General features: G+C 38.7%; 2 protein-coding genes across 2 annotated transcripts; one reads left to right on the plus strand and one right to left on the minus strand.

Annotated features, from left to right (window-relative positions):
• The first annotated feature begins 32,609 nt into the window (after positions 1-32,609).
• Positions 32,610-37,445, plus strand: LOC136877870 (actin-related protein 2/3 complex subunit 4). The gene has a single exon (XM_067152042.2). The coding sequence runs from the start codon at positions 32,867-32,869 to the stop codon at positions 33,413-33,415; it is 549 nt and encodes a 182-aa protein (XP_067008143.2). The 5' UTR covers positions 32,610-32,866; the 3' UTR covers positions 33,416-37,445.
• Positions 37,446-68,696: 31,251 nt separating this feature from the next.
• Clbn (Nuclear export mediator factor NEMF homolog Clbn) lies at positions 68,697-209,064 on the minus strand. The gene is made up of 16 exons (XM_067137608.2): positions 208,834-209,064; positions 208,494-208,665; positions 191,849-192,051; positions 185,160-185,296; positions 184,512-184,675; positions 179,776-179,979; positions 172,928-173,214; positions 167,263-167,370; positions 135,938-136,134; positions 130,677-130,857; positions 130,381-130,575; positions 124,435-124,580; positions 107,305-107,554; positions 97,305-97,626; positions 85,929-86,206; positions 68,697-69,044 (listed from the first exon to the last, which is right to left on the minus strand). Exons 1-16 carry the CDS (start codon positions 208,887-208,889, stop codon positions 68,846-68,848), a joined length of 3,099 nt encoding a protein of 1,032 aa, XP_066993709.2. The 5' UTR covers positions 208,890-209,064; the 3' UTR covers positions 68,697-68,845.
• Between the last annotated feature and the right edge of the window lie 79,294 nt (positions 209,065-288,358).

Here is a 288,358-nt window from a genome sequence, read left to right on the forward strand (position 1 = left end):
AAGAAAAAAGTTACTTGAGTATGGTTCGTCCATTATTGGAATATGCAAACAGTGTTTGGGATCCTCACCAAGAATACCTAATAAAAGAAATAGATAGTGTGCAGAGGAAAGCAGCAAGATTTGTAACAGGGGATTTCAGGAGAAAGAGTAGTGTATCAGAAATGTTAAAGGAACTTGGGTGGGAAACTTTAAGTAAGAGAAGGGAGAAAACCAGACTTACAGGATTATATAGAGCCTATACAGGAGAAGAAGCATGGGGAGATATCCGTGAGAGGCTTCAGTTGGAAAATAATTATATTGGCAGGACTGACCACAAATATAAAATTAGAAGGAATTTTAGCAGAAGCGATTGGGGTAAATTTTCATTCATTGGGAAGGGTGTGAAGGAGTGGAACAGTTTACCAGGGGTAGTGTTTGATGCTTTTCCAAAATCTGTACAGATATTCAAGAAGAGAATAAACAGCAACAGAGAAAATAAATGAAGTGTTAGAGGGCATTCGACCGGTGCAGGTTATTGTAAAAAAAAAAAAATGTGTGTGAATAAATTAATTCCATCCCCTGGTCTAAGGAGTTTGGACAGCCAAAGTAGGGGACTGCCTGTAGGGGTGAAGTACAGTGGGGACTTCGAGGGCCCTGGGACCGCTACGGTAGCTGTGAAGGCCCTTCAGGAACTCTGAAAAGTGGTGGCAAAAGGGGCTCTGGTTAAGACGCAGCAGGTCGTTATGCTACTTAGGCTCCAGAACGGGTAAAAAAAAAAAAGTAAATAAATAAATGCAATGTAAATATTAATGTTATACCAGTTTTATAGTATCATTTGAAGCAATTCCACATACTGTATATCAGTTGACTATATTTGTAAGTAGTACAGGAGATATTATAATTAGAATTTTGTAAACAATATAAATTTATTAAGGATGAGCTGTGTGTTTAATAGAAAACATTGTTAGCATAAATTGTATAATATTGTATTATAGGAAAAATTTTCTTCTCTTGTTAATTTAATATTTAGTGCTTGACAATAATGTATTTTAGTGTACCATTTGCCACCGAGGTAGACACCTCATTTGCAAATAAAGAGATTTTGATCTGATTTGAGATACACAGCAGACAATGGTATGATGGTAGGGATGAAAAGTCAGGTTGAAAGTTTCACCATCAGGAGAAGTCCTCCTCAGTTTTAATTACGTTGTTGATTGGGTGTAAGAATCTCACAGGGATCATTGTAAGTACTTAGGTATTAATATAAGGAAAGTTCTTCATTGAGATAATCGAACGAATATGGTTGTAAATAAATGTTATAGATCTCTTCATATGGTTATGAGGGTATTTGGAGGTTGTAGTAAGGATTTACAGGAGAGGGCATGTAAGTCTCTGGTAAGATCCCAATTAGAGTATGGTTACAGTGTATGGGACACACACCAGGATTACTTGTTTCAAGAACTGGACAAGATCCAAAGAAAAACAGCACAATTTGTTCTGGATTATTTCCGACAAACTAGTAGTGTTATGAAAATGCTGGAAACTTTGGGCTAGAAAGACCTGGTTGCAAGGTAACGAGCTGCTTGACTAAGTGATATGCTCCGAGCTGTCCATGGAGTGATCATGTGGAATGACATCAGTAGATGAATAAGCTTGAGTAGAGGTTTTAAGGTAGGAAAGATCATAATATGAAAATAAAAGTGGAGCTCGAAGAGGACACACTGAGGTACCGTAGATATTGTTTATAGGAAGAGGAATTAGGGATTGGAATAATTAATCAAGGGAAATGTTTGATAAATTTCCAAGTTCTTTGAAAAAGGCTAGGTAAACAACTGATCAGAAATCTGCCACCTGGACAACAGCCATAAATGCAGATCAATGATGACTGATTGAGTGAATAATCTAAAATAACACAGAACAACAGACTTCAACTGTTTGTCACTTTCAGAAGAAAGTGATTTTAGTGAATGGGCACGTATCAAGCCAAACCCCATGGTGCAACAGCCCCGAAGGCCTGCAGATTACGAGGTGTCATGTGGTCAGCATGACAGATCCTCTCAGCCGTTATTCTTGGCTTTCTAGACTGGTAATGGGCAGTTGCTGATTTCAGATGTGAAGTCTGTTCTTCTCTATTAACTAAGAGTTTTTTGTGACATGTTTCTGTAATAGCATTGATGTACTCACTCCATCCATCTCATCCTAACCATACAGAATCCAAAACAATCTACCAAACAACCAAATTAAGCTTGAAATATAGCAATATATAGGTAGTAGAGGAAAATTTATCATCTTTTCCAAACTTCTTCCACCATGTGAGTTGGTCATGCATTTAGTGACGTGAAGCTCTGAAGCTGCATTTGGGATATGGTGGGTTTGAATCCCACTATCAGCAGCCTGAAGATGGTTTTCTGTGGTTTCCCATTTTAACACCAGGCAAATGTTGGGGCTGTACCTTAATTAAGGCCATGGCTGCTTCCTTCCCCTCCTTGCACCACAAAAAATCTTCAATGTGTTAGTGCGATGTTAAAACAATCAAAATAAAGTTTTCTGGATGACTTATGCAAAAAAAGATGACTCTGAAACATCTGTGATATGTTACCAGACATAATTATCAAGCATGTTGGGTGCCGATTTGCCTTTGCATCACCTTTCTAGTTGTAATATATCCTGGTGAAACCTGTTTTTCATTCTCATCACTGACAACACCCAAGTTCAATGGAAAGAAATCCAAAAGTGAATGGAGAGTGACTCTTAAAGGTATCCCTTTAATTTGTATTCACCAAGTCTCTGTAAATTTCTGATCTGTACTTCCCTGAAAAATTCACACATACCAATTTAAAGAAAAGCTAAACTGTACTCTCAACAGAAGTATGAGTACCCTCAAATAGAGCATTGTCTCATATTTTTGGGCCCGTAAAGATTCCTTCTTTTGGTTTTGCCTCATTGAAATTTCTCTCTTAAATATTGAAATACCCTTCCTGATTGGTTTACTGCTTTCAGAAAGTTCCTTAACCCCAATTTTATATGTAATGGTAGTAATAATATTATATCTGTATCAACAAGTGGTAAGTTTTTTCATATTTTTTAAATCCGACTATTATATTTACTCTTGATGGTCACTCCCTAATTTCATAATGAATTTGTTTATTCCAACTATCCTAATCATGGAGAAACAGCAAGATTTTGTGAACCTTGGTTGTATTCCTCTTACCATACCTATGACTTTTAGATCTGAACACATTTGTCAATCATGACAAAAGATTGTATTCCCATTTTCTGTAAGATGTTACTTTTGTGCCAGGCTTTAAAAGGTTCCATCTCTGAAGTTGAGATGATAGTATCTCAGTGTTTTAGTTGATTCTAAATCTCTCACAAGATCATTTAATTCAGCTTGTGATATCAAATGAGGTTTGCATAGTTCAATAAACTGAGGATGGAGATAAACTAGAGTCATGAGATGTAGTTTCTTCCTCCAAAGTTGTTCACATCATCCAGGAACTGGTAAAGAACAGTTATGTTTAACATGCAATATGGCTGATCATAAAATGAGATACACAATTGCATGTTTATTTTCTGAGGTGGCACCAGGTACATTGACCATTCAGAAATAATTGTTTGTACTGTGATCCATAGGCTCCCTCCATAACAGTGGAATGGCAAATGGTATACAAGAATGCTTTTTTTTAAATGACAGTAATTTAATAGTGTGTTATTTGTACAGGTATGTTATAGTGTTATAGGTGTTATAATTAGTGTTTGACAGACTGAAAAACTTTAAATGTACATTGAAGTTAGATACGTGCATATAATCAATCTCTTTCAAGTGACTTTTGACAATTTGTAGAGCAGTGCAAATGAAGTTAGTCCATATTTCTTTCTGCTTAGCACTCAGAATGGTGATCAGTTGTTTATATTCTGGTGTAGATGACAGGAGTAAGATGAAAGGGAGCTCTCTCAGGGCATAAGTTAGGTGTGAAGGCTTGAATTTTTACAAACAAAGAACTCCTTTTTTTTTTTTTTTTAAGATCATTAACTCTCTCTAGCTGTGGAAGATGTCTGCACTTCAGATACAGCCATATGATCTCTAGCCTGTATGAGGCCACCAGAGCAACTTTTAGGTGAAAGAGTCTGTCGCTGTTTCCAATGAAACGGTTGTAATATGCCTTATGTTGCTCATCACTCTTACAGCAGCTCACTCTCTCATGGAGATGAATTGCAAAGACTTTCTCTGATGTCTGTAAAATAACAACTAGATACATGAAGTGTGAGAAAGACAAGAGGGGTATACCTATGAAGTAAATAACTCTTAAGTTTGCCTCCTTTTTCAAAAAGTCATCATTGCTATCTTAGCCTCATTCTGATGCAATTCGTTTACTTTTGCCCATTCGGTCACAATGTTGAACCTTGCTGTAGATCTTCAGACTAGTGAAGGGCAATGCTCTCGCTCGAGACTCTTGAGACTGACGGCGCAGTGCAAGCTGTGCGACGTAAACTGTAAACTTGATAGCATAACATTGGCAGTTATTGCGCAAAATAACTTTCTCATATGAAAGCGTGTGAGCCAATACACTTTGTCAAAAGCCTGGTAAAGTACTTCATGTTCAACTATGGACCCCTTAATACCATTAACGAAAGTGAAAACAGAATGTCAGTATCTTAAACTTGTTCACGACTTATTTGGGGTGGACATCTTAGCTGAATAATCTTGCATAATTTGTGAATAACTGTAGATAGGATGGGCACCTACTCTGGATATTAGAGGCGTGCATTATTCGAACTTGGGATGGCGAAGATATACTTTGCTACATATGCAACCCCCAATACACATGAGTGGTATGTGTAATCTAAAATGCCCGATTTTGCTCCAATTCTTTCAGCGGAGGTGATGGGCAACGTTCTTGAGACCGATTCTCGTGTGTTGCGAGCTGTGCGACGTCCCAGTCACTATGAGTGTAAGCTTGATACTTATCATCAGCAGTTCTCATATAGAAACGTGTGTGACGATAAATTTTGTCAAAGGCCTAGGAAAGCACTGCATTTGAACTATGAGCTCTTTAATAGAATTAATGAAAGTGAAGACAGAATGCCAGTATCTTAAACTGTTCAAGAGTTATTTCAGGTGGACTTCTTAGCTGCATAACCCTTATAATATGTTAATAACTGATATTAGGATGTAAACCTACCTGGACACCTGGCAATCGTTATTGACAGGGTAGCTTCCTGTGATTTACGCCGGGCCAGAGGTGTTCTGTGACTATTCCTCTTCATTCAAATAATGCGTAAGTGCCGGATCATCTCAGAAGTATTTCTGCCAACGTATTTTACTTTTGAACAACCAACACAGCGGGCTGTGCTATGTGACATCTCTTCAAAATAACCGACATCCATGACTTACGTTGCGTTTCGGACATTGTCTTCAAGTTGTCGCGTACAACTAGACACAATTTCACATTGCACCATCATATATCAAAGTACCTAATTTTGACGTGAATATTCTATAACATTGTAAGGAATTATTTCCTTCGTCACCAAAATATCGGTAAACATAAGCAAGGGTCATATGTTATTGAATGTGGGGTCTGATAACGATGCACACCTACCTATCGAAAGAATTGGAGCAAACTCAAGCATTTTACACTACACATTCCACTCATGCGTAATGGTGGTTGCATATGCAGCAGGGCGCATCTTGCCTCGTCTCGAGTTCGAATAACGCACGCCTCTAGTATCCAGGTACGTGTACCTACAGTAGCCGTCAGGTTCTGTACTTGAAGCACTCATTTGTGTACCTCGCAGTGCACACAATACCAGAATACTGCGTCAAAATAGACCGCTGTAGAAATGAATGCCCTAGTCACTTGTTGACAAGTATTTATGAAATGGAGAAGGTCCGTGGTTGGCTATTCACATACTCGGCACAAACAACATTCAGCTCTGACTACCTGTAGGCCTACGACACGCTGCTCGCCGCACAATGCAGGGACAATGCTCTCGAGATCTCTCAAAATTTCTCACGAGAAATAATGCCTGCGCTATCAATCAATCAATCACTACTGATCTGCATTTAGGGCAGTCGCCCAGGTGGCAGATTCCCTATCTGTTGTTTTCCTAGCCTTTTCTTAAATGATTGCAAAGAAATTGCAAATTTATTGAACATCTACCTTGGTAAGTTATTCCAATCCCTAACTCCCCTTTCTATAAACGAATATTTGCCCCAATTTGTCCTCTTGAATTCCAAATTTATCTTCATATTGTGATCTTTCCTACTTTTAAAGACACCATCCAAACTTATTCGTCTACTGATGTCCTCCCACGCCATCTCTCCACTGACAGCTCGGAACATACCACTTAGTTGAGCAGCTTGTCTCCTTTCTCCCAAGTCTTCCCAGCCCAAACTTTGCAACATTTTTGTAATGCTACTCTTTTGTCGGAAATCGCCCAGAAAAAATCAAGCTGCTTTTCTTTGGATTTTTTCCACTTCCTGAATCAAGTAATCCTGGTAAGGGTCCCATACACTGGACCTGTACTCTAGTTGGAGTCTCACCAGAGACAAATATGCTCTCTCCTTTACATCCTTACTACAACCCCTAAATACTCTCATAATCATGTGCAGAGATCTGTACCCTTTCTTTACAATCATATTTATGTGATTACCCCAATGAAGATCTTTCCTTATATTAATACCTAGGTATTTACAATGATTCCCAAAGGGAACTTTCACCCCATCAACACAGTAATTAAAACTGAGAGGACTTTTCCTATTTGTGAAACTCACAACCTGACTTTTATCCCCGTTTATCATCATACCATTGCCTACTGTCCATCTCACAACATTATCGAGGTCATTTTGCAGTTGCTCACAATCTTGTAACTTTTTTATTACTCTGTACAGAATAACATCTGTGAAAAGCCTTAACTCTGATTCCACTTCTTTACACATATCATTGATATATAAGAAAACATAAAGGTCCAATAATACTGCCTTGGGGAATTCCCCTCTTAATTTTTACAGGGACAGATAAAGCTTCACCTACTCTAATTCTCTGAGTTCTATTTTCTAGAAACAGAGCCAACCATTCAGTCACTCTTTTGTCAAGTCCAATTGCACTCATTTTTGCCAGTAGTCTCCCATGATCTACCTTATCAAATGCCTTAGACAGGTCAATCGCGATACAGTCCAATTGACCTCCTGAATCCAGGATATCTGCTATATCTTGCTGAAATCCTACAAGTTAGGCTTCAGTGGAATAACCTTTCCTATTCTCGAGAAATCCCGAGAAATCTTGAGACCTTGTCTCACACTGCCCATCACCACTTCAGACCAACACCATGTCATCTGCATATATGTACAGCTTTAGATTCTCTGGTATTGTTCTGACATAGCAAATAGTATAGGGCTCAATGGGTCCTTATCATCAGTTGTAAGGGGTTGTTGGGGTTGGATCTCGTTACACTGATGCAGATTTCTACACAGTTCCTGCTAACCATGTTCTATATTACCTGGTTACCTATTCAATTTTCCGTCATCATTGTCATTGTCATTGTCATTGCTTCCGGATCCCAAGATAGCAGGTTCAAACCTGGCAGATGATTTTGAAGGATGGAAAAAAATCCACTTGATGCTCCATGTCATATGATGACAGTATTTAAACGATCCCTGGTGACTCATTTGGTGTTTACCTGACAAAATTCAGTAAAATTCAGCGATAGATGCCCAAAAGAGATTCAGTTTACTCTGCCATCTAGTAGGCCTGGAGTAAAACGGAACATCAAAATTGATGAGCAGTCAGATGGCATCAAATTAAAATGTCTGTACATGGTAGCTGAGGCCACACAATCATCATCATCATCATCATGATCGACCGATTCCAGTCACTTGGGTATGGTGTACAAGCCCCCTCGATCTTTGTTCATGAATTACTCTTCTCTCACAACCTTCTCCCAATCTTGTCCCCTCTCCTCAACATCTTTCTTTACTAGATGGGTCCATCTTTTCCTGGGTCTGCCCACTGATCTTTCTGTTTACTTCTCTTTCATATTCCCTTCTTGCAGTCCTGCTGACACTCATCCCTTATACATGACCAAATCACTTCAAGTCTTGCCTTCTGAATATTTTGTAGCAAAACATCTCCTGTTCCCACCTCCTATTGGATTTTTTCATTACGGATCTTGTCCTTCCTAGTCTCTGGATCATGATGGATAGGAACCTCATTTCTGCAGGTTGGAATTTTGATTTTTCTTGTTAACGTGGTCATTTCCAGGCTATACATGAAGATAGGGGTATAATAGGATTTATATATAGTATCATCTCAACCTTGAGCAGTATTTGTTTATTCCACAGCAGTTATCTTACTTGATGGTAATTTTGTGTTACTTTACTAATTTGATTGTCCACCTGATATTTTGCAAGGGTGTCTTGATACTGTACTACCCACGTACTTAAACATTGGTGTACTGTCAAGTGTCATTTAGTATGATTTGTGATTCATCATCTCCCCTCTGTATCTTCATTACCACCCTCTTGCCTTACTGATATTTAAATCACATCTCTCAAACTCTCAATTCCATCTCTGCAGCCTTTCCTTCACATGCTTTTCGGTTTTACCCCAGATTACCACATTGTCTGCAAGACAAAAGCTTGCAAGACCTTCTACACCTTCATTTTTAGTACCTTTAATATGGCATCCCTCACAGTGATAAATACAAGGGGTGACAAAGCACAGCCTTTCCATACTCCTGTCTTTCTTTCAAACAATGTGTGCAGCCTGCAGCCCACTTGCATACAACTTCTATTTTTTTAATACATGGTTTTCAGTTTTGCAAGAAGGCTGTCGTGAACCTTCAGCTGAAGATAAAGTTGGAATTCAAGAGGACAAATTGGGGGAAATATTCGTTTATAGGAAGGGGAGATAGGGATTGGAATAACTTACCAAGGGAGATGTTCAATAAATTTCTAATTTCTTTAAAATCATTTAAGAAAAGGCTAGGAAAACAACAGATAGGGAATCTGCCACCTGGGCAACTGCCCTAAATGCAGATCAGTATTGACTGATTGACGTCTAGGAATAGTAGAAATAATGGTTTACCTTTTTCCCAGTTTTTCCCCATTAACATGACGACAACAAAGTTAAGGTCTATAATTGTTCTTCTGGGCCTAAAACCATATTGTTCCTCTTCCAATACAGGTTCTACGATTCCTCTTAATCTACTCTATATGATTTTTTCCATACGTTTTAGGCCATGAGATAGCAGTGTAATGCCATAGTAGTTGGCACATTTCTGTCTACTCCCCTTCTTGAAAAGAGGTATGATTACATTATATTTTTCAGCTTGTCAATAAGAATTTCTGTTAATAGTTGAAAGCCTTGGTGTAGTCTAGGAAGTATCTATTAGCTTGACCATGATGGCCACCAATGGTCCGTATTGACTTAATTACTGTTATTATGTCAAGGTCTGCCTTGTCTATACAATTCAAAATATAGTATATATACTAAACCATAAAATAAACAACAAACTAGAGTTACGACAGTTTGTGTGTTGGTATATTGTTGAAATAAAAAGTTACATCAGTCATACAATACAGCATAGTAGGAAATGCACAGAAGTGAGATGAGACATCATGATGATTTAAATAATGTTATTAAAGTGAATGTACACAAATAGACATAAAACAGGCATAAAATAAACAACAAACTATAGTTACGACAGTTTATGCGTTGGTATATTGTTGAAATGAAAAATTACATCAGTCATACAATACAGTACCGTACAGTAGGAAATGCACAGAAGTGAGTTGAGACATCATGAGGATTTAAATAAAGTGTTATCAAAGTGAATACTATTACAATTCAGATGTCCTAATATTAAATGGGCTATAAATGCTTAAAATAAAAAGAATAAATAGTACCTATTATAAAAAATTAGTTTTGTACCAAAATGTAACTTAGAACAAGGAATACAATACAAAGATACTGGTGCAGTCTATATAAAATAAATGCACAGTTACTAATAATTAATTTGAACAAAAACATACTAAGTTTGTATCTTTATAAATTGTAGCTAGCCTACATTCTCCATCACAGTGCACACTGATCATTTTCAACTGAATCACTTTCATTGTTGGAAATATTACCTCTTTTCTATGAAACTGGCAATGATTGGTAAAAAGCACGATACACTCTAGGTATTATATTTTTGTCACATAATGACATTAGGTCTTTCTTCTTTTCAGCCGAGATACCAATTGTCGTGTGCAGGTAGGAGTAACTGTGGGTGTTCGAGGTGACCTTCTTCCCCTTTAATGGCACTTATTATTAATGTAACTGAACTTTTCACACTCAAAGTTTGTCTTGTAGCATACAGTATACTTCTGGCCCTTAACTTAATTCCACTTAACTGATTCCCCTTTATCATTCACTGCGTAGTTGCTACCAATTTCGTCAGTTAATTTCTTGAAGTCATAGAATTCATTGTAATTCATCTCTCTGACCTGATATGGTGTCCCTGTTTTCTTGGCACATTGTATGTTTCCAATCCACTGAGCAGACACATACACTGGACCACTCTTTAAAGCTCTTTCTTTTGCTCCTCTATGCAGGAATGCATAGAATCACCAGGCATTTCGTATATGTCCTACAATTCAATATTTGTGGATTATGGATTGTAGATTTGGAATGGGATCCACTGCATACAGATACATTGTTGCCAGGAACTTATTCTTGTTCTGTGCAGGGCAGTTATCACTGTAAAATATAACATCTTTAGATTCAATGGATTTGAGATATTCATAGACACAGGATGCAATTTCTATTGCTTCTTTCTTAACAGATGCTTCATTCCAAAGGTAGAAATAACCTTTTTTGGTTGCATTATCAAAAATTGTGAAATTGTACACATTTAGCCATCGTTTATAACAAAACACTGATAGGTCATCACATGGTGTCTGAAGGACAGACTGTAGATCAAAATCACATACTTTAATGCCGTTTCCTCCAAGTGCCTTTTCTAAATCAGCTTTTTTCATTTCTCTTGCTAACTCCTCCTTTGATGCACTAACAGAATTGTGATATGCTTCACATACTATACATCAATCTTTCTTAGGTGTGAAAAATCCCAGATTAAACTCATTGTTGAACACACGTGAGTATGTATATTCCTTCGCAAAAGGCTTCTTTGCATTTTTGTTTGTACAGCCTGTACATTTCAGATATTGAAAGGCTACCGTCTAAATATAGCCTACATGTTTGGGCACGTAGATATGGCTTTCTACGTAGGTGGATCAAAAGGTTAGTTGCACTAACGCACCACAGCAACGCACTGTGTGTAGCAAACGTGGGCACAGCGGAGAAAGGGACAGACACTGCCCACACGTGTGTTAGGCAGGTTGCTGTGGTGTCTCATCTAGTATTGTGTGAATAGCGGCCAAATGCAATGGCGGGGCAACTGGACGTTCATTCCAAATATCAGGTGCGCGCGACAATCCAATTCCTATGGGCCAAAAACAAGAATTGCACGGACATTCATCGTGAAATTAGTGCTGTGTATGGGGAGCGGACCATTTCCCAGCAAGGTATCGTAAAGTGGTGTCAGCAATTTGAAGCCGGAGGCACGGATATCACGGACAACCATCGCGAAAGCAGGCCCGCAATGTCCAGGACCCATGCAAAGGTCAACAGTGTGAATGCGATCATTAGACAGAACCGGCACATTAAACTGAGAGAAATCGCGACGCAGCTGAACATGTCGTACGGCAGTGTATTCGCCATTGTTCATGAGGACCTTGGATATCGTAAGCTGTATCAAAGATGGGTCCCAAGTCTTCTCACCGATGAGCACAAGGGACAACGTTTCCAATCCTCCCTGGCATTTTTGCAATGCTATGCCACAGACGGCAACAGGTTTCTGCGGCGAATCGCCACAGGCGACGAAACGTAGGTCCACCACTTCACACCCGAAACGAAGCGAACATCAATGGAATGAGTGCACCCCTCATCACCACAACGAAAGGAGGCCAAGGTTCAACCTTCAGCCAGTAAGGTTATGGCAACAGTGTTCTTTGACACGGAGGGTTTGCTGCACGTGGAATTCATGCCGAAAGGAACGATGATCAACGCAGCGGCGTATTGTCAAACGTTGTACTGGTTGCGTAAAGCGATTAAAGAGAAGCGCCAGGGAAAATTGAGCGCCGGTGTGATTTTGTTGCACGAAAACGCAACACCTCACAAGGCCCGCCAAACGACAGAACTGCTGCAGCGTTTCAAGTGAAAGGTCTGGCAACATCCACCCTACAGTCCCGACCTAGCGCCATGTGACTTTCATCTGTTCGGTAAGCTCAAAACGGAACTCGGTGGTCGAAGTTTCCAGACTGATGAGGAGGTGAAGGCCGCTGTCTCTGAGTGGTTGCAGAACGCTGGAGGAAATTTCTATGCATCCGGCATCGACAAGTTGGTTGTGCATTCGCAGAAATGTTTAGAGTCTCTTGGAAACTATGTGGAAAAGTGACATTACAGTGTATGTCGTTATAGTCAGGTTGCTGTTGTATAGGTGGTGTAATAAATGGCCATAATTGGGAAGTGCAACTTATTTTCTGATCTGCCCTCGTATCATCGGAAAAGACTGTATGTGATTGCGAATATCTTCCAGGATCTCATTATTTGTTTTCTTGTGATTGTTGTGTTTACCACGATTGTCTGGACCTAGCAAAACTAGATCAGCCTTTTTTTTTTCCATGCAGTATAAATATATCGTTCACTAACAGCGAAGGTATTCAAGAAAAATGTCTTACAGACCCTGATTGACTTGTCCTGTACTGATAAATAATATCCAAAATAATTTGCATATTTCTGAGTACTTTTGGGAGTGGATTCAATAGACTTTAAGCTATTTACAAGTAATGTATGCTGTTGAGTAATATTACCCAGTCCCCAAAATCTGTTGTGAATTATCGGTCTCTCATCATTGTTAATTGTTTGGAACATTTCAGTTGACATTTTGTATTACAAGGTGTTTTCATTTCTCTTCCAGGGACTATCTTACCACCCATCATTTCATATTCCTCGCCCTTATTTCTTTTTGCCTTGCGAATATTGGTCAGCCATGCTTTTGAATGTCGTATCCTCTTCCGAGTTCCATTTTCTGAAAAAGAAAACCGATAATAATGAAAAGTTAATGGAAATTTCATCACAATCTGCATCTGAATAAAACTGAAACACTCTTCAATGTTACCACGACAAATACAGTATTTATTTCCTTACCTCTATTTCCTCCTTCAAACTCAAATCTTTAGTATTTTGTAGTCCATTTGGCCCATCTTCTGAAGCTGAAATATACAATAATGAAAGGTTAATTGAGAGCCTGCATCTGAATAATCTTGAAATACTGTCAAATTTTTCCTTCTGAAGTATTTACTTCCACACCTCATCACTGGTATTGTGTAATTTGTTAGGTCCTTCATCAGGCAACCAATTGGGATCAATGAGAGAATCATTGGTCAAATGTTCAATATCCTGTGATGATCTAATCACAGACTCTTTTCCATGTTGACCTTCAGCCGAGTTTGAAACATAACCACTCTCCCCGTCAGCAACATTTTTGCTGAAATAATTGTAGTAGGCTTCTGGAACCTTAAATAGATATTTATGTAGTATTTTACTGGAATTATTATTATCATGCATTAAGTTACTGAGAAAGTAAAAAAAAAAAATTGACGCTAGCTTTGTTATTCTATGGTACTAATGCCTATCCTCATACCATTTTTATTTTGTAGTGTTCAGAATAATCGAATGAATTCACAATGATTGAATTATCATTAGATTATTATTATTATTTCTATATTATTTTCCCTGTTGTAATTTTCACAGAAATATTTAATGTAGAATAATAAATTCTTACTATAATATCATTGGCCTGTGGTTGACATGGCAGTAGGTCTATATATGTTCTTTGATATGGCAAGTTATTGGTGTCAATATGCATCAGATGCAAGTTTGAAACATTTACTTCTTCTGCTCTTTCATTTACACTAATACAACATTCGCCAGAAGAAATATGACATAGTAACGGTTCCCTACTTGGGAATACACGTTTGCAATCTCGACAGGACATCATTGCATCTATATCACTGTATGGAATTTTACTCGCAACACAATCACAACATGCCAGTGCATTGGTACAACACTTTCTATAGAAAGCATAACACTGGTCAACACTATACACACTACAATAATGTGCCCCATACACAACTTCTTGGCATGCAAATGAATACTCCAGTGAAATGAAAGAGCTGCTGTATTCCAAGCATACCGACAATGAAGACAATGAAAATGCAACAGCAACTCTTTTAACTTAAGTTACTACATTGAACAGTATAAATATTTTGCAGGAAAACTGTTGTAATAGAGTTACGACGGTTTGTCAGTATGTACCTCTGCAAAATTTGACATGCTGACCATGAATCACCTCATAATCTACACGTATTATACCATTAGGATTTCAGAGAATTCTGTCAATCATTGAGATACTAGCTGGGTAAATATTTTCAACAATGTACATTCAAGAAGAATTCCCTAATAAGAGTTAGAGGTGCTGATGCCTACTTTCCCTTTATAAAGCATTTTCACCGGGTTTCAGGGATAGTCGCTTGTCGCAAATAGTCGTCAAGGCGATTTATACTGAATTTCAACTTGGGGGCAACTGCCTTTAGGTGATAGAACGTATAAGCTTTTCAGTCAATCAGAACATGAAATGTAACACTTAGAACACTATTAACATAGACAATTAATTAGGCTATAAGTGGAATGACATGTTTCATTCTTTAAGAGCAGATTCTCTCAAATCACCTTTAACCACACATATATTTATCTGACCTGCCTCTGCAGTGGTAAATGTTGTACTTAGTCCAGCTTTAGTTGCTTCTATTTGTGGTTTCTTAATCTACTTGTCTGTGAGTAATGCAGGGAAACGATACCTTCTTTGTTCTGTGGGGACATGGTGCACTCTCCATTCCACTTATAATTTTCCAGTTTTTAGAGGACTGCTATAATGTTCTAAATTTACATGTTGCATTTCAGATTTCAACAGACTGAAAAGCTTATAAGTTTTATTAACTGTGTCAACAATGAAAAAAATTGGTTTCCTTCTTAAAAAAATGCCTTTAGATGTTCAGTGTAAATTTGACTGGGACCTCAGACTTTACTGTTCTCTATTGATTTTATTGTAGTCATCACTTCTCTTTCCGTGAAAAGTTCTGGAGGTTCTATCTTGTCGGGTCTTACATGGGGTCGCGTAGCTGGGTGAATTTCACATACTTGTAGCACTGAAGACAGATGTTCTGTCCATGTCTCCACTCTCCACTGATATGTTGTGTGAGAACCTGGGCTGTCTGGTGTTCAATTCCTTCTATGGATTTTGCCTCTTCTATTAACTTTTATTAACGATAATGGAACTGCTGGTGGCTTCAGATTTGATATGGGTAAATCCATAGAATATAGAATATTTGGTGTTAAAGTGAAATATTGGATTGCAGCAACCTACTCTACCTCATTATGTAGAAAAATGCACCTAGTTTAATATTCTTTCACATGAAATAGTTAATTTTCCATTGAATCAATAACTTACTATTCCACTGCAAAAATATGTGTTGTTCCTAAAAATATTTCTTGGAAACATTATCAGGTTAGTAGATTTGTAATGGATAGAGAAAATGATTTATTTTAATTTAAATATCTCAAGAAGTCCTGAAAAGTTTGGACATATTCCTATGAAATATCTTGGGAGTCACAATGTCAAGTCATATACAAATTGCCTCAACCAAGAGTTCTGATCAGCAGGCAACACATGGCATTCAAATAAAATATAATTAAAAAATAATTTCAAAAACATTTCTAACATTGCTCTTGAGAATATATTGAAAATAAACTTACAGTGGCTAGTAAATAACATGTAATTGAGGTATATGTCACACTCGTAAACACTGATTAAAAAATTCATATATCAGATGATTTACTCGTTACTGACTAACTGCTAGTGATGTCAAAACTGGTATAACCTTGGATACATGCATAAAGAAAATTATTATGTCTTTTAATTGGAAAGACTGACAAAAAATCAGGCACTGAACTTGGCAGATGCATCAATCACACCCGTAACCATGTGTAATTTTTTCACTGTTATAAAATGAGTACCTGTCTGGCCAGGTATATCCTGCTACGGTAATTGAGTAGGCTGTACAGCCAGCGTCTCAATGCCAAGTGTTGGGTGGCGGGAAATAACCCAGCCAACTGAGGGGACCAACGGCTTCGGGCGGAGGAGTCCTCTTAGTAGGTCGATGATCCCTCAGTGGAGGAATTGCCACAGGAATTCATAACTACAAGCGTCTGACCCATAACGGACGGCTTGTGGGCAGCGTCTGTTCTCCAGGTTAGAAGCGGTTGTTAATCTGATGTGCAGAAGGGAACGGGAAACCACTGCACAAGCAAAATCCCAAGTTTAGAAGTCATGGATAGCAGCTTGAGCAAAACTGTATATACTGATCATGGGCTCCGGAACCCAAGATCCGGCAGGAGAGGGGATGACTGCAAGGTCTCTTGCAAGAAAGTGTGTAATAAGTTCAATTTAGGGACTTGGAATGTGAAAACATTGCTAAGAATAAGGAAACTAGAAGGAATCAAAATTGCAATGCAAGAAACAGCACTTGTTATTTTAGGAATATGTGAAACAAGATGGTCAGGAAATGGGGACTTCTGTTCAGACGAATTTAGAATAATTTACAGTGGAAGTGAAAAGTCAGGAATGAATGGAGTTGCTATTACCTTGCGAAGAAAATGGTCCAGTCACGTGATCAACACAAATCATGTAAGTGACAGATTGATGATGATCAAAGTGAAAGCCACTCCAGTTGATCTAGTGATCATTTAGGTATACTATACTGCCCAACATCAAACAGTTCCGAGGTAGAAGTAGTCTACAAGCAAATTGAAAGCCTGTTGGAGCTCGTAGGAAATAAAGATAATGTGGTCATAATGGGTGATTTCAATGCCTCTGTTGGTTCACATAACAGCTTGAAATATGCTGGTAAATTCGGACTAGAGAACCTGAACAAAAGAGGTCAGAGACTATTAGAATTTTGTGAACAACATGGCATGGTTGTAACAAACACATTCTTTGAAGTACCTGTCTAAAGAAGATACACATGGAAAGCACCTGCAGATAATGCACAATATCAGATTGATTATATATTAGTCAGACAGTGATATCGAAACCAGATTAAATCCAGTTACAGCTATCCAGGATCTGATGTGAACAGCAACTACAATCTTATAATAGCCAAGTGTGACATTAAGCTAAAGAAGAATATGAAATTGATTCATCACAAATGGAACACACAAAGTTTATTTAAAGAACACTGGCATACAGAAGGCATACAAAATGAAAACTAATCAGTTAGCAGACGCTCTTCATGACAATGCAAATGGGAGGAAATAAGGAATGGTATAACTGAAGCTGCCGACAAAGTGCTGGAAAGAAGACAGTTACAGCAGATGAAGCCATGAATGACTGATGAAATCATAAACCTTATTCACGAAAGGAATAAGGAAAGGAGAGTAGGGAATAAAGGTACAAAGAAATTAGAAATCAGATCACAACAAAGTGTCGTGAAGCGAAGGAGAACTGGGTGAAGGAGACAAGCGAGATTATAGAAAAGTCATGATCAGAGGACAGGTGGAAAAGGCATATTTCAATATCAGAATCCTACAACACAAACCAAAACCCAGAAGCTCCACAGTCAAAGATTAAATGGGAAACCTCTTGTTCAACACCGAAGAAATCTGTGAACGTTGGAAAGAATACATTGAAGACCAATACCAAGGGAATGATGTAAGTAATACAACCAGCTACGTTGATAAAGAACACGAGATAGACGAATGCAGAAAGGGTTCCTCAATCACATCTTCAGAGTTTAATGCAGCACTACACATTCTCCAGGAAAAGAAAGCACCCGGTCCAGATAACATTCAAGCAGAACTTCTGAAACACTTGGGTGACGATATGAAACGTTGCCTTTTTCAGCTGGTGTCAGATTGCTATGAGAATGGCATAGTTCCTCCCGACTTTAGTAAAACCAGAACTGTTGCAATACCAAAAAAGAGGAACGCCACGGACTGTTCATATTATCGAACTATCACTGTCCTGTCTCAAGCTTCTAAAATACTGCTCAACATCATCAAGAATAGAATTAAAGGAAAGTTAGAACACTGTATCGATAATGACCAGTTTGGATTTCGATCAGGGAGGGGTACTAGGGAAGCAATTCTGGCATTACGTTTAATTTTGGAGAGAAGTCTTGAGAAGAATAGGGAAGTATATGTGACCTTCATCAACTTTCGAGAAAGCTTTTGATTGAGTAGACTGGGAACAACTTTTCCTTACCATGAAAAAGGAAGGAATTGATTGGAAGGACAAACACCTTATACTAAATTTATACAGAATGTAGAACACTGATTTAAAAAACAATAGGACAAAGAAAAATGCTAAAATAAGAAGAGGAGTTAGGCAAGGATGTTCACTCTCTCCTTATCTCTTCAATATATTCATCGAAGAAACCATTGCAGTCATGAAGGAGAAAACAACTGGGATCAAAATTAATGGTAAACAAGTACACTCTATAAGATTTGCTGATGATATTGCCATACTAGCCGTCATCGTCATTGACTATAAGCTTGATCCGAGTATATATAACTTCTTCCTGCATACATTGATCGGTTCAACTCAGTTTATGGATGTGTTTGCGATGACTAAACAGACAAATCCTGGCATAAAACATACGCCCACACAAATCACACTGAATAGATGGAGGAGGGCGGGTGGGTAATTGACGGAGTTTTCTTGCTTTTTGCTTGGCCCCTTGATGTCTGCGGTGTTCTCTTTAAAACTAGTTGACAGCGATGGATGTAGTGTTCTGCCACAGTGAACGGTCCACAGCAAATTCCTCCCATGTCTGTATATCTATAACAGTTGTCTTCATGATGTTTTACTAGCCGTCGTCATCGTCGGGCCATACTAGCAGAAACAGGCAGAAACAGAGAATGATCAACATATTAGCAGAAACTGTAGGCCAATAGAACCTCAAAATTAATACAAAGAAAACAAAAACCATGACAATATGTAAATACAAGGGTTGGGGCAAAAGTCATGGCAACTATTTTTTTCTTGAAGATACCAGTCCGGTTGGAAAATGTGACATATACAGATGAAAGGACAAGGTGTTAACTACATGTGTGGACAATGAATAGCACTGAAATATCGTAACACACTAATTTATTACGGTAGTATACAGGGCAATATGGCCTTCTCGGTGCAAAAGAATGACAACACAGTACACATAAAGTTGACGCGACAAACCTGGGCCTAAAGACCCTCAAAGTAGTACCCTGCTACTGACACCACACACTGGCAACGATGTGGGAGGCTCTGAATACCATCTGCCTCAGCATTTGCCACACCATGTGTGAATCGGGTCACCTGTTGGCGCACAGCATTAGCAATGTCCTCTCATGTTGCAAACTGCCTACCACGTAGTGGTTCCTTAATCTTTTGAATGAGATCAAAGTCACAGGGCGAAATGTCGGGAGAGTACGGTGGATGCTCCAATTCTGCCCATCCCCAATGTCGCAGTAGCTGCCCTACACACTCTGCTTTATGTGGTTTTGCATTGTCGTGCAGGATTATTGCACTGTCCACAAGATCTGGACGTTTCTCCCGAAGAACACGTCGTACCTGTACACCAAAAAGTCCCTGTAGTACTGTGTGGTCACTGTTTTGCCATGTGGAACAAAGTGGCAAACGATGACACCCCTGATGTCATACACAGCGATCACCATCAATTTGACTGGGAAAGGATTCTGACGGACCTTCTGCCTCCTTGGTGATCCAGCATGTCGCCACTCCGCGGACTGACGTTTCAGTTCTGGTTAGTATGCCCTGGCCTAAAATTCATCGCTGGCGATTATTCGTGACAAGAATTGATCGCCGTCCTGTTGCCAGCGTGCAAGGCGGTCGGAGCATATTGCATAGCGCACCTACTTTTGAACTTCTGTCAGTGCATGCAGTACCCACTGCGATGCAATTTTGTGCAGTTGCAGCTCATTACGCAATATCCTGTGGACGGTGCGTTTCTCGATGCCACTTGCCCTCTCTAACTCCAGTAGCGTCCATTGTCTGTCTTCATCCAGGAGCTGCTCGATGACAAAACGTGCCACATTGGTCTGCACACTGACAGGTCGTCCCGAACGTTGCCCATCACTGGTTGACACACGTCCTTGCCGAAACTTTCCTGCCTACCGTGCTACTGTACGGTATGGTAGGGCATTATTCCCAAGGGCTTCAACTAATTCACTGTGACATTCCATTGCATTTCTCCCTCGGAGAACGGCTATTTTGATGTATCATAATCTATAAGTTTCATCTCCATATTGATTATATTCACAAATATGAAGTTTAGAAGCTTCCACCTAATCAATACATATATTTACACACCATTGTTCTACAGTACCGGTTTCGACCTTGTGAAGGTCATCTTCAGCTGATAATCACAATATGCAATTGAAACATCACAATAAGAATGTCATATGATTTGGGCGAAAACATAGTCATTACAATTGTTCTGGTTTAAATAATCGTCTACAATAACTGATATGATAATTAAAAAAATTAAAACTTAACATTACTATGAATGATGTATGTTAAAATACGTTTTTCTTAAATTATAAAGGTGTCATATAGTGTGGATAAAAAACGTTATCAATTTGCAAATGTTTTTTGTCTTATCTTCATCTACGTTAATCAATATAAGAATTAAAACTTTGCAATACTATTATGTGCACAGGTGATATATGTTAAATGTACAATATTCTTGAATTATAAAGTGTCCACTGTTCCACATTAAAACTTATGGTACTGAGCTCGATAGCTGCAGTCGCTTAAGTGCGGCCAGTATCCAGTAATCGGGAGATAGTGGGTTCGAGCCCCACTGTCGGCAGCCCTGAAGATGGTTTTCCGTGGTTTCCCATTTTCACACCAGGCAAATGCCGGGGCTGTACCTTAATTAAGGCCACGGCCGCTTCCTTCCAATTCCTAGGCCTTTCCTATCCCATCGTCGCCATAAGACCTATCTGTGTCAGTGCGACGTACAGAAAGAAAAAAAAAAAAAACATGGTTAGATGAATGAAACCTTTTGAAGTACAGATTAATTCTTGCGGCGTGTTGTATATACGACTATGTTATATGATCAGCCGTGTTCATCTACTGGTGGTATAATAGTCTGAGTTTCTTGAAGTAATATGAACACTTATGTTGAAATCAGGTAGTTGTGCGGTGTTTAGTGCGTCACTTCGTCGATATATACACAAAACTTATAGTTTATGCTAAGACTGAATTGACCATAAAATGCGATATATAAATGTAGATAAGAAGTTGATTTGGCGATGTGCTACCCTTTGTTATAATGTTGTCAAATGTCAATATGTATTATAATACTTGATTTCAACATATCTTGTGTTGTTTTTTTTTTTTTTTTTTTTTTTTTTTTTTGTTAGCGTGAAAGCTTCTTTCTTCACTTTGTGTTGTCGGACGTATTTTATATCTGTAAATAGGAATAGAGTGTAAGAAATGTTGCGTTTTAATTATTTTAATTATCATATCAGTTATTGTAGACAATTATTTAAACCAGAACAATTGTAATGAATATGTTTTAGCCCAAATCATATGACATTCTTATTGTGATGTTTCAATTGCATATTGTGATTATCAGCTGAAGATGACCTTCACAAGGTCGAAACCGGTACTGTAGAACTATGGTGTGTAAATATATGTATTGATTAGGTGGAAGCTTCTAAACTTCATATTTATTTATTTTGATGTAAGCGCGCTGCTCAACACGGGTTACTTCCATCTCGCATGACACTCGCCAACTGACTGATTTCACAGCCCTCACTGCGCTACTACCAGCTATCACAGAGCCATCTGCTGTTCTGCATACACACTATGCCTGCAGAACTTCCACATGACACATATATGTTTGTGATCCGTTCACATATCTACAAGAAAAGAAATAGTTGCCATGACTTTTGCCCAATCCCCGTACAAGAAAACACCTAAAACACACTTCAAAATTGGCCCTGATAAAATTGAACAAGTGAAACAGTTTTGCTACCTACGAACCCTGATCATGAGTGATAATCGGAGCATATCGCCATTGCTGGGACAAAACCTCCTATGTAATAGTATTTTTGGAGATATACTGACCCGCAGCAGATATATTACAAAGAGCGAGAATGCCTTGACAATATGCACACAATATTGCACCTTAAGATGACAGAACCTTACCGGCCAAAGTTCTAAGCTAAAATATTTCACATAGGAAGTTTTGTCCCAGCAGCGACAATATCAGAAGTCACGGAAAGGATAGCAATGGCAAAGAAAGCCTTCCAAGATAAAAAACATCTGCTGGCCAACAAACATATAGATATTCAAACTTTATCGCCGCCATAAGACCTATCTGTGTCGGTGTGACGTAAAGCCCCTAGCAAAAAAAAAAAAAGATATTCAAACTCGGAAGGCCTTTGCTAAAACCTTTGTATGGAGCGTACTTCTGTATAGTTGTGAAAGCTGGACATTAGGAGTTCAAGAAAAGAAAAAACCAGAGGCAACTGAAATGTGGATCTGGAGAAGAATGCAGAGGATAAGTTGGACTGAAATGAAGAGCAATACCAAAGTCCTTAGAGTGATAGGAGAAGAACGGAATCTGATAACTGAAATTGAAAAACGAAAAATAACATTTATTGGTCATATTCTGCGGCATGAGGAGTTCCTTTGTAACATCAATGAAGGAAGAATTGCTGGAAGAAGAGGAAGAGGACGACCCCGAGTGTCTTATTTCAAGAAACTGCTTCTGAGGATGAACTGCAAGACCTACGCCAAGTTGAATAGACTGGCTCAAGACAGACATTTATGGCTGCAGCGACAAGGCTTAGCCTTTAGAAGCTGATGATGATAAAATGGATGGTAGGAAATTATTTAAGCCGTTACGTTATTGAGCAAGTATAGCTATTACTGTTTTCAGGTTAGTGAAAATGAACTGATTTCCTTTTTTTTTTTTTTTTATCACAAATTTTACTTTTGCAACTGTCACATCCGTACCTATGGATGTGCCCTTTGCGTTTGATGCCAATGATACGTAACTGCACTAGTAAACTCGATATTGTACCCCCGATGAAATACTACCTGAAAAGCAAACGCAGGTCAATACGCAACACGATTCTTCCACAGTAATGATTCCTCTTTCGAATAACCGACGATGGTTGCCCAGTTGTACTTACTCTTGAAACAACAATCACCACCTCACCACTCTTTGAATAGCCTTCAAAACACAGGACATATCTCCCGCCATTGCGATATTAACCAATAGAGATAAAGTGAATATTATTACAATGTAACCAACCGCTTTGAACGAAATGTCCTATCGTGCCTATTTCTTTCCTCAAGCATAGCAAACGTCGCCTTTGATTTATTTTTGCTTATCCACTGCTTTGAAATTATTTTTCTTTTTCAAGATTTCAAAGTTAGTCATGTTATGTGAGAATACATCCTCCATACAGAATGCAATTTCAATTGTAGTGAACAGAGAGGAGAGAGAGAGAGAGAGAGAACCTAGTTTATCCTCTTTGGAGAGAACTTCGAGGGTGCCTTTTACCAAGGGTTTCCATAAGGAACAGTCCAGTAATTAGTTAAAAGGTAAAATAATGATACGTTAAATTTTGGTTAATTATAAATGAAAAATAGAAAGGTAGTTTTATATTACGCGGATGGGAATTGTATGTTGTACCAAATACAGTATTTGGTTGTACTATCGGCAAATACAGTACCTATCCGAGACCGACTCGAATCCTCAGACCTTAATGCTACTCTCGATCTTTCAAAGATGGCGAATCGAGTAGCCGGATATGTTGGAAATGTGGGTTTGTTTTGGTTTGTTGTTATCGTATGTATTCCGTGTAATTTCATAAACGTTGACGATAAATGTTAGTTTCTTTGTAGAATATAAGTGTGCGAGTGTATTTATATAAGTCAGTGGACACTTAGAATCTGTAATTATACGCAGTAATGTGAGAATGTGTTGTGAACCAGGTTTAAGTCTAACTATGGCAATGACTCTCATACAACTATTCTTAAGTTATCTACGGAATAAAACATTAAGAGAGAAATGGAATATGCATCGTGAATATTTTGAAGTCGATTGCAAAACTGTAGTGTGCATACACCATTTTGAGAATAATTCTGAGTTTAGGGAAGACTTTTCTCCAATTACAAACGGTGAACCTGTTCATGTTCCACGAAAAATAATAATTTAGATATAATATAATTTACATTGTGGTATTCCGTCAGTGTCTATGTGCTTCAAAGAGTCGAGTGATTTAGATGCAAGTGTATTTCACAATAATCCGTGCTTGTCTGCGAAAATGTTTGGCTGGATCTTGGAGTATAACAAACCTTATAAGTGTGAGATATAGAGCAATCTGTACACTGTTACACAGAATAAATAGCGACTCGGAGGGATTAGCTGGGTTTGTAAAGCAGGGTTTTACACCACCGACAACTTCCAGTTCATGCTGTGGTTATCTGTTATCAAGCAGAGTACACCAAATTGAAGCTCGTCTATGTAGGTTAAATATTAATGTTTAGAATCAATCAAATTTTTGCTCTCACGTTCTTTAATGGGTAAAAACCTATTATATCTTTAGTGTCTGAACGCGCATCCGTGGCTCAGGCGGCCTCTCACCGCTAGGTTCCGTGCTTCAAATCCCGGTCACTCTATGTGAGATTTGTGCTGGACAAAGCGGAGGCGGGACAGGTTTTCCTCCGGGTACTACAGTTTCCCCTGTCATCTTTCATTCTAGCAACACTCTCCAATATCATTTTCATTTCATCTGTCAGTCATTAATGATCTGCCCCAGCGGAGTGAAATAGGCTTCGGCAGCCGACACAATTCCTATCCTCGCCGCTCGATGGGGCTTCATTCATTCTATTCCTGACCCGATCGAATGACTGGAAACAGGCTGTGGATTTTCACTTTCGTCTTTAGTGTATGAACATTACATTACTAAGGTTACCATAATTGTGTGAAGTGCTACTATGCCGTGTGTCAACATTATGTTAGCATTACCAGGGCCGTTCATCGGATTAAATCATTATTTCGGGTGTACTAGGGCTGAGTGTCCCCCTGTGGGTGGGGGCGGTAGAATAGCACACATGTCCCCTACCTGTCGTAGGCGGCGACTAAAAGGGGCCTCAGGGGCTCTGTACTTTGGAGAGGGGGTTGGCGACCACGGGGCCCTTACCTGAATCCTGACATTGCTTCCACTTACTTGTGCCAGGTTCCTCAATTTTTTCTATCCTATCCGACCTCCCTTGGTCAACTCTTGCCCTTTTCCGACCCTGACTCTATTACGTATGGAGGCCTAGGGAGTGTTTCACCTTCATGCCCTTCGTGGCCCTTGTCTTCCTTTGGCCGATACCTTCATTTTTCGAAGTGTCGACCCCTTCCATTTTTCTCTGATTAGTGTTACATAGAGGATGGTTGCCTAGCTGTACTTCTCTCTTAAAACAATAATCGCCACCCCCACCACTTGGGCTGAGTGGTTCAGACCGATACCTTAATTTTTCGAAGTGTCGGACCCCTTCCATTTTTTCTCTGATTAGTGTTACATAGAGGATGGTTGCCTAGCTGTACTTCCTTTCAAAACAATAATCACCACCCCCACCACTTGGGCTGAGTGGTTCAGACGATTAAGGCAGGTTGGCAGGTTCAATCCTGGCTCAGTCCGGTGGTATTTGAAGATGCTGAAATACGTCAGCCTCGTGTCGGTAGATTTACTGACACATAAAAGGACTCCTGCGGGACAAATTCTAGCACCTCGGCATCTCCGAAAACCGTAAACAAAGTAGTTAGTGGGAAGTAAAGCCAATAACATTATCATTTTGGGTGTACTTCCTTTTCATTGGGTGTTGAATATAAGAAATTGTCCACATCTTCAAGACTTCGGCAACAAATTATGTTTCATAGTTCTCATGACGAAGAATAAATTGAGGAATTTCGCACCTTAATTTATTTCGAAACATTCAAAATAATGTTACAAATATCATTTTAACAGTTTTATCGTGTATTTTCATCTATCCAGCGAAGTGAAATCTAACAGAAAACGTCACTTGACTAACTGGAATTTCTAAATAATCAGCTTGTTGTTCTCTTTTCTAGCAGAATATAATTGCGTTACTCTAGTTGATTATATGTGGTGCGTACTTGTTAGCGAAGCGTTTTCATGCGTGAAAAAGTGACTTTCCCTATGATGTTATATTTGTCATGTTAAATTACCGCCGTTTGTATAATATGTACGTGATATTTTCGTGTTAGCCAATATCACAATCCGGCTACTTCGGCCGCCATGCTTTTTTTCATATTACGGTCAACGAGCACAGAATAACATAGAGATGGCAATGTGCCGTCTGAGTTGAAGTCAGTGGACATAAGCGGCCGCCATCTTGTTTGTACCAAAACATTGGAGACCAGTTAGTGTAAGTAAGTGAACAGTGCGCCACGTGTGAAGTAAATAAAGGAAGTTTGTGTTATGATTTTAAAATGCCGACTTGTGTAGCGTATGGATGTGCAAACAGAGCTTCAAAGAAAATACCAGGGATAACTTTTCACAGGTAAGCAATATGTTTTTGCGAATATTCAGTGCCGAATTGTTTTCCCCTTGCACATGCAGTATAGGTTAAGAAGCCCCTTTATCATTTACAGTTTTCCTAAAGATAATGAACGACGGAAGAAATGGATAAGAGCTATACGAAGGGAAAATTGGTACCCCACACCTTTCAGTACCATATGTTCAGCTCACTTTACTGAACGTGATTTTGATCGTACTTCATTGTGTGTCGTAAGTCTGAGGGAATGGACTGTGCCACTGTGTTTTCTGCTTTCCCAAAGTACCTACAAATACAATCAAAGGTTAGTTTCTCTTCATTTTAGCCTTTGATGTGAGAAATATGTCGAAATACATATTTTTCAGTGTAAGCCTACTATTTCTTAAATTTATTTTACAGGAGAGGAGGGTCCTTAAAATCATAAAGACTGTGGAAATGCCTTCATTAGACTCCTCTACAGCAGTCCAGGGAGTACCTGTTGTGGAAAAATCTATCTGTAATAAAAGTGCACAAACATGTTTTAGTGCTCAAATAGATCGCATGAAAACCAAAGAAATTGCGTACAGAAAGAATGGCAGGAGGGTACTCGGAATGAGGACATAAAGGCTAATTTAGGAATGAACTCGATGGATGAAGCTGTACGTATAAACCGGCTTCGGTGGTGGGGTCATGTGAGGCGAATGGAGGATAGGTTACCTAGGAGACTAATGGACTCTGGTACGGAGGGTAAGAGAAGTAGAGGGAGACCAAGACGACGATGGTTAGACTCAGTTTGGATTTAAAGATATAGAGATATAGAGCTAAATGAGGCCACAGCACTAGTTGCAAATAGAGGAATGTGACGACATTTAGTAAATTCACAGAGGCTTGCAGACTGAACGCTGAAAGGCATAAGTCTATAATCATAATGTATGTATGTATGTATACATTACAAAATAATCCTTGATATGAATTAATTAATTTCATCAAGTGTACTAATGTAAAAATATTTCTCTATTTTTTGATATGATTTACTTGGCTCAACAATTCTATAATAATTAGGCCTATTTACCTCATACTTACTGGTCTTCCAGGATATCTTTGTTATTGATCGTGTATTATTTTATTGATAGGCCTACAGACTGTGCATATTTTTATTGTGTATGATATTTTGTGTGGATGTGTACTGTATGTGGTATCTATATAAATATTCATGGTCCATAACCTGTCTTATTCTTTCTCTAAAATAGATCTTTATGAAAATGTTCCATTATTTTTAGCTGCACCTTGCAAATCGGCAATTCGTTTGGGCTAAAAGCGATCTGATATAATAACAGGCTATTTGAGCTCATATTTCTGAATTTTAAACTACCGGTATTGCGATTAAAACAGTGTTCTGGACTGCCGCGTGCTTATCATTATGACTAAGGCACTTTTCTATTGCGTTACATACGTTAACCAATGAAATAATGTTACAGAAATCTTTTAAAATGACGGACTCTGATAGGAATTAACGTGACTCGGATAGGAATAGGGATGTATAGAACTAGCACCGATAGAGAGCACTGCTGTTGTACTGGGTAAGCGCAATGCGCTCTTCATTTGTCTCCTGTGTACGCATGCCGCTAAATATCCACGAATTTAAGTTGCTTAAATTGTTATTTTCGTGACTATGCCGAGCTATTAGTGTTCCTTTTTGAAAAAATCAGGGAAGCCCATTTTCGTTTCACCAGTTCCCACAAAATAAAGAAATGAGGAAGAAATGGATACATGCTCTTAGAAGAAAAATTTCGGTGAGAAGAATCTGACCGAAAATATTAAAGTGTGTTCAACCCGGTGACTTCACGAAAAACTTTGTTGGGTAAGTACGATTTACGAAGGGAAACAATTCCTATTTTCTACCTATAAACTGATTAAGCATTTCGATAACTACCACCGAATTTATGCGTTTGTATTTAAAGGTGAGAGAGCAAAATTAAAACCGGGCGTTGTTCCATCGCTTTTTCCGTGGATCACGAACACAACAAAAGCAAGGAAGAGGCCATACACCAGAAAATTGCCGGATTACCACGATAAGCCTACAATATCGGAATATACAGAAATCACCTCCTTTGAAGTACGGGAAGAAATCGTGAATGTTACATTTGTGACTCCCATTTTCAAAGACATCAGCACTCAAAAAATTCTACAGGTGATTTGGTTGTTGAGCAAACAATGCGTAATCCTGATGCCATATTGCGCTATACAGGGTTTGTAGACGTCCAACATTGTAATTTGATGTTTGCTGTTCTGGGAGAAAACAGATACAATTTACAGACATTCCCTCTTGAACCCAGACTGTGTTTCTTCTTGACAGTTATGAATCTAAGGAGCAACAAATCTGACAAAGAACTAAGCCTTAACTTCGGAATCCATGAAACTACTGTTGGGATAATATTTAATGTTTGGATTGATTTCATGTACTGCCAATTTAAAGAGTTGAACATGTGGCCTGATAGGGAAAATGTCCTTGAAAACATCCCCCTTGCTTTTAGACAGAAATGTCCCTCGACAAGAGTTATAACTGGTGCAACTGAGATTATAATAGCAAGACTTGTTCCAAGGGTAAACATCCCACTTTAATAGGGCCAACTGTCCTCAACCGTTTGGTACGGGGATACTGAAAATTTTATAAATTTTGGCTGCATGTTTATGAACACTGAATAATACCAGTCTGAGGGAAGTGCTCTAATGGGTAGCTTACAGCAGCAATATGCTTACAACATGCCTTGGGACCTGCTCCAGCAAAACGTTCACTTTCGTTTCCTATGTCACCAGGTACTCCTAAAATAAGCTTCACATTATAGGCCTTATGTTTTGTGTACTCGGATTTCACAGCACTGCATTTTAGAATTTCACCCGATTGAAATTAACCTTTTATAAACAAAACTAACTTTTCGCTGAAAAGTATGTATCCAGCATAACACAATGATTTGTAGTTGGAAACAGGTGCTCCATCTATTTCCGATTTTCTAAATACGAAATCATCCATCAGACGCAAATTTTCAGTATCCCCGTACCAAACGGTTGAGGACAGTTGGCCCTATTAAAGTGGGATGTTTACCCTTGGAACAAGTCTTGCTATTATAATCTCAGTTGCACCAGTTATAACTCTTGTCGAGGGACATTTCTGTCTAAAACCTTATGGCTGATGGTCAAATATTCAAAGGAACCGGCACTGGGAAACTAAAAAATATTTACATGCTTTTGGTGGTGGATAAAGGCTGTATCTGCAGTTTCATGTAAGCCATCAACCTTTAAAGAATACATGAATCGAAGTCTATGAGCAAGGGGAGCAAGTGCGTGTTTAAATATCTATTCATGATTTAAGTCTTGTGGAGGTACATTTATATATTTATCGATGTACAACACTCAAGAAATTGTAATCTTTAGGAAAAGGCATGCTGACTCCTATTCATTATTTGGATAATAAAGCGTGTTAGAAATTTCTAATTACCGCTGTACTGATTCTTCATTACTCCCGCTAGTTTTAGCGTTTCTGGTCCGTAGCTCATTTTGCAGCTGTTTAACGCTTAGACGCTGAAAATTGTCCGTAATATACTAGGGGATATACCTATATACAATTAATTAATATAGTCTTTGAGTAAAATTAGAGAAGACACAGTCCGCTTTAGCTCAGAAAACTCGGTCACATTCTATACATTACTCGCAGCTGACTGGCAGAAACATAAGACGATCGCCTTGCGCCTACCCAGTAGTACACGAGCGCTATCTGGCGCGAACTTTCTCTGCCTACATCCCTATTAACTAGCACTGCTGGTAATGCCAACATGGCGATGCGCGCAAAACTCGGCTTCAGCGAGCCAATACATTGCGGTAGGCATTGCCATCTCTATGTTATTCTGTGCTCGGTGATTACGGTCCGTTGCCTATGCTATAATACAATGCCTTGAAATGCACTCGTGGAAACGGGTTGCTTCCTAGTTCACCATTCAGCCGCTACGATCGCGGTCTTGCCCCCTTGTATTCGCATTGCCGTATATGTCAATAAGTAAAGTATATCCTAAATAAAAATAACTGAATGTTTTTGCGAGTATTGACAGTACTTTATTTATAGAGCGGTGCTGCATTGGCTTGGATATGTCATTGAAGTTTCAAAACTTTCCTTCTGAAGGGCTTCTTATCAAGTTTCAAAACTTTATCTCTTCTACTTGAGTGGCTCAAAGCAATGTTGTCTAACAGAGGTCTCAGAAATTTTCATAGTAAAAAAAGAGGTGGTTTGTCGCCTTTACACTTTCCACACTTAATTTCACTGTTGAACATGTCTTTCAAAAAAATAAACGTAAATCTTTTAGTAACTCTTTTCGGGACAAGTACTGCGTAGCGGAAGTGACAAATTCCGTCGTTCACTGCAGAAGTGCCACAGACGATGATTTTCGTTATCTGAGGGCTCCTCGACCTTGAAAACGAATAAGACACAATGTTGGACTTTGAGTAGCTGGAGAACAGATATGTTCTAAACAGCCTTTACAGTCTGTTTTTTTCTTTTGCCACACGAACCATAATGTCATTGTATTCCGCTTGGCGTCTTAGGTAGCTGAAGAAGAGCTCGATGTCATAGCTCGTTAGGTTCCTCATCAATGCATAATGCAAATGTATACTTATGAGGTATTTTACGCAGGCCACAGTGGACTGGGTAGTCAAGATCTATGCCTGATACATTTCTCTTATGATCCTTTTTACTTTCTCTGAATGCATTTTAAGTTTCTTAATATATATGACAGGAAATCAGTAATTAACCAACTGAGGAGTTCATCTTCAGTACTAAAAGATGCTTTTTTTTGCTAGTGACTTTACATCGCACCGACACAGATAGGTATTATGGCGACGATGTGATAGGAAAGGCCTAGGAGTTGGAAGGAAGCGGCCGTGGCCTTAATTAAGGTACAGCCCCAGCATTTGCCTGGTGTCAAAATGGGAAACCACGGAAAACCATCTTCAGGGATGCCGACAGTGGGATTCGAACCCACTATCTCCCGGATGCAAGCTCACAGCCGTGCGCCCCTAACCGTACGACCAACTCGCCCGGTTAAAAGATGCTCGTTTGTTCTCGTTCCTGAATATATCCCATGTGAGGTGTTGCAGATGTTATGCACATTGAACGATTTAATAAAATGCTCCCTAAAACAAATGGCTTATTTTAAACTGTATTTTATGCTCTCGGGACAAAACCCACCTCCATAACTTACAAACCAGAGATTGTTTCAGGGGAAAATACAATATTTTTAGCTCTTGCTACATTAATTTTCGTGAGATTTGTTGGGCAAATTATTTTCCTCGTTGGTTTCCTAATTTAAGATTTCTGAGTTTGAAGATGCCTCTCAAATGATTGCCGGTCACGGTGGCATAGTTTAAAAAAAAGTCCAGTGACAAATTTTGGGATCGCCCGATTCTTATGACGTAACTCGGATCAAAACTTAGGAACAGAGGCCTACTTCCATCAGCTTGAAGTCGTATCTCATGCGTAATACTTCCTCTGTATAATGTTTCGAACATTGAACATTCACTGGAAACTTGTGAAACGAAATTCCACTACCGTTAATTTCTCGTGAATAAACCATGACTGGAACTGCGAATGCTTAACATCAGACAAATACATAATACATTCACAACCAACTCAGTTAATGAACACGTTTTAAGGCGCGAGCCTGGTAGACAGGGGGCAAGATAGCGATCCTAGCGGCCCGGCATTGAACTTCAGTGTAACCACTTCCATAGCGTTTTACGGGCTCCATTTCCAGGCCTTGTATTATAACGTAGGCAACGTGACGGTCTGAGGATTGGAGTCGGTCTTGACCTATCGGCAACGTTACCAATATCGACCACCCGGAAGCGAGGTAGTGTATTGTTTACAAAACAACATGGAAGCCTATCCGAACTAGCCGTCGTTACTGTGATGCACTGATGTGTCACTCTGTGGTTACGCCCTTCCGGATTAAGTATAGCATTAACAGTGCTGTTTGAGGAAACGAATTTATCGTATTATTTCTTGGTGGAAGTTCTTGTTTCCATTGAAGGCCTTTGTTGTTGTGAAGTGTTTGTGGTTTCGTATTTTTTCCTAATCTTTCTCTTGCGTGGATATAAGAAAACAAATATGTCCAGCACATTGCGGCCGTATTTGACGGCTGTCAGACACACCCTAAATGCAGCTTTGTGCCTTTGTGATTTTTCATCTCAAATTGTTGAGAGACATAATAAACCCGAAGTGGAAGTTAGATCAAGCAAAGAGTTATTACTTACACCTGTTGTTGTTAGTCGAAATGAGAAAGAAAGAGTGATGATTGAACCATCCATCAATTCCGTTCGTATTAGTATTGCTGTAAAGCAGGCAGATGACATTGAGCGTATTCTCTGTCGAAAGTTCATGAGATTTATGATGATGAGAGCCGAGAATTTTGTTGTCCTTCGACGGAAACCTATTGAAGGTTATGATATCAGTTTCTTGATCACTAATTTCCACATACAAGATATGTATAAACATAAATTAGTTGACTTTGTCATTCACTTTATGGAGGAAATTGATAAGGAAATAAGTGAAATGAAACTTGCAGTAAATTCACGTGCTAGAATCTGTGCAGAAGAATTTCACAAAAGGTTCTCAGCAGATGTGTCAGTTCAAAGAAACTTTGCCACCATCCATTAAGTAAAATTGTAATGATGGCTAGGTTACTGTTTATGTCCAAATATTTCTCCTTTGTAATCAGCAATATGCTTTATTATTGTAGGCAGAAGGGCGTCAAGTCCAAAGAAACAGACTTACAATACAGAAGTAATTTGTAAAATTGTACTGTTAAGCAGTAATAATCCTTAATGATTATCTAAATCAGTAAATTAGTTTCGTGTACAGCACTCCAATTGTCCCATTTTTGGACACACTATCCTGAAAAAATCAAAATTAGTGTCATTTCCATAAAAAATACTGTTAAACTTAATCATAGATTTTCTCTATATTTGCTTATGAAATAGGGAGGAATACACTGCAAAAATGAATACTTCCGTTTCTTTCTTTTTCACTTTGAAATTACTAAAATTATTTTCTATAGATTGAAAAGAATAAATAATGAATATGTAATACTTGTAGGTTTTTTTTTCTTTTTTATTCTTGACTACCATTGCAGTGTCTTGCAGATGGTCTAATAAACTTGAGTGGAAAACTTTCAAGTACCCAGTATTAAAATGTAGGAATAATTTATGACCTCGTGAAGGAAAATTGCCTGCTACATAAATATTATCATCATATAGTTAAGTTTAAAATAATATTTAATTATAGGCCTATAACTTATATTATTTATTAAGAAGTCAATGAACTCGGAATCCTAGTTTAGCTCTTCTTGTATAATTTTGATTATACATCATATACAGGGACATTTTTTAATCTATTCAGGGGATTGTCGGTCAACCGCGGTGCAAGCCTGTCTCCCGTCAAGCACTTTGTCGTGATACGTTTCTCGGTGCCACAAGTTCCCCTCCTTTGCAGTCTGCTGAGAGCTTTATCAGCGTAACGTTCATTTTATTCAAGTGTTCACATGTTTCATGCTCATTGTGTTGTTCTAATGCCATCTTCATTACTTTAGTGTGTATATTTGTAATGCCTTCATAAAATACAGGAAATCTTGTGCAAAAACACTCTATGACTAAGTGCTGGGCTAGCATTGGCCGCATTACGGCAAAAGTACTTGGCGGGAGACAAGCTCACAGCGCAGGCAACCAGGCGAGCGGCAGTCCCCTGAATAGATTAAAAAATTTCCCTGTATATGGCCATTGGCTGCAATAAATACTTTATTATAATATTTATTAACCATAAAATCACTTATGTCCATATATACTATCATATGTGATCATAAGCAAATATTGTACGATCAGCCAACCAACCAACAGTTTATTCACCAGTAATTCTATGAAAGGCAGTGTGTTTCTGTATATTAAAACAGAGAATAAAATGGTTTCAAGTGAAATTTAATTTAATGAATCGTGAGTACAGTTCCTTTACTTAATAAAGGACCTGTAAAACAAGATGTTCAACAATTATATTGTGCTCTATATTACAGAAATGCATTAACAGTTATTAAACATTTCTTAAATGTATCTGTTATGGAAGGAGAAGAAGAAGAAGAAGAAGCAAAAATCACCTGGAAGGATGATTATTATTGTAATGATGTTTCAGTGTGGCATTCACAGAAAATTATATTTGCTTTTAGTTTGGTCTTGAACTGTCATGAAATTAAAGTAATTCAAACACTTGACTTTACAAAGGTAAAATTAAGTGTATCCTCCTAATTCAATACATCATATAATTCCATCATTAAATGGAGTAATCAAATTCCTAACATGTTTCGACTCGTTTGAGTTATCTTCAGTGAAAAAGAGGAAGGGGGGGTTGAAGTAATTTACATAATACAAGCTAAAAATGTGACAAAAAACATAATGAAAGAACAAATGACAAAAACAAAAGAGACTTGACGGAAATAAAAACAGCACAATATACAATATTTACATCATCATATGGAGCAATAAACAACTCGTTGCGATAAAATTCAGTGAAAAGATAACATTCAGGTTAACACAGTTTTTAAATTCAATTATGTTTTGTATTAACCCGTGTTTTCACTGAATTTTATCGCAGCAAAATGTTTATTGCTCCATGTGACAATGTAAATATTGTATAGTGTGCTGTTTTTATTTCCGTCATGTCTCTCTTTTGTTTTTTCATCCGTTCCTTCATTATGTTTTTTGTCACATTTTTTGCTTGTATTATGTAAATTACTTCAACCCACCCCCTTTTCACTGAAGATGGCTAAGATGAGTCGAAACATGTTTGAATTTGATTACTCCATCTAATGATGGAATTATATGATGTATTGATTTAGGAGGATACACTTAATTTGACCTTTTTAAGTTAAAGTGGCAGTTAGTTACAGCCAAAGGGACCTCTGGTCCTGCTTGTAATTAACTTTAAATATATTTCTAATTTCTGCATGTGGCACAGTTATTTGCCTCAGGTTCTAATACCTATAGGATGATTTATTCCAAATCTTGGTACATGATTAGTTCTGTGCTAAAGGGACACCAACTTCAAGGGTTTTTTTTTTTAAGTTCAGTTCTGATCAGGTTTCTTTCATGTTTATTTTATCACAGTTTTTAAATACAATGCAATGCTTATAATAATGATGATGAAAATTGTTCCTTCAGTTAAAATATTTGTATATAATCATTGTTTTATATATTTGTAACACATTTTCATTTTGTCTTTTCCTTTGATCACAGTATTAAAATCTAGTAGGTTATCAGCTTTCAGAGCTCAAGTCCGATAGTGGGGATGCCACCTTCGTATTCTGGGCTGCCTGGTTTATTATTGAAATATCCTTCTGGATAGGTAGCCTTCACCATGGCTGAAAGAGTCCCATGTACTCTTACGCCTTGCCCTGGGGTCCAGGTCCTATGCTGTTGTCCTTCATTAAGATAATCTTATCCACCTTTATTGACAATTTCTTGTCCCAAGGACAATAAGAATGCCTTGAACCTCTACCTGTTCATCTGCTCTCCAAGAAGGCTGCTCAAATGGTGAGGGGGGGACTCCTTATTCTGGGAGTCATTTGGCTGCCAGAGATTCTTCAGTATAAAGCAGGGTGAACCACATACAGGTGAGGACGACATTGAGTAGGAGCATCCTCCTTCTCACAAAATTTAAAATATTATATAAAATTAGTAAATTATATGACGAGGCTTTGAAAAATATTGCTATAAAAAACACAAAAAATAATACTGCAAATCAGGGCCTACATCACAATGAAATTTCTAACAAATAGTAGCTGTGATGAATGTGGTAGGTGAGACCTTCGAAACTGATGATGTTTTGTACAGTGCAATCAGGCTGTAGAAGAATCTAAAAATAATGCTGTACTCTAATCTGTATACATATAAACTGACTGTTAGTACTACTTCTAATACCAGGCGAGTTGCCCGTGCGGTTAGGGTCGTGCAGCTGTGAGCTTGCATTCAGGAGATAGTGGGTTCGAGCCCCACTGTCGACAGCCCTGAAGATGGTTTTGTGTAGTTTCCCATTTTCACACCAGGTAATTGAGACCATGGCCAATTTCTTCCCACTCCTAGCCCTTTCCTATCCCATCATCACCATAAGATCTATCTGTGTTGGTGCAACGTAAAGCATTTTGTAAAAAAGTACTTCTCATCACCATTGGGAACATAATGATGTTCTAATGTGTGCTTATGTTGTCAAGGTTCTTGTTAAGATATCAAAATAAAATAGTATATAAAATCTTGAAACAGTCGGATGATATAGTTAGTAATGAAGTTCATACACATTAACACACCAAAACATACCATAAATGAAAACTTATAGTACGAAGATTGTATCCATTAGGAGCCGTAGATTATGTATGTAAAGAAAGTTCAACCGCAGAAAATAATATAGCCTAAACAATGCATGGATAAAACACACACACAGTCATGTAATATAGTAGTAGTAATATAGTAATATGTTCATGCATATTGTCTATTTGAATAAAAGTTGGATATTAAGCATGTGTATGGAGACCAACCATCCTGGTTTACCCAGCAGAGTCCTGATTTTGGCTGTGAAGTCCCATATATCAGGTAAGACTTCTCAGGGATGCCAGAAGTCTTAATATTTGGCTTTCATAGTAGTTTATCATCAAATGGTGTAAGCTGTTAACCTTCATAAAACCACCTGATGATATACTGTCAGTGCCTGTCCTTGCAAAAAAGACATATTGGCAATATATTGCTAATAGCCACAGTACCGTAACCTAAAACATGTCTTAAAGTAAATATTTTATTCAATAATAAAGGATTACCTGATTCAACTGGTGTCTGGTTGGCCATTTTTGTTCTGTACTTAACATCTCTTCAACACATACTAAATATACGTAACACGACCTAATAGGTTAAAAGTCGGTTTTGATTACAATGCGGTCGTGAAAATTCAATATTCATTGACTTGGCCCTCAACGGGCGACTTAAACGCACTCTACAGTGTGATGGTAGTAGTACCAGACCTGTAGCTTAGATCCTTTCCAACAGAACAAAGATGGCCTAGGCCACCATAGCTTGATTGGTAGAGCAACCGACGCGAAATCGGGAGGTTGTGGGTTCGGATCCCACTGGTGTCTAGTTGGCCATTTTTGTTCTGTACTTAACATCTTTTCAACACGTACTAAATGTACGTAACACGACCTAATAGGTTGAAAGTCGGTTTCGATTACAATGCGGTCGTGAAAATTCAGTATTCATGTACACAGTCATCTCAATCATTCTGATTCAGCATGTAATAATCTCTCATAATATGAATGTATGTAGTAGGGTCTAATAATGAAACAATTAGATATATTTTCCCTTCTTTCTTATTCACAGTACATAAACATCGTCTTAAATTTCACACTGATCGTTGTCGTCACTAAAATTATACAAATACACTGCAATTACCAAACAGATCACTTTCCACTGGTCCAGAACACAACAAACATAAACAAAAATAATCGTAAATGAAAACGTGCAGCACACTTTGGAACTTATCATTCTGGCATTGAAGTTCTGCATTGATGGTGTGATATTCGTCCTTGCTGCAACTGTTGCAGATTTCTTTAGTAGACTGCAAACAAACCAGCAACTCCACTTAAAGCGTGCACATGCTGTTTTTCCCTTCAAGGATGCTGAACATGTACAGCAAGATTGCCGTTTCTTCAGTTTTTCTTCCGTATCTCGGCGCCGAGTCTTACGTGCAAAATGTTTCTTATTCTCAAAAACTTAACATGTTACAGATGTGAAGATAGGTATTTTTAATCTCTTTTAAAAATAAAGTTGTTTACTGTAGAGATATACTGTAGATATGCTCATTTTAAAAATTCACAACCTTTTTCAGTTCCCCTTAAATGGATTTTCTGGAAACAAATTATCTGTGTTTCTTTACTTTTACAGGAGATTCCAAATACCAATTTTCACGTCTGTAACATGTTACGTTTCTGATTAATTCACCCCCTTTGTCACTCCTGTTCACCTCCCATTAAATGGGTTTTCTAAAAACAAAATAATACATGTTCCTTTCTTTTTAAAGGAGATTCCAAATACCAATTTTTACGTCTGTAAACGTTTAAGTTTTTGAGATATAGATATACTCATTTAAACAGTTCACCCCGTTATCGGCGGATATTAAAAAATCCTCCCTTTGCGAGCATGTACGCTCTAATATAAATGTATCCCCAAAATTTAATTTCTTTATGTCCAGTAGTTTTGGCTCGGCGATGATGGATCAGTCAGTTAGTCAGGACTTGTTATTTTATTTATATATATATATATATATATATATATATATGTAGATTAATGCACGCACACACAGTCAACGTAAAGGACGCACTAAACGCGTACTTGTTCAGGTGTGTTTCATCCACAACTGACTATATCAACTTAGTTTATCTTGACGAGGAATGACAGCCCAGCATAAACACCAGATAAGGGCTGGGGTTTAAAACACTTCTGTTTATACAAATGGTCTGAGATAGCATATCTACTCTGTCGTATCTGCAATCCAACTTCCCTTATGCTCTTAATATTCCGTATCTAAATTTCTAGAACACAGAACTTCGGGCCTCGCTTATATCTCGATCTGCCATCTTCACAAACGGAAATAATCATGCGTTTCCCTCCCTCGATGCATAATATACTATTATTTCAAAGTGAACATGAGAACATCTCACAAATGAGTCTATTTGATGCACCTTGAAATCGAACACATGAATTCCACAAATGTTCAAAACTTTTGAGAACTTTGTTTACACTGCCATCTGTGCATCTCTGATACACTATGCATGATGGCCTTAAAATACCAATATAAAAATTTCTTACGAATGCAGATGCTATAAAACAGAATTGCATCAAAATTTGATGTGATACGAAAAAATACCCTGACATTTTTGGACTCCGGGCATCAATTTCCATAAAAGAAACATAGTTTCTGTTTTATCACAAAATCATGTTGGCTAGTGTAATCTATTTTATTATATACTAGCTGATGTGCCCGTGCTTCGCTACGGGATTCTCAGAAAGACTGACTTGGTGGTTTTCCTAACTGAATTCAACATAGGTCATTACAAAAACGTCAGTAGGAATGTAGCGATTGAAAGCAATGTTATCATATAAAATACTCGATCAAATGAAAAACCGCTCACTTTCTCACTTTCAACGAACAGTACTACGGTGCCGATCTAAGAGTCCAAAGTTCCAGAGCTGGAATAAACAGGTCGCAGACTGCCGTTAACACTCCTCTGTCATTATTCCCGTTAAATATGCACACTACTCATTCCAATCAGTGGCTCAGAGTAGGGATTGTATAGCTCGAATACTATGATGAACCAGTGTGTTACGTACCATATATATCAGAAAATGTATGAACCAGAGGAATGGCATGCTAAAGAAGAAAGTTATCTTAACCCCAGCTACTTCCCACCAATATACAGGCAGGCTGTTACAGTCGGTACGACCAGGCGAGTTGGCCGTGTGGTTAGGGGCGCGCAGCTGTGAGCATGCATCCGGGAGATAGTGGATTCGAACCCTACTGCAGGCAACCCTGAAGATGGTATTCGGGAGATAGTGGGTTCGAGCCCAACTGTCGGCAGCCCTGACGATGGTTTTCCGTGGTTTCCCATTTTCACACCAGGCAAATGCAGGGACTGTACCTGAATTAAAGCCATGGCCGCTTCCTTCCACTTCCTAGACCTTTCCTGTCCCATCGTCGCCATAAGACATATCTGTGTCGGTGCGACATTAAGCAAAAAAAAAATAATATTGTATTCTGTTGTTTCCCATTTTCACACCAGGCTGTACCTTAAAGCCAAGGCCACTTCCTTCACACCACTATTCATTTCCTATCCCATCGTCGCCATAAGTCCTACCTGTGTTGGTGCGATGTCAAGCAAATTAAAAAAACCTCGGTACGCTGCAGTAATCCTATCTATCGGGGATGAGAGGAAACAGAAGACAAAAAGCACATCACAACAAACAATGGTCAATGTAATGTTATTGTTGATAAAGTTTATGAGCTTTCTATATTGCAGGCCTTCACATTAGTTTTCTTTCGACTCTGTGATATTAGGGTATCTTACAAAATTATTTATATCGTAGACTGTAGTTCCTTATTCTCAGACTTTACATACCGATTTTCACTGAATTCTGTTTACCCATTTTCTCGTGACTCGGCGCTGATATGGACTTAGTAACAAAAATCCAAATTCATGAATATCTCCGATTATATGCATTACGGTAACAATGTATAAGACATAAGTGATCGGAAATTTAGTAACTTCTTACATAACTACTACTAACTTACGACATAACTAAAGTTACGTTAGTTATGTAGTATTTATCGATACAACCACTAATAACATAAATAACTTATTTGAGAATTACATTTCAGACCTTCCCCTAAACTACCATTTCACTCAGCGTGAATAAAATAATTTTAGCCTAGATTGCAGCGGTTCATCACCCGACATTACATACTGATTTTCATTAAATTCTCTTCAGCTGTTTGATTGTGATGCGTGTACATACATACATACAGACAGGCAGAAATTACGGAAAAGTAAAAAATGCATTTTCTTCTTACTGTGGACATGACCGATACAGAAATACCATTCTTTTCAAATTCTGAGTAATGTACAGACAAAACTCTTATTTTATATATATAGATTTATCGATACGACCACTAATAACGTAAATAACTTATTTGAGAATTACATTTCAGGCCTTCCTCTAAACTACCATTTCACTCAGCGTGAATAAAATAATTTATAGCCGAGCTTACATACCGATTTTCATTAAATTCTCTTCAGCCGTTTTCTATTGATGCGTGTACAATCATACAGACAGACAGACAGACAGAAATTACTCAGTGTGAATAACATTATTGATAGCCTAGATTATAGCGACCTATTCCCCGACTTTGCATACCAATTTTCGTGAAGATACGACCACTAATAAAATAAATATTTGACAATTAAATTTTAGGCCTTCCCCTAAACTACCATTTTTCTCAGCGTGTATAGCCTATATTGTAGTGACTTATTTCCCATCTTTGTCTAGCGATTTTCATTAAAGACACGACCACTAATAACATAAATATTTGAGAATTAAATTTCAGGCCTTCCCCTAAACTACCATTTCATTCAGCGTGATTAAAATAATTTATAGCCTAGATTGTAGCGGTTCATCACCCGACTTTACATTCCGATTTTCATTAAATTCTCTTCAGCCGTTTTCTCGTGATGCGTGTACATACAGACAGACAGAAATTACGGAAAAGTAAAAATTGCATTTACTTGTTACTGTGGACATGACCGATACAGAAATACCATTCTTTTCAAATTCTGAGCAATGTACAGACAAAACTCTTATTTTATATATATAGATTCTCTTTCTTTATTCAAGGAATATTTTTAAGTTCATTAATGATAAGAATCATTCTCAGAATATATACTGCCAGAAAAGAAACCCTGCAACATCCACCAGGACAAGATAATTTTATTCACAAGCACGTCACAGTAAAGGGTGCCGAAACAGTGTATTCGTGCATGCAAACAATCATAAAGGTGGCGAATGGCATCTTACGATAGATTGTCCCAAGCATCATGCACCTTTTGATGCAGTTCAGCAATGGTTCTTGCAGGCTCTGGAGAATGTGTAAGGTCCCACTTCATTATGTCTTGTATGTGATATTGCTGGCCAGGGCAGTTGTACACCACACAGAGCACATTGCGTCACAGCAGCTGTATGAGGACGTGCATTGTCCTACTGATAAAGCATATCACTTTCCTGTCCAAGAAATGGCAGTAGCATGGGTACAACAATGTAAACGGGCACTGGTTACAATACCCTGCAGAAACACCAACTGTGACCATGAGTTGTAACTGATGGGTCACCACACCATAAAGCCTGCGTGGGACCTGGGTGTTGAGGGCGAATGCATTCTGGAATAGACCGCTCACCAGGTCTACACTGTACATGTGTACATTCATCACTTGCATACAGACAGAACGTATTCTTGTCACTGAAGACAACAGAGCACTATTCCTCTCTCCAGTCGTCTCTTTCACGACACCAGAGTAGTCGTGTTTCGCGGTGTCATGATGTCAGATGTGGTCTGGCCAGAGGCACACGTGATCGTAATCCTGCTGCAAGAGATGGTTCCCATTGGTCCCTGGTAACACAGCACATGCAACTTGTGACCACATTTCATTCCTGGATGATGTTTGGTCAGCCACCGCTGCTCACACAATGTGTGATCTTGACGTGCGTCTGTACTATGTGGACGTCCAGAGCCTGGTCTATGGGTGTGGGAATGTTCCGCAGACCATTGCTGAAAGCAGCGACACACCACCGATACGTTGTACCCAACACATGCAGCAATCCGTTGATACGTCCATCCAGCTTCCCGCAGGTCCACAATGCGACCCCGTTGAAATGGCTGCAGTTGTTCAACAGGAGCACGTACTCGTCGGTGGGGCATAGTTGTACCCTAGAATGAATGCTGTAAACACTGTTAACCTCTAACCTCAGCACAGTTGCTGCCTGCAGAGTCAAAACCGAGTGCATGTGGACAGGCCCTCCTGAGCGCCATCTGATTGCCGATGGCCATGACAAATGGATCACTAACACAACACAGTCCTTAAGGATGTTGCATGATTTTTCCAACAGTGTGTACACACACACACTCTCTCTCTGTATTTAGGCTTGTATCATTATTTCTAATTTATCTCCATAGGTAATGCCTTTAATGCACATTTGCAATATAACTTACAGTATTTAAATACCATTAAAGTATTTAATTTGATTATTCTCATATTGTAAGAAAGTATACTTACAAATGATTGCTACTTAGAGAGTTGAAGGTGGGGGAAGGCATAAGTGCCCTTGTGTGGGAATCCACAGAATATTTGGATGCGTAAGGACGAACTGAATGAATGAGTGAATGCCATTTTCTTCCTGTTGTAGGCTTTGATGGCTGATGTCAACTGACAAGCCTTGGGCATAGAATACGCACAAGGCAACTAAAAGGAGACCAACAGGGTCCTCAATTTGGAGATGTGGGTCATGATCACAGGGTTCCAAGCTGCATCAGATATCGTTTCCGCTTTCTAGTACCAGGTTCCTTGCTTTCATATTTCCTATCTGACTCCCTTTGTCAATTCTTATTCTCTTCTGACCCTGTCGGTATTGTTTTGTGAGACCAAGGAAGTTGTCGTTGTCATGATCTTTTTGCCGACACCTTCGTTCTTCAAAGGGTTCATTCCTTTTTAGAGTTGACACCGTCACTCCTACTCCCTCAGCAGGCATTTAATCGCGCAACCTAGCAATTTTTTAATATTGAATTTTCACGACTGCATTGTAATTGAAACAGACTTTCAACGTATTAGGTCGTGTTACGTACATGTAGTACGTGTTGAAGAGATGGTAGAGCAACCGACGCGAAATCGGGAGGTTGTGGGTTCGGATCCCACTGGTGTCCGGCTGGCCATTTCTGTTCTGTACTTACCATCTCTTCAACATATACTACATGTACGTAACACGACCTAATACGTTGAAAGTCTGTTTTGACTAGCAATTTTTATTTGCTGCGCTGATTCACTAGGTACCCTAACATGTTACTAAACTATAAATCCTTAAAATCAGAAAATTTATACATACGTTCAGAAGATGGTGTAGTATGGTTTGAGTGTATGATATAGGGTCACACTGTCAACCATGTAGAGGAACATCGTACTTTCTACAGTACCACCAAGTTTCACTCCCTTTTTGTTCTTCAGGCATACTCTACATCTCCGTGTGGGAGCGAGGGGTCTTTTTCCAGTGCTTTCTTGGAACGTGATCAGAATCATGGGTAGTAGAGAAAGATTTTGAAATCCGCGAGATATCAGAAACAATTGGTGAGGGAGCTAAATAACGCAAAGCCTTCCTGACCTTGGAGATAAGTTCAGCAGATGGTCCACACGATTGTTAGATATGTTATTTTCTTCTGTTGGTCTGATTTGTGGTACAGTTGGAAGCAGCTGAATAAGATGAAAATTAGAAGATAGTAAAACACCTTCTTTGGCCACTTGCATGTTTCCTGAATGAAAGGATGTAATGCCAGGTACTGATCTGCCATGTCTACCTGATACATGTGTTGGTTATAGTATGCTATGCTTGCTGAATTTAGACTATGTTTCAACCACTTTAGTAGAATGCAATGTTGAGGTCATTGTTTTCCTGACCTTCCATGCAACAAATAGTACTTACCCATCTTGTCGAAATGTCACCTTGCCTTTATTATTATTATTATTATTATTATTATTATTATTATTATTATTATATTTATGATCCCTAAATTCTTTGGGTAGACTCCTGTTTTTTGTTGGATTGTCCCACATATGGCAGTGTTTTGTTCCCACAATTCTATTGCTAACTTAACACTGTTATAACTGCCCATGTAGATGGAATGTCCCTAACCTACATAGGCATTTGAAAGCTGAAATACTATATCATGGAGATTGTTTCACTAGCATCGTATATTTTCAGTTGACATATCTATCAACTAGAGGATTCACAAACCATGTGGACCACTTTGGATATTTCATAATCTTTCCCAGATTATAAACACAAAATCGAAGGCGTCCTCTCAAAGCCAGCATTCTTTCATGTAGCGACAGTGTACATCAAAGGAAACTGGTCACTAAGCTGTTTTAGTATCGGCCAAATTTGGTAGACCCCATCTGCAATTATCAATGAAATAAAGGAATGATGATATACTTTTGAACTGGTTAGTAGGCATTGTTTTTGAAAAAAAATTGATGTTTCAAAAGTGGGATCATCTGCCCAGTACATTTTAATATCTGGCTTTCTAAAAATACCAGTGATAAAAGTTAAAAAATGTTTCATTTGTGACACTGAAAGTGGCTTTTACTGTATGTCAGCAGTACTTAATACTTTGTGAATGGACGTGGCATGGTACTAATTACCTGCTCTGCATGACCCCACAAGTCATAAAATAATGTCCAAATTTATTGACGAATGAAATTACATCATCACTGTTCCAAATGTCAATAAGTAGTCCTGTGTTGGCCATGGGCTCTGGTAAAGGGAAACGATAACTTAGTGACTCATCAGACATGATTGGTACATCGCTGTCAGTGCAAAATAAAGAAGTCTCTATCTCCTCATCTTCGCTATCACTTGAATCTTCCGCTTCCAATATCTCAATCACTTGCTCGAGTTATAAATTGTTTACTTACCATGACTATTCATTATATCACTCAGCGTCACTTGAATTCCAATCATGCACTTCAGAGACCGTGAGACTGACAACTGTTTATTTAGATCACACAGCCCACAATGTGGGAAACTACCCCAAGCTGTAGTAAAATGGTCACCTGCCCAATAGCTTCTGCCAAACAGATATACTGTGTCATCTAACATATTTCTGAACATAAAAAGTTGGTGCAAATTCAAATTCGACCAAGGTCGGATACAGTATTTTACACAGATGATACCTAATCTGATGTCCTGCTCAATGGCCAAATGGTTAGCATGCTGACCTTTGGTCGCAGGTTTTATTCCTGGCAAGATCGGGAATTTTAACCATCCTTAGTTAATTTTTCTGGCAGGGGGGCTGGGTGTATGTGTCGTCTTCATCATCATTTCATCCTCATCACGATGCGCACGTCGCCTATGTGCGTCAAATCGAAAGACCTGCACCTGGCGAGTCAAACGTCTCCTCGGACATTCCCGGCACTAAAAGGCATACACCATTTCATTTTCACCTAATCTGACCATGGTCGTATATAGCCTAAGTATCTCTAGGCCTAGGGTAGAGAAAGTGAAATCTGTCTGCAAACAAATAAGGGTAGAAAATCTCCAGGATGAGGAAATTAGAAGTACATGGATATGATTAGGGATAAGTTTCGAACAGTAGACAGTAAGCAGGTTCAGGATATAGAAAGTGAATGGGTGACATACAGGGATGCTGTAGTAGAAACAGCAAGGGAAATCTTAGGAACAACTGTGTGTAAAGATGGGAAAAGGCGAACATCTTGGTGGAATGATGAAGTGAGAGCAGCTTGTAAACGTAAAAGGAAGGCCTATCAGAAATGGCTCCAAACAAGGGCCAAGGCAGACAGGAATTTGTATGCAGATGAAAGAAACAGAGCGAAACAAATAGTTGTTGAATCCAAAAAGAAGTCGTGGGAAGATTTTGGTAATAACCTGGAAAGGCTAGGTCAAACAGCAGAGAAACCTTTCTGGACAGTAATAAAGACTCTTAGGAAGGGAGGGAAAAAGGAAATGAACAGTGTTTTGAGCAATTTAGGTGAACTCATAATAGATCCCAGGGAATCGCTGGAGAGGTGGAGGGAATATTTTGAACATCTTCTCAATGTAAAAGGAAATCATCCTGGTGGTGTTGCGAACAGCCAAGCTCATGGGGAGGAGGAAGATGTTGGTGAAATTACGCTTGAGGAAGTGGAAAGGATGGTAAATAAATGAAATCGTGAAGTACAGTGGGAAGGCAGGGATGAAATGGCTTCATAGAGTAGTAAGATTAGTATGGAGTGTTGGTAAGGTACCTTCAGATTGGACAAAAGCAGTAATTACACCTATCTATAAGCAAGGGAACAGAAAGGATTGCAACAACTATCGAGGTATCTCATTGATTAGTATACCAGGCAAAGTATTCACTGGCATCTTGGAAGGTAGGTTGCGAGCAGTCGTTGAGAGGAAGTTGGATGAAAACCAGTGTGGTTTCAGACCACAGAGAGGCTGTCAGGACCAGATTTTCAGTATGCGCCAGGTAACTGAAAAATGCTACGAGAGGAATAGGCAGTTGTGTTTATGTTTCGTAGATTTAGGGAAAACATATGACAGCGTACCAAGGGAAAAGATGTTCTCTATGCTGGGGGACTATGGAATTAAAGGTAGATTATTAAAATCAATCAAAGGCATTTATGTTGACTGTTACGGAGCTTTCCGTGGTAGGTAGAGGTGAAAGAAGGTGCGGGTGTGAACGGGTCTCAAGCTACGAAAGTAAAATTAATTTAAAATTTAACAAGGTTATATTTTCTTTTCAAAATAAGGAAATAACAAGCATGGCAGGTACAAAGTAGCAAGTCAAAAGGGTAGTTACAATATTTACAGGATTTGGGCTTCGCGCCCTGACTTCACAATGCTTGGGCAATCAGCTCAGTTTTACCCCAAACACAAGTTTCAACAGAGGGGCAGAAAACCCCATTCATGCCTAGGAGCCCTTGCTCCAAATTACACTGAAAAGCCTCCACGAGGCATACAACACTCAATTTTCAAAAGGAGCCACTCGCTCTCAACTTTAAGCCTCTCAAAGGCCACACCAAACTCCACCTTCGAGTTGTCCTCACTGGACATAGACACAGGGGTAAAATACCCAACCTACTGAGGTCTATTAAATGAAAAGAAGGTTGATTACATGACCTCCAAAATAACAATTTGAGAGGAGGCGATCGGCACTCCTAATACACTTTGTTTTTAAAACCTAATTTGGCTCTTAGGCCACAGATGCAAGGGCTAATCCCATACTACGGAGGTGACTTTAGAAAAGAAACAAATTTACATAATGTTAAGGAAGAATAGGTTGAGAAAAAAGTTCACCTCAAAACAATATGAGTGGGAGATCGAGAGGGTTAAGCACTCTCTATCCCAATACGTAGTTTAAAAGGTAAAATAGATACCAGATTCTTTACATTTTTAAGGAAGGTTACATAACGGAAAAACTTCGGACCCGCCCCGAGAGTTAAACTGCTGAGCTAGCAAAGAAAGAAGTTATTAATTGGCCATTACCTTGTTGTTGACCGCTGCCGAAGAAAGAGGCGCTTCCCGCCCCCTGCTATGTACTTTACACACTGAAAGATGGAACAGAAGTGGCGCAGAGACCCTAAAATCAGCAGTTTATATACTCTCGCGGAAGGTTCTAGGCGTTAGGGGAATGAGAACACCCGCCCACAATCACTTTATTGGAGAATAAAGAGAAACCCCTACACAAGATGAGGAAGAAACACATTATTGGTGGAAAATTAAGTTAAGAAATTCGGGATTGGTTGAATACAAAACAAGGAGAAAGAGAGGGGTATACAGCCAACTTAAACCATAACAGAAGGAAATTTAACAAGAAACAAACTTTTGAAATAAAAATTTCTCCAAAGAACAGTTCTTTTTCTTTGCACTAGGGTGCACTATTGTAGTTCTTCAGTAGTGTCCTCTAGAAGAGAAAGTTCACACTTCTTACTTCAAGCAAAACAAAAACACATAAAAAATGACACAGTTCTAAAACTCCGAAATTTACAGGTAGTGACATCTTCTGAGAAAGTAGAAAATTAATACCGTCAATAAAGTTCAGGTTTCCTCCAGCAGAGGAGTTTCAACTGGCGCACCTTTTGAATTAGCGGCGTGGAGGTGTACCGCCCGGTACAGACCTCCCCCCCCAAATGTTCCTCCAGGGGTGACACATGAAATTTGTTTGAAAACTAGGTCCAAGTTTTGATGTAGATGTGGAGATTAATTGCCGAAAAATTTATAAGATTTTCTTAATGTGGTTTGATTCAGTTTCAAAATTTTTGTTGTAACTGGAGAAGTAAAGTTTTTATGTTTGTAGAAGTTGAATTGAGAAGGAAAACTTTAGTTTTAAAATCGAGGAAAAAATTTTCTAAGTCCACCAGATTTTGTTGTTGAATTCCCAAGTGTAGTCATCTCTTATAGTAACTGTCCATGTAGTTGATGTTGATTAAGTTGGATGGCCAGACCGGCCGTTGCAGCTTGCGTCCAGAGGAGGCCGCTCGGACCCCTCAAGTACCCTGAGATACCGCTCGCCCACACTATGAGGGGAGCAGTGGTGTTGAAACACGCCGCGCCCGCGGTGAACATATACAGGCTGCGGGCAAGTAGCAGGTCGTGCGCTGCACATCAGCCTTGGCCGGGAGGAGAGCTCCGGCTCGCCGTGCACATGTCGTCCTCGCTGGGGTCGAGGGGGCCCTTCCTCAAGCCCAGTCGCGGCACAGCGCCGCGCGGCTGCGGGGGCACTGAAACATTAAAGCTAGGCGGCAGAATATTGTTGGACCATCATCATTTTTTGAGGGCACAGGCTTGGTGGAGAGATTGAGGGGCCAGCGGCGTGCAGATATCCATGGCATTTAATATAATCAAGCCACAGTGTGTATAGCAGGAGACGGGAGCGTGGTAATGGCCGTGGTAAGGACAGAATGGCAGTTTAACGGTGCGGGGAGGGTTTACAAAAATACTTACATATGAAACTAAATTTTATAGAAGGGGCAGAAAGCCTTAAAGGTGAAACTCAAAAAAATATAACCTTCATATTCCTTTCACGATTATATGAAGCAAGTTGACACAAAATTTACACTGGTTTCACCTGTGACAGGTGAACCCTAAATATCCTCTCGGTGGCTGGATTACTTAATAACAACGTAACCGGCGTAAGAAAATCGAGAATGATACATGGCCCATGAAATCTGGGGGCAAGCTTGCCCGCGGGAACAAAATTCTTGACCATAACTTGGTCACCTACTTTCAAAGGGGTGGGTCTCCGTCCACGATCATACCTTTCCCTAACCTTTTCATGAGAGACTTTAAGATTGGCTTTAGCCTTCTTCCAAAGATCTTTAATGATGTCCGGATCTATTGTCTCGGGTAGAATGTCACTCAGAGACCAGAGGTTAGAGAGCGGCGTGTTGGGAACAAACTTGAACATCAAAGAGGCTGGAGTAAATTTATGTGATTCATGAACCGCCAAATTCAAAGCAAAAGCTAACCAATGCAGGGACGTATCCCACCTGGAATGATCTTCATGATGATAGGCAATAAGCGCGGACCTGAGATTACGGTTAACCTGTTCAGCCAGAGATGGTTGAGGGTAATAAGCAGAAGTAGTTACATGAGAGATGGACAAGTCGAAACAGAATTTACGAAAAAGATTAGATGTGAACGCCTTAGCATTATCAGACACAATATATTGGCACGGACCAAAAGAGGCAAAAATAGAATTTAAGCAAGTAATGGTAGACTGAGCGGTAGCCAGCTTAGTCGGAAATAACCAGGAAAATCTAGTAAAGCCGTCTACGCATACCAAGATAAACTTGTTAGCATTTCCCTTAGACTGGGGGAAGGGTCCTACATAATCAATATACAGGCGTTCCATGGGGCGCGACGCTTGATGAGAAGACAAAAGGCCTACCTTGGTGGACATGGTTGGTTTACTGAGCAAACAGGGTTTGCAAGCCTTCACTAGTTCACGGATTTCACCGTCCATACCTTTCCAGATGAACATTTCACGAATCTTCTCACGAGTTTTAAAGATTCCAAGATGCCCTCCTAATGGGGTCTCATGATAATACTTGAAGATCATAGGTACAAGAACAGCTGGAACGACAACTTTCATCATCTTATCATGCCTCGAGGGGCAACATAGAACACCATTCCTCAGAACATAAGGGACGACATGTTCCCCAGAAGAAAGGGTTTCCATTATCGGAGCCAGCGTCGGATCTTCACGTTGGTATTTCTCGATATCCCTAAAGAGCATGGGAACATCTGTTAAGATGGCATTAACATCAGATAGTATGGACTCGGAAGGTGATGAACTATCGACCGGTTCATGGGTCTCGACGTCGTTGGAAAACATACGGCTGAGTCCATCAGCAACAATATTTTCGGTACCTCTGATATGCCTGACATCGAATTGGAAGGCAGAAATACGGATGGCCCAACGGGCTATACGACCAGTACGACGCGGCCTACCTAAGACCCAGCTTAAGGCTTGATTATCTGTCTCCAGGTCAAATTTGACGTGTTCCAGATAGCGACGGAACTTCTCTAAGGAGAATAAGACTGCCAAACCTTCGAGCTCATAGATGGAATACTTGGCTTCTTGAGCCGATAGAGTCCTAGATGCATAGGCGATGGGTCGCCTCCCTAGTTCAGTCTCTTGAAGAAGGATTGCAGCTACTGCTGACGACGACGCGTCGGTTTGGACGATGAATTTCTTCGAGAAATCAGGCATAGCAAGTACAGGGGCATTACAGAGAGCTAATTTAAGATCTTCAAAAGCGGCTTGTTGAGAAGGTCCCCACTCGAATTTGATGCCTTTCCTACGAAGAAGGTTTAAGGGCGCTGCTCTATTAGCGAAGTTAGGAATAAACTTCCTGAAGAAATTCACCATACCAATGAACCTGGCGATACCTTTAATGTCCTTGGGAGGTTTAAAATCACGGATGGCCTGTGTTCTAGAATGATCAACTGCTACACCATCAGGTGATACAATATGCCCTAGGAATGACATAGAGGGCTTAGCAAAGGCAACCTTGGACAACTTAACAGTTAACCCAGCCTTACGAAGGAGATTGAGAACTTCTCGCAGATGATCTAGATGTTCTTCAAAAGTCTCTGAAAATACGACGACATCATCCAAGTAGTGATATAAGTACTCAAATTTGATGTCGGAGAAGACCCTATCTAGTAGCCTAGTGAGTACAGCTGCTCCCGTGGGGAGCCCGAAAGGCACGCGGTTGTATTCGTATAAGTTCCAGTCCGTGGCAAACGCTGTGAGGTGTTTAGACTCTTCGGCAAGGGGAATTTGATTATAGGCCTGATTCAGGTCCAAGATAGTAAAGAACTTGGCCTTACGGAACCATGAAAAACAAGAACGAAGGTCGGGAAGGGGCACAGATTGTAACACCACCTTCCGATTGAGAGCCCTATAATCAATGACAGGCCTGAAGCCTCCTTGGGGTTTCGGGACTAGAAAAATAGGCGAAGAATACGCCGACTTAGAGGGCCTAATAATACCATCCTTCAACATTTGATCGATGATTTCTTTCAATGCCTTCATTTTAGGTGGAGATAGCCTATATGGTGGAAAACGGACAGGAATCGAATCCGTGACCTCAATTTTGTATTCAATAAGGTCAGTAACACCAAGAGTATCAGAGAACACCTCTGGAAATGACTGACATAATTTACGAATACTATCAGCCTGCTCCTCAGGTAGATGTCTAAGGTCTAACAACATCTCATCCTGGGTAGGCGAAATAGATGAACATGACACAGAATTACACTTTAACAAGGGAATTTTACATTTGGACGCAAATTTGAATGTGCACGACTTACTCTGAAGATCGAGCACAAGACCAGTGTGAGAAATGAAGTCCGCTCCCAGTATGATGGGGCAAGACAAGTGCTTAGCCACAAACAGTTTGGTTTTCCATGTAAATTTAAAAATACGAATTTTGACCAGTAAGGAACCTAGAATTTCTAATGGGGATGAATTAGCCGAAACATATTGAACAGGAGAGGAGACATAGTCAGGTAGTTTACAAACAGACTTAAATTTTGAATACCATTGGTCCGAAATAATTGAACAAACACTACCTGAATCTAATAGAGCGGTTATAGGCTCGTTATTTAACTCAATCTTAAGAAAAGGAATAGGTGCGGGGGTATCCGCCGCAATCCTAAGACATTCTTTAGGGCATTCAAAAGATGAATTTGAAGACTGCTCGTTCCCTGAATTTACAACCTGTTTACCAGGGGCTGAGTCTCGGGAAGATGGATTAGTCGACTCAGCCGAAGCCACTAGTCACTTTTTATTATTGGCATAGGTGGAATTTGCACCAGAAGTTGAGCAGGAGGGGGTGCTATTTGAGTTTGGGCAATTCTTGGCGATATGTGAGAAAGCCCCACATTTAAAACAGCCCTGTGATGAACCAGCCCCATTCCCTGTCCCACTCGACTTGATCAGTGGACACTTATTGCGCAGGTGGTCAGGCGACCCACAAGCATAACATTTACGAGGGGTGACTGATCGGCGAGGTGGAGGCCGAGTATTACTAAAGGAAGGCGGGGGTTCTTTCGCTACACGCAAAGAATCGGCGTATCTAACTCCTTCTGCTGAGACGGTCAATGCTTCAAGTTCATAGAAAGTTTGCGGGCACGCCGCGAAACACAAATATGACCTATAGGGAGGTGAAATTCCCTCTACAATAGCCTGTACAATCTGATCCTCCGGAAAGTGAAGAGCAAACACCCTAGTATAGAATTTAATATCTTGGATGAAGTCAGCCAGGTTTTCATCCAAACGCTGTACACGATAATAGTACTTCTGAATCAGAGATGACCTCGCGCGGGCGGGAATAAAATTTGCAAGCAGGTGTGCATGAAAATCTTCAATAGATGACTGTTCGGCTATGGCTCTTACTATTTTGTCAGAGAGAATACCAATTGCATAAGAATAGATAATTTGCAAAATTTGACATGGAGAAAGAGAAAACACAAGGGCATGATCCTGAAATTCAACTAGAAATCTTAAAAATGAAATTACTTCACTGGTGGTATTAACGGAAAACTTAGAGATACCTCTGAGCAACATTGCCAATGGATGAGGCAAGCTGCTAAACCCGGGTGACATAGTCGGTAAAGGTTTAAGTGGCAAAGAAGTTAATTCAGAACGTACATTAGTCAATGAGTTACGACGTTCAGACTCGTTGTCTAATGGGGCAGAGATAGTTTGAGCAGCAACGGTTATCCTTTTGACTTCTCCCTTAGGGGGCTCTTCCTCGCTCCCAGCATTCATCGTGGCGGGTTGATCAGTTTTGGGAGGAACTTCCCCAGTTAACAATTGAGTGACCTTGCTAGATAATTCAGACATATTTTCAAGCAGCGTACTAGCTTCCTTCTTCTGAACGTCATTCAACTTTAGAGACAACAGATCGTTAACTCTATTTGAAAAATGAAACAGCCTAGCTTGCACACGCTTAATTTGATTAGGAGAAGGATCATTTTCATCAAAAAAACTAACTACAGAAGCTAGCCCAGTAATATTCTCCGTGATCGTGGAAAGAGAGTCGTCAATTTCTTTCTCTCCCAAATTGGGGATGGAAATGGGCAAATCTAGGGACTCTCTAAGCTTGTTTGTGTCTACTGCAACCGTGCCTCCAGATTGTACATTTCTGATAGTTAACTCATAGATCAACTCCTCCTTGCGCAAATAGTTAAGATGGAGAACATCGCGAGGGCCGGGCATGGTGACAGATCAATTTTGAAAACCTCAAAAAATTCCAGCAACTGAGAAAATGGTTAGAGTTCGGAACAGAACAATATTTAGCCGTCAAAAGGGGCTAAAATGAGACCCATTCAACCACGCTCTGCTACCACTTGTTACGGAGTTTTCCGTGGTAGGTAGAGGTGAAAGAAGGTGCGGGTGTGAACGGGTCTCAAGCTACGAAAGTAAAATTAATTTAAAATTTAACAAGGTTATATTTTCTTTTCAAAATAAGGAAATAACAAGCATGGCAGGTACAAAGTAGCAAGTCAAAAGGGTAGTTACAATATTTACAGGATTTGGGCTTCGCGCCCTGACTTCACAATGCTTGGGCAATCAGCTCAGTTTTACCCCAAACACAAGTTTCAACAGAGGGGCAGAAAACCCCATTCATGCCTAGGAGCCCTTGCTCCAAATTACACTGAAAAGCCTCCACGAGGCATACAACACTCAATTTTCAAAAGGAGCCACTCGCTCTCAACTTTAAGCCTCTCAAAGGCCACACCAAACTCCACCTTCGAGTTGTCCTCACTGGTCATAGACACAGGGGTAAAATACCCAACCTACTGAGGTCTATTAAATGAAAAGAAGGTTGATTACATGACCTCCAAAATAACAATTTGAGAGGAGGCGATCGGCACTCCTAATACACTTTGTTTTTAAAACCTAATTTGGCTCTTAGGCCACAGATGCAAGGGCTAATCCCATACTACGGAGGTGACTTTAGAAAAGAAACAAATTTACATAATGTTAAGGAAGAATAGGTTGAGAAAAAAGTTCACCTCAAAACAATATGAGTGGGAGATCGAGAGGGTTAAGCACTCTCTATCCCAATACGTAGTTTAAAAGGTAAAATAGATACCAGATTCTTTACATTTTTAAGGAAGGTTACATAACGGAAAAACTTCGGACCCGCCCCGAGAGTTAAACTGCTGAGCTAGCAAAGAAAGAAGTTATTAATTGGCCATTACCTTGTTGTTGACCGCTGCCGAAGAAAGAGGCGCTTCCCGCCCCCTGCTATGTACTTTACACACTGAAAGATGGAATAGAAGTGGCGCAGAGACCCTAAAATCAGCAGTTTATATACTCTCGCGGAAGGTTCTAGGCGTTAGGGGAATGAGAACACCCGCCCACAATCACTTTATTGGAGAATAAAGAGAAACCCCTACACAAGATGAGGAAGAAACACATTATTGGTGGAAAATTAAGTTAATTCGGGATTGGTTGAATACAAAACAAGGAGAAAGAGAGGGGTATACAGCCAACTTAAACCATAACAGAAGGAAATTTAACAAGAAACAAACTTTTGAAATAAAAATTTCTCCAAAGAACAGTTCTTTTTCTTTGCACTAGGGTGCACTATTGTAGTTCTTCAGTAGTGTCCTCTAGAAGAGAAAGTTCACACTTCTTACTTCAAGCAAAACAAAAACACATAAAAAATGACACAGTTCTAAAACTCCGAAATTTACAGGTAGTGACATCTTCTGAGAAAGTAGAAAATTAATACCGTCAATAAAGTTCAGGTTTCCTCCAGCAGAGGAGTTTCAACTGGCGGCGTGGAGGTGTACCGCCCGGTACATTGACAATTGGGCTTCAGTAAGAACTGATGGTAGAATGAGTTCTTGGTTCAGGGTACTTACAGGGGTTAGACAAGGCTTTGCTGTTCGTAGTTTACATGGATCATCTGCTGAAAGGTATAAAATGGCAGGGAAGGATTCAGTTAGGTCGAACTGTAGTAAGCAGTCTGGCCTCTGCTGACAACTTGGTCTTAATGGCAGATTGTGCCGAAAGCCTACAGTCTAATATCTTGGAACTTGAAAATAGGTGTAATGAGTATGGTATGAAAATTAGTCTCTCAAAGACTAAATTGATGTCAGTAGGTAAGAAATTCAACACAATTAAATGTCAGATTGGTGATACAAAGCTAGAACAGGTCGATAATTTCAATTATTTAGGTTGTGTGTTCTCCCAGGATGGTAATATAGTAAGTGAGATTGAATCAAGATGTCGTAAAGCTAATGCTGTGAGCTCGCAGTTGCGATCAACAGTATTCTGTAAGAAGGAAGCCAGCTCCCAGATGAAACTATCTTTACATCGGTCTGTTTTCAGACCAACTTTGCTTTACGGGAGCGAAAGCTGGGTGGACTCAAGTTAGAAGTAACAGACATGAAAGTAGCAAGAATGATTGCTGGTACAAACAGGTGGGAACAATTGCAGGAGGGTACTTGGAATGAGGAGATAAAGGCTAATTTAGGAATGAATTTGATGGATGAAGCTGTACGCATATACCGGCTACGGTGGTGGGGTCATGTGAGGCGAATGGAGGAGCATAGGTTACCTAGGAGAATAATGGACTCTGTTATGGAGGGTAAGAGAAGTAGAGGTAGACCAAGACGATGATGGTTAGACTCGGTTTCTAATGATTTAAAGATAAGAGGTATAGAACTAAATGAGGCCACAACACTAGTTGCAAATCGAGGATTGTAGCGACGTTTAGTAAATTCACAGAGGCTTGCAGACTGAACGCTGAAAGGCATAACATTCTATAATGATAATTTATGTATGTATGTAAGTAATGTAAAATATAAATGAGAACTAATTTAACCCTACTCAACGACAATATCTGGTTGAAATAAGTAATAATAACTGACATGCATGCAGATTTAGAGGACTTTATATCATTAGAGTCAGATCCTTCATTAGAGAAGCAATCTTAGTCCTGATTTATTAAAGATCGTTTTCCACCAAATCCCTTTTATCACTATGAAAACTAGCAGCATTATAGTAATATGTAACTAAGTAATGATAATTGGCTCCAAGGATTAAGTTAGATGTTCCAGAACTTGAAGTGAAGTGTTATCTCGGCATTTACCAGTCAGAACAACCACTAAATGTCAACAGGATCAAAATTTAAAGACAACTTTGTCTCAAGTCCAAGAAGGCACTTGGGGAAAATGGAAGGTAAAGATCTTCACTATGTCACTTCAGCACTAATTGGTATAAAGTGGTGTGTTGTATGCCTGGGTGCCTTTGCCTCTAGAAATTTATCTGGTGATCATTTTTGGTGTAGGCTCAGTGAACCTGAAGGCCAAGTAGGAATGTTCAGGTACAAAGGTTAGATGAAATATGACGACATGAGTGATGAAAGATATAGAACCATTTTCAACTTTTTTGATCAAGAACGCAATCAAACCACTTCGGACACCACCAGTCTATACTTAATATTAGACTGAACCAGTGAACTTGACTCAGCCATCTGAGCTACTCAGCCGAGCAGCAAGAAGACTAGAAATCTACTCACATCAGAAATTAATTTACTTATTACAGTGTCGCAGCTGAAGGTGTTTGTATGGAACATAATACTTAACAAGAATTATCCAGTGTCTTTTAAGGTACAAAAATATATATCCTTGTTCTATTTGCTTCTGAACTGTGACCGAAGATGTCCCTATGAGGCAAAACATGTACCAATAAGCTAATTTTATTCTGAAGGGAATAAATGTGATTTGTATTGTAAAGGTGGAATTCTCCTAAAAGTACCATATTGGGTCAGCTATACGGGCTAAATAATGAAATTCATTTCTTGTAATTAGTTTTCTACAGGCTAAGAGTAAATAATGTGAAAATGATATGTCTTGACTAAGAAACTTGAACACAATAACCCATAAGCTTTTAAAAATGGCAGTTATTAGGTATTTAAAATAATAATAATAATAATAATAATAATAATAATAATAATAATAATAATAGAGCCTCCGTGGCTCAGACGGTAGCGCGTCGGCCTCTCACCGCTGGATACCGTGGTTCAAATCCCGGTCATTCCATGTGAGATTTGTGCTGGACTAAGCGGAGGCGGGACAGGTTTTTCTCCGGGTACTCCTGTTTTCCCTGTCAAATTTCATTCCAGCAACACTCTCCATTCTCATTTCGTAGCATCTATCATTCATCAATATATCACTTTGGGAGTGGCGACCCCATCGTAATAATAGCCTATATATGATTCATTCATTACATCCCTGACCTGGTCACTGACTGGAAAACAGGTTGTAGGTTTTCATTTTCAATAATAATAATAATAATAATAATAATAATAATAATAATAATAATAATAATCGTACCATAAGTAAGGCCTCTCCATAAGTTTAAACTACCGCCATATCTCCGACAGTGGTGTTATCTAGTCTGAATTCACTGAACTATTTTATATCCTTTACCTTTTGGGAACAGATATCCCTAACAGTTACTTTCTAGTGCTATCTTGTGTTGAGAGACTAGCTGTCATGAGAAGGCAGCACAGAGTAATGGCAGAATTTTAACTATGTGAACATTTCTGCATGTGAAGAAAGGGAAGATTCCAGTGTTCCCCATTAGCATGTGACGGTTAGCTCGTCCGGCATTTTCTTTAATTTTAATGTAGGGCTTTCTCTTTTGAATTTAATTTAAATGTAGGTTTCTCTAGGCAGTCTTCAGACTCTAAAATATCTTCCCTAATAGGGATTTTGTAAAATGTAAGGACGCACAAGTATATACCCTCGTTTCCCTTCTTCTATTTTCATTTTTGAGTGACTAAGTTTATCATTTTTGAGTGACTAAGTTTAATATGTCCTATTCAGTACATGTTGTGTATGTATTGAATAGGAGGACACATTAAATTTCCTTTGTAAAGTGAAAACTGTCAATACAAAATGATTCTAATATCTTGTAATGACTAAGTTTTTCTAAATTCATTTACCTCTTTTTGGCCTTTTAAATTCATTTTCCGAAGTCACCGAGCAGTATGGCTTAGCCTCTGTGTTGTATGTATGTTTAGTCATCAGCCCGAAGGCTGGTTAGATCCTCAACAGCTCCACCATCAGCTGTCATAGATGGCCTAGGCATCACTGAAGAGGCGTACTAGGGAAATGAGGAGTGAGGTAGTTTCCTGTTGCTTTCCTCACTGAGTCAGAAGTTGCTATTACATATCAGTCTGCCAAGCCCACTGAAATGCATGCACCAACCAACCCTATGAGCAATAGTTTCACACCATTCATAGCAGGGACTGGCTGCGCTGTTGGGCCTTATGTCCTGTTAGGTGTTTTTTTTTTTGGGACTTTAACTTCAGAGCACTTTGGTGTTTCAGCCTCCATTTCTCACATTTCGTTATCGGCCTGCCTAGTGTATTTTTCCTTCTCTGTTCATGGCTGTATAGTGTGGGCTTTGGCCTCTGTTAACTTCTGGATCTTTCAATCCTTTTTCGAGTGTGGCTCCCCATAAGATAAGGGTAGCAAAGGTATTACCTTATTAATTTTGATCGCAACTCCGCCACTAGGAATGACTCGGATTTCCTAGTGCCGGTCCCAAGCCCGGTAAAGGAGGAGGGTCAATGGCTGGTTGTTGAGTCTTGGGGGTTGCACTGATGTCGAGTAAGTGCTGCCATTAAAACTCAAGAAATGCTTTAGTTGACAGTCCATCTGTCAATGTAACCAGCAAATACTACCCCTCATGGGGATGGGTGAGGGCGAGTACCTGGCGCCTTAAAACTGGGTCCCTCGGCTAAGGTATGGTAACCCCTACAGAAGAGACCCTGGTCCTCCAGGTTGGGGGTTGTGCGAAGTGCTGGTAACTCTTCCACTTAAAAAACTTACCTGACTCATAAATCTCAGATGAATAACCGGACGGATTCTATGATGACGACAAAGGCAAGATCAAAGGCCAAACGACTTGGAATTAGAGATACATTAAAGTTGGGAGAGGCATAAAAGGAAAAGAAGAAGAACTGGATAGAGAGCTGGCTAGGAAAGAAATTAATGTTGCTGTAATTACTGAGACAAAAAAGAAATTACAAGGAACAAAAGAAATTGATAAATACACTATGATTTACAGCGGAGTTACGCAGGATAAAAGAGCTGCAGCAGGAGTCACAATATTAATAGACAGGAAGTGGAAAAACAAAATAGAAAGCTACACCATTATAAATGAAAGGATTTTGGTGCTGAGGTTGAAGGTAGAGAGCGGGAAATTAACCTTGGTAGCCGTGTATGCTCCTGAAGAAAACAAACAGGAAGAATCTGAACAGTTTTATGAAGTTCTTCAATCAGTGTTGGATAACATATGTAAAAGTGACTTTGTTATTCTGGCTGGTGATCTCAATGCCCGAGTAAGAAACAAACCAACTGCAGAAATAGTGGGAAATAAAGGTGAACCAACTTTGAATGAAAATGGTAAATTATTGATAGAATTTTCATCCTATAACCAATTAAAAATTACTAACACCTTCTTTGAGAAGAAAGACATACATAAATTTACATGGACTGCAAGAGGACAGCGATCAATTATTGACTATATAATGGTCAATAAAAAGTTAGGCCCAGATGTAACAGATCTCAGAGTACATAGAGGCAGCGATTTATATACAGATCATTATCTGGTCATTGCAAAAATCAGAATTCTTGCTAAATGGAGGAAAAGGCTGAATAGAAATATACACAGAAACCAAGAGATCTATAAGGTATATTTACTACAGGATGATGGAATAAAATACTTATATCAAAATCGGCTGCAACAGTATTTAGGTCAGATTCCGACAAGTACTGATATTAACAAAGAATGGGAAATCATAACCTCAGCAATTCAGAGGGCAGCAGATGAAGCCATTGGAGTGAAGAAGAAATTTAGGAGAAAAACTGGGCTTAAAATATGGAATAAAGAAATTTCAGAAGCTGTCAAGCAAAAACAAATATTATACTTGAAAATGATACAGCATCGCACCCCACAAAATGAGAAAGAATATAAAAACAGCAGGAACATGGTCAAGTCACTAACGAGAAAACTCAAGCAAGAATCATGGGATAGGTTAATAAACTCAATAGAGGATGATATCCATGGTAGGCAAGAGATGGCATATAAGTTAATGAAGCACCTCAACAGTGATGAAAGAGAAACTGCTAATATAAATGTAATCGAAGAAGAATCGTGGATACAACACTACAAAGAATTGCGGTATAACGGAGAGTAAGGAAGATCAAGATATAGATATCGACATTGAAGGAATTGACCTAATAGATATAGAAGAACTTAATACTGTTCTGAAATCTTTTAAAAATAGAAAAGCACCAGGGTTAGACAACATAAATATGGAGTTGTTCAAATATGGTGGGATCATTCTTAAATTCAGAATGTTACATTTAATTAATCTTTGTTGGAAAAGAAGAAATATACCCGAAGAATGGAGAAAAGCTAAAATAATATCACTTTTCAAGAAAGGAAATCGAAGTTTCTGCAGTAACTATCGAGGAATAAGTTTATTAAATGTTGGCTATAAAATATATGCTAAAATAATAAATAATAGACTTAAAACCATTGCACACAATCTCTTATTGGAAGAACAATGTGGATTTAGGAAAGGCAGATCCTGTACAGATAATATATTTAGCCTCAAACAGATACTGGAGAAGAGAAGAGAATTTAACTTGAATACTTATGTTGCTTTTGTCGACTATGAAAAGGCTTTTGATAGGGTAGATAGAGAACAGTTATGAAATATAATGATAAAAAATGGATACCCTAAACATCTTATTCAAGTTATCCAAAGTCCGTACAAAAGGACGAGAATTGTGTTAGATCTAGGATACAAACTAACGGAAGAAATATTAATTAATCAAGGTGTATGTCAGGGATGCAGCCTCTCTCCAACACTATTCAATATATATATAGATGAAGTAATCAGAAATTGGAAACGAATTGTGCACTCTGGAATAAAATTGAACACAAACACATACATAAATACTATGCTCTTTGCAGATGATCAATTTATCCTGCAGGATGATGAAGATAAACTCCAGAAATCAATACAGCAGTTAAACACCATTTGTAAAAGTTATAATCTTCGGCTATCCAGAACAAAAACCAAAGTTATGGCGTGGCAAGGGAAATATCCTATCAGAGCGAAGATAGTAATCGACAATCAACCAGTAGAACAAGTCACAAATTTTAAGTACCTTGGTTGTGAAATATCTTTTAATGATGATGACGAGGTGAAGAAGCTTCATCGATTTCAATATATGTGTGGGACAATTCGCCGATCACTGAAAGGAAAAGTAAGAGAAGATACTCAACTTAAATTCTATAAAACTATGGCTGTACCAACTTTGCTATATGGAAGTGAGACATGGGTAGATAAAACAAGCTACAGAAATAAAATACAATCATCTGAAATGAGATTCCTAAGATCAGTGAAAGGATAATCCCTAAAAGATAAAATACGAAATGAAGAGATAAGACAAAAATTAAATATATTCTCAATGAATGAAAGAATATTCCAAAACAGGATAAATTGGAAAAACCACGTTCTGAGGATGGATAACGACAGAATTCCAAAACTTGCCCTGGAATACCATCCTACGGGAAGAAGAGATATTGGTCGTCCTATGAAGAGATGGAATGAAATCTGAGGTCGGAACAGGCTGACGAGGAAGTAAGTAAGTATTTTGAACGCAGTATGCTTTTCGTGCTTCAAACATCTGGGTGTTAACTAAGGTTAAGTTATGAGTAGGTTCCCACCTTCCAATACTTATCAATTTCTATATAATAGGTTTATTAATTACATAACATAAACCATATAATCTCTAGTACATGTTTCGTTCCGATTATGGAACATCTTCAGCTAAAATTTGACAAAATGGCAAGACAATTAAAATACATTGATGTTATGATGATACAAAAGCTAAAAGATATGATAAAATGGCACGAAGATTAAAACATATAATTATGATGATGAAATAAAGTTCATTCATGTTGGTTAAAAATTCAACAAGTCAGTGTTCAAATGACGAATTAAAAACGGCGATAAAGTTCTTCCTCATGTTGGAGACGTGTACATTTTGTTAATCTTGAAGATAAATTGGAGAAATACAAGATTTTCTTAATGTATATTTATCGGGGGAACTCTTGATAAAATAACCGTAGTTGAAGTTGAGTAGTGGTTAGATTATTGAAATGAGTCTGAAACAAGAAAAGAATGAGTAAAATAGAAAATATTTTAAGGAGAAAACCTTGTTAAAAATGTATGTTCGCGAGAATGAAGGATAATGGAGTTGATTACCTTATAGACAGTCATGTCGTATTTAACGTCCTCCCTTATGTCGTGTTGTTAGCTGACCGAGTCCTGTGTACGTGTGTAAGGCACTTGCGGTGGGCGGGGAGTATTGGAAGGAGAGGTAAGTGACGTGAGGAGAGCGGGTGAAATGTTGTGTAGGGTGGAGCTAACTGAGGAGTGGCGTTGTGATAGGCTAGGGGAAACAGAAGGAAAGGTAGGGGGACAATTGTGTGGGGTGGAGCTAATCGGAAGGAGGTGTGTTGGTTGTTTGTTGGGATTCTTTTTTATGGTTTTTCTAGATGAATCTAATTTGGTAGCCTCTTCTAATAATATATTTATATTTTCCGTAATTTCGTTAACATTCTGGTTGGGATTTCGCTTCTGATCAATTTCAATATAGATATTTTCAATAATATTCATTAATTTGCCTTTGTTTAGCGTTCGTAGAATGGTTAAGTCCCTTTCTATCGATGTAAAACTGTGTTTATATTCGGTCATTGAAGACACTGTAGTTTTGGAAAAGTTGAAGCAGCTGAAATTAACATGTCTATATAAAAAGTATTACAAGTACAAAACCTGCCTTAGAAAACTTTGGAGGTCAAATATCTGTGCACAGCATGATACTAAGGCTTACAACAAATATCACCAATATTTTGACATATGATTGGGTATATTTTTCAAATACCTGTGAGAGTTCTAATGCGCAGGCACTTGGATGATGAGTGGTTTATGATCATTTATTTGCGCATACTATCTTTGGTCGAAGAATTAGCTGCTCCTTGCCTCAGAGGCGAAGATAGTGTGTCCAGTGCGATGACTGCATATTATGTGTGGTGTAGGGTGTGATGACAGTGATGATTACGGACCGGATGTTTATGCAGTAATAGGTTAGAATCCAAACTTACTGAAGCGAGTAATAAGTAGAGTCTACTCGCACGACGGTAATGCTATGAGCTTTGCATAAACACTAGGGGTTCGGCCCATTAAAACCCCTAGAATTTATGTTACTCCCACTACATTACGTTAGAGCAGGCTAGTCAACATTTCCTACTAACAAAATTATTTAGTAACAAAATTATTTAGTAACAAAATTATTTAGTAACAAAATTACTTAGTAGGAAATGTCGACTAGCCCTCTCTAGCGTAATGTGGTGGGTGTAACATTAATTCTAGGGTTCTAATGGGCCGAAACCCTAATATTGATGCAAACCTCATAGCATTACCGTCGTAGACTCTACTTATTACTCGCTTTCATTCTAACCTATTATTGCATAAACATCTGGGTCCTAGTGAGATAATGAGGCAGGACAGGGTGAAACCTGGTGTTGGGGTACAGTCTACTCCTGTCAAATAACATCAAGAGGTCTGCTGATGGCTTATCGCTCCCAATAAGAGCGTCATATGCCCTCACTCCATATGAGAAGCATGGAGAAATCTGGAACTGATTCCAGGCATTTGGCATCCAATCTAGTGAACAGGAATTGTATACAACCACCTCTCTTACCCTGCCGGTCAACATTCTGATGGTGAAACTTGTGCCATATCCTGGCTGTTCTATCTTTATCTGGTTCGCTTTTCGGACGAACTGATTGCCCTCTGTTACTTAAGTGTACTCATTGACACGGTTATGATGGCCGACTTCGACTTCAGCTAATTCTTCAACCAAAGATAGTATGCATAAAAAAAAAAAAAAAAAAAAAAAAAAAAAAAAAAAAAAAAAAAAAAAAAAAAAATTTAAAAAAAATTAAAAAATACTTTAGTTTTGAATTCAACTGTACATGCAAAGTTAGCCCAAGGAGATCACAGATGTCGCCTTTGTCGTCCTGTCCTCAATGCTTGTTATTACAAGTGTTATTTCAATCGTTTTAAGACGTGAATGTTATTTGTCTCAGAGGTTTCCAACGTGGTTTATTGCACATGTATGAATGACCTGATTAAGTTAATGTAACTTCTAATTTTTTATTTATTATTCTTATTACCATATAGCATTGTGATTGGCCACTATTTCTTTGTTCTCCTTAGGTATTTATTTATTTTGGTGGCTAGTATTTGTTCCTTCTGTTGTTGCCCATGTAACGTTATTTATATCAGCTATGATTTTTCTTTGTGCCACAACTTGGTACATTGATCTGTGTCTTACTATCATTGAGTGTGTGTATTGCGTAAATGAGCTCTGTTGCACCTTGGAAGTGTGTTACGTCAACTTTATTCTACGGTTCATATTGTGGAGGTCTCTATGTTGTTATTTATGTACCAAATTGCTCTCCGATGTTCCCAATATGTGGTTGTGTATCGGAAGGGGCTGTATATGGAAGGTTTGTGCTGCTTTGGCATTTGAGTTGTATATGAGAGACAAATTGATGTTGTGAATTGGGCCTCCGATCTTGTGTGGGTTTGGCTTCACATACCTGTATGACACGTTAATTGTGAACCATGCTTCTACATTTTGCGGTCCTTTTTGACCATTGGTATCTGTTATACATTCCCTGTTCCTTGGACCTCTTTTAACCTATTGCGTGAATGTTCAAATGTGAGATATGTAGGACGCATATCATATTGCCTTGTTATGTTGTTTGTTCTTATCTTCGCATTCTTTTGGGCACTTGGATTTTTTTTGTTGGTGTGTGTATGTTTCCTTAGCAATGCCTTGTTATCCCTGATCCCAGGCGCCATGCTTGCACGTGCCTCCCTTTCCTTGATCCTTTGTTTGGCCATATTTTCTTCTTTCGTCTCTTTTTGAGTTCGTTGGAAACCATTGTTGTGTGTAGCATCTCATTTAATGGCCGTGTCGCGATCGGCAAATACTCGTCCTGTTCATATGGATATAAATTGATTTACTTCTTTGGGCCAAGTTCTACGTCATGGAATTACTCTATTTTGTTCCTAAGGTAACAATTCTTTTTCTTATGTAATAAATATTTATATTTTATGAATGTTTGAACCTGTTGGCTGGATAGTATTATTGGGTAGGCATGATGCTATGATGGTAGTAACTGAGTTATGAGGCCTATGCATTGTTTCCACCAGGGCCGGTTTTCTTTCTTAATTTATTTCTCCCTGATTTTTGTGTGGCCACTTATTATTTTGATCTAATGCTTATTTAATAAACTCTTTGTTTTCTACTTGGCGTTATTATTGTAGGATTAGGAGGGGTAGCCTTTTAAATTTTACCCTTTTGATTTAATAGGCTCGAGTTCAGTTCATGACTTGTCTCTGGTCATTTTCGACCCAATCTGAGCGAACATGATAGGTAAGTATTTATTTATCACCCCGTTAACTCTGGTTGATTTGAGCTTTCACTGATTTCTGTGTTTTTGTTTTCATTTTTTTGTTATCTTTCTGCCTGTGTATGTGTTGTGTTTTCCAGCTATTTATTCCTCGTGGCTCATTGTGCCCAACCCTGTCGTGGGCATGCGAGAAGAATAACATGGGGCTGGTCTAACACCACCACATATCATATTCATCGTAGGAATCTACTGCATCACCAGGGGGCGCAAATGGTTAACAGAGCATGGGTTGGTTGAAATGTTTCATCAAAAGAATGATTTTTGGTGAAGCAGAGCTGAACTCGTTTAAAGCCCACGATTCTACCTCATGTTGTTATTGTACACCATTATAAGTGATTCATGTCCTTCTGCTGCCGACATCATTCTCCCCATATGTGTAATTATTTCCGTCTTGAGTAGAACTTTGTACTTTCATTCTCGATTATTTTTGTGTTTGCCTTGATATATTCCCCCTGTGTTACACTGTTTATACTATCTATGAACCATGGCTAATGAAACAGATAAGAATGCTTGTGGTGATAGTGAAATGATACCCAATAACCCTCCCAGAATTGAATTAAGTAAGAGTAGTGAACTTCTTTCTGTCTAGCGCTAGTCGCAGCGATACTGAAATAGGATTTAGAAATGGTCGCAGTGAACTTCTCTCTGATATGAATATAAACGTGATGGACCACATTTCTCATTCAGTAAAAGGTGGGTCGCTGACATTAGTCCTGCTCTGGACAATATTTGCAAATGGAATTTAAAATTTTCTGGCGAAGAAAAAGGGCCTTCGGTCATTGAGTTCTTAGAAAGTGTAGAAGATATAGTGGGGTGTACCTCTATGTCTTTAGACCTATTCGTTCCCGTCATTCCTGGAACGTTAGAAGGTTCTGCCAGCAAATGGTTCACATTATGCAAATGCAGAATTTGATGCTGGGCTGATTTTGCTAAAGAACTTAAGATTTGATTTGGGTTGTCTGATATGGACTTCATCCTCAAACAAGAAATACTCAGAAGAATGCAAGGTCAGAAAGAGCCCATTGATGAATATGCTACAGGTGTTCTAACCCTGTTCAATCACCTCGATGTTAAGGTCCACGAGTCCGAGATCTTTGACACATTTTATCGAAATCTAGCTGCTTGTTATAAATTATTCATGAAGAGGTCTGAAGTAAACTGCATTAATGACATAATTAATCTGGGTCATGAATTTGAGTCAACTCTGTATCTAAACAATTTATATCAACCTTCCTCCTACACCTGCCGACTATTCTTTTCCTGATACTGCATCGCCAGGGGGCGCAAACTTTTTCCACCAACAAGACTCGAACCAGCTAACCACAGTGTCAGATCATAAAGACTTGATGTCTTAATGATCATGGCTACTAGGTGGGCTTCTTTTTTAAAATATGATAAAATGATGGTTATCAGTAAAATAAATCTAAAGAAAATTTTAGAAATGTATTTCTAAGAAACTTTCCTTAAAAATTTTTCCCTTCATACATATGTACGAAACAAGAAAATAAACTCAAGCAAAAGTGCTACAATTTATTAATACCACAACTCCTATATACATAATTGTACAAGTGACGACAGTCATTTTCGCAGTTTCTGCAGCTGCGGTGCCGATACTTTCACTTTTCCAGGTATATTTCTTGCAAGGTCTTCATCCTTCACACTTCGTATCAAGTCTTTCTCTCTTTGTGTTGCACTTCTATCCTTCAAGAACATATTGAGAGCTGTTTTAGCTGCTTTCCCACGTTTGCCAGTGCCTGGTGTGAGTTTGACCTTATACCTGTATTACAGAAGGACATATAGTCAAAGAGTTATACTTTTCAGAATAATTACAAACAGAATATTCAAGACAACAGGAAAATACATGGTAATGAATCATCAATAATCATAACTAAGTACACAAACATGGAAAAGCAAAAATAAAAAGAAAGCATCTTGCATAATCGTGATATTTCCTATTAAAAACTTTACAGGTTTTGAAAGTAGTAGCAATCAAGACCTTCAACCCTGAGTAGCAGATGTAATTTAAATGAGTATTGTATTTTCTAAGTTATCTATCATACAGGCAAATCTTCCAAGAGGCTTTCCTCAGGAATGCAATAGAGCGATCAGTTCCTTTCAACAACTTCTTTGTCTCCCTAGTTGACAGTCAATCTAATTGACATCCAAGTACTCAACACTGCTTAACTTTGAGAGAGCCTATAGCTGAACTACCTGACAAAAAGTCAGCCGGGCTGAATGGCTCAGACGGTTAAGGTGCTGGCCTTCTAACCCCAACTTGGCAGGTTCGATCCTGGCTCAGTCCGGTGGTATTTGAAGGTGCTCAAATACGACAGCCTCGTGTCGGTAGATTTACTGGCACGTAAAAGAACTCCTGTGGGACTAAATTCCGGCACCTCAGCGTCTCCGAAGACCGTAAAAGTAGTTAGTGGGACGTAAAGCAAATAGCATTATTATTATTTAAAAAAGTCAAGCACCCAAAAGGAGTGGTTGAAAGTGAATGAAACTACATATGCTGAAAGACCATGTGCCTTTATTAAACTGATTACAATATGGGATGAAAGAGACAAGGCCATTGGCAGTTAGAGGTGGAATGTTGGCTTCAGGTCAGTAGTGTCGCACCTCCCCTGGCCACAATGCATGCCCTTATGCGGTTCAGAATGGTGTCACACAGCTTTTGGATGCTCTCCTGAGGCAAGTTCATCCACAGATGCCACAGGTTGGTACTTGACGGAGTCCCCTTCCAATGTCATTCCACACGTTACTGGCCACGAAAGGACATCAACATGCTCTAGGCAGTCCATAGACGGACGTGCATTATCTTGTTAGAACACTGTCCCAGAGTGCTGTGCCATAAGGGGTAGAACGTGCGGACACAGAATGTCCGTGACGTATCGTTGTGCCATCAAAGTCTGCAGAAGCACTATTAGAGGTGACCTGAATGCATATCCTATGGCTCCCCACACCATGACGCCAGGGATTATGCCTATGTGTTTTTCCACAATATTGACAGGATCTGCCCTCGAAGCTACCAAACCCGCACACTGTGGTCATTGGAGGTTATGGAGAAGTAGGACTCATCACTGAACATGATGCAACGCCAGTCGTCCTCTGTCCATGCCTCCCGGGCAAGGCACCACTCCAAATGCAGCGCTGTGTTCTGGTGTCAATGGCAACCGATGCATGGGGCGGTAGTAGTCCAATCCAGTGGATGAGAGTTGTTGAGACACCGTGTGGAAACTCTCAGGATGTTGTAGAGTCTCCAGTACATGTTCGCGGATGGCAGGTGCTGAAGTTATCGGATCCCGCAATGCTTGGCACGCCAAACGACAGTCCTCCCTCCTCAGGGTGGTGTTTCTTGGTCGACCCAAAACTGCACAACGTGATTGGGTGCCCACATGTACCCATTGAGTCCAACATTGGGCCACTGTGACATCTGAATGGCCCACATGCCTGGCAATTGCACGATACGACCAACCAGCCTCATGCAGTCCCACAATGCGGCCTCTGTCAAATGCTGCCAATTGGTGGACAGGTTGTCTAATGCATCGTGGGTGCTTCGTACTGTACACAGTCCTCTCTGCACGTCTTGCTTAACTGACTCACAGCAGTTGACTGGTAACAACTTACCAACAACAGGATGGTGTCATCACAAATGCACTCTGGTGGGAGTTCTACTAATCATTTACTCACACATCACTGTTATGCATGTATACTGAAATGGAAAAATACTGTATTGGACCACTTCTTCTGGGTGCTTAATATATATATATACCGGTATATATATATTTTTTGTCAGACAGGGTATTTGTACAATATATTAAAACTACAACTTTTGATTGAATCTTCAGAGATTATTTGTTGGGTTCATCATTATCATTATCACTGTACAGTTCCAGTTACCTGGGTACTGTTAATGAGCCTCTTCCACTTCTTCCTGTCCATATACAACTTGTCATGGAGAACATCATTCACTGTTCATCGTCTGATAACAAGATCAACCTTGATCATGTCCATCCATCGGGATTTACATCTTCCTGCAGGTCTTTTCCCCTTCACCTGTCTTTCCAAATTTTTTCTGGCTGTTCTTGTAGGCTCCATCCTCATCACATGCCAGTACCACCATAGTCTGGATGTGCCAATTCGGTCTAATAGGGATGTCTTTATTCCGGCTTCTTTCCGCACCTCATCATTTCTTAACTTGTCCATCTTGGTCTTCTGGATGGTGGATCTAAGAAATTTCATCGTTGACGCTTACAGTCTTGATCAATCACTTTTTTTAAGGGTGCATGCTTCAATACCATAGGTCAATATTGGTATGAAATAGCTGTTAAACATCATCAGTTTGGCCAGTTTTGGAATCGTGTCATCCCATAAAAATGTTCTTACTTGTTGGTAGAATTCTGACCTCTTTTGCACTCTGTTTGTAATTTCCTTTCTGACAAAATTATCACTGGAGATTACACGTCCAAGGTAAGGCAAACTATTCGCACACTCTAGCTGGTGGTCTCCTAGTTTTACACTTGCTGGACGCCCATCTCTGTTGACTGCTATCACCACTGTCTTGGTCTCGCTGATGTCATGGTTATATTCCTGGAACTGGTATTTCCATATGTTGAGTCTGGTCTGTACTTCCTCTTCTGTTTCATCCCAAATCATGATATCATCAGTTTGACGTTCTTCATTATGTTGTCCATAACAGTGATGAACAGTAGTGGGGACAGTACACTTCCTTGCTGAACTCTACTCTTGGTCTCAAACCATGATGATCGACCTTCCCCAATTTGTACACAGCTAGTACAGTCTTTGTACAACATCTGAATTTTCCTTACCAGTCATTCAGGCACATTTCTTTTCCTCAGGCACTCCCAGATCTTATCTCTTATAACAATATCCTAGGCCTTTTCTATATCCAGAAATACAACAACCAGGTTCTTGCCTTTCTCCCAATACTTTTCCATTAGCACGTGGGTGCTAAAATTTAGATCCATTGTTGATCTGTTACTTCTGAATCCATATTGCTGCTCCTCTAACTGTGGTTCAATGATGGTTCTCAATCTCCCTTCTATGATATTCTCTAGAATTTTTAGCCCATGAGACAGCAGGGTTATTCCTCTATAGCTGGTAGGTTTCTGTCTGCTGCCTTTCTTAAACAGGGTAATTATAAAGCCCTTGCTCCAATCTGTAGGTATTTTGTTGTCTGTCCATACGGCATTTAGTACTCTGTGCAGCCACTGTATGCCCTGGATGCCTGCTGCCTTTATCATGTCTGCATTCACTTCATCTGCACCTGAAGATTTTCCTTTCAGCATAGATTATAAGGCTGTCTCAGTTTCTGTCCAGATGATGGGAGGTTTCTCATTGTAGGGTTGGATTTCCAGTTCTGTATTTTGTTCTTGAAGTGGTCTATTCAATAGGTGGTCAAAATGGTTCTTCAGGACTTCACTCACGTCACTTTCTGTCCTAACAAGATTTCCATTTTCATCTTCAAGTGCCTTTATGGTATTCATTGGCTTTCTTTTACCTCTGATAACACTATACAGTAGTTTCTTATTGCCTCTGCTGTCCTCCCCCAGTTTCTGAGTGAATATCTTTCATGCCTTGGTCTTTTCTTCTGCAACTGCTCTTTTAACGTCTAGTTTCCTGGCTCAATATATTTGTTCGAGGTTTCTGATCTTTGCCTTGTCTCTACTAAGATCCGGTTTATTTTTCTCCCGATCCCTTTCTCTCTGCAAGAGATTTCTTTCCCTGATTGCTACTCTCACTCTTTCATTCCATCAAGGTGTTTTCATACTTGTCTTTCCACAAACTTCAGTTGCTTCCTTAACCAATGTGTCTGGTCCATTCTGCCTCTCCATTTTTCCTTTCATCTCTTGGTAACAGGGTTTTTATCTGGTTCTGATGCTCAGTTCTTTTACCTGTTTTCTGGAGTTCCCATACTTTGGTTTTTGGCATTTTCCTGTTCTGTACTTTTGGCACATAAAAGTTTATCAATTCTGCTACTAATAGACGGTAGTCACTGTCAAGGCTCTCGCTGGGTATTACTCTGACACCCGTTACCATTCTGTTGCTTTCTTCATCTGAGATGACATAATCAATTACAGTCTTTTGTAATCCATCCCAACTGCATCGTGTTATCTTATAGCTCTGTCTCTTCTTGAACCAACTGTTTTTCACCACCAACCCATTCCTCATACAGAAGTCAAGGAGATGTTCACCTATATTTCTTCCACCATATCCTTGAGGTCCCATTACATTCTCATATCCTGTTCTATCTGTCCCAATCTGTGCATTCAGATCTCCTATATTGATTACTCTCTCTTTACTAATAACTTTTTCCAAATCATCAAGAAACTGGTTCTTATCCTCTTGACAACATCCTGATTGAGGTCCATACACCTGTACCAGTCAAAAAATGGTTTGATGCAACCTCTATGCCACTCTGTCCAGAGCCAACGATCTCAGCTTTATTGCAGCCATCATCTCTAAACCATCTGCAATCTTAATGCTTTTACTCTTACACCACAATCACCATTGACAGTATTAACCTACTCATCAGGCTTCACAATGATGCTTTTATATTTTAGCATTCTTAATTGTCCAGTTAGGTTCAATGAATTTACTTTTTTAAGGTTAGAAATGTCCACCCGATAGGCCATTTATTATGTACTGCAAAGTTTTCTCATCGTGATCATTCAAGGATTTTGTTTTATTTTTAAAAACGGTATTGTTCACATTTATAACTGTACAGTATGCAAATACAGTCATCATTGGCTTGGTGGAATTCACTGGATTTATGGCTCATTATACGTCATTGCAAGTTGGATGGGATATGAAACAGCAAAGAGTTGAAAGGAAGCGCTCTTGTTGGATAACTGACAAATCACCATCAACAACATCATATGCTCTCACTCCATAATAACACTTCAGAGAAGTCAGAAATTGAATCCAGGATTTTTGGCATGCAATGTAGTGATTAGAAACTGTATAACACCACCACTCCTATCCTGCCAGTCAACAATCTGATTCTGAAATCCTTTTGACCAATGTGACTTGAACCGACTTAACCATGGTGTCAGACCATGGTCACCAAGTGGGCTATATGTTCAAATTATTTGGAGAGAGAAAATCCACTACGGATAGTTGCCCTAATACTAGCAAAACCACCGGGCGAGTTGGCTGTGTGGTTAGGAGCGTGCAGCTGTGAGCTCGCATCTGGGAGATAGTGGGTTTGAACCCCACTGTTGGCAGCTCTGAAGATGGTTTTCCGTGGTTTTCCACTTTCACACCAGGCAAATGGGGGCTGTACCTTAATTAAGGCCATGGCCGCTTTCTTTCCATTCCTAGGCCTTTCCTGTCCCATCATCGCCATAAGACCTATCTGTGTCGGTGCGACGTAAAGCAACTAGCAAAAAAAAATATTAAAAACTAGCAAAACCACAAAGGTTTTAGAAATTAAAATACATTTAATTAATTTCCATTGGAATTTAAAGAATGTTAGCATATTCAATTTGGTAGGAATCTCTCAAAATCACAATTGATATATCTTGCACAACATTAGTAGAGAGTTGAAACCATTTGAAAAATTCACAGAGAAATTTGTAATTGTTCTGAATGCACCAAACAACCTACTAATAACTTCCCAGTTATTAATTTTATACTGGTGCCTCCCAAGTCACGAAAGCAAGGCTCATAATGCTGCTTCTTTTCTGAATCAACCTGTTTGGACTGCTTTTCATCTTGCTCAAATCTAACTGTTGGATCGATAATGACACCTTAGTTGGATCGTTGCCTACAATGTCCACTTGTTTAATTGAAACTTCAGTTAATATACAGGTTACTTCTTCATGTATGTACTTCGAACAGTTTTCTATTTCTAAAGCAGTCGGCTACTTTTCTTCTGAGTCTATGGTTCCTGTTGTTTCTTACAAGTTCTCCTTTGCAACTTAAACCAAGAAAGTGAAGAAGGGTTTCAATCTCGCTACACTCATGGCAATGGGGATCAAAGCTTCTGCTTGAAACACTATGAACTGCAACAACACTGCAGTTCATTTTTATGGCACTGGTCCATTCTTGATGATGATGACGATGACGTAGATGCTTGTTGTTTAAAGAGGCCTAACATCCAGGTCATCGGCCCCTAATGGTACTAAATCAGATGAAATGTAATGACAAATTAAAAGTCCGAAATCCTCCACTGACCAGAATTCAAAACGTGAGGACGAAGAATGAGTGGATGGTTATGAATTTAAAACAATTAGTGGATCCGACCCGCAATACCTCACATTCACAGAAACTGACATAAAACAATAGTATTACTGTCCAAAGGACTGCGTCTATAGCACAATACTGAATCGATGATACTTGTAGTCTAAAGGGGTCCAAAATCCAAGACATTGGCCCCTCATAATGGAACGTATCACTAGGAAAGTAGAACCATGATATTTGTCATGTTGCGGTACTAATCAAAAGTAGCATAGACTCACGATATTCACACATTATGGTACTACTCACAGGTAATGAAATGTGCATATGTAACACAGACCTATGGTGTTTCGCACATTGCGATGCCATTTACAGCCAACGCAAACCTATGGTGTTCAACACATAAGTGTACTAACCACAGAGACTCGTACTATCCTGTGGTGTTCCTCATATAGTGGGTACTAATCATAGGCAAGCCAGAAAAAAGGTGTCGCTCATATAGTGGTACTAATCACAGGTATTGTAAGCTGACAGCGCACTCTGTTGCTACAAATCACAAACCTATTTTATACCTAACATAGTGGTACTACGCGCAAGTAAAAGTGACTCATGGTGTTCCCCATGTGATGGTACTAATGACAAGTTGTCTCATGGTTCTAATTCAATCATCCCTTGGTTGTCCCTTTTAGTTGCCTCTTACAACAGGCAAGGGATACCATGGGTGTATTCTTCGTCTCCGTCCCCCACCCACAGGGAGTAGAGAGAGAGAAAGAGAAAAGAAGGGATCTGTCACTTCGAAAAATGAAGTAACAGACGAAGAAAGGCAAGGGCCACGAAGGGCAGGAAAACAAAAGATTCCCTAGGCCTCGAATGCTCTAATACCGCCGGGGTCGGAAAAGAACAAGAGTTGACCAAGGGGGGTCAAACAGGATAGATGAAAGTGAGGAGCCTGGCACAAGTAAGTGGACGCAATGCCGAGATTCAGCTAAGGGCCCCGTGGTCGCCAACCCACGCTCCTAAGTTGAGAGCCCCTGGGGCCCCGTTTAGTCGTCTCTTACGATGGGCAGGGGATACCGTGGGTGTATTCTTCACCTGCGTCCCCCACCCACATGGGGTGGTCCATTCTTTGTCAATATCCAACTAAAAGATTTCTTTCACTCCAAGAAAGAGACACCTCTTTGCCAAAATTACATAATCTTTTCCATGTTTCAAGTTCCTGATCATGCAGTTTCTTTTCAACTTTCTTTACTTTCAGCTCTTCACCAATTTCTAAAAGGTCCTAAACTGTTGCAAGTGTCTTCTTTGAAATTTCTGGAATGTCATAAAAAGCATATTTCTTCTTTTAATAATAACTAATATTAAAATAATACTACTAACCTACATACAAGTACATTATAAAATAAAATCCCCAGTAGGTGTCTGCATTTGTGTGGACTAATCTCAAGAACTACTCAACGGTTTGCATTATTGTATAGAATATTTATTATGATCCCTTAACCTGTGAAGGACAGCCATGCAATGGTAATTTTAATGAAGTAAAAGGAAAAACAGTCATCCAAGCGCTTTCTTGGCTTACACTGCCGTAACTATGAATGAGAGACTCAAAGTATGGTGGAAGACATTGTTGGACATAAGAGCTTTACAGAAAAGTCCGGGATGGTATTTACCTATCTGTCAAAGGTAAGCCTTGACAAGCAATTTTTTTTTATATATATATATATTTTTTTTTACATTACAACCTGAACTAAAAAGCTGATCTTAAAATTAGAAACCATATTTTGAGATTAATCATGTTTTCATTATCAAAATAAATTGTTTATTCACCTTAATAAACCTATTAAGAAAAAATACAAGTATGTAATTTGCATATATGATTTATGAGTTTCATTGTTTAAAAAAACCCCCACAGGAATACAGTAGTTTAAATACTGGATGGGAAAAAAGGTTTGAGCCAATAGACAGGTGACCAGAAAACATTGGAAAAATGTTACACTGCTATGTACAAGTACATCAGGAGGAAAAGCAACTGATGTCATCTAATAGGAAATCCTAATCTTATATGGCCTATAAATTCAAAATTGCTCCTGTGTGAAACAAATACAATGGTCAGGATATTCATGAACAAAATTCTAACTTAACAAAATGTAGTTCTACAGTTCAACAGCACTTCCAAATACACTAAAAACAATTGCACACCATGAACAAATCATATGAGTAGAACAAAGGTTGCCACACAATATTGTCATAAGCTGATGTGTCCCATTTACATTTAATGCTGATTTCTTGCATGAAAGCGCCACTAAGGAGTGTACATGTCCCTCCCTCATTCATGGATGCAAGGCACCAAAAATGGCCTCAGCATTGCCGAATATGTTTGAACTTCTGCCAGGAAGTGGCACTCCACAGGCATTGCAGTGCACCATCCAGAAACATGTTACGGCAGCTGGGAATACGTGTGCACCAATACCATATCCAGGCGGCCAATGGTAGGATTTACAGTCGCAGCATCCCTTACGATGTCTATCGTTGTGACCTGAGCATCGCCAAGCAGTTTGAACTGCCAGGAATGTGCAGCATGGCTGCTTGAAGAATGGGGACAAACGGTGTTCAGCAACAAATCACTGTTCTGTCTGGATACAAACAACTGTCAAATTTGAGTCTGGAGACATCCTGCCCAACAGAGTGATCCGTGCCTCATTGTAGAGTGGCACACCGTGCCAATGAGAGGTATCATGGTGTGGGGTGCCATTTCCTACAATTTCTGATCCCCACTGGTTGTGATTGAAGGAATCCCGACATCACGGTGATATGTCCAAGAAATTCTGCAACCTCGTATGCTTCCCTTTCTGGTGCAGCTCAACAACTCTGTTTTCCACCCTAACAACAGGTATCTCTGGCTTGTCTTTGTGATGTCAATATGCTTCCTTAGTCAGCAAGGCCTCCAGACCTCTCACCTATCAAGAACATTTGGAACCAGATTGGAGGGCAACTTTGACCAGCAGCAACTACGGCAGATTTGGATAGTCAGTTACACCATCTGTGGCAGGATCTTCCTCAGGACAACATCCTACGTCTACATGTCTCCATGCTCGACTGTATCATTGCCTGTCTCTGTGCTATGGGTAGCCCAACAGCTTACTAAGTGCATCCTGTTTTGTTCTCAATGCAATTTTATCTGAAGCAAATAAATATCACATGATATACGTTCACTTCCTTACGTAAAACTGCTAAGTCTATTCCTTAACAACACACAGTTATACACAATTATAAGCAACACCACAACACTTAAGAAAGGAATACACTGAAGCAATTTACTGTTGATTCTGACAAGTACAGATATAAACAAGTCCTCACACTGACTCGCTCACTGTAACACACTCTCACCTCTCGGCCTGTCAGCTCAATATATATATATACCGTTCGACAAACAGTCTAGAAATATAGACTTCTGGAAATGTTCTTTACAATGAAACACTCCCAAACAACTGTCGAGTGGAGTAGATAAAACTCTTAATGTTTGATTACAGTTTACAAACATATACGGAGAGATCTATAACATTCCTAAAGCTTCCACAAGTATCTGGATAATAAAATATCATAGTAAGTTTCCAGAAACCCCCATATGTATCAAAATTATAATGGAATACTCTTGATATACGAATATTAGAGTTTTCAACTACACAGATTTTGAGGTTAGACATATTCACAATACGTATTTGGGGTTATACAAATTTACAATACATATTTACATGAAAATCATATGTTAGTCATATTACTTGACTTAACTTAATTCCTCTCATTCCCACTGGAACATAGGGCATCCGTGAAACGTCTCCATTGTGGTTGTCGGCTTGCCAATGCTTTAACTTCTTTCCAAGTCTTCCCTGCTTCAAGAGCCACCTCCTCTACAGTCCTCTTCCAGGTCTTCCTAGGACGACCTCTCCTCCGTGCCCCTTGCGGATTCCAATGCTGTGCGTTCTACAGATCCCGCTGGTTTTCTTAAAGTATGACATTTCCATTTCCTCCTCTTGATTTCCACTGCAACTGGAACTTGGTTTGTTGTTCTCCATAGCTTGTCGTTGGATATAATTTCAGGCCATCTGATGTTTATGATGCACCGTAAGCAATGGTATATAAATGTCTGAAAGAGATTAGTGATAGTTCGTGTAACCTTCCAAGTTCACAAGCATATAGAAGGACTGATTTAAAATTTGTATTGAAAATTTTTATTTCCATATCCCTGTTGGATAGTTTTTATTCGTGTATTCAGTAGTATGTTTTCTCGCTTAACACTTTATTTTTCCTTGTCTTCTGCAGAAACGTCTTAACAAGGTTTTTCTGTATTTTAATTATCTTTTATTAAATGTTAATATTATTAACTGTCTGAGATGGGACTCCATTCAATTAAACTGTTCTTAGATGTCCTATTTAGCAACATACGCACTCCATTTCTCCGTTCAGCATCCTCCCCAGACTGTCCAGAATAAATAAATGTATTCCCATTTTGCGTCATGATCTCTCCAAAATCGCACCACCTCACTTCACTCAAACCAAGAATTTCCAAGCCATAATTTTGCATCTCTTTCCCAACCTGCTTTACTTTACCTCCTTCTGTCAAAGTTCTAACATTCCAACAACCAAGTCTCATTTTCCGTTTTGGGCTAAACTTTGTCATCGAGGTATCCATCCGGTTTTGTTTCACTTCAGTTTCTTTAATAAATGGATTTAAGATGGGCGAGTTATTAGCCCACAGCATCCGAGCTTGGTGGTGGGGCTGCCACCTGAGCCTCCAAGCCTGCTGTTTTCTGTAGGGGTTCTCTCCCTTAGCCTTTGAAGATCCGTCTTCACCACAAGGCAGTGGTTTTCCCCATTTCTTCAACCCCAAGGGAAAAGGGTTGTCTTGTCTGCCAGATTTGTTGTTCCAAAGGTTTCCTTCTCCTCCACATCAGTCATTGAGGACTTCACCAGAGCCCCGTTAGCTGTCACTTTTCAGGGCTTCTGAAGGGCCTTCACAGCTACCGTAGCGGTCCTGGGGCACACACAGTCCCCGCTGTACATCACCCCATGTCATAGAAAGAAAGAGATCCACCTTATCAATACTAAATTTAATATTGTTATTTAAAACAGGACCGGTTTCGACTTATTACAAGTCATCTTCAGCTGTCATTTACATACACATTAGAATACATGTTCAAACAGTTGTATCTTACAAATAAACATGTCGTGTTTGATAGACATTAGGTAGTATGTCTAGAAGGGAAATTCTGCTTCTTACATCTAAGTTTAAAGGATCAAGAATATTAAAAAGATATCTATCTTTAACACATTAAAAAATTACAACACATGATAAAATTTGTTGTTTACACCTGACCTTGAATATAGCATTATCGTTCAAGTTTTACTTATAATAGTTCTTAAAAGGACTTTTATATTGCATTGTTTTTAGTCGACTAAATATGCTTAAATGTAGCCGCATGTGCTTATACAGATACTTCTTATTAGGCTTAGACTTCGTCAAAATGAGTAATGTGAATTCAAAGTTGAAATTACAATAACAAAGTGAAGTGCGTTTGAATTAATAGTGATCTAGGTAATTGTAACCTCTGTTGAATAACTCCTGCAATTATATGCTATTTAAAATACATTTCATGCAAAGAAGACATTAGCACACTTCAATATATAAAAGTAGAAAGGTATAAAACAATCATATACGTTTTGTGAAATTCATATGAAGTAATGTTCTTTCCTCATGCGTATGTGTCAATTTCAAATGGGGTAGTATACTTTATATAAACTTTGTCAAATTAAGTAATGTGAAACTGAATTTTGAGATTGCGTTGAGAAAAGAAATGCCAGGTAATTAAAACCTGTATTGAATGACCTCTTCAAATATATACTGTGTAAAATACATTAAATTCAACATAAAACAATGGTACATTTCAATATAAGTTAAAAGGTAAGAGGCAGTCCTGCAAATTTGTAAAACTTCATATGAAGTACTGTTCTTCACGTGTACATGCCAAGTTCAAATGGGGCACTATTGGCCACTATTTGCTTAAAGTCCAATCACTATAAATTTATATTGTCTTGTTGAATATACAGATTGAAGATGAATGTGCTGCTGGGGTTATGAAAGCTGTTGTTGTAGGTGGTTCTTTTTCGGTCTATGATACTTGCTAACTATCTGTAAAAAGTAAATGAAATCAGTTAGAAGCGCATTAGAATGTTAAAGTGTTAAACTTGTGTGTGTGTGTGTGTGTGTGTGTGTGTGTGTGTGTGTGCGTGTGTGTGTGTGTGTGTGTGTGTGTGTGTGTGTATTGGCTTACCAATGGGTTCTCCCGCCTCCGGTGTAATTGCTGAAATATATTTAGACCACCTCGAATACAACTCAATCAGTACAATAAACGGAATATTCTTTTGGTGCCGTTTTGTTGATGACGTATTTGCTATCATCGATAATAGACTAACCAATGACAACACTTTGTTAGACACATTAAACACCATAGACCCACATATACAGTTTACAAAAGAATCAGAAAACAACTGCAAACTGAACTATCTCGATTTGACCATTACTAGACAAGACAATCATTTATCTTTCAAAATTTATCGCAAGCCTACCCATACAATAAACACAATAGCAACAGATTCCATTCATCCTAGCTCCCATAAAAAAGCAGCATATTACAGTATGGTGTATAGAGCCTTTAACATACCGCTTTCAAAAACAGATTTTAATGAAGAGATACATTTAATCCAAGAAATAGCAAGAAAAAATGGATACAAGAAAGATACAGTCAATTCAATCATTCATAAATTCAAATCAAAACCCAAAACTAAATGATCAAAAATAGACAAACCTAAGAAAAACTACGCAACCTTTACATTTAATAACACGCACATATACTCGTTAACCAACATTTTCAAAAAACATAACCTTGAAATAGCCTACAGGACTACACATAACAGCATCATCATCATACATAACACAAAAACTATCAACAATAACAACAAATACCTTCGTTCTGGAGTTTACCGTATCCGCTGCAATAACTGCCTAACAAGCTACATAGGACATACAGGCAGAAACTTTACTATCAGATACAACGAACATGTCAATGCCATAAAACACAACCATTTTTCGGCAATAGGACAACACATGGTTGATTACAAACATAACTTTACTAATATAGATAATGATATGATAATATTAAGCACAAACCCCAAAGGACCCTTACTCAATATTACTGAAGAACTATATATAACAACAGACCAATATGCCAACCCTAATTATAATATTAATGAAATCACAGAAAAAACCAATATTTTATTTAATAAAATCATCCCTTTTATAAAAAACTATTATTTGAGAACAGTCAATAAACAACACCACGCGCAATCCACAGCGCAGGAGAAAGACACAACTCCACCTCTACACAGTTAGCAACTCCCCTTCCCCACCCCTCCATTCCCCTCACGACAACAGACACTAATACCACAAGTTCACGATATAGTACACGCCAAGCTGCCAAGTGATACACTTCCCAATCATCTCACGACAGTAAGTAATCTCTACAATACACACACACACACACACACACAAGTTTAACACTTTAACATTCTAATGCGCTTCTAACTGATTTCATTTACTTTTTACAGATAGTTAGCAAGTATCATAGACCGAAAAAGAACCACCTACAACAACAGCTTTCATAACCCCAGCAGCACATTCATCTTCAATCTGTATATTCAACAAGACAATATAAATTTATAGTGATTGGACTTTAAGCAAATAGTGGCCAATAGTGCCCCATTTGAACTTGGCATGTACACGTGAAGAACAGTACTTCATATGAAGTTTTACAAATTTGCAGGACTGCCTCTTACCTTTTAACTTATATTGAAATGTACCATTGTTTTATGTTGAATTTAATGTATTTTACACAGTATATATTTGAAGAGGTCATTCAATACAGGTTTTAATTACCTGGCATTTCTTTTCTCAACGCAATCTCAAAATTCAGTTTCACATTACTTAATTTGACAAAGTTTATATAAAGTATACTACCCCATTTGAAATTGACACATACGCATGAGGAAAGAACATTACTTCATATGAATTTCACAAAACGTATATGATTGTTTTATACCTTTCTACCTTTATATATTGAAGTGTGCTAATGTCTTCTTTGCATGAAATGTATTTTAAATAGCATATAATTGCAGGAGTTATTCAACAGAGGTTACAATTACCTAGATCACTATTAATTCAAACGCACTTCACTTTGTTATTGTAATTTCAACTTTGAATTCACATTACTCATTTTGACGAAGTCTGAGCCTAATAAGAAGTATCTGTATAAGCACATGCGGCTACATTTAAGCATATTTAGTCGACTAAAAACAATGCAATATAAAAGTCCTTTTAAGAACTATTATAAGTAAAACTTGAACGATAATGCTATATTCAAGGTCAGGTGTAAACAACAAATTTTATCATGTGTTGTAATTTTTTAATGTGTTAAAGATAGATATCTTTTTAATATTCTTGATCCTTTAAACTTAGATGTAAGAAGCAGAATTTCCCTTCTAGACATACTACCTAATGTCTATCAAACACGACATGTTTATTTGTAAGATACAACTGTTTGAACATGTATTCTAATGTGTATGTAAATGACAGCTGAAGATGACTTGTAATAAGTCGAAACCGGTCCTGTTTTAAATAACAATATTAAATTTAGTATTGATAAGGTGGATCTCTTTCTTTCTATGACATACTATAGATATCAATACGGAACATCATGAAATTTATTAATCAAGTACATCACCCCTACAGGCAATCCCCTACTTCATGCCATTGCCAACCTCCCATGGCGTGGACGAGGGGTTGGACTTATGGGAGGCGAAAAGTGTTAAAAACACCAAACAACAAATATGAAAACATTTGAATGGGGCCCATAAAAATATCAAAGTATTATTGCAGATCACTCTCTTTCTAAAACAAATGTTAGTAGAAGCCTTTTATTTTGGAATAGTGGGTTATTAAATATTATTATTCTCGTCACACACTTAGACAATGAATTTGAGGTTATACATGGCCATGTGCGACTGCAAAAGAATGACTTTGGCCACCATTTTGAATCGAACAAAACTTAAGACAGACTCAGACCAACTCGAGTGATCGAGTCAAAATTGAAGGTGTGAGTTGCAACATTCACGCCAACTCTGCGCATTTAAAGATATGGATGCTAGTCGACTTGCTAACAGACTTTAATTTTGTCTTCTTTACTAAGGAATTTCACAACCTTTTCTATATCCATAATTAGACTATCACAAGACAAATATGCAGCACGCTGGTCAACTTCACACGATTGTGATCCAGATCTAGGCTATCATGCGAGAAATATTCGTTACCCTTCACTATACAACTAAACACAAAATACATTTCTAACTTCTGAATGAATGCGAAATATAAGCATAAACAGGCTCATTGTGTTATTCCGCAATATGACTGCTAACTGTCAAGCAAAACTGAGCATTTTTGAGGCTCATGGCATGCTCCCTGAAGGTGCAACTTATCCTGCAAAGTTCAAGAATTCAAAGCCCTTTTCCGTTATTACGCAACTGCGGCGAGGGATCTTACCCCGAGTTGGAAATCACCTTCCCTCCACAACGGATGATGAATAGCATTTTCAGGGCTTGGAAAAATGCAATCATACTAAGCGGTAATAGCAAAAATTCATGACACAATAAGCGAGGTATTTTTATATAGATTCAACATTAGAATCGGGACTTCAAATTTACGATGTGCTAAGCGGGAGGAACGTACTAAGGAGGTTTCACTGTATATTAAATATAATAATTGAAGGTTTTACAAGTGTTAAGTTAGGTGTAGGATGGCATACATGCGATACCTGCAAGTGTTGGTTATTCTGCAATAAATGCTTGGTGAGGTACAATATTTTCATGTTTTCTTTATACTACCATGTCCTGCGCCCACTCACATGCCCCTGCCATGAATCCTTCAGTGTGTGCAATTTTTGCTTTTGCAAATGACTATATAACAAAACACTGTAGGAATTTTTTTTTGCTAGGGGCTTTACGTCGCACCGACACAGATAGGTCTTATGGCGACAATGGGATAGGAAAGGCCTAGGAGTTGGAAGGAAGCGGCTGTGGCCTTAATTAAGGTACAGCCCCAGCATTTGCCTGGTGTGAAAATGGGAAACCACGGAAAACCATTTTCAGGGCTGCCGATAGTGGGATTCGAACCTACTATCTCCCGGATGCAAACACTGTAGGAAAAATTAAAGAAAAAAACTCCTTATTAGAATTTCTTATTAAAAAAATAATTGGTTTGGGAATAAAGGATCTTTTTCTTCCTAATTTCAGAACACACAGGCAAAGCTTCAAAGTTCTCTTTAAATGACCATGAATATCATATGTGGTTACTTACTTGTAGTTGTGAAGGGTACTATATGGTGCAATAACAGGCACTGCAAATAGAAGTTCATCTTCAAGAAGAGGAATGCCAGTCAAGGAATCCAGCATGTCCACATCAGCAGCCACTGTCACCTCTTCTGCTGCCTCTCCACCATCGGAATCTTCACCAGTAGGCCTGGGAGCCAAAATCTTGGGACGTGGAGGAGGTTTCTTTTCCAACTTTTTAGACAATTTTCCACCCTGTTCCTTTCCCTTCTTTGCCTTCTTACTGTCTTTTGCACTACCTGCAGACTAGACAGTGAAAAAAAACCCCACATTTATTGTCATAGGCTAAATCATAACATCATATGTTTGTAAACAGGACTACAAAAATAAATCAGTAGACAAATACATACATACATACATACATACATACATACATACATACATACATACATACATACATACACACATACATAGGGCCTACATTAAATACACACATCACTGCACCAATTTTCAAGTTCATTAGATTGCAGGCTTTCAGCAGAATCTGCCATTAAGACAAAGTCACTGACAAACTGGCTACTACATTTCCACCAAACTAAATTCCTCTCTGCCACTTTATACCTTACAGTAGATGATACATGTAAACTATGAACAAAGGTGAAAGAGTACAGCCTTGTCTAACTCCTGTAAGTTACCTTGAACCAAGAACTTATTCTACCATCCATTCTCACTGTAACCCAATTGTCAACATAAAATCCTTGATTGCTTTTAATAATCTACCCACAATCCCTCAGTACGGCTAACATCTTTTTCCTTCTCTAGATCTATGGAACACAAGTGTCTATTCCACTTGTAGCATTTTTCAACTACTTGGCACATACTACACTGGTTTGCATCCAACTTACTTTCAACCTAAGCAACTTTTGGCAGCCCACTTAGTGGACATCCTACATCAATTTTTTGTTGGGTCTATGCATAAGTTCGTGCAGTGGTTCTTATATTTTATATTATTTTAATTTACTGTCACTGCCATGCACTGTAACTAACAATCACAATCACTCAGTGATGTATTCACCTCCACTCTCTATGACCTTCTGCCAACGTTCAGGTAGCAGTTGAATGCCTCGCCTGTAGAACTGTTTTGGTTTTGACTGGAAGAAATCTGTTAGCCATTGGTCAAGAGAAGCTTCGTCAGGAAACACTTGCCCCTGAATGTGGTTAGAAAGAGAGCAGAAAAGGTGGAACTCTGAAGGGGCAAGGTCAGGGTAATATGGAGGATGAGGAAGAGGTTCCCAGCCAAGTTCTGCAATCATACCTTTGGTCATTTGCGCTGTATGCGGATAAGCATTATCATGGAGCAATAAAACTGGTTGTTGTCTTTGTCTTTTGTTGTCAATAGGAATGGCAAGCCATCTTAGCTGGTCACAATACACACAGCAGAGGTAATCGTTACTTTTTCGGAAGAAGTTCATGGTGAAGAATCCCATCTTTGTTCCACCAAACACATAACATGATTTTCTGTGGAAGGGCACTATCCTTGGCACGAGGAGTTGCTTTTCTTTTTGATGGGCTGAGCCACTCTTTCTTCTTCTTCTTCTTCTTCTTCTTCTTCTTCTTCTTCTTCTTCATGTTGACATACAAGCACGATTTCTCGTCACTGGTAACAATTTCGAAAGGAATGCTTCGTGCATATCACGTAAATATAAGTTTCAATTTGCTTCTCATTTTGAAACACTTACAGTGAATATCTGTTACTAAATTTGTCATTTTCAGTAATTATACTTTAGCATTAATTACAGCGGATTAAGGAGTAGGCAAGAAAGTGAATTAGAACCAGGTTTTGTGTATGTAGAATACTGTTTTGTGATATTAGTCAAGACTACCGTGCAATCTGTTCTAATGAAATTAGGTGTGAATGATTTATGCAAACTACTTACATTTTTGGAATGTTTATGAGTGTTAACAATAAAAAAGAATTCCACAAAATTAATTTTTACAAGCAAAAGCTTAATCTGCTTTAAGTGCAGATATTGCAGGTCAAGCAGTTTCTCTGTGTAGACAGGGAGTCTATTGTTGTAGGTTTGTAGTAATAAACGCCAAACCAGCCACCTGTTGGGCAATCATTGTTAGGTTGTAACCCTTACCAAAACACATTATTGGCCAAACTAGTCGGTACTGAGTTGTGCTCGAGCTCAGCAATAGCTAATAGTTGCAGTGTTAATTATCATAGTGATTTTCATGTGTTGGCATCTAAATTTCCATAATGATTCATATTTTAACAAAGCGTTCTCCACTGTTCGTAGGGAACAGTGAAAAGAAATACCCAACTCAATTAAAGCAACTGGAGGACTGTATCATTTCAGTTTCTGTGTAATTCCTCTGAATGTGACCGTGGATTTAGTTCAATGAACAACATTTTAACAGATAAAAGGAACAGAATGACATCTTCACATCTGTCAACTTTGATGTTCATTAAATTAAGTGAACCCCCTTTACTTAAGTAGAACACACTGCCAGAGTAATATCTTGGCTTTAGGAGCATCATGCAGCCCCATCAACTGAAGGGAAACATGTTGCTCAAAACAAGGCTTGTAGCATAGATAAAGAAGAAAAATGGGCCTTATTTTAGTTTGATTAAATATTAATTTGTAACGTTACTACGTTACAAACATAATTATTAGAAGTTAAACTTTCCACTAATAAACTGCTGTATTCAAATTATGGGTCAGGATGGCACATCTAAGTTTGTGTTTCAAATATGTTTGAACATTGACTAAATTTTCTTCCGCTAATTTTAAAAATGACACTACGTCGGGAATATCTTCGTCATGTACTTACTGTGAATGATCCATTCATAATGGCCTGTATCTGCTGCATGTGAACTGTATGGACTCTGACGCCATCTGCCAATGAATAAACTTATTTGTCTCGTGTATGAATTCTTCCGTCAGAATGCGTGTATTTTGGTGCTTGAATCCTTCTGTAGTTGCGAGCTGTGACACTCAGACTGTCCGTGGTTGGCCTTCTACGGCTCGTCGGCCTGGAGTAAAGATGAAGACAAGTTCTGTGGGAATCGGATGAGTCCGATTTAGAAATCCCGTTTAGGGATTATTTTCAATATTTCTCGTACATTAATTGTGTAACTTAAATTAAAAAAATTATTGTTAATTCGTTTTCGGTGATTTATCAGTGCATAGGCTGGCATGGGTAAGTTATGATGGAATTCCTCACCACTCTTGTGGAATTTACACATTTCCTACAAATTGTCTTACCAAGTTTTTCCTGAACTTCAGACGAGTCATTCCATTGTTACCTTCTTTAGAGAGTAGGAAGGCATTCACTATTGTGATCTCCAGAAGCCAGAAGAACATTTTTCTCCACCACTTCACTGACTTACGTGTGAATGGGTATGAGCCAGCATAGTGGTCAGAAAGATCAACCCCCCCCCCCGTGTATTGATTATAAGCACATATGGCAGTAGGTTTCTCTACAATTTCCTCGGCACCTTGACGTCTTATTCTTTGCACTGGCTGAGTGGAATTGTCATAGAAAGTAGACAGCATAGCAATAATCCTCTTGTCCTTCCAAACCAAGCATATGTTCGGAGTGCAATAATGTAATGTTGTTTCATTCTCTTTGTTGCGGCTTTCCTCGCTTGTAATGTCAGACCTCTCCTATTTACCATTACAGTGCCTGTAATATGGACCTTTAGATTCAGTAGCCCAGCTGCTAGTTTGTAACTAGTATAGAACTGGTCTGTAAAGACATGAAGCCCAGTTTCGTTGGTGGCTTGCAAAACTTTTGTAACCAAATGAATAACTATCCTGCAAGTGAAGGGTAAATTGGGCCTAACAAGTGATTGTGCGGTTACTGAACCATAATATGGGTCATTGCACATACGTATCCAGTACTTGAGTCTGACAGTACATAAATACGGAGTCCCCACAATTCGTTTCTGCTTATTGTAACACTTGAACACGACATGACCCTTGAAGCCTACAGTGCTTTCATCAACACTCAGATTCTTTCCTGGAATGAAGTGTTCCCTGAATTTCATGTCCAGGTATGACACTATATTTCTGACCTTCGAATCTCTAGATTGCGGGCCTGCCTTATCAACATCAGGGGAAGAAAGACTGAGATTCCAGAATATCTGTAGAAATGTGTCTAGAGAACACATCTCTGTAGGACACCTGCTTATCCAACTAGTTTTCACCTGCATTTCTGCCTTACTAATCGTCCCCATGTTGATAATTATACCAATAAATGCCTTCAATTCTTCTATAGTCACAGCTTTCCAAGAAAACCAGACTGATCACTTCTGAAGTGGAGTATTTTGCTGTATTTTCATTTCAGTAAATTTGTGTGTCTCATTGACAACAGAGGGTAGCAACTGATCCGTAAAAAATAGCTGCTAGTACTCTAATTCTATTTTAGATCTGTTGCCACAACGTTTTTTCAAATTTGCATAAATAATGTTACATCATTACTATGTAACATTATTTATGTAAATTAATAAAAAAAACATTATGTATTGAAAAGGTGGACCATCAAGAAACATTCTTTCAGAAAGGTATATGTTGCTCAATACAGACCTAATGATGAGATTTATAACTTGTAATATACCACTTACATGTAACTATTCTCATGTTTAGACCCGTATTGAAATTTGCTATAATTTGCATACAAATTTTTATTTTTTAAAATTTTTCTATTCCACCTATTCAATACAATTGATTCTGTGCTGATAGAAATTCATTTTACTACAACACTATATTAAAAGGGACATGTTTCGCTCGGTTTCCGAGCATCCTCAGTCTTTGTAACTTATCTCAACGTTAAGACCTGTCATTGTTAATTTGCTTATAACTAATTTGTACTTACAGCAATTATGATTCTAAAAACTAAGTGGTAAAATACGTGAACATAGGCATTTGTAAACATAATGGACAGTTTAACAATTTAAAATGACAGTGCTAAAATTAGGATAGACATTGAAGCAGTCACCGTGATGTAACAAGCACCGCAAGGCATTATAGTAGCAGTCAAAGGGGTAAGTGACGCACACCAATACGATCACTGTGAAAGCACAGTAACACACAACATTATCACTATTTTCCTTTGTTACAGACGCACAATCACTTAAAAATTATGAAAAAGGATAACATATCAACATTTCAAGATTTTCAGATTGACGCCTCTTTTGACCAAGCTCTCATAAAAATGAACTGATTCCAATGTAAAGTCTGCTCGTCAAATCATGACCAGTTAGAGGAAACTACCAACAAGTTGCATTTTACCGTTTACAATTAATAAATTACAGAAGCATGCCTCAAACCAATACATGATACAGAATATTTCCAACCTCTCTGACACGCATATTAAGACTTTAAGCATTAGATACTATTGAGTTTTAACAGGATTTATGACTCAAATTTTAATGTATACAATATAATAAGTCAACTAACAATTGTTTTAAAAAAAACAAAGAACTTGGAAATTTTATACTGTGTTTTGGACGTCAGTGTTATTAGATTCAATGTCTATCCTAATTTTAGCACTGTCATTTTAAATTGTTAAACTGTCCATTGAGACCAACAGAAAATATAATTTTGAGGTATATCTGGCAAATACACTACTATATAAACAGTTACTGCGGTATAATGGTGCAGGCTTTCATGGCTGATGTCAAGTGACTAGGTATGATCATCTTTTAGGATATTAAGCCATGTGACATTAAAATACATTGACGTTTCAACTACTGTTCAGTAGCTCTTTAAGACAAAATAACATGGGCTGGGTGGGCACATAGTAAATGTAACTTCAAGGCTTTTCAGTCTGTCGAAAACACTAAGTATAACTCATATACTGTAACAACACTATAAGATACCTGTAAAAAAATACACACTATTAAACAAAGAACGACATGTTTCATTCTACAAGAACATCTTCAGATTCTATCAAATCACTTTAAATCACGCGTATATATATGTACAATATTGTTTATGTTACACAAAATTGTCAATGATTGAGAATTGGTGATGATATGAACAAGTAATAACAAATAATGATTGTAGTAGTCTTCAACTGTCACCTTATTAACTTATAGAAATGTTTCTGCACTTATCTATGCTACTAATAAATTGTCTTGTTACCTTCAGCAACTGTGCCTGGAACAAAACAATATAAGCATGATATAAAGTGATTAGATAGCATCTAAGGATGTTCTTGTAGAACAAAACATGCCATTCTCCGTTTAAAATTGTAGTGTGTATTTTTTTTTTTACAGCTATGTTATACAGTAAATTTGTTAATCTGAAGTCGTTGGGATGCAAAAATCGAACTTCAAATTATGTGATTTCGAATTAACCGCCAAATTGTAATTCAGAAATGCCAACCCTTACTGTGTCACAAAATATTCTAAGACCCGTTACTGCATGCAACTAACCTTGATTCACAGTTTAAACCTTTCAAATGCCATGGAAATTTTTTTTTGCTATGTGCTTTTACGTCGCAATGACACAGATAGGTCTTATGGTGACAATGGGATAGGAAAGGCCTAGGAGTGGGAAGGAAGCGGCCATGGTCTTAATTAAGGTACAGCCGTAGCATTTGCCTGGTGTGAAAATGGGAAACCACAAGAAAATAAAACTACTTCCATAATGTTTCCAACAAGGTGCATTTACATTATTCAAATACTGCACTTGGATAAAACACTGGCTAACATATGTATCCTCACGGAACAAAAGGAAAAACACACGATTAAAAGACGAGGACAAATTATTCTGACTTCCCTGTGCAAATGCTTTATTTTTTGGATTACTGTACCATTTGCATTTTTAGATGCCTTGTGCTTGCACAGAAAGTGCCCGACGCCCTTAAAATATCGTGGCTTATCAAACTTTCCTATGACGAGGGGAGGAAGTCTCTTGCTTCCACGTGTATTGAAACACAGTACGATGACCCCACCCTTGTAAGATTTCCCGGCTGGCACTTCTTTTCTTTAAGACGATAAGTCCGTTCGGGATCGGCATTAAAAAACAATGCAGTTTCATCGGCATTGACAATATTGCTTGGTGTGTGCGAAGTGATTATACGAGCCATGCTTTTTCGCCAACTGTCGACATTGCCAGTGTTATATAGATAAGAAAAGTGTTTTTCCACCAATCAATACACAATTTATTTTAAATAGATTAAACTAGTACCGGTTTCGGCTCTTTGACGGCCATCATCAGCTAGTACATGATTTGTTTCCAGCGATTAGACAATTCACAAGTTGTTATTGTATTAGACATCCGGATGTCTAATGGGGGATGGAAATGTATACAGTAGCATGTAATTAAAATATCAGTAGTCAAAGTAAAAAGTTACAATAAGTTAGAACATGAGTATGTAGGACATATTAATAATAAAATAATAAAATCGCCAGTGTTTGCGGATTCTGCTTCTCCGAACACTGTTTGTTACGTGATATTGTGGCGTTCCTTAAAATGCTGAATACAAAAGAATTACAATTTTACTTGAACTTAGCAAATATGGAGAACATTGTAGACACACCAAAGTGAGTGAAAGTATGGAAAGATACCCAGCATGTTCTGGAAGACACGTTCTATCATGACATGGATAAATTTTGAATTTAAATTATTCTGTAAAATACTATTTTTTAAAATGTAATGGCAGTTTTAAATTTAAAGTCTGAATTTCGGTAATGAGACCGACATTGTTCTTCGAATTATGAATTATCCATATTTTGAATTAAACAATTTAAATAACATGCAAAACTGTAAGATTTCCAGGAACGAGAGCTTCTTTGAATTAGGAGGGATTTTGAATTAACCGATTTTAAATTATTGAGGTTCCACTGCACTGTTATATGTGTTATAATTGTTACATTACTTAAGTCGACACTGGAAAATATGGCTTCCTTCTTAAAAAACAAAAAACAAAAAACAAAAAGGCAATGCATCACAAATATTGCAAAGTATGACAGAAGTCTTTTCAGAAAACACTCTGTAAGTAATGGTCTTATAAACAAAATATCTTAATATGATAATTTTGGTTTCCCCATTGTCAGTATGAGACAAAAGAGCGAGCAGTGCTCCTGCTAACAAACATTCCAAAGCAACCATGAAACATATGAAAATACATAGAAAGTTTTCCAACAATGAGCTCTCAGAAAGGTAAGTACTTGAGTAGTTGTGATTGTTATTTTAAGGGGCAAAACAATGTGATTATCAGCCCCTGCAGGAAGGCAAATAAGAAGAAATATCTAGATAAGAACCAGTCAATCATGAAGATAAATGACCTATACATGCAAAATTACGCAGAAAAAATTGGCAGAACCGCTGTTGATTAAAGGGATGAAAACTAAAATATTTTGTTTTTCATTTCTTTTACTCTTTATATTATTATTATTATTATTATTATTATTATTATTATTGTAGATTCCTATATACATTCATTTATTATTTATTTTAACTTTCATAATTTCAACAAACATTATAAATATAGAGTAATGATATGAGACATACGGTTTAGTGATTACATTGATGTTTCTAGCAAATGTTAAATCTATACTACTTTCAATCACTGCACACTCTATTTTGCTCCTGCAGAACTATGTTTGGTCTCATAATGTATTATCAGTTTTAAGTAAACAGACATTTTCTGTTGCTTTACTGTGATTTAAAGTTGGACGTTGTGAAAATTTCTCAAAAATTTATGTCGTTTTGTAGGGTATTACGAGGGTAATCCAAAAAAAAAAAAGTCTCCTATTCTTTCATAAATACAGAACTCTGTTCATATGCCTGTTGGTCACAATATTGTGAAGAGAGTTTCCCGCACTCGCATATACACATGCGCACGCCGCTGAAGCACTCAGTCTTGGCTTGGCAGTTGATGAGAATGGAGCTCCCGTTGGATGTTACCACCAATTGTGACATGCGTACAGTTATTCGGTTTTTGAACGCAAAAGGTACTGAACCGATTGAAATCCATCGTCAATTGATGGAAGTGTATGGTGAGTCGTGCATGGATGTCAAAAATATTCGTAAGTGGTGTAGAGATAATTTTAACGGAAAAGTTGAAATACCGGAAGGTGTGTGCAAGATGGGTGCCACGCATGCTGACTGAAGACCACATGCGGCAATGAGTTGATTCTTCCCGCGCATTTCTTCAATGCTTTGCAGCTGAACAGGACAATCTTTTGGACTCAATTGTCATGGGTGACAAAACCTGGGCATTCTACTTTACACCTGAGACCAAGCAACAATCATGCCAGTGGCGGCAGCCCTCTTCGCCAAAGCCACGGAAATTCAAGCAAACACAGTCTGAGGGTAAAGTCATGAAAACTGTGTTTTGGGATCGAAAAGGGGTATTGTTGGTCGACTTTATGCCTGCTGGGACCACAATTAACGCTGACAGGTACTATGAGACCCTGAAAAACCTCAGACGGGCAATTCAGAATCGTAGAAAAGGACTGTTGAACAAGGGCGTAAACATTCTCCATGACAATGCTCGCCCGCACGTCGCCCGGCAAACCGTTGCTACAGTTTCAGTGGAACATCATCACCCACCCACCCTATAGTCCCGACTTGGCACCCAGTGGCAATCACTTGTTCCCTAAATTGAAAGAACATTTTGCTGGAAAGCGATTCAACAACGATGACGAGATGAAAGATGAGGTTCACAACTTCCTGAACAGCATGGTGACGAGCTGGTATGACATGGGCATACAAAAACTGTCACAGTGTCTGTGTAATATTAATGTATATGTGTCAGTAGCCTGTAGGTAGCACCACTTCCCTTTGGTGTGAAGCACTTCTCTCTGGCGCTACCAGATGGCCTCCGGATGTCCCCTGGCAGCTCGGTGTGTGGGGGTGTGAGGGAGAGTGAGTGGGGGTAGCTCTGGACATAATGGACGGAGATGTTATGTTTACTTGAGTGTTAGTGGCAGCGTAGCCCTGCATTTTGCAGCTTAGTCCTGCACCAGTGTATTAACTACCTATACAGCATGTATTGATTGTTCACATGACAATGTTTAATATAGTTACTCAAGTTTACCGTTTATATTATCCCTTCTTGCATCCTGTGAGAGAACCAGCCTCATGGCAATACAGTCCACTTCACAATACTAAAATAATTATTATTCAAGTTTATTCAGCGTCTACAAAAATGCATCGACCTAAATGGCGATTATGCAGAAAAATAGCTAAATATTCAAGCTGTAAAATGATGTAAACCATTGTAGAAATAAACAGGTCTATGTATTTATAAAAATATAGGAGACCTTATTTTTGGGATTACCTTCGTGTACAGGCTTTACAGCGTACTTTGCTTTTTTTAAATTCGGACTGACAGGTGCGGTACCACCAAACTGGGTCTTATTTGATGGCCATCTTGTTTTGATGGGTGAAGTCGCAGAAATGTTTTTTTGTGTGTGTGTCAAACTGTTGTTTAAGAGTTTTTCTTTGTAATGATATAATTACAATGGTGATACTGTTAATAGAGATGGAGGTATCAGTGTTGCAAAACAGTGTCACGTTTTGTGACGGGCGTTTCAGTGCTAGTACACATCCATCACCGGACTGAAGAGCAAGACATTTTCACGTAAAAAGTAATTATGTCTGTAGAGGACACAACATACAGAACTGCTTTTGTAGGAATTTAAACTATTCAACCAAAAAACTTTGACAGAGATGTTTCAAATATAAGTTAGAAAAGCACCCTGAAAATAAACTTTGCATGAAAAAGGCTACAGTGAGATATTAAAAGGAAGGAAAAAGAAAAGAAAGAAAGGAAGAAAGAAGGTATATGCACATAGAAGCAAGGTAAGATATGAGCAGAGTCTAATCCTGCATCTGTAACAGTGACATTCAATCTATAAAGAGTGTACACACACCATCAAAAAACTTTGTGTCTACAACTTAATGATATTAAAGTACTCTGGTAGTGAGGTTTATTGTTTCTATTGAAACAAGCTTATGGATAAAGGGTAAGCAATGAAATATGATTAATTCTACTTTTATGGTTAGAATCAGTATCACCTGAAGTCACTGAGGTATCATTATTTTGGATACACAGTGCTGCCAAGACAAAAATAAGAAATTGGCTTGATATGATTACGTATGCTGTTTGAAGTACTCATATGGAGGTAATAGTGCACAAGTTTTTACTGCCCAACCATTCTTACATGGAATGCGACGGCATGCACTGCACAACTGAAAAGAAAAAGAGGAACAAATCCATCTATGGAATGTCTGGCTGGATCACAATTTTCAAAGATGCTAGGTAGAGGGGGAAACATCAGTTTGGTCCTTACAAGGTAAAGAGAAGAAAGTACCGTGAATTTATGATATGCAAAGATTGTGCAAGAAAAGGCAGTGTAATAATAAAACATAAATACCTGTAAAATTTCCATCCTAAGTTTTCTTTCTTCCTCATCCTGGTACTTGTACTTCTCTTTGATCTTTTTTAACTTTGCTTTTTGACCTCTTTTCATTTGTTGTTGCTGCTGCTGCTGCTGTTGTTTTCCTTGGGCTTTATCTTCTTTTTCTTCAAACTTAACAGAATTACTTCTACCTTTATTTTCACTAGGCTTTCTTTGCCGTCCAGTATTTGACTTCAGTACAACAGGCTTATCATCTCCCAAGAAAACAACCTGGTTTTCGTTAGAACTATCTAAATGTGTACCAATGGTAGGAGCAGTTGGAGCATGCATAGTTATCCTGTAAGAGAGTAATTCAACAAATCATCTAAAGGTTCATCTCTCATCACGAGACAATGCATAAGGAGCCTCAAAAATGGCTAATACAGTAATACATATAGCTGCTCGTCAGTAATATACCATCATCACCACATCAATGAAATGAAAATCCACAGCCCATTTCCAGTCATTCGATCAGGTCAAGAATGAAATGAATAAAGCCTCCATCTAACTGAGAGGATAGGTATTGTGCCAGATGCCAAAGCCTGTCACACTCCTCTGGGGCAATGATTTATGACCGACTGATGAAATGAAATGATATTGGAAAGGGTTGCTAGAATGAAAGACGACAGGGAACACCAGATTACCAAGAAAAAAATTGGCTTTGTCCAGCACAAATCTCACATGGACTGACCAGGATTTGAATCATGGAACCCAGTGGTGAGAGGCTGGTGTGCTGCCACCTAAGCCACGGAAGCTCTCGTCATCACATCAATGAGAAACAAGTTGCTGTATGTAAAGGGAATGCCTTATATAGTAAAATTCACCAATCAGATGACAATGGCTAAGTGGAAGGCACATGCAGAAGTTCTGTGTGACAATGAGGTACCAATCTATTTCAAAGGCAAAATTTATAAAGAGATTGTCCATCCAGCAATCCAGCTGAAGGCTCAAAATGTCAAAGTGTAAAATATAGGCTAAGGATGAACAGAAATATCACACAGCTGAAATGGGCCTCTGGAGTGACTAGACTGTATTAAATCCAAAAGAATTCCACCCAGCTTTCTAAGATATTGACAAAACATCAACTAATATGGCATCTTCATACAAAATGTGAAAAGTACATAAAAAGCAGAGGCTGATATCAGAATTGGCACTGGTGTAACTCTTCATTAAGAAGAGAGAATGCATTAGGAGCAACAACCAATGACCGTGCAAGTGGCTGCACACTTAGGTTCACACAGCTGTCAACTTGCATATGGAAGGTAGTGGGTTTGAACCACACTGTTGGCAGCCCTGAAGATTGTTTTCCATGGTTTCCCATTTTCACACCAGACTGTACCTTAATCAAGGCCACGGTTGATTGCTTCCCACTCCTAGCCCTGTCCCATCATTGCCATAACACCTAACTGTGTTGGTGCGATGTAAAGCAAATTGTAAAAAGCAAACCCAACGCTGATGTCAGAAAGTACTGGAAGGAGGTGGTGGCAAATAATAAATTAAAATAAAGTTTTGCAACGTTTTTTTGTATCCTCCAATTAAAGGTACAAAGCTTTGGTGTTAAAAAACGCTAATTATAATTTTCACAGTATAATGAAAACAGGATGAGCCTCCGTGGCTCAGACGGCAGCCTCTCACGGCTGGGTTTCGTGGTTCAAATCCTGGTCATTCCATGTGAGATTTGTGCTGGACAAAGTGGAAGCGGGACAGATTTTTCTTTGGGTACTCTGGTAAATCCTGTCATCTTTCATTCCAGCAATACGCCCCAATATCATTTCATCTGTCAGTCATTAATCATTGCCCCAGAGGAGTTCAACAGGCTTCGGCAGCTGGCACAATTCCTACCTCACCGCTAGATGGGGCTTAATTCATTCCATTCCTGACCCGATCAAATTAATGGAAACAGGTTCTGGATTTTCAATGGAAACTTTTCAGTCTTGGCTGGGGGTTTAAAGTCAGATGCTCTTTTTGACACCACATGATATTTAGGTGAAAATTCCACCCTCGTATCAATCAGGATTCAATCTTGGTCATCTGGGTTGAAAAATAGTAGTTAAGCAAACAGGATATCATTTGTTAAACCAAAATTTTGAAATTTTGAAACTGAAATTTTCTAGTGGAGAGTCTTAATAATTTTATAAACAATTACAGGTAAGTTGTATCTTTTTCAGGTATATGTTTTGTTGCAGGTAGTTTATAAATTTATTACTAAAACTTAGTTTTGGCACACTGAAGAATCCAACATTTATTTTTTAAAAACAGAAAGTTTTTTTTACAGTCTGCTTTATGTCGCACCGACATGCGGTGACGAAGGGCTAGGATTGCTAAGGAAGTAGCCATGGCCTTAATTAAGTTACAGCCTGGTTGGAAAATGGGAAACCACAGAAATCCATATTAAGGGCTGCTGACATTGGGGTTCAAATCCACTATATCCCAAATGCAAGCTCACAGCTGCGCACCCGAAACCGCATGGCCAACTCACTCAGTACCACAGTAAGTGACAAGCACCTAGAAGAGAAAGACAGGAGAATATACACACTACAATCATACGTCAAGAAGAAAGGGATATTTCATATTTCAATGATCAGACAATCAACTGTAGCCACTGGGAACTTATATCAACCCATTGGTACAGACTCATAGAACTGTCCTATGCTCCACTGTGATGGACATATGATATGTTCTCTGATTATGATCAATTTAGTAATCTCCTCAAGAGATGGAATTTGTTTTAACTCCAGAAATATGCAAGATAGATCTTTGGCATGTCTCTTAATGTTCTTTGGATCCATATATCAATATTCGAGTAATGTACTTTGAAATTTTCTTGTGGAGAGTCTTTGATTTTCACATTTTTGAACAAACATGGCAGTGTATGGACGACTGAAAGATTAAATGTAATCTTTACGTGAAAGTGACGATTATAGTTCTATTGGTGAAAGCAACAATGAAGTGATAGGTGTATAGTTCTACTTCTGAAGATGATGGTGAAAATGACATCACATTTGAAGAGAAGAAGGAAGTAGACAGATAAGATGCACATGATATGACAATGCTATGGACAGAGGACAAATGTTACCACACATTTCTGAACTATTAAAATGACTGAGAAACATATTTTAGCATGTAATGTATATTATCATATTGTATGTTTAACACTTCTTAAAGGCATGCTAAGATAAAATTTCTCAGAGTACGTAGTGGAAGGAAACTTTCTTGAAAATAATCCCTGCCTCAAAGCACTTGGAATGTTCCAACAATATCTGCTTGAACGGGTTAATTTCCATATTAATTGTAAAATAAATCCTCAAATTATTATTTACAGTATGTTCAGAAATAGAGTTAACGTTAAGTGGAACTTGAGCATACTCTTAATACAATTTTTAATTGTATGTGTGTGTGATAGCTGAATAATTATCATCACTAGCTTCTCACCAAAGTGGCCAAAGCTTGAATACTGGTCAATGAATGTAGGATTTTTGAAATGAAAGGTCACGTTCCTATGATTCCGATTCTCCTTAAAACTGTATGTACCATGGTTGTGATCACGATATTCACTGTCGCGTATAACTGCAACCTAGTTTGTTAGCTTTCATTTAATTGTCACATTTATTTCCTACTATTTAGAATAAGATAAATATAATAGCTCTGAGGTCTTGATTTGTTCCATCCTCCAATCTTTAAATCACTAGAAACATGGGTCTAACCATCGTCATCTTGGTCTCCCTCTATTCCATGACTAAGTCCAATATCTCCCACAGTAACCTATCCTTCTCCTTTCACACCACGACTCCAGTTTGCGTGTACTACTTCATCCATTGTGTTCATTCCTAACAGCCTTAACATTTTTTCTGTACTGGCTGTGGTAACAGAGATATTCATGATTTTGTATTTTTGCTGTGAAGTCTATATCTACGGCGAGCCACGAGAAAATGGATAAAGAGAATTAAATAAAAATCGGTATGTAGAGTCAGGGAATAAGAAACTACAGTCTAGTCTATAAATAATTTTATTCACCCCGGATAAAATGGTAGTTTAGGGGAAGGCACCTAAAATATTTTTAAATACCTATGTTATTGGTTCTATCAAAAAGAAATACATAACAAAAGTTATTCCTAACGGGCAAATTAGCCGTGTGGTTAGAGGCAGGCAGGTGTGAGCTTGCATCCGGGATATAGTGGGTTCGAACCCCATTGTCGGTGGCCCTGAGAATGGTTTTCTGTAGAACACCTTGAAGAAGTGAAAGAACACCTCACAGGAACTCTCGGTAGAAAGGGATACTCATTAAACAACAAACAACGGATAAGTCTTTAGAAAACTAGAACAAGATAAAGGAAAGGCCACACACAATATAAGACATACAGAGGAGGAACTGACCTGTCTGAAGATGGCAATACTTCAAAACATTAGAAACCCAACAGACAGGATTGGGAAGATACTGAACAAATATGACATCAAGACCATTTATAAACCACACTGGAAGTTAACCCGTTATTTGCCACCAGCCAGACATAAATGAATTACAGTCTCCTGGAGTCCACCACACTGAACGTAGCAGTGGTACCTGCTACATACTTGAAACGAAGCATCCAATTTCTACCCGACTTACAGAACATATTTATGCTAAATAGAAGAGGAGTTCACCTTTCAATACAATCAATATTTAGGAAAGAATCAATCAATATTCTAAAGGCTAATGCCTCGTCGATGCAACCACTCTTTTCTTTCATTGGCTGTTCATTTCAATTCCATATAATGGACACAACATAACCTCTTCTTGATGTCGTCCAAATACTGCATCCTAGGTCTTCCTCTCCCTTTCTTTCCCAGCACTTTCCCTTCAAGTACATTAGTGATGCAAGAAAGAATACATATATAAAACATTTACAGTATGTGTTTCATCCCTTTGTGATGGACATCCTCAGCTGCTGAAGATAAGTTAATAAGAAATCTAATGTTTACAGATATACAGTAAAACTGGCCAAAAAATAAGCATGCATTTAATGAGAAAATGTTGAAGAACTCTGTAAGTCTATTGTTCGGATCCAATCGTATGGAATATTTGGTTTATAAATAGTTGACATCAATTACTAGAACAGGCCAATGTGGGGAGAAGCTGAAGAAGAAGAATAAAAATAGTACAAATGTCATTAAAAACAAGTTTCCTTAAAATAAATCAATCTACATGAGGTGACATGTAAGTAAAACAATTTCCTTTAACAATCAGGTATTGCATCATTTTTAAAAGTTACTCTAATGCGAGACAGAGGTTAGTCTCGCAAAGTGTTGAAGTAATGATGTTCGAAAAGGGCATAGAAAACTTGAAGATCAAGTGAGCCAAATTAATACACTACTTATAGGAGGAGTCTAAATTGAATTAAAAAAGGAAAAAGAAGTTGGATTAAAAATGAGAAAAATGAAAGAAAAGATTTAATCCAAATTACAATCTCATTGAGGTAAACGCCAACTACAATATTCTTTTTGAAGAGTTAATTCAATTTTTTCTTTCATGTAATGAAACATTAAGAGCACGACGGATGCTACAGGATTCCCCTTCCCACAATTTAGCCCTGCCCCTCCTATACCCCACCTCTCTCCTAACAGCTGTTCACTACTCCAACCCAGCAGTCAGCAACCTTCTCTCACCAAGCCAAACATACGCCTGTACAGCGGAACCAGCAGGGGAGTAACAACTTCTATTCTTTCATATTGAATTGTACCTAGGACCCTATGAACAAAAGGCTGCTACACTGATCATTCAACTAAGGAGCCAGACCATCCATAATGGAGAATGTTTCCAAATACCTTTCCTATATTGGGGAAATGACAACTCAGCAAAGACAGAATAAATAAATTTAAAACACCTTACAGTAGAAAAATATAACACTTTGTACTATATTATAAATTTTCAATCATAACATGAAAGTTATTCAAATAGCTTATAAAGATAACAGCGGAAACTCGGCCTTAAAAGCATGTGCTCGCCGGCAGACAGCGATCACAGTGCCATCTCTTGGTGCAAGTTGACAGCATCACTCTCCTTGCCACCCACAGCTAGCATTTTTGAGTGCACACCAAAATTGCATTGTAATGTTAACGTATGTCTTGGCTTGATATTTACATACATACATACATACATTATCATTATAGACTGTTATACCTTTCAGCGTTCAGTCTGCAAGCCTCTGAGAATTTACTAAACGTCGCCACAATCCTCGATTTGCAACTAGTGTTGTGGCCTCATTTAGTTCTATACCTCTTATCTTTAAATCGTTAGAAACAGAGTCTAACCATCGTCGTCTTGGTCTCCCTCTACTTCTCTTACCCTCCATAACATAGTCCATTATTCTCCTAGGTAACCTATCCTCCTCCATTCGCCTCACATGACCCCACCACCGAAGCCGGTTTATGCGTACAGCTTCATCCATAAAGTTCATTCCTAAATTAGCCTTTATCTCCTCATTCCGAGTTCCCTCCTGCCATTGTTCCCACCTATTTGTACCAGCAATCATTCTTGCTACTTTCATGTCTGTTACTTCCAACTTATAAGATATCCTGAGTCCACCCAGCTTTCGCTCCCGTAAAGCTTGATATTTAGGCAGCAAATAATTTGAAGAGTAGGGTTAAAGGAAACAAAAAATACTTGGTTCAGTACAATTTATTTAGAATTCGAAAAAATACAGCAGATAATTCATGACATGGTATTGGTGTCGGTTACAAGTCTGGAATATAGCCATACATTTAATAATCAACTCATAAGCATTAACATTTAATTTAACACTACAGGTTTGCATATGATTCAGAGGAATCATTTGTCTTATTCACAAATGCCTTTATGAAGACTCCCTCTGGTATGGCACATTCACTTGTAAGTAAATGAATCATCTTGATTTTGACTCCATGCGTGCTTTCAATAAAAAATTGATCAAAATTACATTGGAATATTTCTGACATTTTATTTGTCAGATCTTGAGCACACTCATTAGGGAAAAGCATTTTGCTTAATTCGTACTTTTTCATTCGTATGTGAAAGTTATCAACACCATGCTCATTATCGTTGAATGATGCCAGAGCCATTTTATATTTCTCATGTTCCAGTCCACTGCAGGCCCAACCCATAACATAATTTCTGGCATTTGTCTGCGGACCCTCAATGACAATGAAATCAACATAAACAGACGCATCAACACTGACCTCACTAGGCATTATAGTCACAGGTGCAATGAAAGTCCTTTTTTTCAAGTCCTTTAGTCTTACTAGGAATGATGTAGCATCAACTTCACAGTTACTACCTTGGGATGGGGAAAGCGAACTATTGACCATAACTGTCCGTATGGCACTGCGAAACTTAGAGGCATCAGGTGTTACATTACCACATCCTTTCCCTCTTATGACCAAAAATTCATTCTCAATACAGTCTTGAGTCAACCTTCGAGTAAATAGAAAGCTGAAACCAAACCTACCACTATGTTCTTTCCACAGTAAAGTAAGAGCTATGATATTGTCCATCCATCCTTTGATGCACTGTGGGTTATTTTTACTGTTTGACCTCTTATTTTGAACAACAATTTGTTTCAAAACCTCTAATTTCTTCAAGCTTCTTCAAATGTTCAGATCTGTAACAAAGAGGCTTCATACATTATTTTGGGCTGCTACATTTTGACAAGTTGAAAATATCATACAAAATGTCATAGATTTCAATTAATTCAGCAGTGAAAGAAGCAGCTGGTGGCAAGGAATTAAACCCTACATGCACTAACATGCCTCCAGCAACAGAGTGACTTAGAACCCTTACTGCCAAACATACCCTCATTGGAGAAAATGGAGGGAGTGTGATGCATTTCTTAGACAAACGAGGGGCAAGTTGAGGTACCATATCAGCATCCTTCTTATAAAATTCTTCAATTTGGGACCAACTGCAAATTTTTCCTTCCCAGTGGAAATCATACTTCTTAAGATTATTTCTCAATGATTTTATCAGGTGTGGTGGATCATTAAAAAAAAAATCTTTTCTCCATTGACTTCAATAAAAGTGTTCTCAGAAGTCACACCTAAAATCTTTCTCATCTTTACATTATTAGCATCTTGATCACAAGTGACAGCTTTTGGTATTAACCAAATCTGCTGAAGTTTTATTATCACCTGAACTAGCATTTCTTTTATGCATTCATCTTTCATAGCATCCTTGGTTAAACAGTACTCTATGATTTGCTTGAAATTCAAATGCAAACCTTTGACCATTACCACCATAGCCTGGTTGCACAGTGGTCGCACTGCATTTGTGTCTATTAATTCAGCATCTGAACCGAAGTCTTCAAAACCTTCAAACAAATCACTCTGTGCACTATAGGTCAAAAGTGATTTTAGAGACATTTCATCAAATACCACAGATATAACCTTTTCCCCAGCCTCCATTTTTTCATACTTAATTTTCAATAAATCAAAGACCATATTGTTTACACCAGGCTTTATCTCTGCATTTTCTAACCAGCTCCGCAGAGATCTAGTGGTTGGTAGACAAAAATATTGTTGCAGAAACCTATATGCCTTTGCTGAGCAAAAATGCAGAGCTAAAGAGAAACTTTTGTCTTGTTCTGTAAACCTACGTCCCTGAGCCTTCCTGTTTTCAAGTGTTGTCTGAAGATTGATGAAATTTCCTGCAACATCATTACACACATTCCCTCTACACACACATTGTACTTCCTTCTGTTTTAGTTTAACTTTTAGTTGACGAATTTCAGTTTTCAATTTAATATTCAATCTCTTGTACTTCCTCACTGCTTTCTGAGACAGTCTGAACCTCTTTCACCTTAACACATTCTTCACACCATTTTTCTTCTCTACATTCAGTGATTTTCATAGGTTCATAATTATCTGCTGTTTCTTTTGGTTCCAATTCCTCTTCCCTCTTTCTTTTCTTTGGACTGCTTCTGCATATGGTTTGCTTTGCCATAGGCAGCAGAATTGAAGGCACTGCACCAGGCCAAATACTGAAAATCACAAGGAAACATCAGGACATTGGTTTTAATCTCTCCTTATTGACATACTGGCATTTAAAAACGAGTTTTGAACATGCTTAATTACATAAATTAACAGTTTCAGTCTTGTTATATTTTTTTAAATGAAGTCAGTAAAAATAAAATTTGTGTTTCTGAACTTGTTAGATTACATTAACCTCCTTTAGCTTTAATAGTGCAATACGTACACTTTAGGGACAGATGACCTTGCTGATGTTAAATGGCAAGCCTACTGTACTGTAGAGTCACCATGTTTTATGCTGTTATTTCAATATTAACATTAGGCCTGCTATCAACAAACTACAAAAATCTTACCCTTGACTTAACAAGTTTTTGTTCCTGAATTCTTTCACCACAAAGTTGCCTTGAGCATACAACATGAGTTCTGTTTAAATGTTCTGAGCCATTCCTTTTTAATACGTCATCTAAGTCAGCTCTTCGGCTTCGAATAACCCACTGCGTTCACCTATAAATAAATAAAGAATAAACTAAAATATGCTAATTTATATTGTAAAACCATTCTGTATTAAAAGAAAACCAAAATATCAGTGTAATGGCAGGCTACTTCTTTACAATGAATTCATACTTACATTTCCTTATTTCTTGGGAACCTGAAGAAAGATTTTGGGTCACATTGGTGTTTATAATTATTACAGCCATATATGGCACAAATACTCTTCATACCAACCATTACAATTAGATAATTAGATCATATACAGGTCGATATTATTTCTTACAATGTTTGGTTGGATCTCACAGTCGTAAATCAGCTGGTCCTATGTTGCCAACTCGGACCGCTAGGAGGTGCTGGGAAGCGCTGTCGCTTGTTTTGGTGAGGAGTTACCGCTATTATCTTTATAATCTATTGAGTTAATTTAGGAGAAAAGCATGTTGTACCTAATATTGCAGAGTTGATAAAGCACTATTAAAAATCCAAAGCAAAATTATTTTTAAAAACTTACAAATTGTCCTTCTTATGTTCAATCTTGATTTCTATGTCTGGAAATTCAACTTTATTCTCAGATTGAGTATCTTTTTCTTCAGAACTCTTCTCTTCATCACTGTCACTGCTATTTTCCCCTTCATCAGCCTCTTCATCTCCCTCCTCTCCATCTCCATCATCTGAGTCCTTATTTCTGTCATCACCATGCTCAGAATCTTTATCATCTTGTTTATCACCATGCTCTAGTTTCTCACTTTCTACACCAGCAGCTGAAAAAGGAGCAGAAAAATTTTCTTTTTACAATGGGCTTTACGCTGTACTGATACAGGTAGGTCTTATGGCGACATTGGGATAGGAAAGGGCTAGGAGTGGGAAGGAAGTAACCGTGGCCCTAATTAAGATACAGCCCCAGTATTTGCCTGGTATAAAAACGGGAAACCACACAAAAGCAACCACAGGCTTCCGACAGTGGGGTTCAAACCCACTATGTCGCAAATGCAAGCTGACAGCAATGCGACCCAAACTGCACAGCCACTTGCTTGGTGAAAATTCATTAACATGAACAATGATATCAATGCCAATATTACTGACTGGTTTCAGCAGCACTGAGAATTAATTATTAAAAATTACCATTAACTTTTAACTAACAATGTTAATTTTCTATTTCAACACATCTAGCATTTACTCATTAAAAATAATTATTAACTTTTAACTAATGACATTTTTTTGTGCATCTGAAGTATGAAGAACAACTATTCACGTATCATCTTGACACCCATGGGAGTGCATAGGTGCATTATACTGTTATTTTTCACAGACAGGGGATGGGGTTGGTGCCTGTATCTCAAAAAACAACTAAATATCATTCAACATGGAGGGAACTGCTATGGTAACAGTCACCACATTGCCAATATTAGTAATGATTCATCCACATGTGATGGAAGTGTTGAGATGTGAGCCAGTCAGCTGCTGTGCAAATTGTATTCACTACGCTTAATGCTTTATTATTTCTTAATTCTTTCTTGAGTTGTCCATATTTGCCAGTCTACTAGTAGTACTGGATTAAATATTTTATTTGTGGTAGTATCTAATAAAGTTTTAATTGAAAGCTGTATTCTTCTTCTACTGCTGTTTCTCCCCACACATGTGGGGTTGTGGCTGCAAACTGTGTTGCACACATGGATTTCGTCCTGTTTTACAGCCGGATGTCCCTCCTGACACTAACCCTATGTGGAGGGATGTAATCAAGAGTTTCTGTGGTGGATGGTAGTGAGGTGTGTTGTCAGAATATGAAGACAAACACAAACAGCCAGTCCCCGAGTAAAAAAACTAAATCAGACGCGATTAAAATCCCCAATCCAGTCAGGAATTGAACCCAGGACCCTATCACCATTCAGCCAAAAAGTTGATTATTATTATTATTATTATTATTATTGCCTTCTGATGGATATGTTATATCGTAATCTTCCGAGATGTCAGAATTTTGTCCTGCAGGAGTTCTTTTAAGTGCTGGTACGTCAGCACACAGAAGGCTGACATATTTGAGCACTTTCAAATACCACCAGACTGAGTCAGGACGTTGTCTACATTATACACTCACAAAGCCGTGAAATGCAGGTCTTTTCAAGCCAAAAAAGCGGGCACAGTTATTCCGTCTTTCTTCCGTTAGGTGGCAGGTTTTAGATCTGTCCTTGCCGAGAATTAACATTGTGAAGATAGCTTTTCGAAGCATTAGTATGTCTTTTCTGTCTTCTAAAATGTAAAGATCCAGTATTAATTCCTTCAGTTACCTTAGGATCTCTGTGAAAACACAATACACATAAGGAAGAGAGCAGCAGCAGCAGCTATTAGAGCAATACATTAAATTAGAGACCTCCACAAACTCGCTATAACAGCAACACAAAAACTATTTCACGCTGCAATCAGCCCTACTGCTACCTATGTTCTCGAAATTATTTGGAAAAAAAAATATTTACCCAATTTAAGAACTTAAAAGAAAACAAAGTCAAGATTCCTAAAGCGAATATTAAGCGTATCTATGAACACGTAATCGAGATTAGTGTACGAGCTCTGTACAGAACTGTTCTTTATAGAGGATTAAGAACATGAAACAGAACCTATGAATTCTACTATGATAAAACAAAAAGGGGCTGAAGCAAATTAAGAAGTACGACATTCAGTCATTTATGAAGGAAAGGTGGATTTAGACATGATGGATGTGAGATCATGCTTGTACCATGGAAACAACATTTAAGATTGGCATAATGAAAGCACTGGATACAAGTAATGCAGGAAAGAAGACATTCAAGATATCACATGCCATCAAGCAGCAACATGCAGAGGTAGAGATGCAGGAAATTAACTCCGATTTTCTACCCTACGCTGTTTTATAAATCCTTGACATCACGAGAAGGCATGTTGTTCATGTATCAGCTAGAAATAATTTTATTTTCTTATATAACATGTCTAATGTAAATAATCCATTACTTGTCTTTTTCAGAATGTCCAGTCTCAATAGAACTGACGTCATTGGCTATGATAGGTAGATACTTGATTGAATTGCCGGGGACAACGCACAGTGCTCATTCTGTCTAGAGCAAATTTTGGCAGTCAATATCAACAGTCCTTTAATGTGCCTAAAATAGTCTCAAGATCGAGGTACATTGTGTTACCCATCGAAAAAGCTCATTTTCTTCTTTTTTGTCCCTCCAAGAAGCAAGCAATCCTTGTCCCTCCTGAAAGTCATTTTGCCTTGTTTGAGAATTGCCTGATGTTCCTTTAGATCTTTCGGTACACCTTTATTTGACTGTATTGTTCCACATACAGCAGTATTCTGTTCCCATAATTGTTTCATGAGTCCAACACTGTTGTAATAATTTTCTATATATACTGTGTACCCCTGACCAAGAAAGTTCCTCGTCGCCAGATGTTTCATTCCAGACTTGTGTCTATGTCATACACCTGTCAATGTCATATGTTATGTACACACGTTATGTGAACCGCTTAGACTGATTCTGATGGTTCGGTCAGCTCCTGCTTCGAACGCTAGCCTTGTACCACGTCCAGGGATCCATCTGGTGGCGAATGAACGTACCATTTCCACTTCTATTATAACGTCTAAATTTTAAAGAGTCATTGGACAGTCAAGATTTCTTCTGAGGACGCAGAGCACAGTTCTCTGCGAAACTTAAAGAATTTCACCTTATTTTCTTGACACGGCATAAGCCCGAAAGCCTATACAGTATCAAATCTAAAATGTAAGTTAACAGAATGAGTTGAATGAAGTAAGGTGATTCAGGACACAGCAGAGTAGGAAATGAAGTCCTCAAGGATTCAGATGAATACGACTTGGGTAGCAGAATAACCAATGATAACGGAGTGAAGGAGAACATAAACATACTATAATTAGCCCAAGCAAGGAAGGCTTTCCTTCATAACAGGTTTTTTTTTCCTTTCTAGGGGGTTAACGTCATACTAACACAATAAGGTTTTCAGTGATCGGCTAGGATTGGGAAGGTAGGATCCATAGCCTCAATTAAGGTAGCCTACAGTCCCAGCATTTTCCAGGTGTAAAAATGGAAACCATGAAAAATCATCTTTAAGGCTGCCAACATGGGATTCGAACCCACCATCTCCCAAATGCAAATTTACACCCACACGACCCTAACCGCATGGCCAACCCATTCGGTAAAATAAATCGAAAAATTCCAATATAAATGTAAATCTAAAAACAGATATATACATACAGTGTTACAAAGAACACTGAAAATGGGAAATGCAGATCAGATAACAAATGAATAGATACCAAATAAAGTTGGTGAGATAATGATTTAATGAAATTTTACCAGAAAAAGAATAGTTTAAGAAGGCAACTTGAGGATCTGTTTAATTGAATAATTGGTTATGGAGAAAATAAGGAAGGAAGGAAGGAAGGAAGGAAGGAAGGAAGGAACGAAGTCAATCTATATATATATAAAATAACTTGTCCTGACTGACTGATTCATCATCGCCGAGCCAAAACTACTGGACATAAAGAGATGAAATTTTGGGGATATATTCATATTAAGACGTAGGTGCTCGCTAAGAGAGGATTTTGGGATATTCCTTCGCTAAGGGTGTGAAAACGGGGGTGAAATTTTAAAATGAGTTGCTCTATATCTCAAAACTTTAAAAGTTTACAGATGTAAAAATTGGTATTTAGAATCGTCTTTAAAAATAAGGAAACACGTATTTTTTTGTTTTCAGAAAATCCCAATAGGAGGGGTGAAAAAGGGTGAAAATGGGGAAAATGGGTTGAATGCCTTTAATCAGGATACCGGTACCTATATCTCAGAAACTGAAGATATTACAGACCTGAAAATTGGTACGTTTGATCTCTTTTAAAAATAAAGAAACACGTATTTTTTTGTTTTTGTAAAATCCAATTAATGGGAGGGTGAAAAGGGGGTGAATTTTTAAAATGAGTGAATCTATATCTCCAAACTTTTAAAGTTTGCAGCTGTAAAAATTGGTATTTAGAATCTTCATTAAAAATAAAGGAACACGTAATTTTTTGTTTTCGGAAAATCGCAATAGGAGGAGTGAAAAGGGGCTAAAAAGTGGTTGAATGCCTTTAATGAGGGTACTTATATATCAGAAACTGAAGATATTACAGACCTGAAAATTGGTGTTTGGGATCTCCGTTAAAAATAAAGAAGCACGTATTTTTTGTTTCTGGAAAATCCAATTTAGGGGGGGGGGGGTGAAAAGGGAGTAATATTCTAAAATGAGTGTATCTATCTCAAAATTTTTAAAGGTTATATATGTGAAAATTGGTATTTAGAATCTCCTTTAAAAATAAATAAACACACGCATTTTTTCGTTTTTGGAAAATCCAAATATTGGGGGGTAAAAAGGGGGGAGGGTAAATTTTTTAAAATGAGTGTGTATACATCTTAAAACTTTAAAATTTACAGATGTAAAAATTGGTAGTTAGAATCTCCTCTAAAAATAAAGGAAAACGTATTTTTTTGTTTCCTGTAAATCCCAATAGGAGGGGTGTAAAAGGGTGAAAAATGGGTTGAATGCCTTTAATGAGGATACATATATCTCAGAAACGAAAGATATTACAGAACTGAAAATTTGTATATGGGATCTCCTTTAAAAATAAAGAAACACGTATTTTTTAGTTTTGGAAAATCCAATTAATGGCGGTTAAACAGGAGTGACAAATTTTGAAAGACTATATCTACAGAATATCTTGGAAACGTAAAATGTTACAGACGTAAAAAGTGGGTGTTTGTAATCTCCTATAAATCTAAAGAAACATAGGTGATTTGTGTTTGAAAACTCCACTTAAGGGGAACTCAAAAGGGGTGAAATTTTAAAATGAGAATTTTTACAGTTTATCTCAAAAAACTTAACATGTTACAGAAGTGAAAAATGGTTTTTTATCTCTATTAAACATAAAGAAACGTGTATTTTTAGCTTTCGGAAATACCACTTGGGTGGAGGGGGGGGTAAAAGTGACTGAAAATGGTGCTGAATTCTTTTAATTAGGCTACTGATATCTCAAAAATGAAGATGTTACAGACGTGAAATTTGATATTTGCAATCTGCTTTAAAAATAAAGAAACACGTATTCTCGGAAAATCCAATGAAAGGGGCGGGGGGGGTGAAAGAATTCAAAAAATTAATTGAATTAATTGAATGAGAATACATACTTCTAATAAAAACTAAAGTTGTTACAGACGTGAAAATTCGTATTTGGATCTCCTTTAAAAACAAAGAAAAACGCGTTTTGGGGGGAAACCATCTTGGAGGGCGAGAGTGTAAAGGAGTTGAATTCCTTTCATGAGGACACATAAATCAAAAACTGAAGAAGTTAGAGTCGTGAAAATTGGTATTTAGAAGATCCTTTACTATTAAAGAAACAAGTATTTTTTGCGGGAAAATTTACTTAGGGGGGGGGGGGGGGGGGAGTAGTGTGAAATGAAGTGAAAAAAGTAAATTATTTTTATGGGGATACTTATATCTCTAAACTGAAAGTAATAGACGTGAACATTGGTGTTTGAAATCTTCTTTAAGCATAAGAAACAAGCCTTCTTTAATTTTTTTTTTTTGGGGGGGGGGGGTGCTGGTAAATAAACTTAATGGCGGTGGGGTGTAGAAGGAGGTGAGACCAATTGATTTTCCTGTTCTTAATGTACTTATAACGATCCTCGGCAGCGCGCCGGCCTCTCACAGCTGGGTTCCGTGGTTCAAATCCCGTTCACTCCATGTGACATTCGTGCTGGACGAAACGGAGGCGGGACAGGTTTTTCTCCGTATACTCCAGTTTTCCTGTCATCATCCATTCCAGCAACACATAATAATAATAATAATAATAATAATAATAATAATAATAATAATAATAATAATAATAATAATAATAATAATAATAATGTTCCGGACCGTCGTCAAATGTGCGGACCGCGCTGGAAACGTCTCCTGGACGGGTAATGACTAAGAATGCAGTCCGGCCGCGGGTTCAGTGCCTTCTAGGCACCCAATATGACACCACGCCGGATCTCCTGAAGGATTTTATCCATATTAGAAATGATTATAGGAAAAGATGGCAAAGATTTACATACCCAACTGACCGGGAGGAATACCTGAGCCTAGCCCGGAAAGTACGAAATCGATTGCTGGAAAAGAAGATTGAAAAATGGGAGGAAACATGCCGTAATCTAATAGAAAACGAGTCAGATCGGGAATTTTGGTGGGTTCTCGCAGATAACGAGTCAGACCGCGAATTTCGGCGGATTATATGTCTAAAACAATAAGCATTCAATTATAAATTTCAGTATAATACCGTAGCGAAGCACGGGTATCTTGCTAGTCTGTATCATATGGAAAACTACTGTAAATGCTGTAATGGAAAAGAAATAAGAAAATATCACAATATAAACTATGGAAAGGAAGCTAGGAAAGGGGATAAGAGCACTCATAAAGGATGAGTAGACAGAGTAAGTAGAGGGAGTATCAAAAAGGAGAGATAAGGATAAAAACAAAACAGCACAAGCAAAACTGGCTACCATTTTCATTATTTTACAAGGATTTTTCCTTGCTCAACGACAAGCTCATACCTGCTTCCCAGGTTCACTATGAGGATGAGTTTCCATTATTATTATTGGGACATAGGGAACTTAATTGAGAGATCTTCATGGGAAATTACAGGATAAGGAAAAAGGTGGGTAATCACAAGGAAACAAGAGACACACAAAGACAGTTTAAGGGTTGTAGAAGGCAAGGAGGTAGGAAGGGTGTTGCAAATTAAAGTTAGCTACGGACAGTCAATCAAATCCTGGGAACTAGTTGTTCATTTCTGACGACTTCTATAGTTTGTGCATTTTACGTTTTGACTCGACATGTGAGTGCTGCAAACTGGTGGAGAAAATGCAAATTAACAATTGGCTAATCACAGACAGCCATTCGCGTGTGCAGTGGACTTTCTCTACCCAGTGTTGCCTGGCTGCTGTTTAGTCACCATGTACAACCGGCTCTGTTTATTGTCCTTTGTTCTTTTGGCTGTCTTTGTGCTTTTATTTCACAGTGTTTGTATTACAGAACAGTGATAACATAGCGTGTGTAGTACTGTTTACTGTAATGTAATATATATTAGTGCTCAATTTAAATACCGTATTTCACGGCATAATCGTCGCACTTTTTATACCAAAATTTTCGAAAAAAATTGTAGGGTGCGACCATTATACGATGAATATTTAATACCAGTATTTGTATTACTCAAAAAATGTATTTATAACTAAATTGTATTTGATACAAATTTAAGATGCACGTAATACTCGCGTTTATACATCAAAATAATTAAAATAGTCTAAAACAAAATTCATAATTTTTCGCAACAATTCGGCGAACGTTTTTCCAACCTGAAAATAAAAATGAACGTATTAAGTTAATTTGTCATTAATTTGAGTATTAAAGTTAAAATATTACACTTGCAAAAAATTATCGCTTTGTTGTGAAATGCGGACTTACAGGTACGCAATTTATTCCAAATCTTCGGTGTCGCTATCGCAGGTTTCGCTATCTGATGCGCCGTCCTCGCCTCTGTTAATACCAGTATCAGATTCTTCGTCTCCCTGCCACACTGCGTCATCTTCGGAACCGTCTAGTGCATTCGAAATCCCAGTCCTTTTGAAGCTCTTGGAGACTAGTTCAGGTGGTATAAGATCCCACGAGCATAACAAGTCCAAGGGTGGACGCCTGATATTTCCGGCGGGCGTCAAATTGCTGATCGCCGCTCATCATCCACTCGTTGTAAAATCGATGTAAGTGGTCTTTAAAGGGTTTATTAACACATACGTCTAGTGGCTGCAAAGCAGATGTTAGGCCACCAGGAATGACTATCTGTCGTGTCTTATTTGTAGTGAGAATTTGCTTCACTTCGTTCACGAGGTGACCTCGGAAACTATTTAAAACAAGCAGAGCTGGTTGTTTTAGTAGTGCACCAGGTCTTCTATTCCACACAGTTTTAACCCAGTCCAGCATGAGTTCTACGTCCATCCAACCCTTTGGTTGCACTCGTACATGAATTCCACGGGGAAACTGTATATTCTTAGGCATCGTTTTCCTCTTGAAAATGATGTAAGGAGGCAACTTTCTCCCGTCAGCTGTAATGGCTAGCATTGCCGTGCATCACAACTTCTCACTACCGCTGGTTTTCATTAATACACTCCGTGATCCTTTTAGCGCAATAGTGCGAGGCATATCAAAAAAAAAAAGATTGTAGTCTGATCGGCATTACAGATTTGAGAAAGCAAGTACGAAGTTTCCTTGCGCAAACGTATGACAAATCGGTGAAAATTTACAATCTTGTCCGTGTAATCAGCAGGCAACTTTTGGCTTAGTGTTGTTCTCCTTCGCACTGACAGATTGTGTCGTCGCATGAACCCCTTAATCCACCCACGAGTCGCCTTAAACTGAGTTACCGGTATGTTGTGTTTGCGCGCTACCTCCTGTCCCTTAATTTGTAACATTTCATATGATACACTGCAGCCATTGTTACGTATTTCACTGACGTACCTAAACACTTCTTCGTCAATTATAGGAAACTTCCCTGTTTTAGGACCTCTAAACGCGCGTCCAGAAGGGTTTGTGCTTTTTAGCTTGTTTTTTACTTTCCGCCAGTCACGCACCAACTTTTCACTCAGAAAATTTTCTTTCTGCAGCTCTGTTCCCGTGCTGTTCAGCGAAGGCAATTACGCTTAGCTTGAAGCCCGCAGAATACTTTCTATATTTACCCATAATCGCTTATAAATGCTTCACACGTTAATGTTTTGCGACATAAATGACTTTCCGTAATTGTTCACTATTAAAACAAATTATTTCTGCAAACACCCAAAACACAAATTAAAAACTTAAATTCTCACGCACACATGTCTACAGTAATCACGTAAATCTGAAACAAATAAATGCATCTGTGATCTGTCCATTCCAGAGCAGCCAATACTGTTAGGCAGCAAGGAAGCATGCAACAATTTATCAGTTTAGCTCGTTGGTTGCGACGTTGCGACACACTACTGCGCTTGCGCAAAGCTCGCAAACCGGAGCTCTAGCTAGCGCGGTGTAGATCTACTGTATAGTTGACTGTATTCCGAGACGTCAGTAACAAACATTCATTTTTTTCAATTTCTTTTAAACATACGGTAATTAGGTTAATATTTCTTCCCAGTTATTGATGATTTTACATTACATTACTGACGAGTTTATAAAATAAAACTTTAATAGCATTGGATAATAATTATCTTGACTGCTTGGATAAAAGTTTTCATCCCATGCCCGGACACTTATGACGTAGTAGTAAGATAAGAGTCTAGCGATGACAACTGCGACATCGTAAATAATTCGGCTGAATAATTCTGTGGAAATCTGCGTTATCGTCTTGGATTTCACTTCGTGCGCAATAACACAGGAGCCGGCCCCATGGAGCCTTACACGGAGGCCTCGGGTTCAATTCACGGCCGGGTCAGGGAATTTTACCTGTATCTGAGGGCTGGTTCGAGGTCCATTCAACCTACCTAGCCGGTATTTCCTGGCGACGTTGCCGATAAGCGATAACTTACAGCCTTACGTATTTCAAATGGGAACTCATAATATGTAGGTGGTGAATAAATAGTACACTGTCTCGCGAACACGTTGTCAAACTGCCGATAGTCTACCGGTAAGCCATGCGTCGTACATATACCGGTATTATTATTTATACGTTGTGCAACATGTCGCAAACGTGACTGTGTTGCCAAATTGCCCATAAACCATACACGTATTTAAATTGCGCATTCATGTGCAACTTACGTTGCAGTTCCATTTACCTTTTAACCATATTAGTGAACAAAATTTGGACGTGCGACGATTATGTAATTAAAGGTTTAAAGTCCGATTTTTGTATTGAAAATAAAGGATGCGACGATTACGCGGTGGCGACGATTATGCCGTGAAATACGGTATGTAATACGTATCTTTAGATTAGTATTCATTTCATTTTCTTTAGGTTATCTTTAGGGCCCTTCATGTGCAGTTACTTTATCATGTTGATATCCGATGCTAAGAGGGCAATTCCCAAGAAAAGAGACTTTCCGTCGCGGGACTGTTCTAAGGAGCCAATGTCGTGAAATGTGCAATGCGAGGGAATATTTTGAGAGGGAAAAAGATAACGGGACAGCCCTCTTACCTGTTCTCAGAAGTCATGGATCATGTCAGTGTGGAGGACTGGAAGAAAGTTGTTAACCACACCAAAAACGTAATTAATGACTCTTGGGAGAAAGAGGGTATTAGGGAAGGATATGTAGAAAATGTTACCATCTCATTAAACTCCAGTGGGAGTGAGAGTTCGACTGATGATTACTTGGGAAGTAGGGACTCTGATATAAGCGGTGTGTTCCCTTTATAAAGGACTTATTCTGTGCTTGGACTGCGAGGATATTTCAATTTAAGAATTTCATTTTTACATCCGTATTGAACCGAGAATAAAAGATAAGTAAAAATAAAAATCCACCTTTTCAATACTAATATTAAACTAAATAAGTTATAACACAAGTCCAACTCCTCATCCACGTCGTGGGAGACGGGCAACGTCATCAAGTAGGGAATAGCCTGTGGGGGTGAAGTACAGTAGAGACTGTGTGGGCCCCGAGACCGCTACGGTAGCTGTGAAGGCCCTACAGGAATCCTGAAAAAGATGGCGGCTAACGGGGCTCTGGTGAAGTCACGACAGGCCTAGCAAGCTGGTGACGGATATTAACTCACTTTCAAAGAAACAAGAAATGATAAGCTGGATGGATGTAACAGACGACGACTCTGGAGAGGAACAGGATTATGAATTGGCACAATGAATATACAAATACTGACCGGTAAAGTAGAAGAGGTTGTAGACATGATGGAAAGAAGAAAACTGGATGTACTAGGGCTGGCAGAGACTAAGTGGAGGGGTGAGGGTAGGAGAGAGCTGCAGAATGGTTTTTGGTTGTACTGGGTAGGAAATTATGAGGAAAAGCGAAATGGAGTAGAAGTGTTAGAAGAGGAAGTAAAAGGGATAAGTGACAGATTGATAAAAGTCAAAATAACAGTCAAAGGAAAAACCTGGGAAATTGTACAAGTGTATGCTCCATAAGCAGGATCCACACAACAAGATAAAGATGACTTTGAGGAAGAACTGGAGAGACAATTGAATGGACAAAATAACGTGGTAATGGGGGACTTGAATGCCCATGTAGGCATGAAAAGGAAGGGTTATGAGAACGTGCTTGGAGCGGAAGGATGGGGAAACAGGAATAAGGAAGGAGAAAGACTACTGGATTTGTGCAAAAGAAATGGGATGATGGTCAGGAACTCGTGGTTCAAAAAGAGAGAAAGCCATAAGATAACGTGGTATAGCAGTGACTGGTCTAGGAAATCCATTGTAGATTACATGATCTACGACTGGGAAATGAAGAGGAATATTATAGATGTAAGGGTAATACCATCAGAGGCCCTAGATAGTGACCACAGACTACTGGTATTGAAATTGAGAACAATGACGGAAAGGAGGGGAACAGAGAGGCAAAAAAGACGTATCAAAATATGGAAACTGAATGAAAAGGAAACAAGGAAGAATACCAGGTAAAAATAAGACTGAACGTACCAACAGATGATACAAAAACGGGAAAGGAGGTATGGGAAAGGTTCAAGAGGACACTAGTAAAAACTGCAGAGGAAGTTTGTGGGAGAACTAGTGCCAGGAAAAGATGCAAGGAGACCCCATGGTAGAACGACAGAGTCAAAGCAGCAGTTAAGGAGAATAAAGCTTTCGGAGTGTGGTTTCAACAGAGGACAATGGAGACAAGACAAGAATATAAGACGAAAAAGGAAGAAGCTAAGAAGATTGTAACAGAGGAGAAGAAAAAATGGATGGAAAAATGGACAAACATGATGGAAGAGGATAGCAAAGGAAACAAAAAAGTACTGTATGGAATGGTCGAGAGTAAGGGGAAAGGCAAGAGGGAAGATGTTATAATGATAGACAAAAATGGAAATGAAGTGCAGGAAATGGAGAAACTCAAAGGAATGTGGAAGAAGTATTTTGAAAATTTACTAAACCCACAAGGATGCACTGAGGAGGAAAGTAGAAGCAGGGAGGAAGTAAGAAATATGGAAGAAGATGAACATGGACAGAAAGGGAGCTAGCATTGGACAAGATGAAAGGAGGGAAGCCCCAGGTTTAGATGAAGTGAGTATTGAGATGGTGAAGGCAGCAGCAGCAGGAGAGGTAGGGAAACAGTGGTTTTATCGTGTTTTGAAAGTTGTATGGAAGTAAAGGAAGACCCATTTTCAAGAAGGGGAATAGAAAAGAGTTTAAGAACTATAGGAGAGTCACATTGATATGCCACTGTGCAAAGGTGTTTGAGAAGATTCTGGAGAATAGAATCAGAAAGAGGGTGGAAGAAAAGATAAGAGAAAAGCAGTATGGTTTCAGATCAGGAAGGTGCACAGTAGACCTTATATTCGCAGTAAGGCAACTACAAGGGCGTCATTATGAACGGGATAAGGATCTTGTGATGGCCTTCATGGACTTTGAGAAAGCTTATGACGATGTGTGTAGAAACAAGGTATGGGAATCCTTACAGAGAAAAGGTATCGAGGAACAGACCGTAGAAAGAGTGAAGAAGATGTACAATGGGAGTGTCAGTTATGTGAAAATAGGAGGAAAGAGAACAGGCTGGTTTGAGCAAAAAGGTGGATTCAAATAAGGAAGTGCTCTGTCACCTTTGCTCTTCATAGTAATGGACGAGATAATGACAAAAGTGGCAAGGAAAATTGGAGAAGGAAAAATGAAAGTGATGATGTTTGCAGATGACCTGTTAGTCTGGGGAGAAAAGGAAGAGGATATCCAGGAACAGTTAGATGCTTGGGTAGATGAGGTGGAATATGATATTATAATTAGAGGAGAAAATTTGCAATTATTTGAGCTGTGTTTCACAAATGTATTGTAATTTATATTGTGTCATCAGACATAGCAAGCTTTCTGATTGGTGGTTGGTTTAGACAACCGGGAACCCCAGAATTGCAACGGCGTTACCGAAGCTTCCTCAGTAACCCAAGCTCAGAAGAGCGTCACTCTGTTAGAATCACTTGGAGACTGTAGACGTCACTCTGTTAGGATCGTTTGGAGAGTGTGGAAGTGTATTTTGATCGGACTGCTTAGACAGTGCAGGAGTGTTATATCAGTAATAGTATATTTTTTCAAACAAGTGTTTCAGTCGTGTAGCTGGAAGATATAATTGTTCCAGAGAAAGCTGCAAATTAGATTATTGCACAGTATAATTTCAACATAGATGGTGATCATTAGCCGCAGTGTAACAAGTGCAGGAGACACGTGTTATTGTATCACACATTCGTGTCGGTCGTGTTCGTGAGGAACTATCGTAGCATACCGCGTACCGCTATCAAACTGTGTATACCCTTTAAATTGGAGTTATAATTATTGAGGAGTCAGTGTGTTTGGCTGATTTGGTCAATAAGGGTTGATCGGCACGTATTGCTTTGAGCGCTGAAGAGATTTTCATCCCGAGGTTTTGTGTTCCAGTGTAAATAACTTTTCAGGAAGAAGATGGCTTCGCATATGGAAGAAGGAAGTGCATCTCCATGTGTTGAAACTGTGATCGTCATGGTGTAATTTCTTCATACAGCAGGGATGTAAACTGCTACCATGTATCCCGAGAGTTGCCAGAATAAGTTAAGACGCATGTATTTATCATGGCATGTTATATGAATTATGATAAGATACTAGGGCAGTTTAGATAGGGTTTTTATTAAAGTAAGCCTGACGGCATGTGTTTGATTCAATTTAATGGTGTTGTAAATAAGGATATGAGAATAATGCATGTACTTTTCATCTTCATTCTGATTTACGACTAGATAGTTGGGATAATGAGGGATTTGTTAGGATTAGTTGTTTATTCATGCATGCTTAATTTAGTGTAGGATATTCCGATTTTTCTTTATGAATATATGCTAGGGGAATTAGATTGACAAATTCATCTAAATTCAGAGTTAAATACTTACTTGTTTGATTTGTTGTATATATAGCATAGGAAATGCCCCTAGTGTTTTGCATAACTCACATAAGGTCCCACAGCGCCTTAGTTTTTCTTTTCATCGTAACTTTTCTTTTATTGTAACTTTCTTTAACAGTAGTAGTTTGGCGACTCTCGAATTAATTAACTTCATAACCATATCGTTGTGATGCGTAAGTGTGTAACTCCATGTGAAGCGAATTGAATTGAATTAACTACATATCGGTGTATGTGTACACGTATGATCACATATCTCTTGAACCATGGACTAATAAGATGATGATCAGTTTGAAAGTATACAAGTATTCATGTTGTGCTTGATACTTTATTTCCATTTTGTTTCTTATATATTGATGTTGTAATGTCCAGTTTTCTTTTATTTTGAATTTTATGATGCCATTTTAATATTTTGCTTAAATTTATTTAACTTTCAAGTAGAATGATTTGGGGATATTTATAAATAAATCCATCTTACCCCATATGATTGTTTCTCATTCGTGTTATACCTCCATTATCCTGTCATTTACTTATATTTTTGAGTAGAACTTCGACTTTTATCCTGACCCAATCGGCAACCAACCCACTTTCTGCCCAACCCTGAGTTAGTCGGATGTTCATACAGGAATGGAGGCATTGTCCTAAAGGGTATTTACTCCTGGGTACGGTACAGTAATGGACGAGATAATGACAAAAGTGGCAAGGAAAATTGGAGAAGGAAAAATGAAAGCGATGATGTTTGCAGATGACCTGTTAGTCTGGGGAGAAAAGGAAGAGGATATCCAGGAACAGTTAGATGCTTGGGTAGATGAGGTGGAACAATATGGATTGAAATTTAATACCCAGAAGAGTGAGATAGTGATCGCAACTAGAAAGAAGGAGAGACCTAAGGGAGGGATAATGCTTGGAGGGGAACAGCATTAGGAAGGTAGAGAGTTTCAAGTACTTAGGAAGTATCATAGAGGAAAGTGGAAGAAATGATAAGGAAATAATCGAACGTGGAAGACAAGCAGGAGCATTCCTGAAAAGTGTCGGAAGCCTGGTTTGGAGCAAGGATGTCCCTCAGAGAAACAAAACGGTGATATACAGGACGTACTATATACCTATTCTGACGTATGCTGCTAAGACATGGGTAATGAGGCAGAGAGCCGTGAATAGAATACAGGCAAGTGAAATGAAATTTCTGAGCAGCAGGATAGGAGTGACAAGATGGGATAAGATGAGAAATGAGAAGGTTTGAGATATAGAAAAAGAAGAGCCACTACAGAATAGGATAGAGGCATCTAGACTTAGATGGTATGGACACATGAAGAGAATGACAGAGGAAAGGATACAGAGGAGGATGCACAAAATGGAGATAACAGGTAAACGGCCAAGAGGAAGACCAAGAGACAGGTGGATAAAAGGTGCAGAAGAGTGCGTACAGAGAAGAGGAGAGGACTGGGTAAGAGTGACTAGGGAGAAGTGGTGGGAAGACAAGAGGAGATGAAGAGGCTTATGTTCCAAGCAGACTCGGCCAACAGCTGGAAACTGCAGATGAAGATGATGATGAAGTTATAACATTTACTTGGAACTAGTTTCGATGCTGGTGAGCGTCATCTTCAGCCAAATATGAGAACAGGCAAGGATATGGCTATCAGGATAGCAAGAGCTGGTAATGGTGAGTGGAAATTTCAGAAATATTTCATTTATTATTTGTTTATTTATGCTGTATTTTGCATCGTTACCCAAAGTGCATTGTTTTCACATTAGAATTCACTTCTTCATTAACAGCGTGAGTGCTTTTATTTTTTAAATTGTACCTTATTATTCTTGTCATACAAGCACAATTATACTCAATAGTTATATTCATTTGGTTTATGTAACATTTTATTCTCTAAGTCTTTCACTTCTTAACCCATTCACATACCAATTAACTGAATTGGTCACAGGGGCCCTGGGTTCGATTCCCGGCAGGATCAGGAATATTAACCATCACTGGTTAATTTCACTTCCTGCTGGGTGTATGTGTTGTCTTAATCATCATTTCATCCTCATCATGATGTGCAGGTCGCCTATAGGTGTCAAATCAAAAGACCTGCACTTGGCGAGCCGAACATGACCTCGGACACTCTTAGCACTACAAGCCATACGTCATTTCATTTCAGTACTTTTAGAATTTCCAATTACTTTATAGACAGCAATTTTGACTGTCAAAGACAAGCTTATGTACTAGTAACTTAAATCTTCCAGAGAATATATGTTCACTCAAGGTCTAGCCTAATCTTTCAGTATACAATAGATATAAAATGACTTTAGAATGAGTGAAATAACACTAAGTGAGAGAAACAATAAAGTCAAACTGAGCAAAATAAATAGTACGATGAACACTACATAAATTACTATAAAATATCTTAGCATTGGTTTCTGATGAGTGTATCTTCTAAACAATCCATGTGGGATCTGACACAAGAGGATGACAGGAAGTCAAACAGTTAATTACTACATAGAAGAGTTGTACTCAGTGCGAATGCAGACATTAGAGAAAACATGGAACATAACGAGGTTCAAGAATATGCTCATACCATTGTCTCCTTCTATTTCTTCATCACTTCCCATGAGTTCAATCTCTTGGTCTTGTTCAGATTCAAGAGACATTTCTTCAGTAGTTGCAGCAATGGAAGAGACATCATCCTCATCCGCTCCACGCACTCTACGTTCATCTTTATGTCTAAGGGAAAAAAAAAGTTAAATCACTTGCAATTTCCTTCAAAGAAAATTTTGCTGGCCTGCAGATTATTTTCAACATTAACATATTCATAATCTGAAATTCTAGGCTGAAAAGTAGAACCAATACCTGATTTTAAGAAAATAGTTACTGTATCAGCATTTGACAGGTTTTAGGGTGAAGTGGGATGGGGTATGTGTTCAACCGCACCATATCATTTTATGGTACGTTTGCCTGTTCTGAAGATATCGCGTTCCTAGTGATCTATTGTATTAATTGTGAACTGTTACTCTCTCCCATCATATGTTATTTCTATTACGTAAACTTTTCTCTATTCTGGTAGATGGCATCTCATGCATCAGCATATGTCAGAGCATTTCCTTTCTGCCCTGTCTTGTTGGGTTATCTTTCTGGTTGGTTGGGTAGAGAGTTTTAGATGTGAGAATATGGAAGCGATGGATTTTCAAGTCGCCTTTATGGCGTATATAGGGTATTTTACCAATTCAAGATGTCCTTGTACAATTCTCGGCCTTCCGAGAATATTAACTGCCCATATATCTGAGGTATTTATTTTTCTTTAATCTTCTCTTGGTCTGATAATTGCTTCATCCTATACTCGCCACGGTTGAGTTAGAAAGACTTTTTTCATTACATTTGTTTCTAATTTATTTGCATGTTAACTTTGCTTTTACATGCTTCTTTTGGTATTTTCCTTTACCGATCCACTATGTTTGTTTTGAAAACAGAAGGTGACACGGATTCATGTGTGCGTGTATGGGATCTCCGAAACCTTTTATTCGTATCGCTTCTTTAACATACCGCTTGAGCTCATGTTCTATTATTTTATCGCTTGTTCTGTATATTTCATGTCCACCACATTTACGTGGTATGAATATGAACTAACAACGCAATTGCTTGCTTTCTATGTGTACTGGATGGAGACACTCCGTCTCCCTATGATGGACCACTTTCTGGTTCGTATTGCCTGTTTGAGCTCAAGAGCGGTCGTTAAATTTAGTTATGTGCTGTGTGGCTGACGTTCCTATGCGTCCGGCCTGTGTGTCCCCTTATCGGCGACATAAACACGATGGTCTCTGTGTTGGCGAGGGTGGTTCTGGCCCTTATCCGTGGTAGATTTTGTGTCTAATTTATTTATTATTCATTACGCATTGCCTTCATTGGCTTTCTTTACCTATTTTCTAGTTTATTATGTTTTATTCTAAATGGAACGCCTTTCTATATTATCTTTGTTTATTTGGCGTGCGACCATTGAAACCTCCCCTTTTCCCCTTTCTCTTTGGTTTAATTTTATGAGCCTGGGCATCCTTCCCTCTTCTTCTGTTTTAAGCTCTTTACTCGACGATCTTTTATTCTTGGGGATATAGTTTTTGTTTATTCGGGTGTTATTGGAATGGAGAATGTTTTGATAGAGTTCTGTTCCTGCTTTAACTTACAGTCGCTTGGACCTGATATGCATAAAAGAAATACTTTGAACTCCCCTGAATTTATGTTCCTCATTTAATTGAGGTAGATGCCATGCCATTGTACCCGAGTTTTCATCATGACTTACATTAAGGTAAGGGAGAAAAAGGGAAGGTGTGATCAGCCGTGAATCCTACATGTTTTGATTAAGGGCCACGTACAACTAACATAAGAAATTAGATTATTTGACCTCCTTGTTTTGCCTATGTCAGTCTATCTGACCTTTTGATTTTTCTCTTCTTAATAAACTTACATTTTTGCCCTTAATCCTGTTCTACTTTAATTTCTTTGTGTCTCTTACATGTGTATTATCTGATTAAGTGGCCCGGGTCCAGTTCCTGGCAGTCTTTGCCAGTTTTGGCCAAATCCACTGTATTGGGTCTTCGTTGTGTTCCTAGTAGTAGTGCGGTGTATATACGGGGATAATGTCAACTAGTTCAGTTTTTATTTCTAGTGCAACTTGATAGTGCTGCCACTTGTTGTGGCAACTAATACTGTATGCTACTTTTCAAACATTCATCCAACTGGCAGTGGAAATTGAAGATATTCAGAAGATATTATACAATATGTGAGAAGATAGCTCCTAGTTTGAAGACACTGTACTCAAATCCTTGCTTTTTAATACTGTGATTATCCTCTTTTGTGCCAAGGCTTAAAAGTATTAGTCAAAAATAGCTAGATTTCAGGATATTTGAAGTTTTAAAAACATAGAACACGTTAGTTGTAAAGGGTTTAAAATGAGTAACACATCAACATATTTCAGAAAATCCATTTTAATTTTTTAATAACCATTTTATTCTGTTGACTGTTGAACATTAAATGAATGGCTTTTAGTATGAGGATCCAATACAACATGACACAAAATATATAATTTATAATTAAATTGTTTCTTTTTCAGGTATTTTCTAAATTGTATTTATTCATAAATTCGTTCTGACAGTCTGAAGAATCAATCAGTTATAAATTAACTGAGTCAAAACTGAAAAGAAATAGATTCCACTACAAAAATAAATAAAAATTACACAAAAGTAATCAATTCAGTCTTAAATGTTCTTTAATGCTATTATTTTGAACATTTATAATGCCCATTAAGAATGCTTATTTTAGTAGACTTAACCCGACCATTAACCAACTGTGACCCATACCCCAATTTAAAAAAAAATGATTTATATTAATTTCAGATTATTTACATCAGGACTTATTCACAAAAATCACACAGGGGGAATATAATTTAATTTATTTGTATGTCTACCCCTTAATCCCGTTTCTTGATATAGAGTTGGGGATGAGGTGAGATGAATTTAAAAGGCAAGGTTTTACAATCATACGCCCTTCCTGATCCCAATCTCAGTTGAGGAGCTAATGAAGATGAATGATGGTGAATGGAAATTGGGTAAGGTAGTGGAAGTAATTGGCTGTGGCCTATAAATAGGACTGTCCTGGCATTTGCCTGGAAGTGAAAATGAGAAACCAGAGAAAACCATTCTTAGGACAGCCCACAGTGGGGTTTGAACCCATGTGTCTCCCGAAAGCAGAACTTGGCTCCATTGCTATAGTGCATTAACAAGCGCAGCCCCTCCGACTGCTATGTATAGTTTGTTTTATTTACAAGTTTCTTTATGTTGCACAGACTCATATAGGTCTTATGGCAATGATGGGATAGGAGTGGGGAAGGAAGCAGCCATGGACTTAAGGTACAGCCCCAGCATTTGCCTAGTGTGGAAATAGGAAATCATGGAAAAACTATCTTCATGGCTGCCGACAATGGGGTTCAAACCCAATATCTCCCAAATGCAAGCTCACACCTGCACGCCCCTAACCCCACGGCCAACTTGCTCGGTGGTATGTATTTAATTTATTTAACTGATTGTATTTCATAATGGAGGTTTAACAGACACATCTTTAAAAAAACCCAAGCACAGTCTAAAGCAGAAAGCAATTCTCTATACACTTGTCTTGTTTGCAGACTCATTCTATCAAACCCATTTTAGACTAACATACCCCATAAGCAAGGTAAAAAAGATGTTAATATTAATCCATAATTAATATAATCAAGAAAATTACTTATCAATAATCCATTTTACTCAGGAAACTCTATGTTACTATCTGCCAAAACTGGAATGAAATATTTTGATTTTTCCCCTTGATTTAAATGTTGAAATTTGAACTAATCAATTTTGGGTAGCATATATTGTTTTAACTGCGCAAAAGCTCATTAATGAAGTCTTCTATAACAAGGACTGAGTATCATTGGCCTCCATTGACTCAATGGCTAAATGGCCTCTGGTTCAAGGGGTCCCAGGTTCAATTTCCAGTAAGAACAGGGACTTTAATTTCCACTGGTTAATTCTTCTGGTTTGACGACTGGGTGTTTGTGCCATATTCATCATTAGAATTCATCCTACACAGGGCCCCATTCTCACAGATGCATAGGTCGCCTATAGGGCATCAACTCAAAAGACCTCTGTTGTGGACAACACCATCCAACCTGATCTACACAAGCACAGTGCTGGAGGAAAGAGGACATCCTGGCTATACTTGTGTTCTCTGTTAATGCAATACAATGGATCTTTTAAAAACTTCACTCCACTGTCCAGAAACATGACGGATTAGAACAACATCTGTCTTCACTATTCTTTAAGTATTTCCTCCAGCCAACTAATATTGTACTAAATATGGTTGGGCACACACTCTCAATTTATTTTGTCCAGGTTTGAATCCATGTACATTTTTAACAGTTTCCATGTACTTGTTGAATATATTTTTAATATTGAAGCTATGTACATTTTAACATAAACTCCCATTGCATTTGTTGATTGTATTTTATCTCGGATTTTTATGTATCACTGTTTTGTTGTATGTCTTTCTTCTTTGTTATTTTGCTGATGATGACCTCTAAGCTAGGTGGAGACATGTCCAAGGTATTTTAAACAACTACAGTAGAACCCCGCTTAACCGAACTTCGCTTAACCGAAACCCAGCTTAACTGAAATGTTCTGGCAAAATTGTATTTTAATATTTCATTTTTACCCTCTCGTTCTTAGCCATCGATATTAGTAATTCTCTTGCTATATGAGCTGAGAGCTAACCCTATTTTTATATCATGACTTATACCACAATGCATGTGTAGCATAAAACAAAACAGTTTCTTACCATCTAGTTTGTTCCAATACATTTTTTCTTGAACAAGCAGGAATTATTACTATTGCATTATTATTATTATTATTATTATTATTATTATTATTATTGTATTATTCGTCATGAAGATTATGTAGATAGTTGTTAATGTTGCTTCAGTTGCAGGAGTTTCATGTTGTTTACTACTTGGACTATACTGCAGCTTCTGTTAGGAAACCAGGGAAGTCCAGCGACCCTTCTCCATTCATATTTTTCTTCCACCCAAGGTCGTTCCACTGGCCTTGCGGTTTTATAAGTTAGTTCCAATGCTTTTCTTAACCCATTGCAAAAGAAATTGTTTCATTATTTCAGATTGCTTTGTGCTTTGTTGAACAAAGCAATGAATCTACACCAGATGATGTATTATTGATTAAACGGTGGTGCGACATAGCTGCATGACAGCGCTGCACCAAGAATATTCAAAAGAAAATCACTGATTTTATACAATGAGTGACATTCTGTAAACATTTTAATGTTATTTTACAATATGCACCTTTGCTTAACAGAATTTATGCATTTTCATTTCGAAATTTAACTTCTGAAAATATTCACCATGTGTCATCCGAAAAAACGTGTCAACCGAAGTGGCTCCGCCCCCTTTATTTCGGATAAACGACGTTCTACTGTATGTAACTTTTAAAACAGACCATTTAATAAATGGCAGAAGTGTACTGAATAGGTGGACTGAATATAAATGAAATCTTTTAAAAAATTTCATCTTCAGATACTTGAAGTCGATATGGAACCGGAATGAAGTTTATTACTTGATATGAAATATATGAAGTGGTCATTGACTTATTTTCACGTGTGTATCAGCTTATCATCGATGACACAAGAGGATTATTTCAGTATGATAGTTGTGTATTATAATTCTACAAGATGATAAAAAATGAACACTGATGTGACGTAAGAAGAGAGCACTCAAGAAATATGTAAAAGCAGTGATCAGATGTGACTCACCCCCATTTGTTGAAGTCTGCGATCAGTTACTTGCAAGGATTTACCTGTGTAATTTGATTGTGTACAACACCTTCAGATGAAAATGTTCTGGAGCTTGGAATGCTTGTATGAAGATGCTGTTGTGTGTGCAAATGATACAGTAAATTATAACAGTATGTATTTATGAAAGAACTAATAAATTTACCTTTCAACAGAGCTCTCTTCCAACCTGAAGAGGAAACTAAAGCCCATTATAAGATGTGCTGGTAGGAGGTAGTTCTTCTTTCCACGGATCATAAATGCTCCAGTGGTAAGGTATTCTCCTGTAGGAGCTGTTTTAGATACCTGATCACTTTGTACCCACCAAGCACTTGTTACAACTTTGGCATCCCATGCAACACTGTAAAAAGAATTGTATCAAGACTGAATTATACAAGGAAGCAGTAAAGTTATGCAGTCAATCTAATCCTAAAGTTGAATCACTTATAACAAAATATTTACCTGTATGACATTGCCATAACTCCGGCTTCATTAAGAGTTTTTGGTGGCACTGGTTGCCCACTAGGGTTCTTTATTACGATACTACTGGCACCCTGGATATCTGCATGGACATATACATCTCCTGGTCTCATGTAACGCTTCACAATCAGTTCATTCTGCTGAGGATCTCTTCCACCAATAACTGCAAAAAATTAATAACACTTTATGTGTGTCTTATAGCCTATTTAAGAAGATCCTCTGGCAGGGAAGACATTAGTTGTCATAAGGTGAACGTGTAAGCAGTGGTTCCTGATTTGTGTACTGTTACGCTCTAGGAAGCTGCCGTTTCCTCAATGCGTACTGCAGAATAGTACAAAATAAATCTCTTCTTTGTTTTGCAATTTCCAGAACAATGTGATAGTATGTGATATCTAGATGTTTTTGTGTGGTCCAATATCTCAAACTAGTAAATGATGATGATGATGATGATGATGATGATGATTGTTGTTGTTTAAAGGAGCCTGACACCTAGGTCATTAGCCTCTGTAATAGTAAATGACTTTGCTAAAGCCTCTCATAGATGTTTCTACGTTTCTGGATTGCTCTAAAAACTTCTTGGGTATGTTGTATGCATAGACAAATCTCTTTGTACTGTATTTTTTAAGACGGACTTGGCTTTTATTGAACTGTAAATTAACTGTTGTGTAATAATTCTTGTGAAAGTGAAATAATGCTACCAGTGTACATTGTGTCGAAAAATGTAAATAAACCGTATTTACTCACCTGTAACACCCCCCTTAATTTTAGAGTATTATTGGGGGGAAAACATTGGAAAGAAAGGGAGAAAAATCACAAAAAATTGTTCAAGTGACCAGGCAGCAAGTGCAACATTTCAGTTACCAGTGAAACCAAGGCCACCTGCACAATGGCCTTGGCAACTCTCACCCGCTACCCTAGATTTCTCGATGCCCTTCCAGCTTCTGAGTTCTGCATCTCGCACGGCTACACATACTGAGCAATTAAAAGCATCCAGTACAGAAGCAGGAGTGAAAATGAGCAGAAGAACAAGTTTTTTAGCATCCTTCAACTTGAATGTATTAGAATATCGTCGCTGCCGGGACAAAACCTCCTATGTGAAATATTTTATCTTAGAACTTTGGCCGGTAACGTTCTGTCATCTAAGGTGCAATATTGTGTGAATATTGTCAAGGCATTCTCGCTCTTCATAATGTATATGCTGCGGGTCAGTATATCTCCATAAATATTATCACATAGGAGGTTTTGTCCCAGCAACGACGATATGCTGCAGAAAGTGAAGTGGGAGCAGCGAGTCATAAATGCGAAGTGCAGCTATCTATGATTCATTACTGGGAGCAACATCATTCCTGATGCAGTGTGAAGAAAGGACAATACGAAAATATGGACATAAAAGTTCTGGAGTGGGTTACAGAAGCAAGAGACAATGACAATGATGTAACTCACAAAATGATGCAGTTTAAAGCACGTAAATTTTCACAAAGTCTTGGTACTGCAGCGAAAGGTTTTAAAGGAAGTAGAGGTTGGTCAGAATGTGTTATGTGTCAAAAATGGATTAAGTTTGCCGAAAAGGACATCACTCTGCAGTATCTTCCATCAGATTATACCAACAAAGTGATTAAATTTTAACACTTTGTTGCAAGACTTCGGACATTGCAACGCTGTGCAGCCTTGAACACTGCATCATGCTGTGCGGCTGTGACGCAAGCGCAGCGTTTAGTCATGTGACCAGTTATCTGCGGTAATGCAGGTGGGGTTTATACAAAACTGTTTAAATGTGCTAATATCACTTTATGTGTAAATAAAGTATAGATTTCAATGATTATTTTGTGTGTTGACTCAAAGATGCAAGATGTTCTTTTTTCTGCTTTTAAACCATACCAACCGAATGTATATTATTGAAATTTTCATCTATTTTACCCTCCCCTATTTCTGAAGTTGAAAATTAGTTTTTTTTTTTTTAAAGGGGGGGTGGGGTGTTATAGACAAGTAAATATGGTAAATATGATAAGAGTCATTTGATCTTTGGTCCTACAACAATAACATTAATAGAATATTCCTTTCTTAATAGAAAAGATCTGAAATTTTTTAGATATCTTTATGACTTCTTATCTGCGCAAAGCTGGGTTCTTTTGGTCACTGTGTTAATGAGCAAGTATTGAGTGAAAATCAATGTAGAGGAGAATAAGGATAACTTTATTCAGCTACATTCCAAGATCACGAGGAAAGGCTAAGATGAACGGGCTCATCCATCCAAGCTGAATTTGCTAAAGGATGTTATTTATTCAATGTATTATTTCATATTATGTAATGTTAAATACAGGTTTAAATTATTTTTAATCAACTTATGTAATCGCATTAGAAAGGTGTAATTATTAGGCATGTTTTGGTCTGGGGTACTATGGGACTACACTTATTTAGCAATGGTGCCATGAACCGAAAACCACTGGTGGTATTCTCTGCAGAAATATGTGAGTACAGACTTATACTTTCTAGGAGGATGTATGGAAAGAAAAACTTTAGGAATACACATATACACACAACTCGAATGAAATACACTGTACTTACTGTAGTTATATATAACTGGATAAGAAGAGATAGAGAATGGAAATCTAAGCAAGGACATGAAAGAGTAGAATAGAAAAATGTGTTCAGCATTATGCTTCCGAAGGTGATACTAATGAATATTGAAATATGTTCTTTCTAGCATTGTTTAACTCCACATTATATGAACTTTTAATTTCTTTGCTCAGATAAGTTGTTTCGTCTTTCTATTGTATTTACATTGCCATAATTCTGTCTTTCCTCGAACATTTATTTTAACATAACTCTTAACTTATTATAACAATATACATAGAAATAAATCAACTTGAGTCAGTTAAATGCCAGAACTATACAAGTACAAACATAAGAAACAACACAAGAAAAGAAAAACAAAATGAAACAAAACAAAACACGAAAATGCTATAACTGTGAATTACAGTAAACTGACAGATAAAATCCAAAATTCTCCACATGAACAAAGATTTAAAACGAAACGAAAACATGTTATACTTGCAGTTATTGGTACATGTAAGGGTACATATGACATTGTGGTCAATAGGCCCATGCCCTTAGTGTGTCCCAGGTACGATACTGTATTTCCTGGTGTATTATAGCCCCCTGGCTTTTCGAGAGAAAGAAAATGAAAAAAAATAAAGCTTGCACATAAAACCACCAACATGATTCATCAGAGAACAACAACAATCCTGCTTCGAAGCAGGTACAGGCCATACTGCAGCCCCCTGGCTTTTCGAGAGAAAGAAAATGAAAAAAAATAAAGCTTGCACATAAAACCACCAACATGATTCATCAGAGAACAACAACAATCCTGCTTCGAAGCAGGTACAGGCCATACTGCAGCTTCGATGACATCACACAAATTTGTGAATAGTTTCGTCCATTCGACCCATGCAATGAAAGCACACTCCAAAGTCATAAGGTACATGTGTTAGTTAAGAAATGTCTGCCTCCGTAGCGCACTGCAGCTCCGATGCCGTCATACAAATAGGTGAACAGTTTCATATGTCCTAGCCATTCATTGCAAGCACACATCAGTGATGCGATATATCTATTTTGTTGTTAAGGATGTCCGCAATCATAAGGGTTGTAATTATAAGCTATAAATTTGATTTTTGTTCCTTACTGAAGTGCAATTACAAGAAATATGTTGACAAGAGGGTCCACCTTTTCAGTACAATAAATAAGTAAATAATATTACATCAGTCTTGTGATATAATATTATTTACTTGATATATTGTACTGAAAAGGTAGATCCTCTTGTCAATTTATTTCTTATAATAGCATAACAGTTAGCACAATTAGCTGCCATTCTGGGTGCCCGAGTTTGATTCCCAGTAGTGCCAGAGATTTAAGAATGGCAAGAAGGTTTGTATGCAGTAAAATTGTACATGCATGCATGGGGGCATGCATAAATTGAGCTGCACCACCTCAGGATGAGGACACAAGTTTACTTTAGTTAAGAAATATTCACGGTTGTTGCTATTAATATAGTAGGTGAAATCATTAACAAAGTGATTGTCGTTTCCTCATCCCGAGGTGGTGTAGATCTTTTTTAGACAGGCCCCCAGCGGAAGGGAGTTGAATGTACCATTTTTACCGCAAATCAACCTTCCTGCCATTTGTAAATCTCTGGGGATGCCGTACCAGGAATCGAACTCAGGCTTCTGAGGACGGCAGCTAATTGTGCTAACCATTACGCTGGCGGACATTCTTAACTACAAAACACAGACATATATACATGACTGATGCGTGCTTGCAATGCATGGGTCGGATACGAAACTATTAACCTATTTGTGCGACGCCATCAGAGCTGCAGTAGGCCTATGCAACAGATGCAGACATTTCTTAACTACGAAACACAGATGTACCGCATGACTTCGACGTGTTTTAATTGCGTGGGTCGTATGGACGAATCTATTCACAAATCTGTGTGATGGCATCAGAGCTGCATACGGCTTGTACCCGCTTCGAAGCGGAATCGTTGTTGTTTTCTGACGTATTGTGTTGGGGAGTCTAGTATGCGAGATTTATATTTTTCATTTTCTTCATCTCGAAAAGTCAAGGGGGGTATAATAAATACGTGAGGGGGTCTAATATACAAGTAAATACAATATTTGCAATTCAATATTTCAAAAACATCAGATTGAAAGTAACAGTACATGTTTCGGTCTCATTAGGCCATCTTCAATTGCTTAGAAATAACATTGGCTTAGAATTTAATGTACCGAAAATTACAAAATATGAATAGAATTTACATTCATATGATATACTTTAAAATATGTGTGTGCTAAAACATCATTAGATGAGAGAGTCAAAATGGGTCTGAAAATGAACAGTTTTAGGTGATGTATGAAATTTATAGAGGACTAGGACTGGGAAAGTAATAGTCATGGATTTAATTAAGAAACAGCCCTGGCATTTGCTGATAATAGAGTTCAAAAAACTGCCATCTTCCTAACAAAAACTTGCACAAGAATCTAGTGGGAAACTACTACAAAACACCTAAGCCATGCAGGAAGACCGAACATTATAAAATCACTTCAAGATTCAGGTCTTTAAAGTTACTATGATGGACTCGAGCAAGCTTAGGTGATGGATAAACCCACTAAAATTTGAATCCAAGACAAAGACAAATTATACAGAAGAGGCAGTAAAGTCGACTAGTATAAACATAAAATTCATACCTAAATAATTCTCTGAGCTGATAAACCAGTGAAATTTCTCAAACCAATAAACTTTCCTGGCTTTATTTATAGAAGTAATGGTTTTCACTTCCTTGAGAGCTTGTTTGGTCTTCTTTTCAGCTGATTTCAAAGCCTTCCCTTGAGACTCTAGAGTTTTTTGCTGTTTTTTTGCTGCATTCCTTTTCTGATCATAGTATCTAAAATGATACAAAATCTTATAAATTACAATATAAAAAGAAAAAAAAACAGAAAATGGAGACAAGATAAATAAAAACTATGATGCATACGTGGGCATGCATAATAAAAGACCTTTTCATCTCCCATTTGTAATGGCACCTTAAGACCAATCTATGCAAGATATATGCAGGGATTACTTTTCTCCCTTAATTCCATAACAAAAATTAGGGTGTGTGATGTAAACAATGGCAAGATATACACAAGTAAATACAGTATTGAATGGGTAATGTCATTTCTTTTGGCTAAAATAGGCAAGCAAATAAACACTTAAAATTTAGGGAATAGGCAGTAAAATAATGAAAATAGGTATTTAAAATGATGGTAAATAGGCACTAAAATAATATTCAGCAGAGATTAATTATGTACACAAGAACCTCATTTATCCCGCCCTCATTAACACGGATCTCCGGTTTATCTGGATCGAAAATAATAAAAAATTATTTTTACTTGTACAGTATTTCTTTTACAGGGTTGACTCTTCTTGAATGTCTTTTCTGCTAAGGATGGTTAAGGACATTGTAGATACAGTATATTAGATAGTATCTTGCCCGTTATATTCACGCGTATCTTTGTGTGTATCTATTAGAGCATAGTAAGATAAAATAGCACTAATAATAATCTGTCTACGCATTTAGCTTTGTTGATAAGCTCCAAGTAGTTCTTGCAAATTTTAAACTTGCAATTTGCATTTCTGTTTATGTTTAATAATAACATATAGTAATTAGGATACGTCTGAACGTAGTTTAAAATTATTGTAGTGTACTGTAGTATATTATTAGAAATTAGCGTGCTTATTTTATTACTGTAAAATATTTGTGTAGTATAGTAGAAGTAGCTGTAGAAACACTCTACTAGAATTCTGTTGTAGTAATTAGGATAGGATTAACTCTAGTTTAGAATTGTCTAATCCGTGGGTATTCCTTTCGGTATTCAGTAATTAACGCCAGTTTTTATCCTGTTAGAGTGTTGTAGGATAAAAATATAGTATGACAAAGTTGTAGTGTAGCAGTATATAAATTACCTTACTTTCATGTGATCCTTGTGTACTACCCTAGACAATATTACTTTCTTTTCATTTTTTTTTTTTTTTGCACAGAATAAGATATTTTATTTTTCCTTTTATTTTCATTTTCCCATAAAGAATGGCTAAGGAGTGCAAGTGTAGGAACTGTGGGTGTGGCCCGGCATTAAGGAGTATGAGGGATGAGTTGGAGAGTTTGAGGGAGATAATTAGGATTCTCTCAGAAAACAAGAAGGGAGGTAGACCTCCCTCAAACAATGTACAGGATACAGTAGGTGTAAAAGAGGGATGGGAAGGAAAAGGGGGAATTGTAGAAGACAGGCGGTCTAATGTTTTAAGGGGAAGGAGATTGCAGGCTAAGGGCTTTATTCAGGATCAGAATTCAGGACAAATGTCTATCAGAAATCGGTACCAGTCGCTGCCGGTATTTGCAACGGATGGAAGATGAGGAACAGGGAACTGTTGCTGAGAAGTGTTGAAGTATGAGGAAGAGAAAAGGTAGGAAAGGGAAATGTAGGGTGGAGGATAGGAAAAGACAGATGGAACAGGGTCATGGGAGGGAGAAAAGGGAGGAGGAAGTAGCTTCTGCAGCTGTCAGGAAAGAGAGGGCTGACCAGGAGGGGAGGGGGGGATCAAATGAGGTGGGCAGGATTGAGGCTCTGGTCTTGGGGGATTCCATTGTTTGACATGTGGGGAAAGTGTGTGGAGGAAAGGGAACCAGGTTAGGGTGTTATCCAGGAATTAGGTTGATGCAGTATTGAGAAAAGTAGAAGCGAAGGAGGAGGGAAAGGAGAAGGTGGTAGTGTTTCACGTTGGTAGCAACAAGGTAAGACAAGCAGGTGTAAGTACCAACATAGTTGGGGATGTGTGGGATCTGGTAAATGCAGCATGGGTGAAATTTAAGGAAGCAGAGATTGTTATCAGTGGAATACTGTGTAGGAGGGATACTGACTTGGAGGTGATTGGGGATATTTTTTTGCTATTTGCTTTACGTCGCACCGACACAGGTAGGTCTTATGGCAACAATGGGACAGGAAAGGCCCAGGAATGGGAATGAAGCGACTATGGCCTTAATTAAGGTACAGCCCCAGCATTTGCCTGGTGTGAAAATGGGAAACCATGGAAAACCATCTTCAGGGCAGCCGACAGTGGGGTTCGAATCCACTATCTCCCGGATGCGAGCTCACAGCTGCATGCTCCTGACCGGATGGTCAACTCACTCGGTGATTGGGGATTTGAATGAGACTATGGAGTGGGTATGTGGCAAACTGGGAGTGAGATGTCTAGATCCTAATGGGTGGGTAGGAGGTAGAGATGTGCGCTCAGATGGCCTTCACTTAAAACCACAGTGGTACGTATAAGTTAGGAAATTTGTTTAGAAGGGTTATAGGGAGATACATTCAGGGAAACAGGGTGGTCTAAGGAGTGGTGATAAGGATACACGGATCTGGAAGACAAGTAGGGATACATAAAAAAGTGCTGAACTGTGGAAGTACTGTAAAGAAAGGAACAGAATTAAATAATTTAATAGATATATACTTAACCAGATATTGTAACTGGAGTTGAATCATGGCTGAGAAATGATATAATGGATGCAGAAATTTTCTCACAGAACCGGATTGTGTATTGTAGAGATAGGGTAGGAATGGTAGGAGGGGGAGTATTCATTCTAGTGAAAGAAGAATTTGAAAGCTACGAAAAAGTTAAAGATGAGAAACATGAAATTCTAGGTATAAGGCTCATTTCTAAAGATAATAGGAAACTTTATGTCTTTGGAGTGTACAGACCAGTAACGGGTAGCAATGAACACTGATTCAGAATTATTTGATAAGATAATCAGCTATGTGGGAAACGATATGGAAAGGAATGTGCTTGTAGCGGGAGATCTCAGTTTACCAAATGTCAAATGGGAAGGTAATGCGAACGACAGGAAGCATGACCAACAAATGGCACATAAGTTAATATGGGAAGGACAGCTGATTCAGAAAGTGATGGAACCAACTAGAGGGAAGAATATTCTGGACGTGGTGCTGGTAAAAAAAAAAAAAAAAAGCTGTATAGAGAAACCGAAGTAATAGATGGCATTAACAGTCACGAAGCTGTTTTTGTCGTAGTTAAAAATAAATGTTGATAGAAAGAGAGGTCTTAAAATTAGGACTATTATGCAGTACCATATGGTTGATAAAACAGGCATGAGGGAGTATTTAAAAGTAACTATAATTGGCAGAAAACAGTAAATAAAAATGTAAACAGTCTCTGGGATGGGTTTAAAGCAATTGTTGAGGAATGTGAAAAAAGGTTTGTACCTTTAAAGGTGGTAAGGAATGGTAAAGACCCACTATATTATAACAGAGATGTAAAGAGACTAAGAAGGAGGTGCAGACTGGAAAGAAACAGAGTTAGAAATGGCTGTGGAAGTAAGGAGAAATTGAGGTACAAGGAAATTGAATCTAGCAAAGAAGTCAGCTAAGGATAACATTATGGCAAGCATAATCGGCAGTGATACAAATTTTAGTTAAAAATGGAAGCGTATGTATAGGTATTTTAAGGCAGAAATAGGTTCCAAGAAGGATATTCCAGGAATCATTAATGAACAAGAGGAGTGTGTATGCGAGGATCTTCAAAAGGTAGATGTATTCAATCAGCAGTATGTAACAATTGTTGGTTACAGGGATAATGTTCAGTTAGAGGAGGTGACTAATACTAAAGAAGTATTAAAATTTACCTATGATAACAAGATTTACAATAAGATACAAAAGTTGAAAACTAGAAAAACTGCTGGAATTGATAAGATTTTGGAAGATATACTAATGACAACAGGTTCGGTTATAGTACCATATCTGAAGTACAGTACTTATTTGATTATTGTTTACATGAAGGAGCTATACCAAATGAATGGAGAGTTGCTAGTAGCCCCTGTGTATAAAGGAAAGGGTGATAGACATGAAGCTGAAAACAGCAGGTCAGTGAGTTTGACATGAGTTTCATGTAATATTTGGGAAAGCATTCTTTCTGATTATAACAGACATGTTTGCAAAATTAATAACTGGTTCGATAGAAGGCAGCTTGGCAGTTTAAGAAAGGTTATTCCACTGAACCTCAACCTGTAGGATTTCAGCAAGATATAACAGATATCTCGGATTCAGGAGATCAAATGGATTGTATCGCGATTGACCTGTCTAAGGCAATTGATAGGGTGGATCATGGGAGACTACTGGCAAAAATGAGTGCAATAAGACTTGACAAAAGAATGACTGAAAGGGTGACTATATTTATAGAAAACAGATCTCAGAGAATTAGAGTGGGGGAAGCTTTATTTGACCCTGTAATAATTAAGAGGGGAATTCCTCAAGGCAGTATTATTGGACCTTTATGTTTTAATAATAATGTTATTTGTTTTACGTCCCACTAACTACTTTTTCGGTCTTCAGAGACGCCGAGGTGCCGGAATTTAGTCCCGCGGGAGTTCTTTTACGTGCCAGTAAATCTACCGACACGAGGCTGACGTTTTTGAGCACCTTCAAATACCACCAGACTGAGCCAGGATCAAACCTGCCACATTGGGGTCAGAAGGCCAGCGCCGTAACTGTCTGAGCCACTCAGCCCGGCTTTTATGTTTTCTTATATATACGAGGATTGGGGCAAAAGTCATGGCAACTATTTTTTTTCTTGAATATACCAGTCTGGTTGGAAAATGTGACATACCGGTATACAGGCGAAAGGACAAGGTGTTAACTACATGTGTGGACAATGAATAGCACTGAAATATCATAACAAACTGATTTATTACGGTAGTATACAGGGCAATAAAGCCTTCCCAGTGCAAAAGAATGACAACACAGTACACATAAAGTTGACATCCATCGTCTGTCTTCATCCAGGAGCTGCTCGATGGCGGCATGTGCCACGTCGGTCCGCACACTGACAGGTCGTCCTGAACGTTGCTCATCACTGGTTGACACACGTCCTTGCTGAAACTTTCCTACTCACCGTGCTACTGTACGGTATGGTAGGGCATTATTCCCAAGGGCTTCCACTAATTCACTGTGACATTCCATCGCATTTCTCCCTCGAGAACGGCTATTTTGATGTAAGCGCGCTGCTCAACACAGGTTACGTTCATCTCGTACGACACTCACCAACTGACTGATTTCACAGCCATTGCTGCGAGACAACTAGCTATCACAGAGCCATCTGTTGTTCTGCGTACACACTATGCCTGCAGAACTTCCACACGACACACATACGTTTGTGATCCGTTCACATATCTACAAGAAAAAAAATAGTTGCCATGACTTTTGCCCCAATCCTTGTATAAATGATGTGAGTAAAGAAGTGGAATCAGAGATAAGACATTTTGCAGATTATGTTATTCTGTATAGAGTAATAAATAAGTTACAAGATTGTGAGCAACTGCAAAATGACCTTGATAAGGTTGCGAGATGGACAGTATGCAATGGTATGATGATAAACGGGGTTAAAAGTCAGGTTGTGAGTTTCACAAATAGGAAAAGTCTTCTCAGTTTCAATTACTGCGTTGATGGGGTGAAAGTTCCTTATGGGAATCATTGAAGCACCTAGGTGTTAATATAACGAAAGATCTTGATTGAGGTAATCATATAAATGGGATTGTAAATAAAGGATACACATCTGCACATGGTTATGAGTGTGTTTAGGGATTGTAGTAAGGATGTAAAGGAGAGGGCATATATTGTAAATGTCTGGTAAGACCCCAACTGGAGTATGGTTCCAGTGTATAGGACACTCACCAGGATTACTTGACTCAAGAACTGGAAAAAATCCAGAGAAAAGCAGCTCGTGTTGTTCTGGGTGATTTCTGACAAATGAGTAGCGTAACAAAAGTGTTGCAAAGTTTGGGCTGGAAAGACTTGGGAGAAAGGAGACGAGCTGCTTGACTGAGTGGTATGCTGCTTAAGACTCTTTCATGTTTTTACCTGTATTGAACTTACTACATACCTGCCAACTTTACAAAACCAAAAATCAGGAGATTTTGATATGAAAATCAGGAAAAATCATGAAATACAATTGGTCAAAACTGCTTATTCTACATGTCTTGCAAAATACAGGAGTACTATGGTATATATTTTAACACTTACTGCCTCAAAACCCGACTGTTGCTATAAGAGGCTAAAAGGCTAAAAATTTCACACCTCTATTCCCTCACAGGAAGTGTGCGAGTGAGATGATCGGTACCCGATAAGCCTTCCGAAAATAAAAGAACTCATGGTCTACATGTGTGAATCAGTCATGCTCTTAGATGCCATTAATTAGCAAATGCATAGTTTAATATATTGCATCATGCGCCAGCATGATTATGCCAAGCACAACACTATTTTTATCAAATAATAAATTAAAAATCGCCAGAATTGTCTCCAAATGACTCCTAAAATCTATACAACAGTCACTAGTCGCTATCTTTGAAATTCTGTCATAAATTACTAAAATAGACTCCAAATCTAGCGACTAGTCTCTAGAATCGACTAGACTGATGTGAACGGACACGAAAATAGCACACGAGAACAAGAGATTTACAATAGATATACGCGTCACGACATACAGATTTCTATAAACGTCGCATATTCGTGTGCATTTCTCGTATTAATAAACGTTGATATTTCATTTGAAAGCGGCCAATGAGCGAAGGACTTTCAGCCACTGGTGTACAATGCAGAAACGGCGGGATTTGAAAACAAATGTTTGAAGTGCACAAAAATGTCTAAAATCAAGAGAAATAATAGAATAATCGGGAGGCGGGAAAAACTGTCGAAAATCGGGAGTCTCCCGCCTAAATCGGGAAAGTTGGCAGGTATGTTACTACTAGTATTTACAAGTCTTGTTTTTATTATCCACTCAATTCAATACATAAAATGTTTATTGTCTCCAAAGGGACATTACAATACAAACGTTCATTAGGACATGTTTCACTAGCTGTATCGAGCATCTTCAGCCATCTTTTATACGATTTTCTCAAGGTTGAGTCATACATTAAACCTTATTTATAACAAATTTGTTCATTGAAAATGTTTTACACAATAAACTTTTCAGTTTAAAAAGTAAACAAGTAAAATTGACAATTAAATTGTATCATTAATGGACTAGACGTTAATTATATAATATTGATAAAATGTCGTCACTATTCAAAAAGTAAACAACATTTTTTCTGACAAATTAAAAAGTATCATTAATATTGATGTCCAAGTCATATTAAATATGCCAATTTAATTGAAAGATTTGGCTAATTCTCGTTTGTTTCTTGTATTTTCAAATACTGTTAGTGTATTTATTGGAATTTCAAATGGAATTAGTGAAAGTTAAAGGATTAAACTTGCAGTATTTTTCCGTTGTGTTTTCGTTAATTGAAAACTACATCATTGATAAGGGATGGATCATTGGAGATTTACGCTCTGTAGTGTGCATCATACTTCTAGTCTTCACAATCTTCAACTGATTTAAGTCGGCCTATATTCACTGGGCAGTTTGTTGTTAAGCGTAGTTTAAAGGGACACCAATAATTGTTACATATGTGATGTGTTGTATACTGCAATGTTATGGATGACTGTGTCTGTAACAAAAGATTGTTACGATTCTAATAGTTTGTAAATGTTGTTATGAGTATATTGGAACTGGAATATCACTTACCCCTTTGTTTCACGCTTTTTTTGTTTAGTTGTGCTGGTTGCAGTACTGAGACTATTTGTCATCGTGTTTTTACTTTTATATGAATGAGGCGAGTGTGGTGGAGGGAGAGTAGGTGTAGAAGGAGAAGGGGCTCTGGGCGGAGCATTGGTCATTGGCGTAATGTGAGGAGCAAAAATAGGGGGCGTAGGAGAGGGAATTGTGGGCCGAGTATTGGATACTAGCTTGGCTCGTGGAGGGGAAAGAGAAGGGGCTATGAGTAGAGCGTTGGGCATTGGCGTGACATGAGGAGGGCAAGTAGAGGGCGTAGGAGAAGGAATTGTGGTGGGAGTTGTATTTGTTGGCGTATTGGGAGGTTTGCGGTTAAAAATTTTAGAAATTTTACTGTTATCTGATTTAACAGCTTGTAGCAGTTTTGGTAATTATTCTATTAATGGGCTTTTCTCCTTATTGAAATGCTGATCTAAATAAATATAAATGTTTTCGTATTCAGTCATTAACTTTACTATCTCAATTCTTTTTATTACCGTGAGGTCCTTATCCATTGTGCTAAATTGATGGGTGGTCTCTTTCATGGGGTTAGATATTGCGGAACACTTATTATGTTTTAATGCGTTATAGTGTTCCATATATCTTTTTATAAAACTGCGCCCAGTCTGGCCAACATATGAGAAATTGCACTGTGTGCATGTTAATCTATATATTCCGGATCCCTGATATTCATCTTTATTTACATTAACTGTATTACGATTAAAAAAGATGTTTCTAAAAGTGTTATTTGTCCTAAATGCTATTTGTAGATCTCGCTTTTTCAAAGTATTTGTAATTTGGTGAATCGCAGGAATAGTGTAGGTGAAAGTAGCATATTTTGATTTTTTGGTCTTCTCTGGAGTGAGATTCGTGGCCAGTTTAAGTTTTACTTTGTCAATGATTCGATTAATTGTCTCTATTTTGTAACCATCAATTAGTGTTAGTTCTTTTATAAATCTAAGTTCTTTCTTTAACTGGTGATAAAGGTATCTTGAAAGCTCTGTATACTAGGCTGAAAAAAGAAGCTTGTTATGGGATTTTGGATGAAGGGAATAATTTTTTATTGTAATTGGAGTGTGTTGGTTTTCTATATATCTGAAAGTCAAATCCAAAATCTGTACGTGTTACGTTTATATCCAGGTTTTTCGGTGGTCTGTTATCACGAACATATTGTCTACATATCTCAACCAAAGGCATAGTTCTTCTATATTTGGTTTAATTTTAGATTCTTCTAAGTTATCCATAAAGATATCGGCTAATATCCCTGAGCTGGGGTCCCCCATAGCCAAGCTTAATTGGTGATAGATCTTATTACTGAAGGAGAAATAGTTGTTGTTTAACACAAATTTAAGTAGTTTAGTAAATTTGTCTATTTCTAATTTAATTAGATTGCTATGTTTGGATAAATGAGACTCAACTATTTTGACTGTTTCATTAGTAGGTATGTTAGAGTACATGTTAGTGATATCAAAGGATATGATTTTGTGATGGGGTTGCAGGTTGAACTTTTTAAATTTTTCACAGAATTCTATCAAGTTTTTGACTAAAGAAGTATTATTGAATTTGCAATGTCTTTCTTAGAAACTGGTGTATAAATTTTGATGTATTATATGTGGGGCTATTCATGGTATTTATGATTGGTCGAATGAGTATGTTGTTTTCGTGTATTTTAGGTAAAGCTTTTGCCTTTGGTATTTTCGGGTTCATGTTTACCAGTTTCTGTTGTTCTTGTTCTTTGAATTAAAAATTAGAATTTTTAAAAATTTCTTTGTATTCTGGGAATTGGGTCTTTGTTCACAACAGTATAGGAACTGTCCAAGAAAAATTCTTGATTTTTCTTAATGTAGTCGTCCTTAATTACAAGGACTATTGTTTCGCTTTTATCTGTCTTAGTGACAATTACGATGTTAATTTTTATTTCGGTTTTTAAATCCTTTATTTGCTTTGATAGGGTCTGATTAGAATCTGTTTTCATTTCTTTTATTAAATTTGGGAGTTTTTTTAATTTCAAATTTAACATTGTTCTGTGTTTCTATCGGAATCTTTATTTTTTGAATAATGATGACCGAGCTCGATAGCTGCAGTCGCTTAAGTGCGGCCAGTGTCCAGTATTCGGGAGATAGTAGGTTCGAACCCCACTGTCAGCACTGTCAGCAGCCCTGAAAATGGTTTTCCGTGGTTTCCCATTTTCACACCAGGCAAATGCTGGAGCTGTACCTTAATTAAGGCCACGGCCGCTTCCTTCCCACTCCTAGCCCTTCCCTGTCCCATCGTCGCCATAAGACCTATCTGTGTCGGTGCGACGTAAAACAACTAGCAAAAAAAAAAAAGAGAATAGTGATGACATTTTATCAATATTATGTAATTAACATCTAGTCCATTAATGATACAATTTAATTGTCAATTTTACTTGTTTTCTTACGCAGTGACAAAAAAAAATTATTGTGTAAAACATTTTCAGTGAACAAATTTATTATAAATAAGGTTTAATGTATGACTCAACCTTGAGAAAATCGTATAAAAGATGGCTGAAGATGATTGATACAGCGAGCGAAACATGTCCCAATGAACGTGTGATTGTAATGTCCCTTTAGAGACAATAAACATTTTATGTATTGAATTGAGTGGATAATAAAAACAAGAATCGTAAATACTAAGTGGTATGCTATGAGCTGTCAGTGAAAAGATGGCGTGGAATGATTTTAGTAGACGAATAAATTTGAGTGGTATCTTTAAAAGTAGGAAATATCACAATATGAAGATAAAGTTGGAATTCAAGAGGACAAATTGGGGCAAGTATCATTTTATAAGAAGGGAGTTAGGAACTGGCATAACTTACCTAGTGAGATGTTCAATAAATTTCCAATTTCTTTGCAATCATTTACGAAAAGGCTAGGAAAACAACAGATAGGGAATCTACCACCTGAGTGACTACCCTTAATGCAGATCAGTAATGATTGATTGATTGAATGACAGGAATTGGAAGTAATTTGGCCACGGTCTATTAAAGGTACCGCCCCAGCATTCACCTGGAGTTGAGAATGGGAAACCGTGGAAAACCATTCCAGGACGCCCAAGGTGGGATTCTAACCCACGCTATTCTGAATGCAATGCACTAATAACGTGCCTCAGCATGCAGAGCTACTTCATCAAATCAATCACGTTTTATATGACGGTCCTGCTGACATGGAGTCTACGACACTCATCTGCTACTGCAGACGTTATCTCAGGTTCACATCGTTGCTCAATAATGACCTGCTGTGTGATTACTTAAGATGTTGAAAGAGGAAGGGAAGGAGTCATCATATCCAGAAGTCTGTGAGAGAACACATCAGTAGTTGAAGGTTAACAACCACATTGTACAGTTACAGTATTTTCCTGTGCAGTATTGTATTGTTTGAGTGAGCGTAAAATGGCTTAAAAAATGGAAGAAAGTGGTTGTTTCTATGGACAAAAAGTTAGAAGCATTAAACATTAAACAGGCTGGACAAAGGGGAACTTTTGAAAAATACTACTGCAGACTATGGGGTAGGGACTTAACTGTGTCTGATTAGAAGAAAAACCAAAATTAAATTGAAGACACTTCTGCTTTAAAATGATGGCAAAAGACAGTTTAGAGAATCGTGCCACAGTAAAGAAAGCTAGAAATGAGTCTCTAGATGATGCATTACATGGTTTTGTGAAAAAAGAGAGCATGGTGTTCTGATTTTGGGGCCGATTTTACAAGAAAAGGCACTTAGTTTAAACAGCAAGCTAGCAAATGGAGATCCTAACTTCGCAGCTAGTCAGGGTTGGTGGGAAGGGTGGGAAGCTCATCATGGCATACGCCAGCTTTCAGTGACTGGTGAAAGATTTTCAGGGGATAAACTTACTGCTGACAGTTTCATAAAGGAATTTCAGGACATTATGTGCTCCGATGACTTAACGCCAGATCAGATATATAATGCCGATGAATCTGGGCTGTTTTGTCGCATGCTACCAAATAAGACACTAGTGTCTAAATTAGATGAATCAGCAAGGGGTTATAAAAAAAAAAAAGCAAAGATCGCATTACAATTATTATGGCATGTGTCAACGTATCTGGAGGACATAAATTTCCTCTCCTGTTAATAGGGAAATCAAAAAATCTCCGTGCTCTTAAAAATGCAAATCGATCTGTCTTGCTGGTTTCTTACACATCCCAAAAGAATGCATGGACAGTGCAACTTTCGAAAAATGGTTCCAAGAAGACTTTGTGCCGAATGTAAAAAGGTTTTTAACGAAGCAAGGTTTACACCTGAAGGCCATTTTGTTCACTGACAATGCGCCATCACATCTGGGAGTAGAAGAGTTGGTCAGTGGTGATATCCGATTGAAATTTCTGCCACCTAACGTAACAGCTCTGTTGCAGCCAATGGACCAGGGTATATTGGAAAACATCACACAGTCATACAGGAGGCAGCTGCTCAGCAAAATGATTGAAGAAGAGGGGGAATATGGTGTAAATTTGGTAGTGAAATCAATAAATATAATAATAATTTCGTGTGGCTATTTCTAGCCGAGTGCAGCCCTTGTAAGGCAGACCCTCCGATGAGGGTGGGCGGCATCTGCCATGTATAGGTAACTGCGTGTTATTGTGGTGGAGGATAGTGTTATGTGTGGTGTGTGAGTTGCAGGGATGTTGGGGACAGCACAAACACCCAGCCCCCGGGCCATTGGAATTAACCAATGAAGTTAAAATCCCCGACCCGGCCGGGAATCGAACCCGGGACCCTCTGAACCGAAGGCCAGTACGCTGACCATTCAGCCAACGAGTCGGACATCAATAAATATGAAAGATATTATTTATATGATCGCATCTGCATGGGATCAAGTTAGTGAAACGACAATTAAAAAGTCTTGGAAACATCTATGGCTATCTGTGCATCTACCACCAATGTTTGTGAAGTTGTGGACTCTTCTGAATTCTTCGACACATTTGCACACGAGAACAACGTAAATGATTGGTTGAAAAATGACTGTAGATGATGATGATGCTTGTTTAGAGGGGCCTAACATCTAGGTCATCGGCCCCTATGGTACGAAATGAGACAAAACGCGAGTACAATTTAAAAGTACAAAATTCATCCACTGACCAGAATTCAAAACATGATGATGAAGAATGAATTGATGAATATGAATTTAAAACAATCAGTGGATAAGATGCGCATTGCCTCACATTCCCATAAACAATATTACTGACCAAGGGACTGCTTCCAAAGCCCAATACTGAATTGATGATGCTTGTCTAAATGGGGCAATATCTATGTCAACGATCCCGCATAATGGCACTTATCGCTAGTAGAGGAGAACCATAGTATTTCTCAAGTCGCGGTACTAATCAAAGGTAGTGTAAACTCACGGTGTTCCAAATATTATGGTACTACTCACAAGTATTGTACGTCATACAGGGAACGCAGACCTATGGTGTTTCTCACACAATGGCACCACTCATAGCCAACACAAACCGATGAGATTCCTCACCTATGTGTACTAATCACAGGCACCGGTATTCCCGTGGCGTTCCTCACATAGTGGCTACTAATCACAGGCAACGCAAATCAACGGTGTCACTCATATAGTGGTACAACTCACAGGCAACGCCCAGACCCGTGGTATTGCTCACATGGGTATGACTCATGGGTACTGGAAACCCACAGTCCACACACACATTGGCTGCTACTAATCACAAACCGACAAAGCGACCCATGGTGTTCCCCGCGTGATGGTACTAATCAAAAGTAGTTTGATGGTTCTAAGACAATCATCCCTTGGTCGCCCCTTTTAGTCGCCTCTCGACGACAGGCAGGGGATACCGTGGGTGTATTTTCCGTCTGCGTCCCCCACCCACAGAGGGTAGAGAGAGAGAGAGAGAGAGAGAGAGAGAGAAGAATAAAGAAGGGATCCGTCACAAAGAAAGGCAAGGGCCATGAAGGGCGTGAAAATGAAGGACTTCCTAGGCCTCGAATGCTCTAAGACCGTCGGGGTCGGAAAAGAACAAGAGTTGACCAAGGGAGGTCGGATAGGAGCCTGGCACAAGTAAGTGGAAGCAATGCCAATACTCAGCTAAGGGCCCTGTGGTCGCCAACCCACACTCCCAAGTTGTGAGCTCCTTGGGCCCCTTTTAGACGCCTCTTACGACAGGCAGGGGATACCGCGGATGTATTCTACATGTGTCCTCCACCTGCAGGGGGGTAAAAATTACATAATTCAGGCTATGGCATAATGACAGATGAAGAAATTATAGCCTCTTTTTCCTCGGCAGGTAATGACGAGAGTGAAGGTGAATTCAAAGATGAAACTAGTGTTCCATCAGAAGAGATGATGACTCATGGAGAGGCAACAATGCAGCTAGACAAACTGATGGCCTATTTAGAATCACAGACTGAAATCACACTGACAGAACTGATGTTAGTAAAACATCTGTGTGATCGTGCTGCATGCAAACACTATAGAAATGTAAAACAAAAAACTCTCACAATATTTTAGTGCATAAAACAGAGTCATAAATGTAAGAAAAGTGTTGAAAAAGAGTATTACTGTACAACTTATGTTACTAAATTATATAACGTGTACTGTATTTGTTTTTTAGTTCTTTTCTGGAGTATCCAGATTTTCAATAATCTGGATAAACAAGGTTCTTGTATAATTTGAAAATATAATTCGTGCAAATGTTATGTTATTAATGAAATTGTTCTCTTTATTATTAATATACTGTAGTTCATTGTAATGTTTATTTGCGTTTATTAACTTCAATATGTAAATAATAACAGAAAATGTCCACAATAGTAAACTTTCAAATAGGCAACAAAAGCTAAAAAGACGACCCTACCATTCCCAAATGTACGGAAATACATTAATCTCTACTGGACAGTTCGATACATCCACCCAGATAAAAAAAGGCAGTTTGCCAAACTTCTGGGCTCTAAGCTCACTCCCAGTGTTCTCCCTAGGAGCAGCCATTTTCACTGATCACCCAGCTATCATAACCTAGATATGTACTTTACGTTGCTTTACGTCGTACTGACACACGTAGGTCTTATGGCGACGATGGGACAGGAAAGGCCTAGGAATGGGAAGGAAGCATCCATGGCCTTAATTAAGGTACAGCCCCAGCATTTTCCTGGTGTGAAGATGGGAAACTACGGAAAACCATCTTCAGGGCTGCCGACAGTGGGGCTCGAACCCACTATCTCCCGAATACTGGATACTGGCCGCACTTAAGCGACTGCAGCTATCGAGCTCGGTCGGTGAATCATTAACGGCACAGTTTTCTATTGCAATGATACTGTACTATGAACACATAAATTTCACTCCAGCTACTGTTACACTGTTCACGTAACTAACGAAAAGAAAATAAGTGCACCTCACTGCACGAAACACAGCAACTTAACAGAGATCTTACAGAAACGAACTACGACACACACACTACGCAAAATACAGTAGACCACTATATAAACCAAAAGCAATATGCAGAAAGAAATTACGTATAGTTATTATGTGGAAATCCTTTCTCTATAAGACAGACATATATAAACAACGAAATGAGATACACGTGCTGTTGTATGCTACACAGTCACAGTGCTCCTGTGATGACATCACGAGCAGGACGAGGGAAAACTAACATCTACTGCGCAACCAATCTGGGCCACCCGTGGGGTGTATGCAGGTGAACTTATCAGAAGCCCTTATAAGAGGCACAGTCTGATAACTGCATACGGGAGATAAATCTCCACAATGGAATTATTGCCCGCCTAGCAATTCTGAATGGAAAATTCTAAATTCCCATGGAGGGAATTAGATATTTTTCAGCAATAGGGTATGTCAAAAATGTCAAAACATAATCCCACTCTGATGAGTCTAGTGTTAATTTTGTTTTTACTTTTCTTATTGTAACTGACAACATAGGTCATACAAAAATAGCAGTCGTCATGATGGTTCTTTTGCTCTCACCATTGTATGGGTATAGCAAAGGGCATTGAATTTCGTTTGCCCTCATACCAGATTTCCTGTCAGAAGTCTAAAAATTTAAAAAAGAGGCTTGGCCCTTGGCCCTAAGGTTCACTGGCGTGCATTAGAAATGAGTAGCAGGTTAATTCCTGGGCTTACCGGGCGAGCTTCCCGTGCCGGGTGATAGTGGGTTCGAATCCCACTGTCGACATCCCTGAAGATGGTTTTCCGTAATTTCCCATTTTCACACCGGGCAAATGCTGGGGCTGTACCTTAATTAAGGCCATGGACGCTTCCTTCCCATTCCTAGGCCTTTCCTGTCCCATCGTCGCCATAAGACCTATCTGTGTCGGTGCAACGTAAATAAATAGCAAAAAAGATTCACCGCATCTACAGCGACACCTGATTGTTCAGCAAAGGGATTTCGGTATGGTACCTCGCCAGCTACATCGCCGACCGTGAAAGAAAATATGACAGTTCAATGTGAAGTCCCACTGTGGAAATGCTTTCCATTTCTTCAGGTACAGCCCCTGTGGGATGGATAGAAATGTTATCCTCGGGGAGGTCTACTCGTTCTATTGTTAGAATGGTAAACCAAATAAAGGAATTTGAGTTAATTTTCAGGGACACTCACGGACGAGCTGAACTGTGACGCATACCTAATATTATACGCAAGGTGTGTCAAATAATTAGCAGTAAATTCCCCGCTGTACCACCAGAAATATTAAAAATGTATGGTAGAACGAGAATATTTATACGCATATGACAAATGAACATTCGGACAAGAACTGAAAAATCCATAGCAGCTCATCGGCGAAAGGCACGACAGTTGACTTCATCTTCAAAAGCAACCACTTCATGACATCTAATCTCACAGGTAGGACTGTGTTCTAATGAAGTGTTTTTCTTGTTCTTTCTTATTGTTTAATTTTTAAAAAGTAGACTATCTATGTGGAGCCTCCATGGCTCAGACGGCAGCGCGTCGGCTTCTCACCACTGGATACCGTGGTTCAAATCCCGGTCACTCCATGTGAGATTTGTGCTGGTCAAAGTGGAGGCGGGACAGGTTTTTCTCCGGGTATTCCGGTTTTCCCTGTCACCTTTCATTCTAGCAACACTCTCCATTATCATTTCATAGCATTTATCAGTCATTAATCACTTTGGGAGTGGCGACCCCATTGTAATAATAGCCTATATATGGTTCATTCATTACATCCCTGACCCAGTCAAAGACTGGAAAACAGGTTGTAGGTTTTCCAGGACTATCTATGCATGGTTTCGAATATGAACTTACTTCTGCTGCAGTTATAATGTGTGTTAAGCTTTAAACTCGATACCTGCGGAAGTGAGTCAGTATATCGTATGTTAACATACAGCAGTTCTATCACGGAATTTCTGCTGTAAAGATTTAATATGACAAAGATTTCACATCTCTAAATATTTATGTTTACAGATTTGAAAGCGTGTAACCTTCCTCAAACTAAATAGAGGAACTTGGAAATGTTAATCAATTTCAAGTGTTGGTCTGTGCGCCGTCACGTTACATTTACGCCTTATTCGTAATGGAAATAACGAAAAGTTACTATGCTGTACTCTTTTTCAATCTTATAACAGCAGTAATCTTTATGTCTGGTGTACAATCAGTTCTGAGAAACTGTAATGTTTGCTGATATTATGGGATTCCTACTGATTTGCACGCTCTGGGCTCGGCTGCTTTGCTCCTACTGTGACGTCATTTCGTTAACCAATAGCAGCTCGGCTCGCGTTGGGCCCAACCTTTAGTAGTGTTTAAGAACCTTGCATACACCCCAGCGTCAGTGGGTAGGGTCTGACACATCCCACTCTGATGAGTCTAGTGTCAGACCTAAGACGAAACGCTGGTTAATAGAGCAAAACGCCTGAAGAGCCTTACATCCGATATGTTTTGACAGTAGTTGTTAGCTCGCTAAAAATAATGACTGAATTAAACGATATCTTGATTTGAATGTCATACATGGAAATTAAGTAAGAATGTGATGCACCTCAAGATATGGCAGATTACATCACTGATTTCAGAGGATATTTTATATCTTCTTGCATCTAGTTAAATTTCAGAAAGGCCATTAAATGTAAATTTTTCGCGAGTAGGTTATCATTTCTGTACATGCGTTTCAAATATGTTTTCATGATACATATACGGTTACGTCAGGTGATGCCGTTTGAAGAAGAAAACTGAAATGTTTGCCACAGAAACCTCTGGAGTGATACTGTATTTCTCCAAATCCAAGCCATTTTTTTTCCTCAGAATCTCATGCGAAAACTCAAGGGTATGTCTTGCATTCACGGCCTAACAGTAAGTTAATGGATACCACTGGCAACTACCGCAGTAAATACGCTACTTCTTTTCACACGTGCACAAAACTCGTTGACAAACGACCGGCTCTTTACTATAGCCTACATCGCTAGCCGCGATAACCAGTTGTACAGTGCCTGTGTGTAACATCACTGGGTCTCAGGAAATAGTGAAGAGAGTATGGCGTTCTATTAGCTTCTACAAAAACGCTTCTCAAATCTGCAGAATGGCATCAAAACATGCGAGCCTTCAAATTCTTAGAAAGACCATGGCTACTCAGTGGCAGAGTTATAACACGTCTATTGTACTTGACGCTTAGTAAAATTAAGTTTTATAGACAGCAGGAATATTTTCGTGATGGATAGTCGTACTGTAAAGATACGTGGAAAAGGTATTGCCGGCAAATTTTCAATGGGTTCTAGTCGATATTATGATACCAATTTTACTGTAAGTTAATGGTTATTAAACACTCGTAAATGTAGAATAATTGTGCAGCCTCAAGAAAATACGGCATAGGCCTAACTAAAGCTAATATTTGGCGTTAGTGTGAAGACAAAGAGCTAAAAAAAAAAAAAAATGCGTACTGTACAAAAAATGCATTCAGTGGTCCACAATAAGGACACTTTAAGGATGTCGAAGATGAAATTGTGATGAGGTATGTGCATGAAAAACGCAAGGGCGGAATGGCCATACTGTGGCGCAATAAACTCGTTCGTTGACTTTCAACGTGCGCGATTAGACCTATACAGCGCTAGCCACTGAATTTGGCCGAACCCGGCAAGCGAGATGTGCGTGTAGCGGTAGCCGGTTATATCTGACGCTGAGTAAAAGTAACAGTTTTATAGACAGCAAGAATAATTTCCTGATGGATCGTCGTATTGTAGAGACGCATGGAATAGGTATTGCCGGCAAATTTTCAACGGGTTCTCTTTGGTATTATGAAGCCAATTTTAAGTTAATGGTCCTTAAACCCACGGAAATAAATAATTGTGCAGCCACAAAAAAGTAAAAAAAATAAATAATGTTTGGTGTCTAAAAATGTGTAGGCCTACTGTACAATGAAGGCATTCATATGATTTTACAAAGTACTTTTTGAGCCTGATTTAAATTTATTGAAGGTAAAAGTGGGTTTCATCTTGGATTTGGAGAAATACGATGCTATATTTTTTCAGAATGAAATTAAACATAAACTTCCACCTAGTATCGGATTTCGAAAAATAACAAACAAGTAAGCCGGTGTGGATATCATCTGCGGAAACGCAAGTTTTGAACAAACTTGTTGCCGTTTCATACCAATTTTTATGTATATGGGGGGTTTCCCGACTTTTATACAAAATCGGATGTAACGACAATCCGTTATAGCGAGTAAATTTTTCGCTGTTACGAATTCTCGCTATAACGGACTTCTACTGCACTTAGTTCAAGATTGCACGAAAAGAATATGTTGGCACATGGTGTTACATTTTCCTGGAACTGAAATAGTGACAAAGAATTCCAAAAGAAGATGAACTTGTATTTTGTACAGATGTTTCAAATCTTCTACGTCAATTGGGAGAGAAAGAGTATGATCCTAGTAACTGGCGTGTTTTTATTGACTCTTCCAAAAGCATACCTGCCAACTTTTACAACCCAAAAATAGGAAGATTTTTTAATTCTTGGATTTCATCACGTATAGTTCACCACAGTCTACGTGAAAATAGGTCAGGATAAAAGGCATACATATCTACAGTTACAGTGCGAATTGATCATTAAATTTAAAATCTTAAACTATGGTTACAAGAAAATGTACCTAATTACTCTCATTTATGACACTTACATACGAATAATAATATTTATGTCACACCGACACACACAACAAAATCCATAACACCATATTTTCTCGCGTAATTAACGCACTTTTTTGACGAAAAATACAGGCGAAAACTGCGGATGCGTAAATTATTCAAGGAATTCAGATCTTTACAAATTACTTATAATTCATTTACGTTTAAAAGATACATCAAATATAATATAAAGACAATTGGTTCAACTCATTTGCGATTATCGTCATACAGCATAAAATTCCGGCGTGAGATTTTTTCTGAAAAGTCAAATAGGGTACATCAGGTAAGTTAGACACGTGGGTTTCAAGTACCGACACTAGAAAATATTCTTCTCATTACGAGCTGAAAATACGGCCTGAATGGCATACCGAAAAAAAAAAAAACAAAAAAAAAACTATCCAACACGAGAAGGGCCGGGCATCGAAAAAGGGACCCTGCTACATTACCCCAAACCGTTCGTATCTAATCTTGTACGAGTGACGTGTCCATCCATCCTTGCTGTTGAATACGAACGTGGATCACTCGCGGAAATTTTGCTTTAGGCACTGTTTTTCGTTTTAGAACAATGTAAGGTGTGGCCTTTCTACCATCAGCAAGCATTGCAGTACATCGTTGTTTTTGGCTTCCGATAGCGCGTACTATATGTTCCTTTCTTATCGATTCTTCGACTTGTGGCGTAGGGGAACCTGTCCTAAAATGACATACCATAAAATAAAAACACTGCTGTGGACATAATTCTTGAGATAACTCATTTATTTCTTGAACATTAAATAACCCTAGAAAGGAGCACTATTGTGGCATAACTTAAGTATTAATACAATGTTTCTGTCTCTTGTAATTTGAATATTTTCAAAAACATGTTACTATGTCATTTTATCTCAGGTACTTGGGTAAAATGACATACTTGCTGATATCTCAAGTAAAAAGACCTTTTACTCACACAACTCACAAATAAATGCTTTTGATGTTCTTGAGAGTCCAGCACACTCATTGTGTGCCCACATTGCACACTTAGTACACTTTGACCATGTCTCCCTTGGTTTAGAGTTACTGAATAAGTCATTACAATAGAGACATGGTACATCATTGTCATCATCAGCATCAATATCCACGTCTTCATCGCTGTCAGTACCTAAATAAAGCTTTTTTTTGCCTGTTGAGCAGCGTGTCTTGATACTACCTTCTTCTTCTCTGCAGCCTTATTTTTTATTTCATTGAGGTATGGACTGCTAGTCAGTATTTGAGACCCTTCATGTTTGCGTTTTCTTGAGACACAACCAGTTTGTGATGCAGAAGGCATTGGAGATATCTGAACTGGTCTGATATATGAGGATGGAGATGTAGGCCTACTCTCAATTGGATAAGACCTAGAGGATGACGGTGTTGCGCATGAGGAACTGGAGGGGATTACAGAATCTTGAAGAGGTGGGAAGGATGCTGTTGCAGCCTCTTTCAATGTTTCACCGTTTGCCTTGTTTTGGTCTTCCTGGTTTGCTTCCTGGTGTTGCTCGCATTGCAGAGACCTTCCCGTAACTGCTGCTGCGCAGAAGACATGATCTGGAAACACATCACGATCTAAAGGCCAAATGCCTGTTTTGGCAAACCCACTGGTAGCATTGTGAATTGAAGCTGCTTTCCCGTAGGCTAATGAAAACAAACTAGCTATTTGGTACTGGGTAACAACTCTTCCTGGATGGGCTTTGAGCCATTTGGATACTTCTTGATTATAATATGTCTTCAGTGGTCCAAAGAATGCCACATCCAGAGGCTGAAGCCGATGGGTGCAGTGAGGAGGGAACGAGAGCATGATGATACCATTGTCTTTAGCACATGTTAGCACATCAACATGCTTATGACTAGCATGGTCATCAAGTAGAAGCACCTTCTGGTCTTTTGATGAATTGACATGTTGTTGGAAGTGTTTCAACCACTGAAGGAACAGGTCTCCTGTCATCCAGCCCGTTTCGTTTATAAGAGCCAATGTTCCTGTAGGTGCTCCATCAAAAAGTTCATTTTTGAACTTCTTTCTAGCAAATATTATTGCAGGCGGAATGAAAATGCCAGCAGAGCTCATACAGCATACTACGGTCGCATGCTGACCCCTTTCAGAACTGGTCATAGAACCAACTTGCTTCTTGCCTTTTGAAGCTAGAATCTTCTGGGGCCTCTGAACTGTGGAGAGGGCCGATTCGTCTGCATTATAAATCCTTGTTGGATGGATACCATTCTGAGTAAGAACAAGTTCTAATTTATCAAAAAACAGAGAGACTTGTGGCTTATTGAATGCTTGGGCTCTTCCTGCTGAAGTTGCTTCTGGTCGCCTCAATGAAAGCTCAGGGTGCCTCTTCCGAAAACCACGTAACCATTTCCAGCCTAGAAAAGATAAACACATTTGTGATAAATTAAATTAGTGACACTATCCTACAGCCTTTTAACAAATAGTTTACAGTTTATCAGAAATATACTAACCTGCCATCTTCTCTTCTTTGCTAAAACGATGATCTAATCCATTACTTTCAGCTAATTGATACGCTAGCCTTCGAACATCATCCAGTGTTAAACCAAAAAGACTAGATTCAAGATCTTGAATATGCTGTATAAGATCAACCTCCAGGAACAAAGAAAAAGTAGTTTGATAGTGGCCCAGTCCCTTATCAGCACCAGTTACGTTCTTATTTTTCCCTAGAACTCTCCTCCTCAGCGTAGCTTGTGGGACATTAAAGGTCTTGGATGCAAGATACCAGCCCATTTCCTTTTTTTTAACAGCATTCATGGCTTGCTCCATATTTGTTTTATCCCATGATTGTCGAGTACTACTTCTCTTGTAACTCCCAACCATTATCTCTGCAAATAATAATAATAATAATAATAATAATAATAATAATAATAATAATAATAATAATAATAATAATAATAATAATAATAATAATAATAATAATAATAATAATAATAATAATAATAATAATAATAATAATAATAATAATAATAATAATAATAATAATAATAATAATAATAATAATAATAATAATAATAATAATAATAATAATAATAATAATAATAATAATAATAATAATAATAATAATAATAATAATAATAATAATAATAATAATAATAATAATAATAATAATAATAATAATAATAATAATAATAATAATAATAATAATAATAATAATAATAATAATAATAATAATAATAATAATAATAATAATAATAATAATAATAATAATAATAATAATAATAATAATAATAATAATAATAATAATAATAATAATAATAATAATAATAATAATAATAATAATAATAATAATAATAATAATAATAATAATAATAATAATAATAATAATAATAATAATAATAATAATAATAATAATAATAATAATAATAATAATAATAATAATAATAATAATAATAATAATAATAATAATAATAATAATAATAATAATAATAATAATAATAATAATAATAATAATAATAATAATAATAATAATAATAATAATAATAATAATAATAATAATAATAATAATAATAATAATAATAACAACGGGTTGGCGACCACAAATTTCCCATACCTCAAAAGGTTAAGCAACAACCAACAACAACAACAACAATCGTGATGTTACTCCTATTCATCCAATTACCAATGGTCTTAATAGTGTGAAGGAGGAAAATGAAATTAAACTTTGCTCGGGTAAAATGACATAGTGTGTCATTTTACCTTAGTACACAGTATGTCATTTTACCAACATTGTTAACCTCAAACACATCACAGCAATGCTCACAAACGCCTTGTGTGAGGGGTTATGTAAATACCACAAAATAATCAGAATGAATGCTTTTAATTACCCTATATGTAAAAAATTTGTTACGCTATTTGAAATAAACATATTTGGTAATAGAATTACACTTACTTTATAATTCAATGACGTGATGTTGAGAGATTTCCACTACTACACAAAAACCGCGGCAACAACAGCAATGCTATAAACTCTGCTCCAGTCTTACCAATCCATGAATAATTCAATCTAGAGATAAGTGCTGCCCCATGCGTCATTTAGGAGAAACGACCGGTATGTCGTTTTATCGAAGTATGTCATTTTAGGACAGGTTCCCCTACGGAAACTGATTGGCGTCTGACGTGCGGTTCCTATAAAGGGAGATCAAATATTCCTTCATTTCACGCTTCTCAATCACAAAGCGATGACAATGGTTGAAATCATTCATCATTTTTTGGCATAATGTTGTTCTTCGTCGAAAGTTCATTTCTCTTCAGAAAATTAATCAAGCCTCGGCTAACCTTCAAATCCGGGACACTGATTCCATGTGCCGCGGCTATTTCTCATTCTTTAAAACACAGCATTTCGTGAGAAACGGCTTATCCAACATTGCGCAACAAAATCATATATTTAAGCAGATAATCCTCTACTTGCAGAAACTTGCCGCTTATTGGTCCGCGAAATGCTTTGGGAGACTTGTTGGCCGCTTGAAGTGCACTTCTGTTACCGCGGTACCGTAGCGCACGTTTCAGTTGGACACTGAATACTTGCTGCCCGCTGCTCTATTCCCGTGTTTCGAAGTAAATGATCACCGCGAGTTTGTATGATGCAGTATTACTGGAATACTGTGTACTGACAAACAATTTTGAGATCACAGAAGGTCCCGTACCCGAAACACTCGTAAAACTAGTGCATTGGGATTTCCTGACGGCTAATAACAGCAAGTTGCGCTGTGTGTGGAATGCCTGCTTCGCGATAGGAAGCCTGCTACTTGAGTAGTTGGCATCTTTATTTCGAAACGCATCCGGAGCTGAGTGATGGATGTTCGAAGCTGTGGGTGCGTCAAATACGTGAACATTTCTTTTTCTCCACTTTGGACCCAAAATTATTGGGATGCGTAAATTATGCAAGAGCGTTAATTACGCGAAAAATACGGTAGTTTCCCTTAGACGGTGAAATGAACGGAAATTTATAGGTATCTCTGAACACTTGGAGATAACGTTTGTTATATTTTTTGGCCATAACGAGAAAAGAAAATGCCAGAAACTGTCACCGACAAGAACCCCCTTAAAAACATTAAATTCATTAAAATTATGCACTTAAATACGCGAAAGTACCACATGCAAAACAATTCAATATGTCCCATACATTATTAACAAACGACTTTGACAGAGGGGGGAAACACGTGGCCTACCACTCCGACGAAACTGCGCACAGAAAAGATGTCAACAGCGCGCGAACAGCACAATAAACTCGTTCTTTCGTCCCGATTAACTGAGTCGCTAGCGCGCGCTAGCCTCTTGCTTGCAGGACGATTGCCGCCCCGAATCCCCAGCTGCATAAAGCGCGCACGCTGTTGTGGTGTGCGGGAAACACGATACACGGAGGCGACGGACGAAATATTCACGAAATAAAGCAACAAATAAATACGCTTGAAAATAAGGTTTCGTAAATTACACAAGTACGTAAGAATTTATCCTTTATCGAAGGGGAAGAGTATTGGCGGTACTAGAGGTTATATTAGTCAAAAATCGGAAGAAGTAAAAATAAATCGGAAAATCGGAAGACGAGTTAAAAACCGGAAAGTTTCCGGGTAAATCGGAAGGGTTGGCAGGTATGCAAAAGAAGTTTAAAAGGCTGTTTTGCTTCATAATACAAATGTTCTGGCATCCGTACCACTAGCACACTCCACAAAAATTTCTGAAACATGAGACCTTAAAGTTGGTGCTTGAAAAAATTAAATATCACGAGCATGGATGGCAAATTTGTGGTGATTTGAAGATCATTGGATTGTTGCTGGGACAACAAAAAGGTTATACAAAATTTCCCTGTTTCCTATGCAAATGGGATAGCAGGGCACGAGATAAACATTGGGATACAGTGAACTGGCCAGAAAGGAAACAACTACAACCAGGATCCAAAAATAGTCTTGAATGTAAGTATTATTGACCATGAAAAAATTCTACTTCCACCCTTGCACATCAAATTAGGATTGATGAAACAGTATGTCAAAGCATTAGATAAAAGTAGCCTACGCTTCCAATATTAATCCATTAAATTTCCCTCATTCTCAGATGCAAAAATCAAAGAAGGCGTATTTGATGGACCACAGATTCGTAAACTGATGAAGGATAAAAATTTCACAGACACGATGACCAAAATTGAGAAAGAGGCATGGAATGCATTCAAAGATGTAGTGACTAAATTCCTTGGCAACATTAAGGACCCTCAATCCAAAGAAATTGTAAGGAAAATGTTGGTAAAGTTTGAGGAACTCTGTTGTAATGATGAGCCTTAAGCTTAATTTCTTAGCTTCGCATCTGGATTATTTTGGATTATTTCCCTCCAAATTTAGGAGCTATCAGTGAAGAATAAGGTGAAAGGTTTCACCAGGATCTCAAAGATGCAGAACGACACTATCAGGGACGTTGGGATTTGAATATGATGGCCGATTACTGTTGGTCGATTGCACGAGACGACCCTTCTAGAGATCATTCAAGAACTTCAAAAACCCGGAAATTCCACGGAAAACGGGAAAAGACGGAGGTGTGAATTTAACCTGCACATAATGTAAGTAACAAAACTATGTATGTTTAACCATGTCATTTTTATTCAAGGTCCGGTTATATTAATCTAAAAGCAACTGTACAGCCAAAACTAAATAGGCGCTTTATGCTTCAGTTTTACGAATTTCAATATACATTAAAAATATAACACAAACCATCTACTTGCTTATAAAGCAGCATTTATATTTATTTAGTGCAAGCTGAAATTTACATTAATATATCAAATTTAATCAATATTAAGTATCAACAACTTTACGTAAGGACAAAATAACATTTTGTAAAATTGCCATTAAACCAGATGTGATACGCCAAAACCATTTTTTTCTCAAATTCTGCATTAAGAAATTCATAAAACCCACCTATTTTCCTTTTTACCGCACAAAAATGTTTTTTTTTTTTTGCAGGTAGTGTAATTACACATCATTTGTTCTGCGTTTATACCGTGCTGCGCTTTTTGTTGTGGCGAGTGTATACTAATCTCAGACTTAAATATTTTATGTGATTACATACCATATTTACTCGTGTATTAGACCCCTTGCATATTAGGACCCCCCCCCCCTCCTGGCTTTTTGGGACGGATAAAATGAAAAAAAATCACTCATAGTGAATCAATCATGATCTATTAGGTGATTTTGTATGGGTTCAGGCAGTTAGTTGAAGTTATAGTTCTGGGAAGAGTTAGAGTTGTAGTGCTGTTGATGTTATTTGTTGAAATAATTTAGCTGTTTGATAACACTTGTGCATCAATTGATTTACTGTGTACATAATTCTATGTGTTTTTGTATTTGGGTTAAGTGAAAATACAGTAGAGTCTCATTAATCCAAACTAATTGAGACCGGAGTCTGTTCGGATAAACCGGAAAATATTTTCTAATAATAATACGTCCTGCTAACTACTTTTACGATTTCCGGAGGCGCCTAGGTGCCGGGATTTTCTCCCGCAGAAGTTCTTTTACGTGCCAATGAATCTACTTACACGAGACTGACATATTTGAACACCTTCAAATACCACCGAACTGAGCCAGGATCGAACCTGCCAAGTTGGGGTCAGAAGGCCAAAGCCTCAACCGTCTGAGGAAAATAGTTTCTACAACACAGTACAGCACATACTGTAATTTTAAATGTCGCTTCTTTAGCAGTTACATTAATAAAATACTGTTAAAAATTACAGTAGGGTAGTTAAGAACCCGTAGAGGAGAAAATGACAATGAAAATGACGTTAGCGAGTGGATGGAAACTGATTGTCATCAATTACCAACAGACCAAGAAATTGAAGCTATGGTGGAGAAAGAATCTGGAGTTGATGAGGAATAGAATGACGACGAAGACCACGACGAACAATGCCGCGGCCGCCTTAGAACTTGCCGTACGCTATGTCGAGCAACACTCTGCTGCTATGCCCACTGATGTGATATTTATGAGACGTTCGTTGAACAATGTATCTTCGAGTAGGTTCCAATCACTATGGCAAAAGAAACTAACAGACTTTGTAAAGATAAACGACCAGTGATTGATGGTTCATGATGTGTAATTATGTTTACATTAAATTATTCTAGTAAAATATGACTAATAAAATGCAAGTAAATCTTCATTCTATAATATGTTCTTTCATTTCAATACCGGAATTTTTTTAAAGAAAATTGAATATTTCCGTTCGGATTAACCAGACTTACGGATTAACGGGGTTCGGATTTTTTTTTTTTGTGCTAGTGGCTTTACGTCGCACCGACACAGGTCTTGTGGTGACGATGGGAGAGGAAAGGCCTAGGAGTTGGAAGGAAGCAGCCGTGGCCTTAATTAAGGTACAGCCCCAGCATTTGCCTGGTGTGAAAATGGGAAACCACGGAAAACCATCTTCAGGGCTGCCGGCAGTGGGATTCGAACCCACTATCTCCCGGATGCAAGCTCACAGCCGCGCGCCCCTAAACGCACGGCCAACTCGCCTGGTGGGGTTCGGATTAACGGGGCTCTAGTGTATACACATAAGTGTAGTCGGTGATAGTAGTGGTATTATTATTTTTACTAATCACTGCACCCCTCTCCGGCTCCACGGCTAAATGGTTAGCGTGCTGGCCTTTGGTCACAGGGGTCCTGGATTCGATTCCCAGCAGGGTCGGGAATTTTAACCATAATTGGTTAATTCTCCTGACACGGGGACTGGGTGTATGGTCGTCTTCATCATCATCCTCATCACAATGCACAGGTCGCTTACGGGCATCAAATCAAAAGACCTGCACCTGGCCTCTCCTGAGGCCACACACCATTCACTTACTGCACCTATATCAATGTCACTGTTCTATTGTTTTAATATCTGTCCATTTATTTTTGCCTATTCTTTATTTTATAGAGCCTAAATACAGCAGTTTAAAAGCCTATTTTTAGCACCTAAAACATTATATTTTAGAGCTTAAACTTCCACTGTCTAGATATAATTTCTTCAATGTTTTTAACTAGCATCATTTGCTGTCATAGGCCAGATGTTGTTGTTGTTGTTGTTGCTGTTATTATTAACAACAGAAGTTCTTGTGAACTGGATTTTTGTGCAATAAAATGAGTAGTGATAGAGAAGGAAGAGAGAAAGGTGGGTGCAAGAAATTTTATGCTCTAGAAGGCAGCCAACACAAAAAGTCTGCAGAGAACTGATCTACACTGTTGGTAGGACTCTAAAAAAATACACTGAAGAACTGCTGGGACAAATTTTGGGGGTTATATTTTACCAGCTTGTTTGCATTTACAGGAAGGTAAAAATCATGCAAAAGTGATGTGAAACTGTACCTTAAGTAGATGAGAGGGGAGATCCTTCCTTTATGCTTGTCAGGGACCCACCAACCTACTACTAGAAGTATTCTTACTTGTACAGAAAAATTAAAACTGACACTATATCAATTTCTGAAATGCGACCATTTTCTGTGTTCCTACTGGCTGCAGGGCAGTTCCTACTGTCTCTGATAGAGCTCTCTCCATGTGGGGCCCACTACTACCACATTCCATGAAAATAATGAAACTGCAGGGTTTGAAAGTGACATGTGCTGGATGTTGTTGCAGTATCCACGACGTAACTATCCGATGGTCTTTTCACTAGCCAATTCTGTCACAGGGGATACTACAAGCCTGTGGGCCACTTCACAGCTCTAACCTGGGGGCTAATGCCCCCAGTCCAACGGTCTCTTCACTAGCTAGACCTAAATAATACAGACCAATGTTCTTGTTACTATCCAGACGTATCTCATATTCTGTCATGTTCTTGTCACTAGCCTGACCTAAGTTACTAAGTTGGCCGCCTTGTGTGGCATGCTGTGACATCGTGTGAGTCTGATCTCTCTCTTTTGCGAACTAGCAAGTTAAGTTTTACCCCTCTGGGTATTTGAGCTTAACAGCCAAAAGCATTTGTAGGCAGTCCAAGGTGGGCACAAACTCCTCAGTTTCCAAATGGAGAATTTGAAAAAGGAAAAAACAGAAAAGGTTACATTTGAAGGAAAAAAATCACCAGTTTTGTATTTTAGAATAAACTAGCTGACGTGCCCATGCTTCGCAATGGATTGAGCAGGCCACACGACAGCCGTGAAGGCTCCTCTGCCATATTATGTTAAGTTTGCACACTACTCAATTCAATCAGTGCCTCAGAGTAGGGATCGAATAGCTGAAACACTATGGTGAACCAGTGTGTTGCGTACCAATAGTTATCAGAAAATTTATGAACCAGACGAATGATATGCTAAAAAGACAAAAAGCAATGTTATCTAACTCCCCAGCCGCTTCCCGGCAATGTTCAGGCAGGCTGTTTCACTCGGGACGCAGAATTAATTCCATCTATCAAAGATGAGTGGAAGCAGAAGAGGCAAAGCACTATATTAAAACTACATACAGAAATAACTACATTTAAAATAATTGCTAGGATATCTTCTAACACGTTTAATTTACAAATTACAGTAGATAGCACAACATAAAGCCGTAAAGTGCACTAAAAAACACTAGTAATTGACAGTGCACATGGCTTAACACAGTAAGAATTAATACGAACAAAGACAATAATAATAATAATAATAATAATAATAATAATAATAATAATAATAATAATAATAATAATAATAATAATAATAATAATAATAATAATAATAATCATGTGTCATACATTCTGCAGATTCATGGGTTGTTAAATTGCTGACCAACTTCGCATTTCGCGGATTCCCTCGCCGAGTCCCTTGGTGCTCCACTGCTGTTCATTGCAACCAATGACTAGTTCCAAAGAACATTAGAAACATTGTAGAGAACTAGCACTCAAGTTCTCCCGGAGTCAGAACAATCCACCAACCATTGTAGCATGCAAGGTTCTCAAATACCTAGATCAATCCAGCTGGAGTGCAGGCAATTAGAAACAGTATTGTTTTGGAACAGAATGTTGCGGCGTACTGTTCATTTAACAGTTTTAAGTTCAGAAAAGTTCCAAAAAACTGTTGTATTATTTTCTGCCCATCTCTAAGGTCAAGAAGCTAGTGCAAGGGTATTTATCACATATTTGTTAAATTTCTGTACAGTTTCCATATATGTTCAATTCCAGCATTTGAAAAAATATGCTGTATACATATAACACTTACACCTGGTTTAAATAGGTAATGAACACCTACCAAACAGTGTATGAAAAATTTAAAAAAAAAAAAAAAAAAAGTTTTTCATGCACATAACAACACAGCTACTTACTTCCTAGCATTGGAGAATGCAGTGAGATCTAGATCAACATCTATCATCATAGGCTTTAGGGTATCAAAGCTGTCTTCATCTGAGGATGTATCACCAGCATATGGATCACTAGAAATAAAAACAAAATTCCTAAACAATTTTACACTCAAACTATCAATGAACACTTACAAATAAGCAAAACAAATGAGTATGGCACACACTATTTTCAAATACAACCATAAAAATCCTAACAACTACAGTATCACTAGTCACTACACATGACCAATGCATACAACTCATTATGGACCTTCATGCCTTTAAGCGTTCAGTCTGCAAGCCTCTGTGAATTTACTAACTGTAGTCATAATCCTCTATTTGCAACTACAGCTGTAACCTCATTTATTTCTATACCACTTATCTTTAAATCGTTAGAAACTGAATCTAACCATCGTCGCCTTGGTCTCCCTCTACTTCTCTTACCCTCCGTAACGAAATCCATTATTCTCCAAGGTAACCTATCCTCCTCTATTGACCTCTCGTGACCACTAACAGCCTTTATCTCCTCATTCAGAGTACCCTCCTGCCATTGTTCCCACCTGTTTGTACCAGCAATCATTCTCGCTACTTTCATGTGTTACATGTAACTTATAAGATATCCTGAGTCCACCCAGATTTCACTCCCGTAAAGCAAGGTTCGTATGAAAACACACCAATGTAAAGATAGTTTCGTCCAGGAGCTGACTTCCTTCTTACAGAACACAGCTGATAGAAAATGCAAGCTCAATGCATTAACTTTACTGCAGCTTGATTCAATCTCACTATATTACCATCCTGGGAGAACACACACCCTAATTACTTGAAATTATCTACCTGTTCCAGCTTTGTAAAACATTCAGTTCTGTTGGATTTCTTACCTACTAACATCACTTTCGTCTTGGAAAGGCTGATTTTCATATCACACTCTTTGCACCTATTTTTTAAGTTCCTGTTTCTTTTTTCTATGTACAATTCCCTGTCTGCATCAGCCCTTGTTTGGAGCCATTTCTGATAAGCCTTCTTTTTACATTTTTTACCCTTGGTACCCTACCATAAGCTTTCTCAAGATCTATGAAACATAAACATAACCGTCTATTCCTCTCGGATCATTTTTCAATTACCTGGCGCATACTGAAAATCTGATCCTGACAGTCCCTTCATAGTCTGAAACCACACTGGTTTTCATCCAACTTCCTTTCAACCACTGATCATACGTCGTTGCAAACGTAACCAGATTCTGCATCACTGACAATGTAAAACTTGATTCCATATTTGTTTGACTTATTCTTTATGTAAACACAGAACCCTACCTGGCCTCGGAAAGGACATATGCCCTCACCAACTGTCAAATTTTCAGTGGGATAGAAATTTTCTTTATATTTTCTAATAAAATGGTTATATATCAGTGTAATCTTATGCAGGGGATCATGGTTGGGTTGACCTTTTGGAACACAGGTTTGATCGTCATTCAAGTGTAAAAATGACAAAATCGCTCAAAATCTATCCCTAGATAGGAGTGACCTCGGGAAAGGAGCCTGAAGAATCGGCGATTTTGCCCAATAATCTGTCAATCTTTGGGTCTTAGAAAACTTGGTGTACAGGAGTACCTTATTAGGAAGATCCAAATGCTATATACTAATTGTAAAAGCTGTGTCAGAATTGGAGATGGTCACTCTGAATGGTTCAATACAACTAAAGGAGTACAACAGGGAAGTGCCTTATCACCTCTTCTATTCATAGCAGTTATGGATACCATTTTGAAGGAACTAAAAGGAAAGGTAATAAAGATCTTCAGGCTCTGGTGTTTGCAGATGATGTGGCAGTATGAGATGAAACAGAGAAGGGAGTGCAAAATAATCTGAATGCATGATGTAAGAAGTTTGATGATTATGGAATGAAACTGAACCCATCAAAAACAGTAGCACTGAAAATCAGCAGACATAATACAGAATGCTACATAAAAATACAGGACCACCAAGTTGAAGTAGTACACCAATTCAGTTATTTACGAAGTGTAATGGCTAGTAATAACAGAGCTGAGATAGAAATAACAAACAGAGTAACCAAAGGCTCTAACTTTTACAGTATTGTTAGACGCTTACTATGGGATGAGAAGGCCCCACAAAGAACAAAAATGACCCTGTACAAGTCATATTTCATTCCCATCCTTACATATTCTCTGGAAACCTGCATACTAACATCAAAGTATTGTAGTAGGATTCAAGCCTGTGAAGTGAAATTTCTTAGAACTGCCCTCCAAAAGACCCGACTTGATTATGTGAAAAATGATGAGATCCGATCTAACCTAGGTCTAAATTAATCGATGGAGGAAAGACTTAGGTCATCTAGACTTAAATGGTTTGGGCATGTTAAACGAATGAATAGCACAAGGTTACCATGTGCTTATTTGGAAAAGAGAATAACAGGTAGAAGACCAGCTGGAAGAACAAGAAGAAGATGGATGGACCAACTGAGGGAAGACGTGGAGAGAAGAGGATGGAACTGGGAATCTGTCTTGGACAACGAAATGTTTTTGAATAGGCAACTTTGGAAGACGCTCGTTTTCAAACACCCTACCCGGCTCGCTGGAAGGGCAAACCGATGATGATGATGAATCTGTGAACTTTGGCTTCACAACCAAACAAATGTGAATGATATTGCAAAGAAGTGATAAATCTCCCTCAATGTAACTGTAGTCCAGGAGCCAAAGAGAGATCTTTGCTTTATCTGTTCAATGCGATTTCTTTACTATTTTTACTGCATCGCTTGCATAATGATTTGTTTCTGATTTTATGTCCCTAAAAATATCTATGTTCAGATAATTACTAAAATATTCCCATGCATCACTGTTATTATCCAATGGAATTCTGACTCCACTTTTTTCTTGAAATACCGAGGAAGATTATCGGTATATGACCATCCATCATCAATAGCGGGTCTCTGATCTTCACGCTTCCTCCCTTTGTTTTGATGTTCTTCCCGCAGTTCGTAACTTGACGACGGGCTTGCATCGGGTTGCTGCAGGTTATCATCTGTACACAGGAAACAACCCAAATCATTAGGGACCTGGAATAAAACTATATTACAGAACCCACTTTGTACCTATTTGAAATTAGCTAAATAATAAGTGTACTTGCCTGAAGCATCAGAATCATCATGGTCACTTTGTATGAAATCGTCACCATTGTCCTCCATTTCAAAACCCGAACCTTCCATAAGAACATCAAATATGGATTCCATTGTCTAAAATTTGTGCGCTTGAATTAGACATAATAGCCACAAGAATGACACAAATAAGCCAAGCTCCTGAAACACACTCTCTTCCTGTCTGTACGCACATACTTTCCTGCTCGTTTCACAGCTGAGAGTGAGCGATGACGCAGCCACAGGCTGTGTCGGAACGCAGCTGTGTTATCAATGCTTTGAAAGAAGAGTTCTCGACTTCAGCTCATAACTAGTAAACTGTATGCTCACTAGAAGTATCAGACAGTGTCTTGGTGAAGTAAGAGCATGCTGGAACAGTGGCTTCTCTTCCTAGCCACAGTGAAAACATACACTCGTAGATTCTCTGAGCGCAGTCAGTAGCAGTGAAATCATGCGCCTGTAGAAACTACGGGCCGCGTCTCCAATGTGTTAAAATGCAAAGAAATATACCTTCATTGGACATCTCTTTTACCCTACCCATTCACACTCATTGTTGACATATGTCAATATGGAAAATCTCCAGAAAAAATGTGCTAATGAATCATAATACTCATTTGTTTGTCACAAACAACTGTCCTAATGAAATACTGTATTTACCCGAATAATCCCCGCCGTCGAATAATGCCTGCACCCTCATTTTAGGACGGCTCATTTTGAAAAAAAATTAAATGAACCAAAATTCCTTCCATAGAAAGAGTAACATAGGCATAAACAAACATTTCGTATCACTCTGCGAGGTCCACGTGGTCTTTACGCAAATATGAACATGTATATTTATGGACATAGCTGCTTTGCCTGAGATGATAAAAATGCATTATCACAGCTATGAAATATATTTTCCATGAAAATGAGCAAGTAGGCCTACTTACATGACAGGTATTTCATTAATCTGAACTTGCAATAGGCTCGATTCCCTGTAGATGGGAAGATTCGTTGTCTCTTGCATCACTAGAATCCTCTCCTAAATTACTTACAAGTTCATCACACTCCACGTCTAAAACACTTCTCACATGTGGTCTCTTTCTACTGGACAGTAACATGACCGGTGGTGGATAATTCTTTTCGTGCAATCTAAACACTTGAAATAGACACACTGGCAAAATCTGATATTAGTTTTGCAATACAGTAAAACCTCGTTAATTCAAAGTTTTGGTAATACAGAAATCGGACTTCCAATTATGTGATTTCGAATTAAGAGCCATTGTAATTTAGAAATGCCAACCCTCGCCAGTTTTCGCGGATTCTGCTTTTCCGCATACTGCCTGCTACATGATATTGTGGCGTTCCTTAAAATGCTGAATGCAAAAGAATTACGATTTCACTCTATTTTCAACGATGAAACACACTATAGACACAGCAAAGTGAGGGAAAGTGTGGAAAGCTACCCCTGCACGCTCCGGAAGAGCGTTCTATAGTGACGCAGAGAAATTTTGAATTTAAATTACTCTGTAAAATACGGTACTTTCTTTTTTAATGTAAAAAGTCAGCTTAGAATTAGAAGCCTGAATTGTTTTCCGTTTAAATATGACATATGGGGACAGTTTTCTTCCATCTACAGTTGCACAAAGCATAACGGTACACTCAGCATTGAAAACTAGGTGAGCCAGGAGTGTGTTAGCAACCTTGACGCAAATAAAACCCTCACCCCAATTTCGTGCCTCAAATTTAAAAAAAAAATATGCGGGGATTATTCGTGCAAATACGGTATATAGCAATATTCCACAGAAAAATAATTTGGGCAGATATGGGTTAAAACAAACTTGCCATTATAACCTGTACTCACAATAGTGAATAGTTTCTGTGGTTTCTTTTCTTCTTTACAGCAAAAACTATTTTGGATACCTTCTTCTGAGTTTTAGCTACCCAACAGTAGCCTGCTCCCTTTTTATAAATACAGTAGACATTATTATAAATATAAGCTATGGTTGGTACTGCCAAAAATGAACATGAACATTGGGAGAGTACCAGAGTACCAGACTATAAGGCTGAACAAAACGGATCATAATCACTTGACTGTATACCAGTGTAAGGCCGCATGGTCTAGGTGTAGCGAGCCTGTTTCTTACTTGGAAACCCCAGGTTTCATCCCAGCCTTTCAGGGATTTTTACCTGGACCTCTGGGTTGGTTCAAGGTACACTCAACCTATGTGAGAACAAGAGAACAACTATCCTGGTCTAGAAAGGCAAAATAATGGCAAAGATGATTGATCACGTTGAACATGCATAACTTTGCAGTGGTTGCCTGGTTGGCCAAGATTCATCAGGGCTGCTTTGTTTGTACCAGTACAAAATTGGAATTTAACTCCCCATCAAAATGCTTACTCTCCCCAACACACAACCATCCATACCATACTACAACCTCTACAGAAAATCAATCATGTGAAATGAAAACATCCCCAAAATGCAGGGATTCAAAGTTATAATGAACAGAGATATTTTTTCTTACCTCAACAAAAGTGAGATATGGTTAACTTCTAGTTTGAGGTTCTTAATACAAGATGCAATTGGATCTCCCCTGGCTTGGGCTTCCTTCACAATGTTCTGGATATCTGGCCAAGAGACCTGGTTTGCAAGTGCAGTCCGTACAGCCAGGATGGCAGCATCTACTAATGCCTGATTCCTAGTGATGAGCTCTGCTCGTTTCTTATCTTCTTCCTGTGTGCGAGTCAGTGCTTCTAGGCGCTGATGATGATCCTTTCTCACATTTTCAAGTTTTTTCATTGCTTCCTTTTCCTGTGAAAATTACCATCCAATACATTGCAAAAGAAAATGTTCAATAATTTAATGCTAAACCAAATACTTAACTCCTATTTAACTAGTGATGGCCTAAAAGACATTGAGTGCCTGAATTTTGCCCTTAGAGTAGTTCTAAAGTAGTTTTTTAACAATCTGTCAGAATCAAAATCTACTTATGCAGATTTCTCACATTTAAGTACTCCTATATTCAGTGCTGTGGTGTGTTCTCTGTTCCTTGTCTTGGAATTCTGACTGGTTTGTCCAATGTTAGTTTTGAGGACTTCCAAAGCATTTTAATTTGTAACCAATCAGGTAAATTATACGTTTCTAGGTTGAATTCTGTCGAAGGTTCCGGTTTATGAACTACCGTATTTACACGAATAATCCCCGCTGCCAAATAATCCCCACACCCTAATTTTAGGAAGGTTCATTTTGAAAAAAAATTAAATGAAATAAAATTACTTCCATTGAAAGAGTAACATAGGCACAAACAAACATTTCATATCACTCCACGAGGTCCACGTAGTCTTTACGGAAATATGAACTTGTAAATTTACGGATAAAGCTGTTTTGCCTGAACATATTTGAGAAATACATTCTCACTGCTATAAAATATATATGCCATGAAAATTATCAAGTAGGCCTAGGTATTTCATTAATCTGAACTTGCAGTAGGCTCGATTCCCTGTACATCGAAAGATTCGTTGTCTCTTGCATCACTAGTATCCTATCCTAAATTACTTACAAATTCGTTACACACCATATCTAAAACACTTTTCATACGCAGTCTTTTCTTTACGTAGATATCAACACGAACGGTGGTGAATAATTCTTTTTTCGTGCAGTTTAAACACACACACACACACACACACACACACACACACACCGGTGAACTGGGATGTTGGTTTTACGACATGGTAAAATCTTGTTAATTCAAAGTTGTTGGGACGCAAAAATCGGACTTTGAATTATGTGATTTCGAATTAACCGCCAACACGTGCTTCAGAAATACCAACCCTTGCTGCATCAAAAAATATTCTAAGATCTGTTATTGCATGCAATTAACATTGATTCACAGTTTAAACCTTTAAAATGTAATGGAAAAGAACCATTTCCAAAATGTATTCAAAAAGGTGCATTTACAGTATTCAAATAATGCACTCGGATAACTCACTGACAAACATAACCTCACGCAACAAAGGAAAAGTACTTTATTCATTGGATTACTGTACTCTATGCATTTTTAGATGCCTTTTATTTGCACGGAAAGTACCCGATGCCCTTAGAAATTAGTGGCTTATCGAACGTCCCTATGACAAGGGGAGGAAGTCTTTCCCTTCCGTCTGCATTGCAACACAGTACAGTGTCCTCATCTCCTTTTAAAAAGTCCGTTTGGGCTAGGCGTAAAAAAAAAGAATGCAGTTTCACTGGCATTGACAATACTGTTCGCTACGTACGACTGATTATAATTATGATCCATGCTTTTTCGCCAACTGTTGGCATTGCCAAAGAGAATTACCAGTGTTTGCGGATTCTGCTTCTTCGTACAATGCCTGTTATGTGATACTGTGGCGTTCCTTAAAATGCTGAATACAAAAGAACTACGAATTCACTCAAACTTAGCAGCTATGAAACAAACTGTCAACACATCAAAGTGAACGAAAGTGTGGAAAGCAACCCCTGCACATTCCGGAAGACATATTCTATTGTGACACGAAGAAATTTTGAATTTAAATTACTGCGTAAAATACTATTTTTTTTTGTACAGGCAGTTTTAAGTTAAAAGTCTGAATTGTTTTCCGTTTAAATACAACATATGGGGACAGTTTTCTTCCATCTGCAGTTACAGAAAACATAACTGTACACCGAATATCAAAAACTAGGTTGAGCCAGGAGCATGTTGCCAATACTGACGCAAATAAAATCTGCACACCAATTTAGTAGCTCAAAGTTTAAAAAAAGAAATATGCGGGGATTATTTGTGTAAACATGGTAAATGCCATCTTATACCCTATTTTTTCACTTTGTGAGCAAGTTTCCATGGGAGTGTATTGAAACATATTAGTGAAACATACATCCCTTTGCATTTTTTAATTTTTTTTTTTTTTTGCATGTGTTGTGTTTGTGTTCTTTATAGAAATCTGTAATCTGTAAGAGGGTCTGTGGTTGTGCCAAGGGCTTTACCCAAAGCTGTTCTGGTAATTGCGGGAATTGAGCCATTATTTCTAACTGGAATCGGTATAGCTGAATTGATTCTGTGTAAGCAAAACAAAGTATCACTTCTACCAGTTTTAAACACTGTTGTTGAGAGAAAGTGTCATTTTCTGCAGTCTGGCCATCCTAGATATTTCAAGAAACTTCTTTGCAATAATTGCTCACATTTTCATGACTGTATCATTTATACAGATGGCTTGTGCATACTTCATACTGATGGAATTCACAAAGTTGGATGTGCCTATCTAGTCTATCAGGATGGTGTTGAAATTTCTTCAGCCCAGTATAGGTTTTCAAATAGCTGCTCAGTTCTTCAGGCTGAACTTGAGCCATAAAGAATGCAGTGCTGTGGTGTAAAAATAACGACAAGAATGTGAAGATACTCAGTGATTCGCAAGCAGCGTTGAGCTCCATTAACAAGTACAATATGAATCCAATAGCTGCTAGTACAAGAAGAGAAGCTAACGAATGTCCTCACATCTGTGTGTCTTGGATTCGTGGTCATACAGGATTTGATGGAAATGAAAGAATAGATTCTTCAACAATATTAACCGCCACATCAAACATCGGAATTACATATGATGAACCTCCAGTGTCCTATGTTAAGCGAAAAATCAAGAAATATATTATACATCAATGGAACAACAGCTGGACATCTAGCTTGAAAGGATCTGTTACAAGAGAACTATTCTTCTCCAAAGTTAAAGATCGACTTCAGAGTAAATTATTAGTTCCTAACTTTGTCCTAATGCAATTTCTATTGGGACATGAAAGATTTAAATCTTACCTTGAGCGATTTAAAATCCAAATTACAGATGGATATTTATGCTTTTGTGGTTCTGCTCAGACAGTGGATCATCTACTTTTCTCCTGCCCCGTGTTTAGAATGAAAAGACTTATATTTGAGTACCACCAGAACAGTTGTGACCTTGTATTTTCAAAACCATTGCGTGATATTTTCAAGAAACCTTGCTGTTATAAGCAATTCTTAACATTCATTCAGCACATCTTTAACAAATTGAACTCTTAATCTTTCGTTTTGAAATATTTTAAGATTATAAACTACAGCCCTAATTAATGTACTCTTGTGAAATAGGGCTCCATAGTGTACTGGATATTAAATAATAATAATAATAATAATAATAATAATAATAATAATAATAATAATAATAATAATAATAATAATGATAATACCACAGCCTGTTTCCAGTCCTGTGACCGGGTCAGGAATGGAATGAATGAAGCCCCCATCTGGTGGTGAGGACGGGAATTGTGCCTGCTGCTGAAGCCTGTTGTACTCCTCTGGGGCAATGATTAATGAATGACAGATGGAATGAAATGATAATGGAGTGTTTCTGGAATGAAAGATGACAGGGAAAAACCGTAGTACCCGGAGAGAAACCTGTCCCACCTCCACTTTGTCCAGCACAAATCTCACATGGAGTGACCGGGATTTGAAACACGGAACCCAGCGGTGAGAGGCCAGTGTGCTGCCACCTGAGCCACGGAGGCTCCTTTATGATGATGATGATGATGATGATGATGATGATGATGATGATAATTCCCGTCTTAGTCTAGTTTCATTTCTATAACTTCAGTCTTTCCAACCAGAGTCTATACGCTGCTGACACAGCGGTTGTACATTGCTTGAATCATTTCTACAGTTTGTGTACTCAGTCTCTTTTTGACCATGGTTTCCAAAACCACCTCTTTGGGGACATTATTATTATTATTATTATTATTATTATTATTATTATTATTATTATTATTATTATTATTATTATTATTATTGATACTTCCAAAAATTTCTTCATAGGCTAGGGCTAGCAACTAGTCCGGTGTGCATATACTGCAGTGATATCGATGACGTATCACATACTTTCTTTGTGTGTGTTCATTGGCTGCCACAAAGAAGATGCTTAGAAGTTATGCACGGAGAATTGACGCCAGAAGGGATCGTGTCAGTAATGCTACAAAGATGAGAATCTTGGGACCAGGTGGCAGTCTACGTAGAAAATATTCTGCGTCAGAAGAAGAAGGACCTGGACGATTACGACAGACAGTAAAGCAGAAGAAGGAAGATGAAGCACAAGATGCATTAAGCACGACATCCGCCCTGAAGTAATGCAAGAGCGGTTTCCGGGGCGGAGATAAACGTCGTGGGAAAAGGGAGTGTGGTTTTTAGTGGGTAAGAATCTCCACACACTTGTTGAGTGCGGACCCTCACAAGCGTCTTATGAAAACTTTTCCACACTCCCTCGCAAAAAAAAAAAATTATTATTATTATTATTATTATTATTATTATTATTATTATTATTATTAATATGCTTTTGTGGTTCTGCTCAGACAGTGGATCATCTACTTTTCTCCTGCCCCATGTTTAGAATGAAAAGACTTATATTTGAGTACCACCTGAACAGTTGTGATCTTGTATTTTCTCAACCATTGCATGATATTTTCAAGAAGCCTTGTTGTTATAAGCAATTCTTAACATTAAGTCAGGATATCTTTAACAAACTGAACTAATCTCCATGTCCAACCTTGTATTCTGAATGAATTCACTCCCTAGGTACTTGAAACTGTCAACAATTTCAAGACTTTGACCACCAATTTTCACAATGACTTTCCCCCTTTTTTTTTTTTCCCCTCTTAATATCATCATGGTCTTGCTTTTCTCTGTGTTGATTTCCATACCATACTTTTAAATTTTCACATTCAGTGCATGAAGTTGTTCTTGTACTTCTTTGTTGTTCATTCCCCAGACCACAATATCATTAGCAAATAGTATAACTTCACCTCCCTATTCCCATATGCTTCCTTTGTCTCCTTTACAATTTCATCCATAACCATTAAAAAAAAAAAGAGGTGACAGCACATTCCTGTCTTAGTCTAGTTTCATTTCTATACCATTCCGTCTTTCCAACCAGAGTCTGTATGCTGCTGACACAGTGATTGTACATTGCTTGCATCATTTCTACATTTTGTGTACCCAGTCTCTTTTTGACCATGGTTTCCCAAACCACCTCCTTGGGAACACTACCATATGTCTTTGTTAGATTTATGAATGTCATAACCAGATCCTTTACATATTCCTAATTCTTGTCCATCAATTGCCTCATGCTAAAAACTTGGTCCACTGTAGGTCATCTCCTAAAGCTACACTGTTCCTCTTGCAACTCGCCTTTTACCTTTCTACTCATTCTCCTCTCTAATATCCTTTCCAGTATTTTTATTATTATTAATAATAATAATATTGTTTTTATGTCCCTCTATCTACTTTGATGGTTTTCGGAGACACCAAGGTGCGGGAATTTTGTTCTGCAAGAGTTATTCTACATGCCAGTAAATCTAACAACATGAGGCTGACATATTTTGAGCACCTTCAAATACCATCGGACTGAGCTAGGATCGAACCTGCCAGGTTGGGGTTAGAAAGCCAGTGCCTCAATTGTCTGAGCCACTCAACACAGATTCAGTATTTTTGCCACTTGTGATAGGAGTGAGATTTCTCTACAGTTACCACACACATTTTTGTGCATGCATGGAGGTGCTGAATGATTATCATAGTCATCTACAATTTCTGATTCGGACAAAGAAATATAATTTGAATAATTACTATTCTGTGATATCGTCAGCTAAATGAATTCTCTTTGCCATGTCATACATGATAAATAACAAGGCCTAACCTAACAGAACTATATCTAACACCTCACTAACACTATGCACCTAATTCCATAATAAAACTATTAAAATAATGAACTAACAAGTAAACTAAATATATTGCCAATGATACTGCTTACTATATAACCACCAAATGAAAACAAAGAGAAATGCACGCAAGTTTGCTACCAACCACAGTGTAAACAAGTCACGAAACTCCAGTGAGCACATTTCAGGCTCTAAGAATATCTATAGATAAGGATAGTTGGCAGTTCCCATGGAGTATAACATGAGTTAAAACTGTACTCTTGTTATTCCATGCAAAATGCTACTATCCGGCACGTCAATACCAAAATAATAGTAATAAAGACTGGTAATGTTGGATCGTTACCATGACAGTATTCGCAGGAACCGTGGATACTGATGGATCGTTACCTTGAAAGCGAACGGGTAAAATATGTATTCCTTATTCTTCGTGTGTTTCATTAATAAATTTCAATTTTTTAAATGCCTGTTTCTGATTTCTCAAGGGGCGGCTCAGCTTATGATCAAATAAATAGCATAATATTACCTTAATACTTAAGATATAATTAATATATTAATATAATTAAGATATAAAAATCATATTCGTACTTGTACACAGTTCAATAGTGAACATATGAAGTGACTTTTATTAAACATTACCTGTTGCAGTGCCTTCAAATCAATTTTCTGGCTTTCCAGAGTGGAAAAGAATTCATCAACAGCAACATCAAAAGTTTGGAATTCCTTAAAAGGTTGCTGGGAATGTTGCTGAAATATGATTGGATGAAATTCTTGGTTGGTAAAGAAATCTTCTTCTCCACCCTCTGCTAATGGCCTCTTCTCCTTCTTCTGAATTATAAAGCCCTATTTGATAAAGGCAATTTAATTAGTACAGTATGTTTTCAACAATAAAAATATTTCAGTTTCATACATCAGATGGTTCCAACAGGCTGTCACACATGGTTATACATCTTAAGCCTACAAATAATATATTTTTATAGATTTTTTTATTGCTGAGAAGATGAATATGTCCAGAGATGTGTCAAACATACCTTACATTAACATAAATTCTAAAAATATCAATTACACTGGAAGGATTTTGCAACCTCAGAAAATTCATCTGCTTCATATAGACATACACAGTGAAACCTCATTAAGACGTTTTTGTAGGGGACAAGGAAAAAGAATGTGTTAAGCGAGAAAATGTACTAAAGAATATACAAATAAAAACTATCCAACAGTGATTTTTTCTGACATGAGAGCATTTTAAGTTATGTATGCGTGGTTTATATGGACGAAACTATTCACAAATTTGTGTGACGTCATTGGAGCTGCAATAAGGCTTGTACCTGCTACCAAGCGGAATTGTTGTTGTTGTTCTCTGACAAATTACGTTGCGAGATGAAGTTTCTTCACTTTGTCTCAAAAAGCCAGGGGGTGTCTAATACGTGAGGGGGTCTAATACACAAGTAAATACGGTATTAACTTGCAAATTTGCAAATTTTGTTCATCAAGATCAAGAAAGGTAACCCAATGCCAAACATGTAAACATGTCCTGGGAAAGTTTCTTATTTTACAAGAACAAAGGTGACTCAAACTGCGGAATCTACAGAGGCAATAAACTCGTGCCACATACTCTAAAGATTTTGGAACGAGTAATCACAAATTGTGTGAGAAAGTCAGATGAAGATACATGCTAACTGGTGTAGATCTGTACAGGGAAAGTCCAACGTAGATGCAATTCAAGTCATGAGGATTCCGATGAAAAAATACAAGAGATGAAAAAAAAAAAAGATCCACACCTAGTTTTCATCGATCTTGAGAAGACATTTGATAGAATACCAAAAGATCTGATTTTGGCAGCATTATGAACTCATGGCATTCCAGAATCGTTTGTGAAACTAAAGGGGATGTAGGCTTACAAGTATGCAAAAACCCACGTAAGTTGTGCTACAGGTATATCAAAACCTTTTATAGTCAAAGATGATGCCCACCAGGGCAAAGTTCTCAGCCCCCTCCTTTTCATCATTTACATGAACTTCCTGACATTGGAAATCACGAATGCACTTCTTGAGAAATTACTGTTTGCTGATGATGTGGTACTGTTTCAGAAGATTCTTGAAAAATGGTGAAAAGTGCTTCAAGACAATGATAAAGTGAGCCGCTACAAGACTGAGCACCTTCACTGCAATTTTAAGATCCTGTGGCTTCAATGCCAGATATTTTGCTTGACTTCCAACTACTCTTGAAATTTAGCAGTTTTAGATATCTTGCTCTGCATTGGCAAAAATGGGTGAATGTGATGAGGATGTAAATCACAGGATCATTGTAGGCTGTGTTCTGAGATAAGAGGATGCCGCTGAAGCTTACTGACTTACGTTTTGAAATGCTGGACATTCTAAGAACACCACAAGTGTCTTATACATACCAAGAAGATGAAGATGCTCAGAATGTCAGGAGTTCTGAAGAAAGAACACATCCAAAATCAGTACATTAGAAGTACGTTACACATGAAGGAGACAGTCATGGAGAAGATTCAGCATGAGTGGGTGACATAATTCAAGAAAGTGGATGAACAGGACAAAAGCTTTGTAGCCAAAAGCACCCTTGACCTTCAGCTACACAGGGTAAGATGTCAAGGAAACACTCGTGGAGAATGTTCAGCATGAGTGTGAAGATACATGCTAACTGGTGAATGAACAGGAAAACAGCTATGTAGCCAAATGAGCCCTTGACCTTCAGCTACCTGGGGTATGAAGAGAAGGAAGGGAAACACAAGCAGCTGCCAACAACAAAGTGCAACTGCGTTTTGCTAACTCTGAAGGATCTGCAGCAGCTTGACAACAAGGATGTCATCAATGAAGTACATTGATGACAAAGTGAGGAAAAAGAAGATATTTGTTCCAAATTTCCTAAAATCAATCATAACTAAGCTGCATTTGGAGCTGTCACCCAAGTGGCAGATTCCCTATCAATTGTTTACCTAGACCTTCCTTAAATTATTTCAAAGAACTTGGAAACTTATTGAACATTTCCTTCTAATATACAGAGAGACAGTAGCAGAACCTGATAGATCTGGCCTTAAATAATGAAAAAGTATTAAATTAATTTGCTGAAGTTATCCTCAGATTGCTACCATTTCCTGAGAAATACCGACGATCATCTATATACTCTTATGTTCATTGTTTCTTAAAAACCAGCTTGCCATAACATTTTCCATCCAATATAACAATGATTCTAAATGTGATTTTTTGTTTGTTTGTTTGCAAAATGAACATTTTACCCAGCCAAATGATGACTTGCCCAAAGTCCTGTTACATAGGCTAGTCTGAATAAGTGTGCACATTGGTACGATAAGTTGTTAATACAAATGACTTCTCCTCTAACTGCTTTACATAACCCATGCAATATATTCTGTGTGATTATCCCAACTTAAGCAAATTTCTTGCCATTTTTATAACTGCTAGGTCCTTATGAACTTAAACAATCAATGCATTATTATTTTGTGGAGCACAAACAGTTACTGCAAAGTCATCTGCAAAGCTCGCAGTTTTTAAGATTACAGTGTAAATCATTAATTTGAATTTCAACAGTATTGGTCCAAGTACAGTGAAACTTTGTTAAGACGTTTCTGCAAGGGACAAGGAAAAATGAACGTGTTAAGCGAGAACACGTACTACTGAATACATGAATAAAAACTATCCAACACAGATATGGAAACACTAGATATGATTTTTCCGATATAAGGGGATTTTATGTCGTATATCCACGGGTACAGTGAAACTCTATGAGAAGAGAGTATTAAATGAGGTGAAAAAACACGAGAACAAATATGAGAACTTATTCCTCTGGGGCTTATAACATAACAACAGTGCAATGAAAAATGTTAAACATCAAACAACAAATATAACATCATTTGAAGAGGGCCCATGAAAAGTACTATTGCAGATCACACTCTTTCTAAAACAAATGTTACAGTATGCCTTTTATTTCGGGCTAGTGGGTTATTATACATTATTTTTCTGGTCACACACTTAGACAATGAATTGGAGGTTATACACAGCCATGTGCAACTGCAACATAATGACTCTGGCCGCCATTTCGAATCGAACTAAAATTCGATCGACCAAGATCTATTCAAAACTGGAAGGTGTGAGTTTTGACATTCCGCCAACTCTGCGTGCTTAAAGATGTAGATGCCAGTCGACTTGCCGACAAACTTTAATTTTGTCTTCATGAGTAAGGAACCTCATGACTTTTTCCGTATCCATAATTAGGCTATCACAAGACACATATGCACCACGCTGGTCAACTTCACACAATTATGTTCCAGATGTAGGCTATCGCGCAACAAATATATGCTACCCATCACTGTACAACTAAACATGAAATACATTTCTAACTTCTGAATGGAATGCGAAATACAAGCACAAAAAGGCTCATTGTGTTATTCTGAAGTTTTGCTGCTAACTGGCAAGCAAAACTGAGCATTTTTGAGGCTAATGGCTTGCTCCCCGAAGGTGCAATTTATCCTGTGAAGTTCAAGAATTCAAGGCCTTTACCAGTAATCACGCAAATGCGGCGAGGGCTCTTACCCAAGTTGGAAATCACGTTCCTTCCACAAGGGATGACAAATAACATTTTCAGGGCTCGGAAAATTGTGATCTTACTAAGCGGTAATAGTGAAAATTTGTGACATAATAAGAGAGGTATTTTTTATATAAATTTAATACAACGAGAAGTGGGACTTTGAGTATGACGTGCTAAGTGGGAAAACGTGTACTCACTGTGCAACAAGTTCTGGCTTCAAGAAAAATACCGTTATAATACAATCACTGATATTAATTATTTAAGTAAGATTTAATTCAATTTATTGCTTAATGTTTTTCATCAAATTCATTCCTAACATGGTTTTGTTTTGTCCTATAGAAGTTCTGCAAGAAAAATACCGTTATAATACAATCACTGATATCAATTATTTAAGTAAGATTTAATTCAATTTACTGCTTAACGTTTTTCATCGATTCATTCCTAACATGGTTTTGCTTTGTCCTATAGAAGTTCTGTTATCATGCCAATAAATCTACCAACATGAGGCTGACTTAATTCAGCACCTTCAAACACCACTAGACTGAGCCAGGATTGACCCTACCAACTTGGATTCAGAAAGTCATTAGAGCCATTAGAGAACACTCACAACTCAACTCATCTACTTTATTAACTAAAACCTTTTCTAAAAGGTCTTGGAACCAGAGGCAAACAAATTCAGTTGAAAAGCAGGACTATGGCACCAACTATGTATAATTCTTGATTACAGACTGAATTGTATTTGATATAAGTATATATGCTAGTAAAAAATAGAATGAAAGAGATATACTGAGATTACTAATGCATACCTTTGATGGTGTTTTCATGGCTATGTCAATTAGTTGCTCTGCTTCTTGTAAGGCAGATGAAAGTTTGGTGGTATCTTCATCAATACTGAAACCTTTTCCAAGTTTACAGTTGGCAGCAAACCCAGCCTTCAGTAAAACATGTTCAATGACAGCAGGACCATATTCTGCAAGCAATATATAAATAAGAATATTAAAAACAGTCATTAGAAAAAAAATGAAAAGTATCAAGGTGCCATTTGGTACATAGAAATTCTGTTACAATGCCAGTTTTAAAAACAGTAATTTATAAATTTTCAGGTTCTTTATCTTAAGTTCTAGTTGAAAAAAAAAAAAAGAAAAAAAAAAAGAGAGAGAGAGAGAAAAAAAATTGTTTACGAGAGAAACATTTCTTTGAAGACTTCTATAGCATTTCAGCATATTTCCAGTTTACTCCATATCACTGACACCCTTATAGGCAAATGAAAAACAAATTCTCTGAATGTAACAATGAAGCACCCATTACAAGATCTCTACATTACTGAAGTTTACATTTCTATGAATGGTCCTATTGTAACTAACAATTTTAAATATATAATGTATTTTGTATCCATTTTATTGTGTTTTTTATTACATACAGATGCTAATTAAATATTACAGTTGAATACTGACCAAGGTGAGGAGTAAGAATTTTCTTCAAAGTATCTCCAACCTTGGCTCCTTCAAATATAGAACGTAGTTTCTCTTCCGAAGGTGGGCCTTCTCGTGGATGTGCTCTGTCAAGGGGATATTTTTCTCTGACAGCAAACCTATACAACAACCAATAACTTTTAAAGAGTTGAAGATAGAAAAATGAATACTGGTGTACTATGCACACTATATTTCCAAAATTTATCCAATCACTTATTTTTTATTAAAACACAGTCCAATCATACAAAATACAGAAGAAAAACATAAAAGAAATTTGAGGATGGAATCCACTTTTACATCTTATATTCTGCCAAGATTAATCCAAAGAATTTTGGGACCAAGAGGATGACAACAAGGCTTTTCATGAAAATAAAAAGTTGAGACAAATCTACCTAGATACTTTGAAACACAAAATGCACTTTACAAAGCATCAATATCTGTTCTATACTCTTAAAAGAACATTAGTTAGACAAGTAAACTTAGATTATTAAGTAGTTCTCAGAGTGTCAATGTTTACGATGTGAATGTGCCTGTCAGTACAATCATACACCACATTAGCAAACAATACTAAGATGTGTTCACATGAATCGTATTCCTACTCTGACAAATCCTATAAAACAGTAGTTTGTAGTGCATGCAGAAAAGCAAAACACCAAACAAAATGTTTACTTTACATGTGCGTTACAAAAGGTTTCAGAGTAGAATCTGACACCATGTGATGCAAACTTCCTTCCTATCAGACACATGAGCAAAATACACTACAGGATAGGATAGGACAGTAGGGAAGTTATAAGAGAAACCTGTCTCATTCAATATCAACCTAAATATACATAGCTTGACATTTTAACACCTAGAAAAAAATATTCTCAAATACTGTAGATGAGGTATATAAAATCCTGCATTTTTATTAGTGGCAACACATACAATACACACATTTAAAGAAATCTCAACATTTCTAAATAGTAGCAACTACAGTACACAGTTCTGATGCAGTGATCAATATTAGGGAGAGGAACAGAGAACTAAACTTTCAGACTTTTAGTAGAATACCTATATTTTTGAGATAATTGCATCACCTTACTATCATAGAAAACACAGAAAAACAAAAGAAAAGAAATCTGAGGATGGAACTTGCCCAGAATTAAAGAACTTAACATAAACAGTTTCTGTGGGTAATAAATCAGCATTTTATCTCCTACCTAAAAGAAAAACAAAAACCTGAAGAATTACTTGCAGGCTTTCATCAAATTTGAAAGTGAGCATAATCTCCATGTCCCTGCCCTTGTCAAAGATACATATGGTATGAGATAAAGAACATTTTCACTGGATAACGGCTGTGATGAGTAGATACAGTTGATCACAAAGACACCGTCCACTAGTGTTTTGTGCTATTTTTAGACCTTTATTAATAGAAAAATTAAATATAGGAACAATCTTGGCATAAATTGAAATGGGACACATGTAATAAATAACATAAAATCATTTTCTTACTTGAAAACTTAACAAAAACAACATAAACAATAATATTTAAAGAAACACACCCAATATCGCAGCCACAAAAGTATTGGTGCCAGTCACTTATCTTTCCCTTAGACTGCCCCCATGTAAATATGTTAAGTTAACCTTTGTAAGGCATACCCTAACATTTTGAAGCTGTTATCCTTCACAATTGGTAATTTACAGCCAACGGCTGATATGTTGGTATCCATATTATCACTGAACATTGGTGATTGAAAACCAATGTAAACAAAACAGAGATAAGTACCTTTCATCTAGACAACAGGAGAGCCCATTACATCCCACAAGTTCAATTCAGAGGCCAACAGCTAAAATACTGTGCTAATCCAAAATACTTGGGTATTGTGCTGGATCGCTCTGTGACGTATAAAGAACACCTCTGCAGAACAGCAGCAAAGGTTAAAACACGTAACAACATCCTTCACAAACTCAGTGGCACTAGTTGGGGAGCAAATGCTAATGTCCTATGAACAACAGCTCTTGCCCTAGTATACCCAGTTGCAGAATATTGCAGCCCTGTTTGGATCAACAGCGCACACACAGGAAAAGTTGATGTCCAGCTGAATGATACCATGAGGACAGTGTCGGGCACACTAAAATCCACACCACTTAAATGGCTGCCAGTATTAACTAACATCCATCCTCCTCACCTTCGAAGACTAACACTGCTCTGAAGAAGGAATGGTTAAAATGTACTGCAAAATATACTCTTGCTGATTCATCAGGACTGCAACCCTCAGAAGCATGGGAGAAAAATCTCGACATCCATCATGGCAACTAGGAAAGAGGCTGGTTGAGTCACAGTACAACATGAATAATGCCTGGAGGGAAGAGTGGGCTGCTTCAAACCCTGACCAGCTAGGGTTGATATCTGACACTTGTAGGAAACTTGCTGGGTTCAACTTGCCAAGAAGAATCTGGGCTTCGTTGAACAGAATGCGGACCGGTCTTGGAAGATGCAATTTCTGGCTCCACAAGTGGGGAAAAATTTCCAGCACTCATTGTGACTGCGGTGACGTGGCTCAGACACTCCACCATGTTGTAATGCTGTGCCCACTTTGGAGCTTCCAGGGAGGATACCACGAACTTCATGCGGCAAGTGAAGAGGCAGTGAATTGGCTAAATTCTCTGGACATTAAATTATAAGTTATATTACCATCAATTGATCCTTCGTCCGATTGTTGTTCTATCTACTTTAAGTGTATATATACAGGATGTCCCACCCAACTCTGCGACCCCAAATATCTCCGAAATGAAACAAAATATGAAAATTCCAATTGGCGAGGAACGTACCCATGTCAGGGGCTAACACAATGAGAAGGTGTGCACAATCCATAAAGATGAACAAGTAACACTTCCAACGCCAAGTTGAGTGTTTTTAAATGGGACATGTATGCTTGTTCTAGCAAAATGAAAACTACAGCAGCAATTGGTGATAACACACTTGGTTTCACGTTTTTAAACCTCATAGTTCTGAAATACGTGGCTGTTAGAGGATGGCAATGGCGCCACTGTTTCTGATGTAATGCAGTGCATGTACTTCTGTGCTCAGAGCAAGGGTTGCTTGCACTGGCCTGTAGCCTGCTGTAAACAAACCAATATCAGCTCGACACGTTCTAGCTTCAGTGTACTAGTGTCTCCTGATCTGGTCTGCTGTCATACTGTACCGTAATTCACGTACATTTTGGATACTGCTTTCCATATTGACACATTAAACCGTGTTTTCATGTGGCGTATAACAATCGCCGTCATCTAGTCGATATGCCGGCCTTCAGTAACGAAGAATACCTGGATATTATTTTAATTTACGGCGAATGTCACAGAAATGCAACCGCAGCTGTGGCATTGTACGCTGAACGCTACCCAGATCGACGGTGTCCTTCGCCTCGTAACATTGCTAACATCTGCATGAAACTCAGGGAAACAGGAAGCTGGATTCCCACAAAGCGACAACGTTCAAAGACAGCGACTGGCACTGGAAACGAAATTGCTGTTCTGGCTGCTGTAGCACACAATCCTCAGGTGAGTGTCTGACATATTGCACGAGGTTCTGGAATAAGCCGCAGTAGTGTGAGCAGAATTTTGCAAAGGCATCGGTTTCATCCGTTCCATATCTCACTGCACCAGGAACTGTACGGGACGGACTTTGAATCCTCCATTGTATTCTGTCGTTTTGCACTTCAGCAGTTGCAAGGTAATCCAGCATTCCTATGTAATACGTTGTTTTCGGACAAAGCTCCATTTACAAATCTTGGTCATGTGAATCTGCGGAACATGCACTACTGGTCCGAGCAAAATACCCACTGGATTCGCCAAGTTGCTCATCAACAAGGTGGAGTGTCAATGTTTGGTGCAGTATCATTGGTAACCGTATTTTAGGTCCCTATTTTTATCAGGGAACATTAAACGGACAGCGACATTCATCATCTGTGCAACACACTCTACCCCTCCTCATGGAGGATGTGGAATTGGAAACGCGTCTATCAATGTGGTTCCAGCATGATAGATGTCCCGCACATTCTGCACGAGTTTCCAGAGACGTTGTGGATGCGACGTTTTCAAATAGGTGGATAGGAGGGGGGGGGTCCTGTGCGCTGGCCACCTCAGTCCCCAGACTTGGCACCATTAGACTTATTTCTCTGGGGCACGGTGAAAGATAGAGTGTATCAAGAACCGCCAACGACAGTAGAGGATATGCAACATCGTATTACTGTGGCGTGTGCAGCAATATCTGTAGAAACACTGCAATCCGTGCAACACTCTCTTGCTACCAGATTCCAAAAGTATATTGATGCAAACGGAGGCCACTTCGAACATCTGTTGAAGTGACACGGTTTCATCGGACAAGACGCTACTGGTGATTTGTGGGTGCATTTTCCATGCCAGATGTATACTGCACAACAATAAAGTTTCTGAGGGCTATAGGCCACTAGTAAATGTGTTTAGAAAAGCAGAACCAAGTGTGTTATCACTAGCTGTAGCTCTAGTTGTCATTTTGCTAGATAAACATACATGTTCCATTTTTAAAAAAGTGCAACTTGGAGGTGTTATTTGTTTGCCTTTGTGGATTGTGCATGCCTTCTCATTGTGTGAACCCCTGACATGGGTACGTTCCTGGCCAACTGGAATTTTCATATTTTGTTTCATTTCGGAGATATTTGGAGTATTTGGGGTCGCAGAGTTGGGTGGGACACCTGTATATATATATAGTTACTCTGTACCCTCGTTATGCCATACGAAATAAATAAAATTGTTTTTCTCATTGACTATCCCTACTGTAATATGTCAACATTTATTTCTTAGTAATTACAATTTAAAGACAAATCAGGTACCTGATTTATGCCTTGAGGTAGTAATGTAACTGATGATGTCTTCAATGAAAGGTGAAACATGTCTCATATGGAAATAAAGATAAATTCCTAATTGTTTAATATTTTAATGTATTGAATAAGTGATATTATAAACTAATTAGCATCCTACATAACCTGGACTTATCTGTCTCCATTCTTCCATTATTCTATCCTTTAAAGTTTGCCTTGGTGTCACTGGCATTTGTCTCACTTTTCTCTTCAGTTCATCCCATAGATTTTCAATAGGGTTTAAGTCTGGACTCTGAGAAGGTGTATCCAAAACATTAGGGCAATTATACAGCGTCCATAGTCTCACAGTATCTGATTTATGTTTCAGGTCATTGTCTTGATATAATTTGCCTGAAAGCCCTAAATTTTAAGCATTTTCCAGTAATTTCTCTTTTAAAATATTCAGGTACTTACGCTTGTCCATTTTCCCTTCAATAAATGCTAATACACCCACCCCAGATGAATACATGGCGCCCCAAATCATGACATCTCCACCTCCGTGTTGAACTGTAGGTTGCAGATTCTTCAATTGAAGCTCTTCATTTAGTTTTCTCCAAACCATAGTTCTGCTTGAAGAGAAAATCTGCACTTGACTTTCATCTACAAAAATTACTTCATCCCACCAACCAACAAGTTTATTTATGTGCTGATTCACGAAGTCCCATCTTTTCTATTTCTCTCATTTACCATGGGTTTCTTGCTGCTCACTCTGCCATTATACCCTTCCCTTTCGATAATTCTCCGGACAGTTTCAGGATGAACTTCATTCCCATATTCCTGCCGCACTGTGGTATAATTACTTTTTTCCCCGGTAACTTTGGATTTTTCTTAATTTTTCTTATTACTCCAGTTTCCTCTCTTCTACTTTGCTTCCTTGGTCACTCTGTTCTAGGTTTGTCTTCAATTCTATCTTCTCTGTCAAATCTTTTTATAATATCACCTACAGTACTCTTTACTTATTTGTAACAATGCAGCAATATCTCTTTCACAACGCCCTTTAGCATGATGGAAAATAACAAGTTGTCTCTTTTCAAATTATGTATTTTTTCCTTTCTGCACCATCGTACAGTAAAATGTTTGTGTGTACAGAACAGGGACGAAGTACATAATGAGCTTTTCTGCCTACTACTACCCCCCACTTCCAACTGTTATTGTCTGCGCAACAAGTACCCGAATATTCACGTGCTGCATATTGTGGTGCCTTGTAACTAAACTTAAAACTGAACATAGTTAACTGCATTTTACGGTGACTTGTGTGTGCTACATTGTACATCAATATTCACATTACTAAATGGACTGGCAATTGCTTCTTTTGGGCTTCAAATATTGGAAGAGTACTTCAAATCAAAAAACAGAATAGGGTGGTCGAATACTTTTGTGATTTAGTGTATATCCAGGAAAGACTGGAAAGGTGTCAAGTAACTATTCTAGTACTAATGTAGTTCAAAGTATATTACAGTTTGAGACATCCACAGCTACATGTAGTGGTCATTCCCAGAAGCAATTTCTCTCATATCCTTCATGCTCATCTTAATAAAATTTATAGGGAAACCATTTCATTCTCAGACCCACCAATACATAACTGTACAAATATTCAGTAATGTCCTACACATTCAGCTACCAAGAGAAACATGTCAAGAAATCTATAAGAAGAAGCCGCCATTTACTTTTTCTTAGATATAATTCAATAACAAATGTATTTATTTTAAATAAGAATATCAAGGTAACAAAAATATTCCACTAAGAAAAAGAATGAAGTAACATCTTTAAGATTAAAACTATCAAGTAATATACCTTATCTTATCTCCTTCAGTATGTGGTCGCAGAATGTTAAGTATTGTATAGGTACAATCTGTGAGGACAATATTTCCACGATCGTAGAGCTCCAAAATGACGTGATAGGCAGCTTCTCCGGTTCCAAACTGTAAATCTACTATACGGTCCATGCCCAACTGACGGAGGCTCTCTAACCGCTTGTTGCGTAAGTGTTTTCGCATCTAAAATAAAATACATACACATTTATGTTTTCCATAGGTAATTAATAGACCTGGTAACAAAATTCTTTAATATTTTTCTATTGCCACTGATTTATTTATATCTGGGCACGTAAAAATAAGTATACATTCACCAACTATATATTCATATTGATTCCACTGAATAGAATGTACAACTAGCAAATGCCATCAAGGGAAACTAAGACATACCAAGGAAATGAAAAGTTCTATACTCAACCTATTATGTACTGGTACTGACATTTGCAGCAAATACAATGATAACAAGCTAAGATGAGATAAGAGTAGACTTCAGGTAGCTGAGATGAAATTCCTTAGAGGGATCATAGAGAAGACAAGGAAAGATAGAAATGAAGAGATTAGAAGGAAGAACTGGAGTTTTCAAAACTATAGGACAGGAAAGAAGCTGAAATGGTATGAATGAGATAAGACCAAGTTCCAAAGAAAGTATTTATAGAGAAACAAACAGGAAAGAGATCACAAGGAAGGCCTTCAAACAGATAGATGGATACAGTGAAGGAGAGTATCAAGAAGAGAGGAGAAACGATAGAAGAAATATTGGAAACAGGAAAAGAGTTGTAAACAGACAAACACCGGTGAGTAACAATGGATGTTTTAATTCATAACCCAATTCAGAAGAAGAAGAAGAAGAATATAAAGGAAAAGGTCATCGTTTCAGCTTCTGAGATACACAGAAATAGGATGAGGGCACTAATTCACTCATTTATTGTATCTGTGAATCATATGACCTTGCCATGGTGGAAAGACTTATGCGTCCCAAAGCCAAAGGTACAGATAACAACCATATCAGATGGGTATCTGTCGAGAGACCAGACTAACGAATAGTTCAATGAAACGGAGGCAGCAGTGTTTGGGAAGCTGCAAGGGCGGCAGTCTGGATGATTAGTTGATACGGTCTTATAATAATATTTAACATGACTTAGCTGTGTTGATACTGTTACATGGCTGAAAGCAATAGGGAACTACAGCCGTAACTAACTCTCTGCAGCTCTCTCTGTATGAATGATGTACTAATGATGGCTGCCTCTCGGGTAAAATATTCTGGAGGTAAAATAGTTCCTTATTCAGATCTCCAGGTGGGGACTACATCAACAGGAAAATGAATACTGATATTCTGTGAGTCAGTGTGTGGAATGTTAGAAGTCTGAAATGTTCTGGTAGGTTAGAAAATACAGAAAAGGGAAATAGATAGAATAAAGTTAGATGTAGTTGGTATAAGTGAAGTACGTTGGCAAGAAGAGCACGATCTTTGGTCAGGCGACTACAGAATTATCAACACATAATCAAAATTGGTAATTGCAGAAGTAGGTTTAATAATGAAAACAGGGCAGCAGGTGAGCTACTACGACCAGCATAGTGAACGAATTATTGTTGTCAAGGCAGATACCAAGCCAATGCCCACCACAGTACTGCAGGTCTATATGTACCTACTAGTTGAGCAGATGTCTGACTCGTTGGCTGAATGGTCAGCGTATTGGCCTTCGGTTCAGAGGGTCCCGGGTTCGATTCCCGGCCGGGTCGGGGATTTTAACCTTCATTGGTTCATTCCAATGGCCCGGGGGCTGGGTGTTTGTGCTGTCCCCAACATCCCTGATCCCTTGCTAGGGTTACGGCGAAGACTGGTAAATGACCAGAAGCCGGAAAACATCTTGAGGCAACCTCTAGGGCTAACAACCCTAGTTGTAAAAGGATGGGTACCCGTCCAAAGCAAAGTCAAGTCAAAAAGCATGATGGCACAACATTTCAAGAAACATACCCCATGGGGTAAATCTTCGGATAAATCCCTCATCATGAATGCCACGGCGCACGAGTCTCATTCGGATTCTGGGGGAGACTTGACATCGTGCAAGAGACGAGTCGGAGCGTCTCGGTGTACCCCGAAGAGTCAAAAACTCAGGCCACAATCTAAAACCTTTCTAGCAACTTTCAACATAAATTCACTTACACAAACTGGCAAGCTGAAAACCCTCACCAAAGCTCTTCACGAAAATCAGATATCCATAATGGCCCTACAGGAAACAAGGTACCCAGATGAAGAGATATTTGAATCCGAAGGCTACCGATTTTTCAAGAGCAAAGCGCAAAGAGGAATCCTCAATGGAGCTGTGATGCTTGGAACCGCGTTTGCTGTTAGAGCCAAGATCCTTAAATCGGTTGCAAATTTCGAACCTGTGAATGACAGATTGTCTATACTCACAATTAAATGTGCGAACAAAACCTACGCCCTAGTTAACGCACATGCTCCTACAAACGATAAGAACAAGTCTGATCCAGATGAAGTTGATAATTTCTGGGGAAACAGAGATCTCTTCCACAAGGTCCCTACGAACGGGCTAAACCGAGACGAGCAACCGAAGAGAAGACACGGTGCCCCTTGGACAGAGGAGCGTAAGCAGGCACACTCATAAAGAATGAGGGAAATTTGGGCTCTAAACAAGGCCAAGTTCAGTGTCAAATGCAGCAAGACTTAACGTGGTTTTTGATGGCCCCAGTGAATTATATAATAATAATAATAATAATAATAATAATAATAATAATAATAATAATAATAATAATAATAATAATCATCCAGAGCTGGGTGATTACCAAGGAGGTTTCAGGAAAGGATGGTCATGTGTGGAGCAGATTATGAATCTGAAATCTGTCCTTTCATATCTTAAACTAAGGAGCAAGTCTTTTGCAGTAACGTTCATCGACTTTAAGAAGGCCTATGATTCAATTGATAGAACTACCCTACTTCAGATCTTAAAGGAATTTGGCTTGGATGGTAAAACAAGAGTGATCATCCAACAGACTCTCACCAACACCATCTCAAAAGTGAAGTTTAGAGGAGAGATTTCAGAGGCCTTTGAAATACGGACAGGAGTTAGGCAAGGAGATGGTCTCTCACCTCTGTTGTTCAACTGCGTTATTGAGAAAGTGATCCGTGAATGGCGCAGAGAAATGAGTTATGAAGGAGTCGAAAGCGGAGTCAGACTAGGCCACAAGAACAAGAACCTTTCAATTGACTGTCTAGCATTTGCAGACGATCTCGCGGTTTTCGCTGATTCCTTGGATGTGGCCACGAAGCAGATCAACCAACTTCAAATACAAGCTGTAAAGGCGGGCCTCCAAATCTCCTTTGAGAAAACGAAATTCATTACAAACATCAAACTGGCGCCAAGTCAGCTAGAAGGGACTCGCAGAAAAGTCAAGCGAGTTGAAAAATTTAAGTACCTTGGTGAATGGATAGAACCTAACTCGTCCGAAAAAGAAGCCTTTTCTTCATGCATGAATAAAATGGAAATGGCTTACCATCTGACTAAAAATGTCTATAACAAAAGATCTATGCAAAAATCAAACACTATTGCACTGTTATCCAACCAGAGGCTCTATATGCAGCGGAATGTCTCGCCATGAACAAAAAAGGCATGATGGAGAAATTGGAGGCCAAGGAAAGAAAGATTTTGAGAAAAATCTTAGGTCCAGTCAAAGACAACGGCAAGTGTAGGAGACGGCACAACCAGGAGTTGTACTCGCATGTGGAGAAAATAACTGATGTGATGCGAAAAAGGAGGATTACTTTTTATGGACACATGGCCCGAATGAATTCAACACGGTTAACCAACCGCATTTTCACTTTCCTCCAAGAGAAAAAGGCAAAGGGGGCATGGTTCAGTGAGGTACAGAAAGTTCTGCAGGAGATTGGGATCTCATTTGAAGATATCCAGGAGCGTGTCCCACTTAAGAAAAAACTCCAAGAACATCAGAGTTTCCTACCAAAGCCGAAGATGAAAATTGGAAAGGCATGGACGGAAGAGCGAAAGGAGCAACACTGTATACAAATGAAGGAATATTGGACCAACATTAAAGCTCAAAGGAAACAGTTGAAATGACGTGGTCCTTAGTTGGCCGAAACGAAACAAGAGAAATAATAATAATAATAATAATAATAATAATAATGTTACTGTTTTTACATGGCACTAACTTCTCGACAGATTTTGAAGACACTGAGGTGCCGGAATTTTGTCCTGCAGGAGTTCTTGTACGTTCCAGTAAATCCACCGACACGGGGCTGCCATATTTAATCACCTTCAAATACCACCAGACTCAGCCAGGATTGAACCTGCCAACTTGGGCTCAGAAAGCCAGTGCCTTAATCGTCGGAGCCACTCAGCCCGGCAAGGTCAAGGTCAGGAAGAAAAGAAGGAAAAGACTTAAGGTTGCAGCAACAATCTTCCAGTCCTTCTCTTTAAATGGATTCTAACAATGAAAACTATGCAGTCAAACATGCTCTAATCACTCTTTCTCCATACACCTACAATATCTGTTTTTGATATGAACTGAAAGGGCCAGACCAAGTGGCTCAGATGTTTGCAGCGCTGGCCTTCTGTCCCCAACTTGGCTAGTTCGATCCTGGCTCAGTCCAGTAGTATTTGAAGGTGCTCAAATATGTCAGCCTCGTGTCGGGAGGATTTACCGGCACATAAAAGAACTCCTATGGGACAAAATTCTGGCACCTTGGCATCCCCAAAAACCGTAAAAGTAGTTAGTGGGACATTAAGCCAATATTATTATTATTATTATTATTATTATTATTATTATTATTGTTGTTGTTGTTGTTGTTGCACTCTGACGGCTGCATTGGACAAATGTAGTCAATTTCTGTCCGGTTTTCTATGATGTTTTATGTTTTTCTTTCCCTTCTGTTCTTCCAATATTTCTTCATTCTATGTGATCGTTTTCGTTCTTCTTCTGAACATACCCTTTTGGTTGTTTCTTTTATCAATTATTGGTAGGAATCTAATTTTACCATTCTTAAATTTATTTACTTTTAATCCCATATAACATTTCATGCATTTAACCATATTTTACAATGAATATTATTGCATTGTACATATAGTTCACTTTATTAATTTTATTACTTCACAAGAAGATATTGTTCCAGGACATTCGACATATAAGTGTACTTTATTTAGGCTAATTATGACCCAAATATGGTCGAAACTAGTCCCTAGCAACGCATTATGATGTAAAAATAGGCATTGCAATTAATGTATAGTACTGAATAGGTGGAACAAAACACACTGTTTAGCTAAATTATATGTAATCTCAGTTCAATACAGAACCAAAAATGAAAAATATAACCCTTGAGTGAGAAGTTTCAAACAGTGGACAGTAAGCAGGTTCAGGATATAGAAAGAGAATGGGTGGCAAACAGGGATTCTGTAGTAGAAACAGCAAGGGATTGCCTAGGAACAACTTTGTGTAAAAAGGGGGAAAAAGCGAACATCTTGGTGGAATGATGAAGTAAGGGCAGCTTGTAAATGTAAAAAGAAGGCTTATCAGCAATGGCTCCAAACAAGGGCCGATACAGACAGGAAATTGTACATACATGAAAGAAACAGAGCGAAACAGATAGTTAAGTACAAAAAGAAGTCGTAGGAAGATTCTGGTAATAACCTGGAAAGGCTAGGTCAAGCAGCAGGGAAACCTTTCTGGACAGTAATAAAGAATCTTAGAAAGGGAGGGAAAATGGAAAAGAACAGTATTTTGGGTAATTCAGGTGAACTCATAATAGATCCCAGGGAATCACTGGACAGGTGGAGGGAATATTTTGAACATCTTCTCAACGTAAAAGAAAATCTTCCTGGTGGTGCCGCGAACAACCAAGCTCATGGGGAGGAGGAAAATGATGTTGGTGAAATTATGCTTGAAGAAGTGGAAAGGATGGTAAATAAACTCCATTGTCATAAAACAGCAAGAATAGATTAAATTAGGCCTGAAATGGTGAAGTATAGTGGGAAGGCAGGGATGAAATGGCTTCATAGAGTAATAAGATTAGCATGGAGTGTTAGTAAGGTACCTTCAGATTGGACAAGAGCAGTAATTGCACCTATCTATAAGCAAGGGAACAGGAAGGATTGCAACAACTATCGAGGTATTTCATTGATTAGTATTCCAGGCAAAGTATTCACTGGCATCTTGGAAGGGAGGGTGCGATAAGTGGTTGAGAGGCTGTTGGATGAAAACCAGTGTGGTTTCAGACCACAGAGGGGCTGTCAGGATCAGATTTTCAGTATGCGCCAGGTAATTGAAAAATGCTGCGAGGGGAACAGAAAGTTGTGTTTATGTTTTGTAGATCTCGAGAAAGCATATGATAGGGTACCGAGGGAAAAGTTGTTCGCCATACTGAGGGACTATGGCAATAAGGGTAGATTATTAAAATCAATCAAAGGCATTTATGTTGACAACTGGGCTACAGTGAGAATTGATGGTAGAATGAGTTCTTGGTTCAGGGTACTTACAGGGGTTAGATAAGGCTGTAATCTTTCACCTTTGTTGTTTGTAGTTTACATGGATCATCTGCTGAAAGGTATAAAGTGGCAGGGAAGGATTCGGTTAGATGGAAATGTAGTAACCAGTCTGGCCTATGCTGAGGATTTGGTCTTAATGCAGATTGTGCCAAAAGCCTGCAGTCTAATACCTTGGATCTTGAAAATAGGTGCAATGAGTATGGTATGAAAATCAGCCTTTGGAAGATTAAATTGATGTCAGTAGGTAAGAAATTCAATAGAAATGGATGTCAGATTGGTGATACAAAGCTGGAACAGGTAGATAGTTTCAAGTATTTAGGTTGTGTATTCTCCCAGGATGGTAACATATACTAAGTGAGATTGAATGAAGGTGTAGTAAAGCTAATGCAATGAGCTCGCAGTTGCGATCAACAGTGTTCTGTAAGAAGGAAGTCAGCTTCCGGACGAAATTATCTTTACATTGGTCTGTTTTCAGACCAACTTTTCTTTACGGGAGCAAAAGCTGGGGACTTGGGATATCTTATTCATAAGTTAGAAGTAACAGACAAGAAAGTAGCGAGAATGACTGCTGGTACAAACAGGTGAGAACAATGGCAGGGTGGTGCTTGGAATGAAGAGATAAAGGCTACGTTAAGAATGAACTCGATGGATGAAGTTGTACACAAAAACCGCCTTCGGTGGTGGGGCCATGTGAGGCGAAAGGATAGGTTACCTAGGAGAATAATGGACGGTAAGAGAAGTAAAGGGAGACCAAGATGACGATTGTTAGGCTCGGTTTCTAATGAACTAAATGTCGCCACAGCACTAGTTGCAAACAGAGGATTGTGGTGACATAAAGTAATTCACAGAGGCTTGCAGACTGAATGCTGAGAAGCATAATGCTCTATAATGATAATGAATGATGTGTATTTTTAATATTGAAGGTCAGTGAATGCAATCATAAGCTTTTCGAAAGTCTACGAAAGTGATGATAATTTTTTTCTGTAGTCTTTTGTAGATGTCCATTAATAATTTTAGTGTTATGATTTGATCCGGACAACTAAGCTATGGTCAAAATCCTCCCTGGTACTCCCCTAATTCTTTCTCCAGTTGACATTTGCACCAATTGTAAATTGTTTGAGATTATTATTTGTAAGTAAAATCCAGGAGTGATATTCCTCTATAGTTATCAGGATTTGTTCTATCTCCTTTTTTTTTTTTCCTAGTTGCTTTACGTCGCACCGACACAGATAGGTCTTATGGTGATGATGGGACAGGAAAGGGCTAGGAGTGGGAAGGAAGCAGCAATGGCCTTAATTAAGGTACAGCCCCAGTATTTGCCTGGTGTGAAAATGGGAAACCACGGAAAACCATTTTGAGGGCTGCCGACAGTGGGGTTCGAACCTACTATCCCCCGAATACTGGATACTGGCTGGTCTTAAGCGACTGCAGCTATCGAGCTCGGCCCTTTTTTTGTTTCACAGGTAGATTACTGCAGTTTTCCAATGGTCCCTTAATTTTTCATCATTCCAAATTTTTATCAAGCATTGGTTGAGGTGATTCTCTAATTAATTCCGCTGCATTTTTCTACAACTCGTCAAATGTTTGGTCTTTTCCACAAGCTTCATAATTTTTCAGTTCTTTAATGACTTGAGTAACTTCATCAAAGCTGGGTGGATCTATATTTTCTGGTTGAGTTTCAATGGGCATGGCTGTGTTTATATGAAGTAGTTCTTTTGGTTCTTCACAATTCAATCATTTATTGAATGTGTCTGCTAGAATTTGTGAATTATCTTTATTATTACGTGCCATCTTTACATTCTTATCTTTTAGCATAAATGTTGGCAGTTCATATTTTTGAAGTTGTTTACTAAATATTTTATAGCAATCCCTAGAATTGGTCTTTTTGCGATCTATTTCTATTTGTTGAATAATACCTTTTTATGTTGTCTTTTAATATTTCTGATTTTTTTGGGTTAGTTCTTTTGTTTGGTAAATTCCGCATGCGATGTCTGACTTGAACCATGTCTGGTGTCTACTTTCAAATTCTTTATCGCATTCCTCATTCCACTGTTGATGCTTTTTCCTTGGACTTGGTAAAGCTATTTTCTCAGCTATGTCTTTTAGTTTCGGGATGATCTCTTCTGATTTATCTGTTTTATCAGTGTCTCAAGTTATTTCTTTATACTGTTCATTGTTTATTAGTTTATGGGGATCATAAATTTTTCTCAATTTATGTTTTGATTTCTTTACTGGTGTGAATTTAATTTTGATTTTCACCCTGTAATGGTCTATTCCTCCAGGTACTTTAACATTTTAGATTTTCTTATGATAATTCTTTTCCATACAAACATGATCTAATTGCCATTCTCCTTTTCTCCAATCTGGGTGTTTCCATATCTTAAGTTTATTAGGTTTTCTCATAAAATAGGTAGATTTTGATATCATATTATGGTTTCTACAAAAGTCTATCAATCTTGTGCCATTTTTGTTGGTCTGTTTATGAGTTGGGCATTTTCCTATTATGTCACTGTATCTTTTTTTTTTTTCCTAATTAAGCATTGAAGTTGACTATTAAAATTTTGGTATGATTTTTATTTGTCTCTGTTTGACCTAGGAGGTCCCAGAATTCATCCATTCTTCTTCTTCTTCTTCTTTCTTCGTTATGCCCGTTTACAGAGCACGTTGGAACTTGTTAGCTTGATGATGGTTTTCCTTTCTTCTCCTCCCAAAATCTCTTCATGAACTCGCTATGCTGTTTCTTATGTTCTTCCATCCATTGTTTCCCTGTGGTTCTTTTAGCCTTTTCCGTGAATGTGCTTTGCAACCAGATTCCCAAAAGTCTTGCAATCCCTGATGATATCTTCTGTGATGTTCATTTCTTTTAAGTCCTGCTTTATTTCCTCAAACCAGCTTATTTTGACCTTCTTTGAATTGATTATACCAAGAAGTTTTTTTTCATATCTAGTGTCATCCATTCTACAGATGTGGCCATAGAATTTCAATCGTCTCCTGCGTACGGTATTGCTGAACTTGATTAGAATAATAACAGTGAGTTATTTATTAAATTGAGCACCTAATCAATACAATAAGTCATTGTCTTGGATGATTTACATTGATCTATTAACTAAAAATGGTACATGTTTCGCCTAGTATGAAGGCATCATCAGCCATTGTCTTAACCTTGGAATAAAAATAAGCACTTGATTAACATATAATAAGATGAAACTAATTTTTTTAATCTTGAAGAGACTTAAACATTAAAAATAACAATATTGGTTTTAAGTTTTTTTTATTTTTTTACTTTTTTTTACAATGTGAAGAATTACAAAGGTGAAAGTATTAAAATTATTGACATTAAAAAAGGCTGCTATTACAAGTAAAATGGACAAAGCAACAGACTGTGATGAACAAGTAGTGAGACTGCTATAAAATTAAGTTGAGCGATTGGCAGTTACAATTAGACTCTGACGAGAATGATGAATGACTTTCGTCTTTCGTCTCCTAGAAAAGGATATAGTGATCTCTTTGACTAATCTTCAACATTTTCTCAATACAGTGGTACCTTGGATTGCGAGCATATTTCGTTCCGGCAACATGCTCGTAATCCAAATCGCTCGTATATCAAAGCAAATTTTCCCATAAGAAACTATTGAAACTCGGATGATTCGTCCACAACACAAAAACATTTATTCGCACAACATTTCTAAAACAAAATATAACGTAAAACAAACTGCACTTTACCTTACAATAGAATCATTGTTGGTGTGAGGGAGACGAGAAATGACATGAGAAGAGTTACTGTGTAGCACGAATTTCATTAACGGAATCACTGCTATCGGTTGGCTCATTGGAAGTGTTTTCTTTTCGTGCAACTTTAACGAGGAACCTGTCCAATGAATGTTGCTTTTGCCTCTTTTTGAGGATTTCAAGAAAATGTGACATTGCATTGTCATTGAACAGATTCATCCATTGTAATCATATCCTTCTTCCGACCGAATTCCTTTTTAGCCTTCTTTTCGTTCACAGGGCCCATCGTTGCAGAACAGTTATATCACAGATGACAGAAACAAAACATGTACACTCGTACGGTGTTGACTATGCGAGCGAGGCACGCCAACTGAAGTCCAGCGCGGGAAATGATTACACACACTTTCCCAGGAAAGAGAGTGGCAGGGGGAGGGGAAAACAAAGGCACAGGGGAGGTGGAAACGTACGTACACGTGACGCTCGTATTGCGAAACCTCACTCGCTTATCGCCAACGGCCATAGCCGTGTTGAAACACCGGATCCCGTGAGATCTCCGAAGTTAAGCAACATTGGGCGTGGTCAGGAGTTGGATGGGTTGCCACGTGCTGTTGGTGGGGGGTAAGGGAATGGAGGAGCGGAAAGGAACTGGCCAACCTACCGCACGTAAACTCCGGCTCAGGAACACCTCTGCGGAGGTTCGGACCTGCCTTCGGGCAGAATAACCCTTACCTACTCGCTTATCAAGTCACAATTTATTTAAAATACTTGCTCGTCTTGCAAGACACTCGTAGACCAAGTTACTCGCAATCCGAGGTTCCACTGTATTACTTTTTGAATAAATATGACTGATCGTCATCCTCTTCAGAGTCTAATTGTAACCGCCAATCGCTCAACTTAATTTTATAGCAATCTCACTACTTGTTCATCACAGTCTGTTGCTTTGTCCATTTTACTTGTAATAGCAGCCTTTTAATGTCAATAATTTTAATACTTTCACCTTTGTAATTCTTCACATTGTATAAAAAAAAAAAAAAAATTATAACCAATATTGTTATTTTTAATGTTTAAGTCTCTTCAAGATTTAAAAAAATTAATTTCATCTTATTATATGTTAATCAAGTGCTTATTTTTATTCCAAGGTTAAGACAATGGCTGATGATGCCTTCATACTAGACGAAACATGTACCATTTTTAGTTAATAGATCAATGTAAATCAGCCAAGACAATGACTTATTGTACTGATTAGGTGGTCAATTTAATAAATAACTCACTGTTATTATTCTAATCAAATATCATCAATACGGACCAAAAATGATATTTATTACATGTAATTGGTGAACTTGTCGATTGCTTTGTACAAATCTACAGTTTTATTATTATTATTATTATTATTATTATTATATTATATTATTATTATTATTATTATTATTACTATTATTATTATTATTATTATTCAACAACAAGGATAGGATAGTGCTAATGGGCGATTTCAATGCGAGAGTTGGAAACAGAACTGAAGGATACAAAAGGGTGATTGGTAGAAGTGGGGAAGATATGGAAGCTAATAGGAATGGGAAGCATTTGCAGGACTTCTGTGCTATTATGGGTTTAGCAGTTATGAACACATTCTTCAAGCATAAAGGTATTCACCACTACACATGGGAGGCCAGGGGTAGCAGATCCATAATATACTATAACTTAACAGACTTTGAATTCAGGAAATCTGCTAGGAAGTACAGGTTTCCTGGGGATTTTTCAATGATACAGATCACTATCTGATAAAGTTAAATCTGTCTGCAAACCAATAAGGGTATAAAATATCCAGGACGAGGAAATTAGACAGAGGTACATGGACATGATTAGTGAGAAGTTCCGAATAGTGGACAGTAAGCAGATTCAGGATATAGAAAGAGAACGGGTGGCATACAGGGATTCTATAGTAGAAGCAGCAAGGGAATGCCTAGGAACAACTGTGTGTAAAGACGGGAAAAAGCAAACATCTTGGTGGAACGATGACGTGAGAGCAGCTTGTAAACGTAAAAAGAAGTCTTACCAGAAATGGCTCCAAACAAAGGCCGATGCAGACAGGGAATTGTACGCAGATGAAAGAAACAGAGCGAAACAAATAGTTGTTGAGTCCAAAAAGAAGTAGGGGGAGATTTTGGTAGTAACCTGGAAATGCTAGGTCAAGCAGCAGGGAAACCTTTCTTGACAGGAAGGGAAAAAGGAAATGAACAGTGTTTTGGGTAATTCAGATAAACTCATAATAGATTCCACGGAATCATTGGACAGGTAGAGGGAATATTTTGAAAATCTTCTCAACATAAAAGGAAATCTTCCTGGTGGTGCCACGAACAACCAAACTTATGGGGAGGAGGAAAATGATGTTGGTGAAATTACGCTTGAGGAAGTGGAATAGGTGGTAAATAAATTCCATTGTCATAAAGCAGTAGGAATAGATTAAATTAGACCTGAAATGGTGAAGTATAGTGGGAAGGCAGGGATGAAATGGCTTCACAGAATAATATTAGCATGGAGTGTTGGTGAAGTACTTTCAGATTGGACAAAAGCAGTAATCCACCTAATCTATAAGCAAAGGAAAAGAAAGGATTGCATTGTCCAACTACCAAGGTATCTCACTGATTAGTATACCAGGCAAAGTATTCACTGGTACAGTATGGTTTCAGACCACAGAGGGGCTGCCAGGATCAGATTTTCAGTACCATCATCATGATCATCTTCGTTTCCTGTTTCTAACTTCCCGAGTGAGGCTGTGAATCAAGGACCTCCATCACTGCCTGTCCCTCCACCACTCTTCTCCTTTTTTTTAAGTACATCTTCTGGTTTTCCTCCCTTCTTCTCTATGTACTCCCACACTGAATCTGTCCATCTCTTTTGGGGTCTTCCTTGTGGTCTCTTTCCTGTTCACATCAGTGAAAAAGCTTTCTTTGGCACTCTCTCTTTTCCCATTCTCATCATATGCCCATACCACTTTAGCTTTGTTGTTTCTATCCAGTTTTGAAGTTTCAAGATTCCTGTCCTCTTCCTTATCTCTTCATTTCTAATTCTATCCTTTCTTGTCTTGCCCTCGATACCTCTTTGGAATTTCATCTCCGCTGCCTGTATTCTACTCTTCTCTCGTTTTATTGTAGTTGGTAAAATTCTGGAAGTGGTTAAAAGTTTCAAGTACTTGGGAAGCGTGATCACAGAAGATGGAAAGATAACCGAGGAAATTGGGGAAAGAATACAACAGATTTTCAGTATGTGCCAGGTAACTGAAAAATGCTACAAGAGGAATAGACAGTTATGTTTCGTAGATCTAGAGAAAGCATACGACAGGGTACAGAGTGAAAAGATGTTCACCATGCTGGGGGACTATGGCATTAAGGGTAGATTATTAAAATCAATCAAAGGCATTTATGCTGACAATTGAGCTGCAGTGAGAATTGACAGTAGAATGAGTTCCTGGTAAAGGGTACTTACAGGGGTTAGACAAGGTAGTAATCTTTCACCTTTGTTGTTCACAGTTTACATGGATCATTCGCTGAGAGCTATACAGTGGCAGGGAGGGATTCAGTTAGGTGGAAATGTAGTAAGCAATCTGGCCTATGCTGACGACTTGGTCTTAATGGCAGATTGTGCCGAAAGCCTGCAGTCTAATATCTTGGAACTTGAAAATAGGTGCAATGAGTATGGTATGAAAATCAGCCTTTCGAAGACTAAACTGATGTCAGTAGGTAAGAAACCCAAGAGAACTGAATGTCAGATTGGCGGCACAAAGCTGGAACAGGTAAATAATTTCAAGTATTAAGGATGTGTGTTCTCCCAGGATGGTAATAGAGTAGGCCTAAGTGAGATTGAATCAAAGTACAGTAAAACTAATGCAGTGAGCTCGCAGCTGCGATCAACAGTAAGAAGGAAGTCAGCTCCCGAATGTAACTATTTTTACATCGATCTGTTTTCAGACCAACTTTACTTTACAGTAGCGAAAAAGGATGGACTCAGGATATCTTATTCATAACTTAGAAGTAACAGACATGAAAGTAGCAAGAATGATTGCTGCTACAAGCAAGTGGGAACAATGGCAGGAGGGTACTAGGAAGGAGGAGATAAAGACTAAGTTAGGAATGAACTCGATGAATGGTAATAATAATAATAATAATGTTATTTGTTTTACGTCCCACTAACTACTTTTTAAGGTCTTCGGAGACGCCGAGGTGCCGGAATTTAGTCTCGCAGGAGTTCTTTTACGTGCCAGTAAATCTACCTACACGTGGCTGACGTATTTGAGCACCTTCAAATACCACCGGACTGAGCCAGGATCAAACCTGCCAAGTTGGGGTTAGAAGGCCAGCGCCTTAACCGTCTGAGCCACTCAGCCCGGCAATCTCGTTGAATGAAGCTGGGCATAAACTGGCTTCGGTGGTGGGGTCATGTGAGGCGAATGGAGGAGAATAGGTTACCTACGAGAATAATGGACTCTGTTATGGAGGGTAAGAGAAGTAGAGGGGGACTAAGACGACGATGGCTAGACTCAGTTTAATAATAATATTTTTACTTTACGTCCCACTAACTACTTTTACAGTTTTCGGAGATGCCGAGGTACCGGAATTCAGTCTCGGAGGAATTCTTTTATGTGGCAGTAAATCTATCGATACAAAGCTGACATACTGAGCACCTTCAAATACCACCGGACTCAGCCAGGATTGAACCTGCCAAGTTGGGGTCAGAAGGCCAGCGCCTCAGACGTCTGAGCCACTCTGCCCAGCAGACTCAGTTTCTAACGATTTAAAGATAAGAGGTGTAGAACTAAATGAGGCCACAGCACTTGTTGCAAACAGAGGATTGTGGCGACGTTTAGTATATTCACAGAGGCTTGCAGACTGAATGCTGAAAGGCATAACGGTCTATAATGATGATGAATGATGATGTTATTTTTTTGCTAGTTGCTTTACGTTGCACCGACACAGATAGGTCTTATGGCGACGATGGAACAGGAAAGGCCTAGGAATGGAAAAGAAGCAGCCGTGGGCTTAATTAAGGTACAGCCCCAGTATTTGCCTGGTGTGAAAATGGCACACCATGGAAAACCATCTTCAGGGCTGCCGACAGTGGAGTTCGAACCCACTATCTCCCGGATGCGAGCTCTCAGCTATGCGCTCCTGACCGCACGGCCAACTCGCCCGGTGTTATTTTATATTATTATAAAGAATGGTGATCAGATGTCCTGCTTTCCACAGCATACTCCTGTTTTTTAACTCCCTATCCTGCATTCTACATAGATTATCAAATATTCTATATATATCCTGCTTTTTAAAATTATCCTACTAAAAGCACTGTGGAATACAATTTTTATTTTTATTGTCCTATTTTCTATTAAATTTAATAAGGAAAGTGTCAAAACCATTAGTTACTTTCTGTTCTTTCTATTCTCCATGGTGAAGACAGAATCTGAAACATTTCCTGGAATTGTTTCTATTAAAATTATCATTTTGCAAACCACGGCGGAAGAGAGAGTACATCTGATGAAAACGATTGTGACTATGCTGAAAATAAAAAGGTAAATGTGTTCTAAATTCTGATTTGAAAGCTCTGTAGGCCTGGCTATTTATCTCTGGAGATCCATGTTAAAAACATTGTAACGGATACATATGATACTTCTCTTTTTGCCAAAATTTCAAATGTAGGGGAGTATGTAGAGTACGCGAAACTTTCCTTGATACCAGATTTTACGCGGGTGAGAGTAAGGAGGCAGCTCTCCCGGTTTCGGTTATACTGCTAAGTGAATGGAAATGAAATCTGAATTGAATCAATAGTATGATCGATCGATAGGAATTTTCTAAACCTGTATTATCTGTGTCACACACACTTTATATAACATTATGCAACATTTCTCGATGCGAATCTTGTTCCTAGCATGAATTCTATAATTTGACTTTGCTGCGTAAACAACAGCACTAGTACGTAAAGTGTACACCAGATGTCACACAGCGATTCATAGTTTGTGTGTCAAAGGTTGCCAATACAAATCACGAAGATAACCGAGGTCTACCGATGCAGCACGAGGGAGCTCCGGTACCACAAAAAGGTTCGTGTACTTAGTCATGTCTAAGATTATTATTATTTTTTAATTTTTTTTGCAAGTTGCTTTACGTCGCACCGACACAGATAGGTCTTATGGCGACGATGTGACAGGGAAGGGCTAGGAGTGGGAAGTGGTCGTGACCTTAATTAAGGTACAGCCTGGTGTGAAAATTGGAAACCATGGAAAACCATCTTGACCTTGAATGTTTTTCCTCTTGGTGAATAGCAGTATGAAAACTATTCATATTCTTGATATGATTAAGTGCATGTCTAGCCAGATATAGAACTGTACACTACCTTCATGCTGAAACCTGATGGAGCAATATTTTTGGGCCATTCAAATCCAGTTGTGTGGATTCGATTGCCAGACTCCAAAAGGAGAACACTCTTTTCTTCTGTACGCTGCAGTTTTATTAAGTAGGTTTTATTATCAATATCGTATACCTGTCCGACTCTCATGCCAATTAACCTGTAACATACAATGGTATTAATAAGGGGGTATCATACATTACCAACCATTATACCCCACAATATTTTTAATTAAAAATACTTTGAATGAGGCTAAATTAAGATGGAAAGAATCCATCAACATTAGTTCCCCCAAAGTTCATTAATATCAAGTATATGAAAAACTAACCTCTGAAGTTCGGTAAGACTGCACACCAAATCGAACGTACTGAAGCGGGTCTTCATCTTTGTTTTTATGTATCAATGACCAATATGTTTAAATGTGAAACTACGTTCAGTTCATTAATTACGCATGCGATTTATATAAAAAATTGTGTCATACACGAACTGAAAACATCGCGCTGACAAATTTGACAGCACCACTCGGCACCATTTTCAAAGATAATCCTACCGATCCTAGTACTCACTCACGGTGCAAAGGTCAAAGATGTTCAGCGGAAAGTTAAAATTATGGTAACATGGTAAGAAAAGGAGTACCGGTAGAGTTTGTTTCCGATGGATATTGGATACTGTACTTTGGGAAAGGGCTTCCTAAACTAGAACTGTAGAGTTGAAATATTTTAGGAAATTGAATTTAACAAAAAAAAAAAAAAAAAAAGTCAGACAAGGATAACATGGATGGTAAACATAAGTTTTGTTCCAACAAGCAGTTTGCGTACGGTTTCGTACCGATTCATGGACTGATGTAATGCGCGAGCTATGTTCTCGGGAACCGTCCCTAAACAGCAGTCTGTTTAGAACGGTTCGTGAACGGTCAACAAAAACTACAATGCGCATTAGTTCACGATTACGCGGGAGATTCGTGGTCAGCACGTTTGAGGATGAATAAACAGTTCTTGTTCTGCTCTGCTTGTTAATGCTCCTTGAACATTTCATTATCATAGCGAGGCACTGTTTTATATGTGTATATATAGGCCTGTATATATGGAGAGAGAAAGAGGAAGAGAATTATGGTTACTAAATTATTTATTTCACTGCATGTACCTTACATATGTGTATGTTCGGTCCTCAGCCCTAAGGCTGGTTCGATCCTCAACAGCTCCACCATCAGCTGTCAGACGGCTGAGGCATCACTGAAGAGGCGTACTAGGGAAATGAGGTAGTTTCACGTTGCTTTCCTCACTGAGCCAGAAGTTGCTATTACATATCAGTCTGCCAAGTCTACTGAAATGCATGCATCATCCGACCCTATGAGCAACATTTTCATACCATTCATAGCGGGGACTAGCTTCATAAGGAGTGGCATTACTAGCATTGCTCATACCTACCTCGGTCATTTTCACATTGTCAAAGCCAAGGATAAGACTGAGACAGATCAATGAAAGTAACAAAATTGCTCTAGCCTATACCTGGAGACACAGTGCACTAGAAACACTATGTCCCGCCAGCAAAAGCACGCATGTAACCTACAGGCCTATCATTTAAACAATTGCAAACAAGTAAAAATAATAATAACTTGCCTAAATAATGATCATATTTCGCTTTTGGGATATTGTAATGTATCTCCAGATCATCTTCACTGGAGTCTGAGTTCATAAAATCATCAGAATCACCTTCAATATCATCATGTATCATTCTTATTATTATCTAGTGTCTGTTACTTTATTAGTATGTAGTAAAATATGACTTTTTAATTGTATAATAATGCCGTACTTCTGTTTAATTGTAATAGTATGTGTAACGTGTCATCTTCCCCCACCAGCTGATTATCACCGATCAGCTGTTCATAGCTATGGACCACAATGCACAGCTCACAGTTATTTTGGTGTGCTGTGCATGTCACTGATGAACAGTTCTTGCTCTGGACCACAAACTGCTTTGCCAGTCAGCAAACTGGTTCACGAACAGTCCGCAGTCTGTTGGAACAACCGACTCCGAGTCCGCATTTGATTTTGAAGTTTGTTGGAACACTCTTTCCTTACCCCACATGCGTCAGACAGTTTGCAAACTGTTCCTGTTCGTGTTGGAACAAACCTATAATTGGCAGTCATATGAATTTTAGGGGAAACTATGTTTATGGAAACCAAGATGAAGAAGGAGATTTGGTAATAGATTTTTGTAGAAGGAATGGATTAATTGTTGGCAATATCTGGTTTAGAAAAAAGAACTCACAAAAAATAACTAGATATGGTTGGGGAGATAGAAAGACAATGATTGATCTTATTCTGGTGGAGAAGGAGAAACGTAGACAACTGGAAGATGTGACAGCAATGCCAAGAGCGGATTTCGAAGGAGGCCATAAAGTGGTGGTAGCCAAATTAAGACTTGGTAAAATAACGAAGTTAATAGAAATAAAAGGAAAGAAAATTAAAGGGATGGAAGTTAAAAGAGAAAGAAATAGCAATAGTACAGAGAATTGGCAGAAATATAAAGAAGCCAAAAAGGTACGGTGTGTAAGAAAATAGTACAAGAAGAGAAACAGAAGAGCTGGGAAAGTTTCACAGAAACTTTACAGGAGGATATAAAGGGAAGTACCAGTACCTAAAAAGGTTTTGTATGGCTTGGTGAAGAATAGTTAACAAAATAGGGAAGATACAAAATTTGTAAAGACTGAATCAGGGCAGATATTGAAGCAAAGAGATGACATACTAGAAAGATGGGAAGAATACTTCTCAGAATTGCTAAATATTAAATTCAGTAAACTGGTAGATGAAAAGCAGCAGACGAAACAATGGGGAAAGAAGAAGAACAAGAAAAGGAGATATCGATGTTAGAGGAAGCCATACAAAAGATGAAGAGCGGTAAAGCAGTAGGAGTGGATGAGGTAACTACGGAAATGATAAAAGCAGCAGGACCAATAGGGCTACCGTGACTGTATAGATTATTTCGAATAATCTGGAAGAAGAAAGAGATCCCAGAAGAGTGGGGAAAGTGTTCAATTATCCGGATATTTAAAAAAGGGTTATTACTTCAACCTGGCTGTCATCTTATTTGTAATGTTATATTAAGTGGAAATTAATGAAATCTTACTTGGAGAGCATCTCAGAGGAGAGATGTGTTCCTTGCGATGTCCAGGAACCCACCATCCCACCTGAAGAAGTACATTTAATTTTATAACCTAATGAAGACTGTTACACGCCATTTTCATTTCTGAAGTAGCTACTTGCATTCCTATTGGCTAATGTGAAGTGGCACGTGATCTCGTTCCCGTCAATAATGTTAATCATAATCCGTTACCAACCCCGACCAATGGTCTTGTCCAGGTCCTATCCTAACCATCCGCATGGCAAGAACCAGTCCAGACCAATCGTGTTTGCACACGAAAGTAGAGGCCTAGGGCTGCTTTGCAGCTACTAACCTGGAGCTTAAGCCCCCAGACCCCCATTGCTTGTCCCAATATCACCGGTCTTGTCCAGATCCTGGCACAATTCCTAACCTCACCACTAGATGAGGACTTTCATTTCATTCCATCTCCGACCCGGTCGAATTACTGGAAACAGGCTGTGGATTTTCATTCATCCCTAAAGGGTTGTACAATTGGTCGAAGAATTATACCAGTATACCACAGGGCAGTTAACATCCCTCAACTCTGAATCAAAGATGTATGACGGCCATGCATAATCCCAGCCCAAAACATTACACCACCAGAACTAAATGCATGAAGCTCTTGAACATTCTGGCATTTTTACCGAGTCCTTTATGTTTCGATTACCTTTATCATTATGTATCTGGTCTGATAGTTATGTTTGTTAATCAGTTAGCGATAAGCAGAATCCAGCTGAGTCACCATACTCAATGTATTCCATGCATTAATTTTTGTTGGAAGGAACTTTTGTGTTTTTTAATCTTTTCTTTCAAGCGTTTGAGGGTGGTGATGGTGATTAATGTTTTAAGAGGAAGTACAACTGGGCAACCATCCTCTATTAACACTAATCACAGGGAAAAAATGGAATGGGTCCAACACTTCCAAAAATGAAGGTATCAGCTTCTCTGGTACCAAGTTTTACGTTTTAGGATGTCTGGAAGTGCCTTTTTAATTCGTGTCTATTTTCCTTTTTATACTTTCGTACAGATCGCTTCACATACAGTTTTATGTATTAGTATCCTTAAACTATGACTGGCAGTAGGAAAGGGAGGAGGCTGCCATTATAATGCTTTTTTTAATGCTAGTTGCTTTATGTCGCACTGACACAGATAGGTCTTATGGCAACTATGGGACAGGAAAGGCCTAGAAATGGGAAGGAAGCAGCCATGGCCTTAATTAAGGTACAGCCCCAGCATTTGCCTGGTATGAAAATGGGAAACCACGTAAAACTATTTTCAGGGCTGCCGACAGTGGCGTTCAAACCCACTGTCTCCCGGATGCGAGCTCACAGCTGTGCACTGCTAACCATACGACCAACTCGCCCGGTGTCATTATAATGAAAAGTCTTCAACTCGACTGTCATTGGCATTATAATGAAAACTCCCTGAGTTGACTGTGACTGGAAGTAGGCAAGGGGGCCAGCCATTATAATGAAAACTCTCCAACTGCTTTGTAACTAGCATTAACAAACAGTGGCCTACTATTATGATGAAAACTCACCAACTCAATTGTGACTGACAGTAGGAAAAGGGGTCTGCCATGGTAATGAAAACTCCCCAACTTGACTGTGACTGGCAGTGGGCAAGGTGCTTGCCATTGTAATGAAAATACCCCTACTTGATTGTGACTAGCATAAGGCAAGGGTGCCTGCCATTATAAATAAAACTCCCCAAATACACTGTGACTTGCAGTCAGAAAGGGTACCTGTCATTATAATGAGAACTCCCAACTCAACTGTGATGGGCAGTAGGAAAATGGTGCCTCTCATTATAATGAAAACACCCAATTTGATTGTGACTGGCAGTAGGCAAGGGAACCTGCTATTATATTGAAGGAACACAAATGGAATGTGACTGGAAGTAGGAAAGGGGGCCTGCCATTTTGAAAACTCCCCAAATAGGCTGTGACTGGCAGTAGGCCAAGGAGCCTGCCGTTATAATCAAAACTCCCTGCCTCGATTGTGACTGGCATTAGGACTGCTGACAGTGGGGTTCGAACCCTCTATCTCCTAAAACGCAAGCTCACAGCTGCGTGACACTAATCATGTGGTCAACTCGCTCGGTCCACCTTCTTAAATTGAGAGTTGGATGAATGTTGTAATGTAATTTCTGCTGATAAAACATTGATATCACATAGACCAGATACATAATGATAAAGGTAATTGAAACATAAAGGACTCAGTGAAAATGCCAGAATGTTCAAGAGGCTCATGAATTTAGTTCTGGTGGTGTAATGTTTTGGGCTGGGATTATGCATGGCCGTCGTACATCTTTGATACCAAATTGAGGGATGTTAACTGCCCGGAGGTACACTGGTACAATTCTTCGACCATTTGTACAACCCGTTAGGGATGAATGAAAATCCACAGCCTGTTTCTTTGGGATCTTTTCATCCCAAAGGAGGGTTCATATTTGTTGGTAGAAGATGGAACTCTTTTTCACCCTGTTGGTGATTTCTTTGGTGGCTGGTTTATCCTTTGAAACTATGCTACCCAAGTATGGAAAATTGTTTACACTCTTCATTTTGTAGTCTCCCAGTTTGATGTTTGATGGTCAGTCATTTCTGTTCACTGCCATAATGACAGTCTTCATCTCACTGATCTTGAAGTTCAATTCCTGGAACTTTGCTATCCACATGTTGAGTTTTGACTGTAGGCTCTACTTCTTCAGTTTCTTCCCAGAACATGACATCATCAGGAAAGGCAACTGCACTGAGTTCACGTGACATTTGCATAATGCTCTTCAATATATTGTCCATAATTGTGATAAATAGTAGTGGGGACAGTACACTTCCCTGCTGAACTCCATTCTTCGTCTGGATCCATGATGAATGTCCCTTTTAATTATGCAGTTCTTGTACAGCATCTGAATTTTCCTTATCAATCCTTCGGGCACTTTTCTCTTCCTCAAACATTGCCAGATCTTCTCTCTTGCTACACTCTCAAATGCCTTTTCAATGTCGGGGAAAACCATGATGAGGTTCTTGTCTTTCTCCCAGTGTTTTTCCATTAGCATTTGAGCATTGAAGGTAAGGTCTATAGTTGATCTGTTTCTTCTGAAGCCATACTGTTCTTCTTCCAGCTGTGGTTCTATGATGGTTTGTAATCTCTTTTCTATGATTTTCTCAAGAATTTTTAACCCATACGACAGGAGAGTTATCCCTCTGTAATTCACCTATTCCCTTTCTTGAATAGCAGAATGATGACGCATTTGCTCCAGTCTGGAGGTATCTAATTATCTCTCCGCACTGCATTTAGCACTCTGTGCAGCGATTATAAACCTTGTGGTCCTGCAGCTAATGATGAAGATGACACACACACACACACACACACACACACACACACACACACACACACACCCAGCCTCCGAACCATCGGAATTAATCAATTAAGGTTAAAATCCCCAACCCAGCTGGGAATCGAACCCGGGACCCACTGGGTCAAAGGCCAACACGTTAACCATTTAGTAATGGAGCCGTACACTTAGGCAGTGTAAAGAAGGGACAAGTTTCACTAAAATTAACTCAAACTTTTCATTATTACTGTTTGTTTGCATTAGATATTGGAAGAAAAACATTTGCATTAGTAAACATTTACATTTCAAGGTTGTGTGTATCTGTGATACATCCTTGATATTCCAAACATTATTTTTCGGTGTATATTAGTAGCTATTAAATACCATTGATTTTTCAGTGAAGAGATGAAGAGATGAAGCTAAAGTTATAAATGAACACTTTGGATGATGCTGTGCATATGACTGGTGTCTGTGGCGAATATAGATATGAAGCAAATGGAGGGAGTAAGTCATCAAGGAGACTAAAGGACTCAGCTGCAGAGTGTAAAGGAAGGAGAGGTACAGTAGACCTAGAAGTTTATAGCCAGACTCTGTGTTCACTGAATTCAAGGTATGTGACATAGAAGCAGAAGAGCCTGCAGTGCTAGTTGTAAATAGGAGATTTTGTAGAAAGCTAGCAGGCATAATCAGTAAGGAAAATATAAATGTTATGGATGATATTATTGATCTTCTGTAGGGGACTAAAATAATGTTTGTGGAACAGTTCATAAATGGGATTGATCTGCTAAGACAAAAGAGCCCATGAATACGACTACTGTTATGTCACATGGTCAGCGTGATGACACTCTCAGGCATATTCTTGGCTTTTGTGACCAGGTCCACTGCCTCTTAAATCAGACAGTTCCTCATTTGGCCTTGTTAGGCTAAGTGAAGACAGCTCCAGAACTGCATTCAGGAAAACAATTCTTGAACTAGCCTGTAATTGGACCTGCGATCTTCAGGTAAAAGGTAACCACAGTACCCCTACTCTCTTATGGGTGGAGGCATTAGAATACACCCACATACTCCCTGCCTGTCATAAGAGGTGACTGAAAGAAGGACCAGGGGCCTCCAAATTTGGAGCGTGAGTTGGCAGTCATGGTTCTGCTATCTGAGACCGACATTGCTTCCACTTACTTGTGACAGGCTCCTTGCTTTTATCTTTCCACCCTTGGTCAACTCTTGTTCTTTTTTGACCCTTAGAGTATTAGGTTTCTGAGGCCGAGGGAATCTTTCATTTTCATGGCCAATCAATCAATCAATCACTACTGATCTGCATTTAGGGCAGTCGCCCAGGTGGCAGAGTCCCTATCTGTTGTTTTCCTAGCCACCGGCGAGTTGGCCGTGCGTGTAGAGGCGCGCGGCTGTGAGCTTGCATCCGGGAGATAGTAGGTTCGAATCCTACTATCGGCAGCCCTGAAAATGGTTTTCCGTGGTTTCCCATTTTCACACCAGGCAAATGCTGGGGCTGTACCTTAATTAAGGCCATGGCCGCTTCCTTCCAACTCCTAGGCCTTTCCTATCCCATCGTCGCCATAAGACCTATCTGTGTCGGTGCGACATAACGCCCATAGCAAAAAAGTTTTCCTAGCCTTTTCTTAAATGATCGCAAAGAAATTGGAAATTTATTGAACATCTCCCTTGGTAAGTTATTCCAATCCCTAACTCCCCTTCCTATAAACAAATATTTGCCCCAATTTGTCCTCTTGAATTCCAACTTTATCTGCATGTTGGGATCTTTCCTAAAGACACCACTCAAACTTATTCGCTACTGATGTCATTCCACGCCATCTCTCCACTGACAGCTCGGAACATACCACTTATGGAAAATTCTAAATTCCCATGGAGGGCTTCTTATAAGTTCACCTGCATACACCCCAGCGTCAGTGGGTAGGGTCTGACACATCCCACTCTGATGAGTCTAGTGTCAGACCTACGACGAAATACTGGTTAATAGAGCAAACGCCTGAAAAGCCTTACATCTGATCTGTTTTGACAGTTTTGACATACCACTTAGTCGAGCAGCTCTTCTCCTTTCTCCCAAGTCCTCACAGCCCAAACTTTGCAATATTTTTGTAACGCTCTCTTTTGTCGTAAATCACTGAGAACAAATCGAGCTGCTTTTCTTTGGATTTTTTCCAGTTCTTGAATCAAGTAATCCTGTTGAGGGTCCCAAACACTGGAACCATACTCTAGTTGGGGTCTTACCAGAGACTTATATGCCCTCTCCTTTACATCCTTACTACAACCCCTAAACATCGTCATAACCATGTGCAGAGATCTGTACCCTTTATTTATTTTTTATTTATTTCTTTTGTCGATGGCTTTTTTTTTTTTTTTTTTTTAATTATGAGACCTCTTTGATTTTACTTTTGATTAGTGTTAACAGAGGATGGTTGCTGAATTGTACTTCCTCTTAAAACAATAATTACCACCACCACCATCACCATGCTACCCCTAAACCATCGGACTGCCTTGGAAATTATTATCAGTTATTGTTCTTTTTAGCCAGAAGTTTAGCATTGTCCAAACATATATAGGTTTTCAGTAATTGACTGTGGCCTTCACTAAGGTACAGTTCCAACATTTGTCTGAGGTGAAAATGGGTAGCCACGGGAAACCACCTTCATGTCTACTGATGGTGGTATTTGAACCCACCCTATCTCGAATAAAAGTTTACAGCTACCATACGATTCCTACCATGTAGCATATCCACTTGGTATTCTTATTTTTATTCTTCAGGTAGCCAAAGAAACCATGGCTTGGGATGGAATCACTCAATGTTTGGTTTCAGAGACCTTTCATTTATTTATTAAAATTTTTATTATCTATCTACCATAATTTCCCACAACTATGTTCCAGGCCAAGGGCGCCCATGCCCAGGAGCAGGGGGGGTCCGCCCCTTCCCCCCGTAGCTCTCAGGGAAAGGAAAAAAGTCTGATGTAGTCAGGTGTTTTCCTTTCAAGAAAATGATTTAGAAGTCGGTATTACGTAGAAGTAGTAGTACCGCCCCCACCAATAGACAGGGGATACTGTGGGTGTTATTCTACCATGGAATACAAGTCACCATTCATCTTCCAAAATATTAAAAATAATACATACCCCCAGGCCAAGGCTGTTCCCTACAAAATGTCATATGGTCGCCCATGTTCCAGGCATAAGTCCATAGGCCAGCCATTCCTCCTGTTTATAACTACATTCTACAAGATATCTTTCTGTACAACTTCCTGTTTTTTCTTCTATTGAAGGCAAACCAAAACAATTTACTAGCTTTTAAAATGTTTTAAAGCTGGGTAAATTGCTGGTCCATTGTTGTTCCCCTGAAATATCGTTGAGAGAAATTATGGTATTTGTTTGTTTGTTTGTTTGTTTGTTTGTTTGTTTGTTTGTTTGTTTGTTTGTTTGTTTGTTTGTTTGTTTGTTTGTTTGTTTGTTTGTTTACAAATTGTGGAGTTAAGGCTCTCAGGCCACTGAAACACAAAGGCACAGACAAGAGAAAGTTCCTTGTTGTCTAGAGAAAACGGTATATTCATAATCACATGGTGGTTCATAAGCAATTATCCACGTACTGCTGCAACCTTCTCATTTATTTTCTATTGTCACATGTATTGGTTTACAGCTATGAGCTAAAATATCTTCCTGACATATTGGCATCAGGAACAATGACACAAAGATTGATGCAATTATTTGTGTGAAGAGCTATAAATATGATGAGGAATATTTCTAAAATGTGTTATTACAGAAGGGTGGATTTTTGTATCAGGGTAATATTTAAAAAATTGAATTCTTCATAAAGTTATTTATTTGTTTTTATTAAATATATTTTACAAGGTAAGCACTTCAACAAAACAAAGACACGCCTCTTGCATACAGCAGTCGAGATCTGGTACATTGACTTGTCAGAAATTAAAGAACAACCGACCAACCTTTTACAATCCCATTAAGTGACTGTCATAATACATAAGATATGAAATGACTGCTCATAGAGGGAAATATTGTGAATAAATTATTCTAGATTAAATGAAATACAATTACAGTGTTAAGATTATTGGATTTGTGTCAAATAAATGAATAAGAGTATTAAAAAGAAACAATAATATTGTTATTAGTTAGACCCATATTAAAACTAAACTAACAAAACTAAACCTTTGGCCTAAGTAAACCATTTAAGGAACTTATACATGCCAAAATCATATGGTTTAAAGATACTGAAATATCACTTGGTCAGTGCTATAACTTTCTCAAAAACCACATTGCTTTCTTTTCTTACTTGACAGGGTTTGCTTTCATAGTTATCAGATATCTTTCTACTTGACTTCCTGAAGCTGAATAATCTTTATTCCAACCCTGAAATCATTAGAACTACACAATCAAAGATAAAATCATCTTGATTATCATTCCCCTTCCCACCAACCCTCTGGCATGACGTTACAGCCCTAATGGGCATTAGCCTACCAAGCGACTGCTGTTCAGCCCAAAGGCCTGCAGATTACAAGGTGAAGTTTTATCACAGCGACAAACCCTCTCAGCCATTATTCTAGACTTTTAGACCGAAGCCGCTATCTCACCATCAATTGTAATCTTGTAATTACATAGGCTGAGTAGATCTCAAATCAGCCCTCAGACCCAAACGAAATCTCTGACCTGGTTGGGAACTGAACCTGGGGCTTCCGGGGAAAAGGCAGGTTCGTTACCCATAAACCACAGGGCCGGCTATTCTTGATTATCGACTGAAACTAATAAGTTTTTGAATAATATTAAAATGAACCTAGCTCTATCAGCACTATAGTGCAACCAGAAATTAGCTTTATGTGAGGAGTGGAATGAGTATTTTCTCTCAGTCTTCATTTATATTTTTCTTGATCATTTTCTTCACCCTGAATTACTGTAGTATGAAAGTTTTTGAGTTTTGTAGTTCGGTATTCGATGTCAATTATGAATGATCCCCTCCCCACTTCTCCTATTGCCTTGGCTGCACTGCAGAGATAATTAAAAATCTGGAATTAAATAAAAATACCTTTGTCTGAAGAGAACATTATCTCGATATACATGGCGATGTTGTCATTGCCCGTATATTGAACCTCAAACCAGATCCAGGTAAAAACTTTCTCATTTCATTTACAACTATTTGCTGAATTATCTGCCTTTCATATGGGCAATATTATCTGAATAAGCTCCAGAAACACTGTGATAACTGTCTGACATAGCATTGATGGATGCCATGCTAGGTTATTGGTTATCATGTGTATTTTGATAGCAATAGAAATTGAATTCGAAAACCAAATTCATCTAGTATACTGAACTCAATAATTTGATAGATATATGTTACAAGAGCTAGAATTTGACTAGTTACCACGTGGATATCACATGTGGCTTGGTAATTGGTATAGCCTATGGTGTTGATGGCTGACACATAGTACTTTTAGACAAAATAAGGACCTAAGTGAAGTCTTGTGATAGTTTTAAGTTAGAAGACCATAAAAGTATCTAGAAAGAAAAAAAAAAGATGAGCCAGGAGCTTAGGTTCAACTTAAATAGAGTCAGGGAAAAAGGTGAACACAGTTAATTCATGCAGTACTTGGCCACTCTCACCTTCTTTTCATCATTTAATCTGAGTTTAAATTTTGCCACTTTGAAGATGCTGATTAATGTTTTATTTTACAGTAAGAGATTGTCAATGTTAAAGTTATACTTTACAGACTGCAGTAACTCCAGTTCAACTTCTAAATGTAAATTAATTTTTATCTGAAATGTGGATACATAAAGTTATGTTTGAATGTCTATAAAACCTCACAGTAAGTTCTTACAGAAAAGGTAGGTACTTGAGCAAAAGAGGAAAGCTTATTGTTGGGTGGACAAAGCCATAATTAAAAATCTGGAATTAAATAAAAATACCTTTGTCTGAAGAGAACATTATCTCGATATACACAGTTTCTAAGTAAAAATGCAATTATGAAATAACTTAGCATATGTACTGATGGAATCAGGTAGAGACTCAACTAAATTAAATTAGTTTCTACAGGTAGCCTACGTCATAAAATATGATGATATGATCTGAAGGTTTTTGATGATTAAGAAAGAAGAATAAGTTAAATAACCGTGAATATTTGAATTGAAAGAGTCATACACAACCTTGTTTTTATGTGTCTGCGTGAGTGTGTTTGTTTGAAAGTTGTAAAATATATATTAAATACATTGATTTCTCCACACCAACATGATCTATTATATAAAGATCAATTACCATTTTGTAAATGTCCATACAAACATGGTATCTTCTTCTTTTTATATTGCTTTTCCTACACCTGTGGGGTCCCGGGTGCAAACTGTGTCGCACATGTGAATTTGGCCCTGTTTTACGGCTGGATGCCCTTCCTGACGTCAACCATATATGGAGGGATGTAATCACTATTGTGTGTTTCTGTGGTGTTTGGTAGTGTAGTGTGTTTTCTGAATATGAAGAGGAAAGTGTTGGGACAAACACAAACACCCAGTCCCCGGGCCAGAAGAATTAATCAAGAGATTATTTAAATCCCCGACCCGGCTGGGAATCAAACCCGGAACCCTCTGAACTGAAGCTCTCAACGCTGACCATTCAGCCAATGAGTTGGACACAAATATGGTGTATAGATATCCAAAAATTGAAGGTTATTTAACTTGAAACTACTGTGTTGGGTGATATGTAAATCCTATCAATATTAAGAGAATGAATGAAAGAGTAGTCTTAACATGATAAAATACAATTGATAATGAAATAAGATATTTGTAGAGTAAACGCAGCATATCAAGTTACTGGGCAGGAGAAAGTTGTGTCCAGTCTTTCCGCGACTCAGTGTTGTGAAAGGTTGGTGGTTGGTATCAACAATTTGCTATTTGTTCAGTCTTTCCATTGTGTCACAATGGCATATTATACAATATTAAATACATAGTTCAAAATACTTCCCCAATTTTGAAAAATTATGAGATTTTAATTTCTTTTATTTCAATGGTGGGGAGGTATTGCAGTTGGTTCGAAAGAATCACACCTTAGGAATAACTTACATCTGCTCTTGACTTTTGAAACCTCCCTTATCATGTCTTGTCGTTGTTACCAGAAGGCCTATATCACTGCTGTTCTGCCATCAGTCCTCTGAGTGCTGCATACAGACTTTCCTTGTTAAACGGACATCTAGCGAAGGTGGCGGCACAGTCTCCTGCTTGCCGACCTAATTCTACTGCCTGCTTGAAACTTGTGCCATCTAGCATAAAGCTCAGGATGGAGTTCCTGTGAACAAACAGTTGAAAAATCTTACATGTCATGAATATATTGTAATTTATCAATTACGATTACAAAGAACTGGTCCTCTACGTTTGGGAAATCAAGTAATGTGATAGGAAGAAAGAAGGCAAACAAATTGTGTGGAGATACAGAGCAATCTACTTTATATAATTTTACCTGAAATAATAATAATAATAATAATAATAATAATAATAATAATAATAATAATAATAATAATAATAATAATAATAACAACAACAACAATAACAATAATAATAATAATAATAATAATAATAATAATAATAATAATAATAATAATAATAATAATAATAATAATAATGCCAAAAGGTACTTGGAATGAGGAGATAAAGGCTAAGTTAGGAAAGGGTTTAATGGATGAAGCAGTACTCATAAACGGGCTTCGGTGGTATGATCATGTGAAGCGAATGGAGGAGGATAGGTTACCTAGAATGGACTCAGTCATGGAAGGTAAGAAAAATAGAGGGAAACCAAGACGACGATGGTTAGATTCAATTTTGAATGCTTTAAAGATAAGAGGTATGAAACTAAATGATGTCACAGAGCTAATTACAAATAGAGGATTGTGGAGGTGGTTTGTTAATTCACAGACGCTTGCAGACTGGACGCTGGAAGGTGTAAGAATCTATAATGAAGATATTTGTATGTATAATAATACTGATATTGGTTTTACATCCATCATCTAATTCTAGATTTTTGGAGATGCCAAGGTGCTGAAATTGTCCTGCAGTAATTCATTTAAGAGCAAGTAAATTTACCAATCCGAATTGGTTGCTTGGTATGGATCGTATAGCTGTAAATTTGCATTTGAAGATGGCGGGATCAATCCCCACAATCGGCAGCTCCAAAGAAATGCTCGGCTGTAATTTAATTAACACCTTGGTTGCTTCCTTCCCACTCCTAGGACTTTCCTTTTCCATTACGACGTAAAACTGATAGAAAAAGTATCTACAGTACTGTCACGAGGCTGGAATTCTTGAATACCTTGCCGTGCACTTTGGATCATGTAGCTATCAGCTTGCATTTGGGAGATGGTGTGTTCGAACCCTCTTGTCAGCGGCCCTGAAGACAGTTTTCCATGGTTTTCCATTTCCACATCAGGCAAATCTGGGGCTGTACCTTAATTAAGGTCATGATTGTTTCCTTCCCAGTCCTAGCCCTGTCCTATACCATCGTCCCCATAAAACCTGTCTGTGCCAGTGCAATGTAAAACAATTACCAGAAAAAGAAATACCACCTGACTCTTCCAGGATTGAATCTGCTACTTTGAGGTCGGAAAGCCAACATTCTCCCATCTGAACCAATCAGTCTGACAAATTTAAAAAAATGGAGTTATCATAAGTAATGCTAACCTCAGTTCCTGACCCATTATTCCCATTCATTGACTCCAGAATGCTATAGCAAATGACATGAAAGCCACCAAAATATTCACTATTATCTGAAGTTTACTCTCCAGAATGCTATAGCAAATGACATGAAAGCCACCAAAATATTCACTATTATCTGAAGTTTACTGTTGATGAGTTTTGGCAAAATAGTTCTGAGATATGCTTTCTGAATGCAACAGTACAAGAAGTGTTCATGTGGAATGAAGTGGAACCCTTTGTTCATGCACCAAGGTCCCTCATCGGCGAATGATACAGGAAGCTGTCGTCAGATGATTTTATCCATTTGTTTACCTCCAGCACCCTTCAGGGGCTGTGTACCTATGGTAAAACAATGAACTGATGCATCTTTCCTGAAATGTGGCCAATTGGTTAGTGAACACTCTACGAACATGAGAATTCTTGCCTGTCCGTCGAGGTCACCCGACCTCAAACCTAATGAGCACATCTGGGATGCTGCTGAGAGGGATGTGTACGCACTGGGCCCTGCTCTGAACAATCTCTGTGCATTATGGGATGCTGCACAGTGGTTATGGGTCAGTATAGCTGTCCAATGCTTCCAGTATCTAGCGAAATCTATGCCTTGTCTCACTGCCACCGTCGTCAGGGCGAAAGAAGGTGCTACACGTTACTAGCCAGGTATTTCTACTCCAATTGCTCATTAGTGTAGAACCATGAAGACGGAAGACGAGTGGGTCCAAACCTCTCCATTCAATGTTAAGGAAATGAATTCTAGATTATTTTATTTAGGGGCATGCTGAAAATTCTCTTCATTCCCAAGCAAGAGCTACGCAGCTAACTTGGTAAAGAGACATTTCCAAAAAGATTACCCTCAGTGTGTTCTAAAGTTTCAAATAACAATGATCTAGATCTAGATGCTAGATGGCGCCAAAGGTCTTCCAAGTATTATGCATGAAAATAACTTACAAAGGGAACTGATGCATATGTGTTGAAAAATTCTTCTCCTGAGTCACCTGTAATATTTGCTGCCACCCATTGCTTGCCCCAGTCTGGAATTTCCTTCAATTGAAACCTTCAACTTCTTGCATCTGAACCATCTCATCACATCATCGGCCCCTTGTCCGACTCCATAGCTAAATGGTTAGCATGCTGGCCTTTGTTCCAAGGGGTCCTAGATTCTATTTCCGGCCAGGTTGGTGATTTTAAACTTGATTGCTTAGTTCCGATGGTTTGGGGGCCTGGGTTTGTGTGCCGTTTTCAGCATTAGAATTAGACATTGATAAGGCCACATAATAACAGACGCACTGGTCGCCTATAAGGCATCAGCTCCAAAAACCTGTATCAGGCCTCTCTGGAGGCCACACGCCGTTATTATTACCAGCCCATTTTCAAATGGTAAGAAAAATATACAGCAAATAATAGGAACTATATACAGTTAGTTTATAAAACACAGTCTGTTTCAGCACACAATAAATTTAATTTATCAATACCAGTTTTCAGAATTATATGTCATCATCAATGAAAATCTTAAAATTAACTAAAACATCGATGTCAGTATCCACATAAAGTGTATCGTTAATTGGTTTAAAATTGGTGGCCAAGTTGATCTGTACTTTAGCACTGAAAACCATTTAGAAAGAGAGAAATGTATGAAAGAGTATTTGTCATTCCACAATTTCCTTCTGAATAGTGTAGTAGTTCCTATGTCTTGTCAAAGTTTTGAAGAGAATATTTTCTGCAGTTGTTTCATTCAAAACATTTTCAGGTTCCTTTTTCTAATCTAGAAATATTTCAATGTTTTCTCAGCTATTTAGTTCTAACCATGTCTACCTTCTGATACACCATCTGAAAAGCACAGTCTTTTACATTTATATCCCACTTGTATTGTTCAAATATTCTGATTTTTTCTTTTTTGCTCATGGCAGTAGTGTAGCGGAAGGCAGAGAGCCACTAGAGCAGTGCACAGTACCAACAGAAGAATTAAAACCAAACCGTCTGAAGGTACATAATGTGACCATTTTCTTTGTTGCTATTGCCAGCAGTGTTGCCAACTTACAAACATAAAATATAGCTAAACTGTATTAGAAATACTGGTGTAGCTAAAAGTGGTTAAAGTTACACACTGAAATAGCTTAAGAAAAGGCTAGAAGAACTCACCTAATTGTATTAAAAAATATAGTCCCATACTGCTCATGAGACTGAAATAACATACAACTAAAGTCAAAATTTTTACAATGGATGGGCCACGGTATACACTAGCCATGCTTCTTGGTAGATGTGCTATTTACCGACCGATGAGCCCAACTTAGCAGCACACTGGGGCGAAATGCTGGCAACCAGGAATGTGTTAGCTGGAAAGTTTATATTGTCCAATAACGGACCATCTATATTGGTATTATAAATTTACTCATTCGGGACAAATATTTCAGGTTCCCTATGGGAATCAACATCTATATCATCTGATGGCCAGGCAGGCATCAATTTTTGGAAATGAGACACTCTCATAGTGCATTGGCACTGCCGGTGGCTCCAAGTAGCCTATGCACTGGCTTCCATGGTATGCACTAGCCATGCGCCTTGGTAGGTGTGCTATTTACCAACTGATGAGCCCAACTTAGCAGCATACTGGGGCGAAATGCTGGCAACCAGGAATGTGTTAGCTGGAAAGTTTATAATGTCCAATAATGGACCAACTACACTGGTATTATAAATTTACTCATTCGGGACAAATATTTCAGGTTTCCTATGGGAATCAACATCTATAACATAGATATCAACATATCTGTTGACTCATCTGTTATTAGACTGAATTTCTGATTTGCTATATCTGCAACCAATTAATGACAAAGATTAGGTGCTAACACATTCTTAACAATTTCTGTGCATTTAGTGCAGAGCAGATGAATGTTAGAAAAATGTACTCTCCAAAAAAACCACATTTGCTGAGCTCTGACAAGTGGTCACTAGCGAATAGAGCACAATGTTCTGACACAAACATTGCTATTTCACCCTTTGTCTCACGAATGTCAAATGAGCTTGTAGTGCGGAAGTCTATTGTTTGCTGACAGGTGAAGGGATTGGCTGCTCTTTTATGTTTATTGCGTCATGCATGTGATCCTAAATCAAGTAACTTACATTTTATTTCACACTAGAATATTTGCAATATGTTTTAGTTTCATTACTAGAAACAGGTTGAAGCCACCCTTTAAAATCTGCCAATGATTCCAACTCTTTTCTGTATTGTACTGCTGCATATACTTAGGAGGCATTTTCACTGTTTATTTAAACTAGGTATATTATTCACTAATGTCAATCGCAACGGTATATACAGTAGGCCTATTACTATTTGTCTTACACTATCACCATCAGTCATATATTTTACTAATTTAATTTGCACACAACTTATTCTACGTTTTACACAACTGCTCTAGTAAAACAAGGCAAGCAAATAAACTGGTTTAAATATTTTCTCAACATGAGACAGCCAGGAAGCTAACTGATTGCAATCAGAGATTTCCCAAGCGACGGACTGGTTGATGGCCTGCAATGATGCAATGAAGTGCTGCCATGAATGGTTGAAACTTGCTTGTAGTGAATGATGATAACTGTTATACCATTTTATCAAAGGGCATCTATGAAAAGAAATGAAATGGTGTATGGCTTTTAGTACCAGAAGTGTCCGAGGACATGTTTGGCTCGCCAGCTGCAGGTCTTTTGATCTGATGCCCGTAGCTGACCTGCGCGTCGTGATGGGGATGAAATTATGATGAAGACGACACATACACCCAGCCCCCGTGCCAGCAAAATTAACCCAAGGGCACCTATAATTTGAACATACAGTACGACTCCAATGCAGGGACGTAGTGAAGGGGGTTTACTGGGAGTTAGAAATTTTACAATATGAAAATAAACAGAAACTGACAATAAACAATAAACTAAATAAATATTCAGAAACATAATTGTAGAACCAACAGATTTGTTGAATCTATTTTCTAAGAAGCCTTGAAAGTTAGATATTAGATTGTAAAATGAATATACCATTTGCTGTAAAACCATTGACCTTGATCTATTATTCTTGTTCTGTATTTTAATGTAAGACTTTGTAGTCATCTATTGTCATTTTGTAACTATAACCCCTCTTCAGCCAATCCTGGCTATGCTACTGCTCCAATGTCAACTGCAGTGAATATTTAAAAAGTCCATATGTAAACAGAATATTTTAAAAAAAGCATAAATATGGAAGAAAGCCAAAAATGCTCAGATAACCGATATGTATAGATAAAAATGTAGCTAATAACTAAACTCAAAATTTTGTAGTATTCAAAATAGCTAGAACTAATTATAAAATGGCTAAAGTAGCAACACTGATTGCCAGCTGCGACAGAGATTGCCTGGTATGTGATCACGGGGTTGCCACATTAAGTGAAAATAAGAAAAGCACGGAGTTTGAAACAGACATGGAGGCCCCACCCACTTGTACTCGCAGCCATTACAATGTATCCCTCGTGCTAATAGAGGTAAGTCATTGACCATTAACTCACATTTTGTCCAGTGTCCAGACCAATCTCTGTCACAAAACAGTGGCCCATTCGGCGCCACACCCCCTTCGAGAGGCTTTTTTTTCTGTGAAAAAAAAAAGTCATCTCCATACAGGCCATAAAAGCTCTAGGAGGGGGTGAAAGGTAAAGCCTTCACTATCCGCAACTTCATCACTTGGTGGAGTAGAGTAGTTAGTTCTCTGCCTGGCCACTTTTGCCCCCAGGAATTAACCTAGTACTGTACTAATTTTTCGTGTAGGCTGTATGAAATTCAGAACCATCGCGGCGCATATTGACTGCACAGCAAGGAAAAAAGTAATTTAGAAGCTCTAATTTATTTTTCACGTGTGTTACATGCCAATGTATAATGCACCAATGTTGGCAAGCATGTTCAGTGTATTTCGAAGCTGTTGGAGCCACTGCCATGTTGGGCCTGTAACCTGTATTTGGTGAAACAGCAACCAAAGTTATGCCGATCTGAAAATGTACAAAGAGATGCTATAGTCCTCAGAAACTTGACGGCTAATAAGATAATATGATGTACCCAAATGAGACTGGTTAGAAGATGGGAAAGAGGTGGAAATAGTGGCTGATTTGTTTCAGTGTATGGGTGGTCTTCATCTCATCTTTTCAGTTTCTAGCCCCTGGAACCAGTTGTGTTTATAGTAACTGAACCTAAAGAGACTTACTTTGCAAGGCCGTCCATGATGCTGTCAAGGCTTGAAGCTGTTCCATTATCAACCTTCTCTGCTGCCGACTTGACGTAAGTACACACTGCCCGTTGCATACAGGAAGAGGAGTCTATGTTGTACTGTGACAATGCATCGTCTACACGAGCCAGGACCTCCATCACTCGCGACTGGTTGTGGGCTCCTCCGTCCTCGCCTGAACACAAGAATTATCATGGGCATAGACATACAAAAATTTATAAATCAAGCTACTGAAAAAAGACTGAAGACTGGCCAAATCATAGAACTGGTTCATGTAAGGATCGGTCGGGCCACGGCCAACTTGATAAGTAATTCCGGCCTGATACACTTGGCATTTCCATAGGGATGACGTCACACTTTTGGTGCTTGGAAATGGAGGTATGAGTTGTTTTCATGGTGGTTTGGTAGGATGTTGTTGTTATTTCAACAATATTAGAGGTAGACATAATATAGGTTTCTGGGCTTACGCCGTGTCAAGAAAATAAGGTGAAATAAGAAGCCTTTCTCGTGGACAATCAAGATTTTCTTCTGATGACGCAGAGAACAGTTCTCTGCGAAACATAAAGAATTTCACCGTATTTTCTTGACACGGCATAATCCCAAAAGCCTATTATCATGTCTATAAGTACGGGCCGTGAAAGCATCAATGCCAATATTAGAGGTGTTTGTTTGTGTTTGCAAGCGATAACTGTATGAAAAATCATCAGTAAAAGATGTATTTGTGTTAACTACTAGAATGTAGTTTGAGCAGCCTGTTGTTAGGAAGTATTTCTAGGTTACTGTATGTGGTTGGTTACATAAACCCTTTGAAACTATTAAGAATCATCTACCGTATGTTACAAAGTTTATTATGATTATTATATGTTTGTGTAGTCTAAGCTCCTCTCTGTAATATGGGACAAACGTGTAGAGTGCCTGGATGTATGTCTAATTACCGTTCAAATAAGGAAGTGGCTATCTCAATGTTCGCGTTTCCCAGCGATAAGGAGAAGCGAGATATTTTGGGAACTACGTTTTTAACAGTAGGCATGTTTCTTCCAAAGTTTTGAAAAATGAAAATTGAAGAACCTGACAATGTGTGTGACAAACATGCGTGTGTGCTGCATAGTTAATGAGTGTTGTGTCCAAGATCACTCGTATTTTTGTAAATACTTTATTTTAACACTTATTCATAATTAATACCAAACAAGCATAAAACAATGACATTATTTTGCTTCTGCTGCTACTACTACTACCACTACTACTGAAACATTTTCATTCTTCCCCTGAAAGGGGAGGGAGGCCTCAGGCGGTGACGCCATCTCTCAGGCCGGGATTTTTGTTTCGGTGTAGGAGATGCTCAGAGAAGGTGAGGCGGTTGACGGTCGTGGTCTTTTCTAGGAACTGTACTGGCATTCGCCTTAGTGCAGGAGAATGGAAAACCACGGAAAACCATTCTCAGGACAGCCGATGGTTGGGGCCAGCCGTGAGGTCCAGCTCTTTCCCGTTTTCCGAATGCAGAGGCGTAGAGCCATGGTAGAGCCGTGGCCACCCCTCCTCTGCTCGGATGGCCAGTCAGAGTGGAGAGCTGTTGGACCATGGACCAGCCATGGCCACTTGTTGGCCAAGACCCACTCTGCACCTACCGACCCCATTATTTTGTTAAACAACAATTCACCTAGCGACCATTGTCATACTGTCTAGGTGAGTAGCCTTCAGTCAAACATTTTACAGTAGTAATATACCTTGAGCATATATGTTTCTGTACTTGTATGTAATTTCTTTTGATAGCGTTTCTTCAATGTTCTGTGTTTATAGGCTTATTATTGCATTTTCTTTGTCATTTTATGATATTAAGTTTCGTATTGGTAGTATAGGAATTTTACGTGACGACGTAGATTTAGCACTAACTGTGTGACGTCACAACTATTAGTAGCAGGCTTCTGTATCAAGATGGCTGTGGTCGGGCACATCATTCTCATTGGCGAAATTGCACTGATTGTTTTCACATCTATTTTCTTTGTTCTTTTACATTGGCAGAAATTGAAGACTTGAAATTTGAAAGGGGCTAAGTACCAAAACAAAAATATTGAAGTATAGCGAAAAAGTAATGTTCCATAATGCATGAATACAGTAGAATAACCCATTCTTTTAAACTACAGAACCAGGAAAGGTGTTTTGCAAGTCAAATACTTTCACTAGACATGTACGTACATGCCAGGTAATAATGGTTTGAACTTTGGAAATGGGGTACTGTAAATCCATGTGGTTATTTCTTCTGCTCTTGATGCTATAAATTAAGCAACGTAAGCAATGGTTTACGAGGTCTAGGGAGTACAGTATTTCATTTTCATGACTTTCGTGGCCCTTTTTATTTTTCTTGCCAATATACGTCGTTCTTCGAAGAATCGAAGCCCATATACTAGTGGACTGGTTAATGCTGAATAAATGACAATTCTGGGCAACTGAACCCGTCTTTATCGCCTCGGCTAGGCACTCCCCATGAATACACATATTATTATTATTATTATTATTATTATTATTATTATTATTATTATTATTATTATTATTATTATTATTATTTATCGCAAAATCGAGCCACAAAACTTATTAACGCTCAATATTCAATAAAATGCCCTTAATGCGTAAAGAAGACTAAAATTAATTAATTAATTAATTAATTTAATCTGTTTGCTCTCCAGGGTTGTTTTCCCCCAGACTCAGTGAGGGTTCCCACCTCTACCGTCTCAAGGACAGTGTACTGGGACACGAGGCATTTGGTCGGGGATGAAGCTGGGGAGGAGGACCAGTACGTCACTCAGGCGGCCTCACCTACTATGCAGAACAGGAGCCTTGATGGGGATGGGAAGATTGGAAGGGATGAGTAAGCAAGACGGAAGGAAGCGGCCATGGCCTTAAGTTAGGTACCATTCTTGCATAGGCCTATGCCAGGGGAAGAAGTGGGAAACCACGGAAAACCATTCGAAGATGGCTGAGGTGTGAATGGAACCCTGTCTGTTCAGCTGACCTCCCGAGACTGAGTGTACCCTGTTCCAGTCCTTTTCAAATTTCGTGGCAGAACCGGGAATCGAGCCCGAGCCTCCGCAGGGGGGAGGGGTAGCTAATCACACTAACCAGTACACCACAGAGGCGGACGTATTATTATGATTTAACTTGTTTATTATTCGCTAATCGGCCAACTAGGGACCACGATAAGTTTCATTATACATTCTGGCGTTTATTCAATTTTGAATGAATCCGAGAGGTTTTCATTAGCTTGCTGTGTCGACCACGGCGTTCATCCGACCACTTTGCGTCGGTTGTGTCCCGTTTGCGATCACAGCAAAATTTGTCTCATTTGCGATCACTCCCATTTCAATGGAAAAATAGGAATGCGAAGAAAGACCAGTTCGTGTCCCATTTGCAATCACTGTAAAATTATCAGCAACTCAACCAATCAGGGTTTTCCAACGTCCATGCAGCAAAGGGACAGCCAATTAGGACGTACTCCAGATAACCAATCCGTCCCCTCTCTCTTGAACGTTTTTTTTTCAGGTAACAATATTAATCTATAGTTTTCAACATACTTATTCCAGCTGTAGACATCCATCATTGATGTAGCTTTCGTTATTATCTGCGTGTTTAATTACGACATGGAGTTCATTGAGACGAAGAGAGGCAAGCTTTGTGCTTTATAGACCTATCATGGATACTCATACAGAAATGAACGGGAAAGTCAAGGATGTTTGGTGACATGGGTTTGTTTAAAAGAGAAGAAATCCCAGTGTAAAGGAAGACTAGTGTATCAAAAAGACACAGTGGTGAGACTGATCGATCATTAATGCGTTCCTGACGAGGCGAACTTGGGCGAAAAGAAAGCTATATTTCGACTTGTGGAATCGCTACAATGAGACAGGCAAGTTCACAAGAAGGGTTGTACAAGGTTGTGGACGCATGACACCCCCACAGGATGATCGATATCTGAGCGTCGCTGCGTCGTTCAGCAACTGCCAGAGAACTGCAACAACACCTCAGGAGGGTCACTGGAGTCACGGTGTCTGACCAGACAGTAAGAAACAGGTTAGGAGAAGTGTCCTTTCGACCCAGACGTCCTGTTCGAGTGCCCCGTTTAACGCAGCAACATCGCGCAGCTCGCCTTCTGTTTGCCCGTACGCACGTCAACTGGCAACCGCTAATGGAGACCTGTGTTGTTCACAGACGAGTCCAGATTTCCCCTGACACAGCGTGAAGGATGTCAACATGTATGGAGACGCCGTGATGAACAGTACCGGTACATGCCAAATTTTGTCCAGGAAGGCGACCGATTCGGACAAGGTTCTGTGATGGTGTGGAGTGGCATCAGTATTGATGGCCGTACGGATCTCGTCGTCGTCCGTGGTAATCTTACCGCTGCGGGGTAGATCGAGCCGATACTACTACAGTATGTGTTGGTTGCTGCCTACGGTATTGGCCCTGAATTCGTCCTCATGCACGACAATGCCAGGGCTCAGGTACCACGCATCACCAGAGCTGTTTCGTGAGAACTGGACATTCAAGAGATGGAATGGCTAGCAGTGAGTCCCGACCTTAATCCCATCGAGCATGTGTGGGATAGGCTTGACAGAAGTGTTCGTGGGCGTCCTATTCCACCATAGACTCTCCAAGACCTCGAACAGCCTCTCATTGAAGAATGGGACCTGATACCGCAACGTGACCTCCGTCGACTTATACGGAGCATGCCATGTAGGTGCCAAGCTGTGATAAATGCTCGTGGAGGACATGCACATACTGAAGCTCTCCAAATGTGATAAAAATCCACCCTAGAGGACTGTTATCACTTTGTTTTCGCCCTTATTTGGACATTTCCGTTTGTGTTCTGAAAATGAATACGAATCCATCGATGTTCTTTTGTATACTTCAACGGTAAAAAATAAAGGTTTAATTGGTAATATATCTGGGTGTGAGGTATTGTTTTATGGAGTATGGCATACGTACAAAAACATGTTCCCCTATTTTTTTGAACTGTGTAGAATTTAACTTTCTAAATTTTTAACATCACTATTTAATTGTCAACATAGAAGAGTAATAGGTAGTAAGAATGATATAGTGTAAAACAATTTTTCAAATAATGTAGGGTAGGTATTCATATAAATTGTCTAAAGTTGCGACATTAAAGAATAAAAGGCTATAAATTTGCAGTAGAATGTTAAGGTATTGTCTGAAGCAGTTCATAAATATACAGACATTGTATACATTACATAATTATACAGTACTGTAATAATAATCAATAGTGAAATGTTAATTTAAGTATACATTTGCTGAATAACGACTGGAACACTTACTGCGTCTGTAGCCGTCATAGCTGTGGACGTTGAAGATGTGAAGTATTTTTGGTAGAATGAAGACGGAGCCAAAACCAATGAGAGCTCCCAGCAGCACGCCGCCCAAGTCTAACTTCAAGGTTCCTGTGTTCAGGCCCGGAAACAGACTAGTTCCTGAAGTCTGAACACACAACAAGACTCTTAGTATCTTATATCAGTCATCACGGTTAGAGATGAGGAAGGATGGATGAAAGGGAGCGTGGTATTGCAACTGCCTTCTAACCACAGCGACCGCAAGTTCGAATTTCGGCCAATGTATTTTGGAATTTTTAAAATGGAAGGTCAGATTCCTGTGGTTCAGATTTCACGTAAACACTGGGGTCTCGATCATACCGATCACGGTATGAACAGCTAGGCCTACGTAAAACTAATCTTAGCCTTATCCAACGAAGAAAGGAATACATTTTTACTTTATATGTTGTATCTTCAGATATCAGCTCCGTACACGATGGAAACGTTTCTAGAATTACCCTCCATCGACAAGTAACCTGCATGATATATTTTTAAATGCTATTTGTTCGGGGCGTCGACCTATAGAGATATTTTGCCCCTACTTGCACCGTTTTATATGAACCTGCGTGTAATTGGAATTGCGGAAGTGTAGAGAGTTGAATGTGAGGAAAGGAACGTCAAGGACGACACAAACACCCAGGGGTATTAATCATAATCATTTACAGTTAAAAACCTCAGGCCCGGCCGATAATCGAACCCGGGGCCGCCAGGTGACAGGCGGACGCGTTGCCTCCTACACCGTAGGCCGGACTGCATGATATGGTAATAGTGATGGCAATAATGACGGACGTAAGATCTTGGTCTTCGTCGGAGGGTCTATTTATTTATTTATTTATTTATTTATTTATTTATTTATTTATTTATGCCTTCTTTCAAATGGCGAAGTTAGGGTGCCTGACCCTCTCTTACATTTACACTCTATTAGGTACTTAAAGTATAGCCAAGTCAGGTGCCTTTTTATTTTATTGGGAGAAGCACATTTTATTCTGAAATCTGTAAATGCAGCGACGCAGGGAATTGATTCCTTGACCGTATTGCTTGGCTTTCATGACCGAGACCATTGCCTCTCGTATCAGACAGCATCTCATTGGCCTTAAGAGGCTGAGTGAACCCCGTTCCAACCATCAGACCATCATTAAATCCCTTAAACAAACCCATGGCATACACAGCCCGTTATGAACCCGAGGCCTGCTGAGACGAATGCTGCCCAGATACATTTGCCTGCAGATATTAGTGGCCTACGAGGTCTGTGTGACAACTTCAGCAGTCTAATCTAGTTTGGCTTTTATGACCATATTTCCAGTATTATACTGTAGCCAATAATTTATAGTTTAGTGCATAACTGAGTTATCCGTCGGCATGAATGCTGAGGATCAAGAAATTTTGTCTTGCTTTTTTTCCCGTGGTATCTTAACAAACAGACGATCAATCAAATAGACACTGAAGTATACAAAGTAATAACTTTATTCGTATAGATGTGCCATAAATGCTCACTGGTCCCTTGGTCTAGGAGTCCCGGGTTCAATCCCCGGCTAGGTCAGGGATTTCATTTTACCTGGATCTTAGGTTGGTTCGAGGTCCACTCAGTCTATATGATTAAAATTGGAGAGCTGTCTGGCGGTAAGGTAGCGGCCTGAAACCAAGAATAATGTTGCGCTGACCTCGCGGCACATCGTAATCTACACCTACAGGCAGAGTAACGGTAGGCCAAGGCCCATCACGCCTGTTGTGCCATTGGGTTTGGTATCACAAATGCCTGATTTCTTAAATTACTGATGGCAATATTATCATTATTTTTCAATTTCCATAAAACTTCCAGACAACCCGAATATAGTAGTTCAATTTTAAAATAATGAATCACGCATTTAAGAACTAAAGATACAATTTACGCTTACTAGGCTTCAACTCGAAGAGTTTGGCATACATTTGTTGAATACTTTCTTTCTAAATTAAATAATTAAATACGTAAAATGAATAACCAAATTTTTAACTAAATACGTTTAGTTGCCATTTATCCCCCAGGTTCGGCTGATCCCCTCGAACTCGGTCAGGAATCTTATCACATTGCCTGATATATATCTTAGCTGCAACTAGTGGGGGGGGGGGGGAATTAGCCTTTCCTCCAGGCGGCCACACCCGTTAGATTGAATTGGAGATTGTTCCAAGCATATGGAATGGGGGGGGGGGGGGGGGAAAGGGAAGTAGCCTTAAAATGATCACCATCCCGTCATTCGTCAGGAGTTGAAATTGATGACCATGGCAGACCTCTCCAAAGATGGCTGAAGACAGCGATTTCAATCTACCTCCACTAAATAGCTCTCACAGGGTTAATTGCACACTGTTCCAGCCCTCATGCTAGATTTGCGTCTTAAACACAGCCAGGAATCGAACCCGGAATCTTCATGACCACAATATCAGTACGTAAGCTACTACTGACTATGAATATGATAACTAACCAAATGAATAAACATACCACAGTGCTGCCATAACGCAATGCACCGGAGCTTCATATACACCTTAGCTACGATTGGGGAGGGAAATGAATCATGGACTGGTTCGATGCAGCCCTCCATGCCCCTTATCCTATTCTAGCCTTTTTTTAACACTTAACTACTACATTCTACACCTAATATCTCCTTTTCTTATTCTTCCTCCTCCACTGCTTTTATTTTCACACCCTAATGGGAGTCGAAGGTGTGCACTATGTCGCAGATGTGGATTTGGCCCTATTTTACGGCCAGATGCCCTTCCTTACACCAACGCTATGTGGAGGGACATATTTACTAATACGTGCTTGGTAGTGTGGTCTGTACATGGGAGAAACGCAAACACCCAGTCCCAGACCCAGAAGAATTAACCAGGTTTAGTTAAAATTTCCAACCTTTTGGGAATCGTCCCTCAGAAACGACGGACTCGACGCTGACCTTTTAGCCAAGGAGTCGGATCTTATTCGATTCATTCTAAATATTCCACTCCATTCCCACATCAGCCTATTTCTCCAACAGGTAGTTAAGATTATGTGATAGACGTAAGTACCATGCTGTTTCTCTTCTGCACAAAATATTGCTAACAGGTAAACCAAATTACCTCAGAATAGATTTCAACTACCTCTCTCCCTCAGGTAGAGCACCCTCAAGGTCATCAATACGATCCCTGCTGTCCATCCCCATTCATCATAACAGTACATATACTGTAACTCATTTGTACCTGGGACTATACGTTCCTGGCTGAAACTAGAGACATAAGTAACCTGAAGCTATTGATGTGAAAGAACATGTAATCACCTTTTATAAGGTTTTATTAAACTTAAGACGACCAACTGGTGCATAAAGAAATTCAGTGGCAACAGTAACATCTGACTAGAAAGTGTCAGAGAAAATATACAAATAAGGCAACTTTAAAGCTGGATTAAGACATGTCAAAGAGATCACACAAATAAATTATATCATTCACCCCCACCTATATAATAGTCCTTAAGGTGGGCGGGACAGCGACGGATTCTTGTGCTCCGTCTCGGTAGCTGGTCAGCAGTGGGAGACGCGGTTGGATCCCTTTCTTCTAACCTTAATGATTCAGGAGATTCCGTCTCGCATGGAGCTGGATCTGAGGATCCGGGTGAGGAGACAGGGGTCTGGTAATGTTCTGGGCTTCCATGGGAACGTTGTCCATCTATTACTCCTCCGGCATCTTCTTCTCCCCTTTCTTCAGAAATGCCTATTGAAGTAGACAATGGTGCCAGGTCTCGAGTCGAAACAGTAGTTTCCCTTCCATCTTGGTGTTGTATATGAGCATACTCGGGATTTGCTTCAAGAAGAGTAACTTCTTCCACGAGTGGTCCGTACTTAGATTGCCTGACATGCTTCCTTAGGAGTATTGGACCTGGAGTCAGAAGCCACGAGGGGATTGAGTGTCCATAACTGGATTTTCTCTGATGCTTAAAGATCCGCTCGTGGGGAGTTTCATTGGTAGTAGTACACAGCAGTGATCTGACGGCATGGAGGGCATCATGTGCAACTTCTTCCCACTGTTGGATATGCATTCCTCTTGATTTCAAAGCTAGTTCTATAGTTTTCCACACAACTCCAACATATTTTTCTGCTTGGCCATTACCTCTTGGATTGTATGGAGTCGTTCTGCTTGTCGCCACACCAACAGCCGTGAAGAATGTCTTCAATTCCTGGGACATGAATGCTGAGCCTCGATCGGAATGAACATATGAAGGCAATCCAAATATGGAGAAAAGTTGCTTAAGTTTAGAAATAACAGTGGACGAGGTGACATCTGGGCAAGGAAAGGCGAAGGGGAATCTGGAATATTCATCAACTAATATGAGGAGATAACGGTTTCTAGATTTGGATGGTAGAGGTCCCTTAAAGTCCATATTGATGCGCTCAAAGGGACGGGTAGCTTTGACGAGATTACCTTCATGCCTGATGAATCTAGGTTTCAATTCAGCACAAATTTTACAAGCTGATATGACCTTCTTTACATCTTCTAGCGAATAAGGCAAGTTCTTCGACTTAATAAAGTGATTAAGCCGTGTTATACCAGGGTGACATAAAGCTTCATGGAGGATTTTCAGTTTAGGTCCGCAACACTCAATAGCCAAACAAACTCTGAAGAAGGCATCTGCAGCTTCGTTATGTTGTCCTGGTCTGTAAACTATTTCATAATCAAAACACGAGAGTTCAAGTCTCCAGCGCAATATCTTCTCATTCTTCACCTTACCAAGATGTCTAGTATCAAACATAAAGGCTACTGACTTCTGGTCAGTGATGAGTCGAAAATGTCTTCCTAGCAGGAAATGTCTCCATTTTTTCACGGATTCAATGATAGCCTGCGCTTCTTTCTCCACGGATGAATGTCGTTGTTCAGATCGGTTTAGTGTGCGAGAGAAGAACGCAATGGGGCGTCCATTTTGTGTTAGTGTTGCTCCAATGGCGTGTTCTGAAGCATCGGTCTCTACAGTGAGCTTTATCATCTATAGCTGATACTAGTGCATTTTTCACATCATCTTTCAGCGCTTTGAATGCTTCAATAGCTTTGTCATTTAATGGAAAACTACCACTTGAAAGGTTATGTATTTTCTGGGAGAATCTTGGGATGAAGCTGGCGAAATGAGCGAACATACCCATCGCTCTTCGAAGAGAAGCAGTGTCAGTTGGTGATGGGAGCTCTTGTAAAGGTGTCAATCGGTCGGGATCTGGGCGAATTTCATGATTCGAGACGATATAACCCAGTAGCTTTATTGTTTTGACCGAATAAACGCTCTTCTTCTCGTTGATCGTGAATTCATACTTTTGCACGGCTTTCAGAAACTTCTTCAAATTGAAGTCATGTTCTTCCTTGGTCTTGCCACCCACAATGATATCGTCTAGGTAAGCAGTAACCCCATTAAGTCTTTCATTTTTGATAATCGTATCTATTGTTCTTTGGAAACAAGGTACCCCATTTTTGGGGCCAAATGGAATCCGTTTGTACTCTGCCCCTAACTTAAGCTCCTCGAAGAAAATTGTCTCCTTTCCTTAACAATAAGTAACGAATTAATGTTTCGTGCAGCCCCACACCCCGTGCCTCGAATGCTGTGTAAGGGCGATCCTCCTCACAGATGGGGATCTGGTGACGGGCGTTTTTCAAATCAACTGAACTGAACACTTCATAATTTGCTACTTTGTTGACTATATCCTCGATACGTGGGAGTGGGTAAGCATCTAGCTCGGTATACTGATTTATTGTTCGTGAATAGTCAACTACCATACGGCATTTGTGGTTTTGTGACTGGGTAACAAGAACCTGAGCACGCCATGGAGAAAAGCTTTCTTCTATAACATCCTCATTCAAAAGTCGCTGAACTTCTTGTTCAATGAATTTGGTATCAGTTGCTGTTTGGTGTCGGGACTTTATGGCGATTGGCTTGCAACCTGGAGGTATATTTCGGAAAAGTCGAACAGGTTCGACCTTCGCGACTGTTAATCCGCAGATACTCAGAGGTTCTCTGTGACCCCCAAACTTAATCTCTACAGATGAATGACGGCCAAGTATATCATGTCCTAAAATGACGTCAGAGCAAAGGTTTGCCAAAATATTAAGTTCAACATCTTTGTAAATGTGGTCTTCAATTTTTATATCTACAGAACAGGCTCCTTTCACTAGAGAGCTAAGCGACGTTGAAGCCATAGTAACAGTGAGGCCGCTAGCAGAAATAGGTACTTTGAGCTTTTGGACCAGCTTCTCGGAAATAAAACTTGTTGAACTGCCCGTATCAACTAGAGCGTTGGTCTTCATTCCATTCAAACGGATGGGTATTATAGCTTTAGATAAACAACCCAGTGGAGAAATAGAAGCTAAAAGTATGGTATGACAATGGCAAGATATGTTGGAGCTTGAAGATTTTGAGCTCTTACACACCTTTGCGTAGTGGCTGATTTTTGAGCAGGCACGGCAAATGGCCTCCCTTGCTGGACAAGAGTTTCTATTGTGATAATTAAGTCCACAGAAGTAGCATTTCTTTGTTGTTGCGGCGACAACCTCACCCGATATTTCACTACACGCCGAACTACATTCACGTCTTTCGCCGATTGAGTGAGATGAACTAGAGAAACGATGCTCCTGGACAGTATTGACTAAAGCAGGTCCTTGGTACTGAATAGATTGTTCCAGTGCCAACTCTAAAGCCTTTGCTTTCATCGAAGCCTCCTCTAGAGTAAGATTAGGATTCTCCAATAACCTCTGACGAATGCTTGAGTCGAGAAGGCCGGCAATGAAAGCATCGCGAATACAATCGTCTCTGTTCACTTCTGCCGTCACAGCTTTAAAATTACAATCCTTGCTCAGAAGCTTTAAAGACTGTATATATATCGATACAGTTTCGCCAGATAGCTGCTTCCTAGTTGCCAATTTGTGTCGGGCAAATATCTCGTTCACGGGCTTGGAAAAAATACTAACCAGGATACTATAGTAATGGCGTCATTATAAGTTTTGGCTTCATTGATATATTCGTAAACGGTAGGTGAAACATGGTTGATCAATATGCGTAATTTGTCAGCGTCACTTACTTGATACGCCAAAATGAAGTTCTTGAACGTGCTGTACCAATGTTTCCATTCTTGTTGAGCGTTACTGGATTCTGGGTCAATGCTTAAACGTTCCGGACGAAGTAATTTTACCATTATCTTGCTTTCTTCTTAAGTTTAATAAATTGATGTGAAAGAACATGTAATCACCTTTTATAAGGTTTTATTAAACTTAAGACGACCAACTGGTGCATAAACAAATTCAGTGGCAACAGTAACATCTGACTAGAAAGTGTCAGAGAAAATATACTAATGTGGCAACTTTAAAGCTGGATTAAGACATGTCAAAGAGATCACACAAATAAATTATATCAGCTATTCAGAAGAATGTGCTGGAAATTTTACCGACATTGAGATTAATTACTCTAAGAAGCATCCTCTAATGTTAGATTATTAAATAAATAAATTGTAAATGTAAGGTTAGTAACATTATAGTTTACATATTTCGAGATTTAGTTTTAATAATAGTAAATACTGTGAAATCATTTAATAATTTTTAAATTATTTTTATGACACTTTCAGTTTCAGTTAAATGATATTTTACATTTACTTTAAATTATATTAAATTTACTTTTAATTTTAAGTAGTTACAATGCTCAGTATATTATGTTTATGCAGGTGTTGATTATATGATTTGGCATAATAGCAGGCTTCATAGCCCCACCATGTACAGAAAGTCATTAATACAATAAATAAATAATCTGTTTGTGATATTCATGCCTTGCTGTACCTCTAACTTTCTAACCCCTACACTTCTCTCGAAAACTAATTGAACAAGTCCTGGGTGTTTCAACATGTGTTCTATTTCTTCTTGACGAATTTCGCAAGATCATTCTCTTCTCACCAACTCGCTTCAGTACCTCTTAAATTATTATCTGGTATGAATTCAATGCATGTTATTATAATTTTATTGACTATGGTTAACTGAAATAGATTCAAAATATTGATTTAGACACCCATTTATTCTCCCACCCCTAGTTACACGTTCGTTGTATCAAGAACAGCCTCCATCCAGCACACAAGTAAATCTTGCACTCTAGTATACTGTACTTACAAGCAAACTGTTTGGCTTGGACCACACAGATTTCAATGAAACTTTCGTGACCGATCAATTAGCACATCTTCAATTTAACGGTAACAATTAATTTGCCGTCAAATCAGTGGCAATCTTATTCTTTTTTTCCTACCGCTTTCCCACACCTAGACCTATGGGGTGACGGGTGCGAACTGCGTCGCACATGTGGATTTGTCCCTGTTTCATGGCCGGATGCCCTTCCTGACGCCAACCCAATATGGAGGGATGTAATCACTATTGCGTGTTTCTGTGATGGTTGGTAGTGTGGTATGTTGTCTGAATATGATGAGGAGAGTGTTGGGACGGACACATACACCCAGTCTCCGAGCCAGAAGAATTAATTAGAAGCGATTAAAATCCCCGACCCGGCCGGTAATCAAACCCGGGACCCTCTGAACCGAAGGCCAGTACGCTGAACATTCAGCCAACGAGTCGGACCCGCCAAATCAATGGCAATGTTATAATTAAATTCTGAAAAAATAGTTGGTTAGCTCTGAACAATTAACAGATGAAGTCGAAGAATGAACGACCTTGCGTATGCAGTCACAACAGTGAAACAGAGGCATTATTAACTGTTGAACCAACAACTTTCTGACCTTGAAAGAAAGGAAATGTTTTATTCCTTGAAGTGTGTGAAGGGACGAAAATACTCGTTGGTATATAGGCCTAACTGCTATATGGAGCAGACATTTGAGGAGTAAATCATGGGATTGTATGTTTAGTCCTCAGCCCGAAGGCTGGTTGGATCCTCAACAGCTCCGCCATCAGCTGTCATAAATGGCCTAGGCATCACTGAAGAGGCGTACTAGGGAAATGAGGAGTGAGGTAGTTTCCCGTTGCTTTCCTCACCGAGCCAGCCGCTGCTATTACATATCAGTCTGCCAAGCCCACTGAAATGCATGCACCAACTGACCCTATGAGCAACATTTTCACACCATTCATAGCAGGGACTGGCTGCATAAGGAATGGCATTACTAGCATCACTCATACCTCAGTCACTTTCATCTTGTCAAAGCCAAGGATAAAGCTGAGACAGATCAATGAAAGTAACAATATTGCTCTAGCCCATACCAGAAGACATAGTGCACCGTAAACACAACGTCCTGCCAGCAAAGGCATATCATGGGATTAATAATAATAAATATTGTTTGCTTTACGTCCCACTCACTTCCTTTTTACAGTTTTTGGAGGCGTCAAGGTGCCGGAATTTTGTCCCGCAGGAATTATTTTACGTGCCTGTAAATCTACCGACAGGAGGCTGATGTATTTGGGCACCTTCAAATACCATTGGACTGAGCCAGGTTCGAACCTGCCAAGTTGGGGTTAGAAGGGCAGTGTCTCAACCTTCTTAGCCACTCAGCCCGGCGATAATGGAATTGTAGCTTTAGGTGTAGTCAAAAGTACTGTAAATTTGCCTATTATTATTGTTATTATTATTATTATTATTATTATTATTATTATTATTATTATTATTATTATTATTTTGCTAATGATTTAACGTCGCATTAACACATCAAAGGTTTTCGGCGGTGCAAGGATGGGAAGGGGCTAGGATTGGGAAGGTAGTGGCCATGGCCTTAGTTAAGGTTTGCCTGGTGTTGAAATGGGAAACCACGGAAAACCATCTTAAGGTTTACCGACAGTGGTGTTCGAACCGGCCATCTCCCGAATGCAAGCTCACAGCTGCGCGACCACAAACTCACGCACAACTCGCATGGTATTTGTCAAAATAATCATGTGAGTGCCAAGCTGTAATGGAATTAGTGGAGCGAATGATGTTCGAATGGGTGAGTGGACAGATATTGTGAAACGAATAGTTACGTATTGCTTGAGACTAACCACGGGGGTATGATGTGAAATTTTAGGCATAGCATATTAGCATCAAATAAAATGAGGGCTACTGGTTGCATGGAGTGAAAAATCTACTAGACGGGTACTATTGAGTAAGAAATTTATCAAGGAATGACAGGACATCACGGAGGAAGGTTGTCCAGACAATAAGGACAAAATGTAATAGCAATAGAAAACTAGTCGAATTTTATAAAAGAAGTTAAAATTTGGCAATAAGGACTCAAATATTAACAAAATGAGAAATGAGAAGGATAATGTGGTGGTTGATGGGAATATGTAAGGATAAAGCGTTAAGAGGAAAAAGAAAATCAATACATTTCATGCAATAAGCATATGGAAGGGGGACGTCTGCTAAGAGACTGTAAAGACATGTGTAAATGGGAAAGAAATAGGTAAAAATAAACCTGAACTGCACACACTCACTAAGCTATTACATACAGAATGGAAGAACAAAAAAAAATGATGTAACATGTCAGAAGAATATGGGAAAAGAAATTCAAAGCGAAAACAGAGAAAATACATGTAGTTAATATGTAGTATGGATATACATGAGGACATATCCTTGACTATATACTGTAATTAAGCTAAAGTTTAGGAAATGTCTCAAAATGCTAAGGTTGTCCAACTTTTAAATATGTCCAAGTAGCATTCATGGCATCTATAATGTACACTAGTAAATTATATTTGAATAAATTCTTGTAACATTTTGTTAATTGGTGTATCTTTGGTAATACAGTACTAACAAAACTAACTGCATGTAACTGGTATGATTATTTATAATAAACGTATGTTTTCTCTCCATTTAGTGGTCATCCGTGAATGGGAGAGAAGAGCATTTTATTCAATCATTCAGTAACTGTTATGTGTTCTGTTCCAGTCAAGGATTTTGTCCAGTATTAATACTACATCTTCAACTTTGTTTTCAAAAGCATAATGATTCCATTCAACGTTACAGGGGGCATTTACGTTCGTTAATTAAGTGATAAGGAGTTTTGGATGCACCTATGATTATAGCTTGAGATTTCACGGGGACCGTAGTATGGAGATTTTAGTTTAAAAAGAAAAAAATGTATTCTTTCCAAGAATGACTTAATTCCTTAGTATCTATTGGTAAGTCTCCCTGTTTGTGCTTAATGACTGATTACTTAAGTCTGGGCTAATATTGGGTGTCATTTTTGCATGTCTGATCTTTCTATTTTAAACGTAACACACTTTGTCCCGAAATGAGATTCTTGACAAGAACAGAATGTCACGCTCAGGAAACCTTTTTACTAACATGCGGAGTACAGTATATATAAATTTTTCTTGTTATATTCTGCCACTTTTCCCATTCCTGGCCCCTGCACCTGTGTGGGATATAGCCTACGCTTGGACGAAGGAGAAGATTTGGAATTAGTTAAAGAAAATAGTACAAACTTTAGATGACAAAATGCCTTATAACACGTCAATCTGACTTGAAATCGCTTTATGGCGGGATGCTGTTCCTGACACCAACCTTACGTACAGGATTTTAATACTTTTGAATAGTTTATAATGGAAGCTAAAATGATATAGTACATTGTATTAAATCTTGGCAATATATACGTGTAGCTGGGCTGAGCAGCTAAGACGGTAGAGCGCTGGCCTTCTGAGTTTGATTCCGGCTCAGTCCGGTGGTATTTTAAGGTGCTCAAATACGTCATAGATAGATTTACTAGCACGTAAAATAACTCTTGAGGGATCAAATTCCGGCACCTCGGTGTCGCCGAAAAACCGTAAAGATATTTAGTGGGTCGTAAAACCCATAACATTATTATCATACTGTGGGCAGTCTGTATACAAAGGCGTACAGCGATATTCTTATGTCTTAATTGATGACCCTAGGGAAGTACTATATTTGCAATCAATGACTTCGATACACCACGTTACATTTAAAATGCGGCAAGAAATTACAATTTTTGTAGTATGTAAATATTATTTTACGGCATAATGACAATTACCATTAAGTTTATGATGTCTTAATTGATATCCAATTTTTATTGCAATCGCTCTGGTCGAAATCAAACAGTTCCCTTCTTAGAAAATGACTGCTCATGAAGAGACTAGGGATGTAGAGGAGGTTATTAGTTCAAACAAGACACTGAACTTACCTGCACGGTTCCTGGTGACAGAAAGCCGAACCTTGGCTCTTGAGAGCGTTCATCTGAGCCAAGTACATTACCATCAACTTCTTGGTCACTACGGCGCTCTGATTTTCTGGGTGTACTTTCCACAGCTTCTTGATCCTCACTTTGGGTGAAGTGACTCACCGAACTTGGTACGAAGTTCCTGCAAAAGACAATTCATTCTTTATCTTCTGCCTTTTCCACAATTTACCATTCTGTAGCCCTTAATGTTTCTCTTCCCTACTCACTCACACACTTACGAACTATGGCTGCCTGAAGAATTACGTGCAGGAGGTTAGGAGAGTTGCACTTCCGAGTGGTCTTGTGAGAAGGGAGAACGGCTGGTCCGGGAATTTGTTTTTAAATTTCAAGTAAGAGTGACGTGTTCGAAGACATTTTATCACCTAAATTTTGTGCTATTTACTTTAATTAATTCCAAATCTCCTTTTTCCAAGGATACATACCATACAGGTGCAGGGGCCACTTGCTTCAATTAAATACAATTGTAAATGTTCTCCGTATTTTATACTTATTTAATTTTAAAAAATCTGAAGTAAAAACGGGCATATAAAATGGAATGTTAATTTGACAATGGATACTCAACGTTCACATGAAGAGAGTGCAAGAAAATACGTAATTCATTGACATTGTGACAAATTTGGACAGCAAGAGCCTCAAGTTTTTGTTCCAACATTGATTTGTTTTTAAATGGACTACATTTTCCTTTATAGCATAGCCATTAACCTTTATGCATTGAATTTTATTCTGTTGAATAAATTATATCATATGATATCTAGCGGGTTTTACCACTTAAACCCGTTTTATAAGCCAGGGGTACAAATTTGCACTTTTCTCTCGTCACCCCATCTCTCTCTCTCTGTGTGTGTGTGTGTGAGAGAGGGAATTTAAGAAATTACTTTGTAGAGGTAAATGGGCTACAGTGTTATAACTTATTGCCGGCACGTGTGAATCAGATGGTAGACAGCAGTTTTTCCTGAGCCTCAGTTGGCAGGTTCGATTCCAGCTCAAATACGACAGTCTAACAATAAATGAATGTAAATGGAGTTAGAGAGACGTAAAATGATGATGATACTTGTTTAAAGGGGCCCAACATCTAAGTCATCGACCCAAGACGTAAAATCAATGAAGTAATAATTGTATTGTTTTTATGCTCCACTAATTAATTTTGCGATTTTCCGAGACGCCGAGGTGACGGAATTTCGGCCCGTAGGCGCCGTGCCATTGAATTTACCAATACGGATGCTGGTGTATTTTAGCACCTTCAAATACCACCGTCTGAGCTGGGATCGAACGTACCAACTAGGGCGCAAAAAGCCTGTTCATTTTCATCCGGGCTACACAGCCGGACGTTTTTATTATTATTGTAATCACTGTAATCACCACAACTGCCGCTATAGCGGGATAATCGCCAGTTTCAAGGATTAGCGTGTTACCGTACTGTTAAAAGGGTAGCGTAAAGTTACTACAATACGAATACCATGTAATAATTAAATTACCCAAAAATATTCTTACATGTCATACAGCAAAATCACGAGAACTAGTTAAAACAAGTACAATGCTTTTCTTTTAAAAAAGTTTTAGGAACGCCATAAACACAGAAAGACTGACAATTGCATATCAAATGAAATACATTCATCTGTTAAATTTCATATCACTCAGATCTTGTTGAAAGTTCTTAACAGGATAGCTTTTAATGTATAGATCATTAGGCTTGATTCATGCTCTTCTGCAACTTATATGCGGAACGTCTGAATTCTTCAACAGAAATGAGCTTATTCTTTTATTTAGAATAATGCTGTTTGCAAACAGTCTAAAACCTTTCGATTCTCCAAGCTTTGAGTGCATTGGAAGCCTCCTTGCATGTTCTATTCTGGCCTGATAGGAAAGGGCGCCAAACCACGCACGCTAGGAGACACAAATAAACAAGTTATAAAGTCTGACCCTCTAAATAAAAAATAATATTTTAGAAACTATTATTGATTCCAATAATGGCTGCAAACAGTTTGCTGTACTAAATCACCACTGCCAGTCTCAGTGGATGACCCCAGAAAACCCACTCTATTGCTGTGAACACAGCGGTCATCACTTGCTCCACAGGAAACATTACGACCATTACTCAAACAATAGCCGAAAGAAGAGCAAATTTTAGTGTACTGGGTATGGTAATTCCCCCCTTTCGCTTAAAGTGAGGAAACTAATTTCTGAGGAGTGATCTGATAAGGCAACGTGTCATTAACGTTACATTTTGACAGACTTATTCTTGTTGATAATACTGAATAAAATGATAGAGAATAAAAATACGGTCGTACCGTAAAAAAAAGCGTCCAAATGGCCTTGAACAATTTACGAACAATATTATTCTAAACAGAAGACGCACGCTAGGAGACACAGATAAACAAGCTATAAAATCCAGCCTTCTAAATAAAAATAAATAAAACATTAAAAAAATGAATTCTGACGTTCCTGGTTTCGCATAGGAAACAAGTTGCAGAAGAGCATGGAAGAAGTGTGATAGGCCATGGATCGGAAGTTCTTCATGTTCTACTGTATGTTGCAGTGATTTTCAACAAGCCCTGAGTTTTCTGGACTCGTTAGTACACAAAAATTCCTCATTTGTAGTACAATTCTCTGTGTCTCTCTATTTTTTGGTTTATAAATAAAGGCATTCTAAAAACTGACTAACTTATTACATTATTGTGTCATCCGAGATCTTTTGAACCTGCGAAAACACCTGGAGCAATTAGATAAAGTCACCGCTTTCTCCATTGTTATAAATAAAACATGACTTGTAACGCTGATGAAACTTTCATATCCTCTCTGTAAGATGCCGAGCGTTGGTGTAAATGTGTAAGAAATTTAAGCAACAGTTCTAAGAATTGTGGAGAGATATGCTCATACGTTCACGTTGTGAAGGAGTGAATTCCTTTATCAGGAGCCGAACAAATATTATGGTGGCGAATTGTATTATTTTAAGGGACAAAGCAACCCTCGTAATGACACATGACCTTCAAGTTTTAAGTCTGTCGAAACTAATGCAAGATTAAGAAAACACTAGAAAATACGTGGATAAGGAAACATTATTTCTTAGTTCCAGCTTTAGAGCGAATAATATGTTCAGATGACAATCTAAAATCCAACTTTCGAGGCTTCTTAGAAAATAGATTCAAGAGATTTGTTGGTTTTACAATTATGTCTCTGGGAATGTTCAAAAGAGCTAACACATTGGGTCGACTTTCACTTGTTTGTTGTCAGTTTCCGTTTATTTTCTTTTGTAAAATTTCATTTGTGGGGGAAGGGCGTTCTAAGTTCCAGTAATCCCCATTCGCTACGCCCCTGATTGTCGGCCTTATCGGGAAGTAGATTTATTCTCTTCATGTTTTTGTGTGGTGCATAAGTTCGTAATATGGTCTCTTTCAGACGACTTCCAGCATGAAGCTCGTCTCTCTTATTGTGTCTGGTTTTGGTATCAGCACATGCCCAGAGCATCGACGTCGAATTTCGCTCATTTTCTCCAGGATAAGAAGAAAGCCAAATCGTTTCCTTATGCCTAAGTTGGAAACATGATCCAGTTAGTGAAGCCGGATGACCATTTCAGCATCTTTTCCTCCATTTCACTTAGTGTACGTTTTACTTCTTTCGTCGTCGACCAACATTTTGTCCTGTTCCTTGGCATAATGTTTAGGGAACTAGACTTTGCTTTAAAAGGGCTCGGGTTCAATTTTCACCCGTCCGGGGATTTTAACTGCATGTTGTTAATTACTCTGGCTTGGGGACTGCTTGTTTATATTCGTCTAATACACTTCTCTTCGTCTACACACAACATATCGCACTTTGGACCACCATAGAAACACTCAATAGTAAAAAATCCCTCCATATAGGATTGGTGTCAGAAAGGGCATTCGGTTGTAAAAATTCCTAAGCCCACATCAAGTGTCGATTCTAGTACTTTGGGAAGGAGGGAAATAATAATAATAATAATAATAATAATAATAATAATAATAATAATAATAATAATAATAATAACAAAACCAAACCCCATGGCACTACAGCCCTTGAAGGGCCTTGGCCTACCAAGCGACCGCTGCTCAGCCCGAAGGCCTGCAGATTACGAGATGTCGAGTGGTCAGCACGATGAATCCTCTCGGCCGTTATTCTTGGCTTTCTAGACCGGAATAATAATAATAATAATAATAATAATAATAATAATAATAATAATAATAATAATAATAATAATACGAAGAACAAGAAGTCGATCAGCATTCAGTACTGGAGAATGCAACAAAACGGGCTATGATTAAAAGGATAGTCCGCCTCTTTGGTGTAGTGGTTAGTGTGATTAGCTGCCACCCCCGGAGGCCCGGGTTCGATGCCCGGCTCTGCCACGAAATTTGAAAAGTGGTACGAGGGATGGAACGGGGTCCACTCAGCCCCGGGAGGTCAGCTGAGTAGAGGTGGATTCGATTCCCACCTCAGCCATCCTCGAAGTTGTTTACCGTGGTTTCCCACTTCTCCTCCAGGCAAATGCCGGGATGGTACCTAACTTAAGACCACGGCCGCTTCCTTGTCTATCCTTTCCAATATTCCCATCCCCCCGCAAGGCTTCTGTTCAGCATAGCAGGTGAGGCCGCCTGGGCGAGGTACTGGTCATCCTCCCAGTTGTATTCCCCGACCACCGAGCTCGATAGCTGCAGTCGCTTAAGTGCGGCCAGTATCCAGTATTCGGGAGATAGTTGGTTCGAACCCCACTGTCGGCAGCCCTGAAAATGGTTTTCCGTGGTTTCCCATTTTCACACCAGGCAAATGCTGGGGCTGTACCTTAATTAAGGCCACGGCCGCTTCCTCCCCACTCCTAGCCCTTTCCTGTCCCATCGTCGCCATAAGACCTATCTGTGTAGGTGCGACGAAAAGCAACTAGCAAAAAAAAAAAAAAAAAAAAAAAAAAATTCCCCGACCCAGAGTCTGAAGCTCCAGGACACTGCCCTTGAGGCGGTAGAGGTGGGATCTCTTGCAAACCGACCCTGGAGGGTAAACAGATAAAGAAAAAGAAGAATATTACAATGGTCTTGATTTTCAGGTTAAAAGTTAAAAGTTTAGTTATTTCTCCTACTCTCTGGAGGTATTTGAAGCGTGTATTATACTGTTAAAATATGTTACTGAGGTCCATTCTAGTGACTTGTGTTCGTAGCAGTCATAAAATGTCTTTGTCTGTTCTGACAATAAGTTATAATTACCGGAAGAGTCATTTCCTGAAGGAGATAACATCAGGATTTTTATTTGTATTTACCGAGCGAGTTTACTATGCGGTACGGTCATATAGTTCCAAGCATGCATTCGGAAGATGGTGGGTTCGAACCCCACCATCGGAAGCCCTGAAGATAGTTTTCCATTCATATCAGGAAAGTGCCGGAATGAACCTTAAATCAGGCCATGGTCTCTACATTATGCTTTTTTTTTTTTTTTTTTGCTAGTTGCTTTACGTCGCACCGACACGGACAGGTCTTATGGCGACGGTGGGACAGGAAAGGGCAAGGAGTGGGAAGGAAGCGGCCGTGGCCTTAATTAAGGTACAGCCCCAGCATTCGCCTGGTGTGAAAATGGGAAACCACGGAAAACCATCTTCAGGGATGCCGATAGTGGGGTTCGAACCTACTATCTCCCGAATACTGGATACTGGCCGCACTTAAGCGACTGCAGCTATCGAGCTCGGTTCTACATTATGAGTCCTATGCCTTTCTCATCCAGCTTTGCCGAAATCCTGTACGTGTTAGTGTGGCGTTAAAGCTCAATAAACAGGGCGAGTTGGCTGTGCGGTTAGTGGCGCGCAGCTGTGAGCTTGCATCCGGGAGATAGTGGGTTCGAACCCCACTGTCGGCAGCCCTGAAAATGGTTTCCCGTAGTTTCCCATTTTTACCTGTACACGTACGTTAATTGAGGCCACGGCCTCTTCCTTCCCATTCTTAGGCTGTTCCTATCCCATCGTCACCATAAGACCTATCTGTGTCGGTGCGACGTAAAGCCACTGGCAAAAAAGCTCACTACAACGTTAAAATGTATTTATGTACGATAATATTGGAAACTACTGCAATAACGGCTCCTCGAGTGTTTACTCTTTTCACAAGTTCTCTTGATATGGCAAATTTTAGAGGACGAATATATCAAGAAACAGTTCCTTCAGAATTTTAAGAGAGAATCAGTTATCTAATTTTCCAGTCAACATTTTTAATGCACTTTGCTAGAATAAAGTAACAGAGAAACTGTGATTGAAATGAATCTACCTACTTATATGTGTGTGTTCTGAGTAAATATTTTCTTCTTCTTCTTCATCTGTTTACCCTCCAGGGTCGGTTTTTCCCTCGGACTCAGCGAGGGATCCCACCTCTACCACCTCAAGGGCAGTGTCCCGGAGCTTCAGGCTCTGGGTCAGGGGATACAACTGGGGAGAATGGCCAGTACCTCGCCCAGGCGACCTCACCTGCTATGCTGAACGGGGGCCTTGTGGAGGGATGGGAAGATTGGAAGGGATAGACAAGGAAGCGGCCGTGGCCTTAAGGTAGGTACCATCCTGGCATTTGCCTGGAGGAGAATTGGGAAGCCGCGGAAAGTCATTTCGAGGATGGCTGAGGTGGGAATCGAACCCGCCTCTACTCAGTTGACCTCCCGAGGCTGAGTGGACCCCGTTTCAGCCCTCGCACCACTTTTCAAATTTCGTGTCAGAGCCGGGAATCGAACCCGGACCTCCGGGGGTGGCAGCTAATCACACTAACCACTACAAAATATTTTGATAATTACATTAACTACTAGACCTACTCAGAACCAGACTTCCCTTCCCTTATTTTTTGCCAGTAAGTTTCCATCCTCTGGCTTATCTGCTGTCTTTGTTCGGCAGAGACTTTCCTTTCTTACTTGAGTGTTTAATCTAGCGCGGCTTGTGTTTAATCTAGCGCGGCTTCATGGCTAAATGGTTAGCGTGCTGGCCTTTCATCCAAAGGATTTCGGGTTCAGTTACCGGCCAGGCCGGGGATTTTAACCTTCTTTGGTTAATTCCACTTGTTAGGTATGGCCCCATTCTTTCAGACGCGCAGGTCGCCTATCAGGTGTCAAATCGAAAGACCTGCATCAGGTCTCTCAGGAGGGCACACGCCATAAAAAGAAGTATTTAATCTAGCAATCATCCATTTATGGAAATTGTTTCTGTATGGGATCCTGTCGTGTATAGTGTCCTTTATATTGATGGACTGTTTTAGGTCTTCCCTGATTCTGTCAATGTAGGTCTGTCTGGTGTATCCATAGTTCAAAATGAGTTTCTCGTAGTACATCAATATCTTGTTAGTCAATCTTGTTGAATTCATGAGCTTCATACATCCGTAGAATTGCAAACGCCGCTTTCTTTTTACATAGTGAGTGGTTCATTCTACTGATATATTTCCATATTGTCCTTGATCCTCCACTCACCACCATGGTTATTCCTGATCTCTAATGAATAAGATTCCTAGACCCAATTCTTTTCACCCTCTACTTCATATGCTCCTGTCTGTTTAACCACTAGATTTTTTTTTTTTTGTTATTTGTTTTACGTCGCGCCGACACAGATAAGTCTTATGGCGACGATGAGGCAGGAAGGGGCTAGGAGTGGGAAGGAAGCGGCCGTGGCCTTAATTAAGGTACAGCCCCAGCATTTGCCTGGTGTGAAAATGGGAAACCACGAAAACCATCTTCAGGGCTGCCGACAGTGGGGCTCGAACCCACGATCTCCCGAATACTGGATACTGGACGCACTTAAGCGACTGCAGCTATCGAGCTCGGTACTAGATATTTCACCCAAACCTTTTCCCCATTGTGAGTTTCATCCATACATGTCTTACTCAGCTCTTTCCTTGCTTTCCTCTGTTTCACCCAACAATTGAATATCAACTTACTTAGCATTTATGTATTTAATTTCTTTGATCATCTGAAGTAGTATGGGATTGTGGGTTCGTAGGCGTGGCATTTCTTTTTATGTACATCTACTGGTTGAGTTTCGGACGACCTAAAATCAGTCTAGCAATACACAGGGCACTATATACGACAGGGTCCCATACGTATGCAATTTCCAGGAACGGGAGTAATATTTGGGGCGAAGAAACTGATAGTCGATGGAATGCGATCGATACTAATGTGGCTTGTGGCAAGAACAACCTTCCTTGTGTCAGAAAACAGGATGCAATTGATAAGTTATTAACAAGTGATATCCAAATAAAGAGCGAGCAAGCAAGGCGAGTTGGCCGTGCGGTTAGGGGCGCGCAGCTGTGAGCTTGCATCTGGGGGATAGTGGGTTCAAGCCCCACTGCCGGCATCCCTGAAGATGGTTTTCCGTGGTTTCCCATTTTCACGCCAGGCAAATGCTGGGGCTGTACCTTAATTAAGGCGACAGCCGCTTCCTTCCCACACCCAGGCCTTTCCTATCCCATCGTCGCCATAAGACCTATCTGTGTCGGTGTGACGTAAAGCAGATTGTAAAAAAAAAATCCATTTGCCAATTATATCAAAGATTTGGCAGTTCTTTGAACGATTAGAATATGTTCTAATTTACTTTCAAGACTTTTGGAAACTTCTCAAGTATTGCATTTGATTTGGCAAGTACGCTTATGAAGTATTAAAGATTCGTGTTAAGTCTTGAATTTGACAAAAATTTGTTGTTGTACAACAGGCTTTACATTACAGAGAATGCACCATTTGTAACGAGAGGTAACTGGAAGGTATATTGGAAACACATACTGTACATTAACAAGTCTACTCACCAATTTAAATGATCTACTCGCACACACAAAACGTAATATGAACGAAAATTTACAGTAGACATAATTTTAGTTAAAATGCATTGATACTTCAGGGTGTTGTCACCCTCACTGCTGTTCGTCCATCATTCTGCCTGCAGGCATGAGAAATCTACGCAGTTTTCATGCCAAACGGAGAAACAGATGCTTTAATACTAATTTTCAGCTACCACAATTTCGCTGTGTAATGGCAGCTAAAATGTTGAATGCAAGCTTCATTACGTAAACAAAATGGGGTAGCGTTTCGAGATGATGAGTTTGACCTTTTTGTTTGAAACTATTACCCTTCGTTTTGATATGGACACGCTTCTTAGCGAACTGTTCTTATAAAAGTTTACTAGATACCATTTGCAGTTCTGAGGAACTTGATGCAATGACATCCATTCCGATGAGCATAATTTCAATTTCTAAAAATTCATTTGTATGCCAGGTTGGAAGGCGGTACCAGTACTTACCCCGTGGGGTCATATTTCTTGGGAGCACAGTGGATGATAGTCGCTAAACTAGCCACGAGGACTGCCACAGTCACGAGCCTCCTGCCCACCATCATCTGAAATAACAAATACATTCACTAAGTCAGAGTTTAATACACCAATTAGTTATCAAATAATACTAGAATATCTTGCGCATTTTCGAAGACTTTCAAGGTAATTATTGTGTGGTAATTATTTTAAGAGGAAGTACAAAAAGGCCCCTATCCTCTCTTAACAGCAATCAGAGGGAAGAAAGGAAGAGGTCCAACCCTTGGAAGAATGAGGATATCGGCAAGAGGAAAGAAAGAGCCGTAGAAGGCGTGAAAATGAAAGACTCCTTAGGCCTCTTCTAATACTATCGGGGTCGGAAGGGAACAACAATTGATCAGAAGATGTCAGATAGGAAAGGTGCGAATGATGAGCCTGGAGCAAATAATTGAAGGCAATGTCAGACTCAGCCAGAGGGTAGACAAACCACGCTTTCAAAATGAGAGTTCAGCATATTTTCTTAAGTATTGGAGAAAAAGCTAGTGAATGCACCCAAGTGAAGAACAATTTTTTTACTTCATCTCCTGAAACTTGTAGTCTGATAAAAACAAGAGATTTTTTATACTTTTTCAATAAATAGTGGGGATATGATGAAAATAAACAGATTGAGAAGAAGGTGTTTGTGTTCTTGGATGAATTACATGGGCTGATTCATTTATTATTTACAGCGAATGCTATTCAGCTTCCCCTGAATAGAGGTTGTCCAGTAGACGAAGCATTCCGAACAACAGTTATAATATATCTTAAAATCAGAGGGTAAATCCTAGTCTGTATGTCATTCATAACAGTTATACAAATTATTTCTCAAAATACCAACAGAACCTTTAACAGGTACCAAGGCCAGCGTGTTGATAAGATAATTTTATAGCCTGAACAGCTTCTGTGCAAATTGGGATGTTATTGTGCCTTTAGCTCCAATCATAAAACCCACAACTTATATAGATGCCAGTTATATTTTATTTTCTAGTATGGAATTGTGGTTTGTAAGCGTCGAATTTACCGAGCTTGATAGCTGCAGTCGCTTAAGTGCGGCCAGTATGCGGTATTCGGGAGATAGTGGGTTCGAACCCCACTGTCGGCAGCCCTGAGGATTGTTTTCCGTGGTTTCCAATTTTCACCCGTGGTAAATGCTGGGGCTGTACCTTAATTAAGGCGACGGCCGCTTCCTTCCAACTCGTATCCCTCTCCTGGCCCATCGTCGCCATAAGACCTATCTGTGTCGATGCGACGTGAAAGCAACTTGTATTTGGCGTCGAATTTCTCTTTATGAACATCCGCTGGTTCAATTTCGGAGGCTTAATTTCTAACTGTAGGGTCAACTATGAAACCATGAGTCGAGCCCGCTGGAATGGCTATTATATCTATCTTCTTCTAGATTAATAATAATAATAATAATAATAATAATAATAATAATAATAATAATAATAATAATAATAATAATAATAATAATAACAATAATAATAATGTTATTTGCTTTACGTCCCACTAACTACTTTTTAAGGTCTTCGGAGACGCCGAGGTGCCGGAATTTAGTCCCGCAGGAGTTCTTTTATATGCCAGTAAATCTACCGACACGGGGCTGTCGTATTTGAGCACCTTCAAATACCACCGGACTGAGCCAGGATCGAACCTGCCAAGTTGGGGTTAGAAGGCCAGCGCCTTAACCGTCTGAGCCACTCAGCCCGGCACTTGCTTGTAGGTTTCATCGAGCGTAAGTCCATGTACTTCCTCCTTTCTCGTGTACTTTATATTGACGATCCTTTAAGGCAGGGCCTCTCAAACGCCCAAACTCTCACGCGTGCAGAGCGAGGTGCATAGGCTCTGTGCACTGTGCATCGGTACGCCTCGCCTCAACTCGGCTTGACTCGGATGGTGTAGTGTGCTGCGAGCGACGAAGCGTTTGGTGGTAGACGACGTGTTTATCAGTGAAATAGACAAGCGCATGACAACAACATAATAATGGAGCAACCTGTTTCGAAGAAAGCAAAGGCTTCCGAAAGTCCATTCCAATCGAACTGGGAACTTTCGTATTTTTTTTGTTTGTTTGTCGTGACGATAACGCCAAATGCTTAATCTGTGGCACGATAATTAGGTGCGTAAGAAAATCATCTATTGAAAGACACTACAACAGACTACATTCGGAAAATTATTGTGAAATCATAGGAGACGTCAGAGAGAAAGAATTAAAGAAGTTGAAACAGCTTCTATATCCACAAATGAGTTTTGTTCCAGTACTGTAGCATTTTCATTTTGGTTACGGGTTCTGCATTTTTAAAAAATTATGTTTACATTCCTCTCAAGCATGTATGTGTATTTCTAATTCACTTTTTTTAATTTTTTTAATAACACTGGTAACCTTGTCCCATACAACTGTGCGTCTCCGCTCACCACACGTAAACATTTCGCAGTGGGGGAGAAACAGCAGTGAAGGTGAGGAACGCGGAGACAGGCCGAACGGGGAGACAGGTGTAGAGAGAGAGGAGTGGGGGGTCTGCACTCTGGTCAACCAAGTGAAGTCGTCTTTTGCACCGTGCACAGTGCATGCACCACGCGCATGCACCCTGAGAGGCCCTGCTTTAAGGCATCAGCGATCAAGGTATGAATACGGTGATGACCGGCATTTCTAATGACTTCATCATGCTTGCAGGCACCTAAGAGTTTCTATCACATTGTGACGACAGCGACAGAGATTACCATCTTGGGACCTGCCGGTTAATGTCGGGACTGATAAACCTTACCTATGATTTTTAGTGAATCTCTCTATTCCCTGCTCGATACTACCTCAGGACTTGTCACCTATCTGTTGGTTGCCGTATATTCCTTGAACAGGATAACTCCTTTGTCCTTATGAGGTAAGGAGCACCACCTTTTATATTCTTTCTGGCGTAGGTCTTGTCTCAGTTGACGGGCATATGCAAGTTCTGAATCGAACTCTTTGCTACATAGATCTAGTTTATGCAAACATTCATCTACTTCAGCAATGAAGCTGCGTGTGTAGACTACATGAATGTTTATTAGAGCTCATAAGGACATGATATACATTAATATGTTGGAGCTATGCTTCCCAGATAATTCTGAAGAGTCCAAGCCCTTTGTATTTCTTTGGAGAATACAACATGCTGTCTGATGTATCTGTTGGTAATTGTTATCACAAGTTGTTCGTACCGGGCGAGTTGGACGTGCGCTTAGGAGCGCGCAGCTGTGAGCTTGCATCCGGGAGATAGTGGGTTCGAACCCCACTGTCGACAGCCCTGAAGATGGTTTTCCGTGGTTTCCCATTTTCACACCAGGCAAATGCTAGGGCTGTATCTTAATTAAGTCCACGGCCGCTTCCTTCCCACTCCTAGGCCTTTCCTGTCCCATCGTCGCCATAAGACCTATCTGTGTCGGTGCGACGTAAAGCAACTAGCAAAAAAAAAAAAAAAAAAAAAGAACCAGTTGTTCTTATTGAAGCATATCGTGTTTTATAGATACAGTATGCGTTTGGATTTACGTATATGTATATTCAGACCTATTTATTCAAATCTGTGTATTACAAGTTCAGTGAGCTTCATGATTGCGTCCATATCTTTAGCAATGATCACAGTGTCATCAGCGAAGCCCTTTACAGTGATGTTAGGCAGTCCATGTACAATCGATTAACCGAAGTCTTCTATATGTTGTTCTGAAGAAAGCCCTTGGAGAATGTGATCAGTAGAGATCTTATGGAGAACCGGAGAGAGTGGTGAACCATACATTACTCCCCGTCTTATAATTTTTGTTTTAGTTTTCTGTTGGCTACATTCTATTTGTGTATAATTTTAATGCTGCAGCTCCACTATAAAGTTGAATAGTCTCTTGGCAATACCTAGAGAAGATAGGGTCTTCTTCATGTGGTTTTGCCCTATGATGTCAAATGCTTTTGCAATGTCTAAAAATACTAAAACATCATTCTTATCAGATTTGGCTGATGAGAATTTTGTATATTTTAGTGTGAAAACATCTGAACACCAGATCTAATGGTATAGAAACTTCATTTAGTGTAATATCATGAAATGTGAGAATGCAGTATTGAAATATAAGAGAAAGACTTGATCATAAGAGATCGGACAGGATAAATAAAAGAAGGCAGTCTGGTATAGAAAATATGGTAACGGTACTAGTCAAAGATCAGGGCATCATTGTCTCTCAAATGTCCATTAAGTTGTAGGCCAAAAGGGACTGGTGGTAATGATTGAATTTAGGAGAAAACCTAATTCATTAGGTTTGCACTAGGCTAGTAATAGCCACACTAAATTATAAAATTTAATACAAAATAACACTCAGAAAAACAAATCCCACGGCACTACAGCACTGATGGGCATTGCACTACCAAGCGACCGCTGCTCAGCACGATGGAAATGTCGTATGGCTTTTAGTGCCGGGAATGTCCGAGGACAAGTTCGGCTCGCCAGATGGAGATCTTTTGATTTGACACCCGTAGGTGACCTGCGCGTTGTGATGAGGATGAAATTATTATGAAGACGACACACACACCCAGTCCCCATGTCAGCGGAATTAACCAATTGTGGTTAAAATTTCCGACCCTACCGGGAATCGAACCGGTGACCAAAGGCCAGCACGCTAACCATTTAGCCATGGGGCCGGACAGCTCAGCACGATGACCGGCAGTTGTACTAGGTGACGCCTGGTCTGCGCGACGAATCCATTGGTCTTTTGGGAAAATCAAACGATCAAAAAATCTGTAAAATATGTGCGATGTTACCTAGCAACCGTGCAGGCTGTGGTGTGAAGTATTAATGTATAGACATGATATGCAGATCCATGGCTTGTGCAGCTCTCACGGTACTGTTGCTAGGTAACATCACGTCACACATTTTGTTACACGACACTGTTCCGTTACACAAATTTTCAGGTGACCCCCAGCTCGAAGACATATTTATATCAATACGAAATTTACAATAAAATGCGTATAAATGCATAATCGATTATCTGTTCCAATAAAACCTTAAAAAAAACATTTATTCTGGAAACTTAAACCGAAGAGTCCGTGCACCGTTGGAATGTCATGCAGCAGCCCATCATGCTGGAACGCGAAGGTAACTCCTAAAAACCCTTCAAGTCACAATTTAATTGTAAGTAATAGGAGAACACGAATGACAGAATAAAATAATCAGATACGTTCAATGATTTTCCACTGTTTCATGAACATGGCTGAAGATAATTTTGTATATATTGTTTTCATTATTCTGATTTTGCATGAATATAAATTTCTTCACTTTTCTATCTCATGCTTTAAACTATATCAACTTAAAAGTAAAATTTTATTATACTTTATGAATTATGATTTTGCTATTAATTCTATGCAAATGCGATTTCAATTCATATTCTTCTTCTTCTTCTTCTTATCATCATCATCATCATCATCATCATCATCATCATCATTATTACCGAGGTGAGTGGCCGCTCGTGTTAATGCGCAACGGTTATGGAGCCAAGCGCTGTATTCGGGAGACGCGTGGGATCGAACACCAACGTCGGCTGTCCTAAGAATGGTTTGTTTTGGTTTCCCATTTTCATTTCCCGGCAAATAACAGAACAGTTCTTAGTCATATGCTACAGCCGATTCCTTACACTTCCTTGCCAAATTTAATTCACCATTATTCATTTTATCTTCATTAGCTCCTCAGCTGATGTTGGCGTCAGGAAGGACATCCGGCCGCAAAAGCATGCAATATACATTCATCCTACCTTGTCTCCGACCCCGTATCAAGATACGAGACTAAGGGGTATACAGACAAGACAAGACAAGACAAGACAAGACAAGACAAGACAAGACAAGACAAGACAAGACAAGACACGTTATTATCATTAATATGTCCGACTCGTTGGCTGAATGGTCAGCGTACTGCCCTTCGGATCAGAGGGTCCCGGGTTCGATTCCCGGCCGGGTCGGGGATTTTAACCTTAAGTGGTTAATTCCAATGGCCCGGGGGCTGGGTGTTTGTGCTGTCCCCAACATCCCTGCAACTCACACACCATACAAAACACTATCCTCCACCACAATAACATGCAGTTACCTACAAATGGCAGATGCCGCCCACCCTCATCGGAGGGTCTGCCTTACAAGGGCTGCACTCGGCTAGAAATAGCCACACGAAATTAAATTAAAACATTATTAATATTTTCAGAATTAACTCAAATTCTATGTTTGTTTCTTCAAAACTTTGTAAAATGCTATATTTTTGATTTCAAAGCTCTAAAAGTCACTCGCCCTCGTCATATCATTGTGAGCCTCACCGTAAAGATACTCCAATGCAGAATTTAGAACTTCGTACCCACACGCGGTGTAAGGTATCATGCAATTATTAATCGGTTACATTTTTACTTACTCGTGCACATCTCTAGTATCTAGCAAATCACTTCAAATAAGCACTGTTTATCACTAGTAATCGCAAAATTAATCGATTACACAATGCTTACGTCTGCTGTTGAGGATAGGTAGTTGACTGCTGCTGTGTGGAACCTCTCTTTGGGATGCTTCGTGAAAAACTGTCGCCTGTTCTTGCATGAGTATTTCTCTTTTATACGAGACGCTGTTACAATGGTTGTATTGTTGTGGCGACATTTCACTTTTGTTTGGGCGACAAGTGTCACACTCGCCTGCTCCTGACGTTACGCTACGAGGACTCCTCTATCTTATTCAATTATGAATCTTGTATCGTAAAAATGCTGTACTTCATTCAGGGTCACTGGTCTTGTTTTCATTTCCCTTTCACACAAGTCTTCGACCGGTAAAACAGGTACAGGCTCAAGGATCAGAGATTTAATAGTAAAACAAGTAACCTTGGTTTGTCAGTTCTAATAGCTGTAAGACGGGAAACTTTCTATGTAATTGACAGGACGAGACAAGCGTATGTAAAGTAAACAATATATAAATAATTGCTACATCATTCTAAGAAGCATAGTGTCAAAGTCATCAGTCTAGTCGGAATGAGTAGCTCAGACGATAAAGCGCTGGCCTCCTGTGCTGAAGTTGGTAGGTTCGATCTCGAATTAGGCTGGTGATATTTGAAGAAGTTCATAATCGCCAGCCTCGTGTCGGTAGGTTCATTGGCACACACAAGGACGCTGTAAATAGAACAATTTAAAATTTATATTAATTATTCATCTGTCTTAGTAAGCTTGCATCGGGAGATGCTGGGCTTGAGCTAGAGCCGTGCATTTCATAGCATGAAGACCAGTCCAACGACCGGCTATATCGGCAAACCACCAAACATATCTGTGAAGCAGTATTGTATACTACAGCCGAGTAGGGGGATCCAGCCGATTCTGTTGAAGTTCGGTCATTTCTGTCTGTGTTAAATCTGTCCCTTCAGGCAATTCCTTTGTCTGCCACCACCACCACCACCACCACCACCACCACCACCACCACACCCACCGTAGTCATACGGTATGGTGTTTTATCTGTTTTCATTCTTTTTTTGCAATTGGCTTTACGTCGCACCGATACAGATAGGTTTTATGGCGACGAAGGTAGGAAAGGCCTACTATTGGAAAGGAAGCGGCTGTGGCCTTAATTAAGGTACAGTCCCAGCATTTTCCTGGTGTGAAAATGTGAAACCACGGAAAACCATCTTCAGGGCTGCCAACAGTGGGGTTCGAACCCATTATCTCGCAAATGCAAGCTCACAGCAGCGCGCCCCTAACCGCACCACAAACTTGCTCGTTAAAAATTACCATAATTTATGTACACACTTTTTCATGTTAGTTACGCCATATTGAACCACTTCATTTGGCTCTATTCTATTAGCTACGCGGTGTTGTTTCTTAAGATGAACTATGATATCTATTTGATCGTAATTCCATCTATTACAGTTTTTGCACGGATGAAATGTTTGCCTTGAAATGCCATTGTCTTAGGCTTACTTATGGACATTTTAAGATTTTAGTTATGAGTGATTCGCTGCAGCTTTATACAGCCACTTGGGAGATCGTTTGAATTACAATAATAATAATAATAATAATAATAATAATAATAATAATAATAATAATAATAATAATAATAATAATAATAATAATAATAATAATAATAACGTTATTCGTTTTGACTAACTACTTTTACGGTTTTCTGAGGTTTGAAATATAAGTTATCAGCGGATAAGGGCGTATTAATGTAAGTGGTGATATTTGTTTTTATCCCTGGGTTGATTAAAACTTTCCATGTTAGAAGCCTGTTGTAAATAATGTGGGAGAAAATAATGACCCCCTGTCTCATATCCTATTTTATTGATACCTCTTCAGTGCGTTTGCTATTAACACCAAGTTGTAAATTATTCTTATTTGCGTACTGACAGTTTATAATTGGTAAGAGGTGTCTTGGGTAACCACGCTTCTGAAAGGTGTCCCACAGCAACTGACGATCTACTCAGTCGAATTTATTTTCAAATTATTAATAAAGGCTAGACTCACCTTCAGACAAAATCGACTCTTCCTTCTATTCTTTGTTTAATCACAAACACATAATCTACAATCGATCTTCCTTGACGAAAATCTTATTGTTTCACGAGATTAATTGCATCAGCTATGTGTTTCAGCCTTCCATTGATTAATTAATTAATTACCTTCGGGAATATTTTGTAACTGCAATTCAGAATGATTATTTATCTATAATTATTTCAATTATTTCTATCAACTTTGTTAAACAATGATATGACACGGGTGCTTTATTCATACCGTAAAAATTAGCACTTTCTGCAGTAGTTATTGAGGAAAGTTTTAAATTTTGCTGTAAGTACTGCTCTATTCTATTAGCTACGCGGTAGATAGAGCGTTCAAGATTGCTGAGGTTCTTAGAGAACTTCTTCAACATTCGACATATTTATTGTGTCTATTTAGACTAGGTGTTCTAGTTCCAAACTATGAAAAACTCGTATTGTGGATAGACGCTGCACCACGAATTTTGAGATTAGTTTTCTCTTTATTCAGCTGAAATTGTATTGATTCACAAAGAACCTATGATATCACTATTCAAGAAAACGTTTCAGTCTGTAGGCAGTGGTCTGTGGTGTATGTAAATCTTGTTTGGTCCTACTAAAGAAGTTGTTTCAAGAATTTTTATGAACTTTCCTTATTAAATTTTTTGGAATAATTTCCTTTGGTTGTGTATATTTTTCTCTTTATTCTGATTTTGAAGCCAGATTTTATATGCTTCCTGTTTCTCTCTAACTGCCTCCTCTTCATTACAAATTTCAAGCGTTTTATGTTACCTCTTACATTTCTTTTCCAATAATTCAGTTACTGCTGCGGATTTATGAGTAGCGTTTCTACTAATTTTTCATGTCTTGATTAGCAGGATATTGTTCAATACAATGTCTCGGTTTATTGGAAAAGGAGTCTGATGTTTTCATCGTGTAGAAGATCTACTTTGAACAGCTCTTGATGCTGAAATTTTGATCCAAACTTTCCCCATCTGGAAAGCAATGTGGTATGGAACACAACCAGGCAATGACCTGAACATCTTTCCATTCGGTAATTCATAGTCAATCAAGGAACGACAACTTCTAGCACAACAGTTGCGCTTGTGTATGCTCTTCTATCTGAAGTGATCTTCAGTTCATTAAATGTTGTGAATACTCTTAATTTACGCCCATGTTCGATACATGTGTTTCACCAACTTGCCTACTATTTGAGGAATTTGTTCATTTGCAACTCGAGCATTTAGGTCACTAAGCAGCACAAGATAGTCAGTTATATAGCTGCTTCACTTTGCTGTTAGCCCTTCGTTTCTGTGATTGCAACTATGCTCAACTCATTCTCCCTTTTATTACGACCTCTCATATTCTAATTGGAAACTTTCAGATGTTCTGTTGATTCAGTATCACCTACTATATTACCGTCCTGGGAGAATACACATCCTAAATACTTGAAATGTATTCCAGTTTTGAATTACCAATCTCACATTCAGTTATCTTAGATTTCTTACCTGTTGGCATCACCTGAATATTGGAAATGCTAATTTTCATAGTATACTCAACACAATCTGCCATTAAAACCAAGTCGTTGGCATAGGCCAAACTGCTTAATACATTTCCACCTTACTGAATCCCTCCCTGCCACTTAATACATTTCAGTAGATGATCCGTGTAAACTATGAACAACAAAGGTGAAAGATTAATAATAAGTGAAATTTTGGTGTTACATTTCTATTACATTGTAGGTGTTCACTAAGACATAGTTTCAAAAAATCCACCCTTAAGGGGATAAAACCAAAAACCCTGAAAATCCAAATGTTAATTCTCCCGCAATCGTTCACCGGACAGAGTTGATATTTTATACAATGGATTCTCCTTTATGTACAATATGTTAAGTAAGACACGGTTAGAAAACAGAAAAACATTCACGTCTCTGAAACTGTTTGAGATACGAGGTTGAAATGTCACATGATGGTTGCTCCTGTATGTCTTAGATTTAAAATAAGATATGGTATTAATACAAAACACGCCTAAGGGGTTTTGACAGGGGAGTGAGGCCTGACGACAAAAATATTAATTTATCTGAAACCATTTGAAATATGAGGTTGAAATTTCACATGATGGTTGCTCCTGTGTGTTTTAGATTTTAAATAAGATGTGGTATTAAAACAATGCACCCTCATGGTGTTTTCACCGTGGAATGAGGCCTGAAGACAAAAATATTAATTTATCTGAAACCATATGAAATATGAGGTTGAAATTTCACATGATGGTGATCCTAAATTTTAAATAAGAAGTGGTCTTAAAATAATACAGCCCTGAGGCATTTTGATTGCTTGGGGGAGGAGGGAGGGCGTGAGACCTGATGAAAAAATGTCATTCCTTAGAAGCCGTTTAACTTGCGAAGACAAACGAAATTAATCATAGCTCCAAAATCGCCCAAAATCGTTTAACGCACGAAGTTGCAATTTTACCGGGAGGATGTTATTTTATGTCCTAGGTGTCAAATATCATGTATTTCAAAATATTTCTCCCCTAAGGGATTTAAATGGGGGTTGACTCTGAACATCACGAAATTCATTCTTCCAAAACCGTTTCACGTATGAACTTGAAATTGTACATAAAGGTTGGTATTGTATGTGCTACATGTTATAATGTAAGAAATGTCCGACTCGTTGGCTGAATGGTCAGCATACTGGCCTTCGGTTCAGAGGGTCCCGGGTTCAATTCCCGGCCGGGTCGGGGATTTTAACCTTCATTGGTTAATTCCAATGGCCCGGGGGCAGGGCGTTTGTGCTGTCCCCAACATCCCTGCAACTCACACACCACACATAACACGATCCTCCACCACAATAACACTCAGTTACCCAAACATGGCAGATGCCGCCCACCCTCATCGGAGGGTCTGTCTTACAAGGGCTGCACTCGGCTAGAAATAGCCACACGAAATTATTATTATGTAAGAAATATTTCTACTCCTAAAAATAACATTCATTCCTCCATTACTGTTCGATGTCCGAAGTAAAAAAATCACAGGTTGGTCGCTTCTACGTCCTAAATGTTTAATAAGGTAGGATTTTAAAACATTCCAAATCCATAGGGTTCAAATGAGTATTAGGTCCGAAAATAAGTAATCACTCTTCCCCAAATCGTTTGACGTATAAGCTGAGGGTGTATTTTACAGGCTCAGCCGACTGTGGAGTCTCCAAAATTTAAAACTTTGAAAGATAACTTGCAGTTTAAAACCGTAGCAAAGCATGGGTAACTTGCTGATACTGTATAACGCAATACATAAATCACAGGATTGTGAATGACTGCAACAAGGCTCCGACAATGTTGTATGATGGACAACGGGGTGAAACGGGGTGAAATGTCAGGTTGTAAGTTTCACCAGGAGCAAAAGTCCTCCAGTTTTAGTTATTGTGTTAATGGGGTGAAAGTCAGGTTTTAAGTTTCACCAGGAGCAAATGTCCTCCAGTTTTAGTTATTGTGTTAATGGGGTGAAAGTCAGGTTGTAAGTTTCACCAGGAGCAAACGTCCTCCAGTTTTAGTTATTGTGTTAATGGGGTGAAATGTCAGGTTGTAAGTTTCACCAGGAGCAAACGTCCTCCAGTTTTAGTTATTGTGTTAATGGGGTAAAAGTCAGGTTGTAAGTTTCACCAAGAGCAAAAGTCCTCCAGTTTTAGTTATTGTGTTAATGGGGTGAAAGTCAGGTTGTAAGTTTCACCAGGACCAAAAGTCCTCCAGTTTTAGTTATTGTGTTAATGGGGTGAAATGTCAGGTTGTAAGTTTCACCAGGAGCAAAAGTCCTCCAGTTTTAGTTATTGTGTTAATGGGGGTGAAAGTCAGGTTGTAAGTTTCACCAGGACCAAAAGTCCTCCAGTTTTAGTTATTGTGTTAATGGGGTGAAAGTCAGGTTGTAAGTTTCACCAAGAGCAAAAGTCCTCCAGTTTTAGTTATTGTGTTAATGGGGGTGAAAGTCAGGTTGTAAGTTTCACCAGGACCAAAAGTCCTCCAGTTTTAGTTATTGTGTTAATGGGGTGAAAGTCAGGTTGTAAGTTTCACCAGGAGCAAAAGTCCTCCAGTTTTAGTTATTGTGTTAATGGGGTGAAATGTCAGGTTGTAAGTTTCACCAGGAGCAAAAGTCCTCCAGTTTTAGTTAGTGTTAATGGGGTGAAAGTCAGGTTGTAAGTTTCACCAGGAGCAAAAGTCCTCTAGTTTTAGTTATTGTGTTAATGGGGTGAAATGTCAGGTTGTAAGTTTCACCAGGACCAAAAGTCCTCCAGTTTTAGTTATTGTGCTAATGGGGTGAAAGTCAGGTTGTAAGTTTCACTAAGAGCAAAAGTCCTCCAGTTTTAGTTATTGTGTTAATGGGGTGAAAGTCAGGTTGTAAGTTTCACCAGGACCAAAAGTCCTCCAGTTTTAGTTATTGTGTTAATGGGGGTGAAAGTCAGGTTGTAAGTTTCACCAAGAGCAAAAGTCCTCCAATTTTACTTATTGTGTTAATGGGGGTGAAAGTCAGGTTGTAAGTTTCACCAAGAGCAAAAGTCCTCCAGTTTTAGTTATTGTGTTAATGGGGGTGAAAGTCAGGTTGTAAGTTTCACCAAGAGCAAAAGTCCTCCAGTTTTAGTTATTGTGTTAATGGGGGTGAAAGTCAGGTTGTAAGTTTCACCAGGAGCAAAAGTCCTCCAGTTTTAGTTATTGTGTTAATGGGGGTGAAAGTCAGGTTGTAAGTTTCACCAAGAGCAAAAGTCCTCCAGTTTTAGTTATTGTGTTAATGGGGTGAAAGTACCTCATGAGGAGGATTGTAGGTACCTAAATAGTGCTAATATAAGAAAAGATTCTCGCTGGGATAATAACATTAATGAGGCTGTAAATAAAGGTTACAAATCTCTTCATGTAATTATGAGAGTATTTAGGGTTTGTTATGACGAGAACGTGTAAGTCAATTGAAAGACCCCAGTTAGAGTATGGTTCCAATGTACGGGATTCTCACAAGGATTACTTGAAAATGGAAACGTTCCCAAGGAAAGCCGCACGATCTGTTCTGGTTTATTTCCGAAAAAAGAGTAATCACCAAATGTTTGCAAACGTTGGGCTGGAGGGACTTGGGAGCAAGGAGACGAGCTGCTTGACTAAGCGGGGTGTTCCGAGTTCTCAGTGAAGATTGGCGTGGAATGACGTTAGTAGGCGAATAAGCTTGAGTAGAGTTTTTAAAAGAAGGACATATAACATAAAGGTAAAGTTGAAATTTAAATTTGGCAAAAATACGTTTATAGGAAGAGGAATTAAGGACTGGAATGGTTTACTAACGGAGACGTTCGATAAATTTCCAACTCCTTATAATAAATTTATAAACAACTGATACGGAATCTGTCCCCAGGGCCGCAGCCCTAACAAAGGCTTTCACTAATACCCTTAACCTTAGCAGAGCCTGCTTAGTAATATCCTGACCAGCTTTTTTTTTTTTTAAAAATTATATTTGTTCGTGGTGTCGACCTTTGTAGATCTTTTGCCACTACTTTCACCACATGATATGAACCTACGTGTAAGTGTAATTGCGGAAGTGTAGAGTGTGAGGAAAGGACGTTAGGGACAACACAAACACTCAGTCTCCAGGCCAGGGATATTAATCATTTACAATTAAAAACCCCTGACCCGTCCGGGAATCGAACCTGGGGCCGCCGGATGACGCGTTGCCCCCTACACCGCGGGGCCGGACTCCTGACCAGCTTAGTCCCCAGAAATTAACCTTGTAGGGTACTTCTTTTCGGTAAATGCCTAGTGAACCTCACAAAGTTATTACTGTAGATATTGTTGTGTAAATTGTGGGCAATCACATATGCAGCAGTCTAAATGTATCATGATTACAGACGTCCGGCTCCATGGCTAAATGGTTAGCGTGCTGGCCTTTGGTCCAGGCCGTCCCGAGTTCGATTCTCGGCCGAATATGGGATTTTAACCTCCATTGGTTAATTCTGATGGCTCGAGGCTGGGTGTGTGCACCGTCTTCATCATTATAATTCATCATATGCAGGGCCCCATCCTCATAGACGTGCAGGACGCTTATGCGGCGTCAACTCGAAAGACCTGCACCAGGCCTTTTCGGAGGCCACACGCCGCTATATGATTACAGACAAGAATGAGGATAATAAATCCAAAGCAAACATTTTACAGTTGAACAAGTTATCGAAGGGTCTGACAATTCGAGGCAATAAGGTGTGCTTGGTTCACCCGGAAGGACGAGCGCTTAATTCCCCGTCGGGAAGTCGAGAATTTTGGAAATGGGATTTGCATTTCTGGAGTGGCCCATGGCCCTAAGGTTCAGTGAGCCTAAACCAAAATTGGATAGTATTATTTCCTGTGGGCAAAGGCAGCTAGGCTTAGGCCTAATCGCACTCTCACTTAGGCAGAGTGCCTTTACCTTACACTTGTTTAAGAGCCTTCGTGGACTGTGCGGAGATGGCTTTGCTTTTGCGTAAGTTATCGTACTCAGCAGTGCGAGAATGAGGAACTCCAATTCGAATTCCGACATCAGCAGCGATCAACTGAAGGTGGTTATCCTCATAAAATATCCACATAGGTTACCAGACATGTGTAATGCGTGCTAAGAACACAAGGATGTTGGTTTCAAAATTATGTAGACTCGAGATTAAACCTCAATAAATTATGAACGATGGGGCCGATCTGAACTTAAAATATCGCCTTTATTTCTACGTTTAGATGTGGTGTAGAATGATTTTCGTATATTTAATGATTCAATTATTTTGACGGGATCGGGAAAACTCGTGTTTTTCGACCTTCCAAGGACGAACCTCTAATTAAAACACACTTATGATCAAACTTTCTACCCGATCCTAACATACGGAAGCCATGTTTTTCTCTTAATTAAAAATTAGTAGAGCTATTTCATTGTAAGGGACCACTTTCTAAGACTTCTAAACCATTTTTACTGTTTTATATTATATTTCTTTCTTGTTGGTGTAAAATTAGAATTGTGTCGTTCCATGGTAGCCTACTGACTCCTAACCAACGATATACATAGTATCCATAGGAATTTACCACTCCTAAATCGTTTATCTAGATGTTATGAATGGGATGATCTATTTTTAAAAATTTAGAACAACTTTCCAGAGTTATCGGCTGCAACTAGACAAAGTATACCAAACATTTCCTTTTTAAAACAAATATTTTCTATCTTCCATTTAAGATCCTTAAGGTCACTTCGACCATGTCACTAAATACGGCTCCTCAAAACAGAAAATGAGCCTTTTAAGGCCAATTAGAACTGTTCGTTGAAACCTAATTCTTTGAGGAACTTCAAACATAGAAGAGGAATGGTTCCTCTAGCTCCTGCAAGTATTCCTTTGTTGGTGATTTCAGACCAACTAGTATTTCCTCTGGAGAGTAGATCTGTTCCTTCTCGCAGTCGACTTCAATTTACTGACCAATATGGGTTTCCAAACGTATGGTAGGATCAGTAAGTAAATCGTTGCGGTCTTTATTCTCGGTGCGATTTAAATCATGTCAATACGGTGGGTGCTTCCACTAACTGCTATATCGTGAACTTCGTGTCCAGTTAGATAGAGGAAGCAGTGAAAGATCTTATTCTATAGTGTCTTGTATTACACAGGTTTTCAGCGTATGGGCAGAATCCCAAGACGAGTGCAAGGGTTTCTGTCTCGCCGATGCAATGCCTACAGCGGTTACAGTCCTGAGATACCTGTGCCTGGTACGGCTCTTACTACGCATACGTTAGCCTGCAAGTGATTTAAATAATGTACTTTTAGTAATCTCAATTATATTAGCCAATGACTAGTGTATAATAATTGAAGGGAAATTATTTTCTTACACATCTGTCTGTCTGTGAGGTCATCAGCCCAGACGCTGGTTGGATCCTCAAACAGCACCACCAAAGGCTATGCAGTTATAGGAAAACAGCAAAAACCAATGACAACACTAAAATGAGGAGTTCTAGGCAAGATGAGGAGTGAGGTAGTTTGCCATTGCTTTCTTCACTGGACCAGAAAGTGCTATTGCAGCACGACTAACCCTATGAGCAACACCTTTCATAACACTCAGATTCACTGGTTGTGCTCCGAATATCATTACTCAACACCACCCATACACCAGCAGCTTCCATACTGTCACAGCCATGGATGAGACTGGGACTTCGGTGGAAGCTACATTTTGCTCTGGCCTGTGCCAAGAGATGGATGAAAAAGTACTGTATCCATCAAGAAATTGTAACACGCAAATTCTTACTCATAACAGGAATTAAAACAAAAAAATGAATATGCTGGAGGTGGTAGTAGTGGTGGTGCTGGTACAATTCTACGACAAAAATAGGAAATACCTGACGGGACAGATGTGACAGTCATAAAAGGCCGAACATGAACAAACTCGGCTGGATCTGTCACACCCGGTTGTAGTATACAACACTGCTTCACAGACACGTTTGGTGGTTTGCCGATATAACCGGACGTCAGGCCATTTCATTTAACCTATGATCTTCATACTCGGTTACTCACGGCTCTAGTATTCACCGGCTGCAATATTGTTCATTGTTTCTTTTTGCATCCACTCGCTGTACATGAATCTTCTGTTTGGACCACTGTGCTGCCCTTATATTGCACGTGAAATGTTAAAAAAAAAATGAAACTCCGCGCCTAGTGTCTTAAAATATTTCTCAGTATCCAGTATTCGGGAGATAGTAGGTTCGAACCCCACTGTCGGCAGCCCTGAAAATGGTTTTCCGTGGTTTCCCATTTTCACACCAGGCAAATGCTGGGGCTGTACCTTAATTAAGGCCACGGCCGCTTCCTTCCCACTCCTAGCCCTTCCCTGTCCCATCGTCGCCATAAGACCTACCTGTGTCGGTGCGACGTAAAGCAACTAGCAAAAAAAAAAAAAAAAAAAAAAAAATAAATTCTCATTTGGGTGGAATTACCGTGAAATTTGATAGAATTACTTCCTAATCACGTCGACATGGGCAGCCAGTATTTTCATAATGTTCTTATCTATAAGAGTTTTTCCGAATGCATTAGGTTACAATTTGGACTCCGAGCTGCATTTTAGGAATGTTCTCTTATGAGCCATTCAGACCTGAATGTAGTCTCCTGTCATAGTGAATAATTGTTCCTCATGTGATATGACAGCTACCGTGCAATACCAAGCGTGTGACAGTGGATGTAATCTCATCAGAGCTTGCTGCCTGTTACATCACTAGAAAGTAAAAAGAACCTCGCCCAGGAGCAGCATTTACTATGAGGAAGACACCTGTACACTATTACCTCATTCACTATTCAGAAGAACTGACAGGTTTTTAGTAACAGCACTTCCATTAGTTCCATATTTTTTTTGTATAATTCGTTTATGTAATACGCAATCTGCTTCAACTTTTCTAGTGTTCGGCTTTAATTTTTCCTTTGTCGGCCTACTTAGCGCTTAACTATCAGGTCGTCGGAGTTCCGATTCCGTCTTTGGTGATTAAACGCTCCGTTATCGAGTCAGTAGGCTTGTGGACACTTAACAGATCTCCTATGATCAGCAATTTGGAGTGGGTACTGTTCTGAACCTAATATAATACCAAAGTTTAACGTCATATTTATAAAATTTCTGGTTTTCTCAAAAGTTATTTAGAGGTATCTATTTTGAGAGCATTAACAATGCGACAGCTCCGTACCATTGACTTTCGATTTAATGAATTATTATTATTATTATTATTATTATTATTATTATTATTATTTTCTTATTATTTTATATTATTATTATTATTATTATTATTATTATTATTATTATTATTATTATTATTATTATTATTGACACAGGGTTTCCGTGGTTTACAGAGGGATAAGAAGCGCCTGGGGTAAATGGGTGGACAAGGAATTAACTAGAGCATAAGTTAACAGAATACATTTTGAAATGTTATTTCTTTCCTTTTTTAAATTTAAAATTTGATAAATAGAATACTGAATAAACAATGACAATCTTATAATGAGCTCGTCAGCTCCAACAACATGGTGGACTTATAAGTCCGAATATCAGGTACAAAACTTGACAGAATTACAAATGATAAATTACACAGAAAAGAGCTGACTTGCTCTTGGCAGGTACAAGATTTACAAGAGCCGGACTGAGTGGCTCAGACGGTTGAGGTGCTGACTTTCTGACCCCAACTTGGCAGGTTCGATCCTGACTCACTCCGGTGGTATTTGAAGGTGCTCAAATACGTCAGTCTCGTGTCGGTAGATTTACTGGCACGTAAAAGAACTCCTGTGGGACTAAATTCCGGCACCTCGCCCTCTCCGAAAACCGTAAAAGTAGTCAGTGGGACGTAAAGCGAATAACATTATTATTAGATTTACAAGGGCACGATTTGCTTCTATCCTTCACACAACAGGGGCGTCTGCGCTCCTACTATATCATCATCCAGCCTCACAGAGGCATCAGTTTCTAATTGCGCACTTTCAACGTATCGGTTGCTCTTAATTAAAGAATTTGCACAACGTGGCTCCGAGGTGGGCTTGTCTATTGCTCAGCAGTTTATAACTTTCTGTCCCTCAAAGAACTTCACACCAGACTCAATTCTACACACCAGAATAGATTTACAGGGGCATTTTTGCCCATATTAAATGGACTTAATGACAAAAGGAAAGGTTGGTTGTAACCGGCCATAAACAAAATGTAAGGATGCGAAACACCTGCACTCCTATAAATTCTTAAAACCCTAAGTGGGCTTATGGCTCAATGATACAGAGGCTCAGCCTATTCTACAGCGGGGTGACTAAATGAGAAACATTAAATACCAAAATAGTGTTAAGAATTTTAGAGGTTTAGAAACTTTATTCACCCCATACCAAGTTGAATGGGAATCAACAGAGGGTAATCGCTCTTTGCTCCCTTACATTACTATTTCCCGGTAGGGAATAGAACAGTCCTCAGACTGGCCGAAAATCCTACATTTAAACCACCAGATTTAGAAATTTAGATGAAGTAAAAGCGGTTGAAACCTTCGCAAGTTATTTTTTATTTATTTATTTATTGACTTGTTTTACATGGCGTGGCTCAGACTATGAAGCCTGCTGTTATGCCAAACCATCTTATATGTGCTATATTGTACAAACTACAGAGTATAAAGATTTCTATCTGCAGGAGCTATCACATTCTTATGAAAATTCTGCCATATCATATCATATCATATCATATCATATCATATCATATCATATCATATCATATCATATCATATCATATCATATCATATCATATCATATCATATCATATCATATCATATCATATCATATCATATCATATCATATCATATCATATCATATCATATCATATCATATCATATCATATCATATCATATCATATCATATCATATCATATCATATCATATCATATCATATCATATCATATCATATCATATCATATCATATCATATCATATCATATCATATCATATCATATCATATCATATCATATCATATCATATCATATCATATCATATCATATCATATCATATCATATCATATCATATCATATCATATCATATCATATCATATCATATCATATCATATCATATCATATCATATCATATCATATCATATCATATCATATCATATCATATCATATCATATCATATCATATCATATCATATCATATCATATCATATCATATCATATCATATCATATCATATCATATCATATCATATCATATCATATCATATCATATCATATCATATCATATCATATCATATCATATCATATCATATCATATCATATCATATCATATCATATCATATTTATTTTCCTCCAGATCTTGCAGTGTACAACCTAATCGATCTTTATAACAGAGAAAAATAACAACATATCCAAACACAAGCAAAGTAGGGAAATTTACAAGCTACCGCACTTAAAACTAAGCAATCACACGGCATCAAACTGAACAATAACACAGTTAAATCAAAACAAAATTGTTCTCCTATTCGGAGAAAATATCAACTCGCAACACAAAACAGAACAGTATAGGACTTAAGAATAATAGAAATAGTAAATGTAACATGTGTTAGGAACGGCTACGAAAGATGAAAGTTTCTATATTAGGACTGGGTTGATGAAGATTTAGAGATAGGGAAAAATTCTTAGAGACTCAATCACATGAATGGCTTTTACATTATATAAATATAAAAGTGTCATATTTTGATTATCAATGAGTTAGGCCCTATATACTTTTCATTTCTTTGATACTACGTAATAGATTCTCTTACATGAAACGGATTTCAGTATAGCTCTAGAGTGTTAAACTGAGCAAGCTGACTACACAGCACGAATCATCTGTCTATAAACTTGCATTTAGGTCATTGTGTAGGTCATCAGTCCAAAGACCGGTTTGTTACAGCTCTCCATGCCACCCCGTCCTGTGCTAATCTTTTCATTTCTACGTAAAGGTAATTTCGTACTAGAAACAACATACTAGCTCTTGACGGGTTAGTTTTTATACAGTTGCAGCGGTATTGTCATCTAGCGGAGATCAGTGGGAACCAAGATAAAAGGGAGTAGTTCTATGACGCTAAAATTTGAAGTGTACAGACAAAATTGTAATTTTATATATACAATATATATATTATTGGTTTTACGTTCCATTAACGATTCTTACGGTTTTCGGGGACACCGATGTGTCGAAATTTTGTCCCGCAAGTATTCCGCTGCGTTTTAGCAATCTATCAACACGAGGATGACGTATTTGGGTACCTTCAAGCACCACCGGACTATGCTGCGATAGAAGACGGCAGGTTTGAACCCCACTATTGGCTGCCCTGAAGCTGATTCTCCGTGGTATTTCATTTTTACATCAGCTGTACCTTAATTAAGACTATAGCCACTTCCTTACCCTCACCCTCTGCCGATGGGTTAAGTGGTTCATTTGACATAGTGGTCGCTTTCAGAGCCCAAGATGACGGAATCGTAGCTCAAGCCGGTGATACTTGGTGTCAAAATACTCTTGCCTTACGTTGGAAAATTTAGGCCTACCCATACGTAAGAGAACTCCTGAGTGGATAAAATTTCTGGCACTTCAGCGTCTCCGAAATCCATAAACGAAGTTAGTAGTACATAAAACAAGACTGCTATTATTATTATTATTATTATTATTATTATTATTATTATTATTATTATTATTATTATATAATTCGTTGGGACCATCAAGGACCACGTTAAGTCTTGTTGCATTTGACACTGAACTTGGCCTTCTTTAGAGCCCAAATTTTCCTCATTCTTTGTGAGTGGGCCTGCTTACGCTCCTCTGTCCAAGGGGCACCGTGTCTTCTCTTCGGTTGCTCGTCTCGGTTTAGCCCGTTCGTCAATATTTTCTTGCGGAAGAGATCTCTGTTAAGGGCGTCTTCAGCTGAGATATGTAGCATTTGCAGGTCTTCTTTGGTATTTCTAAACCAGGGAATTGTGGTTTTGGGGTTTGAATCAAAAAAGTGAAAGATTTCTTTAGTTAACTTTCTCCGTCCATTCTTTTCAGATGACCGTAAAATCGTGCCCGTCTTTTTCTGATTGTGTCGGTAATTTTCTCTATTTTGCTGTAGACTTCCTTGTTGGATCTCTTTTGATGGATTCCATTTCTGTACTTTGATCCCAAGATTCCTCTCACAATTTTGCGTTCTCTTTTCTCCAGTTCTTCAAGGAGTCCTTTGTTGGCATTTAGAGACAGGGATTCGGCTGCATATATAACTACTCGCTTCAGAACTGTTTCATAGTGACGAATCTTGGTGTTTTGGGAAAGGCATTTTTTGTTGTAGATTGTGCGGGATGTTTGGTAGGTTATTTCCAGTTTGCGTACTCGCTCCTGAACTGCTTCTTTGTCCAGTCCATTTTTCATGATCATCTCACCCAGGTATTTGAATTTGTCTACTCGGGTGATGTCCCCGTAGTTTGTATGGAGTTTTGGTGGAGCCTCTTTGATGTTAGTCATTACTTCTGTTTTCTCAAACGATATCTGCAAACCAGTTTCTTCGGCAATTTCCTTTAAAATTTCAACTTGAGCTCTAGCGGTTTCTATGTCGTTTGAGAGAACAGCAATATCATCGGCAAATGCTAAGCAGTCTGTTGCGATCCCCTTGGATTTGGTTCCTATTCTCAATGGACTGTAGTTGGTTTCCTGTAATCTCACCCGCCAGGTTCTGATGATCTTTTCAAGAACACAGTTGAAGAGTATCGGGGATAGCCCATCACCTTGTCGGACTCCTGTTTTGATGTCAAAGGAATGCGAGAGACATCCGTGGAACTTCACCTTGGATTTTGTATCGGTCAGGGTGGCTCTAATTAATGCCAGCAGTTTCAAATCAACTCCAAATTCATTTAAGATGTTTAGCAGGACTTCCCGGTCAATGGAGTCGTAGGCTTTCTTAAAGTCCACAAAGACGGACACATACTGCTTGGACCTTAGTGTACAATATCTGATGATCGTTTTGAGATTTTGGATCTGTTCAGCTGTTGAGCGACCTTTTCTGAACCCTCCTTGGTATTCACCTATTTGATGTTCGACTTGTTCTTCCAAACGCTCCAGGATGGCAAGTGATAGAATTTTGTAAGTCACGGGTAGCAAAGATATTCCTCTGTAGTTGTTGATGTTCTTCATGCTGCCTTTTTTGCGTAATGGATGGATCAAAGCTATTTTCCAAACTTCGGTTAGGGTCTCGTTGTTCCAAATTTCTTCTATTTGCTTTTGCAAGATATCAAGTGATTCCTCTGGGGCATATTTCCATAGTTCTGCTACTACTGAGTCTTCCTCCGGAGCTTTGTTATTTTTGAGACGGGCAATGTGGCGCTTGATTTCATCTCTGTCGGGTGGTCTGGAATCTGGGTACCTGAGTAAGGGTTCCTTGCTCTCAATGGCGCTTTGCGGTTTAGAGCAATTAAGTAAATTCTTGAAGTAATCTGCCAGAATGCTGCAATTTTCTTCATTTGACGTCGCCAGTGTGCCGTCCTCTCGCTCAAAACATAGAGATGGTGGTTTATAGCCAGTGAGTTTGCGTTTGAAGGCTCTGTAGTACTCTCTGCTTTCATTCTTCCTAAAGTTTTGTTCTATCTTTTCAATGAGAGATTTTTCGTATTTACGTTTCTCAGTTCTGAACACCCTAGCTGCTTGGGCACGTTGGGTTTTGTAGGTTTCCCAATCATTTTCTGATTTCGTAGAGTAGTACTGTTTCCACGCATTGAGTCTTTCTTGGAGGACTGATTCGCAGGTACCATTCCACCAGGCATGCTTTTTGCTTCTCTTGATTTCTGCAACGTCTTTGGCGGCCCCAACAAGGAGACTTTTGGCGTTGTTAAAGTCATAGTCATTTGGTCTAGCCTTCTCCTGGAACTCCTCGACCCTTTGCCGAAGTTTATCATTGTCGAGGCGTGTGATCTGTTTGGTTGTCTTCCTTGTGTTTGCGGGAATTGGTTTGAATTTGATAAGAGACATATAATGATTTGAGGCCACATTGATGCCTTTTTTTACCTTGACATTCATAATCTCAGGGCTGTTTCTCCTGGAGATTGCAACATGATCAATTTGGAACTCTCCGAGAGCTTGGACGGGAGAACGCCAAGTCATTTGCTTTCTGGGTAGATGGCGAAAGTGGGTCGACTTGACCTGCAGGTCGTGATTTTCGCAAATGGACACCAGTCTTTTGCCGTTGGGATTGGTTCTTTTGTGAGCAGGGTAATTTCCTATAACTTTCTTGTACTTCTGTTCACGACCTAGTTGGGCATTGAAGTCACCCAAAAGAAGCTTGACATGGTGTTTGGAGATTTTGTTTAATTTTTCATCCAGTAGGTCCCAGAAATTATCAACTTCGTCTGGATCAGACTTGTTCTTATCGTTTGTAGGAGCATGTGCGTTAACTAGGGCGTAGGTTTTGTTCGCGCATTTAATTGTGAGTATAGACAATCTGTCATTCACAGGTTCGAAATTTGCAACCGATTTAAGGATCTTGGTTCTAACAGCAAACGCGGTTCCAAGCATCACAGCTCCGTTGAGGATTGCTCTTTACGCTTTGCTCTTGAAAAATCGGTAGCCTTCGGATTCAAAAATCTCTTCATCTGGGTACCTTGTTTCCTGTAGGGCCATTATGGATATCTGATTTTCGTGAAGAGCTTTGGTGAGGGTTTTCAGCTTGCCAGTTTGTGTAAGTGAATTTATGTTGAAAATTGCTAGAAAGGTTTTAGATTTTGGCCTGAGTTTTTGACTCTTCGGGGTACACCGAGACGCTCCGACTCATTTCTTGCATGATGTCGAGTCTCCCCCAGAATCCGAACGAGACTCGTGCGCCGTGGCGTTCACGACGAGGGATTTATCCGAAAATTTACCCCCTGGGGTATGTTTCTTGAAATGTTGTGCCATCATGCTTTTTGACTTGACTTTGCTTTGAACGGGTACCCATCCTTTTACAACTAGGGTTGTTATCCCTAGAGGTTGCCTCAAGATGTTTTCTGGCTTCTGGTCATTTCCCAGTCTTCGCCGTAACCCTGGCAAGGGACCAGTTTTTTTTTCACGGTGGTATTTTATTTCCCTACTACCCTCCGACTCTGCTGGCGGCAGAGCCAGCGAGCTTCCCCAATTCCAATGGGACGCGCCTGATGGAGGTAACCGGTAAATCCCCACACGGGTATTATTATTATTATTATTATTATTATTATGATTATTATTATTATTATTATTATTATTATTATTATTATATTCAATTTACTTTTACGTCGCACTGACACAGACAGGTCTTATGGCGACGATGGATAGGAACGGCTAGAAGTGGGAAGGAAGCGGCCGTAGCCTTAATAAGATACAGCCTGGTGTGAAAATCTGAAAATATGGAAAAGTATCTTCAGGGCTGTCGATAGCGGGGTTCGAACCTACTATCTCTCAAATCCAAGAGCACAGCTGTTCGATCCTAATCATACGACCAAATTGTTTATTATTATTATTATTATTATTATTATTATTATTATTATTATTATTATTATTACCTATATAAATAAAGTTTCAGTGTGTCGGCTGTCTGTAATTTCGTTTGTTTTGCCAATTTTTCAGATATTTATCCGTTTTAGGTCAACTCAAGAGCGAATCGGTGGTTTTTACTCTTCGTGTCTGTCTGTCTGTTTGTCTGTTCCACCATCACGGCGAAACGGCTGGATGGATCTCAACCAAACTTCATATTTAGAGTATACTCATCCCGGAGAAGGTTTTGATATGCATATCATTTTTAAATCTTTGAATATACGGGGGGTTTATAGGAAATGGAAATGGTTTTCCTCCATTTTCTCTTATACTATTGGTTTTCTGTAAACTCCGTGGACCGTATGTGAAACGTCTCTTCCTTATAAAGAACTTTCGTTATGTTCATAATTTACCTTACTCCTCAAATGACGGAGAAATTTACTATTTTCTGCGAGTATCATGGTCTGCATTGAGTGACCGACAGACCGACAATGAACACAGTTACCATGGCAACGTCTCTGCTTGCAGCAGGGAAGTAAACGTATTGCTATTTTCCTCATCATTCCCATAAATTCGTGGTTGTTCCTTGCGTAGAAAGCAAGAGAGACGTCAATCGGCCATTTTGCGGGATATTGGCGGAATATCGTTGGAGGTTATAACCGTCCTCGAATAGCTTGAGTAATAACACCATTAGTCATCTTCTTACCTGTTTACCTAAGAATCCCTGCGCCTAAATTTATCCTCTTTTACTGCTTTATTATATCCATAACTCACACCAGCTTAATTTATTGAGGGGAATTTGATTTTCCAATACATTCCCTTGGTATTTGCATATTTGTCGTCATCCGGCTGTCCTCAGTTATAATCCATTTCCTCTTAATTTCAACTTCCTTAACTGTATTATTTTCTTCCTTAGTTACTCGTATGTATGCGAGTGCTAATCCCGAAAGCTGGACACTCTTTTCTTTGAGGAAATAATCTAAGCTATGCAAATGTATAACTTTTGGCCCCGAGAAATATCGAAATATGGATGCAATTTTAACGACGGTGCAGACCTTCGTTTCGGGATAATTGGTGGCTAATAGGTAAGTCGTATTACAAATCAGAAAGCACAATCGCATTTCATTTTGGAGAGATCTATAACTTTGGTCCTATGACCTTTGTCGTATTTCTATCCCTCATACGTTAAATAGAGCTGCATTTCTAGACTTCAAGTTAATTTTGTACTTTTATCATTTGGCACACTTTTAGGAAAGATTGAATCATGACATTCGACAGGCACATTGACATGACCAGTGACCATGTGAGAGCCAAATTTTATGATTCTAGCTGTCACATGAATATCAAAAATATAAAGTAGTATGTGAAAACTGCACAAAAAATCCCCCATTCAATGAGTCTAACTTCATCTAACCCATAAATATAGGAGATACGAGAAGATGTCATAGGACCAACCAAGTAGAACACTGAAAGAGGCGTCTGATGGTGAAGTCCGTTTGTAGATATGTCGTACAGTTTCAAAGCAGTAACTCTCGAAATAAAAGTCTGGACTTCTAGGGTGTGTCTGTACATTGACTATTTTGGCGAAATTTCCGTATAGTTATCAGTTTCAGTTGTAATAATGACCATCTGCATATTTTTAGCTTTGGTGTCTGTGTGTCTGTCTGTTTGTCTGTCCACCAAACTTCATATTTAGAATTCACCTGTCCTTGGGTAGATTTTAGGGCAAATATTGTTTCTAAATCCCTGAACTGACTGGGGGTTTATACGAAACCGAAACCGTGATTTTTCACTTCCTCAAAAAATACACAATCAAAATGGAAATCTACCTGCCTTAAGGAAAATTAATTTCTAAACCTTTTTTCTCATGTGCATCATTTCGATACGAGGATTAATAAGTGAGATATCATTAACGGACCGTTTTTCGGTACAAGTCCCACCGGACTTAACTCAAGAGCGGGTGCGTGTAAAGCGTATTTCTTACAACTTGAAAACTACTGAAGATATTTGAGCCAAACTTTATATTTAGTAGCCACCAGTCCAAAGGTAAGTTTTAAAGGTCAATAACATTTCATGTTCCCGGAATGGACTGGCGGTTTATAGGGAACCGAAATGGTGATTTTACTCTTCCAAAACATATACAGTACAAGACCAACCTGACGGGAAATGGACCAAACTTAATGGAAATCCATTTCTAAAACTTTTTTTAAGTCCAGCGGACATACCCCAAAAGGTGTTGTACGTGGAGCAGATTCCTTATCTATCTATATAAAATCGTAACGACCGTGTGCCTCGACATTGACTATTTTGGCGAAATTTTCGTACAGCTACCCGTTTAAGGGATAATAATGACCATCTGCATATTTTTTTCGTTTAGTTTCCTGAAAGTCCTAATTTCTACCCTCCTCGCCCAAAATTCAGATTGCGGCATAATCTGCCAGACGAACAAGAAAATTGAAATTTGGCAAAATTATACATGGAGGCAATTTTAATGATGTTGCAGATCTTCGGGAAGTCCTATCACTTAATGGATGGCACAATCTCCGTTCAATTTGGAGTGATCTACAGCCTTGATCATATGACATTTTGTCGTATCTGTATCCCTGTTACGTTTGATTTTTCTCTATTTCTCAATGTTAAGTAAATTTGGACCTTTCACATGCAAAATTCATACTTACAATCACTTATAGGAAAGGTAGAATCATCAAACTCTACACGAAAATTGGCCCACCTAGTAGCCATAATGCTATGTATGTAGCTGTCACATTATTATCCGAAAAGTAAAGCAATGTGAGATAATCTTACAAAACTTTTACCCTATTCAACGTTTCTAACTTATTCTGGCCCATGAATAGATGAGATATCATAGGACAAGCCATTTAGGCCGCTAAAACCGGTGTCTTATGGTACAATCCTTTTCGATATAAGGTACCGTTTAGCGGCAGTTAATCTGTAAATGAATTTTTTTTTTTGCTAGTTGCTTTACGTCGCACCGACACAGATAGGTCTTATGGCGACGATGGGACAAGGAAGGGCTAGGAGTAGGAAGGAAGCGGCCGTGGCCTTAATTAAGGTACAGCCCCAGCATTTGCCTGGTGTGAAAATGGGAAACCACGGAAAACCATTTTCAAGGCTGCCGACAGTGGGATTCGAACCTACTATCTCCCGAATACTGGATACTGGCCGCACTTAAGCGACTGCAGCTATCGAGCTCGGTAATCTGTAAATGAAGATCTGCAATGTTGTAAACATGCATATACTTTCGTATGTAGATCTACTGTATATATATTCAATGATGTCGATTTGTGGCGATCGTGAAAGGGCGTGTCTGCTATTGTAATCAGTATTCCCCACATCGACTTTGACTGGCAGTAGGAATGGGGTCCTTCTCCAACTCCTGTGTAACTGGTATTAGTAAGGAAGTAATTCACTTCTCGATTTGACTTGCAAAAGGCAAGGGAGCATGCAGTTTTATTTAAAACTCCCTTACCGATTGTGTTTGGCTGTAGGCAAGGGTGGCCGCCATTATAAACAAATGTACCCATCTAAAATGTGACTGGCATTAGGCATAGTGGCCTGTTATTTTGATGAAAACTCACCAACTTGATGTGACTGTCAGTAAGCTGGCTGGCAGAAGGAAAATGGGCCTGTCATTATAATGATAACTGCACAACTCAATTTCGACTGGTAGTAGGGAAGTTGCCTACCATTATAATAAAAACTCCTCAACTGTAATCTGTCTGGAAGTAGGAAAGGATGCCTGCCATTGTAACGAAAACTCTCCAAATCAATTGTGACCGCGCAGTAGGCAATGAAGCCTGCAATTATAATGTAAACTTCCCAACTCGATTGCGAATGGCAGTAGGCAAGTGAGCCTTCCGTTATCATCACAAATCTGTAACAAACACTTTGCATTGGAAACAACGTATCGGGACCTCCCAATGCTGTTTCTCGGATAACGCTAAGAGACATGTAATTTTAAAACAATCGTATTTACTGCATGCACAGTATTTACTTCGATATTCCAATACATTGTAGAATACCGTAGCGAAGCACGGGTACATTTGCTAATTATTATTATTATTATTATTATTATTATTATTATTATTATTATTATTATTATTATTATTATTATTATTATTATTTACTTTCTCGTCGTAGTCGTTTGCATCCCATCGTCACCAAAGAACTATCATAATGCGACGTCTAACACTTAAAAAAAAAAAAGAATCTAGCGCACAAGCTTTAGGGTGACATTTGTCCACATGAAAGCCTAAAGGGAACTATGGAACATCGTACATTACTAGTTGGAACTTCCTCTAATGTTGTGAGGGTTGGTGGAATGTAGTGACACACGGAATGCTGTTATCGCCAGCAGTCTCCCATTGTATGTGGCTACTAGTGCTCGAACCACTTTCACTTTCAGATGTTGTTCTAGCCGGTGACGTACTTCATGTACAGGACAGCTTTGGCGTAAAACGAATTATTTACGGAAAATTGATATAATTTTGCTCCAGACTGAATTTCACATGTTCTGCTATCTAAAAATGACAAAGGATGGCAGTACAACGCGTTGTGTGGTAATTTCGGGACGATTTTATTAGGTGTTAATGAAACACGCCGGGCAGGAAGGCTCAGATGGTTGAGGTGCTGGTTGTCTGACACCAACTTGGCAGGTTCGATCCTGGCTCAGTCCAGTGGTATGCTCAAATGCGTCAGTCTCGTGCTGGTAGATTTACTGGCGCGTAAAATCACTCTTGCGGGACTAAATTCCGGCAACTCGACGTCTCCGTAAACCGTAAAAGTAGTTTGTGGGATATAAAGCCTTTAACATTATTATTATTATTATTATTATTATTATTATTATTAAAATGTTGATGAAAAATATGTTATGTCTTGAACATAAATATTTATTCACAAAAATATTCTTCAAATTCTCCATTCTTTCTGGTAATTTTAAACTAAGTTCTAATATTCTACATAGTAGCAAACATTTATAATACAGGAGCCTGGGCCTTTAAATAATGTACCCTCATTTTGGATTGCAATGAATTATTAATATATTTCATCCATAAACACGTCTCAGCCTTTCGTCTATCATTAAATTACATGGATTGTCGTATCTGATGGGAACTAAGTGACATTAACATGATTCCGAGGAAAACGGAGAACTGTTTCATTTTTGTTTTGTTTGATCACTAATCATTTGAATTGTTCTTTACACTGATCGAGGTACAGTATAAATATGTAACTGTTGAAAGAACGCTAAATATGGATATTTTAATGCGCATTATCTACTTAGAAGTGTTGTTTAATTCATTAGGTGTTAACAAGGTGCTCCCCAAGTCCTGTTGTGTGTGCTGCTGCTACTGCTACTGCTACTACTACTACTACTACTACTACTACTACTACTACTACTACTACAGTTCTTCTCTGCACTTTGAGTTACTGCCTTCACATGTGCACCAAATGTATGGAAAGAGTACAGAGGAAAATGCTGATCAGAGTTATCTGTGCATATCGAACTGTTTTGACAGCAGCTTTACAAGTTGTAGCTGCCAGTAGTCCCATTGAGCTCCTCGTTGTAGAGAGAATACTTTGGCATGAAAGGGGTGCGGCTATATCTGCTGAAGAAAAGAAAGCGTTGAGGAACCTACTCTTACTAGACTGGCAAGGCCGATGGGATGGCAGAACCGATGTTGGCCAATGGACGAAAAACTAATACCCGACATAGGAGACTGGCTTAAATGTAGACATCGGCAGGTAGATTACTATCTCTCGCAGATCCTGACAGGACATGGAAGATTTGGCGTATACGCCATGAAGATGGGAAAGACGCAGGGAGACGGTTGTCGGTACTATTCTGAAAGGGATACAGTAGAACACACCTTATTCTACTGTTTTCGATGGGAAGAAAAACGAAGGAAAGCCTGCCAACAACTTGGCCGACGACTCACGCCAGGGAATCTGGTTCAGATTATGTTGGAGAGCCTGCTTGCCTGGAACACAGTAAAGGCAATGACGACAAGCATTATAGGGACGAAGGAGAAAGAAGTGAAAGGAAGAACTTAATAATATACAGTACATCACTCCATTCTGATATCATGCCGTCAAGCAGTTCCAGAATGGGCTGAGTGAAGAGGGCAGGGTTTTTTAGTTGGTGGAAATCCAACTCCCACACAGAGTGGTGTCTTTAAAAGATTTTCCACTGCCACAACAACAACAAAAAAACTACTAAAGTTATTCAAACTGCAAGTAAATAATTTGTAGGAATCTGTCAGTTCTCAGTTTTTCTCGGAGTCGTATTAATCTCACTTGGTTTCCTTTAGTGTACGACAATCCGTGTAATTTAGTGATAGTGATAGACGAAAGACTGAGGCATGTTTATGAATTAAATAATATTGTTATACCGGGCTAGGTAGCTCAGATGGTAATATACTGCCCTTCTGAGTTCAAGTTCAAGTTGGTGAGTTTGATTTTGGCTCATCCCGGTGGTATTTGAAGGTGCTAAAAATGCCAGCTTCGTGTCGGTAGACTTACCAGCATGTAAAATAACTCTTCTGCGGCAAAATTCCGTCATGGCGGCTTCTCTGAAAACAGTAAAGGAAATTAATGAGATATAAAAAATATTATTATTGTAAAATAATATTAATATCTTCGATCAAGTCATAATTCGACCATACCTTTCTTAAAAGAATATTTACCATCAGCACATTACGAAGTGACATCAAATATTTCATCCGTGAAATAAAACATACTTCCGCTTTCTGTTTTGTCTGGGGTTATACAGTTTTAGAAATGATTTTGTAGTAACTTCATTACAACCAGACACACGTTGTCCTATAGCCAACACATATTTAGGCGAACGAGGACTTTCGAAATCGTAAAAAAATATGTTCAGCCTACATTATGTGACTTCCCCTCTCGGAGAACAATCATCGAACGAGAAATGCAACCATTCAAGCTAAGGGCGCCAATCTTTAAGTTGAGGACTTAAAGATAAAAATTTATAATCAAGCTTGGACGGACTCTTATCACAGGGGTGGGGTGATAGTGCACTAATCAATAAGCAGGAGAATTAGAAATCAAAAGGCTAATTAAGGCAGATTGATTAAAGTGAAGTAGAAAAATACTATTTAT

Source organism: Anabrus simplex, chromosome 1 (genome assembly GCF_040414725.1).
Source record: "Anabrus simplex isolate iqAnaSimp1 chromosome 1, ASM4041472v1, whole genome shotgun sequence".
NCBI lineage: Eukaryota > Metazoa > Arthropoda > Insecta > Orthoptera > Tettigoniidae > Anabrus > Anabrus simplex.

What these genes read in the sequence shown, in the direction of transcription:
- LOC136877870 (XM_067152042.2), top strand. Translation starts at nt 32,867, where the DNA reads ATGTCCAGCACATTGCGGCCGTATTTGACGGCTGTCAGACACACCCTA.
- Clbn (XM_067137608.2), bottom strand. Translation starts at nt 208,889, where the DNA reads ATGAAGACCCGCTTCAGTACGTTCGATTTGGTGTGCAGTCTTACCGAA. An exon ending in AGTCTTACCGAACTTCAGAG is followed by an intron (nt 208,666 to 208,833) that starts GTTAGTTTTTCA and finishes TGTATGTTACAG; the next exon opens with GTTAATTGGCATGAGAGTCG. An exon ending in AGAAATAGAAGGAGACAATG is followed by an intron (nt 107,555 to 124,434) that starts GTATGAGCATAT and finishes CTCCTTTTTCAG; the next exon opens with CTGCTGGTGTAGAAAGTGAG.